At 42.2% G+C, this 212,407-nt stretch overlaps 1 protein-coding gene across 3 annotated transcripts; it reads left to right on the top strand.

The window, feature by feature from the left end:
* The first annotated feature begins 32,343 nt into the window (after positions 1-32,343).
* Positions 32,344-209,006, top strand: LRP2 (LDL receptor related protein 2). 3 transcript variants are annotated; one of them, XM_038751850.1, is made up of 79 exons: positions 32,345-32,540; positions 60,762-60,869; positions 61,262-61,384; positions 65,302-65,418; positions 78,223-78,333; positions 78,478-78,591; positions 79,566-79,682; positions 80,696-80,839; positions 82,193-82,312; positions 87,239-87,367; positions 87,774-87,943; positions 89,238-89,461; positions 91,203-91,409; positions 95,201-95,403; positions 95,860-96,000; positions 97,420-97,623; positions 99,642-99,834; positions 102,111-102,236; positions 102,539-102,669; positions 104,478-104,615; positions 105,394-105,675; positions 107,086-107,325; positions 108,506-108,625; positions 108,733-108,849; positions 109,606-109,983; positions 111,148-111,396; positions 112,902-113,113; positions 114,312-114,496; positions 115,458-115,686; positions 116,371-116,548; positions 117,349-117,477; positions 123,075-123,241; positions 127,974-128,117; positions 130,651-130,760; positions 135,316-135,493; positions 136,975-137,188; positions 138,192-138,431; positions 140,877-141,065; positions 142,918-143,838; positions 144,161-144,326; positions 144,802-144,960; positions 147,691-147,980; positions 149,484-149,687; positions 150,831-151,073; positions 153,053-153,178; positions 153,856-153,975; positions 155,593-155,724; positions 157,314-157,515; positions 159,137-159,432; positions 160,288-160,804; positions 161,873-162,025; positions 163,095-163,265; positions 165,258-165,481; positions 171,633-171,810; positions 172,659-172,855; positions 173,552-173,797; positions 175,242-175,370; positions 176,379-176,498; positions 177,702-177,818; positions 179,542-179,658; positions 181,132-181,269; positions 182,455-182,577; positions 184,499-184,627; positions 187,635-187,766; positions 188,502-188,633; positions 191,723-191,866; positions 192,166-192,331; positions 194,868-194,996; positions 196,166-196,386; positions 197,175-197,351; positions 198,729-198,848; positions 201,761-201,851; positions 202,631-202,698; positions 203,454-203,574; positions 204,073-204,202; positions 205,752-205,853; positions 206,712-206,819; positions 207,269-207,340; positions 207,459-209,006. In XM_038751850.1, the coding sequence occupies exons 1-79, from the start codon at positions 32,447-32,449 to the stop codon at positions 207,618-207,620; spliced, it is 13,968 nt and encodes a 4,655-aa protein (XP_038607778.1). In that variant the 5' UTR covers positions 32,345-32,446; the 3' UTR covers positions 207,621-209,006. The 3 variants fall into 3 exon arrangements, with proteins under 3 accessions (XP_038607777.1, XP_038607776.1, XP_038607778.1); XM_038751849.1 differs by lacking the exons at positions 198,729-198,848; positions 201,761-201,851; positions 202,631-202,698; ... (4 more) ...; positions 207,269-207,340; positions 207,459-209,006 and having other exon boundaries at positions 32,344-32,540; positions 114,312-114,359; positions 115,438-115,686; positions 197,172-197,481; XM_038751848.1 differs by lacking the exons at positions 198,729-198,848; positions 201,761-201,851; positions 202,631-202,698; ... (4 more) ...; positions 207,269-207,340; positions 207,459-209,006 and having other exon boundaries at positions 32,344-32,540; positions 197,172-197,481.
* The last annotated feature ends 3,401 nt before the right edge of the window (positions 209,007-212,407 follow it).

Below are 212,407 nucleotides of genomic sequence, written 5' to 3'. Positions count from 1 at the left end.
TAAAATTCAGAATTGTTCTGTGCCTATTGTAAACACCCCCACACTCTATTTTTGCTTCACTGCCCCTTTTGTCAACCAAATTGATCTCAACAGTATTCAAATTCCTTTATACTTTGTTAATCAACTGACATATTTACTGCTCCCCTTTTCAGCTTTCATGTTGATTCTTGGTCGCCCAAGAGGTCCTTTAAACCCAATCATACCATGGTCACCATGGATAAAAAGGTAGCCAACAGCTATTGAAGAAAGGCATGAATTAAAAAAAGTAGTCCACAGCTACTACAGAAAGGGTGGGATAGAAATGATGACTGTCAAAGAAAAAGGTGATGACTGTTCCCTGCATATATCCCTTTTGATGCCACATTTTCCATGTTTTAGCGAGGCTCCTCTTCTCTGACACTTTTAGCTCATTCTCATTATCATTGACATCTCAACGCAGATAAACCCTGGTTAACTATCTTAAATATAGTGGAAACAGGGTGTAAAGTGACAGAGCACAAACTAAAGTGTAGTTTCTGGGAGGAAATAAGTGCATTAATGTAGTCTCAAGGTCTAAAGCATTGACCAAACTAGTAAAAATACATTTAGAAAAGTGTCCATAAACTATATCGTAAGCTCCTCGAGGGCACAGATCATATCTACTACTTTTATTGTACTCTCCCAAGTGTTTAGTACAGTGCTTTGAACAGAGTGAGTGCCCAATAAAAATTTTTGATAAAACAACAAAATAAACTATAGTTACATTATAAAACAAAAATGCAGGTATGGACTTACATCTCCTTTTGCCAAGTTCCAAACAAGGTTAAGCGGAAGTTGGGTAGGGGAGTAAAACATAATGGGTGATGGTCATTTTTAACACCGAAACTCTGCTCGCGTTGTTTTACTGAAATACAACCAACTGAAAGAGAAGAAGGAGAAATTAAATGTTTTTACTCTCGTTGCTCTTTTGAATAGCACATCTGTGGAATTCACAGCCTCAAGGATTCAACAAAGAAGATAGGCTAGGAGGAGCTTAAAAAGGATTAGCCCTATCAAATTTTAGGGCTATTTTATGTAACAGGTGCATTTACAGGGGTTGATTTGCTTCCACCCAGTGACTGAACTAAGTGCTCATCTGGCTTGCATGTTTGACCAGGCTAGGAATGGAATGGGTATGCCTCTGTTTGAATCTCCCTCTCTTAGTCGAGACTGGTAGAGTATTGGAAACTTTCCAGGGGCGACCCTGAGAGGGGTTCTGGAGACTTACAGTCAGTCAAATGGGGGAGACAGGAACATATAAATTATTTGGGTGGAGGCAGGGGGAAGAGCAAGAATACAATAGACATAGTATAAAATCATATCTCATCAGGTGGTTATATTATTATGTGCCCTCGAGTCATTTCTGATTCATAGCGACTCTGTGGATTTACTTTCTCCGGAACGTCCTGTCCTCTGCCGTAATTCATATAATAATGCCATAATCGAGAAGCAGCGTGGCTCAGTGGAAAGAGCACGGGCTTTGGAGTCAGAGGTCATGGGTTCAAATCCGGGCTCCGCCACTTGTCAGCTGTGTGACTTTGGGCAAGTCACTTAACTTCTCTGTGCCTCAGTTACCTCATCTGTAAAATGGGGAGTAAGATTGTGAGCCCCCGCATTGGACAACCTGATCACCTTATAACCTCCCAGCACTTAGAACTGTGCTTTGCACGTAGCAAGCACTTAATAAATGCCATAAAAAATTGCAACCTTTCTAAGGCATTCATTCATTCAATCGTTCTAATGGTTCTTCTGTTATCGTTGTTATGATCTCTATCCATCTAGCTGCTGGTCTGCCTCTTCCACGTTTTCCCTGGACTTTTCCTAGCATTAGTGTCTTCTCCAGAGAATTAGTCCTCTTGATTTGTGTCCAAAATGTGCTAATCTAAGTCGAGTCATTTGGCCTTCCAAAGACGACTTATGGCTTTGATGTTGGAGCAGTTAGGTAATCAGTATTACTTGTAATACCTATTCCTTTTTGAAACAGAATTTTGACACCCGTGCCATAGTGATTACTGATTTATCATCATCAGTAATTCACAGTTCCCGTGCACTGTAAACTTGTGTCTCCGCCCTTGACTTTTCCTAGCATCTTACCTCCTTCCTTTCCCCACAGCACCTGTGTATATGTATATATGTTTGTACATATTTATTACTCTATTTATTTATTTTACTTGTACATATCTATTCTATTTATTTTATTTTGTTAGTACATTTGGTTTTGTTCTCTGTCTCCCCCTTTTAGACTGTGAGCCCACTGTTGGGTAAGGACTGTCTCTATATGTTGCCAACTTGTACTGCCCAAGCGCTTAGTACATTGCTCTGCACACAGTAAGCACTCAATAAATACGATTAATTGATTGATTAGTGTCTTCTCCAGAGAATTAGTCCTCTTGATTATGTGTCCAAAATGTGCTAATCTAAGTCGAGTCGGCCTTCCAAAGACGACTTATGGCTTTGATGTTGGAGCAGTTAGGTAATCAGTATTACTTGTAATACCTATTCCTTTTTGAAACGGAATTTTGACACCCATGCCGTAGTGATTACTGATTTACCGTCATCAGTAATTCACAGTTCCCGTGCACTGTACTTGAGGCTGTGTGACAAGGAGTTAGAGTGTAGAAAAGCTACAGCCCCTGCTCTTTCGGAATTCATGATCTAATAGAGAAAACACAGACAAATATGCTCAGTTCTATCATGCCATGTATTTTTATTATGAGTTTTGGTTAGGACCCTTCTGGGGAATAGGGATATTTGTTCCAACAGTGTAGGCTTGTTTATAGTCAGTGTGACACAGTGTTGGAAGAAATGGTTCTGCAGGTGTACACGTGCACCTGTATGCGTTGGACAAGGGCTGAGCATTACACATGTTTTTCTCAATATAGTATCTAAAAGGATACAACCCTCCCCATTATAGAAAAACTGGTTGTACCCATCCAAGATCGTTAAATATATGCAAAATACAGCTCTCCTAAGAATGGGAAGGCACATAATAAATGCAGCTGATTGATTGATTGGTGAACCTTTGTCTTGCAGTACCCACCTCAGTAGCAATTGATTCAAGGGCAGTTAACACTACTGAAACACCGTGACTGACACTTTTCATTCATTTAGTCGTATTTATTGAGCGCTTACTGTGAGAAAAGCACTGCACTAAGCGCTTGGGAAGTACAAGTCGGCAACATATAGAGAGGGTCCCTGCCCAACAACAGGCTCACAGTCTAGAAGGGGGAGACAGACAACAAAACAAAACATGTAGTCTGGTGTCAAAACCTATAATTTTCAAATTATACTCTTACAAAAATGTCTAATCTAGAAGTTCTGAGTCTAAGTTCAGAGTCTACTGGTTTGCCTGTACTGAGTTGTGGTACTGTGATACTGAGAATGGAAGAGCTGGAGGCAGCACATTGTGAGAGAGGCATCCGGTGTCAAAACCTGTAATTTTCAAATTATACTTTTATAAAAATGTCTAATCTAGAAGTTCTGAGTCTAAATTCAGAGTCTACTGGTTTGCCTGTACAGAGTTGTGGTACTGTGATACTGAGAATGGAAGAGCTGGAGGCGGCACATTGTGAGATAGGCATAATTGATGATCTGGTACTAGGTTGGAGCCCTCTGCTAACAAAGTTTAATCAATGCCACCTCTTGCACAGACAGGCAACACTTCTCAGAGAAACAGAGACCAATCTCCTAATGCGGGGGTGCGGTGGAGGTCGGGGGAATCTTTTGATGTCTATGTTTTTGCCAACCACTTCATTGTTTTGAAACAAAAGCAAGCCTCTGGTGCCCCTTGTAAATCCTACTGAGAAGAATGGAGTATGCTTCTTCACTCCATGATAGTGCTGATTCTTTGTTGCTAGCCTCAGATCCTCTTTTGTACCGGAATTATATTACAGATTGAGGAGTTATTCTTGGTGGAAACCAAAGTGGAATATTTTTAGAGATAGTGTCAACTCAGTAAATGATGCTGTGTTCTTGAATTCAGAAATGAAAAGGATGCTGTCCTGGATGGCTGAAAATGGAGAATAAAGCCATAAATCATGTCATAAATAATGCTTTTGCCTAACTTCGGTTATTTAATCTATAAAAGAGTTGACAAGAGAATGTAAGGTTTTCTGATTTCTGTATTCTGTAAAGAATTATAGCACCATAATAAATTAAAAAGTAACAAATTATAATGCAATAGTTTAATGCAAGCCCCCTTTTAGACTTTGAGCCCCCTTTTAGACTGTGAGCCCACTGTTGGGTAGGGACTGTCTCTATATGTTGCCAACTTGTACTTCCCAAGTGCTTAGTGCAGTGCTCTGCACACAGTAAGTGCTCAATAAATATGATTGATGATGATGATGCAAGTAGGGTATCTTTCAGTTTGCTATTTAAACTAAGTAAATTATTAAAATATCTATTTAGGTTTAGCATTACACAATTTCCTAGTTGATGGGTATTAACAGGAAGACCAATTCTAAGACAATTGCAGCCCATTTCATTATAATTCTGAGTAAAATACTTAAAGACCCAGGCGCTGTGATTCACAGCCCATGAAATAGGTTGTTTTTCACTTGATTCTGCCATAGTAGTGTTCAATTTCAAATAGCAGGCATCAAATTATTTCAACTAAATTTTGAAAAAGTAGGAAATGGTCCTCCAGAAAGAAATTTTGTGTATTTCTAATATATTTGGCCACTGGGTGTCGATCTTTACCCGAGTTTAGATTTAGTTAGCCGTTAGATACGTTACCCTCCTTTAACAAATCACGGGCATTTAGTTGTGATAATTATCTTTCCAGATAGCTTTGGGAGCAATCTGATTTAATAACTAACACAGTGGCACATCTCCTTCTTTGAAGATTGTGCTTACTCTTTCACCACTGTGAAGAACTTCAATATTCTATTCTGGAACCCAGAGGATACAGCAAATGAAGCTGATGTTCAAAAAAGTTTGCCACCATTGATCCCTTGTGAGGACTCCCTTAGTAAGATTTTGTGTAAGAGATAATTGGTTTGGATTTATTCCTCCATAATGCTCTAGTTCTCTATGAAGCCCTTTGGGCCCTAGCAAATACCATTAAGTAATTTAAGCATAGCATTCTTGGGGAGGATGAGCTTCCTGATGTTCTCATCTCTTAGGATTTCTGGAAAGAAATGGCACCGAAAAGCCAAGAATTTGGTTGGACCCGCCAATCCAGATTAGATGAAATGGAACGCAGAACTACTTCTAGCAAAATTGAAAGGGCTCACCGCAAGTGTAAGCCTGATAGTAACAACAAAAATGTCCAGTGCCAAATACCTCCTGTTTATTTTACAAATCAAAGCTCCCTAGAAACACAGTAGTCAACATCAATTGCCACAGAAATAGCTCTGTAGTGGACCTGTAGTAAACTTTTTTTATGTTTGGTTCATTTTTTTCAGACCATTACGTTAAGTGCTGGAAAAATAGAGTATGTAAATTGATATGTACTGACTGTTCATGGCTTAAGGTATCACATCTATGTGGATGGCTCCCATATCTATTGCTCTAATCCTGACCTGCAGTCCTACATTTCCTTTTGCTTCCAGGACATTTTCACTTGGATGTCCTGCTGCCACCTCAAACTCAACGTGTCTAAACCAGACTTCTTCATCTTTCCCGTTAAACCTGTGCCCTAACTTTCCCATCTCAGTCGACACCCCACCATTCCCCCCCATCCCAGAAGCCCTCAACTTTGGGTGTCATCTTCTACTCTTTGCTGACATTTAGGTCTCACTTTCAGAATACTGCCAAATCCTCTTGGTTTTTCTTGTATAACATCTCCCAGAACCTCCCCTTCCTCTCCATCCAAACAGCTACGCACTGGGGCTAGACTGTTTGCATCAGCCTCCTCAGTAGTCTCCCAGCCTCCAACTTCCCCCAGCATCAGTGCTATTGCACAAATCATCGTGGAGCATTGCTCGCCACATACCTCTCCTCTCCTCAGAACTTTCACTGACTCCGTGTCTTGTCACCTGAAATAAAAACTCCTCTCATTCGGCATCAAGGCCTTCCATTATCTGCCACCTCTTTACGAATATTTTCTCTTCATTCGCTTATTCCCCAACTCGTTGTCTTCATTTCTCCCAAGCCAAGCTTCTAGCTTCACCCTCCAACCTTGCATTCATGCTGTTCCCCTGGCTTGGAACTCTCTACTTCACCACATTAGACAGACCCTGGCTCTCTCAATATCAAGCCCCTCCTAAATTACCACCTTTTCCAACAAGCTTTCCCCAGTTGATTTCCCAGTACCCTGAACCATATCATCTCTTTAGTTGATTCTAACACTTATTTACATCCTCTATAGCATGTGTGTATATATAGATATACATATATCTATACATATATATATACATATATCTATATATATATGCACACACACACATATATATATATATATATGTAGATATATAGATATATATATATCTTGTTTTGACCCTTCCAGTTGTAAATATTTTTGTGCTTTTATTCCTTTCATTCATTCGTTTGCATTTACTGAGCACTTGCTATATGCAAAGCACTGGACTAAGCTCTTGGGAGAGTACAATATAACAATAAACAGCCACATTCCCTGTTAGTTTATAAGCTCCTTGAGGGCAGGGAATGGGTTGGCTCATTATTCTGTACTTCCTAAGTGCCTTGTAGAGTGCATCACACCAAGTGGGTGCTCAATAAATGCTACAAGTACTCCTACTATTGGAAATGTTACGGGTGGTTTTAAGTGCATAAGTGTGTTCTTGGCACAGAATTGCTAAAGTGGTGTTTGGGAGTGGGGCTATTGCCAAGGGAAAGGAAAAATCAATTAGTGGTGGCCTCCTGGGGAAGATATTTCAGAAGGGCTTTGAAGATGGGGATAGCCGTGGTCTGGCAGATTTGAAGACGGAGGGAGGCACAGGCAGGAGGTAAGGCGTGATTAAGGGATTGGAGGAGGGAGTGATGAGACAAGAGAAACAAGACACAGCGAGTAGTGGCCGTTTGGATGTAGAGATAGGGGCAGATTGGGAAATTTTGTGAAGGTAAAACCAACAGGATTGCTTAACAGACTGAAAAAAACTATGGTATGTGTTAAGAACTTACTAATGTGCCAAGTACCGCTGTAAGCGCTGAGGTAGATACAGTTAATCAGGTTGGATGCAGTCCCTCTCTCACATAGGGCTCACCTTCTAAGTAGGAGGGCGACAGGTATTTAATTCCCATTTTACAGATGAGGAAGCTAAGGCATGGAGAAGTGAAGTGACTTGTGCACGGTCACACAGCAGGCAAGTGTCAGAGTTCGGATTAGATCCCAGGTCCTCTGACTCCCAAGCTGGTGCTCTTTCCACTAAACCATGCCGCTTCTCAGACTAAATATGAACGTTAAAAAAGAGGAATGTGTCAAGAGAAACGCAAAGTTTGTTGGTTTCAGAGACAGGGAGGATAGTTGTGTTGTCCCTGTGATCAGTCGTATTTATTGAGCACTTTCTGTGTGCAGAGCACTTTACTAAGTGCTTGGGACAGTACACTATAACAGACTTGGTAGACACATTTTCTGCCCATAATGAATACAGAGTCTAGAGGATGGGAATGGGATGTAATGGGAAAATTAGGTGGTCTGGGAGGGAAGATGAGTAGTTCAGAAATAGATGTATTGATCTTAAGGTGCCAGTGATACGTCTGATGGGGAATGGTGAGATAGCACAGGTGGTGGGAGCAAGAGAGATAAGTATAGGAGTCTTCGGCATAAAGGTCGTAATCCTTACCTCATTAATAAAGCAAAAATTGCCCCTTGGTTAGTCGCTTTTGTTTTTGTCTCAGTCCCTGTTGGTGCTCCACTCCATTCTTTGCGTAAATAACATGCAACAGAGCCTGAGGTTGGATTTTATTAAGAAGGCAGTATTACATCACCTTACAATTTGCTCTCCTTCCCAATTCCCTCCTTTAAAATAAGCAAATAAAAGAAAGATTGATGAAAATCCACGCCTTGGAAATTATTATCACACATATCTGCCAAACGTGCACAGTCTGGAACATGAACAGATTCGGACATCTCTTATCCGTATAGTAGCTGAGTGATAGCATTCTGTTCCCCATTGTGTCACTGCCTTGTTTTCTGACTTTGTCACTTGATTTTCTGTGGTCACTTTCCCTAGTCCTCAATTGGCGATAGTGATAATTGTCAGGTACCTAGCGTGGAAGCTTATGAATCGAAAGGACCTGGTTTCAGACACTTTGAGGCATTTAGGTGACAGGTGGTACAAGACAAGCATAACTATTTCATTTGGTGATCTAAGCTGCAGCAAGCAATAGGCCTTATTTTTCTTTTGTACCATCTGCAGTTTGACAGGCACACACATCAGGCACATCCAAACAAAATGTTAAAGAAGAAGGGAGTTGGAAATAATGGGTTTTATCAAGGAATAGGAGGGGGAGGTTGAATGCTGTTGATGTGGAATTGACTAAGATCTTCCACCTATTTCTCACTCATTTTATCTTCTGCCATGATTTTCTGCGCTGAAAATTTTAATTGAGGACTTGAAGTCAAGAGAGTCTGAAAATCCACCAGTACAAATGCAACTGGAGACATTACTGTAATAGCACAACTAATTATACCTCTGAATTCAGTTCCTCACTCAAGAAGTTTTTCAGATTTTTAAATCTAACATTCATGTCAAAAGCCACACACTCTATATCTGAAAGAGCAGATTACTAACCTATTTGTGTCATGTGTTACCATTCCCTTCACTAATCATTTCTGGTTAGGCATCGAGTACTACGAGGTTGCTTTTGTCATTCTTTCTTTCTTTTTAAAGTTTTTCCAAGTTTGGAGATCCTGGTGATTTCTTTCTGTTGTTTTTTTCTCCTGGAGTAAGAAAATTTCTGTTTCCAACAGATGTTTGGAATAAATAAGTCAGCTCTAGAAGGTGTCCTGTCTTAGACCTGTATCTATCTTGCTGAAATAGCTTCCTGAATGTCCCTTGTCAGCATTTCCAAATGGTTCATGTAATATTCCTGGCCCCTTCGTTCCCCATCTAGGATGTGTTGAGGCGCCTAGGTTCTGGTTGCATGGATCATAGAGCCAGGAACCAGATCAAAGGCACCTGTGAGTGAATGAAACCAGACAGAACTTCAGAGGGGTTTCAGGATGAGTGGCAGGAGGAAAAAAAAATCTGAGGAAGAAGGGATAAATAGGATGTGGACTTGCTGAAAACAGTGCATGCTAAATAATGGAATGTACAGGCTGGTTTATTTTTTGAAAGATTGGTTATTCAGTATTTTTAAACAAGTTTTAAAAACCCACTAGATTGTAAGATTGTGTCTTCCAACTGCACGATACAAGTTACCATCTTGAGTGTCACCATCTTACCCTGGCTTCCCCTTTCTGGACTTTAGTGTTCTTTTCTATTATTTCAAAATCATGTCTTTACAAGTGCACAAAAAAAAGAAGAAAAAAAATTGAGAACTCATAGATACAAATATGTTTGTATTGGCTGAATCAAATTCAACAGAGGTCTTCTGAGCCTTGATCCGGTACTTATGAGGCTCTGAGATTGAATATATAGTCTTTTCATTGAGCCATACTGGGAAATTTGCTTTAAAAAGTTGCTGCTCCTGCAGTGCCTACTGACCAGATTCTTTGCTAACACTCCACCGGCCGCTATCCACATTCCTTCCCTATCTCCAGCACAGAGATCTGAGAACCCAGAGTTAGAAGGAGATTTTAGAAGACAGGAATTTTTTCCCTTGCTGTAATTTAACTTGAGCTTTTCATTTCACTTGCTATTCCACAGAATAAATACATAAATAAATAAATTGCTGCAGCCTAGAAACTTTAGATGAAAAGGTCCAAGCATAGGAGAATGCATTAATCAGGACCAGCTTTCCTTTGGCAGAACTTAGTTTGCCTCTATTGGATTTGTTTGTTGATTGGGATTTGTATTGACGGTGTTGTGTTCTACATAGAAATCTTGAAGATCCTTATGAAAATCTGGAAAAGTTTGTGACTTCAATCCTAGAGAGTTATAATATCTGAAATCTTTATGTGAAGTGTTTGGGCCATGGGTAGTTTGGAACTCAGCCCACATGACCAGTGCTGGGTTGATGCTAGATGAGAGGGACAAAACAATTTGTCATTTATGGAAAGGCTGCCCAGTGCTTTCAATATAAAGTATTTTGTGACTAGGGCTTTTTTTTTTCTAAAAACATTAGCGGGAGCCTGGTTGACAAGCTGGGATGTGAGGATGGCAGGGGGTTTGAAGGGAGGGGACAGTCCCTTAGGGGAACCAGCAGGAGATGGAGGATGGATGGGAGAGCTATAATTCCCAAGAGATGACTTCAGACCTTCAGCCGTCAGGAGATGGGGACAGAAAGGCCACCTGGCATACTCTGTTCTTTATAGTGCCATCGTGTTATGCAGCTCCCATAGAGTATAATAGAATGGTATGTCAATGTTCAACATTCATGCAGAAGAGCATTTCTTCTCCCCTCCTTTGTGGCTGTGCTGCCCTCATCGTTGACCCTCGACTTTGGGACATTTGGCTCCAAGACCCCAATTTATGCCCCGATAATTTTTCACTTTAGGTATTTGGTATTTGCCCCACCCTCAGCCCCATGGTACTTAAGTATATACCTATAAATTATACATTATAAATTATTTATATTAATGTCTGTCTCCCCCTGTAGTCTGCAAGTTCATTGTGGGCAAGAAACATGTCTACCAACTTTGTTGAACTCTCCCACTTAGTAGAGTGCTCTGCAGAGTGCTCAGTAAATACCATTGATGATGATATTCTCCCAAACACTTTGTACAGTGCTGTGCGCACAGTAAGCGCTCAATAAATACCATTGATTGATTGACTGATTGAGTCCATCCTGGCCCCATCTTTGAAAGAAGCCATGAAGCCATCATCTTTAAAAAGGGGCATCTTTGGCAGTTCTTGTGTGGCAGCTTCCTGCTGAAAAGTTCCCTCAGGCAGTGATTTACCTCACTTACCACATTGAGGCCAGTCCTGACAATTCCTCTGGAATGATGACTCAAAAATGAGAAGCAATATTGCCTAGGGGAAGGAGCATGGACTTGGAAGTCAGATGATCCGGATTCCCATCCCAGCTCCACCACTTGTCTGCTTTGTGATTTTGGGCAACTCCCTTATCTCCTCTGGGCCTCAGTTACCTCACCTGTAAAATAGGGATTAAATCCTCCTCCCTCCAATTTAGACTGTGAGCCTCAGGGACCGTCTGCAACCTGTTGTATCTTGTTTCTACCCCAGAGCTTAGTACAGTGCCTGGTACATAGTAAGTGGTGAACAAGTACCATTAAAAAAAAAAAAGTGGTTCCAGGAACTAAAAATGGGGACTCAGAGCCACCATTAGTAGTAGCAGGGGGCAGGTAGTTCTTTGAAAAACCCTCCTCTGTCCTTTTTATCTCTTGGGGTTTGGTCTCCTGCTGTTAACTTCTGACATTTATTGAACACTTTCTGCAGGGTTTCCACCTCCCACATTAGTAGAAATGCCTGGATGCCTTTCTGGGGAATGAGATTATGAGCCTCATGTGAGACAGGGACAAGTATCCAACCCGATTTGCTCGTATCCACCCCAGCGCTAAGTACAGTGCCTGGAACATAGTAAGCACTTAACAAACACCACAATTATTATTATTATCATTGTTATTGTGTCTACCCCAGTGTTTAGTACAGTGCTTGGCACATAGTAAGCTCCTAACAAATACCACAATTCATATTATTATGCCTGGGACACTGGTCTCCTCCAGTACTCCTGCAGAACACCTGTTCTGGGACTTTTTCTGGTACTGGAGCTGAGTTTCAGTTTGTTCCTGCTTGCTTCTAGCACCGTCCAAGATATGTCACCAGGAGCAAGTTCACCTCTGTGTGTGAATGTGTGAATTCTACAGTGGATGCCTCAAGGTAGATAGACTAGGCTATAGCTGTCAGCAGTGGGATGTATATACTTCAGTGCTTAGAACAGTGCTTTGCACATAGTAAGTGCTTAACAAATGCCATTATTATTATTATTATTATACTTGTCTCTGAATCAGGATCCAACACCGTCACTTGTCCCACACTTAGTACCATGAAAATCAGGCAAGGAGCCTCTCCTCTGCTTAATAAGGTGTAACAGTTAATAGCAGTGTATGTGTAGATGCAGCATGCTTTTGGGACATTTTTCGGGAGGAGATAGGAGAATTCACTCCTGCGTAGGGTTAAGATTTTCTTAGAAGGGAACTGAGGGTTTCTTCTCGTTTTTCCTCATTTCTATCCATTTAGACACACTCAAAGAAAAGATTTGAAAGCTGGGAAACGTTCTATCATTGAAAAAGAAATATGGAACATTTTAATCAGAGTTCATTGTAGAACATACCATACTTTTGTCTCTGAAAATTTCATTTGTATGTTTCTGTTATTTGTGCTTTTGGTGTCTTTTTGGGCATCTTTGACCTTTTTTTTTTTTCCTTTTCAAATTTCAACCTGCTTCCCCGTTAGACTAAGCTCCTCAAAGGCAGAGTCTGATCATGTGTTGTGCAGATCCCCAGAGGAACCTCGTTAAGGTAAGTTCTGTTAACTAACTGACTTCTTATTGTATGTGCTTTGTGAGGAGCTGCACTCCTGCCTGCTGACTTGCTTGTTGTGCCCATGTGCCCCCAGTAACAGAATACAAGCGGCAGCACACAAACCACTAGCACTCTAATCAGTTCCTTTGTGCAGGTTTTTGGTCCAAATGCATTAGTGAAGGGACTGAGGCTCATCCCCCTTTTAAAAAGGGAGACTCCATCATCCACCACCTATCCTTATTTATATCCAGTCATTTATCATCAAGAAAATAGGCAAATGAAATATCTTTCTTTAGGATTAGCTTTCCCTCTTCTACCTCTACCCATAAGGTCTGTGAACTAGGAAGCAGCATGACCTAGTGGATAGAGCATGGGGCTGGGAATCAGATAGGACTGGGTTCTAGTCCCGGCTCTGCCACTTGTCTGCCGTGTGACCTTGGGCAAGTCACTTAACTTCTCTGTGCTTCAGTTACCTCATCTGGAAAATGGGGATTAGGACTACTTTGCCCCATGTCGGTCAGGGTCCAACCCGATTCAGTGTATGTGGTAGAAGCAATGAACATCACTAATCTGTGCACAAAGAGAGCAAGCCCTTAAAGGGTTAAAACATTTTTCTTTTTAGTCAATCAGTGGAATTTATTGAGGGCTACTCCCTCTCCCATCTGTGTTGCCTATACACTTGGATCTGTACCCCTTTAAGCACTTGATATTCACCCAACCCTCAGCCCCACAACACTTCTGTATGTATTTGTAATTAATTTATATTAATATCTGTCTCACCAACTAGGCTATGCTACCTGTGGACAGGGAACATATCTACCAACTGCATCATATTGTGCTCTCCCAAGTGTTTAGTACAGCACACACCGTTCCATACATTCCATTGATTGATTGATTGACTTTTTTCTCTATTGGAAGGAAAATGGGCTCCATGGCTCAGTAGCACTTTACTCAGGCCATGTATATGGTTTACATAGGAAGCAGCGTGGCTTAATGGATAGAGCATGGGCCTGGGAGTTAGAATGACCTGGGTTCTAATCCTCGCTCTGCCACATGTCTGCTGTGTGACCTTGGGCAAATCACTTAACTTCTCTGAGCCTAAATTACCCTATCTGTAAAATGGGGATACAAGTGTGAGCCCCATGTGGGACAGGGACTATGTCCCACCAAATTCACTGATATCATCCCCAGTGCTTAGCACATGGTAAGTGCTAAACCAGTACTATTAATCAATCAATCAATCAATCAATCGTATTTATTGAGCGCTTACTGTGTGCAGAGCACTGTACTAAGCGCTTGGGAAGTACAAGTTGGCACCATATAGAGACAGTCCCTACCCAACAGTGGGCTCACAGTCTAAAAGGGGGAGACAGAGAACAAAACCAAACATACTAACAAAATAAAATAAATAGACTAGATATGTACAAGTAAAATAAATAAATAAATAAATAGAGTAATAAATATGTACAAACATATATACATATCTACAGGTGCTGTGGGGAAGGGAAGGAGGTAAGATCGGGGGGTGGAGAGGGGGACGAGGGGGAGAGGAAGGAAGGGGCTCAGTCTGGGAAGGCCTTCCTATTATTATTATTATAATGTATCATATATAATATACCAATATACTATTAATATTATATATAACAATCATATAACAATTATATAATAAATAATATAATTATACATAATATATAATAATTATAACGATATATTAATATAATGTATCATATATAACATAATATATTATATTATTATAATATATCAATATAATAATAATAATTATTATTTTATGGCACTCATGGAGTCTTACAGTTGTTGACAGGATCCACATGACCGCAACACTACCTTCTCAAAGCCTGACCCACCCTGTTACAGAATGACAGTAAGAGCTGAGCATGTGACAATGAGAGTGTCATAAATGTACTGCAACTGCCAGGCATGGAGTTCACCTTCCCCCACAAGGGACAGTCCCTATAGACGGCATCCAGCACAGGGCATTAGAAAATTGGTCATAGAAAATGTAGACAGCTGAAACTTATTTTGCCAGCAAGAGAAAAGGGGAGGTCAGGAGAGTGAAAACGTGCCTGTCTCTGCTCTGCCCAACTACGTGCTTTTCTTCACTCTCCTCTTTCCTCTCCCTTCAACCCTCCCACACACAAACACACGAAACACTAGTCATATCAAGGAGAGTGAGCATTGGAGGAGGACGAGGAGGATGGCTAGCGAAAGGGCAAGAAAATGCATCTGTATAAAAGAGAACTACAACCCACTAACGGATTTGAACTCCATTCCGTAACATAAATCATCTGAACCTTAATCAAAATCAACAGATGCAAGCAAATGACTGAAACAGAGGGTAGGAAATACCTAGCCAAGGAAGGAGGTGCCATTTTATCCATCCTTAATAAAATGTTACTTTTTTTTATCATAAATGTAGTGTGGATGGGAAGTACACGACCAGGATAATTCAATTTGGCCTTTTATTTTTCCGAAGTCCAAAGGCCATTGCATTCAAGGGCTTAATCTGGAAGCCAAATAAAAGTCTGAGACAGCCACAGCTGTCCTAATCCAAAAACAGTCTCGACCGTCAGCTGACCTTGGGTTGGAAATAGGCTGTAGCAGTCATGGGTTTCTAACTTTCTTAGACATGATTTGGCCAGCTCCTTGCCTTACTAGACAGCTGGAGCCCCTCCACCCAACACCTTTTGGGACGAGTTTGTGCTCTGTAGAGATCAGCACTTGAAGCTTAGTTGGGGAATACCTTCAAACTATTTAGAGCTTCTTGGTTGTGCTACAAGTAAATTGAGTGGGTGGTGGGGAGGCTTATGTTTGACTATCTTCTAAAACTCAAATGCTCTCCTGCTTAGTGTGTGCCCGGATTTGAATGACTAGAGGTTGCTATCTGCTTTTGATGTGAACCTATAATTCCATCTGGCATAGACTAGCTAACACTCTATGGATGCAGCGTGACCTCATGAGGAGAGCACACAGGCCTGGGAATCAGAGCACCTGGGTCCTAATCTCAGCGCTGCCACTTACCTGCTGTGTAACCATGGGCAAGTCATTTCACTTATCTGGGCCTCAGTTTCCTCATCTGTAAAATGGGGGTTCAGTACATGTGCCCCCTCCTACTTAAACCATGAGCTCCACGTGGGGCAAGGGCTGTGTCCGACCTGATTTTCTTGAATCAGTCCCAGCACTTAGGACAGGCTGTAGCTTAGCAAATACCACGATTAGGGTATTCATCCATTCATTCATTCAGTCATATTTATTGAGTGCTTACTGTATGCTGAGCACTGTACTAAGCGCTTGGGAGAGTACAGTACAACAATAAACAGAAACACTGCCTGCCCACAGTGAGTTTACAATCTAGAGGGTAGGTTGTGGGTTGGACAGCACCTACAGAATTGTTATATGTTTCGAAGAACCCAGAGATTAAATCCATCAATCGTATTTATTGAGCGCTTACTGTGTGCAGAGCACTGTACTAAGCGCTTGGGAAGTACAAGTTGGCAACATATAGAGACAGTCCCTACCCAATGAATAGAAATGATGTATTTCACAGCAAGAGGTTTAAAACTATTACAAGGAAATAAGAAGTACAGGATCAGGAATTGGATCCTGGATGGCCAAGAGCATATATTGCACTATTGAAGAGTAACTGTTGAGTACAGCTACAGCACTGCCCTGCAGCACAAGCTGTACTTCACAATAAAATCATTCACACACTGGCCACTTTTAGGGATGTAGAAAAGCAGTGGCAGCAACAACAAATAAACTTTTCTAGTCTCTGGAGAGGTTTGCTGAGTAGAAAAGTTACCCTAATAATCCCAGGTCCAAGGTCTGAAGATTAGTTATTTCCTGACATGGGTTTTTTTTTTTTGGATAAAGATTTTAACTACACAAATACCTTTGCAAAAGAGTAAAAAATTTACTACTTAATGAACATCAAGCCTCAGGCTCATGACCTTTGGATTACTAACACAGCTCATCTACCTAGTCATTCACAAAGGATTATGGGGAAGTAGGGTATTTTCATTAAGTGTTTTTCAAACAGCCTGACACACAGAGACACAGCTATAATTCCAATGTAAAAATGAAATACCAAAGGAAAAGAGGACCTCCTAGGTGTGGAGGTAGAGTAATATGCATCAGGAAAATTAAATTACATGTATTTTATTTTTTGACTGTCTAAATTACCTAAATCTGTGATGTTGTTTTATTGAACAGAATTTTAAAATGACTTTTCCTTTAGTGACTTTTCAATATTGGTTAATCCAAAAGTCCAATTCTTTCTCACAAAACTGGCAAGAGTTCAAGAAAACTACTCCAGAAGCCCCAAGAAGTGTAGTTGACAGTACTGATCGATGAGGCCATTACCTCTTAAAATTTAATAAGTTGTAGGGGAAATCATCCTTGAACTTTAAAACACTGTGAAACTCTGGGATTTAATTTAAAAACTCCAAGGAAGACTGGAGAACTGAAAAAGAGAAGGGGGTGCTTGGTTGCAAGGTTTATAAGACTCAAGGCAATTTACTAAGCAGCACTGCTACCCAGCAAGGGATTACCTCTTAGGGAAAGTAATGAGTAATGTGCCAATCACTTCTTGGGCAGGATAGCGATTTTAATGGAATGCCAAAAAAGATCAAAAGTCCTGACCTGTGACAGAAGGACAAGTTGAAGGTAAAAATCTCTTGAGTTAGTTTGAAACAAAATTGTTTCCAAATTGTAAATGCACTTTAAAAATATAGGAGCATTCTGGGCAACAGTATGTAAATGTGGAATGGATGATGAAACAGTTTTCCTGCTGAAAACCACTGGTTTAGCTTCATGAAATTCTGACAACAAATTAGGTTGTGGAAAAATTGTACACTAATGAAACAAATAGGAAAATAAAACTCTTGGCAGAGTTGTGTTTTTTTTTATTGGATTTGTTCAATGCTCATTTGTGTGCCAGGAGCTGTACCAAGTGCTGGAGTAGATACAAGATAATCAGGTTGGACACAGTCCATGTCCCTCAAGGGGTTCCTAGTCTTAATCCAGATTTGACAGATTAGGTACCTGAAGCATAGAGAATAAAAATGATGGCATCCATTAAGCGCTTACATGTGCAAAGCACTGTTCAAAGCGCTGGACGTTAAGTGGCTTGCTCCTGGTCACACAGCAAACAAGTGATGGAGCAGGATTAGAACCCAGGTCCTCTGACTCCAAGGACCATGCTCTTTCCACTAGGCAACACCACTTCTCATTTATTGTGTTATTTGTATTCGTTATTTGTTTATTTTTTATTTATTTAGTTTATTGTATCTCATTGCTTCTTGTTCTGAGCAATTTTCTGAGAAAATAAATGCTTTGAAACTGTGGAGTTCTGGGCTGGAGGCTGACCCTGAAATAGGGAGGGAAGAGTAAGAATCATCAGTAGTGTTGGCTTGGAGCTGGGCAGCTCTGTCTGGTGATGATAGTGGCAGGGCCTCGCATCTTTTTTGAGGCTGATCATTCATATTTCCATTTTTAATAGTTACTGAGCATCTTTCCCCTCTCCCCCCCTGCTCTTCTATTAATAGAATACTAACACATCAGGAGTTTTGACAGACATAATTGCCTGCAGCCATAAAAAGAAGCTGTTAGGTGTACAGTTTTAAGAAAGTTATTCAACCCTGTTGCATCTGATAAAATATGTAATTGTTTTCATCCATTCTGTGAGTTACTAACAATGGTTTATTTCCTTTTGACTAGTGATCCTAAGGTGCACAGGGTAAGACCAGGGCTTCCCAGACTGAGCCCCTTCCTTCCTCTCCCCCTCGTCCCCCTCTCCATCCCCCCCGTCTTACCTCCTTCCCTTCCCCACAGCACCTGTATATATGTATATATGGTTGTATATATTTATTACTCTATTTATTTATTTATTTTACTTGTACATATCTATCCTATTTATTTCATTTTGTTAGTATGTTTGGTTTTGTTCTCTGTCTCCCCCTTTCAGACTGTGAGCCCACTGTTGGGTAGGGACTGTCTCTATATGTTGCCAATTTGTACTTCCCAAGCGCTTAGTACAGTGCTCTGCACATAGTAAGCGCTCAATAAATACGATTGATGATGATGTTGTTAACTCCCCCTGGCCTGGGGCTGATGGGTTTTGCAGGGCCCCCAGAGATGTGTGGGGGTCCCCAGAAGGCCTTCCCAGACTGAGCCCCTTCCTTCCTCTCCCCCTCGTCCCCCTCTCCATCCCCTCATCTTACCTCCTTCCCTTCCCCACAGCACCTGTATATATGTATATATGTTTGTACATATTTATTACTCTATTTATTTTACTTGTACATATCTATTCTATTTATTTTATTTTGTTAGTATGTTTGGTTTTGTTCTCTGTCTCCCCCTTTTAGACTGTGAGCCCACTGTTGGGTAGGGACTGTCTCTATATGTTGCCAATTTGTACTTCCCAAGCGCTTAGTACAGTGCTCTGCACATAGTAAGCGCTCAATAAATACGATTGATAATGATGTGTGATGTCATCGCCTCACGTTGAGTGTGCTGATATTGGAGCTGTCTTGGCTTCACTGATTTGTACCTGGTGAGGAGCCACTCCAGCCCCCGGCTCCCCTGTGCACCTGTTCTGGCTCAGCCGGGACTGAGCCGGGTTGGAGATCTGCACTAGCCTCTAGTTCTCATCATTAACATTCAGTGATTCCCTGGATATTAACTAATTAATGCTAATGTCTGGGGCGATTAGCTAATGCTAATTGATGGGGTTATTAGCTAGGGAACGGATGAGACTATTATGTTTCGGTCTGAAGCTTCTGTGGGGGCCGTAGATTGGGCTTCTGCCCAGGTCAGCTCTCTTGCGGCAAGGGTTTTTCGGGAAGAGGAGAAGAGGATGACTTCCCAAGCGCTTAGTACAGTGCTCTGCACACAGTAAGCACTCAATAAATACGATTGATTGGTTGTATACACCTGTATATATATTATATACACCTGTATATATGTATATATACCTGTATATATGTATATATGTGTGTACATATTTATTACTCTATTTATTTTACTTGTACATATCATCATCATCATCATCAATCGTATTTATTGAGCGCTTACTATGTGCAGAGCACTGTACTAAGCGCTTGGGAAGTACAAATTGGCAACATATAGAGACAGTCCCTACCCAACAGTGGGCTCACAGTCTAAAAGGGGGAGACAGAACAACATATCTATTCTATTTTATTTTGTTAGTCTGGTTTTGTTCTCTGTCTCCCCCTTATAGACTGTGAGCCCACTGTTGGGTAGGGACTGTCTCTATATGTCGCCAACTTGGACTTCCCAAGCGCTTAGTACAGTGCTCTGCACACAGTAAGTGCTCAATAAATACGGTTGATTGATTGATTGTACTGCCGCGGACTCTTCCTCTGTGCCTGCCGGGGGCTGCATTTACCTTGTGCTTCCTGCAGCACTGACCCCAGCAGCAGCAGCAGCTGGCCAGAGATGCAGGCAGGGAAAGGAATTCCCTCCACCGGAGGACAAGTGACAGGTGGAGGGAAAGCTTCTGTCACCTGGCTACTCTCGAGGGTGGTTTCTGGTTGCGGGCAGGAGCGGCAGCAGTGGCTGGGAGTCATGTGGAGAGGCGTCCGTCTCCCTCACACACGCACATGCTCACCCATAGTCTAGGGTCTCTAGGCTTCAGCTCTGGGAGCCCCTGCCTTTATCTGGCCCTGAATAGGACTATGCCATAGCTCCAGGTGCTTGATTCATTTTTGTTAATTTTGCTGTTTTTGTTAATAAGGAGACCAGGGCAAATGAAAGTGAAAGAGCTCATCTAGGAGATATAAATATTAAGGCCAGATGTAGGGTTAACTACAACCTTAATTTATTACAGGTATTTTTTTTTTAAGAATGTATTTAAATTCACAGTTTTAATAGTATTGTGGATTTTCTCCTCTGACTCACTGCTTAGGCCTTTTTCTCCTCCTGGACTGCCTTCTCCACTCAGCTTTGGCCAATCATACCCCTCCCCTCCCATAAATCCCTCTTCAAAAAGTCACTTCCTACAGGCAGTATTTTCTGATTTATCCTTCATCGTCAGTCTCAGAATGTGCTTACTGATTATTTATCTATTGCTTACATTCATTTTCTCATTCTTAACTATGGCCTGTTAATTTATGTCTGCCTCTCCCATTAATTTTTAAGTTGTTCTAGATCAGGGGTTTTACACTGTTGTATGTTCTCAAAGACGGCATGCGATTGAAACTGATGATTCTACCCACCTTCCCTGGCACACGTGCACACACCATGTATCCAGCCCTACACTTTCTTTAGACATCTAGTCTGGCTGTGTACATGTATTTCCTAGAGTCTGTTTCTCTATGTTTGTGTTTCTGTCTGGGTATGCATCTGTGTGTATCTGATTCTGCATGTGTCTATTTATTTCTGCCTGTTTCTATGCATTTATGTATGTGTGTCACCAAATGTATCTCCTTAGAACAGTGCTTTGCATATAGTAAGCGCTTAATAAATGCTATCATTATTATTATTATTATCTCCGTGACAATATTCATTGCCCTATTGGTATGCCACCTAGAGTGATACACATATACACATATAAAACTAATAGAGATTCATAAAAAAATGACAGAGAAAAGAAACCCTAAACTCTCTTTCCCACCCCATCAAGATTCCCATAGTTTAGGGTCAAACTGCCAGTTTCAAAGATTGACCTAACACCTTGCAATAATCCACAAACTTGGGCTTTTGTAGGAGCTAGAGCCTCCCTGCCATGGACCCTCAGCCCTGTGGAATTCAAACTAGGAATACTTGAAAGGAGTTCTTACCTCTATCCAAGGTGCAGCAGGAGAGATCAGATCAAGGGAATTAAGCCTTGGTCTCTGGCAGATTACATTTCCCTTTAATGTGTTTGAGGATTGTGGGATGGTTTCTTTCAGTTTTGTTCAGACTAAACCAGAATGGTACAGCTCATTTGTTCACAGATGAGAGGAGACATTCCCCATCACCATTTTGGAAAGTTCCTTGGTCATGCCCAAGGTTGAAATCTGCTTCTTTCTTCTGTTCCTACTAATGTACTCACTGAATGTTAGTATCTGCCCCAGGTAGACTTTGGGTTCCAGGAAAGAGGAATCACCAAAAATATTTCCAAATGATGCCACTGCTCAGAAGGAAACTTGTGAAGCAAGTCTTGGAAGAGAGGCTCCTTATGCACCTATAAACCACTTGATTACCATGGGTGATAGTGGCAGTTTGAGAGTCTGGATTGAGAGAAAAGATTAAGGCCAAACTGTTTTTCCCGGTTTCCTCTGTGTTTACTTTGATTCCCTTGAGACCTGGTGTTTATCCCAAGGACTGTGTCCATGCAATAAATCAACACCTTCTCGAGGCGATATTTTCCCGTTGCTGGGGCATTGATAGGGATACTGATACAGGTCCCAGTCCCCCTTTCAAAAGGGCTGGTAGATCCTGGCTCTCAAGTTTTTGGGTTTTTATTCCTCCAAATGCAAAATGCCTTTAAGTTCAGGGAGAATTCAGAAAACTTTGGCACCAATGGCGCACAAACCTAAGTATAAACTTGTAACCCTTTAAATTCACATTTGAGCAGAAATAAAGTTTAAAACAAAGCCTCTGCCATTGCACTGCCACTGTGGGAAAGGGGAGGCAGAGTAGTCTGGTGGAAAGGGCATGGGGCTGTAAATCAGAAGATGTGGTTTTGAGTACTTGCTCCACCAATAGCCTACTGTGTGACTTTGGGCAAGTCACTTAACCTCTCTGGTTATCAGTTTTTTAATCAGTAAAATGACTCCCACTTGGGATTGGGACTGGCTGTTCTCATCATTTTTGCATCTATTCCTGCTGAGCACATAAAGTACTGAATAAATGCCATAGTAATTTGAATTCAGTGACAATCAGGAGAACTGGGAAAAATGGTTCCTAAACTTAATCGTAAGCCCCTCCACCAGACTATAAACTCCTGGAGGGCAAGGTTTGTGTCTGCCAACTCTATTGTATTATACTCTCCAAAGCGCTTAGTACAGTGTTGTTACACAGAATAGGCACTCAAGAAATACCACTGATTAAATCAGATGAGCCTCATGGACGGTAGGAAGGAGGCGGTATTATGATGTACTGGCCTAATGGAATGAGCGGGCGCTTGGGAGTCAGAGGACATGCGTTCTAATCCTGCTTTTTTGGGGAGCAGCCCCGCTCCTCCTTCCCCTCCTCTGTTCTCCATTCATTCATTCAGTTGTATTTTTGAGACCTTACTGTGTGCAGAGCACTGTACTAAACGCTTGGGAGAGTACGACTGAGCATAGAGGCGGGGGAAAGGGTTGGCACCAAGATTGGGGGCGGGGGGCTTTTTGCCCTAATACTACTACTAATAACAATGATGGTATTTTTAATAATAGTTTGGTATTTGTTAAGCGCTTACTATATGCAAAGCACTGTTCTAAGCACTGGGGAGGATACAAGGTGATCAGGTTGTCCCCCGTGGGGCTCACAGTCTTCATCCCCATTTTACAGATGAGGGAACTGAGGCACAGAGAAGTTAAGTGCGGCATGGATAAGCAGCGTGGCTCAGTGGAAAGAGCCCGGGCTTTGGAGTCAGAGGCTATGGGTTCAAATCCCGGCTCCTCCAATTGTCAGATGTGTGACTTTGGGCAAATCAGTTCACTTCTCTGTGCCTCAGTTACTTCATTTGCAAAATGGGGATGAAGACCGTGAGCCCCCTGTGGGACAACCTGATCACCTTGTAACCTCCCCAGCGCTTAGAACAGTGCTTTGCACATAGTAAGCGCTTAATAAATGCCGTCATTATTATTATTGACTTGCCCAAAGTCACACTGCTGACAAGTGGTCATCTTTTCCGAGCTCTGGCTGGACCACGCACTCCCCACGGGGACAAGGAAGAGTCAGGCTGGCCCACAGGCCCCAAGTTCGGGTTTGGCAGATCTGTTTGGGTTCCCATTAGGGTGGGGGAGAAGAAAGACATTTCAGAAATCCGGGTGCTTCCCGGAGGAGGCAGCATCTTCTCGTCCTTCTCCACGGCTCTTTCCGCACCCGTCCAAACCTTGGGCTTTGGTGCCGCAATGGCTTGTCCCGGGCCAGATGGCAGGCTGGCAAAAAATCACTCCTGGGGACACCTCATCAATCGGGAAAGCCTAACAGGGAAGCCACCTCCCGGCCACTGGCTACAGTCCCCTGCCATCCCTGACGCTCAACTGTACAACTGTACTGTTATTTTACTTGTACGTATCTATTTATTTTATTTTGTTAGTATGCTTGGTTTTGTTCTCTGTCTCCCCCTTTTAGACTGTGAGCCCACTGTTGGGTAGGGACTGTCTCTATGTGTTGCCAACTTGTACTTCCCAAGCGCTTAGTACAGTGCTTTGCACACAGTAAGCGCTCAATAAATACGATTGATGATGATGATGATGATGTACAAACTCTGGGGTGCACAAGGTGCCATCCAAGTCTAGGCGTGCGTCAGAGTGTGGTTGCTTTCTGGTATTGGCTTGGGGCTGCACTGGGAGAGTGAAGCATATGTAAAACATGCTTAGTTTAAGGATGGAAACACGAAACATTTAAATCGGCAAACTGTAGCGGCCTGTGGGGACAGGGGAAATTGGTTGGAAAATGCTATTTGGTAATATAATTTGCATATATAAGCAAAGGATACGTGTACATAAAAGGCTTAATGTCTGGAAAGGGAGCAGTACTAGTTTTCTTACGAAATTAAGCTCAAGTTGGATTTTTTTTTTTTTAAGTGTGCGGGGATTTTAAAAAATTGCTCCCCTCTAGGAACCCCCACCACTCTCCGTGGGTCCCTTCCTTCCTTCCTTCCTTTTTCCTTTCCCTGGCGTTGTTTTGGGATTAAAAGCAGCATCGGCCCCCATACACAAACGCAGCTGGTTCCGTTTGGTCAGCCCCAAGGCCTGCTGCGAAACCACGACAAGAATTCCAGCAAGTTGGCAACACGGCAACACAAAGGAAACAACAATAGGGAAAGCCCTTCCGTGCAGAAAGGAATGTTTCGAGCACCGTGCTCCAGTGAAAGGAGACGGACACACGGAGAGGCGTGCACACACACACACACACACACACACACACATTCATTCATTCATTCAATCGTATTTATTGAGCGCTCACTGTGTGCAGAGCACTGGACTAAGCGCTTGGGAAGTACAAGTTGGCAACATATAGAGCTGGTCCCTACCCAACAGCGGGCTCACAGTCTAGAAGGGGAGGACAGACAACAAAACATATTAACAAAATAAAATAGAATAGTAAATATGAAATATACGATTCAATGAGTGAACCACGCACACACACACATTCATTCAATCGTATTTATTGTGCGCTCACTGTGTGCAGAGCACTGGACTAAGAGCTTGGGAAGTACAAGTTGGCAACATATAGAGCCGGTCCCTACCCAACAGCGGGCTCACGGTCTAGAAGGGGAGGACAGACAACAAAGCAAAACATATTAACACAATAAAATAAATAGAATAGTTAATACGTAACATACGAGCTTTCTGTCTCTCATCGCTTCTTGAGCTGACCTGAACGGGAGGAAAGTATGGAACCCTGTAGCACCATTGGAGTTGTCTTCCTCCAGTTGCATGAAAGGGGACAGTGGAAAGAAGCGCTCGCCTGGTAATAAAGTAATGCTCCCAGGCCCATTGTATGACTTGAGATGCTCTTCTTCTTAGGCCCTCTCCCCGCTCACCGTCTTTAAGATCACTGTAGACAACAACACTTTCCCCCGCCTCACTTCACCCCACTTCATACATCACTATAGTGCATCCGTCATTTATCAATAAAAACATTCAGTTCATGTCTCCCCACTCCTCACGCACCTCCAGTGGCTGCCCACTCACCTCTGCGTCAAGGAGAAACTCCTTACAATTGGCTTGAAATCTCTCAGCCAGCTCGGCCCTTCCCACCCCACTTCATTTAATCTCTGGCCACAACCCGACCCTAACACTCCGCTCCTCTAGCACACCGTGCCCTAAACTCATCCGTCTTTCCCACGCCCTCCCCTAAACCTGGAACTCTCTCCCCCTCCCCAATATGTTGGGTAGGGACCGTCTCTATACGTTGCCAACTTGCACTTCCCAAGCGCTTAGTACAGTGCTCTGCACACAGGAAGCGCTCAAGAAATACGATTGAATGAATGAATACGATTGAATGAGCGAACCACACACACACACTTGCAGGGAGCAGGTTTTCTTGTGCCCTCCCCCCTCCCGGCAGCTTTGGATCTTGTGATGGAATAGAGATCTTATCCCGTCTTTGTAATTCCGAGGTGCTGGGGGATGCTCATTGATTATTCTGCAAGGCCCCTCGTGTTTCTTGCGGCCTGACCCCGGTGCTGTGTCGTACCACCACACCAGAGGCCCAGAACCTGCATAAATCACAACTCCGAGGCCTGCCCAAGCATCTCTTTTCCCTCCCTTTCCTCCTCCCCCCGTTTCGCCTTCAGACTCACTGAGTCTTTTTTATCTCCCTTAATCGGATTCTCCTTACGTGTCTCGCTCACGCTCCCTGTCCCCGCATCCTTTCCCCTCTTCCCTCCCTTTTCTCATTCTTTCTTCCTCCTCCTGGAACTCTTAAGAGCGAAACTTTGAAACTTCCAGACATCCCGAGATTCCTTCTACTTCTGAGTTTGTTACCGTGACGTTTAGAGGGAAACAGAGCAACAAATAGGGCCTGCGGGGCAGCGAAAACCCCCAGACCCTCGATGGCATTTAGCGGGCACCGGCGCTTAGTACAGTGTCTAAAGGCTGGGCGAGATTCCCGCAAGGCAAATGAGCCTTGGTTGGAAAAAGCAGTATGGCTTATCATCATCATCATCAATCGTATTTATTGAGCGCTTACTACGTGCAGAGCACTGTACTAAGCGCTTGGGAAGTACAAATTGGCAACATCTAGAGACAGTCCCTACCCAACAGTGGGCTCACAGTCTAAAAGGGGGAGACAGAGAACAAAACCAAACATACTAATAAAATAAATAGAATAGATATGTACAAGTAAAATAAATAAATAAGAGCCCGGGCTTGGGAGTCAGAGGTTGTGGGTTCTAATCCCACCTTCGCCACTTAATAATAATAATAATGATGGCATTTGTTAAGCACTTACTATGTGCAAAGCACTGTTCTAAGCGCTGGGGGGGGATACAAGGTGATCAAGTTGTCCCGCGTGGGGCTCACAGTCTTAATCCTCATTTTCCAGATGAAGGAACCGAGGCTCAGAGAAGTTAAGTGACTTGCCCAAGGTCACACTTGTCTGCTGTGTGTCTTTGGGCAAGTCAGTTACCTTCTCTGGGCCTCAGTTACCTCATCTGTAAAATGGGGATTGAGACTGTGAGCCCCACGTGGGACAACATGATTCGTTCATTCATTCAATCGTATTGAGCGCTTACTGTGCAGAGCACTGTACTAAGCTCTTGGGATGTGCAAGTTCATTCATTCAATCGTATTTATTGAGTGCTTACTGTTTGCAGGGCACTGTACTAAGCGCTTGGGAAGTACAAGTTGGCAACATATAGGGACGGTCCCTACCCAACAGTGGGCTCACAGTCTAGAAGGGGGAGACAGACAACAAAACAAAACATATTAACAAAATAAAATAAATAGAATAAACATGTACAAATAAAATAAATAAATAATTAGAGTAATAAATACGTACCAACATATATACATATATACAGGTGCTGTGGGGAGGGGAAGGAGCTAAGGCTGGGGGATGGGGAGGAGGGGGAGAGGAAGGAGGGGGCTCATTCATTCATTCATTCATTCAATCGTATTTATTGAGTGCTTACTGTGTGCAGAGCACTGTAGTAAGCGCTTGGGAAGTACAAGTTGGCAACATATAGAGACAGTCCCTGCCCAACAGTGGGCTCACAGTCTAGAAGAATGACCTTGTATCTACCCCAGTGCTTAGAACAGTGCTTGGCATTTAGTAAGTGCTTAACAAATACCATCATTACTATTATTTCTACAGACTTTACGGTCTCCAGCCCCTGCATCGGGGGAGGGCACTGTCAGAGCACTGTCACAGCGCTGTCCAGGAGGAAGGAGCAGCCGGCGCCAAGTTCCTGCGACCCGGCTCTTTTTATTTTGCTTTTAATTTATTTCTCTATTGAATCTGAATGAAATGCTTCGACAGCACTCCTCCGAGGCCCCTGGGCTGGTTGGGCGGGAAAGCTGAGAACCCGTGGCTCAGTGGAAAAGGCATGGGCTTGGGAGTAAGAGGTCATGGGTTCTAATCCCGGTTCCGCCACTTGTCTGCTGTGTGACCTTGGGCAAGTCAATTAACTTCTCTGAGCCTCAGTTACCTCATCTGTAAAATGGGAATTAAAACTGTGAGCCCCACGTGGGACAACCTGCTCACCTTCTACCCCCCCAGCGCTTAGAACAGTGCTTCGCACGTAGTAAACGCTTAACAAATGTCATCATTATTATTATTAACCCTTGGGTTGACCCCCTTTAATAATAATAATAATGATGGTATTTGTTAAGCGCTTACTATGTGCAAAGCACTGTTCTAAGCGCTGGGGAGGTTACAGGGTGATCAGGTTGTCCCACGGGGGGCTCACAGTCTTAATCCCCATTTTACAGATGAGGGAACTGAGACCCAGAGAAGTGAAGTGACTTACCCAAGGTCACAAGGTGGATAGGGCTTGGGGATAACCGGGGATGCCGGAGCCCCAATACCCAATTGGGTGTTTGTGTGTAGCATGTGTTGTTGTTGGAGCTCCGCCAATTGTCAGCTGTGTGATTTAGGGCAAGTCACTTAATAATAATAAAAAAATAATAATAGCATTTATTAAGCACTTACTATGTGCAAAGCACTGTCTAAGCACTGGGGAGGTTACAAGGTGATCAGGTTGTCCCACGGGGGGCTCACAGTCTTAATCCCCATTTTACAGATGAGGTAACTGAGGCCCAGAGAAGTGAAGTGATTTGCCCAAAGTCACCCAGCTGACAAGCGGCGGAGCCGGGATTTGAACCCATGACCTCTGACTCCAAAGCCCGGGCTCTTTCCACTGAGCCATGCTGCTTCTCTAATTTAACTTCTCTGTGCCTCAGTTACCTCACCTGTAAAATGGGGATTAAGACTGTGAGCCCCCCGTGGGACAACCTGATCACCTTGTATCCTCCCCAGCGCATAGAACAGTGCTTTGCACATAGTAAGCGCTTAACAAATACCATCATTATCATTATTATTATTATTGTGTGTGTGTGTGCACACGCGCCTGAGCTCATGGTAGTGGGCCGGAGGAGGGTGGGAGAGGGAATTTGGGATTGAGGATCCCTGTTCTAGGTTGAATTTGTGAAAATAATTTTAGCACCCCCGAAGCAGAAGGATGACGGTGTCACGATGCATTGTGCTGGGGCGCCACAAATAATCCGGACACTGTCAATCAATCAATCAATCAATCAATCGTATTTACTGAGCACTTACTGCGTGCAGAGCACTATACTAAGCGCTTGGAAGTACAAGTTGGCAACATATAGACACAGTCCCTACTCAACAGTGGGCTCACAGTCTAAAAGGGGGAGACAGAGAACAAAACCAAACATACTAACAAAATAAAATAAATAGAATAGATATGTACAAGTAAAATAAATAAATAAATAGAGTAATAAATATGTACAAACATATATACATATATACAGGTGCTGTGGGGAAGGGAAGGAGGTAAGTGTGTTGCTGAGGTTCCCCACGTAGTGGGCTCGGGGACCAGTTTTTATAGCTCACAAATACACTACACCAAGATGGAAAGATTACGGCAGGTGAGACGTCTGGGGGTTATATAATTATAATAATAATAATGATTGTATTTGTTAAGAGCTTACTATGTGCCAAGCACTGTTCTAAGCGCTGGGGTAGATACAAGGTAATTAGGTTGCCCCATGTAGGGCTCAGTCTTAATCCCCATTTAACAGATGGGGTAACTGAGACACAGAGAAGTTAAGTGGTTTGTCCAAGGTCACACAGCAGACAAGTGGCGGAGCCGGGATTAGAACCCATGACCTCTGACTCCCAATATACATACACATGTACATTGTATATATACAATCTATAATCTTTCTACATATATGTATACATATGCAAGAGGTCATGGGTTCTAATTCCGCCTCTGCTACTTGTCTGCCATGTGACCTTAGGCAAGTCACTTAATAAAAATAATAATAATGGCATTTATTAAGCGCTTACTATGTGCAAAGCACTGTTCTAAGCACTGGGGAGATTACAAGGTGATCAGGTTGTCCCTGGTGGGGCTCACAGTCTTAATCCCCATTTTACAGATGAGGTAACTGAGGCCCAGAGAAGTTAAGTGACTTGCCCAAAGTCACACAGCTGACAATTGGCAGAGCGGGAATTTGAACCCACGACCTCCGACTCCAAAGCCCGGGCTCTTTCCTACTGAGCCACACTGCTTCTCTAACTTCTCTGTGCCTCAATTACCTCATCTGTAAAATGGGGATTGAGGCTGTGAGCCCCATATGGTAGAGAGACCTCTTTGCTTGTATCCATCCCAGTGATTAGTACAGTGTCTGGCACAAAGTAAGCGCTTAACAAATACCATTATTATTATTTATATATACCTATACATAACCACCAGGATCCGCGTGAAAGCTCTTTTCTGCACACGCCTGTCGCTCGGTTTCTTTTAGACTGTGAGCCCACTGTTGGGTAGGGACCGTCTCTATATGTTGCCAACTTGTACTTCCCAAATGCTTAGTACAGTGCTCTGCACACAGTAAGCGCTCAATAAATACGATTGATTGATTGATTGATTTTCGCCGCCCCTCGCCTGTTTGGATCCTTGGCTAGGGCCAGGGGAGTTCAGAAAAGAGGACAATAATAATAATGATAATGGCATTTATTAAGCGCTTAATCAATCAATCAATCAATCGTATTTATTGAGCGCTTACTGTGTGCTGGGCACTGTACTAAGCGCTTGGGAAGTACAAGTTGGCAACATATAGAGACAGTCCCTACCCAACAGTGGGCTCACAGTCTATAAAGTCTCTGTGCCGAGCAGGCCTTTGGGCGCCTCCTTTTCATTCATTCATTCATTCATTCATTCAATCGTATTTATTGAGCGCTTACTGTGTGCAGAGCACTGTACTAAGTGCTTGGGAAGTACAAGTTGGCAACATCTAGAGACGGTCCCTACCCAACAGCGGGCTCACGGTCTAGAAGGGGGAGACAGACCAAAACAGAACATATAAACCAAATGAAATAAATAGAATAAATATATACAAGTGAAATAAATAAATAAGAGTAATAAATATGTACAAACACATCAATCAATCGTATTTATTGAGCGCTTACTGTGTGCAGAGCACTGTACTAACCTCTTGGGAAGTACAAGTTGGCAACATATAGAGACAGTCCCTACCCAACAGCAGGCTCACGGTCTAGAAGGGGGAGACAGACAACAAAAAAAACATATAAACCAAATGAAATAAATAGAATAAATATATACAAGTGAAATAAATAGAGTAATAAATATGTACAAACACATCAATCAATCGTATTTATTGAGCGCTTACTGTGTGCAGAGCACTGTACTAAGCGCTTGGAAAGTACAAGTTGGCAACATCTAGAGACGGTCCCTACCCAACAGCGGGCTCACAGTCTGGAAGGGGGAGACAGACAACAAAACAAAACATATACACCGAATGAAATAAATAGAATAAATATATATAAGTGAAACAGAGTAATAAATATGTACAAACACATCAATCAATTGTATTTATTGAGCGCTTACTGTGTGCAGAGCACTGTACTAAGCGATTGGGAAGTACAAGTTGGCAACATATAGAGACAGTCCCTACCCAACAGTGGGCTCACAGTCTAGAAGGGGGAGACAGACAACAAAACAAAACATATACACCGAATGAAATAAATAGAATAAATATATACAAGTGAAATAAATAAATAAATAGAGTAATAAATATGTACAAACACATATACATATATACAGGTGCTGTGGGGAGGGGAAGGAGGTAAGGCGGGGGGGATGGGGAGGGGGAGTCCTAAGCCCTTAGTAACAATAATAATAATAATAATAATAATAATAATAATGACATTTATTCCCTTTCCAACACTTCGTTGGCCGCTTCCCTTCATCTGGTCACCCGCCCGGGGTGAAAAGTTAGGGGTTTTGGGGTCCGAGAGCATCAGCGTGGCCCGTTGGAAAGAGCCCCGGGCTTTGGAGTCAGAGGCCTTGGGTTCAAATCCCGGCTCCGCCACTTGTCAGCTGGGTGACTCTGGGCAAGTCGCTTCACTTCCCTGGGCCTCCGTTCCCTCATCTGTAAAATGGGGATGAAGACTGGGAGCCCCTCGTGGGCCAACCTGATGACCTTGTATCTACCCCAGCGCTTAGAACAGTGCTTTGCACATAGTAAGCGCTTAACAAATACCAACATTATTGTTAGTAGTATTATCTCTCCTCCTCCTCTTCTTCTTTCTTCTCCTCCTTCGTCCTCTTCCTCCTCCTTCCCCCCACTCCTCCTCCTCCCGCAGAGGGAGGGGCGGGCGGGCCCAGTTCCCGCGTGCTTGTTCCGGGGCGGCCGGTTATAAAGAGCTTTATGCAATGTCTGGAGTGAGGGAGTTTGGAGAAAACGGGATGCCTCAATTGCAGAGCACTCCTTTCTGCCCTATTTAGCGGGCTAGGAGAAAAAGGGGCCCACAGCCCCCTTTTCCCTGCGCTGCTGCTGCTGCAGTAGCCCGTGCTCCCTCTCTCCATCCATCCCTCCCTCCCTCCCTCCATCCCTCCATCTATCCCTCTCTCCTTCCCACCCCCATCCCGGTGCAGCCTCTGCCTCCGGGAAGGGGGGCCGAGCTGGAGCACCTCTGATCCCGATGGGACCTCGACAGGGGATGGACAAGGGGGCCACTCCTGCCCTCCAAATTTTACTCCTGCTCACTGTATGCTTAGCCCAGGCTGGAGGCCAAGGTAAGCCGTCGGGGACCCAGGCGTTCAGGAGAGGGGGGACAGTCAGGAGGGAGTCAAGGAAATTGGGTGGGGGGTGTCTTTCCAGCTCAGCTGCTTCCCTGGGGCTCTGCACACTGCTTGGCCCACCCTGGGGAATAATAATAATGGTATTTAAGCGCTTACTATGTGCCAAGCGCTGGGGTAGATACAGGGTAATCACGTTATCCCACGACCTTAATCCCCCTTTTACAGATGAGGTAACTGAGGCACAGCCTGGCTCAGTGGAAAGAGCACGGGCTTTGGAGTCGGAGGCCATGGGTTCGAATCCCGGCTCCTCCACAAGTCTGCTTGGGCAAGTCACTTAACTTCTCTGAGCCTCAGTTACCTCATCTGTAAAAATGGGGATTAAGACTGTGAGCCCCACGTGCGGCAACTTGATCACATTGTATCCCCCCCAACGTTTAGAACAGTGCTTTGCACATAGTAAGCGCTTAACAAATGCCATCTGTAAAAATGGGGATTAAGACTGTGAGCCCCAGGTGGGACAACTTGATCACATTGTATCCCCCCCCAGCACTTAGAACAGTGCTTTGCACATAGTAAGCGCTTAACAAATGCCATCATTATTATTATAAGTGACTTGCCCAAGGTCTCACACAGCAGACAAGTGGCGGAGCTGGGATTAGAACCCACAACCTCTGACTCCCAAGCCCGGGCTCTTTCCATTGAGCCACGCTGCTGCTTCTGTAACTCCCCTTTCCTGAACTCTTCCTGAATCAACTGCTGAGAAGTAAACTTCTCTTAGCCTTCAGTCATAGATTTGAAGTGCTGAACCCTTCCCCACGACAAGGGAAGCCGGAGAGTTTCTAGGGGTGGCTCCCCAAATTTCTGTGACAGGTCCCCTCTTGAGCGTTCAGGTCTTTGTTGTCCCAGGGGTGTGTTTGCTGCTTTTCAAAATGCAGCCTCCATCCCACGCCCGGGCTGCTCTGGTTTGTACATATTTATTACTCTATTTATTTATTTATTTTACTTGTACATATTTATTCTATTTATTTTATTTTGTTAGTGTGTTTGGTTTTGTTCTCTGTCTCCCCCTTTTAGACTGTGAGCCCACTGTTGGGTAGGGACTGTCTCTATATGTTGCCAACTTGTACTTCCCAAGCGCTTAGTACAGTGCTCTGCACAAAGTAAGTGCTCAATAAATACGTTTGATTGATTGATTGATTGGTTGGTTGAAGGATGGCCGTCGGGCAAACCATACTGAGGCCTCCACTGCATTTTGATGGCTACTGATTCATCTTTGGTTTCCAGGCTGTTCATTTATTGTTATGTCTCTGAACGTTTTGTCACTTGTGGTTCAGAGCTTCTTGTGTTCCCTCTCCAGCTCAAAGCCAAAGAAGGGTGCAACGAACACCCCTTTCTTTACTGACAACCACCTGCAAACCCTGCTTGCCTCTTTCCATCCAGGGAAGTTTTGGGCACAGTTAAGCACTTCTCCCCGGAGAACCGGAATAAACCTCATATCCTAATCATCAAGGAAGAAGCGACAAATTGTTTAGGAGGCAGTCCTACCCAGAGTTGAGGGTTCCAGAAGCAGATTTCCCCGCAGAGGGAGATGATCGGCCCTTGGAGTTTGTTTTCTTGTACGAGTGCAGAATAAATGTGTGAGCAGCCTTTTTTGGGAGAATCAACTGCTGATAAGTAAACTTCTCTTAGCCTTCAGTCATAGATTTGAAGTGCTGAGAGAGAGAGAGGACAAACTTTTTTTTTCTGCAGGCTTTGCTGTTGCTAGGTAGCGTCTGGGAGCAGCATGTGACTAAAAGACAGGGCTGTGCTTAGTGCAGACCGCTGCCTCTGGTACTAATCTAGCTATGGAGATGGAGGAGTCCCTTTTTCTCTCCCTCTCCTAGCTCCTCATTGGACGACTTAATTGCCTTACAATGAAAATGAAACCCTCATTGTTGCAGGATTAGCAGAAGTAAAAAATTGATTTCCCAGGGCCGCAAGTTTGGGATTGGGATTGATGAGGGGAATAGTCCCCACTGTTTCAAGGAGGAGGTGGCAGGGTGTGCTGGGAGTGTAATCAGATGGTTAATCTACTTTCTTTGGTCAACTCAGTGTAAGCTCTTTAGGGAGAATCAACTAAGTAATTATACTGCAACTGCTGCTGGCAGCATCCGTTTCTGAGCTGGGAAGATATCTAGAGACAGTTAATAGTTCGCACTAATCCTGTGAAAAATGTTTTAGGGGAACCAAATTGGACAGACGATTTCTATGTGGAGGAAATATAAAATAAATCCCCCGCAACTTTTGTTTTGATGGATCACTAGATTATGAGGTTAAAAATTCTTAAAATTATACATCTTTTCCAATGGTAGTGCAGGTTGCATCTCTCCATTGGAAACCCTAACCCAACATCCAGTGCTTTAAATCGGCTGAAGTAAATGCTATCACCCTTTCCAGATCCGACCCCCAGTTACCCCCTTCCTTGATCTGTGGATGTTCTTCATAAACCAAAGATGCCCTTTTCTTCTCTCTCAGAGAAAGTTGGCATTATCTGATACAGGAACCTTTACAAAAGATAAACCAGAGTTTTTAGACTTTTTATTTTACAGAACTGACATCTTTCAACAGAGAACAAAAGAGAGCTGTAGGACAACTACCCACTGAAAATAGCTTTGATCAAACAAAGGATGCCCTTTAAAGAAGGATATGGTATCCTAACTGGTCCTGGGATAGGAGCTTATTCAAATTCAGACTGGAGGTTAAAGAGGCCCAGATTGCAGAAAGTTTCTGTGCCTGCAGTGAGAGCACCTTACCAGAGGGGCCTTCTCATCAAGTAAAGCCAACCTGATCCTGGCTCTCAAAAAGAAAGTGATTTTAAATATTAAGAGTTTGGGGAATGATTTCTCAGGTGACTGTAAATTAGTTGTAGAACTTTTTCCATCAGATCAACTGTTTCCTTAGTGATCTTCTGAGCAAAGGATGCAGTCAGTTCATTTTGGTTCCTAGTCCCAACATCACCACTGCAAACAAACTTCTTCACAGCCCCACTTAAAATGTTCTAGCTTAGGGACCTTTTTTTTTTTGCTATTTTTCCAGTTCTTGATTACCCACCCTTCTTCCACCATTCCCCTACCTGGGACAACTGTTCGCTCTGTTTGCTGTGCTCTTTTCCTCCTTGTTCAAAGCTTGCTTCAAATCCCACCTATTCAGATGTCTCCCTTTTGTGGCAACTGCGTCTCCCCATTAGGAACTGTGTGTCCAGATTCGTGCAATCGTATTTATTGAGCGCTTCCTGTGTGCAGAGCACTGTACTACGTGCTTGAATAATAATAATGGTATTTGTTAAGTGCTTACTATGTGCTGAGCACTGTTCTAAGCACTGGGATGGATACAAGATTATCAGGTTGTCCCACGTGAGGCTCACAGGCTTAATCCCCATTTTACAGATGAGGTAACTGAGGCCCAGAGAAGTTACTTGCCCAAAGTCACACAGCTGACAAGTGGCAGAGGTGGGATTAGAACCCATGACCTCTGATTTCCATGCCCGGGCTGTTTCCACTATGCCACACTGACATTAAAGCCTGACATTGTGGACATTCAGAAAATTTAAGGGTGATAGTATCAACTGATCTTCCTATAAGTCTCAGAAGAGGATGTCCAGACACATAGTAAAGTTCCATTCCTCTGTCCTCTCCACAGCAAGTTTATTCCTAGTTTACCACATCCCTCCCCTTCTTCAAGACTCCTCCAGGAGGCATTGCATGATTAATCCTGGTCAGACCAAACACATCTGCTTCCTCAGCACCCAAACATCTGTCTGCTTGCTTATATAAATAATAATTATTATATTACTATTATTAATTATGTTAACTCGCATCCACTATTATCTGTAGTCTTTCATTCTTAATCCGTATTAATTTGTCTACTGAGAAGCAACATGGCATAGTAGATAGAGCACAGGCTTGGGAGTCAGAAGGACATGAGTTCTAACCCCTGCTCTGCCACATGTCTGCTGTGTGACCTTGGGCAAGTGACTTCACTTCTCTGTGCCTCAGTGACCTCATCTGTAAAATGGGGATAGAGACTGTGAGCCCCACATGGGATAGGGACTGTGTCCAATGTGATTTGCTTGTATCCTCCCCAGTGTTTGGGTACAGTGCCTGGCACATTGTAAGCACTTAACAAATACCACAATTCTTCTTCATCTTCTTCTTCTTCTTATTATTACTTCCATTAGTAAACTCCATGATCAGGCCTTTAATTTTCATGTTTCCAAGTGCCTTGTACAGTGCTTCTCACATAATAGGTGCTGATAAAAATGGCTGATTCCAATACTGAAGTCTAAGTAGGGTGGTTGGAAAGAAGGATGAAGAAGTGTAAATTCCTCCGTCATTCTGTTGGGACAAAAGGAAGTGCCAGAAAACATATTATTGTTTTCATTGTCTTTCTTAGCTAAGAATGACTAAGTCCTTATTAACTTAGCTAATCCTTTTCTGATTTGGTTAAACTGTTGCCAGTGCTGTGTTTCAAATCCATTTTCTCCACTTTATCCCCCAGAATTCCCAAGATCTGGGACAATTCATTGCCTGGGAAGTGGCAGCCAGGAATCTGTCATCTACGGCTGCCAGCAAGCTCTGGAATTCAGAGGGAACCCTACCTTTCTCTAGATTTAAAATACTTCTTTATGATCTCAGGAGAAAATTCCTGAGAAGTAGTGTCAGTCTAGAGGGGGAAAAAATGATGGAAAACTATGGTTGCTCCTCCACAATGTGCCTTCCCTCTCTTTTGAGGATGACAGATCGAGGCCATTGTTTCCTGTTTGACGATTTGTCACAGCTCCATTTGGGTAGGGCTAATCCACTGTCTTTCTCCACAATAGGGTTGAAATGGAAAATATGCAAATGAATTAAACATAGTACACATCTTTTTCCATTTAATTGTCTAGTGCTTAAGTCCCCTGTGCAAAAAAAAAAAACCCCAAAAACTTGTTTTAATTTTTAGGACTGCCTTGATATTTCTCTAATTATTTACTTCTTCCCCATCATTCAGGGCAGTGAAGTGTAGCAAGAATTTGCCAAGTAATCACTTGAGGTGGAGAAACAAGAGAAAAACAAAATGTACAGTTAAAAATTGAAAGTGGAAGCTGGGGACAGGTGGTTCAAGTTAGATCTTTACCGAGGGCTAGAGTTAACAGTAAATGATTAAACTACAGAAGTCAAGGCAACCGAAATAAGACATCAGAGAAGGGATTTGAGCTATGTGCTGCATGCCCTGTACTGGGAAAAGCAAATGAAAGTGGTTTTTCACACTTGGACCTAGGTAGAAATTTGATCATTGAAATCCCTTTAAAAATCCAGATTTACTTTTCATATGCTTTGCCGGTATTGAGTGAAAGAATCATTTAAGGGAAAGTGGAATGAAGTTTCATTAAAACATTTCGTTCTTTTTGGTTTGGGTCTCTCTTCTTGACCTGTTAGGTTGACCTGAGCCCTTTACCCTGTGTTCATATTGGAGGAGGATCAAAGACCACTGGGTTTATTTTTCTTTCAGAGAGGCAGTATGATCTTCTAGATAGAACATTGGCTTGGGAGCTAGAGATTTAGGTAGCATTCTTCCAAGCTCAGCTACAGATTCCCTCAGTGACTTGTATCACTGGAAAAAAGATGAACAATTTAAACCTGCTTTCAAATCCATGTATAAAGAAATCATGAGTTAGTTGCAGAATATTTTAAAATGTCTTAATGTAAGGCAAACATAGAAAAAAACAGTGCAATTACTAATTGGTTATTTAGCCAAAAAAGTTCCCTTGGTATATTTTGAAGTATTAGCAAATAATCATGACCTGATGATTCCAAAGCTATTGTTTGACAAAATGAAGCCATTTGAAATATGGCTTCTTCTGCTATTAAACTTTTCTTGGATGGCATCTGCAGAGAAAACACTTCCTTGAAGAGGACGGAGACTTTCTTTTTTATTTAATTATTTACACATTGACACCTGAAAATGATTAGTTGATGTTTTAAGAGAAGATTAAATCAGAGTGGTTAATTAACTGGTGTCATCAGATAAATGAATTAACCTCTGGTTAAAAGTTTCCATTAAATCTGGTAAATTAATGATTGAATTACTGAAATGCACTTTTAAGACTAGAGGGAGTTTTTTTGATGTATGTTATTGAAGACAAATTAGGGATTTTCTCCCTCCCTGCCCTGCATTCCTGTTTATAAAACATCTCAATCCAGTTGCTGTTTGACAGACATCCTGAGGTAACGTTTAATAAGGGAGTGAGTTTGAAGTCCACTAGCTTTTGGAAATGGTGAGTTTTGGGACACTTTTGCTCTTTCAGGTCAGCACATTCTTTCAAATGGTTTGAAAAATCAGACTTAATAAGTGAACATAAGTATTTAAGTATAAATAGGGCAGGTACATGGAGCTTCCAAAATAAACTTTTGTCACTGGTGTCAGGTCACTTAATGTTTTCTAGGTTTGCAATTCTTTAATTTGATTAATTCATTCATTCATTCACTTGTATTTATTGAGGGCTTACTGTGTGCAGAGTACTGTACTAAGCACTTGGGAAGTACAGCTTGGCAACGTATAGAGATGGTCCCTACCCAACAGTGGGCACAAAGTCTAGAAGGACTATGAAGGTGTCAATTGGTTGGTCATCTTCTAGGTTGGGAAATGGCACTTCAGCACTGTATCATTGTACACCTCTAAGTACAGATATCTATTTGTAAGCTTAGTCTGGTTGTGAGCTTAGTCTGGTAAACTTGATTCAGTAACAGGAAGGTGAAAATGTAATATTGTTGTTTCAGAAAATTATCCTTGAACTGTCAGTGGTTCTATTATCACTTACATTCTCATGGGAAATTTCATGGGTCAGACGCTAGAAAGAGGACATATGACTGAATTCCTGAGGAGAATTAATGTGCAAGGCTGCAGCGGGTGACATTTCCGCACAATCTGGCTCAGGCTTATTCATTCATTCAATCGTATTTATTGAGCGCTTACTGTGTGCAGAGCACTGTACTAAGCACTTGGGAAGTACAAGTTAGATGGGCCCTGTGGTTCCTGATTGCATCTACACCCACTCCCTTGGAGAACTCATTCACTCACATGGCTTCAACTACCACCTCTGTGTGGATGATACCCAAATCTACATCTCCAGCCCTTATCTCTCTCCCTCTCTGCAGTCTCGCATTTCCTCCTGCCTTCATGGAATGTCTCCTTGGATGTCTTGCTGTCACCTCAAACTTAACATATTTACAACAGAACTTTATATCTTCCCACCCAAACCCTATCCTCCCCCTGACTTTCCCATAACATCCTAGTTTATTGACCTTGACATCATTGAGTGAGACACATCTCTGTAGTTCAGCGCCTTTCCTGGTTGGTAGGGTGAGCCCTTCTGTGCAGAGAGGAATGACAAGTCTGACTCTGTTTTGTTTAATTTCATTTGTTCATTAGCTCAATGGCTACCCTGATGGGCACACTTTAAAAATCGAATCAACCAATAATCAGAGGAAAGTGGGGGAGCAGAGGGAGGACAGTTGGCAAAGTTCAGATTTTTTTTTAACTCATTTTGAAAATTGTCCATTCCCTTTGCCAGAACATGGACAGATGATGATTAACACCTTCTTGAGTAGATTTTAAAGATAAACCATCTATTTTAAAGAATTTATGAATGTACATGTTTGGCTGTTCCTTGAAAATTGAAGGTACTTGATGGATCAAGAAAACACTTCATTTGACCGCACACTTTATTTGCATCTGTTACAGAACAAGACAGGACATTTTGTTTACAGTATATGCCATTGATTTTGTAATACATTTATTTAATTTGTTAAATTAGAGGATTGTGGGTGAAAGTGTATCTACGGGGGATTTTTTTTAATTTTGCTGATTATCCATGTAGATTGTACTAGAACTGGTCCATCAGCTTGTCTAGTTAGAATTGCTTTTGCTATTGGAGTGTCATCTTCATGGGTCCCTCCCAGCCCAATTGTTATTTCACAGATGTGACAGAGCCATTAGCCAACTGCATTCTTATGAAAATGTTCCAGTTGCTTTCCTTTGTGAGAATCAGCGATGTCTCTGCTTTCTCCATGATGCTTTGGTCTTCTTTCAAATGTCATTTGTTTAGTTAGTGATGTGGAAGAGAAGAGACTCCTGGGATTTAGAACACTACTGTCAGAGCTCAGCAATTCCATATTGTGGGATTCACGTATTCATCTAAAGCAATCATAGGTGATTCATGTGAATTAAGGTATCAGTCATTAAGCAGCTAATGTTACTTAGTTACGGGTGATCTCCTTTTACGCACAAACTTCGAATGACCCTGAAATGGGTATTTTTTAAAAAGTGGGGTATAGATTGAATCTAGAAAATAACTTTAAAAATTACAGACATTATTATTACAAATGCTAAAAATTGGAAGTGATGTAGCAGAACAATCAGAAATTTGAGGGCTTATTAATAATAATAATAATAATTGATAATGATGGTATTTGTTAAGTGCTTACTATGTGCCAAGCACTGTTCTGAGGCAATTCATTTGAGCTTAAGCCTCAGTTTTTCCATGTGTAAAATAGCAATAACAATATTTGATATTTTGAATAGTTACAAAATCAGCTAATTTATATTTATACAAGAAAATTCCTAACCATTGCTTCAAAGCTCTCTACCAACTCTCCTAAATTACCAGTCCTCTTCAGTTATTTCTCCTCATCGGCCCTTGCTTTTGCTTCCCCTGCCTCCAGCCCCTTGCTCTCACCTTCCCTGCCACCTGGAACTCCTTCCCCAACCCTGTCCACCTTCTAAGCCTTCTGAAATTCCAGCTCCTCCAGGAGGAGTCATTCTAAGATTCACTGGCTTCTCCACAGGTTATATGATCCCAACTGCCACTTTAGCACTTAAATGCTCTCAGGACCCAAAGCATACATTTGGACTGATGCACTCTGCATGTATCTATCCATCTTTCCAATCTCTTGTTTCCGTAATCTCTCTTTTTCCTCCTAAAAGTAACTATTTTGTGTTTACCTACTCCCCCTACTAGGTTATAAAATCTCTAAGAATGGAAGTCATGTCTTTTACCTTTATTTTACAGTGTTTTGCTTGCAATAGGCACAGAGTACTACTGCTTAAGGGAAAAGCCCTATTTAAAGCAAACAATTCAAATAGACAAAGCATTGGGAAAACTATTCTGTGGAGGAACTATCTCTCTTAAAAACTGGTCCCTGAGGATGAACATCATGTAATTTATGGAATTACATTTTGCCTGTCAAAACCCTGATTGGAACTTTCACATCGTGCCACTTCAGTGGTTGTTAGGAAGTGACACTAAGATGATGATGCTCTGTCAAAATATGACCACGTTGTTTCAACTGTAAAACAAGGACACTACATGATGACATTTCTAGGGCCTGGAATTGATCTAGGGAACCTATAAATGTCATTGAAGATTGGATGTAACAAATCAGGTATGAAAAAGCCTCTGGTGTACGGTGATAGATCGAAAGTCATTTGCTTCGTGATCTGTGTTTCCTATACCTTATCTCTGAGAGTAGCAAACCAATTACAAGGTAAGATCCAGGCTATTCTGAATAATTCTACTCTCATCGGCTTTGCATCTACTTTCCATAAAATTGTTAAGTTCCCTCCAAATTCTATTCAGCCAGCAAAATTTGCCTGGACTCCCTCTTTCGTTTTCCAGTACTACATTTTTCCTCAGCGTCATCATGAAGCAGCATGGCTTAGTGGCAAAATCACGGGCTTGGGAGTCAGAGGTCATGGGTTTGAATCCCACCTCTGCCGCTTATCAGCTGTGTGACTTTGGGCAAGTCACTTAACTTCTCTGTGCCTCAGTTACCTCATCTGTAAAATGGGGATTAAGACTGTGAACCTCATGTGGGACAACCAGATGACCTTGTATCTACCCCAGTGCTTAGAAGAGTACTTGGCACATAGTAAGCACTTAACAAATACCATTATTATTATTATTATCATGTAATTCACCAGACAACTACCTAGAGCACATGAAGTCAACATTCTTCCCTCTCCGCACCTTGTAGATTTCAGTAAAAACAATAAAAAGGAAACAGAAGCAGAATATCGTATTGTTCTGAAAGCAATACAAGAGTTTTTGCTAGGTGTTTTAACACTAAAAATCAAACGTTTGTCTTAAAAATAGAGATTAAGCAATTCCGTTCAAGGAATGGTACTCTTTTTGCCTTTCTTCAGTCTGCTTATATTTCTGAATTGTCCGGCCCTCTCAGTTCCTCTTCCTTTGCTTTCCTATTTCTGTGTCTGTGTTGTGTGACTGTTTCATCTCTTGGTGCTTCCTCAAGAACAGCATCCATCTGCCTCCCGCTCATGTCTGAAAAGTTAGTGTCTCAGGTCTGAAAAGCTAGCGTGAGCAATAATAATAAAAATTGTGGTATTTGCTCAGCACTTTCAAGAGTTGGGGTAGATTCAAGATAACTAGGTCAGACACAGTCCACATGGGGCTCACACTAAGTAAGTAGGGAGACTAAGTAAGACTAAGTAGGAGGGAGAACAGGTATTTAATGCTTATAGGCTGTGTTTATAAGGATCCCATTTCAGGGTATAATTGGAAGACGTTGATTTGAGGAATTAAGAGAAGAATTTGGGATTTTGACTGTAATCCACTTTATTGTGCATTCTTTGGGGGCAGGAATCATGTTTACCAAATCTATTGTACTCTCCCAAACACTTAGTAGAGCACTGTGCACACAGTAAACTATCAATAAATTCAATTGATTGGTGGCCATGGTGGTGATACTGTAAAATGGCTACTCTTCCTAGACCTCAAGAATCAGTACTACTGTTTATGACCCCTGCATCCTTCTAGACTTTCATTCTCTTCATCTCTCCCAGGCTGAGTGATTCATTCCCATTCCCTTCTGCTCACAATAGGAGGTTTCCTAGCCCCCACTGCCCTCCAGCACATTTTTTTTCTGGGTAGAAGAGGATTTTAGTTAAGTGGACATTTCAGAGTTGTGCTTTCTCCATTGCCACCCAAGTCCTCTCCTTGTAGAGTGGGAATTCTTGCTGTTCTCCTTCCCACTGCAAAGACATAACTGGTGCCACTTAAGAAGACTCCTGTGGGACTAGTCCATAGATTCTACCCCACAAGATTGCCCCCACTCACCAGACCCCCAAGCTTGGCTCCCTCAGTGTGTTTCTGCCCATCTGAGTTCCCAGGAGGATGTGAGTTGTCAGTTAAAGGGGAGAGGGAGGGAGAGGTGACCAATAGATTGAATTTCAGAGACCACAGAGACTGATTGGATTGTGAGCTCCTTGAGAGCAGGGAATGTGTTTTTTCTGTTGTACTCATCCATGGGCTTAATACAGTGTTTGGCACTCAGTAAGTATTCAATACCACTAACTGACTAATTGTTGAAGGCTTGGGGCAGATGATGAGACTTAGAAACAGACTTCAAACAGGAAAAAAGCGTGAACAGTGTGAATTGGATAGATGGTTGCAATTTGGCTTTTCATGGATAAAGATCACAGTCAATAGGATCGTCTCTGAATAAAAAAGGCAGTTTATGTCTGTTTTTGCAGTAATGGAAAATCTCCAGTGGCTACCAATCAATCTGCGCATCAGGCAGAAACTCCTCACCCTTGGCTTCAAGGCTGTCCATCACCTCGCCCCCTCCTACCTCACCTCCCTTCTCTCCTTCTACAGCCCACCCTGCACCCTCCGCTCCTCTGCAGCTAATCTCCTCACCGTGCCTCGTTCTCGCCTGTCCCGCCATCAACCCCCGGCCCATGTCATCCCCCGGGCCTGGAATGCCCTCCCTCCGCCCATCTGCCAAGCTAGCTCTCTTCCTCCCTTCAAGGCCTTACTGAGAACTCACCTCCTCCAGGAGGCCTTCCCAGACTGAGCCCCTTCCTTCCTCTCCCCCTGTCCCTCTCTCCACCCCCCTCATTTTACCTCCTTCCCTTCCCCACAGCACCTGTATATATGTATATATGTTTGTACATATTTATTACTCTATTTATTTTACTTGTACATATCTATTCTATTTATTTTATTTTGTTAGTATGTTTGGTTTTGTTCTCTGTCTCCCCCTTTTAGACTGTGAGCCCACTGTTGGGTAGGGACTGTCTCTATATGTTGCCAACTTGTACTTCCCAAGCGCTTAGTACAGTACTCTGCACACAGTAAGCACTCAATAAATACGATTGATTGATTGATTGATTTTTTTTTGTTACAGTCCCCCCCCACTCCCGCCATAATCAGCACTTTTTCCCTCCCATAAAAACCTTAGAGTTATCAACTTTTGGTTGTGAACCTGAATGTAAGACCAGAGTTGAAACTTGGGAGAAGACGCCCTCAATAATGTTGGTTCTGGAAACCAGAGCTATTGGCAGTTGCAAGGTAAAGGGGGCTTTATAAGAAACCTCCTCCTTCCAACTAACGCTTCCCTAAACCAGATGTTTACGGTAGACGTTTATTGAGTTTTTCAGCTCCCCCATGAGCAGGGATGCAGCAGGAACCCTATTTCCCCAAGTTCCTATGTTAAAAAAGGTATCAACTCTAAAGACGCATTGCCGAACAAGAACGCTTTCCTGGTGCTCCAGTTCCAATTGGATAACTATTGCCTAACTTTCTGAGTTAGTTTCCATTCCACTGGCCTAGTGGAAAGAGCTTGGGCCTGGAAGCTAGGGGACTTGGTTCTCATCCCGGCTCTGTCATTTGCCTCCCGTGTGCTTGGGCAAATCATTTAAGTTCTCTATGCCTCAGTTTCCTTATGTGACAAGCGCTTTGTTCAGCATTGGCAAAGATATAATTTCATCAGATCAGACATGGTCCCTGCCCCACAAAGGGCTCACAGTCAAGGGGCCTTGGGGCAAGTTATTGCGATCAGCCATTCAATTGGGAGGAATGGTGGGCAACATTGAATCACAGCAATTTGAGGTTGCTTACCTAAAGAAGGAAACATTTGAACTGTTCCGTATTCACTTTCTAAATTAGAGGTTCTCATGTTTGCGTAATGAGGCTCATAGACCTTTTCAGAAATGGCATTCTACTCTAAAAGGGAATGGCAATGTTGTAATTATTCTGAAAAATATGACTAGGTGAAATGGTGTTAAGTGAATCTAAATTCACTATGAGAATTAATGAAATTAGGGGGATTAATTACAGGTAAAATTATTTTGTCAAACAAAATACATTATGTTCACATCTGTATTAAATGCTTTATTAAAGTTTAATGCACTAGTGATAATTATGTAGTTTGGTCGAAATGGTGAAGTCAGAGAAGACAAAGTACCTTTAACGCCAAACTAGGGTTTTGCTGACTTTCTTACTACTTCAACTAAACATTCTATTATCACTAGCAGAGAGTTTGGGCTCCTGAGCTGGGCCAAATACTCATGAGTTAGTAATGTTTAGGGAATACTTGCAGTGTACTAACATCAGAATAACAGCTGCCTTACTGAAAATAGGAGCACCACTTGATATGCCACAGGCGGCTAGTCAACTTTAAAAGGGAATATTGGGTGATTTTAAGTGCAGATCAGTAATCTAATAATGAAACAATGACTTATTGGGGAGTAGTTGTACAAATAAGGATGCAGATCAGTAATCTAACAACGAAACAATGACTTATTGGGGAGTAGTTGTACAAATAGGGAGAATCTATAGGAATATTTATTAACTATCCATGAGCCAAACCGGAGAAGATTTGGGGATAGGCTGGACCTATAGGAACCACTCTGGATTGCAGAGTGAAAAATATTTTTCTCCTGTGTTCACCGTGCAGTTTTATCCCATGGTCAAATCACAGTGTATATGACCCCCATTTCTCATTGCAGTTGTAAACGGCAATCTGGACATGACACAATGTCATTTGGGACCTACATACTTATTTGTGTTTCTAGTTTTGTATTTTCATTATTCCTTGAAAAAAACTGTTTGCTTCACCCAGAGATAACTTTTGCTTATTGTATTTAAGGTGCTTGTGGCAAGAAACTTCTGGCCCCCTTGGGGTTCTCAAAATCTGGACTGGTTTGTGGTCATGGTTAAACTATGAGGAGCAGAAATGTATTCACCTCAAAGAATGCAGAGTGAGGCAGGAATAATGTGGGGCAAGGTCCAGGGGATCACCGGTGTTCCGGGTTGTTAAAATATCACAGACTCCGGGAAAGCACATTCAGATTGGTGATTTTAAATAGGTTCTCTGTTGTCAGTTCCCAGTGTGCAATTGGTGACTCATAAACCCTATTCGGTAGTCATAGATTACCTAGGCCTAGAATTATGTTAAATCTGAATAAGGGTGAGTGTCTTGAATGTTCTAACAGGGAGTAAGGGATTATCCAGGTAAATAATGTTTGATTGTTCCAAAGTTAATGCGAACATTCTTTGTGGTCACTCAGTTCCAATCTCTTGCATCCTCAACACTTCTTCATACCTCTTGCCTCTCTTCTCCTTTCCTCTTTATTTAATTCCCATTACTATAGTTCTTGGTACCATCCCAGAGCAAAAGGAGGATCGTCATCCTTCTACTGAAATTCCAGAAAATGTGGGACCAGGTGTTAAGGGGCCTGTTTGATTCACTCAGTCACTACAAACACTTTGTAGGAAGTTGAGAGGGGGCTTATTACTCACATCTGAGGTGTGATGAGTAAAGTTTCATTGAGCAGCAGTGGGACCTAGTGGATAGAGCATGGGCCTAGGAGCCAGAAGCATCTAGATTCTAATCTTGGTTTTGCCATCTGTTTGCTGTCTGATCTTGGGCTAGTCACTTAACTTCTCTGTGTCTCAGTTATTTCATCTGTAAAATGGGGATTAAGACTGTGAGCCCCCCGTGGAGCATGGACTGTGTCCAATCTTATTAGCTTGTATCTACCCCAGCACTTAGTATAGTGCCTGGCACATTGTAAGCACCTGACAAATACCTTAAAAAATGGAAAAAAAGGGTTTTATAGTGTTGGGAAACATTTGGGAAAAATCAGCCTGAAACCCACTTCAGCAAATGTTGAATGAAAAGACCAGAAGAACAACAGGTTAACCAATACCTTATTCTTTTCTTAGACCAGGGGTTTGAAACCTGTGACTCGGGAGCTACATCTGACCCTTTTTGAATCAAATGTAGCTTTTGAGCATGGTTGCCCTCCTAGGGATCTGGGACAATGAGGCCAAGACCATTAGCCTGGTTTCCGGAGCAGAAAGCTACGCAGTAAACGGGTCATGAAGTAGCCAGTAAACAGGGCGTGAAGTAGCTGGGCTTGCCAGCTCCTTTCATCTAGAAAGGAGCAGAGAGGGAGCCAAGATGGCAGCTCAGACTTCACTGGACTGACCACAGGGTGAGCTCAAGCTGCTCTTGGGTCACCTCGGAAGCTAAGGGAGCATCCAGGGATGGGGCGAGGACCATCTTCCTTCCCTGACTGGCAGGCAGAAACACTCTCCCTGGTCAGGATGATGTCAGGTTGGGTCCCAGAATCCCCTCTGACTCCACGATGGTGGACTGGGACTGTGGCCTTCTGGAGGTTGGCACCCACCTGCCCCTCTTGACAGAGACCCTGGGTGCCTTGCTTGTTGCTGACAAATGCTCGTCCCCCTCTCCATCACCCCCATCTTACCTCCTTCCCTTCCCCACAGCACCTGTATATATGTTTGTACATATTTATTACTAGATTTATTTATTTATTTATTTTACTTGTACATTTCTATTCTATTTATTTTATTTTGTTAGTATGTTTGATTTTGTTCTCTGTCTCCCCCTTTTAGACTGTGAGCCCACTGTTGGGTAGGGACTGTCTCTATATGTTGCCAGTTTGTACTTCCCAAGCGCTTAGTACAGTGCTCTGCACATAGTAGGTGCTCAATAAATACGATTGATGATGATGATGATGAAGTGCTCCTGGAGGACAACCTATTTTATTTGTATATGTTTATTCTATTCATTTTAATTTGTTAATATGTTTTGTTCTCTGTCTCCCCCTTCTAGAATGTGAGCCCACTGTTGGGTAGGGACCGTCCCTATATGTTGCCAACTTGTACTTCCCAAGTGCTTAGTACAGTGCTGTGCACACAGTAAGCGCTCAATAAATACGATTGAATGAATGAATGCTGACTCCTCTTTCCCTCTACTCTTCTCCTACACCCTTCTCACCTCTCTCCTGCCCCTTCCTCTTCTCCCCGCTTCCTTCTCTGCCTTTCCCTAATTATGTCATGTGGAGGGAGGGGGGCATAAATCATATGGCTCTTTTGCACCATAGCTGCTCGTACATTTCATTTTGCTTGTCTGTCCTATAAGAAAAGGTTGCCGAAACCCCACCTTAGGCAGTTAATCGTGTTTTTTCAATTATTTGCGTCATGCTATCTTGAATTCTCTGGGATTTGGTTAGTTTTATTTCCCACAGATGATTAGGTCCTGAGTTGTTGCCTACTCTCAAGAATGAGCATCCAGTTTGTCTCTAAAAGAGAGGTAATACAAGGGGAGAGAGAGCCTGTGTGCTTGTGTGTATAGAGGTAGGGGTGTGGTCTGTGTGTGTATTTAAGAGAAGCAGCGTGGTTCAGTGGAAAGAGCATGGGCTTTGGAGTCAGATGTCATGGGTTCAAATTCCGGCTCTGCCAATTGTCAGCTGTGTGACTTTGGGCAAGTAACTTAACTTCTCCGTGCCTCAGTTCCCTCATCTGTCAAATGGGGTTGAAGACTGTGAGCCCCACATGGGGCGACCTGGTCACCTTGTATCCCCCCCAGCACTTAGAACAGTGCTGTGCACATAGTAAGCGCTTAACAAATACCATCATTATTATTTATAGCTGTATGGCCCTGAGGACTAGGGCTCTACAAAGATTAAACTCCTCTCCTGAGACAATCCCGAATAGAAAGCAGGGAGAAACCCAGCCAAGACCCGTCAGTTTAAAAGCCTTTTCCATTGCAACCTCAGTCTTTCCCACCCACCTGTCAAGCACATTTTCCTGAACTCTTCAGAGTTTGAAACCACCAGGATGAGGTTTTTTGAAGACATAAGGAGTCAAACTGATATTCTAAGTCTTTGTATTAATTAGCTCAAAAAGTCCCTGGAGGACAGAGTTTGGGGCCTTTAGTCTGATAATTCCCTGACTCAGATTCATTCAGTCATTCATTCATTCGTATTTATTGAGCGCTTACTGTATGGCGAGCACTGTACTAAGCCTTGGAAAGTGCAATTCAGCAGTAAAGAGAGACAATCCCTGCCCACAGATGATTAGCTAGCAGGATGGTGATTGCTGTAAAGAGCTATAAAGCTCTGTTTCCACCATGAGGACCCTGTATATAAATGGGGACTATCCAGGGTGTGATTTATTTGCTTGGATTGTTGTAGAGTAGGTAAGCAGATTTAGAGTCAGGGACCAAACTGGTGGTGTCAGGGTCAAGCAAGCTTCCCCACAGACTTAGATTCTTTATCTGCCTCTCAGTTAATGCACTTCAGGTTACTGGTACCAGGAGTTGCAACACAACATTATCCAATCCCAGGCACTCTGTGGGTGTTTATTATTGATGGGAAGGAGAAGGCCAGAGGCCTTTTAAGGAAATTGATTAACTCCAGCAGATGCATAGTTTATCACAGAGGCCGTTGCTCAGATTATGTCTTTCATGTGGGAGAAGAGATTTTGGACCTTGAATAACCAGCCCCAGGGGAACGTGAGCTTTGTTTATAATGCCCTGCCGAAGGGTAAAGGGAGCACGAGCCAGACTGTGGGGTCTGGGTGTTCATCCTAAAGAGAACAGATGAGAATTAAGAGCATAGATATAGATTATTCAAATGTCTAAAGACTGGAAAGAGAAGTGGGGCTGATTTAGAAATGGGAGGGTAAGAGGTTTTCCCCAATTCAGACTTGGCATCACAATCCAGTGATTTTTATCTATCACTGGTATAAAATTGACATCCACCTTATCCTCTGGCTTTTGATCATCTCAGAGGGTGTTGGTTGCAATTCCCAAATAAGCATTTTAGCCCCCTTCCTTTAAATACAACAAGGTACTTGACATAGCAGATACAGCCCGGGCCTGGGACTCAAAAGGTCATGGGTTCTAATCCCCGCTCCGCCACTTATCTGCTGTGTGACCTTGGGCAAGTCACTTTACTTCTCTATGCCTCAGTTCCCATATCTGTAAAATGGGGATTGAGACTGTGAGCCCCGCAGGAGACTGTCTAACCCAATTTGCTTGTATTTACCCCGGTGCTTAGTACAGCACCTTGCACATAGTGAGCACTTAACAAATACAGCTATTATTATTCAATGCTCAGAACAGTGCTTGGCACATAGTAAGCACTTAACAAATGCTATAATTGTTTTTTGCTCCAACATGTAAGTATTCATAGGACCCAAGTTGCGATAAGGTTCTTAAGGCTAATTTTGCTTTTGCGTCGCTAATCTAGTTCCTCATCTAGCAGAGCACTCTGTGCCCATTAAGTTTTAATATCTGCATGGTTGGCTAATTGACTAACTTGAAGATAAGTATAATTTTACTATATCAACTGTATTTATTGAGCACTGTATGCAGTATACTAAGCACTTAGATGTGTACACTATAACAGAGTTAGTAGACATGTTCCCTTACGGTAATGGGTTTACAGTCTAGCAGGAGTTACGTAACTTCTGTGTACCTCAGTTTTCTCATCTTTAAATGGGGATGAAATACCTGTTCTTTTTCCGTACTAGATTCTGGATGTTGATGGCCTTTGTCCCTTGCATTCCTGAACCACTTTTGACCACCCTCTCCTACCTCTCCAGAGCTTCCTTGTTACTTTACCTCTTCCCTTCCATACTTTTAGCAGTGTCCAAACTTCATTGCCCTTCAAAGAAGGGCAAGGCTGGGCATCTATCACCTGAGCAAGTTGGAATGGTGTATGGGTTGAGAGTTGGATTACCTCTTCCCAGCAGGTTACTGGGAACAGGTAACATCAGAAAGGGAGGTCTGTGGGGATTGGTGAGATGGTGGGACTGGGATATAAGGACAGGCAGAGCTCGGCAGCTGGTAGACAGGGTTATCTTTCCCCTCCCCTGAAAAAGGTCAGTTTATCACGAATCTACTAAATAAGTGACCTCTACAGTAGTCTGGCCCTGGAGGCATCTCTCTGATGGACCTACTCTTCCCTGGTTATTTGTCAGCTGGTTATGCTGTGACTGGTTTATCTATCACCCTGGAGAGGTTGGGACAGAGCTGATTTGGTCCTTAAGATAAGCTCTTTACCAATGGCAGAACTGCGTAGCAGCTTTTGGGCAAAGCAGTTTTTTATTTCACCACAAATATAAAGTTGGACTCTTTCAACAGTATATTTGCACAGTTAAAGAACTATAACAATATTACACTTTTAAAAATTACATTTTTTTGGCACTAAGTTTGGATAGTGGTGGTAGACTCCGACAAAGCCATAGAACGGCTAATCTTTGATGCCTGCAACCACATCAACAACTTGGAAGTGTATTTCTCTATTTACGTGGATTGCAAACCTCTGCCATTCATTTAGCCTTCGGTTACTGGACACGCCAAGACCCAGGCTGTTAGAAAGCACCGCAAGAGTCAGAGACAGAAGGTCTAGTAGCAAGACAACCTGCTGGGTAGTAATCTATTTTGGGATGTAGAAAGTAACTTCTTAAAAGCACCATACACTTACAAGTAATTGCACTTGCAAAGTAATGGCCTTCTAGAAAGAACTTGGGCCTTTCCCTCTCCATAACTTGTCTGCTGAGTGAAGTTGGGCTAGTCACTTAACTTCTCAGTGACTCAGTTACTTTATCTGTAAAAGGGGGGTAAGGCTGTGAGCCACCTGAACTACATGGACTTTGTTCAACATGATTAGCTTGTATCTACCCCAGTGTTTTAGTACAGTACTTGGCACATAGTAAATGTGTAACAAATACCATGAAAAAAAGTTAAAATTGCTGTAACTTACAGTGATCATTGTTTAATGTTTCCCACCTTTTGCTGGAAACCACTGTCTTTGATGGATTTGAACATGTGCAGGAACACTTTCTGAGTGTCAAAATGTTTGATCCCAGGGTGATGGTCCTCAGTTCTGGAAGCTGCCATCTTGAGTTAACTGTATTTATGATGGAATTGAAGATGATGGTAATGCAAAATCTTGAGGTGCACCTGGATGCGGCCAAAGTCACTGACTGGGAATGCCTAGATTCAAAAATCAGAAATGACACAACTCCTTTAGAAAGTTCTATAGGCTTTTTTTTTTCTATTTTCGGAGGTGCGGGGGGGTGTTGCAGCAAACACAAACTATCACCTGCTTCCTTAAAATGAGCAGAGGTACAACAGCCAAAAAAAGTGAAAATCTAGTATAATTAAGTGAACTTAAAAAACAACCAAAGGACTCTTTTTCTTGAACATTCCAAAGTCCTTTAGAGACCTTCAAATGAGCTTTAATTGTTTATTTTTTAAAGCACAGATTAGCAGATAGCCTGCTAGTAGGATTCCCTCTACATGAAAGGAGTGTCAGGTTTTATCAGCATCTGGCTGGGAAATCAGTATCTCCACAGAAATAAGCTTATTGGTATTAATTTTTGGCAACCTCTCCCTGATTCCAGAGGTGACTGCCTCTTGAATGAGCAGGGAATTCAGAAAGGAAAAGAAACTCTCCTTCATAAAGCAATGAACCTGTAATTAACAGATCTTTAACTGTAGAAAGGAACTAGGTTCCCTTCCGCGTTTTTCTCCTTTCTTTTTGCTCATGCTGCCTCAATGATCATGCATCTAAAAATAAACTGGGTTGGAAGTTCTACTTGATCCTAATTTATATCAGTTCTAGTGGTTAATTTGTTTAGCAAACCCAGCTATGGGCCCCAGTGCTTTTAGATCCACTGAAACAGGACTTGAATTTAACTGTGATGGGGGGAAGGGGAGGAGAGATCTCTTTTTTTACAGTTATCCAGGATTTTACTTGATCATGGTATTCAAGTCCTTGACAAAAAGCTTTGGTGTTGGTGGATAAAGTGTTACCCACATTGGTGTGCTAGGCTGTGGCAGGGAAACTGTTCTATTTCCCCTCAAGTCACATAAGTCATCAGAATTCACTGCAGAAGTCATCAGAATTTCTACTTCCCAGGGCTGACTCTGTCTACTGATCTGTGGTTCCTACTAGTAATCCTCAACTGGGTCCCACCTGTGGCTCTCAGATGAAGTGATTTTGAGACTTCAGTGTGAGGGTTGCGATGTTGAACTAGTTAGGGATGAAGGAAGAGAGACACTTAATAGGTGGGAAGGTTGATTTCCCGATGTGTTGTTTCTGGGTGTAGTGAGAGAGAGAGTATTGTGATCTCTTTTGTGATTCTTAGAGTTCTACTGTAGGCACCCTACCTTAAGGTAATATCCTTTAATGCTGGAGTGCCTGGATTCAACAAGAGCTTTTACTTTTAAGTGCAAGATAAAATGTATAACTCACAGAAATTTTATAAAAGGGCTGCTTAAATTGAATTGGAAACGTCTGACAGCAGCATTACATCAGTCTTTCCCTACCAGACTGTGAGCCCACTGTTGGGTAGGGACCGTCTCTATATGTTGCCAACTTGTACTTCCCAAGCGCTTAGTACAGTGCTCTGCACACAGTAAGCGCTCAATAAATGCGATTGAATGAATGAATGAATGAATCAGTAAAAGTAAGAAGCTTCAGTATAAATTTTTACAGTTTTTTTCCTTTTTTGCTTTTAAAAGTCTAGAACGTTCCTTGGCCCAATAGAGGGACAGAATGATATAAAACCTCAATCACAGGACTTGACTTAAGGCCTTAGATGCAGTATTTCCACAGATCCTTGTGAAACTGAAGGAAAATCCCCCACATTCTCTGTGCTTCATCTTGCCTATCAAGAAAGAGCAGATAATATTAACGCACATTCAGGAGTTTGGTGAGGAATGACCAACTTTTGTTAAAACACCTAGAAAATAAAATGGGATAAGAGGAAAAATAGCATAGAGAGTGCCTGTAATTATTTTCAGGCCTGTGTAGCCATCTTTTATGTTGATTGAACAATGTATTTGATGAGGTGCATTATCCTTTCCTCTGTTATTGTGCTTGGTATTTGTCATACCTCTCACCGATTTTGATTTTTACCTCTCAGTATGCTGATTTTTCCTGTTTCTACTTAACAACCCAACCCTTTCCTGATTACTGTAAGCTAAACTGATCTGCTTGGATGCAGCTACTACTGCTAAAATGAGTTTGAAGTAGAAGATCTTGACCCAACCTCAAATTACTGGACTTGGAGTTAGTTTTTGCTCACAGCTTTCTAGGCTCTCTAGGTATTTCTTGTTTGGTTTTTTTTTTCCCCCTCAGCTAGATGCTATTCATAGCTAGTAGGTCAAACCAGTCTCTTTCAGGCAGTGGAACAACTTGGAAAGGTCAAGCTTAATTGTGGGAGTCTGCCTTGTTACGTACTGATTTCTAGCTCCCTGCCAAACTCCTGGGGAAGACTATTGTACCTGCTGAATTAGATTAGTTCAGTAGCCATCCCTATGATTGAGACAAAATGTGATGTTTATAATAGAACTGGAAATATCCTTGCAATTTAGGTTGCTTGAATATTTCTCAAAATCTCTGCAGAGTTTTTTTTTAATCTTTCATCTTACAAAGTTAAAAATGGGCACAGGTCTGTAATATATTCAAGAAGACTATTAGGTCATTCTACTTGGGTTTTGATGGTCACATTGAAGGGAACACATCCCATGCTGGCTTCACAAATAACCAAGAGGATGTATAATTGGGCAGCGGATGAGGCAGGCTGTGTGTTTTGGTGAGCTTGCGTTTTCCGATTTAAGTAAATTATTAGTATCTTGTTTTTCCATTATGGGAATGGGCTAGAAGGAGAACACAGCAGGAGGACTTGTGGGGAGGAGTTTGGGATATAAGGAACAGTGTGGTGGGGAGAAGAATGGAAAGAGTGGGAAGAGAGAGCTATTTGACCAAGTGGTTAAGAGCTCCAAGCTGTAATGGTGCCTGCTGTTGTGGGCAGGGAATGTGTCTATCATATTGTTTTTTGACTAAACCAAGTGCTTAGTACAGTGCTCTACATACAGTAAGAGCTCAATAAATACAATTGACTGACTGTTCTACCCACCCACATTTAAGGCTTTTACCCCAAGTTTAGCATTATGAAAATTGCCCAGCCCGATTCAAGGAAGAATTCTGATCTCTTCTAGGAAATTAGGGAAGAAGGATGACAAAAACACTCTTCCCCCCCACCCCCCTGGTCCTCCTTAGTGTTTTTGATTAACTCCATCTCCTTCTGTCCCTCCCCCCTGCTCCTCTTCCCCTCACCCCCCCTACTCTTTCTACCTCTTTTTGTTCTCTTTCCTTTCTCTGGTGAGATTCCACAATTTCATTGTTCACTAGTGTGCTTTGGGAATCAGAACTGGATTCTAATCCTGGTTCTGCTTGTGGCTCGGTGACATGGGTGAATGCTGCACGTGCATTTCCCACTATGACTGACAGAAATGAGAAAGTTGCACGTAGTGCTGTGCAAGTCCCTAGCACTATAGTCCAAGTCGTTCTGCTGGTTCTCGGTCCTGAAGTCTCTGCCCCGAGACTCCATGATAGTTCCTGCCAGGATTTGCCATCCTTCATACATTGTTTCAAATTGGTTGACATGCCAACTAAAGTAGTTCAACAAGGAACAAGCTACACATGACAAAAATGAAAACTGTTAGGTCTCTTCACCTGGCCTTTAACACCGAAGGACTTGCACATGCTTCTGCATATGATATTTGTTTTTGAACCCTTGATGTTTTACTAGAATGCTTGCCCCATGGGGATTGTCAAACTCTGTGATTAGCTACACAGAGATTGGGAACATCCCTGACCCCGGAAAGTGATTAGAATAGAACTTGGGATCCCCTTTGAGGTGACTAGTTAAGTGCAGTCTTGCCTAAGAGGAAGGGCTGAACTAGATAGCTCTTTAAACACTTTCAACCCTCAGATTTATTAGTTGATAATAATAACAGTACTTGTGGTATTTGTTTAGTAATTTCTGTGCCAAGCACTGTCATAGATTCAAGAAAATCAGGCTGGACACAGTACCTGTCCCGCATGGGCCACACAGTCTAAGTAGGAGGGAGAACAGGTATTTAATCCCAGTTTTAAAGGTGGGAAAACTGAGACCCAGAGAAGTTGAGGGATTTACTCAATATCACACAGCAGGCAAGTGGTGGAGCTGGGATAAAAACCCAGGTCATCTGACTCCTAGGTGTGTGTTCATTCCATTAGGCCAAGCTGCTTCTCACTATCCAAGACCACCTAGGTTCACCCTTTGCATCTTGTTTGTTTCTTGCACTAGGAGTTATTGACGCCTGTCGACTTGTTCTGTTCTGTTGTCTGTCTCCCCCTTCTAGACTGTTAGCCCATTGTTGGGTAGGGACCATCTCTATATGGTGACAATTTGTACTTCCCAAGCACTTAGTACAGTGCTCTGCACACAGTAAGCGATCAATAAATGAGGCCTTCCCAGACTGAGCCCCTTCCTTCCTCTCCCCCTCATCCCCCTCTCCATCCCCCCATCTTACCTCCTTCCCTTCCCCACAGCACCTGTATATATGTATATATGTTTGTACATATTTATTACTCTATTTATTTATTTTACTTGTACATATCTATTCTATTTATTTTATTTTGTTAGTATGTTTGGTTTTGTTCTCTGTCTCCCCCTTTTAGACTGTGAGCCCACTGTTGGGTAGGGACTGTCTCTATATGTTGCCAACTTGTACTTCCCAAGCGCTTAGTACAGTGCTCTGCACACAGTAAGCGCTCAATAAATGCGATTGATTGATTGATTGATTGATTAAATACGATTGAATGAATGAATGAGTGAATGAATTTGCTTTGCCCTGAGCTTTCCAGTTGATTGATATAACTTCATAGCATTTTATTGTCTGCATCTCTGCTTTGGAATGGGGGCGGGAGGGCGGGGAGACTGAAGAGTGCTTCTTCACTTGGTTGCATGTACAGCATACACCCCATATATTCCCTAATTAGGCACTTTACCATGCCCTAGGATGGATCAAGGGCATATCTGAGCCAGTGGCTCTAGCTGTTTTGAGAATAAATTCAATTGAGTTCAAGTGAGCTTCCCAGTGCTTATTCTTCTAGTCAGAGAGGTGGTGTCACAGCTGACACTTTAAAGTGACTTTGCTGTTATTTCAAAATGTAATTGTATTTGTTGAATCTGAAAATTAGTAGCATTCTTTACTTGAAGTCCTGTGGAGCCCATGAATTTACTTTTGCTTTAGATATGAAATTTGCCTTTGAAATGGAAGAGAAAAATGACTTTGTTACTTTTTCACCCATAATGTGTGTTTCAGTAAAAATTGGGCCCTTTTTACCTTTGATGGGTTTTGAAGCTTAATATACTTGTCTACAAAGAAGACATGGAGAAATGATCAGTTTATTTGTTTTCAGCCAAGACGTTTCCGAACTCAGCCTCTCAGGAGACATAAAGCATGCACAGAAAGTTACTGTTGAAAAGTTCAATTTGATAATTATAGGAATTAAGGCAGATCAGTTGACAAAGTGTATAAACTAGCCTTACTGAATGTAGAAGTGGATGAAACTCGAATACAAAATGTTATAGAATTCTTGCAAATTTTCCATTAACAACCAGATGCAATTTCTTGGGCAGGCATTTAAAAATGATCGCATTTTAAATATGAACTTTCCCTAAATTTTCAATGTCTTTCATCCTTTACTTTTCTAGGGATGAGTTTAAGCCTTGCTGTTTTAGAGAAGGAGGAAGCCTGACAAGTATTGCTCAAGTACTCTTAATGGCTATCTTTCTCTAAAACGTAGGCAACATGCTGCTTGAGGATTTTCTTTTAAATGTTTTCTTCTTAAGCTTGTGAGTTTTTCATTTAGAAATATGAACCCCCATGGAAGTTGACTGAACTTTATATTGTTACAATTTTTCAATCAAAAAGTATTAGGAGCCTTCTGAGACAAATACATTGAATTTACAAACGGATTAAGTCAGATTACCAACAATGGACCTAATTGATAAAAGTGATTTAATATATGTTGAGGTAACAGTTACACCCCCCAAAGCCCCTAATCTCCTATGGAAATATAGCTTTGAGGAGCAAAATCCAATGAGAGGTTCTGGGATTCCAGAGTGAATTTGTACATTCCTTTAGGGCATTTTTGCAAGGGAGGTTGTTGTGTTTTAAAGGTAGTTGATAAGAGACCTGCACCACCAACCCCAGACCTGCACCACCAACCACCATCATGCATTAGTCTATAGAAGGTATTTGGGTGTACGTACTCCTGTACCACTCTGTACCACCATTTAGGCAAGTGAATTTTTTGACCATTTGCAGCATACATTATAAATCAGGATGTCACTACCAGACAATCAGATTTGAGCATTCCATGCACGAAGTAGCCCATATCCCCAAGGAATAGATCACTTAACTGTGTTTACGTGACACGATTGATATGCCTGGGTTTACTTGAAGCCGGGATAGCACACTGTTTATTTATCCCAGGACTAGGTGGCCGGACTTTATATTTGCCTCTTTTTTTTCGCTGAGTCTCTGCATAATTGAATTAGGCAATTAGTCATGATTGCTAATTAATTGGGGTGGGGCAGGGCGGGGTGGGGGGAGAGAAACACCTACACCCTAATGCAGAGTTTCTCTCCCACCCCTGGGATTATGCAAAGAGAATGTTTTTGAGTCCGCTCCAAACAGTCCCCCTGTTTTAGCTGCTCTTTTAAAATTCTTTGCCTGGGATGCATTGCTTAGGGAAATCCCTAGCAGCATTCTTGACTGGGAGGCCTAAGGTGGAGATTTCCTGCAGTGCCCCTTGATTTGGGAGATGCACCTAGCTGGGAGTGCCACCTTTTTCCCCCATCCCCTGGCCTCTTTCCCCCATCCCCTTGCCATCAGGGCATATTCTTCTAACAGTGCTAGAGGCAAACTTGAGAAATCTTTTGCATATAATATGAAGCTTTCATCGTCTGGGTAGAAAATTTGTTCTTAGGCTAGAAGGAGGGCTAATAATGTCCATTCTGTGAAGAAAAGGCTCAGTCATCAATTTAGGACTGGTGGCGTGCATTCAAGAATGGAAGAACTTAGACTACTTAGTAATAGTTTGGGACAATGATGAAGAAAGTTATGTTTTCAAGCAGATGGGCACAGAGGATGAACTTTTTACTTGTGGAGCCTCTGTACATGGGCATTTGTTGAGGGCAGGCCTTCCCACTAGGCAAGTCACCCCTTGCCTAGTAGTGCTTTGGGATGCTGCCTTGACTTTTACAGGCACTAGAGGACCATTTACTGCTCAGAAGGAGACATTTGCAAAATTTGGCTTTCTGTGGTCTTCCATTCCTGAACTCAGAGCCTGGGGTCCATGTTCCCCAGTGGCTTAAGGCAGTTAAAGAAACTTCCCAAAGATATTAGCAACCAGAGAGTACCTTGTAGAAAGGGAGAATCTGATCTTAACAATTACTCTCTTAGGCCCTCATTTTCTGCTCCTTGGCAATAGCCTACATGAAGAGCTTGTAATTGCTACGCAAATGAGGTTAGCCCGGCCTGGTTCCTTCCAGTGCTGTGGAGATGAAAGGGAACATGTCAACCAATTCTATTGTATGGTACACTTTCAAGCACTTAGTACAGTGCTGTGCACATAGTAAGCACTCAGTAAATGCCACTGATTGATATGGGGGGGGGGGGGGAAATCAGTACAGAGGGACTGAATTCAGCTCCCTTCTCTTCTTTGATCCCATGAGAATATTTTTTAATGTGGTCCTGGCTGTGAAGTGGAGATGAATTGCCCCAGGTATAGCCTGTCCAGGAGGGTTAATGATGAGATGTGGCAGGAGCCAGCAGGGAAGAGAAAACCCCCGAAGTTTCCCTTGTGTGGACTGGCTCAGTGACATTTCCTGTAACTGTGGACCACATCCCCAGGCCTGGGTGTTATAGATCAGCCCCGCCCAAAGCTCAGGGTCACTATAGACTCATGAAGTACTCGGGTGTTGTGTGTGAGTGGACAATTTTTCACTGGCCCCTCTTCCTCTACATCAAATTTGGCTGTCTCCGTCTCACCCTCTCCTTCTTCCTCCAAGGGAAATTAGGGCTGACTAAGGAAGGCTTCGGCAGAGGCTTTATTTTGACAGTGGTTGGCCGGGAATGAAGCTGGGAGGTGGAGAAAGAGGAGAAACTCTTTGTTCCCGGGCTTTTGCACAGATTTTGACTGTCAATTCTGCGGGTTGGGTTTCAGCATGCGAGAGTGGACAGTTTCGCTGTGGGAATGGACGTTGCATCCCTGCAAGCTGGAGGTGTGATGGAGCTAGAGACTGTTCGGATGACACTGATGAAGCCGGCTGCCGTAAGTCAGAAAGAGTCGGGAGGAGTCTAGATTGGGTTTGATACAATGCAAGAACTCTTTCCCACACATATAGGTGCTTTTTCTGGGATAATCTGTGGGTATTGGTGTGAGGACTCTGGTTTTGGGCCCACCTTTCCATTCTACAGTTTTGTTTCTTATGCTTGATATATATGACTTTTGTTGCGACTCCTTAGATGTCCTGGTTGAAAGTCTTTGAAAGTAAAAACTGCTCTGCCGTAGCACAAGGTCCGTCAGATTGTTGGGCGATGGCTTGCATGGAAGGCCCAGATGGAAACAAATGAATGCATTAATATTGTTTGCAGATAGATTTATCTTTAAAGTCATTTTGAACTTGGGTTGCAAATAATAGGTGATTTGCTGCTTTATCCTAGCTCATCCTTCCTGTGAGGGCGGTCAGTTTCAATGTCGAAGTGATGGAGAATGTATCCCTCGATCCTGGGTGTGTGATGATGAGGAAGACTGTGATGATGGGTCAGATGAGCATCAACAATGTCGTGAGTAGTCACAATTTTGCATTGTTCTGACAGCGTGAACACCAAATAACATTCCAAACCCATCACTAGGCAACTGAACAGCTCTTCTTTCTTGCTTGTAAAAAAAAGATATTCAGTACATGAAAAGGATCTAGTTATTGATTACCAAGATGGTATCTAATATGGGAATAAGTAAAAGAACTATAGGGAAAGTTTTTTATATATAGAAAAAAAATAAAGGCCATTTTGGGAGGGCGCATGTCTCGAATTTTAAAAGTACTTCCTTGCTGGTTTGTAATGGCACCTCCAAGGTTAGGTCCAGTAGATGAAGTTCTACCTTAGGGATATCTCTTCCTGTAAGGTCTTAGAGGGTGGAGTGGACTAGGGAAAGGTTCAAGCTATCATTTTAACCTTTATCTAAAGCAGTCTTGAATGTAGACTAAAAATCTTTCAGTCCACCAAGGCTTGTCAAAAGGCTTGTTTATTCTGATGGCATTGACACCTGTCTACTTATTTTGTGGTGTTTGTCTACCCCTTCTAGACTGTGAGCCCGTTGTTGGGTAGGAACCGTCTCTATATGTTGTCGATTTGTACTTCCCAAGCGCTTAGTATTCACTCTGTAAAGACTAGGAATTCATAATGATTGTAGGGCAAGCTTCTTTCCCTAGCTTAAATGTCAGCCAAGTATGTGGCTAGTAATTTTAATGCACTAATTACCAACTTGATGTCCCAGATCAAAGACAAAAGTGGGTGGTTTGTGATGGCTACTTCATGAAGGGCCAAAATCTGTCCTTGGATGCCTGCTAATGTAATGTCCACTGACTTAAGTAGACACAAGGCATATGCATGAAAGGTTGGAATTTGGCCCAATATGTGGGAATCCGGAATTGAATTAGAACCCCTTTCATCCATGTTATTAGATGCCAAAGAGGCTTTTGATGGAGCAGAATAGCGTTTCTTTTTCTCTTTTTCTCTTTTCACTTTTGACAGGTTTGGTTTACACTTCAATCTAAGAATGCCGTCCACTAATTCAAACTCTTCTATGCCAACAGTTTTGGCTAAACCTGTGGTCGTAGAGTTCTCGTCTTTTCTTACTGGATAGGAGAAAAAGACTGAGCTGCCTGTTGTGGTATACAGAATGCACGTTATTGCCGCTGCTGGCAATAACTAACGGCTTAAAGAGGAATGGTAGATGAGTTTGCTGATATGGAAGTAGATTTTGATATTGAAGAACTTAGAAAATATTATTGGATGTACCTCTGGGCACATAGACGAATAATGCCAAAGGCTGGAACTGCTAGTAGGTTACATCAAAATGAAATCCATGCAAACACAAAAGTGGTGTTCTTATTAGAAGCAAAAAAATGGTAGCTGTGGGTTTATGGTTAGGGAAAAGTTACAGTCTTGATCAGGTCTGAAATTAATTGATTCATTAGGATTTATCGAGTGCTTGTATTGTTCCAAGGTGCTACTGGATGCTTTAAAATGCAAAACCAAATATTTACAAAGCTACCTATCCTCTCAGACAAACCCACATAATGAAGCAAATAAAATTTGCCTACTCCCTTACTCACATTAAGCTCAGAGAGAGCTGAAAGTGGAATCTGTTTAACTGGATTTTTGAATTCCAAAAATTAATTTTTTTCAAACTGGTGATCAGATTTGTTGTCCAGATTAGTTGGAGATTTACCCTTGTCTCTCATGCATTCATGTGGTTTAGTGAGCTTTTAGGATAGATTCGTATTCATAGAAAATCAAGGTTTCAGATAGAGGAACAGAAACATTTGAATGGTAGAAGCGATTGGCTTTGAGACTTTGGGTAGAGTCATTGTAATTAAAGAGATGCCAGCTGGCACTCTGGATTAGTTTCCTCTTACATTTTGGCTGCTCCTGGTACTGGTTTTTCCAGGGATAAAAATAGTTCTCTTCAGTGTCCTGGGGTAATTGGAAACCCAGACTTAAATTAAGTTATATGTAAGTTAATGGTGGTGGATTAGCCTTCTTAACCTTCCTCAGATAAAGGCAATTGTGTTCATAAAGTAAAAACTCATTCCATGCCAGTCTTCATTCTGTCTACAGGCTGGGGAGCAAGGTAGTTACTTTTTTTAGGGACAGAAAATTGAATCTCAACTCAGTTATTGGCTATAAATACAGTATACAACCTGATGCACAATTCATAGGTTGCCAGGGATAAACAGATTAGGACAGTTTTTCCATTCACGAGTTTTTGGAAAATGAAGTTGAAAGGGATATCAGAAAGGAGGAAGACTTTTAGCAGGTAAGGCAAAAAAAGAGAATCATTTGACTTTGAAAACTTGAATTTTGCTTGTGCATGTAAGATTCATTTTTTTTTCAAATGGTAACTACATTAACTAGGTCCTTTTTGTAAGGAACTCCCATCTGACATACTCAAATTTTTAGGTCTCAATTATAAATCCATAACTTTTCATGTACGTTTCAAGACATTTTTCTATTAAAATGTTCGAGTAAGTGCCCCTTTAAAAGATGACTTAAAAGAGCTTTTACAATATTTTCTATTCAGAATAAAGTAACTGAACTGTACCTGAAAGTTATAACATAGATTATTTTGGAAGATGTTCAAATACGGTAGTGGTAATAATAATAGCGGTGGTACTTATTAAACACTTTTAAAGTTCTGGAATAAATACAAGAGAACCAGATAAGACACAACGCTTGTTTCACAGGGGGCCTCCCAGTCTAAGACCCCTATCTTACAGATTAGAATACTGAGGCACAAAAAAATTAAGTGACTTGGTCCAAGTCACACACCAGGCAAGTGACAGAGCCAGAACTCGAACCCATATCTGCCTAACTCCCAATTCTTTGTTCTTTCTGTGCACTAAGGCCTTATCACTTCCTCTGGACTGTGTGAGGAAAAATGTTTACCTGGAAAATGCCCTGAAGTGCTGCTCATACCAATCATTCAATCCATGGTTTTGAGCACTCACTGTGGGCAGAGGCCTGTACTATGAATTAGTATACTACAACAGAGTTGGTAGACACAAGCTTATACAGGCTAGAGGGTTGCCAAAAGACACCTTTTCCCTAAACATTGTTCCCTCCCCTCTCATTTGGCTCTTAAATATGCAGAAAATGTCATGACTGGTTTGCCAACTCCAACTCCAAAGAAAATGTGCCCAACATATTTACAGTTTAGGGACTCAAAAATTAGCAAAAGCTAAAATCAAGGCTTGATGATTCCTTGCTAACACTAAAATGATCAGATTATATAAAAGTTCAATAGGTGTTCAACGGTCAAAGCCATGGAATGGTTAAACTGAAGCTCAAAACTCACCTATTTGGTGACGTTTCTCCTTGTTTACTCTCTAGCCTACCACCAAAATCCTTGACCACCCCCTTTCCCTCTTCAACGTATCCTTGTAGTTCTTTATTTTTGGGGAAGTAGCATTGCCTAATAGAGCACGGGGCTGGGAATTGGAAGGACCTGGGTTCTAATCCTGGCCTTGCCACTTATCTGCTCTGTGACCTTGGACAAGTCACTTAACTTCTCTGTGCCTCAGTTGCCTCATCTGTAAAATGGAGATTAAGACTGTGAGCCCCATGTGGGACATAGATTGTGTTGTGTACCCCTTAATTAGCTTGTACCCACCCCAGCACATATATGCCTGGCACATAGTAAGCACTTAACAAATACCATAAAAAAATAATCTCTGCATGCTTAGGTCATATACTTAGATCTCATCTCCCTTATTAGACAAAACAAAATCTCTGAAGGCAGGGGCCATGTCTAGTCTTGGTAGTTAGCCTCCCCACTGCTTAATACATGCTCACTGACTCTCAAAACCCATGAGAAGCAGAAATGAAATTTGATTAATGCAATAGGCCGGGGGAGGAATTGGAAAACATCGGTCTGCAATTGGAGGGAATGTAATAGACTTATTCTTTTTCCTCCTCAGCCGGGAGGACGTGCTCAAGCCAGCAGATGACATGCCCTAACGGGCAGTGTATCCCAAGTGATTACAGGTGTGATCGAGTCCAAGACTGCCCGGATGGAGCTGATGAGAGGGGCTGCAGTAAGTCTTTTCAGTCTTAGCACCATATTTGGTTTCACCTCATCCCTTTGGCATTTCAATCAATTTGTAAGATTAAGGGGTTTGTTGATAGACAGAAAAGGCCACACTATCCTTGTTGTTATCAGACTCTCATTGCAGATTCCTTTGTGGATTAGAGCTGCTGTTCTGATACAATTGCATTATTGTGGGTTGTACTAAGTCCATCTGGCTGCATGTACTGATTTTCATTGCTTTTGAAACGCAGATGCTTTATCATGAAAAAAGTTTCCAGGTAACACTATCTGGAGCAAAAGAATCTCTGACTACATAGAATTATTAAAATGGAGCCTACTTGACTATTAGCTGCAGTGTCAGCTTGCTGGGTCAGATTTTCTTATTTATGCCCTCACATTCTACAGAGCAACTTTGGAAAACGTGTCCCCAGTATCTTGAAGGTTGCCGAGTGTTGGGATCATAGATTGCTTATTACTGGACACAGAACACTCACCGATAGGTGGAAAGACTTCTATTCTGGATGCAAAGAGGGAGTGAACTCTTCTTAAGTTTTGTTTTATGAAATTAGCATCTGCATATTGATTCTCAATCTCTGTGCTGAAATAAGGTCTTTTTTTAAAGAGTTGATTTAGGTTTAAGTGGCAATACTACTTACCAGTGAGTGGCCTATTTAGCCTTTGATGGTGGAATATGTGGTCGGGGGTTGGAGAGGGAAGAAGGGAAGGTGGCTAGGGCAGTTGCTCCTGGTGCAGCTTAGGCAGGAGAAGGGATGGTGTAGGGTAAGGTGGTCATAAGGCCGTAAAAACATTGTTCCATGCCCTAGGCATTAAACTGGACTGTTCTGTTTCTGGCTTTAAGGAAACCACACACATAAACCCACAGACACACACACCCATGTGAATATCAGCACTCACCCTAATTAATTATGGGGCTAAGCACTTCCCATGTGCTAAATACTGTGATAAGAGCTGCAGTAGATATAAGGTGGTCAGATCAGATGTGATCTCTAGTCCACGTAGGGCTTACAGTCTAAGAGGGAGGGAGAACAGCTATCTTGTCCCCATTTTACAGATGAGAAAATTGAGGTCCAAGGGGTTAAGCGCCTTGCCCAGTAATGCACAGCAGGCCCTAGTGGCAGAGCCTGGACTAGAACCCAGTTCTTCAGAGTTCTAGTTTTTGTTTTGTTTTGTTCTTAAACAGGGCCATGTTGCCCTCTCGCAGCACAAGTGTATGGTGAGAACTTTTAATGAAAGATAGAATTATAATAATAATGGCATTTGTTAAGCGCTTACTATGTGCGAAGCACTGTTCTAAGCGCTGGGGGGGGAGACAAGGTGATCAGGTTGTCCCACGCGGGGCTCACAGTCTTAATCCCCATTTTACAAATGAGGGAACTGAGGCTCAGAGAAGTTAAGTGACTTGCCCAAGGTCACACAGCTGACAAGTGGCGGAGCCGGGATTCAAACCCATGACCTCTGGCTCCCAAGCCCGGGCTCTTCCCACTGCGCCACGCTGCTTGCGCTTAACAAGAGCAGTAAAGTATAAGGGAGCTACTGTGCCTCTTATGTTTTGTTGTATTTTCACAGTTGACTGTAAGCTTGTTTATAACTGTTAAATCTCATTCTTTCAAGCACTTAGTACAGTGCTCTGCACATAGTAAGCGCTCAGCAAATACTATTGATTGATTGCATTGAGATAAACAGAACCCTAATAGCTTTATTTAGGTTAACTGTCATGTTTCTGCACGTATATGTATGATAAACCTGTTGAAGGCAGAAATCTTTTATGAGGCATATTCTGTACTTTCCGTGCCCGAAAAGCTTGGTCAGGGTTGTGAACACAGTAACTGTTCAGTAGATCAGTGTTGATATTGATAAATCTATAGTAATAATTAATACCTTGCTTTTTCAGGGAGTATCTTTGTTTTCCAGTTCTTTTTCACGTTATCTTAATCTCACTTAATCCCACAACATCCCACAAGTGTATATTGTAAACTTTTTATGGACAGAGATTGTGTCTACCAACTCTGTTGTATTGTACTTTCTCAAGCACTTAGTATAGAGCTCTGCTTATTAAGGTCACAACTTCTCCAAGAGGCCTTCCCTAGTTAAGCTCTCTTTTCCCTGACTCTCTGTCCTTTCTTCATTATCTGTGAACTTGGATGTGTACCCTTTGGTCACTTCAAATTCACCCCACCCACAGCACTTATGAACGTATCTGTAATTTATTTATATTAATCTGTCTCCCCCCTAGACTGTACGCTCATCATGGGCCGGGATTGTGTTGTACTGTCCCGAGCACTTTGTATAGTGCTCTGGACACAATAAAAGCTCAATAAATGCCATTGATTGTGCACAGTAAGCGGTCAATAAATATAATTGATTGAACATCTCACTGTGAGGTGGGGAGAGATGGGTGGTGTTTGTATGAATGAGGAAACTGAGGCACAAATCAGTCAGAGTTGGAACTAGAACCCAGGTCTCCTGATTTTCAAAGCTGCATTCCTTCTGCTAGACCATCCAACCTCCCCCCTTACCACATGATAGGAGGAGCACTGGCTATGGAGATCTTTATTTTGAGGGGAAGGGTCTGGGTCCTTGTTAAATTTCTCGAACATAGCCCATGGTGTACTGCTTGGAAATGTCAGGGGAAGAGCTGATTTCTGAACAGAAGTTTTACTTTTACATGGACTCCTTCGTCCTATATGTCAGTCAATCAATGCAAGTGTTTATCGAGTGCCTACTTTATGCTGAGCACTGTACTAAGTTCTTAGGAGATTTGAGAGCATTAGTAGTCGTGAACTGTGCACTCAAGGAGCTAGTTTTCTTTGTTTGCATTTGCCTCTTTGGAAAGGAAATTTGGTTGCTTCCAGGTTATATCCTGGGAAAGAGGTTGTGATTTTCCAAGAAGATATACCCCGAGAACAGATACCCAAAGTTGCAGCTTTAGGCAGTGAACTGAGTGCTACCAGAGGGCCAAAGAGAGCTGCAAACTACACACTTCGCAGGTCTGCACAAAGCAGAGCACAAAATACTGGGCCTTCCATTGGCAGGAAATGAAATATCACTGAGGGATTTATTTACAGAAGGAATACAAAAGCCTATCATGTGCATGTTTAAGGGGGAAATAACACACTATACAACTGGCCAACAGTCTGTCCTTTTATTCCATATGTATAAGTGAATAAAAATGAGCACTTTATCTGTGAAGCAGAGGGACTGAAAGGGAGATAGTGTCCTGAAAGAAATGGCAGCTGAGAGGGCCCGTTTGGAATTTTTCCATGTGAACACCTTTTAGCCAACTCTAAAATCACCCGCACAACTGCCCGGTCACTCTGCCAAGGGACCGAGAAACCCGATGTCAAAGGAGGAAAACATTTTGGCATGGCTTTGCGGCTAGGACTTGTAGCAGCTGTAACAAGAGGGAGGGGAAAGATCAGGGCAGTAGTTAAGCAAGGGCAGGGGGTTTCTAATAGTTATTTTCCTTTGGGGTCCCCAACCTAGTCTCAGAAACAAGGGGTAGGAAAACTGGAAAGCTTTCTATTCATTCATTCAATCGTATTTATTGAGGGCTTACTGTGTGCAGAGCACTGTACTAAGCGCTTGGGAAGTACAAGTTGGCAACATACAGAGACGGTCCCTACTCAACAACGGGTGTTTATGTCTGTTTACTCATAAAGTTAGACTGGAATTAAGCCCGTTCCAGGGTATGGGATGTTCCCAACGTCACAGAGTTGGGGCTGGGGAGTCAGTACTGGCTCTTCTGTTCCTTTTTCTTATGACACACAACTGTTGTATTGAAATGAAGAGAGCATCTATTCAGTGGCCTAGTGGAAAGAGGACGGGCCTGGAAGCCAGAAGACCTGGGTTCTAATTCTGGCTCTGCCACTTGTCTGCTGTGTGACCTTGGGCAAGTCACTTAACTCGCTGTGCCTGTTTCCTCATCTGCAAAATAGGGATTAAGATTGTGAGCCCCATGTAGGACCGGAACTGTGTCAAACTTGATTATCTTGTATCTGCCTCATCACTTAGTACAGTGCCTGGCACATAGTAAGAGCTTAAATGCCATTTAGAAAAAAAAAGTGGCCCACTGCCTGGGTTCAAAATTTCTTTTTGTTGAAGAGCTGGTGGAAAGAAGTTCAGAACACCTTTTCACTCAGCCTTATATTTTACACCCTCCTAGCCCATGCTTTGTTCTGAACATCACAGTTTGATAAATGGAAGAAGTAAACATCTGGAGTCAAGCCAGAGGGAGGGGTAGGCATACATCAAGGCAGGTGGTAACACTCCCTTCCTTCAGGTCTCTAGTCTGCAAGCTCATTGTTGGCCGGGAACCTGCCTCCCAACTCTCTCCTCGACCCCCTCCAATCTGTCTTCCGTCCCCTACATTCCACGGAAATTGCCCTCTCAAAGGTCACCAATGACCTCCTGCTTGCCAAATCCAGCGGCTCCTACTCTATCCTAATCCTCCTCGACCTCTCAGCTGCCCTCAACACTGTGGACCACCCCCTTCTCCTCAACACGCTATCCAACCTTGGCTTCACAGACTCTGTCCTCTCCTGGTTCTCCTCTTATCTCTCCGGCCGTTCATTCTCAGTCTCTTTTGCAGGCTCCTCCTCCCCCTCCCATCCCCTTACTGTAGGGGTTCCTCAAGGGTCAGTTCTTGGTCCTCTTCTGTTCTCTATCTATACTCACTCCCTTGGTGAACTCATTCCCTCCCACGGCTTCAACTATCATCTCTACACTGATGACACCCAACTCTACATCTCTGCCCCTGCTCTGTCTTCCTCCCTCCAGGCTCACATCTCCTCCTGCCTTCAGGACTTCTCCATCTGGATGTCTGCCTGCCAACTAAAACTCAACATGTCCAAGACTGAGCTCCATATCTTCCCTCTCAAACCCTGCCCTCTCCCTGACTTTCTCATCACTGTTGACAGCACTACCATCCTTCCCATCTCACAAGGCCGCAACCTTGGTGTCATCCTCGACTCGGCTCCCTCGTTCACCCTCACATCCAATCCGTCACCAAAACCTGCCGGTCTCACCTCCCAACATTGCCAAGATCTGCCCTTTCCTCTCCATCCAAACCACTACCCTGCTCGTTCAAGCTCTCATCCTATCCCGACTGGATTACTGCATCAGCCTCCTCTTCGATCTCCCATCCTTCTGTCTCTCCCCACTTCAATCCATACTTCATGCCACTGCCAGGATCGTCTTTCTGCAGAAACGCTCTGGCCATGTTACTCCCCTCCTCAAAAATCTGCAGTGGCTCCCAATAAACCTACGCATCAGGCAAAAGCTTCTCACCCTTGGCTTCAAGGCTGTCCATCACCTCGCCCCCTCCTACCTCACCCTCCTTCTCTCCTTCTATAGCCCAGCCCGCACCCTCCGCTCCTCTTCCGCTAATCTCCTCACCGTGTCTCGTTCTCGCCTGTCCCGCCGTCGACCCCCAGCCCACGTCCTCCCCCTAGCCTGGAATGCCCTCCCTCCGCACATCCACCAAGCCAGCTCTCTTCCTCCTTTCAAAGCCCTACTAAGAGCTCACCTCTTCCAGGAGGCCTTCCCAGACTGAGCCCCCTCCTTCCTCTCCCACTCCTCCCCCTCCCCATCCCCCCCACCTTACCTCCTTCCCCTCCCCACAGCACCTGTATATATGTATATATCTTTGTACGTATATATTACTCTGTTTTATTTGTAAATATTTATTCTATTTATTTTATTTTGTTAATATGTTTTGTTTTGTTCTTTGTCTCCCCCTTCTAGACTGTGAGCCTGCTGTTGGGTAGGGACCGTCTCTATATGTTGCCAACTTGTACTTCCCAAGCGCTTAGTACAGTGCTCTGCACACAGTAAGCGCTCAATAAATACAGATTGAATGAATGAATGAATGAACTGTGTTGTATTTTACTATCCCAAGCATTTAGTACAATGCTCTGCACACAGTAAGTGCTCAGTAGTAATAATAATAATAATGATGGTATTTGTTAAGCGCTTACTACGTGCAAAGCACTGTTCTAAGGGCTGAGTAAATGCCATTGATCGTTAAGGTCAGATTCTCTATACCTTAGTTGTGCTACGTCCTCACCAACAGGAAGTCCTGGTGATTATCTGATTCCCAAGCCCTTAGAAGCCCCTTTACCCTCACTGCAGAGTTCAAACCCCAATTATAACCTAAAAGAACCCACTAAGAAAGCGGAGTGTGGTAGGTCTCCTTGGCCTGAAAATGTACGGCGAGCTCTACACCTCTGGAAAGTGATACAAGCAAGCACACTCAAGTTCTAGAAAGAGACTGTCATCCTGGGAAAGGAATAGCACAGCTTAACTGCAGGGACATCTCTGGACTTCTTAGGATTTTTTTTTTATGGTATTTAGTAAGTGCTTACTACATGCCAGGTAGAAACAAGGTAATCAGGTGGCCCATATGGGGCTTACATCTGAATCCCCATTTTACAGATGAGTTAATTGAAGCCCAGGGAGTAAAGTGACTTGCCCAAGATCACACAGCAGACAAGTGGCTGAGACAGGATTAGAACTCAGGTCCTCTGATTCCCAGGCCCTTGTTTCTTCCACAAGACCACACTGATTTTCTAAACACATCACAAGGGACTCTCTGTTAGCCAGTGTTCCTGGAAAACAGTGCCTGATGTAATTGTAAGTAAGAATTCTGTTTGTTTTTGTCCAAGTAACATTGTTTAAGAGGCCAGCCATCTGTAAAATGGCACTGATATGAAGCAGCTTGTCAATTAAGCATGTAAGGGGAAAAAAAGGAACAAGTGCTTTCAAAGCTATAGACCATTTTACTGCTAACGGAATTAACAGCCGGGAAAAACTACCCTTGCAGAGGCAAAGTGAAACATCAGAACAACAGTACAGCTATGGGTCATTTAATTAGCGGAATTTAATTAAAATAGCACAGTTTCTAAGTGATTGCTGTACTTTCCTAGTCAACATGTGGGAGACAGTTACATTTGGAACTGCTAATTATCATTGTGGTTTTAAAGCATTTCTTTTTGAATGTTTTGAAAAACAATGAAATTACATGCTTTATATCTGCATTGAGCGTTTTGGAACTTTTCTCATTCTTTAATTAGAACTATAGTGTCTAGTACAGTGCCTTGCATATAATAGTTGATTTTTTTTAATAAAGCATATTAAAATTCCTGTGGAAGCAAATCACAGATTTTTCATTCAAGGGTATTTATCAAGTGCCTACTGAGTCCAAAGCCCTGTACTAAGAGCTTGGGAGAATACCATGGAATCACTTCACATGTTCCCTGCCCTCAAGGAGTTTGCTATATGTTTAGGAACAATTATAGCAAACTTTCTGTTGATCAGTTTGCTTGTGTCCACCCTGGTGCTTAGTACAGTGCCTGACACATAAGTGCATATCATAGTTATTATTATGAACTGTCTCAATGACTGCACTTACTCTAGCAACTTCTTTTACTCTTGAAGATTTATTTTTCTAGTGAAATCTGTACTCAGACCTATGTTTCTAAACTTTTGGTTCACATGCCTCTTTCTGAAGTTTGCCTGCCTCTCCCTTTTGAGTATAAATCCTTTGGCATCACGTATTCATTTTGCTCTCTCTTCGGTAGCATCCAAATTGGGCCTTGTACAATACTCTGAACACAGTAAGTGTTCAGCTAATCAAGTTAACCACCCACTGATTGTGGCAACAGAAAAAAGACAAAAGCACATACTTTCTCTCTTAAAACAGTAGGGAAGTTCCACTTGGAATTTCAGGATTGGCTGAAGTGCTTTTTGAGGTCTGATCCAGCCCCGATTCCTTTTAACCTGAGTTCCAACAGCAGTATATTTAGAGCCACAGCAGTTTGCCTAGATTCAATAGGGAACTACTCCTACGGTATGTTAGGAGTTTCTGTGGATCAGCCCTTTTAGGAGAGTCTTTTGTGAAGAGTTCTATCTAGCTTAGCCTTGATGTAAAATTGATCATATCTCTTAACGAAAGAATGAGAGAGATCAACCCAGGGGTCCTGAGGCAAATTAGAAAAAAAAATCCACACTGCTTGACAACCAGGGAAATAGAATCTTGAACAGGATGTAAAAGTGCATTTCAAATGTGTATTGTTTGCAAGCCTATTTTTTACTCATTTGGCTTATGTGCCTGTGGTACTACTCTCTTCTCTTTGCCCTTCTATTTGTTAACTGAGTTAATAAAATTTTTCCATTCAGTGGTTCTTAATCTCCATGCTCTTTTCTCCAGTCTCCTCCAACTCATGCAGTATACTTTTTCCAAGCAAAACTCCTAACTCTCCTGCACCCAGACCATCCTTGCTTCTTACTGGAGTACCCTCCCCTTTCAGCGTTGCCAAAGTATGCCCTTCCCCTTCTTCAAATTCCTTCATAAGCCATCTCCTCCAAGAGGTATTCTGTAATTATCCTTCAGTTTTTTTTTAGTCATGTCATCCCAGCTATCGGCCACTTTAACATTTTTGTATTTACGTGTTAATTTGTCTTGAGCACAAACAGTAAGCGCTCAATAAATACGATTGAATGAATGAATATATCTATTTTCTCAACTGCGTTCTATTGAAGTTTCCAGGGCTGAGTCCTGTTTTCTCCCCTTTTGGGGAATGAGCTGAGTGACAACTTTTGACATAAAACCTTTTATTAACCTCAACACCTGCTTCAATCTAGTCACTGCACCAGGCTGGGAAGCTCAGACAGGCACTGCACATTTCATATCATACACTGATTTACCTTCTGGAGTACAACTCCAACATTTAGGAAAGGGACCTATGTGTTAGTCCTTGAGACTCAGGGAGAAAGGAAAGAGGCAGTGGAGGTGAAGATATTTGAGGAAAGTGGAATCGGTTTCTTCCTTGGTTGGTAATGTTTGATATTATATATTGTATGTATGTGTTGTATGTATGATATTGTATAAAAATCTTTGTGACGAGAAGATTCAGAAGGGGATTTTCCTCTCAGGTTCATGTGTATGTTCTAAGTAAAGCTATGGGCATTTCTGCTTTCTGTTTAAAATTCTGGACGGCACCTCAGTGGCATGGCAGATTTGCTCTATAGAAGAAAAGTTACAATGCTTAGTCTCAGCCCTGCCAAACAAGCAAACATGCTTTCAGAAATAACCCTGTAAGGAGATAACAGGATGGTGGCCCTCTCTTTTCTTGGGCTAAATAAAAGCTCATTAATAATGTGATGGCTGTAGCAGTAGAGATCTTTATGGGAAGTGGAATCTGTTCATTTCAGACTCCGCTCAGGGCAGGCAGTTTGGACTCCATGCTTTTGTGTGGACTCCACAAGGGGACCTCCCTGCTTTTGAAATTGCCTTCTGGATCCCATACCAAAGATTTGGCAGAATTTCATCTTGTTTAGATAAACAGCATCCGTGGAGTCACCTCGGCCCTTCTCTGCCTGCCCTTCAGTGTATGTGTGTTTGGGGGTGGGGGGAGAGGGGAGGAGGGAAGAGAAGGGGAGCGAGGGGAGCAGGAGCTGGGGGGGAGGCACACTGTGTATGGAAGAGATCCATGTGGTGTGGAAAGGAGGGAGATTCCTGGCTGATTATGGTTTGTTATCAGCAAGTGAAAGACAAAAACACATTTCATTCATTTGGATTGCCAAACGGCTGACCTCTGACTATCACAAGGCTCTGCTTCAAGACGCCAAGCAGGCCTTTGTTTTTCACCCAGGGACGGAGTTGCACCAGCCCACTTCAAGTTTAGTCACTTTGTGCCTATTTAGTCTAAGGTTTTGGGTTTGTTTGTTTTTTTTCTGTTTTCCTCAGTGGCATGGCCTCATGAAGAGAAGGGTTTGGGATCACAAGTGGCTCACTAGGCCAACATATCCCAGCATACCCACTATAAAGGAAACCTCCAGAACACAAGGCCCAATAAATTCCACTCTTGAGGCAGATAATCTACTGCGAAGATGGAGCTGGATTTTTTTTTTTTCCATCCTCTCCTGTTGAGCAGCCGATCTTAGCCTGGAAACATTTAGGGAGTGATCCAGGCCACACGGGGGAGGGAAATCTCCCAACTCCATCAACTGGCATGTCTGATGCCCAGACGATGAAAAGGGCAGTTAGGCAAGGCAAATAAACAGAGCTGAGTGACTAACTGGATTGAGTGTTTGTCACATGATCTCGATCTGAGGTGACACCAATCTTCCTCCCAGTGGTGTGTTCATAGTACAAAGCCAAATGAAAACTCAAAATCACTTGACATTCAGAAAAGCAAAGATTGACACTATGTATGATAGTCATGCCCTGGAAATGTTTATGGCACCATATCTTTATTATCATTGGGCTGACAGCAATTTACAAAATAATTCTATGGCTTTCCCATCGTGCACAGAAGGGATTGGGAATAGGGGAAATGGGAGTTTAGGCAGGAAAGGCCTCATACAGGAGATGTGATTTTAATAAGGCTAATTGGAGGAGGGTGTAAATGGAAGCCATCAGCAATCTGTTATAGGTGCAGTCGTACAAAAGTAGCATCATGCAAAGGCTGTTGAGTCGATTGTTGGTAGGTTTGAGATAATTAGAAACCTCTGGATGTGGAAGTTCAGCTGTTGCCATCTTTTTAGCAGTCCCCCTGCCACTCCTCCCACATTCACCTTTTCTCTTGACTTGCTTTTTTCATTAGGCAATGTATGGCCTAATGAAAAGAGTAAGGGACTAAGAATTAGAAGTCGTAGGTTCTAATCCTAGTCCTGCCACTAGCCTGCTGGGTGAACCACAGGCAAGTCACTCAATCTCTCTGTTCCTGAGGTTCCTCATCTTTAAATGGGAATAGGACATCTGCTTTCCCTGCTTCTTAGATTGTGAAACCTGTGTGGATCAGGAGCTGTTTTCTGATGATCTTATGTCTTCCTCAGCATGTAGCTCAGTGCTTGGCACAGAGTAAGGACATAATGCATACCATAACCTAGTATCCTAGTATCTAGTGACTTCTATCTCCCATGAGTTTTCAGAAATTGACTAGTTCTATAATACCATCTTCCCATTCCCTAGGATCGCATGTCATCCGGCTATGTTGATTTGAATACTACCAGCTTTTGAAGTACTCTTCAGCTATTTTATTCCCCATTCTTATTGGACTTTTCATCCTCCTATTAAAAGTGCAGTTCTCTCTGGTTAACTGATATCTGGTATCTAATAAAAACTCAACTTTCACCTGGAAATGATGCTTCTGACAGCCTCACCAAATTGGTAGGTGGCCTTGGGTTGAAATAATGGCCCGCCCGCCTATTTGGATGAAAACTTTGAACAGGAGGCAGGTTTTATTCTCTTTGTAAGTAAACATTCTTGTCTGGTTTAGGATTTGGTCTATTGCCATCAGATATTAGGGGAGTTTGGGACTGCCGATTTCTATTTTGAGATCATTTCTAAAGTCATCTGCCACACGTATACTTCCTTTTCAGGACTATGAAACCCTTTACCTGGTTGCTAATCATTTCTTTGTACTGGTAAAAGACCATCCTGTCTAGAGGGGGGAACAGTAAACTTTTATGATATTGTTCACTGTAGCTAAGTAGATCATCTTAAAGCACTACATTTCTAACAGGTGGACTAAGGGACTACTTTTCCTGGGAAACAAACTTGGAGAACAATATACGCTGAACTGAACACCACTAGGAAAACATTCTTCATTATATAAAGCGAAAGAGTGGGGACAAAGGAAAATGTCACTTCCTGACAGATAGGGAGGGAAAAGCAGATAACAGATGACTATGAAAAGGCAGAGGCTTTAAATCGTTTTTTTCCTGCCTCTGGCTTTTCAAAAAAGTTCAGTAGTGATCAGTTAGCCAGAGAGAACAGCACTTGTAATAGGAGGATGAAAAGCCCGATTAGAATGGGGAATAAAATAGCTGAAGAGTACTTCAAAAGCTGGTAGTATTCAAATCAACATAGCCAGATGACGTGTGATCCTAGGGAATGAGAAGATGGTATTATAGAACCACTAGTCAATTTCTGAAAACTCATGGGAGATAGAAGTCACTAGATACTAGGAAAGGACACATGTAGTTCCTTTCTTTAAAAATAAAAATCATTTTGATAGTCAGATATCTGATTACCCAGGGGTTTTGTGGTTGACAAATCTCATATTACTTAGACTTTGGTCAATGTCGTGCTGTTATTTCTTCTGACATTGCATTGGGTTCAGTCCAGAGAGGCATGCGTTATCAGAAGAATGCTTCCTAATTTCCCAACATCATTCCATCCAAACGATGTAGTGGAAAACATGTTATCGGTCAATCTGTTGTATTTATTGAGTGTTTACTGTGTGCAGAGCACTGTACTAAGTGCTTGGGAGAGTATTCTGAGAATACTGTACCTTGGAAGATAGTCGAACAAATAATCAGGCAAATTATAGTCACTGGGTAAAGTACAAAATGACTTTGTGAAAACTAGATCAGGCCAGTACAATTTCCTTCCATTGGCTTTGGAGGAGAAACAGAAGCAGTAGCTTTAATCCTACTAGGCTTCATTAAACTTTATGATTCTTTCCTTCTTCCCTCTATCTGTAAATTGTGTTTCTGTCTATCCTGCTAGATTATAAGCAAGTTGTCTTCAGGGATTATGTCTCTAACATTGATTGCACTCTCCCTAGAACATAGTGCTATGTTCCGCCCAAAGTAGGCACTCCATAAATGCTGTTGGTTTGTTTGATTTCCCCCCCGCCCCCATAAATTAGGAAGATGTGGTCTCAGGGACCTTAAATTAATGGTGTTCTAGAGTGCGCATTAATGGTGTCACTGGTCAGTTTCCTTATTAGGTAGATTCTGCCTTTTATCAATCTTATTGTCTGTTCTGCTTTTCATTTTGTAGGCTATCCAATATGTGACCAGTTGTCTTGTGCAAATGGGGCGTGTTATAACACCAGTCAAAGGTGTGATGGGACAGTAGATTGCAGGGACTCTTCTGATGAAGGCAACTGCAGTAAGTACCGTGCAGGAGGCACCATTTGGAGCAATTCAGTTATGAAGATTGTGCTCATTAAGAATAAATGACTGCAATCCTACTTGGTGTTGGTTTGAACAGCTGATGGTAACTCTTTCTTTTCTCTTCTCTCTCCACCCCCAGCTCAGAGATGCTTGAACACGCAGTTTCAGTGTGGCAATGGAGAATGCATCCCTCAAGCTTTTGTCTGTGACCACGATGACGACTGTGGGGATCGGACCGATGAAAATTCTTGCAGTACGGTGACTTTTATTGGTTTGAGTGTCAGTAACCAACCAAATATAGTATAAGTGTTGGAGTTCTTAATTTCAGGTTTTATCTAGAATGCTTACGTTCCCTCATTCCGACTTCTTAGAAGTCCAGTCTCATTTTTTTTTTCAGGGTCCAGGCCTGTGGGTCTGTGTTCTTTTGAAAAACTGGATTAGAGAGTTTTAAAGTAGTGATAATAATAATTGTGGTATTTGTTAAGTGCTTACTATGTGCCAGGTACTGTACTAAGCAATGGGGTGGACGCAAGGTAATTGGGTTGGACACAGTCCCTGTTCCACATAGGGTTCACAGTCTTAATCCCCATTTTACGGATGAGGTAACTGAGGCACAAAGATTGTTCATGTAGAAAGCCTAGAGAGGAACGCTGGGCCCTTCTGTTAAGCGGATATTACTGCAGTTTTTAAGAGGAAAATCCTTTGGAATCCCACTCCCTTTTGAGTGTCTGTCTCTCCTTTTAGTGTGTATGTTCTTTGTGGGGAGAGTCTGTGTAACTTGCTTGTTTTATACTTTCCAAGTGCTTAGTAAAATACATTGCAAACAGGGCGCAAATGCTCTTTTTACTGCTGCCATTATTACTACTACCTGTTATCAGTAGGATTTTTACCCTGGATTATTAGAGTATATTCTTGAACTCCCAGGGCCATTTTTTTTAAATGGCATTTATTAAGTGCTTACTATGTGCAAAGCACTGTTCTAAGCACATTTCTAGAGTGCTGCACCTTTTCCCCAAGTCAGAGGAAAAGAAATCAGAACGAGAAATCTCTGCCTGACAGTATAGTCAGGGTGAAGAGTTTATGGGGTCATTGATGACCACACTTAAAAAAAAATGAACGAATTTTTCCCCTTTCATTTTATTCAATGGGAAGTGATCTAGAAAATCCAGTGGAAACCACATGATTTGAGGTTGTTGATTAAAAAAACTGTTTTTCCTTCCTCCTCAGCCTATCAAACATGCAGAGGTAATTTCTTCACCTGCCCAAGTGGCCGCTGCATTCATCAAAGCTGGGTCTGTGATGGAGATGACGACTGTGAGGATAATGAAGACGAGAATGGTTGTGGTAAGGAGTGGGTCTTTTGGCGTCTCCCTGAGGACAAATCCCATTTTGATAAAACTCCTTAGGTGTCTTTTCCCCATCTCCTGAATTGCTTCATGTGTCTTCTTAGTTTTCTCTTAAACTTCTTTCAGAGGGAAATTGTGACATGGAACATTAGAAAGAGAGGGCAGGAAAAAGGTGTGGCCGGGGGTGGTGACTGGGGAGACTGTGGGTAGGGGGAGTTACCACCCCATCCTCTGGGCCCCAGTGCAGTATTATTGCTGATGAGTTGTCCAGTATCCCAAAATGCCACCCCACTTATATCAGTCAGTTTTGTGGTTTTTAGAAGCTTGGGAACACACTGTGGTAGTTTAAAAATTGTGGGCAAATTAGGGTTCTAGGCTATGTGGGAACCTAAATCACTCTGGCTTTCCATTACCCCCCATCAATCAGTCAGTCAATCAGTGTCATTTTCTGTGTGCAGAACACTGTGCTGAGCCTTTGGGAAATACAGTACAATTGAGTTGATAGATATGACCCCTGCTCACAAGAAGTTTACAGTCTAGAGGGGGAGAGAGACATTGATTCATTCATTCAATTGTATTTATTGAGTGCTTACTGTGTGCAGAGCACTGTATTAAGCACTTGGAAAGTACAGTTCAGCAGAAAATAGAGACAGTCCCTGCCCACAGCGGGCTCACAGTCTAGAAGGGAGGAGGCACATATCCAAACAAGTAAACAGGCATCAATAGCATAAATTACAGAAAGGGGAAATGGCAGAGTGTAAGGATCTGTACCTAAGTGCAGTAGACTGAGGATGGGATGAATATCGAGCGCTTAAGCGGTACAGATCCGGGCGCGTAGGTGACGTAGAAGGGAGGGTGGCTAGTGATAATGAGGGTTTAGACAGGGAAGGCCTCAAAAAATCTTGTGGACTGTACCCTCAACCATAGGGTTTATAATACATAATAATGGGTAAATAATGTATGTAATCAATTTATGTAATGTGATGACATTTTTTCTTCTGTTCTCCTTAGAAAGTGGGCACCATGAATGTTACCCAGGAGAATGGGCTTGCCCTGGATCAGGACACTGCATCCCAGTTGAGAAAGTTTGTGATGGAACCTCAGACTGCCCCATGGGAGAAGATGAAACCAATGTGACTGCGGGCAGATACTGCAGTGAGTATGAGAGGCAGGAGGAAGGACAGAGTATCCTTCTCCCAGCAAGCAGCAGCCACAAATCTGGTGTACAAGGAGTGTTTCAGAAATTTAGGAAATATTTTCTCTACCCGATTAGGTATGGTATTTATTGAGTCCCTCCTATGTAGTGAACACAGTGCTAAGTACTTGGGTGAATACAAATTGAACAATTCAGACAGTCCATGGGGCTGGCAGTCTAGCTGGAAGACAGACACATAGGAAAGAGGAATTATAGGCAAGAACAACAATAGCAGAAGTTCTAATATTAATTAAGCACTTACTGAGAAGCAGCATGGCATAGTGGATAGGGCATGGGCCTTCTGAGGAAGGTCACAGGTTCTAATCCTGGCTCCGCCACTTGTCTGTTGTGTGACCTTGGGCAAATCACTTCACTTTTCTGTGCCTCAGTTCCCTCATCTGAAAAAGGAGGATTAAGACTGTGAGCCCCATGTGGGACAGGGACTGTGTCCAACTTTATTACCTTGTGTCTACCCCAGTGCTTAGAACAGTGCTTGGCATATAGTAAGTGCTTAACAAATACCATCATAATAATAAAAATACTGCATGCCAAACAGTCTGCCAAATGCCGGGGTCGATACAATACAGTCAGGTCAGATACCGTCCCTGTCCTGTGTCTCACAATCTAAGGGGAATGGAGAACAGGTATTTTCTTCCCATTGTATAGATAAAGAAACTGAGGTAAAGAGACATTAAGTGAGCTGCCCAAAGTCACACAGTAGGCAAGTGGTGGAGCTGGGATTAGAGCCCAGGTTTCCTTCATTGGAGTCACTGGAAAATGCAAAGGATCAATTTGTACGGGCGTAGAGAGGTGGTTAAACAGATGAGCAGTTCTCCAAGGGGCCTCTCTAATGCTCCTCCCCTCTCCAGGTGCGAGCCCTTGGTTCCAAACTGCTGCATCCTCCCAACAACCTGACATTTCCAAAGGTCCACTGTTGATTTCTGATGCAATCTGTAAAATACTTATCTGCTTAGTCACCTTGAGGCCTTTTCATGGCTATTGCACTTCTTTACGAGCCCAGGGTGGGCAAGAGTGGGATTGTATGTGCCACACTCCTTTTTGTCTAACATTCCAATGCCTGGAGCTTCTAGCAACTTTGAAGAAAATACACCTGAGAATCTGAAAAAGAATTGTCTTATGGCTAAATATATTGTGTATTTTTAAGTCTCACTGCACGATGGTGGAAAATACATTTTTTTGCTTGACCTACTCCAAGCTGGAGGGGGGGAAAATATCTAAACTCTTATCTTTTGGGAAAAGTGGCATCATTCACTCATCACTCTGCAGGCTTTAAAATGCTTCTCTTTTTTTAGATGTATCCCAGTGTGCCACCTTGAGCTGTCAATATCACTGCCATTCTTCACCATCGGGAGGGCTTTGTTATTGCCCCTCGGGCTATGTGATCAGCAGCAACGACAGCCGGACGTGCATTGGTAAGCGATTCATAGAAAGTGACCAGTGCAAGAAAAACAGTTCTCTTATCACAGGACCTTTGGAGTATTTTCATGAGGATTCAACAGATGGGCAGGAATGGGCATGAGGGCGTAAGATGTGAACGAGAGGAGCTGTTTTCAGCTGAGGACTTTGGGAACTGAAAGGTTAAAGTGAGGAGGCTAGCCAGGAATGCAATATCATGTGTTTGGTTTTCTTTCCTTCTTGAAAATGTCATTACTGTCAACAGAAGTTATATATGGGTATATGAATGACTGGAAAATCTCACTTTAACAAACCCATGGTTAATAATAATAATAATAATTATGGTACTTGTTAAGGAATTAATATGTGCCAAGCACTGTTCTATGTGCTGGGGTAGATACAAGTCAATCAGGTTGGACACAGACCCTGTCTCCCATGGAACTCACGCTCTTAATCCCCATTCTACAGATGAGGTAACTGAGGCCCAGTGAAGTTAAGTGACTTGCCCAAGATCACACAGAAGAGACATGCTGGAGCTGGGATGAGAACCCAGGTTCTTCTGATTCTCAGATCCATGTTCTATCCACCAAGTCACGCCATTATGTCTATGTGTAATTGAAAAATCCTATTTTCAAACCAGTGGTTCAAACCTATTTGGGGTTAAAAACCACCCTGGTTCTTTAGGTTGGACATGTTAGAAAATGCCAGTTTGTGAAAAACTAACTTTGAGATGAAGTTGCACCCATGAGAATGAATGAGATGGGGATGGAAGTATTGGTAGTTAGGAAAATCCTCTGGGCTTAAGGAAGACAGTTCTAACCAGGAAAGCTATCACTCCTGAACACATAGTTCGATAACTGCAATGAACCAGACTTGAATGTATCAGCACTCCTCAAACCACTTCCTTCTGGATGATCAGTTAGATCCGTGACACTGGAACGAGTTACAGAATGTAGCTATGTTACTACCAGTTCAGGGGGCTGGTCAGAGGAGAGGAGAGGAACATGGAGGAGGAGAGGAAGGAAAATTGGTCAAAGTTCAGGCCTCTGCCTCAGACCTCTGTTCCTCTGACACTCCTTTCCAAGATTCCTCTTCTCTGGCTCTCACTCTGGCTATTCTGCTCCTTCCCACTCCTGCTGAGCACTTTTGAGTTATTTGTACCTCATTTTATACTAACCAAAGCATGGGTAGGGGAAGAAAGAAGAGATGAAATTCAAACCAGTAAAATCTGGTAAAAGGGTTGGCTGTGGGAGGCCGAATGCTTGATAAAATAAGGTGATTTTGCTTTCTATTTCAGTCCTTGGATGTTCTTCAATGTTCTTTTATTCAATGTGGGTGACTGCGGGTGATTTACTAAATCTGGTGAAAGTCAGTATAGTGAGCACCAAATAAATGTTTAAGCAATTGCATTCCCAAAGGAAGACTTCAGTTTCCAAACAATACTGAAATTCCTGGAAAGGATTTTACTTCCACAGTGTTTTGATTAAATTGTAGAAACACTTCTGATCTCACTGTCCTGTCCTTCCCTTGCCAGAAAAAGAGTGATTTTTTTTTCCAGCAAAGTAATCAAATTGTAGTTGTCCTTGCAGTGTTCAGAGTTTAAGTTTTTAATATCAGGCCTGTGTCCAAAATAGTGCCAATAATTTATTCTCTCTCATCAATGACAGCACACATTAATGTGGTTTATGTGAGGGCAGAATGTGTCTAATTTCAAAAAAGGAACTTATTTCACCAGTATTATCAGAATAAATCAAAGCTTCCCTTAGCTATCTTTCTGATCCTCATGTGCTTTTTTGGGAGGGTTGATATTTTTAGTCAAATAAAACTTTTATTTTTAGTCCTTCCTCTCCTCCTCCATGTTCTTCCGGGCTGCCTTTGCTCTTCCCGATAGAGTGGAAAGGACACCAATAGAAATATTACAAGCCAGTGATACTCACCTTCAGCACTAGATAAACATTTGGGTTCCAGCAAGGATGGTGGTAATATTGACATTTTGCTGTGGGAGTTTGAGAATTTGTGAAAGCTCATCAAGAAGAGAGAACTGATTTGATCCCAGTCTTCAGAATCTCCTTCAGCTAAATCCCTCTTTAGAGCCTTTTCTGAGCCTTGAGTTATACCAGGTTCTTTATATTTCAAATATTCACGACATTCAACATCACCAGCAATAGGGCACCAACCATGCACATGCATGCGTATAGAAGTAGAGAAATACTTGCACAGGCCTCCTTAGTGAGATGGAAGCATTTACCACCAGGGATGACTCTGATTAGCCTCCATTCATTTGTTGAAAGAAGCGTTGTTCAAAAGAAGGGTTGTTCATTTGAGATTGCACGGTTTCTGTTTTTCAAGGTCTGAATAGTTTGGAAGGAACCCATAAAACTACTTTTACAATGTCTTTATGGCATGATAATCTTGAAGAAGAAACCTTACTTTTTCAAGTGCTGGTTTCTTGACTTAGATATGGTTGACCTACAAGTGCCTTTGTTACCACTCACTCATTATAAGGAGGCTCATGTTAGAGCCCACCCTTGTTTTGTTGAGGTTTCCTTCTGGTGTCTGTCCATTGGACTTCGAAAACTCTGATTTGTGCTTTCGAAGATGGCCTAATCTTCCTTCCATATTGCCTAGAGGAAGAGGAGTGTAAATTTGCTGCTTTGTCTTCTCAAGTGCCAGTTTGGGCCCTATGGCTGGAAGCAGCATGGTGTAGTGGATTGAGCACAGGCCTGGAAATCAGGTCATGGGTTCTAACCCCGGCTCTGCCACTTGCCTGCTGTGGGGCTTGGGCAAGTCACTTCGCTTCTTTGGGTCGCAGTTACTGTATCTGTAAAATGGGGATTGGGACTGAGCTCCATGTGGGACAGGGACTGTGTGCAACCCAATATCCACCCCGGCGCATAGTAAGCACTTACCAAATACCAAAATTATTACTGTTATTAAATGCAAGACGCTATTTGTAGAGAACAGTTTACTGTTTCAACCTCCTCTGTGACATACTGCACTTGCCCTACCTGTGCTTTATAATAATAATAATAATAATAATAATGGCATTTATTAAGCGCTTACTATGTGCAAAGCACTGTTCTAAGTGCTGGGGAGGTTACAAGGTGATCAGGTTGTCCCTCGTGGGGCTTACAGATTTAATCCCCATTTTCCAGATGAGGGAACTGAGGCCCGGAGAAGTCAAGTGACTTGCCCAAAGTCACACAGCTGACAATTGGTGGAGCCGGGATTTGAACCCATGACCTCTGACTCCAAAGCCCGTGCTCTTTCCTACTGAGCCACGCTGCTTCTCATGTAATATCTCTTTATAGAGAATGATATTACAATGGACTGGGCATCCAGATACCTTACATGTAAACAATCCAAATTCTGATCTGAACACTACCCTACTCTGCTTGGAAAGTCATTTTTACAGAGTGGGGAATCTAAATGACTCAGCCTAGATTCCCCACAGTGTCAGTGGCAGACCCTTAAAAACCAGTACTGATGTGAAATCTGTATTTCTCAACCAATTGATTGTTTCCCAGTGGTTTTGACCCATCAGTAGAACTACAGTTCCCTGCTGAAGCTGCTCATTACCTCCCATTGTTTCTGATTGCCGGGAGGTGATTTCTGTTGACAAAGAGACAGCTCTACATAGACCCAGGGCAGGTGGGTCACTGCCATCACTGCCAGCTCATTTGGACGCCAGCTAAGACCTACAGTGGGGCTCAGCGAGACAGACAGATCTATAGTTAACAGAGGAGTGTATCGTTTTAAACTAAAATGGTTTCAAAACTCTTTCCCGAAGGCTGTAGCTAGTAGCAGGAGCAGGGTGAAGTGCTGGAAAAGTACAGAAAATAATAGGTAAGAGTGGAGGAAATCTTTTTTGCAGTAGGAAAAGTGTTTTTTTTCTTTGATTTTTTTTTCTTTAAAGAAGCTGAGATAGCTTTACTTTTACAGCACACAAACACTCCCATTGTTGCACTTAGTTGTGTGGAAAAAAACCAACAACATAGAATTTGATACTGGGTGTCATCCTGAAAAAATTTTGCTGCTGTTAATTAGGTAGTATACCTGGCATTTTGGACCAAGAAACGAACTTTAGTCCATGCATCCATTGTTCATCAGATATCGCTGTCCTTCATACATAAAGAAGAAAGTCAGGGTTGATGGTGAAATTTACCTTTGGGTGCCTGTGTGACTGAATATGCCAATGAGAGCCACACAGTACTTTAAGCCCACCCAAAGACTAGCCTTTTACTTCATGTTGTCCAAACTGAAGTCAAATAAAGTTTGAATTTCCATACCTTAAAGAAAGCATGCTGTGGTGTTTCTTTAGGGGTATAGTAAGAAGTGTAGTCTGGAATTGAAGCCTATACCTCTTCTTACTTCAGTTTCTCAATCCTTTATCAGCAGGTTAAGGTTGAGATCCGTGGATGAAAGTTATTGCATAATGAGAAAGTATTCAAAGACCTGGAACTCCCCAGCCTCTTTCTACCCCACCAGAATTTTCACCTGTGGGAAATTTATCAGACCGTGGGTCTAGCAGTCTGAACAGTGTCTCCATATTTTGAAAATTTATTTTTTTGGTGCCCCATGTTTTTAATTCCTTTACAAATGCTAATGATCTTCTGGATTGACTGAAAATTGTATCCTATTGCCACCAAGGGAGACAGGCTATTAAACTGGGCGGGCACTTGTCAGACCCAGTAATGGCAATGCATTCATTCATTCAATCAATCTTATTTATTGAGCACTTACTGTGTGCAGAGCATTGTACTGTGGTCTTAGTGTCTTGTGTGTCCAGTTCGCTTGTTGCATTTATATCACTTATGGTTCTAGTCTGGGTCTCTACATCTGGAGAGCTCCTTGGTGAGTCACTGTTAATGAGACCTTACCAGAAGCCATTACAGTGGGTCACTCAATGAATGATGATAAAATGATCCTTTTCCACTTGGCAGATTTTGATGACTGCAAGATGTGGGGTGTGTGTGATCAGATGTGTGAGGACCGCATTGGACATCATCAGTGCCACTGCGTAGAGGGTTACGTCCTGGAGCAGCACCGGCACTGTAGAGCCAACGTTTCATGTAAGTAGATGGTCCTTAGCTGTGGATTTGCTTTTAACCAGCTCAGTCATTTAGGGGCCGATTATCCAATAGGAAGTTTTCCACTCTCTTTGCTTTCCTCTTTTTCCTTTATGCTATTTGCTGGTCTAACTTTTCCAAATAAACCCAGCAATGACTATAGTTGTCACAGGTGGATGGGAGAATGTTTGTGGATAAAGCCAGTTGATTTGAAAATAATATGGTTGTTTTTGGCCCATTTGGACATTGACAACATGAACTCTTGGGAACCTTCACACTGTAGTGTTTTGTAACTGTTAAATGCCAATTCTTAGCTGCTGGTTTGATGAGCAACGCACCAGGTATTCTTGTAAGAACCTTAGCTGTTGGAGCCAGTGGGTGGAATGACACTCTTGTCTTTTCCATTCAGCTGGGGTTGCATCCATTATTTTTTCCAATGGGCGGGATTTACTGATTGGAGATATCCATGGAAGGAGTTTCCGTACGTTGGTTGAATCTCGGAATCGTGGAGTGGCTGTGGGTGTGGATTTTCACTTTTACATGCGCAGGATCTTTTGGACGGACACAGTCCAAGATAAGGTAGGTAGAAATTTGAAGAAGGTCATGGCTAAGGAAGTGAATAAAACCAATAGCAGAATGTGTTGATAGCTTTTAATTTAGGCGAGGAGACTTAGGCTGTACCCTTGTTTTTCAACAGAAAAGGCCCTTGAGATAGTTTATGTTAATCACCACCTTTTCTATGCTATAGTATTACATGTGGTATATTAAACAAAGCAGCCTATTATATGAGTTATCCTTGAGTAACTTTTAATTTTATTAAAAATGGAGTCCAAAAGCCTAATTAGGAGAAATAGTAGGCATGCTTTCAAAACTGGTCAAATATTTGGTAGTAATTTTTGGAAACTTGATCACGGAAAATGTTAAAAGTGCTGTGCTATTGTGGATGATAAAAATCAGATTTCTTCAGCATCTATGAATGGGATGGTAATTGAGGCTTGCTGAACAAATATTGACAGTATTTTGTTTCACAAGCTAATATTTTGCTACACAACCTTTGGAAAGAGGTGGGTGTAGTTCATTCATTCAGTCAGTCAGTCAGTCAATTTAAGAATAAAGCAAAGAAAATTTTTGAAAATTAATTTGAGACACACTAACCACCAGGAAGTCCAAGAACATTTCCTCCACCTTATACTTTGTTCCTGTATTTCCAGTTCAGAATTCACAACTAAGACTTATGCAGTTGTAGAGAGTGAGAACTCTCTACAACTGTTTCAGAAAATTGAGAACCTGGAAAATACTTGTAGGGCAAGAGAACACTAGAGAGGACTTTATCCCTCTGCTCTGCTACTGTTGCTCATTCTTGGTCATAACCCCTTCCTATTTCTGATGTTAGATTTATTCCTGTCTCAGAGAGGCTAGGATCTGGTTATGTTAGCTTCTTTATCACTTTAACGGGAGCCATCTAGAAGGAGGTAATTTGTCCCTTATTTAAATCAAATCAGTTGTTCTGATCTGCTTTTTCATAGCCTGAGGAAATGCAATGGTGAAAACTCAAAGTTTCTTCAGTTGTTGCCTATCCAAAGTTCCTTAAGTTTGTTTGCCCCCATTTTATCAATGCATTTAATGCTAGAAACATTAAGGAAAAAGGATGGGTTTCTCCTCAGGTGCTTCATACACCTAAGAGTTGTGCTGTATTTTAAAGATTTATTTAAATTAAAGATGTATTTCTCCCATAGACCATTTCCCATTGTCCAGATAAGTGCTTTGGATGAAGCAGATATTTTGTTCCTTGGAGGCATCCATGACCAATTCAGGTCTACAAGTTCCGTGTTCAACTATGGCTCAGAAATAGCAATCCTTATTTAACTCACAGGTCTTTTCTGTTGGCATCGATGGTCTAAATATGCAAGAAGTTCTGAATGTTTCAGTCGACACTCCTGAGAACTTGGCTGTGGACTGGGTTAATAATAAACTCTATGTAGTGGAGACAAGTGTGAACAGAATCGACATGGTTAATTTAGATGGAACCAACCGGGTCACTCTTATTACTGAAAATTTGGGAAACCCTAGAGGAATTGCTCTTGATCCAACTGTTGGGTAAGTAGCAAATGAAAAAAATTCCTGATGTTTCTCTTTAAATTTTGTATTTAGAATACCCCCTCCCCTTTATTTCTGTCTCCTCTCTGTGGAATTTTCATTGACTTCTTTGGAAGAAGGTAGATGAGGAGTGTGAGTGTGGAGAATATGAATAGTCGATAAACTTTCAGGTAAAAGCAGAGACTCTGATAATAATAATAACTATGATGGCATTTATGAAGCACTTACTATGTGCAAAGCACTGTACTAAGCGCTGGCACTGTACTGATCTCTTGAGGTCATAGAAGGCTCATGCTGTTTCCAATTTTTGTGGAAATCAGGGGTGGGATTTGGGTTGTTAAAATCATTTTGCTTCGTTTAAGGTCTCTACAATCTAGTTAAATAAGCCTCCTCCCTAGGAAAGATAAAGTGTATGGCAAGGGCCCTTCCAGTCTTGGTTGTACTTCCTTATCTGAGGAATTAGTCTAAGCACCTGTAGAATCTGTCAACACTGAAAAATAACTGTGAGGGCATCAGGGAGATCAAGGGCTCATAGTTTTGTGCAAGCATATTCCACCAAACAACAGAGTTATGCTTTTTGGCCCATGGCTGTATTTTTCATTCTGAACATTGAGAAATTTTCTTTTGTTCCACCCTGATTTTGTTTTGTCTCTGGGTAGGTGGGCTATGGTTTATATTCTCATGGGGGTATTAATAAAAAAGTGGACCTCACATTCTAAGAGTCAAAGAAAGTCAGTGAAGCTCTGGGAGGGATATTATCACCCATATGAAGATGTTAACTCTTTCAGGACACAGCTGCTAGCATTCTGGAAGAAGTAACTTTTCTCTTATGGGTGACCAGTTTCTTCCTAGAGAGTGTTTGGGTCACGTGGTTCACTCCAGACAGTGCTCTTAATCAACCAAACAATAGTATCACTTCTAAGCATAATTGTCCTCCAGGTCACCGTTAAAACGGACGTTTACGGGCATATGTAATAAATTTTTCAAGGGTGAGTTGCTTCAGAATTACTATAGCTTTCAATACTTGCATGTTACAGACCAGAGTTGAGATGGTAATCACTAGTGACTTCTATTGCAAATGCAAGATGAATGAACACACAGAAGATATGGGACTAAAATTTCAAAGCCCAAATAGTGTCCAGTCCCTGTGTACAAAAAAGTATGTAAGAAACCTAAACCCCTGTGGTGTGGTAGCCTGAGTCCAAGATGCTTTCACTGACCCACCCCCACCCCCTCAAAGGAGTTTCTGGCTACTGATGAACAGTGAGGCCAGATTCATTCCTAGTAAATGGGGTCAGTCTCTGGTCTTAAAGAAGCCAATAGGACATTCTTCTTGTTCAAGGAAGGGCATTGTGAGGTTTATGGGGGTTTTTTTAATGTAAATCATTTTCTGGATCAGCATTGAACCTTGAAGGGTTGTGCAGGGGTGAAAACCAAAGGCATGTGCCTTCAGCATGCCCCACGGCGTTGCCTAACCTGCCCCAGGATGGGCAAATGGGTCTACTCTACTGACCAATCTTGGCTGCTTCTTGTTCTGCATGTGTAACATTTTTCTATCTGTCGCTTTACACCCCGAGGATCTCATAGATTCCCACTGATTTCAAACCCCATCTGCAATAAAACCTGGTGCTCTCAGCATGCTTTGCGACCATGAAGCAGCCTGTGCCTTCCCTGGGAAGCGTATGACTTCTCCATAACACTTGTAAACGTGTGAAACCTTTCATCTTTTCTCCTTTTGTAGGTATTTATTTTTCTCCGATTGGGATAGTCTTTCTGGGGACCCGAAGGTGGAAAGGGCCTTCATGGATGGTACAAACCGTCAAGATTTGATAAAGACAAAGTTAGGGTGGCCTGCTGGGATAACTCTGGATATCGTATCAAAGCGACTCTATTGGGTCGACAGCCGGTTTGATTACATCGAGACTGTAACTTATGATGGACTTCAAAGGTAGGGAGTGTTTTTCTGATTTTGTACATTGTAGACCCTGAGACCCCATGGATGGGGCCCAGGGAAATAAGAGGGAGAAAATGCCCAAACTAGAGTACTGCTGTGCTGGTTGACATCATGACTGGATTTGCACTAAGTATCCCTTTCTGAAAGGGTATAACTTTTGTAGCCTTCTCTCATAACTCATGTTGGTGCTTCTAATGCCCGATGCATTTATAATGTTCATTTATATAGCAAGACTTGACACACAGGCTTTGTTTTATTACCTGTTTCCACTTTATATATCTACTCTACTTCATCATCATCAATGGCATTCATTGAGCACTTACTATGTGCAGAGCACTGTACTACGCACTTGGGAGAGCACAGTACAACAGTGTTGGTAGACATGTTCCCTGCCCACAATTTTGTCCCTTTTGATTTCTTCCCTGAGAATTTGTTTCTTATCCTCATTTGTTCTAGCCTCGAAATTCTTAAATCTGCTCAATATGTCCTGTGTGGAAATTCACTAGCCAACCTCACCTTCGTGTTCCAAACATTTCAGGGACAAATTCGGATTTTGTACATTCATGCACACACAACACAAAGATAACTTGAGCAGAAATATCTGAAGATAGGATTTGATGTCTTTATGGTTTTTCACTTTATCCCTATCCTAAAGCTAACTACAAATGTATTAGATTATTAACACCTTTTCAGACTTCCCCATTGTATTCTTAAAAGAATAGCCAAGACTTGTTTACTTTCAGCCCATCAATTTAAAGTGGCCTGTACCAAGGTCCAGTGAAGCAGCGTGGCTCAGTGGAAAAGAGTACCGGCTTTGGAGTCAGAGGTCATGGGTTCAAATCCAGGCTCTGCCAACTGTCAGCTGTGTGACTTTGGGCAAGTCACTTAACTTCTCTGTGCCTCAGTTACCTCATCTGTAAAATGGGGATTAAAACTGTGAGCCCCCCCGGGACAACCTGATCACCTTGTAACCTCCCCAGTGCTTAGAACAGTGCTTTGCACATAGTAAGTGCTTAACAAATGCCATCATTACTATCATTATTATTATTACATTGATTGGCTAATTTATTCCATCCAAATGAGCTTATTTCACTTTTTAACAACTTTTCTTGTAATTTATACTGTTCCGAGCCATTTTTAGAGTTGGTTTCAGCTGGAGAAAATATTAGGATAACTTGTGCTTTCAGATGGAGTAAACATCTGCAATATTAAATGTTTTATGCTATACTGTAAAGCAGGGATATGAATAATGATGGGACGCTACAGCTATAGAAGTGCTTATGGTGATAAGTGATTCTGAAATTGTAAAAGTATGACCTCCAGATTAGCCAGTAGTTTGCTCTCCCAGAGCTAACATTGGACTGATAGAGAAAATGAAAACCTCTTTCTCAGTCAAGTAGAAAACTGACCATAGCACCCAATTGATGGTGTAGTGGATAGAGCCTGAAAGTCAGAAGGTCATGCGTTGTAATCCTGGTTCTGCCACTTGTGTGCTGTGTGACCTTATTTCATTTCATTTCATTTCATTTCTCTGGGCCTCAGTTCTCTCATCTGTGTAATGGGGATTGAGACAGGGTCCAATTTGATTTGCTTGTATCCATCCCAGCACTTAGTACAGTGTCTGGCACATAGTAAACGCTTAACAAATATCATTATTATTATTATTATTATTACTAACTGCTCCTACTGCCAGATAACATTCAGCAGGATCCTGAAATGATGAACTATCAGGCCACTCAGCCCTTTTTGCAGAACTTGAATCAAATAATTGCATTGCTTCAGATTTAGGGTTTTTGGGCTTCCCTGTTGAATGATTTCTGATCTTGGCTGCCCGTGCTTTACCAGGGCCAGACTGAGTGTCAACTGTGCAGAGCTTGACTGGCTTGGGAGTATCGGGGCTGGTCCATAGCTCATGCAGGGTGGCAGAAGAGGAGGCTTGTTGAGGAGCAGAGGTTCTGTTCTGCGACTGGGTAGTCTCCTGGCTCTGAGACAAAGCGGCGTTGCACTAATTGACTGGGAGCTAGGCAAGAGCAAGGCCCCATGGTGGAAGTAGAGGAACTTCTGCTTAGTCCCACACAACTCGCACTGGCTCAGCTGAGCCATTGCCCACTGGGGGCCCCTGGGAATGTGAGGCCAGAGCACCTGCCCCCTTGCCCCAGCCTCTTCCTCACCACCTCTCCTCCCTTGAGGGCTTCCCTAGTCCCTCTGCAGATTCCCAATCCTTTCTGTTTTGTGGGTATGTGCGCACACGTTTCTCTGGCACTCGCCTTCCTCAGTCTCTCTGGGCTTTTCTAATCGTAAAACCTAGGGTTGCTTGGGGTTGACTGATTTCTCACCTGCAGAGGATCTTTTTTCTCCTATTCAGTGTTGATCTCTCTCCTGCTCCCCTCTCCACTTCCCCCAGCTGCCCTGGGCGTTTCTTCTGTCTCCTGCTCCTGTGCCGTACTGTTGTTCCCTTGATGTCTCTTGTCTATGCCCTTTAATACTTCTCTCTGGTTACCCCTTCCCCATGTGTCCCACACATCTCTTGGGCAAGTCTGCGATGGTTCAGATTTAATTTATGAACCCACCCAATCAGTAGCTATTTCCTCACTTGAGGCCCCTTTATCTTTCCATGTCTCCCACCTGTTCTTCGTGGGAGAACAGAAAAATAAGTCATCAGGGGAGGGTGGGAGGTGCCTTTGCAATGAGAATGAATCTAGGCTTGGGAGTGGATTTGGGGAATGCAGAACACTTCTCCTTCTCCCGACAGTGCCAGGCACTGTACTAAGCATTGGGGTGGATACAAGCAAATTGGATTGCGCACAGCCCCTGTCCCATGTGGGGCCCACAGTCTCGATTCCCATTTTACAGATGAGGTAACTGAGGCACAGAGAAGTGAAGTGACTTTCTCAACAGTCACACAGTAGACAGGTGGTGGAGCTGGGATTAGAACCCATGACTTCTGACTCCCAGCTCTGGATTATATCCAGTGTGCCATGCTGCTTCTCTGTTTTCTATCTGGGAAGAGGGAGGAGTGAGCTTGAGTGGAAATACCTCCGCTTCAGAGATCAGGGGCTGCAATCCCAGACCTAGCATTGTTCCCTCCTGGATAGAAAAAAAATGGACTTGTCGGCTGTGTGACCTTGGGCAAGTCAAATAACTCCTCTGTGCCTCAGTTACCTCATTTGTAAATGGGGATTAAGACTGAGAGCCCCATGTTATCTAACCTGATTAGCTTGTATCTACCCCAGTACTTAGTACAGATGCCTGGCACACAGTAAGCGCTAAATAAGTACCATAAAAAAATTGTGAAAAATCAAATCATCTATAGTGATTAGGGGAAAGGGTAGGGGTGGGGCTTGATCTGTTTTATTTCGTGGCATTTTATGCCGTCATAGGTATAACCCCATAGGTTGAGTCCCACCTTGCCATGAATGAAGGATGAAACTCAATCAATTTTATGTCTGCCTCTGCCAATAGAGTGCTCGCTCCTTGTAGACCAGGAACATGTATTTTGCATCTGTTGTACTCTCCCAAGGGCTTAATACAGTGCATTGTGCACAGTGGGCACTTAGTAAATGCCATTCCTCCTCCTCTTCCTCCTTCTCCTTCTCCTCCATCATCATCCATCATATTGAGCACCAAGTGAACGCTAAACATTCTGGAAGTGCTTGGAACTGTTTTTCATTCACATTTCAAATCCTCCATTGCATGGGGGAAATGAGAAACTCACGACTCGAGTGTTTTGGATCCAGGTGAACTGCACCCACCGTCAGTAAAATATTCTTCTTGTCTTGCAACAGGAAGACAATAGCTCATGGGGGATCGCTCATCCCACATCCCTATGGAATCAGCCTCTTTGAACACAATGTGTTCTTTACTGATTGGACACGGTTAGCAGTGATGAAGGCCAATAAATTCACAGAATCTAACCCGCAGGTGGTCTACCAGTCCTCCCTGAGGCCGTATGGAGTAACCGTCTACCATTCTCTCAGGCAGCCCTTTGGTAAGCCCAATGACAACGACCAGGATTGCTTCTATGAAAAGGGGACAAATCTGCAAACCTTTTACGACACACACAGCCTATCCTGTGGTTCTCATCTGGGACCTGTTTGCAGAGACCGTGTCCCTGGGCCTCTCCTCCTCAGTGTCCAAAAGAGATGTTGCCATCCTGCCATTCCCCAGTATCAGTGGCTGGGCCATATTTTTTCCCTTTGGTTTTGGGAATATTCTTCGTAAAAAGAAACTATTTACAGATACATCAAATTGTATAAGGTCAGGAAGGGAACTATTGTACATTTAAGCATGTAATTTATAAGGCAGTAATTATGGAGGTAGAAGGCACCTTTTGTTGAGTGGGGGTGGGGATGGGGTTTAAAAGAAAAAGCAAAAAACTCCCAAAGTTGACGATGCCGGCGGACTTGTGAACCAAGTTTCAAACCTGTCCATTTTGTCCTCCCAGTAAGGAATCCCTGTGGAAGTAACAATGGGGGTTGTGAACAGGTCTGCGTTCTCAGTCACAGAACCGATAATGATGGCCTGGGTTATCGCTGCAAGTGCATCCTGGGGTTTGATTTGCACGTCGATGGGCGGCGTTGTATTGGTAAGAAAGAAAGCTTTGGATGGTCTTTTCAGCAACCAATAAAATGATATATGTGTGTAGGCTCTTCCAGATAAAATGTTCTCTCTGACGCCTGCCAGTCTCCTTCTTTGTCTTGATTAACTTGGTCACTTGTGTCCTAGTTTGGTGCAATGAAAGCAGTGGGTGCTCCCTAAACAATTATTGATGCTGTGACTACTGCTGATTGAAGTACCTCTTTTGAGTGGATTTTTATCTTCTTGAATCTCATTTGATTAATTGTATGAGCATTGAGCACCCTTCTGTGATGGTTCTGCTCTTATTATGGTAGCTAATTCTCCTTTTCCTTATGCCGATGGTAGTTTCTGCCTTCCTGTACTCAAGTGACTTGGGTTTTGGCCCACTCCTGTCTTTTGGTTATTACACTCTATCACCTTTATTTTCAACTCAAATGTATTTTGGAACACCTTTCATGTTGATTCATTATGCTTTTTGAACTGGGTAAGTTTTTGATTTCACACTTTTCTTTATCTCCATGTCAAAGACAGTAATTCTCCGGAGCCAAGCAGGGTACTGCATCCTTAAACTCAATTCCACATCTTCTGTATCACTTTTCAGTCTAGACAAGTCCTCTATATGTTTCTTTGATCTTGGTTTCTCCCCCTTCTCTTGACTTTTCTGAAAATCTGTCCAATATAGTCATCGAACCAATACTGAGCTACTTATCACCTCTGGGTGATAAAGATATAACCACTCACTAGACCTGAAGGGGTTAAATTCAGTCAGGAAGCCCTCGGATAATTTCAAACTTCATGTGAGGAACTTTGGATCTTCTAGGGACCCCATAGATCACTGATGAGGGGCAGATATCTCCCTCTCCCTGAGGAAGTTCTGAGGTAAAACCAGTCTCAAAAATAGAGCTAGTCCATCAGGCACACAAATAAAATTTGCCACATTAGAATCTGTGTTGCCTGGTAATGAGTTTTTGGTTTTTTTGGCTTTTTGATAGGATTACTTTAGAAATTATTAGGTCTTCAGGAAACTTGTTTTCATTTCCCTTGGGATTTTCGTATTCTTTCAAGAAATTTTTCTTAAAGGATGCCATTGGAAGAAATGGTAGCCCTTTTTCCAGTTTCTGTTTGTACTTCTGTTTGTTCTCTTGAAGTTGGGCCTAGATATCTTTCTTTCCTTTAATCTTAAAGGAAGAATTTCTAAAGAATCCTTCCTAAATATGAAAGCTCAGTCTTAGACTCTCAGTATTTGCTGCTTTTCTCTTTTTATTTTCTTTCCTTTATTTTATAGTTCTTTTGTCCATTTCTTTTAAAAAATAAATGCTGTAAGGTGATTTTAAAAAGCCCTCCATCTTAAATTTAACTATGCTTGAATTTTTAAAGACCAAAAACTTTGTTCTAACTTCAAATGTCTCTCTCTTCCCTCCCATAGCAGTGCAGCAGTTTTTGCTCTTTTCATCTCAGCTGGCAGTGCGGGGTATCCCATTCAACCTCTCAACCCAGGAAGATGTCATTATCCCAGTGACTGGAAGCCCTTCCTACTTCGTGGGAATTGACTTTTTTGCCCAAGAGGACACAATCTTCTTTTCAGACACAACCAAAGACATAATTTATAAACAAAAAACTGATGGAACAGGTGAGAGGGTGTCACAAGGTTTGATTTATTTTTCTGTCAGCAAGGTGGAGAAAGGGAATATAAAAGTTGACAACTGCTTCTGGGTAGGGTGGCCAGATGAGTTTGAGAAAAATCCGAAGGCCTAAAAAAGAAAAACCTAGAATCATAACCCATTGAAAAAGGTGCAGCAGGTACTTTTCCTTTGTCTTTAAACCACCAGCTTCTTTAAAAACTGCAAATGATAATATTCCACAGCCATATCAATCAGTTGACAAAACACAAAGGATGCCTTTGATGTCTGTGAAGTTCATGAAAGTGTTAATTGTCTAGGACCAGTGAACCACACCTGAAATGGTTGGTGTACTGAAATAAGATATCTGTGCCAGAGTCTCTCCAACTTGAAGTTTTAAAAACTTATTAATTGAGCATCATTCCTCCCTCCTGATTCAGATACTAGTGAGATAACCTCTGAGGCCTAAGCACACTAGGGTTGGTTCTCTAATTGAATACAACTCCTAACAAAAGGAGCATTGATATTTCTAAGATTCTCACAGACTCTGTGGGATTAGTATTCAGAGTTAACATATCCAAGATATAGTAGGGATCTGATTTTTGGAGAATGATGCATTCCTATTTAACTTGTATTCATGGAAATTGTCACTCCATTTTGAGTTCCATATCAGAGTCCTCTGCAATTCTGTTGTTCTAGAATACTCAGAATCACTTCCTGTACAGTGATGTCTATTTGGCCATTTGGGAGGTAGTCATTGGTTACCTCCCCATTCTCTTGAGGGATAATAATGATGGTTATTTATTATGTACTTGCTAGATTTCAAGTGCTGTCTTAAGCACTGAAATAGGTAGATACAAGATAATCAGATCAGACACAGTCCTTATCTCACACAGGGCTCGGAGTTTAGAAGGGAGGGAGAACAAGCATTATATTCCCATTTTGCAGTTGAGAAAACTGAGGCACAGAGGCATTAAATGACTTGTCCAAGGACATACAGCAGACAAGTGGCAGAGCCGGGACTAGGACCCAGCTCTTCTGACTCCTAGTCCCATGCTCTTTCTGTTAGGTCATGGAGCATCCCTAAATGATAAATGAGTACTATGTTCTCCATATTCCCAGACAGGCAGTAGAATTTCAGAAAAACAAGGATATATATGCAAGACAGTAAGTGGAGGACCCAGAAAAAAGTTGCTATTTCCTGGATTCAGATGGCTGGTTTGGGAGCCCTGGTTGTGAAAGTACTAGTGCAAAGTTAAATGATTTATTTCTGAGGCAATAGGTCTCTATATAAAACAGATATTTGCAGTTGGACTTTATTCCCTTTTCCACCTCCATTTTCTCTGGGAGGGAGAGAGAATCTCTTTGAGATACACACATTACGGTCTTAAAGTAGTCTAGATTTCAGAATGTCAATTCAGTAAGAGATGACTTTTGCATTTCTTTATTTTTTTATTCCTTTAAGGGAGCATGGTGTTTGCTCCCCTTGGATTCCCCTGCCCCCCACCCCACCCCTCGGAGGTGGGGGAGTAGGGCAGGGAGAAATTATGAGCCAGGAAGGGAGCAGCCTTTTCTCTTTTCAGTCCTGTGGACTTCTGAAAATTTGGCAACACTGTTCCTGAGAATGACTCTTCTTGAAGGAGTTTGGGAGGTGAATGCTTGAGGGCTTCCCCCACACCTAGTACTTGGTAGTGCCAGTTCAGCAGAGCTCAGTTGGGTGAAGTCAGACAATTCTTGTTCGGAGCTCCTGAAGTGAGAAATTTGTCTGGAAGGTTGATTGAGAAAGTTGCAAAAATCCAAGTAAGCTTATTCATCAGAATCATATCTGTTCTTGGAGTCCTGAACTTTTGGAAGCAGGTTGATAGGGTTTTCACTTCACATTATTTCCCTGTGTTTTGTAATTTAAAAGAAAAAAAAAAACCCAACTTGACAGCAATATTTTCATTTATTTTATATGAGTCAAATGTTAAATGAAGTGCTCCTATTGAACTATCTTTAAATATTTTAAATTATGTATTTTAACTTGCAGGAAGAGAAATTCTTACAGCCAACAGAGTGGAAAGTGTTGAAGATTTGGCTTTTGACTGGATTTCAAAGAATCTTTATTGGACCGACCCTCGGTATAGAAGTATTAGTGTCATGAGACTGGTGGATAAATCGAGGAGAGCTATAGTCCAGAATTTAAATAATCCACGATCCATAGTAGTTCATCCAGTTATTGGGTAAGCACAATGATCTGTTTTTACATTTTTTGATAGTGTTTGATATTGTGTACCATTCACAGTCACTATAATATTATATCATTGGGACTTGGTCTGGATAGTGAATGCGAGATTTGTGCTCTATGAACCCAAATAATGTTTTATCTAAAATAGTTTTTACTTTAAGAACAACTTAGAATTTGGTGTGCACATTAAGTGTTCAATCAGTACAATTGATTGATTGACCATTTCATTTCAAGAATAGTCTTTCAAATTTCTTTATTCATTTTTGTTTGTTTTTTTCTGACAGTGTTTGCAGAGTGCAGTGTGTAAAATGATACAGATTGAGGAAAGGGATATGTAATCATTATTTGGAATTTCTCAGTTATTTTCTACTTTTGTGTGTTAATATCCATGAATAAACTTCCTGTTCTGTAGACAGAGAAGCAGTGTGGCCAAATAGAAAGAGCACAGTAGTTGAGTCAGGAGACCTGGATTCTAATCCTGGCACTGCAACTTGCCTGTTGTGTGACCATGGCAAGTCACTTAACTTCTCTGTGCCTTAATTTCCCCATCTGTAAAGTGGGGTTTACAAACCTTTTCTCCCTCCGCCTTAGACTGTGAGTCCTGTGTGAGACAGGGACTGGTTCTCATCCGATTGTGTTGTACCCGTCCCAGTGCTTAGTACAGTGCTTGGCACATGGTAAGTGCTCAACAAATATCATGATTATTATCAGATTTGAAAACAATTTTCATCGGGCTTGAGAGAAGGTTTCATATGCTACTACTAGGTATAAAATAGTCTCAGACAAATTGAGATGGAATATTTTTGCCATAAGGCTTTGCAAGACTTAGTTTTACTTGGCGAGTTAAATAGTGTCTCACAGACAACCAACCTTACGTAGTATAGTATCTTTATGTAGTATAGTATCTTTATGTAGTATAGTATCCTTATATAGTATAATATCCTTACGTAGTAGAGTAACCTTGTGTAGTATTTTGCATGGTATAGGGAAAAGAATGGGCTGTATTTCCTGTGCTACCCTCCTTAGTCAATCACCATACTAAAGTTTGATCTTGACTCTTTTGATTTAATCTTCATAAAGAGTAGCTAGGTATCTAAAAAATAGTGATTAATCAATAAGAAACATTTTTTAACTTTAACCCCTAAATGGTTAAGCACTCAGTTTTATAGGAAAAATATGAATTTGCCTTAATCAACAAACATGATTCTTGGTTTTTGAAAAATTACCAGATCATTCCCTTCTTTGAAATTGGAGACATTAATCAGATGACAAGTGAATGTGTCTTAAATGTCTCCTCAAGTATACATTGTCATACTTTTAGACACTCCTGTTTGAAGTCTTGCAGTGTCAAGAAGGGGCAAAGCAAGATGTTAAATTTAACCTTTTGACTGAAGAAACAAGACAAAAAAGAAAGGATCTCTCATTCAGGTTTTTCAAGGATCAGTCTTTGGCCACTCACCCTTAGAATCAGAGGATGACTATCTGTATGCTTGTGGAGCAGAGCAGAATGACTCGTTTTCTGTAGTCTTTGGACTATTTTGATGGGCTTCAAAATAAAAAGTCACAAGGCATATTTGGTCAAAGGTATGCCATTTTTGGTTGCCATCGTATCATAGCAGATACACCCAGTTCTACTAGAACTCTGGATTGAATCCCTGCAGATCCCCTCGTGAAGAAAAAGCCATGTTATGATATTCACCACTTGCCAGTCATTACACAGGCAGACAGCCATTTCTTCAGACACTAGGGCATGCCGCATTGAGACAGTCATGCGTTGTTGGAGTATTCCTTCATTCTGTCAGTGTGCTACAGCCAAAATATGTAGTGAAAACAGACCTTCTTGCAGAGCTGACCATGTTCAGAGGAGCCATCGTAAGTTCTCCATGTGTGTTCAATAAGTTTGTCAGCCCCTTGATATGAATGAATATAGGGTTGGCCTGTCGATAGGGGAAACATGGCTCTAAAGAGTCTTTTAATGATCCCAAATTTGGTTTTAGACTATCTGGCTAGTTTTATTTTCATATCCCTAATATGCTATCCTATGGCATTATTTTGAGCTGAATAATATAGGGGTTTATTTTTTATGACATCAGTTATATTTTGATTAAATTATATAGGCTGGTACACATCTTTGTGACTCATGCTGCGCGTATGACTTCCAGGAATCCTCAGCAGAGTGGTTTTGGACAATTCTTGGGCAAGTTTGCTGGCTCTTTTTTTTTTTTTTTTAAAGAATCATTGGATTTCTTCATCTGCTTTTCCTTTTTGCAGGTATATATTCTGGACAGATTGGTTCCGCCCAGCTAAAATCATGAGAGCCTGGAGCGATGGAACCCATGCATTGCCAGTAGTGAACACTACCCTGGGATGGCCCAATGGCTTAGCCATAGATTGGGGGTAAGTGTTGTTAGGCACTGAGGAAGACTTTTGAAGAAGTCTTAATTTTTTTTAACCGTCCATATCCTTTAGTCAGTGAGAAATAGGAAGAGGGGAAGATCCAGTTGGGCATAGCAGGAAGTAAGGGCCTACAGAGAGGATGGGATTATATGGGGGAGAATATTGTGGGCAATTCAGATATCTGTATATTATCCAGAGAGCATTCCAAAGTAGCTTGATATTATTTTTATGTAAATATTACATTACACAGGATGAAAAAATGTGTTCTTACTCTATTTTTACATTTTGTTGCGTAATTTCAGTGCTCTGCGTCTCTACTGGGTAGATGCCTTTTTTGATAAAATCGAGCATAGCACGTTTGATGGCTTAGATAGACGAACTCTCGAGAGGATTAACCAGATGACTCATCCATTTGGCCTTACTGTCTTTGGAGGTAAGTCATGAAAGGGTAAAAATGTCAATTACCCAATGCCATCTGACTTATTCAGTTGTATTTATTGAGCGCTTACTGTGTGCAGAGCAATGTACTAAGCGCTTGACATGGAGTGCCAGCATCATAGCTTGTAATTACCATCATGATTTGAACAGATTCACAGTGTTTTCATGTTGGGGGAATTTAATACAAGAGTCAGGTAGCATATTTTCATATAGATTAGCATACCAAAGCGACACCAACTTCCATTCCTTGAGCAGCAAGCTTGTTCAACCTTATGCTGATGAGTAAAGGAGACAGTAAATCGAATTAAGAAAGCCAACATGTCTTTGGGAGATAGAATTCAGCATTATAGTGGTTAGTCTTGGATTTGCCACTGACATCTCCTAATTATCATTCGTAATAAATAGCCAATTAGGACCTCTGACAATAAGGTCGCAGTTATTTGGGCCACCATAGAGGTGAGGTTTCTTGAAACACATCTTTGATGGACATAACAGCCTGGTTGCCAGATGGATGACACCCAGGCAGTTCTGTGGTAAATGCAAGTGAGCCTACTATAAGTGGAATGGATGAAGACAGAGTATAAAGAAAACTGAAGCATAACTTTTCGTATTGAAATTCTGAGAAACAACAGTTGCAGGTAGACAATCTGATATGCAAGAAGAAAAGATGGCTGGCTGATTTTTGAGCAAAGATACTTTGCTGTGGTTTAGTGCTAAACCACAAAGGGTGTTTGATTTACACAAGTACACAGCTTGGGAATGACTGCTGCACACATGTTAATCTATAGGGGACACTTTACACATGGATCACGACAGCTGGAGCAGCAACTTCAAACATACATGACAAATTTTACATATATTTTTCTGATTGATATCTGTTCTTGTTTGATAGAATTTGCAATGCCTTGAATAATGTCTCTGAAAAAGATACAATTGTTTTGTAAAATTCTATTTATTTATATTAATGCCTAGTTACTTGTTTTGATGTGTATATATCTATAATTCTACTTATTTATATTGATGGCTGTTTGTTTTGATGTCTGTCTCCCCCCTTCTAGACTCTAAGCCCAGTGTGGGTAGGGATTGTCTCTCTCTGTTCCTGAATTCTTCTTTCCAAGCGCTTAGTACAGTGCTCTGCACACAATAAGTGCTCAATAAATATGAATGAATGAATTTTTGGTTGAAATAAATAAGTTATGTGTATTGGTTTGCTTGTATTTTTCCTTTTGTTCAGCATAATAGAAATGAGTCAGTCTAAAGAATGTTATTAGTCACAATCATTGGGGGAGATGGTAGGGGAAATATATGAACACACCGTGAGTTCCTTAACATTATTTCCCCAAGGAAATAATTTCTCTTCCAATTACTGTGATTCTGAACCGGTTGCAGTATTTCACTTCAGAGCGCAAATTCTTGTGGTAGCTGGTGCTGCAATAAATGTAATATTGAATATTTATTGGATATGCATATTTTGTCTATGCACACCTGTGCCCAATTTATCATTCTTCTATCCTAACCCACTGAAAAGTATCACAGACCCTTAAAGAATTTTGTTGTTATAATGCTTAATTAAGTTTAATTTGATGGATTAGCAAATCACTAAATAAGGATCACAAGTGGTATTTTTAGTTATGGTATGCTAGTTTGAGATGCTTTCTGATTTTCTGAAAGAACAAGAGTGTAGATTTCCAAGGTTTGCAAGAGAAATAGAGTTCTTTGATCTTTTCTTTCAAAATGACCCACAACTGCAGTTTCAAAGGAAACATTTGTCTATAAATGCTAACCCTCTGCCTTTCCGTTTAGGCTATGTTTATTTCACTGACTGGCGGCTGGGTGGTATCGTTCGAGTGAGGAAAACAGACGGTGGCGAGATCACCATTATCCGCAGAGGCATTACTAATATCATGCATGTGAAATCTTATGATGCTAATTCCCAAATTGGTGAGCAGTGTTCTTGAATTTTACTTCAGTAGCATTTTAAAGTTGATGATTGTTCTTTCGTACTCATTTAGCTTAAAATATTTTTTTCCATTACTGTCACTCACTTCAACAAAAAATTGTTCTAAATCTCCAACCCTTGTTGTGTCCAACCTGATTAATGTTTATCTACCCCGGCGCTTAAAACAGTGCTTGACACATAGTAAGCGCTTAACAAATACCATAAAAAATATCCTTTGTCAAGGTGTCATTCAGAAAGTGATGTATTTACCTGTGGGTTTAATAGTATAATCCTACATTGCTGTAGTACTTTCCTGAACTTTAAGCAGCATATTTTCGACATATGTGTGTAGGATTTTAGATTAAAAAGATGTCAGCAGCTGGAAGGCAGCATGTGGTTGACTATCAAGAGGAAATGTTATGAGATACTCTATAGGCTTGATTGCAGTATTGAATGGTGAAAATTTTTTTAGTACTGTCAGGGAATCTTTATAGTTTGCACATACAGGCAGTTGTTCCAGAACATGTTTTTTCATTACTTGTTTTGGACAGAATGCTGTTGGGGAATTAGAGAATGTTTGTCCGATGAGATGTCTGGGAAAAGATGTTATTTTATCCCAGAATTCAGTTATGCTGTGTGGCATCATTTAAGGTACACATACTTGTAACACGAGCTTTCCTTTAGGCAGGTACATCAAGAATGTAAACTGAGTGAACTGCAAATCTGTGAATTTCCTATTGTAAAGATACATCAACTAATATGTGGAATTGTTCTTTCCAGGAACAAATTACTGCAACCGTATGACCAATCCTAATGGAGACTGCAGCCATTTTTGCTTCCCAGTACCTAATTTTCAGCGAGTGTGTGGCTGCCCATATGGTATGAAGTTGGGCTCTAATCAACTCACGTGTGTGGAGGATCCATCCAATGAACCACCCACACTGCAGTGTGGTTCCTACTCCTTCTCCTGTAATAATGGTCGGTGTGTGCCCAGGTATTTCCGCTGTGACGGCGTTGATGACTGTCATGATAATAGCGATGAACAGCACTGCGGCTCATTAAGTAAGTAACTGGGCAATAAAATGAATAATTTTCAAGGTGCCTGGGGTCTTGAGGGAGTTAATATCTGTAAAGAAGAGCAGTGACGATTTCCTACTAAGATATACAGTAATCAGGTATCTTTGCGTGGCCTTGAATTCAAGAAATTGGCTACAAGTACCTCAGGAAATACCTTACAGTGTCTCCATGTTCCAGGCATGGCCCCAGTGATAGCCCCCAACATTACTGTAAAATATCAGGAAGTTCAAAAGTATAAAATAACCAAGAAAAAGAACCCCATAGCCCAAAATGAAAAAAGCTGGTCACGAAATTCCGTATTTGGATGATCATAGGACCATGAGCAACTTGGAAACAGGGTCTTCCAAAATGTTTCATCAAAAGAAATTAGACATAGCCATACATCCAAAAATAATTTTGTTGCTGAATTGGTGCTGGTATTGAAATCCTTTGTGAATTCCATTTGTTGTGTTTCTATTTTTCTTGGGCTGGAATGAATTAGAGTGAAGTGTCAGCTTTGCTCTTTGCTTTCTCCCATTCCATATTTAATTCAGTCTTGGAAAAGTTGGGCACTGGCTGTTAATCTTTACTCTCTTATTAAGTGTGGAGTAATCCACTTGTAAAAGTAAAATTAAGTAAAGGGAAGCAGTGAGGCCAAGTGGGAAGCAGCATAGCCTAGTGGATAAAGCATGGGCCTGGGTTCTAGGTTCTAAACCTGGCTCTGCCACTTGCCTGCTCTGTGACCTTAGGCAAGTCACTTAACTGCTCTGTGTCTCAGTTTCTTCAAGTGCAAAATGGGAAATCAATATCTATTCTCCCTCCTGCTTGACTATGAGCCTCAAGTGGGACAGGGACTGTATCTGGCCTGATTAACTTGTCTTCCCCAGCACTTAGATCAGTGGTAGACACATAGTAAGCACTTAACAAATACCACTTTAAAAAAATTGAGAGACAGTAAAAGATATTTCAGAATTGGGCAATCGGACAAGATTTCTGATAAAAATAGCTCAAGAAAATAATGGCATAGGAGACCCAAATAAGAAGTAGAACATTTTTCTCAGCAAGAAATGGTTTGTTTCAAATATTAAAAAATCAAACAAACATCCAACTAAAATACCTTTTTACATTTTGGTTTCAGCCCTTTGTGTATTTTGTTAATGATATATTTCCAGGGATTTTCATGACCAAAATTAGAAATTGCTCTGCATAACTGCTGTAGTCATTCCACAGCTCCATGCGTAGAAACTTGCAAAAGGGCTTCCAGTTTCCTTCCCTTTTCCCTGTCTCTCTTCCTCCCACCTGCACCCAGCTATGATGTTTTAGTTGTTTTCAGAGGAAAGATGAGAGGCATGTCTTGGTTGTATATTTTACTAGGCAGAATGGAACATTGACCACTTTGATATTTTATCTCTTTAGATAATTCCTGTGCGGCCTCAGCTTTCACCTGTAGCCACGGTCAGTGTATTCCAGGACACTGGCGCTGTGATAGACATAACGACTGCTTAGATGGCAGTGATGAAGAGCACTGCCCTACTCAAGGCCCCATTTCGTGCCCTGCCAGCTCATATACTTGTGACAATAACCGTTGTATTCCTAGGATATGGCTCTGTGATACAGATAATGATTGTGGTGATGGATCAGATGAAAAGAGCTGCAGTAAGTTTAGAATTGGTGTGTGTGTGTGTGTGTGTGTGTGTCTGTCTGTCTCCTTGTAGAAAGTCATTGAAATATTGAGCCCTCAAAGCCCACATTGACCCACCGTCATTTACTAATTCGTCTCCGTCCCTTTCTGGCCATTTATGACTCCTTTTTTTGCATACTGTAAGGCCCAAGAGATCACAGATGCCTACCTGGAAAAAAGGCACACCAAAAGCCTCTCAGACAGACAGAGTCTGCTGAAAATCAAATCACAAGGAAATAAACGAGAGATGTCCTGAAATCAAGTTCCTGTTATGTCTACTCATATAGTTCTCACCAGATGTCTGATATTTTCATCAGCTTCACCGTACTTCTTTTATCTACCTTGCCTATCATCTGCAGCTGGAAGAACATAAGAAATTCCATTAATGGGCAGACCAGTTACCATCACCGCCCAGTATTCTGTCTCCAACAGTGGCATCAGATGTTTTCAGGAACACTTAGTTCAGTGGTCACCCTTCATTATGGATATACTGTCTGATATCTCTAACTTTACCTTCTATATTTCTAACATTCCCTGTACCCCCATAACTTTCCTCCTGGTAACCCCATTATTAATCACTTTCCAATCCATTTATCCAGTCTCCTTTTAAACCTATTAATATTTTCAGGCTGTGCAGCTTGCTTTAACAGCCAAATACAATTGGTGATTGGATTGTGTCTTCACAGTCACTAGATATTCTGGTTTTGCAAGATTGCATGTCCAACAGAAAAAAGCCCACGGAATTTATTTTGTTGTCTGAAATATTGCTCCTGAACATGATATAGGTAGAATGATTGTAATTTGAATAGAACCTCAAAAATATCCAGTGGCTACCAATCAACCTACGCATCAGGCAGAAACTCCTCACCCTCGGCTTCAAGGCTGTCCATATGTATATATGTTCGTACATATTTATTACTCCATTTATTTTACTTGTACATATTTATTGTATTTATTTTATTTGATTTACATGTTTTGTTTTGTTGTCTGTCTCCCCCTTCTAGACTGTGAGCCTGCTGTTGGGTAGGGACCGTCTCTATATGTTGCCAACTTGTACTTCCCAAGCACTTAGTACAGTGCTCTGCACACAGTAAGTGTTCAATAAATAAGATTGAATGAATGAATATGTGTTTTTTTGTTTGTTTTTTATATTAGATTTTACAGGTACATGTGAACCTGGTCAGTTTCAGTGCCCAGACCATCGCTGCATTGACCCATTTTATGTTTGTGATGGGGATAAGGATTGTATAGATGGAGCAGATGAAGTTGATTGCAGTAAGTGATTGCTATATTTTGTATTCTTGATGATTAACAAATTGTAGCTGCTTAGTGATTTGTTCTTGAGTTGCTGTCTGACGATCCGCTCACTCATCCATCCATAGTTTACAACTGCTCAGCTTCAGAGTTTAAGTGTGCGAGCGGAGACCAGTGTATCAGTAATGTTTACCATTGTGATGGTGTCTTTGACTGCAATGATCATTCCGATGAGACTGGCTGTCGTAAGTACCTTTTACTGAATGTCTGTCAAAATAATGCGTCCTCTAAATCCAGTGTCTGAAAAGGTAGATGTCTTAAAGGTACGTTTGTGGGTCCCTTGCAATCCTAGCTCAAGGGTGTATCTAATACATGTCTACATCCTTCACAGAGAGGATCTTACCCAGTGTGTGTTTCAAGGTATTCATTCAAGTCAGACACCAAGACCTGCAGTCTCCCCAGCCCAAATCCCAACATACAGCGCTCAGTAAATAGTAATTGATTGATAAAGGTGTTGCCCTGTGATCTGGTACTGGAAGTGTCTGTTGCTTATGGATTTGGGTTTCTCTCTAATTAGAGATGCTTTCCTAAAAACCTGAGCACCAGGCTAGAAGCCGAGAATTTTAGGAACTGGGTGTGCATCAGCAAAGCCATATCAAGTTTCCAGTCTTTGTTATGGACCACCCTTAGCCCTGGGGCTGTATTAGGGACTTTGGGGGCCCTATATTGGGATGGTAGGTTGGGGGAATGTTGGTTGCAGTGACCAGAATCGTGCTTATATTAGGTGAGAGGGGACGGGGTCTGAAAAAGCGGAGGGCTGGAAGGGAGGAAAGGAGGAAAAGGGCAGAACCCTTCACGCCTGCCTGGCATTCTTCCCTCGGTTAGGTTCAGGTGGTGCATTTTCTCAACAGGACAGAAGAGTGACAAAACATTTCAGACCCCTCTAATGCTTGTTTCACAGAGACCCATTCAACATCCCCTTTCTTAAACCTTTCTTCTAGCCACCAGACCTCCTGGGATGTGCCACCAGAATGAGTTCCAATGTCAGTCTGACGGCAGCTGCATTCCTAGTAACTGGGAGTGCGATGGGCATCCAGACTGTGTGGATGGTTCTGATGAGCACCATGGCTGTCTGCCCAGGACCTGCCCTGCCTCTTTCTTCCGCTGTGATAATGGAAACTGCATCTACCGGGCTTGGATCTGTGACGGGGACAACGACTGCAGGGATATGAGCGATGAGAGAGACTGCCCTACTCAGCCCTTCCGGTGCCCCAGTTGGCAGTGGCAATGCCCGGGCCATAGCCTTTGCGTGAATCTGAGTGCCGTATGCGATGACATTCCAGACTGTCCTAATGGGGCAGATGAGTCCCCGGTCTGCAGTAAGTTTCCTGCCAATGGATGCTGACGTTTTATGAATTCATGAAGTGTAGAGCAGAATATTGTGCCTGTCACCTGAAATAGGTCAGGCATGCAGTGAGCTTGGAAATGGATGTGGGAAAATGGAGTTCAGTATTCACCTGTGTCTGAGCTGAATGATATTCCTCTTGAAATCGTCCCATGTGGCTGTAGGTTAAACCTTCCTTTCTGCTGGTGTTTAAGGAAAGTTTAACTGAGGCTGCTAAGCGTTTTAAATGAAGTTGGATTCTATCTTTAGTATTCTCTTAGATTCTTCCAGCTATATTTTCAAATTTGAATCAGCACGTACCACAGGAATAATGAGGCTGGGGATTTGGGAGCGCTGTGATTGCAAATGCTATGATTGGCATGTGACCTAACGACTGTCCTTTCTTTCTTTCTTTCTTTCTTTCCTTTCTCTTCTTAATCTGTGCTCCCTCTCAGATGAACCCCAGCCAGGTATGATTGAATGAGTCTTATGATTTGGGTTGTTCTGCAGTGGTGAAGAAAATGCTCTGAACCTCTTAAGTAAACTTAGTTTTTCTCACCGTCCCCCACCCCTGCCGACTCAGAGAAAGTGCAGAGGACTACCCCTTTAGGCTTTGGTTTAAGACAAGCATGCAAACAGAAAGTACCTTCTTGCCTAGAGCAATTTTGGAACAAAAGGAGAGAAGTCCCATGAAGCAGCTGGACTTACCTTCTGCCCTCCTCTTGTTCCTCTACTCCACTCTCCATGCCCCTTTCTGACCTTCTGACTCACATGGGTGAGTGACAGTGGTGGAACCTTGTAGATCTCTTTTGCAGGCTTGAGTTAATGGGGTCAATGAAATCAGCTGTTGTGTTTCCTTTTGGTGAGCCACATTCCCCCGAATTAATTCCCCTCTTCTATATTGGCAGACTGGATCTCGGAGCAGACCTTAACCTTAGCTAATATAGATGAGTTTACTGAAGAAAAGTATTCCAGCTTCCAGATGATTGCTATTTACCACCTGGAAGCTGCACATCTGAAGTTAGCTCTAATGGGCTTTATGGGGGTAGAATGGAAGGAAACATTTCGCCTGAATGTCCAATATTTTACTGAAGTAAATGAAAGAATAAGCAATTTCTGACACTTGATTTGTTGCTTTTCATAATCTTTCTTTGTCTAGATCAGGAGAGTTGCTCTGATAACAATGCTGGCTGCACTCACGAATGTATCCAAGGTCCCTTTGGGGCTGAATGCATGTGTCCATATGGCTATCAGCTTGCCAATGACACTAAGACATGCGAAGACATCAATGAATGTGACACTCCAGGGTTCTGTAGTCAGCACTGTTACAATGAAAGAGGGTCTTCTCGATGTTGGTGCGATGAAGGATATATTTTAGAAAGCAATGGGAAAACCTGCAAAGCTTCTGGTGAGAATTGTTCTTGAAAATGCACCCAGTTTTTTAGAATCATGAAGTGGAAATTACAGGCAAATGTCAGGAGCCATTGGTTGAGGGCCAGCTTCAGACATTTTGCCACCCTTGAGGCAGGAAGAAGTGTGCTGTCTCCTCCCCAAGGCCACCCCTGCACACGAGGAGTTGGGTGTGAAACTGCAGGTGCACGACGCAACACAATGATGGCATATGAGGCATTTTGCGGCAGCCTGCCTGAGTATATGTGAAAAACATCCTTAGAGTAAAAACAAATGATACATGTCTCTTAACAGTTTTTTAATCTGACAATAATAATGACTGTAGTATTTGTTAAGTGTTTTTTTGCAGGTAGTATGCTAAGCACAGATGTAGATTCAAGGTAATTCAGTTGGACAAAGGCATTGTCCCACATAGGAATGAAGTAGGAAGGAAAACAGGCATTTTAACCTCCACTTTACAGATGAGGCACAGAGACATTAAGCAGCACTCAGAACAGTGCTCCAGCTTTTAGAACAGTGCTTGGTACATAGTAAGTGCTAAACAAATATTATTATTGTTATCATCATTATTATTATTAAGCAACTTGCCCAGGGTCACACAATGGGCAAGTGGCAACCATGGGTTTAGAATCCAGGTCCTCTGACTCCGAGGCTTGTGCTTTGTCCACTAGGCCACATTGCTCCCCAGTAATAGGTTTGCATACCTTGAACTCCTTAACATTTGTATCACTGGAATGGCTTTGCTCTGACCAAACCAAATGTACCTGGAAACATTTCAGGCCAGAAACATCCCAATTTTACTCAACCCAACACACACTACACAATACCTGTAGGTTTGGAAAAATGATGCCATCAGTAAACCATTTGGAGCACATCATAAAAAGTGTTTGGTTTTTTTGTCCAATGGCGCCAACAGGTGTAGGTATCAGATTGCTCTGCTGATGGCAAGAACAGTTTTTGAAAGTTTCCCCGCTGGTAGAAAATCAAGTCAGATGCTGAGGTGTATTTCAAGGTGTATTTCAAGAGAGAGCAGTAAATTAGCTTTGGCAGAGAACATAACATTGGTAAACGTTCACAGAATAGCTGCTTATGTAATTTAATAATAATAATAATGGCATTTATTAAGCGCTTACTATGTGCAAAGCACTGTTCTAAGCACTGGGGAGGTTACAAGGTGATCAGGTTGTTCCATGTGGGGCTCACAGTCTTTATCCCCATTTTACGGATGAGGGAACTGAGGCCCAGAAAAGTGAAGTTACTTGCCCAAAGTTACGTAGCTGACAAGTCGGGATTTGAACCCATGACCTCTGACTCCAAAGCCCGTGCTCTTTCCACTGAGCCACACTGCTTCTCAGCGTAAAGCAATTTAGTAAAGCAATTTTCTTTTCCAACACCATACGGTTCTCAGTGTATTTGAAAGTGTATGTGCCACAGATTTGAGAGAAAATTGTGTTGTTTTTTCTCACAGCGTCACTCAAACTTTTTTATTTACTTCTCTGACAGCATCTGGAAATCTCCTGTTACTTGTGGCAAGCCGAAATCAAATTGTTGTTGACAATATGACTGCTCAAGGACATAACATTTATTCTCTGGTCCGGGACGGCATACACATAGTAGCGGTTGATTTTGATTCAGTCGATGGTCGTATCTATTGGTCTGACACGAGCCAGGATAAAATCTGGAGTGCTTTTCAGAACGGAACAGACAGAAAAGTAGTACGTTTGCTTTGAATCTGTTTTATTCTTTTGCAATTTTTTTTTCATTGAGTTTTATGTTTCTTTTTATTGTCCAAAATAGGAATCAGGGCTTAAGTTCAGGGCTTAAAATGTCCCCTGTTGGGAATTTCATTTATTGACCAAAGATGTTCTACAGTTTCTGTACACAAGTGTAAAATAAGGGAAGGAGATCAGAAAGACAAGGCTGCTCCACCCCTTTCCTACCACTTGCCAGCTCCCACTCCCTTTACATCTCAGCTGAAACTGCAAACTCCAGGAGGTTTTCCCTGAGTGATCAATTTAATTCTCCATGCCACCAGCACAACTTGAACCCACTTCACCCTTCAAATTGATCTTGAAATGACATCATGCATTCATTATGTGTACAAAATTGTGTCGATTGTGTCTTTGTCTAGGCTCTTCTATTAGCTGATGAGCTCGTTGAGGGTGGGGTTGTCTAAATTCTTGAAACTGTCCCTATTCTTAGTTTAGGACTATGAACCCTGTGAATGCAATCCACAAATGATATTTATCAAGTGCTTACCGTATGCAGAGCACTTTCCTAAGCACTTGAAAATGTACAGTACAGCAGAGTTGCTAAGCAGATCCCCTACCCACGAGGAGCTTGCAGTGTAGAGGTGGAGGCATACATTGAAATCAATTATTGGATATGTACAAATATACTTCTTGGCAAATATTCATGACCTATCTGAGAGCTGTTCAGTTTTCAAGGATACCCCCATGAGCTCTCAAAGTCCTAAATCCCCCAGTAGCCTAGCCCTCCTCCTTCCTAACACACTTCTGTCTCCTTCCTGTACCTCCCCATGAGGGAGCTGACATCACTTCTGTTGCTGGGCTATCATGAAAGGGAAATGGAGGAGATGGTGAAGCAGCCAAAATTTTATTTGCAGGTATTTTAAAAAGAAAAAAATATTGGGCTGTAGAGCAGACCTTGCCATAACAATGTGTTTCAGTTGGGAAGAGCAGCTACTGTTACAGAAAAGATTTTGCGGCGCATTTGCTGACTGGCGACTTATTTAGTGGCATATCCAACAGTTTGTAATTGAGCTTAATATTTTGCACAATCGTTGGTTAACTGCTGCCTGATGGTCTCTTAACTATCGAACTTTACCCTTACACTTTCCTTGTATTCGTTTAACCTGCTATTAAATCCACTAACTCTTCTATTCCTTAACAGGTGTTTGACAGTGGTGTCACCGTGACTGAAAGTATTGCGGTGGATTGGGTAGGTCGCAATCTTTACTGGACAGACTATGTTCTGGAAACAATTGAAGTCTCTAAAATGGATGGGAACCACAGGACTGTGCTGATTAGTGAAAATGTAACAAACCCAAGGGGACTAGTATTAGATCCCAGAATTGAGTAAGATTTTTTTTTTTGGTTTTGTTTTGAAATGTTACCTTTAACGCTTACAATGGAAAATATGCGGGATTGTAGATGGTGTCCCAACTATAGCTCTAATGTTTGTCATAGTTGTGGCCATTTAAGGGCCATCCATAGGTATTTTCATCAAAGGCTTTAAAGTAATGGCTGTGAGAGGAAAATTGGTTTGTTTTCCCATTTCCTCCAAGCGAAATGGCTGTCTTTACAAAGGTGCATATCAGAATACTTTACTATATTTCACTTGTCTCTAGAAAAGAAATTATCAATGGTTGTCTTTTAAAAAATAATGAAACATTAATTTATAATCCTATTCCTAGTTTTCCAATAAATGGATGTTTGTCATTTGTAGAGGGGCCATTTTCTATAATTTTGATATCTTATGGGGCTATTTCATAATACCTGGTAATACTGCCTATAACAAGTCCATTTCAAACATTCCAGTGCTTAGTACAGTGCCTGGAACATAGTAAGCACTTTACAAATACTATTTTTAAAAAATTGCATACCTGTGTAACTGGGGAAGGACATGGATAATGAATGAATTGGATTTCCTCTCCTAAATGTGATAGAATATTAAAACTTGAGCAGATGGATATCCCTCTATTATTTGTATATTGGATATAAATATGAATAATTCATTGACATTGAGGAATTCCAAATATCAAAAGAGTGCACTCCGTGAAATATGAGCATTCTAAAAAATATTCAGAAGGCTTAAGATTGCTTTGTGATTTAATGTGCTTTAAATGCAGAGGGGGCCAGAGGGCTGGGGGATTACTGTCATAAGCACTGTGTGTAAATTTTAAAGATTGCTAATATTAATCCATATATCATTTCTTTTTTATAAAGCACATGATTCTAGGGGCAAAGTTTGTCTTTTTGACTTATGTGCAATTCCCAAATATTTTTCCTATGATCAGGACCTGGTTTCTTTTCACAGTGCTCACCTGATGTTCTGGTCTGACTGGGGCCGAAATCCTCGGATTGAAAGAGCCAGCATGGATGGGACGATGCGGACAGTGATCATCAGAGATAAGATCTACTGGCCCAATGGGATTACCATTGATTATCCCAACAAACTGCTCTACTTTTCGGATGCCTATCTCGATTATATCGAGTTTTGTGATTACGACGGAAACCATCGGAAGCAGGTTGTAGCCAGTAATTTGGTAAGAAAAACAGAAAAGGAACAGAAAGTGGACGAGGGTAAGAAGGCTAGATGTAGTGCAAATGAAAATCCCAAATTAATCTTGGGTAGAGCTAGTAGAGCTACAGGCATGGCCCCACTGAAGAGGCTTATTTTAGGCTGCGACAAAGGAAGCATGTACACAGTCCTTCATTACTTGCAGGCATTGGAGCATTCCTTTCTGAGCCTCGTTAGAAGTCGGCTCAGACTTGGAAACTGCAGGATTAACCGCTCACATGATCTAGTTGAGCTGCAGGTGCTGTTCTGAATTCTTTCCATCCTCTTTAGCCTTGTGTGTTGGTGATGATATGTTATTTGGTAAAGATGATTCAGTACTAGGTATACTTTTATCAGGCGGTTCTTCTGCATCATGTAGCTCCAGAGGTGACTCCCGGGAATTCAGCGTCCAAGTCGAAGACCTACTGAGCCAACTGTAGAGAAATAGAATCACAGACCTGGAAGGGATCTTGAGAGGGTTAAGTGGGTGTCGTCCTCAATCACCCCAGGTTGATGAGCATCTAGCCACACTATGGGCCTGACACCATTCCCTCCCTATTGTCTTTGACAGTTGGAAGTGTAACTGGGGTGGGTTTTTTTGACCATGTATTTTTCTAATTTGATTTGTACCTGAGATTTCTAATGACGCTTTAAATTTCCTGTTTTGCAGATCCTGCAACATCCTCACGCCCTCACTATTTTTGAAGATTTCATATACTGGAGTGACCGTCACACTCACCGAGTCATTCGAGCAAACAAGTGGCATGGAGGAAACCAAAGTGTTGTGATATATAATGTGATGCAGCCTCTTGGGATTGTAGCGATGCATCCCATCCGACAACCCAGTAGTAAGTGAAGTTGGGCAAACCGCAAACCTGACTCGGGGTAACAGTGGGTGCTATGTATTTAGAATGTACAGACACAAGAAATGTCAAATTAGATAAGATCAATTATCCCTCTGAAGCAGGTGTTCAGTCCCTGACAGGGAGCAAACATATAGGCTCATAAATACAGCGTTTTTCCCACTCATCTGAGGGAAAAGCATAGCTAAACATCACCAGAGGCGTGTGTTTCTGGTTTCCAGTCATACATTGGCATAAAGAATGGAAAAGTTGTTTATTTCTTGGTGCTGTTTTGTTTAATGGGTCAAGAATTTGAGCTCTAAAATTTAGGGGAAGACAAACTGAAAATTATTCACCCTGATCCTTTGCCTCCTGTCCAGATAATTCTTTGTTGGTCAGTTCTCATATGGCTCTCAACTATCTTTCTCTGTGATCTTGGGCAAATCACTTATCAAACGCCCTTCCTGGGCATTCCGTGTCTCAGTGTGGCCAGTTGAACTCTCCCAAGTGCTTGATACAGTGCTTTGGACACAACAGGCACTCAGTATACTACTGGTTTGTTGATTATTGGAGTGGCCAAAGGCTGGAGAAGAGGCAGATTATTCAGGAAACTGTGTGCCCACACCTTAACATGGAAGCAGTAATATTAACCCTGCCTGCTTAGGGCAGATAGTTGTAAATACTGCACTAAATGCCTAGAGTCAATCTAAGGGACACTAAAAACTTTATGTTGTCCAGTAGATGCGTGTCACTTTCCAGTGAGAAACTGATTTACTAATCATGACATTTTCTTTTTTCTCTGTCAGGTATAAATTCTTGTGTATCTGCCCCCTGTAGCCACTTGTGCTTGCTTTCTTCACTGGGGCCAAGATTTTATTCCTGTGCCTGTCCTTCTGGATGGACTCTCTCCCCGGATTCTATAAATTGTGTGAGAGGTACAGTGTACTTTTTATACCAGATTTATTTGAATCCACAAGTATTGAGCATGATAAAGTCTGCATGAAATTGTGGCATTCAGAATGGAAAAATTGAAGTTTCTTTATGAAATGATTGCAGGCATCCAGCAATGGTTGAGCTTTTTCATAACTGAAAAACGTGGCGAGTAATGGTAGCAGAATCCTTTGCACATGAAGATAGTTCTATGATAGTTCTTCTCAGCAGGGTTGGGACTATGACCTATAGTCACTAACAGTCCACACACTCTGCCATAAAGCTAGAGGTAAATAGTACCATGTGTGCATGTGAAGATGAAGTGATCTACTGACAAAGCCTGCAGGGTATGAAATATTGTACATCATTTAATCAGGATGTGTGACAAACTACCTTAATTTTTTTTCCCCTTGATTAGAATTTATTGGGGAGTAGTTCAGTGGAAAGTTAAAAAACTAATAGAAGATTCAGTACCTTCCTTAAAGCCCGTACTCCCAGAAACAATAAAACAATGCTCTAGTGGGCACTTTAATACATAGAACATGTTTGTTTTGATTCTTTTTTAAGAAATCCTAAACGATGTCAATCAATCAATCAATCAACTGTATTTATTGAGGGCTTACTGTGTGCAGAGCATTGTACTAAGCGCTTGGAAAGTACAAGTCAGCAACACATAGAGACAGTCCCTACCCAACAGCGGGCTCACAGTCTAGAAGGGGGAGACAGAGAACAAAACCAAACATACTAACAAAATAAAATAGATAGAATAGATATGTACAAGTAAGATAAATAAATAAATAAATAAATAGAGTAATATGTCCTATCCCAAGGTTGGGAAGTGTGGCAGTTCAGGAGTAATGAAAATGGGTAAGAGATAAACTTAGTTCATTCGGGGAGAAAGTTTAATTAAAAAGGCTACACCACCCCTAGAGCAATTGGTCTCATGTTTTTTTATTTTAATATCTTTCCAATTAAATGTGTTTTTAAATGGAACTACATGCTGAAACGGGATATTTTTTAGGGTTTGTGGGGTTTTTTAATGGCATGGAACTTACTGCCTGTCAGATCTTATCAGAAAATAGAATTATGTAATGCTGCTTATTCTTTTCATAGTGAAAGATTTTAATTATCGCTAATGGTTCTAAAAGGATAGAGTTTTTCAATTTTGTTTCAGAGTCTTATTATGATCCTAATCCTCGCTGACACTTTGGTTTAGTCTGCCAGCAAAGACTTTCAACAGAAGGATTAAACTGAGCCATACCCATTTTGGACTCTCTGTTTTCTTTTCATCACAGAAAAATGGTGACTCATTATTTTGGCAACTAGCAAATCTAAAGTTTCTACCAGGACAGGATTGAAATATGTTCTTTCTTGGATTAAACTTCTTTTGGTTTTCAAATGGCACTGGTGGTTTACCCATGACTTGGTCTTCTTGAAATGAGAACAATTTAGCATTTGCAATTTGGTTTTCAGTTCATTCATTCATTCATTCAATTGTATTTATTGAGCGCTTACTGTGTGCAGAGCACTGTTCTAAGCACTTGGGAAGTACAAGTTGGCAACATATAGAGACGATCCCTACCCAACAGTGGGCTCACAGTCTAGAAGGGGGAGACAGAGAACAAAACAAAACGTTTTAACAAAATAAAATAAATAGAATAAACATGTACAAATAAAATAAATAAATAAATAGAGTAATAAATAGGTACAAAGATATATACATATATACAGGTGCTGTGGGGAGGGGAAGCAGGTAAGGCGGGGGGATGGGGAGGAGGGAGAGAAGAAGGAGGGGGCTCAGTCTGGGAAGGCCTCCTGGAGGAGGTGAGCTCTCAGTAGGGCCTTGAAGGGAGGAAGAGAGCGAGCTTGGCAGATGTGGGGAGGGAGGGCATTCCAGGCCAGGGGGATGACATGGGCCGGGGGTCGATGGCGGGACAGGCGAGAACGAGGCACGGGGAGGAGATTAGTGGCAGAGGAGCGGTGGGTGCGGGCTGGGCTGTGGAAGGAGAGAAGGGAGGTGAGGTAGGAGGGGGCGAGGGGATGGACAGCCTTGAAGCCGAGGGTGAGGAGTTTTTGCCTGATGCATAGGTTGATTGGTAGCCACTGGAGATTTTTGAGGAGGGGAGTAACATGCCCAGAGCATTTCTGGACAAAAGCAATCTGGGCAGCGGTGTGAATTATGGATTGAAGTGGGGAGAAACAGGAGGATGGGAGATCGGAGAGGAGGCTGATACAGTAATCCAGATGGGATAGGATGAGAGCTTGAACGAGCAGGGTAGTGGTTTGGATGGAGAGGAAAGGGCGGATCTTAGCAATGTTGCAGAGGTGAGACCGGCAAGTTTTGGTGACGGCTTGGACGTGAGGGGTGAACGAGAGAGCGGAGTCTAGGATGACACCAAGGTTGTGGGCTTGTGAGACAAGAAGGATGGTAGTGTCAACAGTGATGGGAAAGTCAGGGAGAGGGCAGGGTTTGGGAGGGAAGACAAGGAGTTCAGTCTTGGACATGTTGAGTTTTAGGTGGCGGGCAGACATCCAGATGGAGATGTCCTGAAGGCAGGAGGAGATGCGAGCCTGGAGGGTGGGAAAGAGAGCAGGGGCAGAGATGTAGATTTGGGTGTCATCAGCATAGAGATGATAGTTGAAGCCGTGGGAGCGAATGAGGTCACCAAGGGAGTGAGTGTAGATCGAGAACAGAAGGGGACCAAGAACTGAACCTTGAGAAAACCCTACAGTAAGGGGATGGGATGTGGAGGAGGACCCTACAAAAGAGACTGAGAATGAACGGCCGGAGAGATAAGAGGAGAACCAGGAGAGGACAGAGTCTGTGAAGCCAAGGTTGGATAGCGTATTGAGGAGAAGGGGGTGGTCCACAGTGTCGAAGGCAGCTGAGAGGTCGAGGAGGATTAGGATAGAGTATGAGCCGTTGGATTTGGCAAGCAGGAGGTCATTGGTGACCTTTGAGAGGGCAGTTTCTGTGGAATGTAGGGGACAGAAGCCAGATTGGAGGGGGTCGAGGAGAGAGTTGGCATTGAGGAATTGGAGGCAGCGCGTGTAGACGACTCGTTCAAGGAGCTTGGAAAGGAATGGTAGGAGGGTGATAGGGCGATAACTAGAAGGTGAGGTGGGGTCAAGAGAGGGTTTTTTTTAGGATGGGAGAGACATGGGCATGGTTGAAGGCAGAGGGGAAGGAACCAGTGGAGAGTGAGCAGTTGAAGATGGAAGTTAAGGAGGGGAGAAGGGACGGAGCGAGAGATTTCATAAGATGAGAGGGAATGGGGCCAGAAGCACAGGTAGCCAGAGTAGCACTTGAGAGGAGGGAGGAGATCTCTTGACAAAGGTGGATATGACAGTCATCCGCAACAGTGAATTTACCACTTTTTCCAAGAGTTTTAGGATGGCTGGAGTGCTGTAAATATAAGAGCAAATATAAAACATATGTTTCTCCAGTAATCTGGATTTGTCCCAGTGAAAGAGCCATCATAAATGCTGTGCATATTCTTTGGAGATTTTTCTATCTCCTGATGAGAATGTTCTACTAAGTGTGTTGGCTCCAACTCTGAAAAAGTTTGCTATTGAAGAGCTTATGGTGATGTTTCAGCAGAGAGTTTCATGGTTCAGAAAGTAGGATAAAGTGACTTTTTGGTAGCTTGTTGTCAGTGTCAGTGAGTGAGTCAGCAGTAGATCAGTAATTAAGAATGAATTGTATGTCACCTGGTGCATCATGTGGCCTTGTGGTTGCACCTTGTCCCAGGATTTGGAGTGGGGAGAGTCATAGGGTTCACTTTTGTCTGCCCTTTGATATTTTAGTCTTCGGTCTAGCTTCCTGTCTTCCTTCTCCAGCTTCCACCACCTCTACAGGGTGGTTATGACTGAAAAGATAAAAATAATAATAAAAAAGACTAATCCCAACTTCATCTCAATAGGTGATTTCCTGTTTCTAAAGACAGAATCAAATCTGCATCTTCTTTGGTTTTGTCACCAAGCCTAGGCCTGCAGACCCATTTTCAGAAGGAGGATAATTACAGTATTCATTCATTCAGTCATATTTATTAAGCACTTCCTGTGTGCAGATCACTGTATTAAATGCTTGGAAAAGTAGAATACAACAATGAAGAGTGAAGAATTCATTTCCTACTTTTACAAAATGTAATTCCTATCTCGCCCACCTGTGGTTTCTCCATCTCCCACCTTTCCCTGTGCTCAAGGTAGCATCCCTCATTGTTTTGGAATATTCCAACAGTGGCAGCCTGTGAGTTGCTGTGCAGTCATGGAGCACACCATAAATGTTATTGGAGGTGTTTGGTCTTGAGGAGTGCAAAGGAATATCCTTCAGATGAGAGACTAAGGACACTGAAGAAAGGAGCAGGAAGACTAGGATGAGGGAAGCCACTTTAGGCAGGGAGACTCAATGGGGTAAGTGAGGATAACGTGCTGAAAGGGAAATTAGAAGTTCTTTGGGGAATTTAAATATTTACGGGCTTATCTGTATCCTGTTAACTTTTGGTTAGGCATCATTCCATCTGAAGTCAGAGGAGAATGCCATGGTGCCTGCTTTCAGAAGATCCTGTCACTGGAAAATGTTTCCTGGTTTAGTAGTTAATGGGTATTGAAGTTACACTATTCATCCAGGAAGAGGAGAAACGGGGTTTTTTTGGAGGGCCCTCCTACTCTTGTCAAAAAACAAACAAATGTTCAGAATGTTGCATCATTCATTAGTGTTTATTAGCACCTGTTGTGTGGGTGAGCCAAGAAATGTAGTGAGGCCTGGGGGGAAGTGCAAGGATGATCATTCAGATACAGTCCCAGGCTCATATCCTAAGAATGAAGAGTGACAGGGTTGTTGCCAGTGGACACACAATGGAAGATCGGACTCACAGCAGTAGCAAAGTAATATAAGAAAAATGAATAGCAGTTTATTATTATTAATAATAATAATGGCATTTGTTAAGAGCTTACTCTGTGCCAAGCACTGTTCTATGTGCTGGGGGTAGATACAAGGTAATCAGGGTGTCCCAGGTGGAGCTCACAGGCTTCATCCCCATTTTACAGGTGAGGGAACTGAGGCACAGAGAAGTTAAGTGACTTTCCCAAGGTCACACAACAGACAAGTGGTGGAGCTGGGATTAGAACCCCCAACATCTGATTCCCAAACCTGGGCTCTTTCCACCAAGCCACGTGGCTTCTACTTTACAGTAGCACCCAGCAAAAGGAACAATTTGGGACTTTTCACAATTCCTGCAGGCTGGTCCAGAGTCCAACACTGGAAACCTTTGGACATTCTAAATGGTTTCCAAGTTTGGTTGCTGATCTGCTTCCTGCCTCCCGGGCTCCAGTAGAATAGGAGCAGCCCTCCAGATGATGGAGAAAGGGACATAGTGTTTCTCTCCTGGGCCTCAGTGATCAGATGGAGGAGCAACAGCCAGAGCCGCATTCTGTTGTTTCTTCCGCCAGTCTGTATTTTTTGGGTAGGAAAAAATAATTAATGTTGATCATTGATGGTATATTGCATTTATGTTTCAGTGTCCGTTTATCCCACTCTATTTCTCCAAATGGCTGGGAATACTAGAACAGAATTTTGATTGATGGTATCCTGTTTTCACAGATGAACAACCTTTTCTCATAGCTGTAAGAGATAATGTAATTTACGGAATTTCCCTTAACCCTGAAGAGAAGACCAATGATGCCATGGTTCCTATAGCAGGAATACGAAATGGTTATGACGTTGACTTCGATGACTCAGAGCAATTCATCTATTGGGTTGAAAATCCAGTAAGTGTCAAATAATATTCTCAATATATAAAACTGGTGCTTTTTCTGGAAAAATGTTTGCAAAGGGCTTACTCCCAAGGATTTATTGCCTTCTGGAAGGATAAAAGCTGATGAAATAAATCAGAAGTCCCTACAGTCAACTTCTCACCAAGTTTTCCCTAATAATTGTGTTGACAATTATTTATGTGTTTGTTTAGGCCCATTTTCAACACTGAATACATTGCATACTCAGTTAAAAAAGGAATTTTATTCTGATTCCACTGCTTGTGACTGGTTCTCTGTCTCCACTATTAGAATCTAAGCTCTATAAGGACAAAAAACACTTCATTTACTTCTGTTGTACTGCCCAAGTGTTTAGTACACTGCACTGTATTCAGTGAGTGCTCAACAAATAGCATAACTATGACTATCCCATCTATTATGGAGGTTGGTGTTTCTACGAGATCTACCGAATGCAGCCAGAGAAAGGTCCTGAATGCAACAGTCTGTGGGTTACTGATGCTGTCCCACACAAGCTGGTGATTAATTTAGAAGGAAATTCCTCAAACATTTGCCTCTTCCTTCCTAGGTTATAATACAGTTTTCCTTTATCCCTCCTCCTAATCATTAGGGGGACAAGTGGTGGAATTTTATTTGAAATTACAAATGTAGGACATCTCAGCCAGTGAACATTTATTGATTCCCTATCGAGTGCACTCTACTGTCCTGGGTCCTGCATCTGAAGAGTTGCTGTATTGAATGATTTCATCTTCTGGTGCTAATGAGAGGGTGATTCCATGTGGAACATACACCATCTGCTTTAGAGTTTTGAAAGTTGTTAATTGAAAGAGTTGTCACTGTGGCCTCTTCTCAAAGCTTTTTCTACCTAGTTCTTTGCTCCATTGATATGACCGTTTTTGTTTTACACCTCCAGGTGAAACCACCAATATAAAATGTTCCATGTAGGATCAAGTGACAAACCCAGAAGACTCTCTTTAAGAATATCTAGTACTGATGTGTTTATATTTTATTGTTTGAAGAGACAAAGTGTACAGTGTAGGAAACTATTTGCTCATCTGAGTGGTGCTGGAAAGGATGTCCCTGACGTCCTTAGTTTGATCAATCAATCAATCAATCAATCGTATTTATTGAGCGCTTACTGTGTGCAGAGCACTGTACTAAGCGCTTGGGAAGTACAAGTTGGCAACATATAGAGATAGTCCCTACCCAACAGTGGGCTCACAGTCTAGAAGGGGTAGACAGAGAACAAAACTAAACATATTAACAAAATAAAATAAATAGATATGTACAAGTAAAATAGTGTGATAAATATGTACAAACATATACACGTATATACAGGTGCTGTGGGGAAGGGACGGAGGCAAGACGGGGGGATGGAGAGGGGGACGAGGGGGAGAGGAAGGACGGGGCTCAGTCTGGGAAGGCCTCCTGGAGGACGTGACCTCTCAGTAGGGCCCTGAAGGGATGCAGAGAGCTAGCTTGGTGGATGGGCAGAGGGAGGGCATTCCAGGCCAGGGGGATGAGACAAATGGCAGCAAACCTTGTGACTCCCTGGCCCGTGCCCTAACCCTATGCGGCAGACAAATGGCAGCAAACCTTGTGACTCCCAGGCCCGTGCCCTAACCCTATGCAATCAATCAATCAATCGTATTTATTGAGCGCTTACTGTATGCAGAGCACTGTGCTAAGCGCTTGGGAAGTACAAGTTGGCAACATATAGAGACCGTCCCTACCCAACAGTGGGCTCACAGTCTAGAAGGGGTAGACAGAGAACAAAACCAAACATATTAACAAAATAAAATAAATAGAATAGATATGTACAAGTAAAATAAATAGAGTAATTAATATGTACAAACATATACACATATATACAGGTGCTGTGGGGAAGGGACGGAGGCAAGACGGGGGGATGGAGAGGGGGACGAGGGGGAGAGGAAGAAGGGGGTTCAGTCTGGGAAGGCCTCCTGGAGGAGGTGAGCTCTCAGTAGGGCCCTGAAGGGAGGCAGAGAGCTAGCTTGGTGGATGGGCAGAGGGAGGGCATTCCAGGCCAGGGGGATGAGACAAATGGCAGCAAACCTTGTGACTCCCTGGCCCGTGCCCTAACCCTATGCAGCAGACAAATGGCAGCAAACCTTGTGACTCCCAGGCCCGTGCCCTAACCCTATGCAGCCAATCAATCAATCAATCGTATTTATTGAGCGCTTACTGTGTGCCGAGCACTGTACTAAGCACTTGGGAAGTACAAGTTGGCAACATATAGAGACCGTCCCTACCCAACAGTGGGCTCACAGTCTAGAAGGGGTAGACAGAGAACAAAACCAAACATATTAACAAAATAAATAGAATAGATATGTACAAGTAAAATAAATAGAGTAATAAATATGTACAAACATATATACATATATACAGATGCTGTGGGGAAGGGAAGGAGGAAAGACGGGGGAATGGAGAGGGGGGCAAGGGGGAGAGGAAGGAGGGGGCTCAGTCTGGGAAGGCCTCCTGGAGGCCTTAGATACATTCTAAGATAGGCCTTAGTTTGATGCCATAGATACATTCTTCAAGAAGCCCTTTCAGCAGGCAGAAGATTCTTCTCCCAAATAGAAACAGCTAGCATTTGGGGGAAAGCTAACACTGAGTTGCCATGGCTCAGTGGCAAGAGCCCGGGCTTTGGAGTCAGAGGTCATGGGTTCAAATCCTGGCTCTGCCAATTGTCAGCTGTGTGATTTTGGGCAAGTCGCTTCACTTCTCTGGGCCTCAGTTCCCTCATCTGTAAAATGGGATGAAGACTGTGCGCCCCCCGTGGGACAATCTGATCACCTTGTAACCTCCTCAGCACTTAGAACAGTGCTTTGCCCATAGTAAGCGCTTAATAAATGCCATTAAAAAAAATTTCAGTTGGAGGTGCAGAGCTGGACATGCAGTCAGAAGGACCTGGGTTCCAATTCTGAATCTGTAATTTACCTGCCGTGTGACCTTGGGCAAGTCACTTAACTTTTCTGTGCCTCAGTTACATCATCTGTAAAATGTCCCTGTGGGACAGGGACTGTGTCCAACCTGATTTTCTTATATCTGTACCACTGCTTAGTACAGTGCCCGGCTGCTTAACAAATACCATAAAATAAGGTAAGTTGGGGTTGTATCATGGGGCAGATCTGAGCAAAAAGTCAACACTCAAGACCTTTAAGATTTGGGGGAAACAAAGAAAATATCTGTTAGTATGGCTCCTGGGCTGGACTATCCACCCATCGGGCTGAACATACACTCAGAATTCTCAGCCACAGTGTACTTCAGGGGGAGGTTTCTGAGATTTGGTGGCATCACTAGGGAGTGGAGCTAAGGGGAAATCCAAAATGCCACTTCTGGGCAACTGCAGAAAGTGCAATTTATCCCCCAACCCACTGAGCAAGTGCCTGCATGTCATCAATCTAGACTGTAAACTCGTGGTGTCTGTTGTTATACTCTCCCAAGTACTTAGTGCAGTGCTCTGCATACAGTAAGCACTTGATAAATACAATTGAAGGAATGAATCAATCAGTTGTATTGAGTGCTTACTGTGTGCAGACCACTGTGCTAAGCACTTGGGAGAGTAAAGTATAACAATATAAACAATATAACAGACACATTCCCTGCTCACAACAATCTTAAGGATATCATCCAATCAATTGGCGTGTCCTGGCCAGAGCTAGTTATTCTGGAGTGCTCTACAACCCAACACGGGCCTCTTAACCCCAAACTAATTTTATGAAGTTTTTGAGATCTATTTAATGTAATATTGAGTGACTCCTCTCTCTTGCTTGGAGATATGTCTGACCAAGTGCATATACATGCTCCTTTCACTGCCAGATACTGTGGTATCAGCACAGTATTTTGTTGTTGTTGTTGGGATTTTTTGTGTCGGCGGTTAGAATCAATAGATTGTGTTAGTTGGGTGAGTGTCCTCTTATTTGAAATAGTAAAAGGGGTAGTCACAGATGATAATGGAATTCCTGCATAGGCATTCAGTTCTGAGGAAACTTCCCAGCTTTTCCATTAAGCTAATTATTTAGCAGAGAAGCAGGCGATGTTTCTGGCAGAGTCAATTCAATTGCCTCTAGATTTTATTCTCATACTTCACCAGGAGAATGTTTTTGTGCCTCTTCCTCTTCTGTTGAAACCATGCTCGAAGAGGCTGGGAATTGTTTGAGGAATGTTATGTGCAGAAATAGAAATAGTGTCTAGCAAATATTAATGAATGATGATTGAAGATGGGTTTGCAGAGATTTAAGGGCTGAATTTCTGAAACTGTTTTAGGAGACCTAAACCAATGTTTCTGCAGAAGCCAGGGCATAGGAACAAGAAGACTGAAATACACTTAAAAACCCCACGGAATCAGGGCTAATAAGTTAGAGACCTTTCAGGCCTTATCTCTTTACCAGCAGTTGTCTGATTTGAAAGTGCGTGTCACTGGGCCTATATTCTTCAAAAGCTTAAATTCAGAGGTGCACCAGAAAGGAATGTGTCTGCCAACTCTGATGTATCGTACTCTCCCAAGCACTTAGTACAGTACTCTGCACACAGTAAGCACTCAATAAATATGATTGGTTGAAACTAAGGAGCAGTTCTAAGCATTTGTAGTCTCTTTTCTCTCTGTAAAAATGTCAGGTTTACTGCACTTGCCAGGTGGAAGCAATGGATAAAGTGTTTTCTTTTGGAGTATATCCTTGACACCTTACTTTCCTTTCTTCATCTGAAGGGTGAAATTCACAGAGTGAAGTCAGATGGCACTAACAGAACCGTGTTCGCCCCAGCATCTGTTTTGGGCTCTCCGATGAGCCTTGCTTTAGACTGGATTTCCAAAAACCTTTATTACACAAATCCTGGTGCTCAGTCTATTGAGGTAATTGATTTTTTTTAAACAATGTTTAGCCAAATACTTATTTTTAGAGTATCCACCTGCAAGATATTCCTCAGAAAAACAGTTAAGAAAGCAAGTTGCTTATCTTTTAGAAGAAATTCACAAAATAAAAAAAAAGGATATTTGCTTGTACATTTACTAACTACTGTTGAACTTTATTTCACTGTTTTGGCTAACCCAGTCTCGGTGCTACAGATACGTAAAAGAGGAAAAATTCTTCAGAAGTGTCCTTTTTAGGACTATGGTTTCCCTTTGTCCTATCTTATGTGATTTCTGTTCTAAACCTCAGGTCTAAATTCTGAAATTGACCATAGCATCTAAGTCAAAGCAGTCCAATACTTCTAGCATAGTTTCTTTACCAGCACAAGTGCAAAGCAGAATTTGTGCATATTCTTAGAGGGGCCGTATCTTTTACTTCTGTTGTTTGTTCTCATTTGCCCAGTACAGTGTGCCCTCCACACTGTAGTTGATCAGTAAGTATTGCTGTTGGGATGAAATATTTGATCCAGGCATAGAATTCAGTCACTACAGAAGGATCTCAGAAGGACCTCTGGATGGATATTAAACACTTTGTTCATACTGAGCAAGTGAGAATCAGATCAAATATTACTTGACCATGTAAAGCAAGGGCAAGAAAGGGCAACGGAAGGGTCACTCCTTGATTGGTTTGGTTGGGAAGAAGTCCTAGGCATTGACACTAGTCATCAGGATAGCAGAATGCTGGAAGCCCCTGCTATTCTGTAGTGAATTGAGCCTGTAACTGTTTTGTGTTTCACTTTGTAATACAGCAATTTGAAACGCTGTAGGGGAAAATACGAGGGGACCTATCCAATTTTCAAGGAAGGAATATGATGGGTAATTTGGAGCAAATTCAGCATTTCTTCATTCACAATAACCAAATGCCATTAGGCTGAATAAGAAGGCAGCCAGTTTAATATGGAAGAATCAAGGGTTTTTTTTTAGCATTTCTTAATTCCCGAGAGGAATTCACTTCTGTATGCTATAAAAGTACTAGGTTTATCACCTTGAGTCCTGAGGACCCTTCATAGGTATTTGCTGATAGTATTGTTCAGGAGAATAAAAAGACCATTTATTAATGTAGAAGAAAGGCTCGATTATCATATGTTCGTGAAATATCTTGGTACCCTGAAAGAATTAATTTACCTTACAAAGACAAACCTCCACTTTTAGCCATCCAAAATGGCTCAGCTATACTATTGTCTAGAAAAGACCCATGAGAATCATGACCTTAGGATAATTGGTCCCTATGTCCTTTCTTTGGGTAATTCTCTAAACAGCTCGAGGGTGTTTCCCGAATAATTTTTTACCCTAGTGATGTGATCTTCCGAGGAAAAGGAATAGTTTTATTTTCCTCTCATTTCATTTTAATAAATTAAAAGAAAGTCTAGCAGAAATTGATATTTTTATATCCACTAGAGGTAGCTACAGGCACACTCACTCAAGCAGAATTTCTGTAGCCAAAAAATGGAGAGGAAATCAGGAGCCAGTGAGAGAGCGTAAAGTACACAGAAAATGAGGAAAGGAAAACAAAAACTTTTGAAGTGAAAAGAATTATGGGATTTGGAAGATTAAAAAAAAAGAAAAAGAGAGCTGGGACATGTAAAAATCAGTCAGAGATGCTGATCCAGGATCAGATACCTGAAATGAGAGTAAGGTGGAATCCTCAGAAGCAAAAGTGGAAGATAGAGGGAGAGGTGATTTTCCAGTGTCAAACATCCACCCTTCCTCTTTTAAATGTTTTCTCACCACCTTCATCCTTTCCTAATTAGAACAAAGGCCTTCCTGCAGAGGAAAACTCCAAAGGGCTAATTTCTTCTGATGTGGCATTTATTATTGGGAGGTTGATCCCATTCTTTTAGAGGCCCCTAATGCTTAGTGCTGCTGGAATCATAGACTCTGTCAGATTGGCTTGTGACCAGGAAAATTCACTGTGTCTTGATTATAGGTGGCTGTTAATTAAGTTAGTATATTTGTTAAAGCACGTGCTTAAGTATTGGGGTAAGGAATAAGATTATTGGAGAGACCTTATGGTTCTCTGGCCCTCAATCTTAAAGGTAGCCTGTATTGTAAGTGAATGCAAATAAGTGGGAAGAAGTTTTCATATCACATTAGCTAGCCAATAATTTGAGGGCCCCTTGAAAGGAAAGTTAAAGGAAAAAAAGGAAATTGTAGGTTCCTATTCTGCTCTTTTGTTGAGTTTGATATGATTTTCCTCAATCAGTAAGTGCCAGTCTAAGTACTCTTATAAGTGCAGATCTAACTGGTGAGGGCCGTTGTTCCTCTTGAAAAGAAAGACCTGTTTCTATCTCAATTCAAGCACTTGATGGCTCTCTTTAAATTTAGGACAATTACTGATGCTATTTATACCAGTATCCTTCATCGGTTAGTTCACTCTATCTCTGGTCATCTCTGAGGAGTTCATTACAGTATGTAAACAGAGTTCTCCTTTTTAATACTTTGTGTCTTAATTTTATGGGCTGTTCTCTTTCTGAAGGTGCTGACACTTCAAGGTGAAACAAGGTACAGAAAAACTCTAATTACCAACGATGGTACCTCCAGTGGAGTTGGCTTTCCAATAGGCATAACTGTTGACCCAGCCCATGGGTGAGTGCACATAATTCCCTGTGTTCTATATATTACATGTATTTGCAATGTTTGAATGCAACATGCTCCATAATTATGGAGTCTTTCTATTTTGTAAGCTGCATTTACAGGTTTTAGATGTTGGCTGAGGAAAAAAAGTAGGTATGATGATATATGTGTAATATGAGATGTGAGGTTTATGGCATTATGTTTATCAATAAAATCAGGCTTTAAATCAATGCCAAGAAAGGAAATAGCTTTATAGTATTGATCTCGAGGTCAAACAAGTCTTTTTCAAAATAAGTTGAAGTTCTCAATGTTGGTAAAGCAAACACTGTGCCCAGTTAGTCTTGCATAAGCTGCAAAGTAAGACCTCTTTGATAAGAGAAACCTTCTAAATGCAATTTGTAGAAGTCACCAGCTGCCAAGCGCACAAATTGAGGATGAAAATTGGCTTTGATCTGTCATATTTGCCCATTTTCTCCTTGACTACCTCCATCTTTTTCTACCCTTCCTCAGTCGTTGCACCTAGAGAACACAAACATTTGTCTACAGCAAACACTTTCCACATAGACATAGATTCTCATGGAAACCAAACAAAAAAAGGAAAGAAAGAAAGAACAAGAGTGTATTAATTTCTTGTAACACCACTGCCTGAACTTCGTTAGGTCTGCCTTGATTTCTTTTTAGCGCAAGGGCAGCAGTTCTTTTCATTGCTAGATTAAAGAGCTCAAAATGTTGCCAGTTGCCAATTCTGTGTGAAACAGGAAGCAGAAAAACCTACAGCCTATTTTAGGGGTTTCTTTCTTGGTGCTGTCTCTTGAAAACTTCAAAATAAATGGCAAGCTACTTTGAAGTTAAAGATAAGGAGTCTAGAAAGCCTTATCTTGGGAAGGACAATCACCAAATTGAGCAGCCAGGTACCATCCACTAATGAGAAGAAGTGTGGCTCGGTGGAAAGAGCACAGGCTTGGGAGTCAGAGGTCATGGGTTCTAATCCCGGCTCCGCCACTTGTCAGCTGTGTGACTTCGGGCAAGTCACTTAACGTCTCTGCGCCTCAGCTACCTCATCTGTAAAATGGGGATTAATAATAATAATAATAATAATGATAATAATAATAATAATGATGGCATTTGTTAAACACTTACTATGTTTAAAGCACTGTTCTAAGCGCTGGGGAGAATACAAGGTGATCAGGTTGTCCCACATGGGGCTCACAGTCTTAATCCCCGTTTTACAGATGAAGGAACTGAGGCACAGAGAAGTGAAGTGACTTGCCCAAAGTCACACAGCTGACAATTGGCGGAGCCGGGATTTGAACTCATGATTAAGACTGTGAGCCCCACGTGGGACAACCTGATCACCTTGTATCCCCCCGCCAGTGCTTAGAACAGTGCTATGCACATAGTAAGCACTTAACAAATGCTATTAATATTATTATTATTATTATTATTAATCTGGCTTTTGGCTGGGGTAGGGTTGGCAGCTACAGCTGCTGTGGCAGGAAACACTGTTCTGGCAGCAGCCAGTGGAGTGGAGCAGTGGTGGCGGTGGGTGAAACAACGCCACAGTACTGGTGCAGGCAGGGAAGCCACGGGGACAGGATGCACTGTGGCCAAAGCTCACTGTAAACAGGTAGCCCTAATAGCCTGAACAGTGGTGACAGAGGTAGCAGAAGTAAAAATTCACTCGGGAGGCTTCTCCCACTCAAAGGTCATTTCCTTCAAGGGCTTGGAGGTCAGGGCAAAAAGGACCATGGTTATCAAGGTCCTTAGAGAGCTTAGTGGTGACAGGAGAGGAACAGAGGGAAAACTGCCTGATAGCTGCAGCTTCCCTGCTCCTGCTGCCATTTCTGCCAGATCAGAGGCCTGAAGATCAGGGAAGTGCTGAGGCTGGGTAGGGACTTTTTGTTTGAGCCTGGTTGCCTTTCCTGCCCCTCCTCTTCCCACTTTTTTTAGTGGTATTTGTTAAGCACTTTACTACGTGCCAGGCACTGTACTAAATACTAAACACTGGAGTAAATGCAAGCTAAACAGTATGGCTCACAAAGGCTCATAGTCTTAATCCCCATTTTACAGATGAGATAGCTGAGGCCCAGAGAAGTTAAGTGATTTTCCCAAAGTGACACAATAGACAAGTGGCAGAGTCCTTCTGACTCCCAAGCCCGTGCTCTCTCCACTGGACCACACTCCTCACCCATCTCACTTTTTCCTCTCCGACTTTTGTCTTTCCTGTCTTTTATTTTCTCTCATGCCCCTTCTTTTTCTTCTGCCTCCCCTCTTTCTGACTCTTCCTCACATGCCCTGTCACACTTGGAGCACTCCCAAATAGGGTCACTTTAGTTATAATGTGCAGAATCTTTATGTCTGCAAGTAAACCAGCCACCTTCCCTCATGAAAAGAGGTGAGTGGAGAGATGGAGCTGGGGAACTAGGCAAGAGAAAGACATAGTGTCTGTGATCTCTCTGGATTGCTTGTTATTCATCTAAAAGACATTGTTCCTGATTTAGAGGCTGCAGATTTGCTTAGTAGGTTTACCAGCACGGAGTGCATGATGCTATTTACTGGTATGGAAGTGCGTTACACTTCCCTGTGTGATGGCATGATAGGCTATGAAACTAATACTGATGATGCTAGAGTATCCCTTAGGGAATGATGGGTGTCTCTCAGTTCTGAGAACCTTCTTGAATAATGATAATAATAATTGTGGTATTGTTAAGCCAACACTATGCCAAGCACTGACGTCGATAATAATTATGGTATTTGTTAAGTGCTTATTATGTGTCAAGCACTGTTCCAAGCACTGGGGTAGATAAAAGATAATCAGGTCAGGCACAGCCCCTGTCCCCCATGGGAGTCACAGTCTAAGAGGCAGAACAGGTATTTAATTCCCATTTTATGGTTAAGGAAACTGAGGCACTGAGATTTTAGTGACTTTCCCAAGGTCACCTAGCAGACAAAGTGTTGGAGCCAGGATTAGATACTCAGGTTCTCGGACTCCCTAGCCCTTGCTTTTGCCACTAGGCCACACTACTTAATTGCTAGTGGTAGTGGTAGTGATTTGTGCAGTGCCACTTGCCCTCTCTCATTCCTGCCAGTTGTATTTTGGCTGATTAAAAGGTGTTAATACAGGCAAATTTCAGTTGTGGTTAAAGGCAGGACTGGCCATAAACCAACACTTAAAATGCGTAGAGTCCTAGAGGAAAGAATAAAGAAAATATCTGTTGGTAGGACTCCTGGGTTGGATGATCCATCACCATGCTGAACTCACATTCAGGATTCCCAGCCACAGAGTACATTAAAGTAAGACTTCTGGGGGTTGGTGACATCATTTCGGTGTGGCGCTAAGGACAGATCCAGAGTATCTTCTCTGGAAAGGTGCAGAAAGTGCACCTTACCCCTCATTCCACTGAATAATTGCCTCATGACATCTAATCAGTTCAGTGGAAAGAGCCCATGCTTGGGAATCATAGGTTGTGGGTTCTAATCCTTACTCCACCACTTGTCAGCTGTGTGACTTTGGGCAAGTCACTTCACTTCTCAGTGCCTCAGTTCCTTCATCTGTAAAATGGGGATGAAGACTGTGAGCCCCACGTGGGACAACCTGATAATAATGATGGCATTTATAAAGCGCTTACTATGTGCAAAGCATTGTTCTAAACACTGGGATCACTTGTATCCCCCCAGCGCTTAGAACAGTGCTTAGTCTTCTAGACTGTGAGCCCCTTGTTGGGTAGGAACTGTCTCTGTGTGTTACTGATTTGTATTTCCCAAGCACTTAGTACAGTGCTCTGCACATAGTAAGCGCTCAATAAATACGATTGAATGAGTGAATCAGTTTACATGTCCCACGCAGAGCTAGTTAATTCAGGAAAGCTCTGCAACCCTACCGAGTGTCTCCTTCCTCAGTGCTAATTTTGTAAAGTTTTTGAGATAAATATATCACACATTTGAAGTAGTAAAATAGCTTCCTACCTTGTGTTCCCTCTTGGGTTTTTTCAAAAAGGAATGGAGAAGGGAGAAGCAAGTCTTGTGAAACAATAATGAATGAGAGCCCAGCCTGGGGGTTAGTTAGTAGACTTTTTTTTGCCCCCCCTCTCAACTTAGGCTATCTATCTGGAATCCTCACCTGAGGAATAATTCTTTGAAGTAGGAATGGAATGTTCATTTATGCAGGTATCTCATCTCTGAATGGTTTCAAATAACCTTCTTCATATCATGTCTTCCTCCCACTCACCTGTTTCAGGAAGTACAAGTTGGTACATTTTCTACTCTTCCACCACTGGCAAAAATCTTGGTCTTAGTACTCAGGGGTCTTATTCAAGAACTTGTAGCTCTGGTAATCAAGAAAGGGATCAATGTTAATGAATTATTTTTGAAGTTTGTTTTGAAGCATTTGCTAAACGCAATTAAAGACCATCTTTAAAAGTAAAGGACAACACTCTCTCTCTCTTCCCTTTCCCTCTCTCCCCCCACCTTCTCTCTTTCTATCTATAAACAAGACTGAACAATAACAAAATGAAAACCTAATTTTCTTTCCCCTTTTCAGTGTGTATCATGTTATCTTATGTTGTAGGAAGCTCTATTGGACAGATCATGGAACTGATAGTGGGGTACCAGCCAAGATTGCTAGCGCTAATATGGATGGCTCTAATACAGTGACTCTCTTCACTGGTAACCTTGATCACCTAGAATTCATTACCATTGACATCAGGGAGCAAAAGCTGTACTGGGCAGTCACCAGCACTGGAGTGGTATGGATGTATTTTGGTCTTTATTAGTCATGTAACTGCTGTAGTTGATATTCTTGCTTTGCACTGAATTTTTTAAAATGCTCATTATTCTTGGGATTGAGAATATAAGGTATCTTTTGAGCCAAGTAAAGACTGGTGAGAAACTCTTGGAAAAAAGTCAGAAATATTGGAATTGATTGAGGTCTAACAGTCTTCTACTATATACAAAGGAGGGTAACCATCTCCACTGAAGATAGGGCAGAAATGAATAACCTTAAGTGGCAGGAGGAATTACAGATAAGGAAGGTTAGAGATAAGAAAGAATTTTCTGAATAGAAAGGTGGTAAAAAGGTTGGAATGGGTTATCACTGGAACTTTCAGAACCTCCTTCCCTGGAGAGCTTTAAGAAAAAAAACTAAACAGATGACCGTCTACTTGAGAAGGTTCAATTTTGGTCTCATGTAAGATCAGGGATGGGTAGAAAAATAAGTAAATTAATTCTTACAATAAATCTCTGAGATTTCGTCAGTGCTTTTTAAGCAGTCGTAATTTGAAGCCCAGTGCTTACCCCAGTCAGATGGGCAGTTGGGGAAAACAAAGTGAGAGTAAAATTTGACTGTCAATTCTGTGTCCTAAAATTGACCAGTGATGTAAAAAGGAAATGTGAATAATACGGTAATAGGGACAGAGACTTCAAGGTATCATTTAGTCTGCTCTCCTACCTTTAGGCTTAAATTTCCTCTAAACCACCCCAGATGAGAATCTGTCTGTGTTTTTTCAAGACATCGGGAAGAGAGATTAGCAAATCTGTCTTTTTTCAAGGTACTTGGGAAAGAAGTTTCCATAATCTTTGTTGGTGACTCATTCCAGACTTTATCAGCCTTCACCTTCAGGAAATTCTTATTTTATCTCAACTAAATTCCTCTTGCCCATTGCAAGCCCTATTCCTCTACTTCTGACCGTAGTGGAGCCTGAGACCAGCTGGTTAACATCCTCAGTGTATCCATCCTTCATGCATTTGAACTCTGTTGAGGCATCCCTCAACAACCTTCTATCTGCCAACGGAAAAAAACTCATTCTTTTGACTTTTCTTTAATTACCTTTGTCTTTTTTCTCTGAATTCTTTCCAAGATTTCCCATCTTCGTATATTATAGAGCTTCAAAATGACCCTGTGCTTGAGTAAGAAAGAGTTTAATCAAGATGGAGGACAATGTGGGGTTTACTTTACAATTCCTACGTGTCCTGTTCCTTGTTTAATGACTAGTTTTTAGACTTGCTTTTTGGACAGTGATGTTGATTTGCTGATTCATATTCAGCTTGCAGTCAACCATTGATTCTAAGACTTTTTGTTACTGTCAGTGTGCAAAGCCAGCCACTCTCCTATCTTGTACTGTTTTTTCTCCCTTTAACTATGATACCATTTATTTCCCTCAAATGAATTTCGTTCTTATGACTTTTGACCTGAACATGCAAGCACTAATGAAGTTTCATCTTCTCTTAGATTGAAAGAGGAAATGTGGATGGTACAAATCGCGTGATCCTAGTTTTCCATCTTTCTCACCCTTGGGGAATTGCCGTTCACGAGTCCTTCCTCTATTACACGGATAGAGATTACGAGGTTATTGAACGAGTTGATAAATCCAGTGGGGCAAACAAAGTTGCCCTGAGAGACAATGTTCCAAATCTGAAGTGCTTGCGTGTTTACTCCCGAGACAGTAAGTATTTACCACAATAAAAATGGATAGATTGACAGGATCGAAACAGATCTTGCCTAAAAACATTAGGGGAAAAGAGCCCTCTGTGTATTTCCCACTTTTGAACTTGGTTGAAGAGTCACCTCCTAGATGGGTAGATCTGGGGCAAATGAGGTTCTCGAGGATCCCGGCTATTTTGCTCCATGTCTGCACTTTGTCTACTCCCTTGGTGAGGAGTTCTGAAACATTCCAGCATCTGCTTTATCAGTGTGCTCCTAGAACTGGTTTACTAGCTGTGGCTGGGCCTAGAGCCTGGGGGAAGTGGAGCTGGAAGATGAAATTCAGTTTTATATTTTGGATTTTGGCATCTCTTTAATCTGGCCTTCTAATGTTTGTCTGAATTTGCATCATTTCTACTTGACATCTCTGAAATACGGGCTTGTTTGATAGATGCCAAGTAGAAATGATGCAAATAAGGATGTTTTTGATCACTAATTATCTGAAAATTCCTGGTATGATTAACCAAGATACTGGAATTGTTTTCCAGGCTTTCACTGTGTATTAGCATTGGATTCATTTTCTTGAACAATTCCAATCTATTTATTTTGTTTAGGTTTTTAAAAACATATGTATATATTTATTTTCATTGCTTGGAGGAATGACTGCATTTAAAGGAAGAAATACCAATCGGGTTCCCTTCCAGTGAGAAAGGGGAAAATCATCTTTGTACTTATCTGAAACTGCCTCTAAGTTTTCCAGTGTGCTTTCCCTATTGTTGTCTCCAATTTGCATGTCAAAATGTTTAGTAATAGCAGTTCCATCGCAGCAGAATTCCATGCAGTTCAAAGCTAGTGAGCTAAACCTTTGTTGAATTCTCTTGGGTAATCTAATTTGATGGTAACCACCTGTAGCATTTCCTTTCTTTAGTTCTCTGATTAATTAGTACTGCTGAACTATTGAGCTTCATCTTTGAAAAACATGAGGTGAAAAGCAGAGTTAAAGACTGATATTGCTTCCTTCGCAGGTTCCGCTGGCTCCTCAAATGGCTGCAGTAACAACCTGGGTGCCTGTCAGCAGATCTGTCTGCCTGTTCCTGCAGGGCTGTTTTCCTGCGCCTGTGCTACTGGCTTTCAACTCAATCCTGATAACCGAACCTGCTCCCCGTACAATTCTTTCATAGTTGTGTCAATGTTGTCTGCAATCAAAGGCTTTAGCCTCGAGACATCCGATCACTCTGAGGCCATGGTCCCCATGGCAGGCAGAGGTATGTGAATGCTCCATGGTTTGACAGACTTTGCTCACATTGTAAATTTTCTGTTGGGATTGAGAGATGGCGATTAGAATTTGTGCCTGGGTCTTCTGCTTCTATTGTGTATTCCTTATAGTAGATGCTCAATAAATGCTGTTGATGAGGGTGATTCTGATTCTCTCTGGCTGGAATGTACTGGATAATTTTCAACTCCTTTCTTCCCTTTGCGTGGTAAATCTGATTGCAAAATATTCTAGAAGCAAAGTATTCCCTCAACTGGGAGTTAGGAAGGCTGATTTCTCTCCTCAGTTTTGTCATCGAAAGAACAGATATAAAAGTCAACGTCCTCATGGATCATTGTAAAGAGAAAGAGGAGCAGCTGACATTTCCTCTCATTTTATAACAGTGTTCTGGAAATTATTTTGAGTAACATCTGAAAGGTAGTTGAAGACTCTTGACAAGAGACATAAATACAAGGATAGGTTACATTTAAGGCAGAATGGTTATTCCTGTAAGCTCTTCTTCCAGAGTGGGTTCAGAGTGTTGACCAGTCTTTAAACTCCAAAGAGGTGAGATGAATACCCTGTGACTGCCAATTACTCCGAGATTCTATTGTGTGACCCACCCCAGGAAATCCAAGCTGGAGATAGCTTCCCCACTTGTAGCCACCTTGAGGAGCTGAAATGGTTTGGGACCATCTAAGATTATGATAGCATCCTGGGGTGCTTTAGGAATCGGCACTAAACTAGGGTCCTGTGGTAGCCTATAGAATTCCTGCTCTGCAGGAGTCCCAAATCAGAAATGATCCTGACCCTCTGAGGGGTGCCTTTACCCCCACCAGTGTTTCCAGAGGATCTCTCATTACGTTTGACCATTAGATGCAAGGACTCTTCAGCGCTGGTAACTCAGCACTGCGTTTTCTGACACGAGAGAGTTGGATGTCCCATGGAAAAACTAATAAAAAGCAATTTTGCTCTTAATTTCCAGGCCAACTACGCAGGGTTGAATTTTGCTCTAAGATGTTTGTATGCTGTACTCTGAAGTGAGATGAGGTTGCTTAGGGACACCTGAATGAAAGATTGGGTCCTCATCATAGTGCTTGGAACTATGTGGCATGAGATTACAAATAATGTGTGAATGAATTCAGCCCTTTTAGGGGGTTGATTAGGGAGAATTCATTAATAGTCAGGGTATTTATGGAAGTGGAAGGATAAACTTCATTGATTAATTGGCCCTGTTTGAGTTCAAGTTGATAGGCAATAATTTGATGTACTGCATATGCTAATTCGATATAACAGATGCATACTTCCCAAGCAGCCAGAAAAAGCAGATACATTCATGATAAAGAAATTATCTTGAAGGGTTTTCTAGGATGTTTGCCCAGAAATGTGTTTTGTTAGCAATACCCCTTTGTCTTATTAATATCCCCAACTCCTGGTTTTTATAGCCACATTTTGACTACTGGAGGAAGCAGCATGGCATAGTGGCTAGAACATGGATCTGGGAATCAGGAGGTCGTGGGTTCTAATTCAGGCTCTGCCACTTGTCTGCTGTGTGACCTTGGGCAAGTTACTTCACTTCTCTGTGCCTCAGTTACCTCATTTGTAAAATGGGGATTGAAACTGTGAGCTCCATGTGGGACAGGGACTGTGTCCAACCCAATTTGCTTGCATCCACCCCAGCGCTTCGTACAGTGCCTGGCACTCAGTAAGCACTTAACAAATACCATAATTACTGTTATTATTTTCCAGCTCTGAATGCTAATCATTACAGGAATTTTAATCCATAGGCATTAAGAGTTGAAAGGGAGAAAAGAGAAATCAAGACCTTGGGCAAGTCACTTAACCTCTCTGTGCCTAGGAGAACTAGGTATAGTCAGAGAAATATCCATTCAAATGTAATTTTAGTAGTTATCATTTTTGATTAGTTCTTGGTATATGGTACCAATGAAAATGAGAGGCTGCATGGCCTAAAGGAAAGATCATTTGTATGGAAGTCAGAAGACCTAGGTTCTAATCCAAACTCTGACACTAGCCTGCTGTGTGACCATGGGCAGCTCACTTAACCTCTCTGTGCCTCTGTTTCCTCATCTATATAAAGGGGCTAAAATATTTGCCGTCACTCCCTTTTCAATTGTGAGCTTTGTGTGGAACAGAGATTGTGCCCAATCTGTTTATCTTGCATCTTCCCAGGACACGTAGCACATATTAAGTGCTTAATAAATGCCAAAATTGTTGTTGTTATTAGTATGTTTTTATGGTATTCATTTCTTATATTTTTTTCCACTCAAAAAGTGTATAGTAATGGAATCTGATGGTGGGATTTTAACTAAGATGCCCACATTCCTTTAGGTTTTTTTACATTTTATATACAATTTATATTTTATATATTTTATAAAAGTAAGTTATGATTTTAAACAAAAAAGGGTTAAATTGATATAAAAATCTTAAAATGTTTCAGGACGAAACGCCCTCCATGTGGATGTTCACATGTCTTCTGGCTTCATTTACTGGTGTGATTTCAGCAGCACAGTGTCTTCTCTGAACGCAATTCGCCGAATCAAACCCAACGGCTCGTATTTCAGAAATGTCATTACAAATGGGATAGGACAAAATGGAGTTCGGGGCATTGCAGTCGATTGGGTGGCAGGTAGGTCAAACCACAGCATTGAGGTGGCATTTAAGACCAGTTTTTCTGTAGGTTTTGGCACCCTGGGGTTTTAATTGGGTGGCCTATGGTTTGTTCAGGCTCAGTATGCTAACATTGATTTTATCTTAGACCGTTATTAATGGACCATTTCTAATGAATGTGAGGCAGACTTTCGGATTAAGCTACACGTGTATGATTATCTTAGTGGAAGAAAATTGATGAGGTTGAGCTTTTATGATTAATAGTAATTAATGAATATGGAACTGCAGGTAGAAACATGGGAAGAAATGTTCATGTTTTGAAACCTTTCATTGCTGTGGTTGAGTTAAAATCTTATTTTAAAATAAACAATATTCACTATTAGAGACACCCGGAAAAGCTACAGTTAAATCCAGCAACAGCCATTTAAAAGGTGCTCATTTAGTCTAAAGCTCACAAGTGGATTTTCCTGAACAATTACTCCCTGTTATTAATAGATGAAAATTCTTTAATTTTCTTGTTAGTAATTTGTGGTTGTCCTAAAACTGTTGCTATTTTAAACTTACATTCTACTAATCACACTGATTTAGGAAATTAATAGAGTAGCTGTGACATTATAATTCAATTACAATTTTAATGCAGCATGTGCTATTAACACCTGGCACTTTGGCAGGCACAGAACATACCAAAATGAATTTGTGTTATGTTTCTTAAGTAATGTTTTGAGATGTGGGCTATCAAGCGTGTCCAACTTACAGTTAATTGGGACTTTACTATCCAAGGTCTGGCTCCCACATCCAAAACCCAGGATTGGATGGGTTTAAGCAAGAGTGACTGGGAAAGGCATCTTTGTGTAGTTTGGGGGAAGCACTACAGAGAAGCAGCATGGCCCAGGGGATAGAGCACAAGCCTGGGAACCAGAAGGACCTAGGTGCTAACCCTGGCTCTGACACTTGTCTGCTGTGGGACCTTAGTACAGTACCTGACACATAATAAGCACTTAAATACCATTTTTAAAAAGAGCATTCTTTGCTACTCCTAATAAAAAACTAATTTGTACAATCAATTTGTACTTCCCAAGCGCTTAGTACAGTGCTCTGCACATAGTAAGCGCTCAATAAATACGATTGATGATGAAGTACCCTCTGCTCCCATCAATAACTAGTGATCCCACTTCTATGAAGTACAAAAAGTAGTGTGAAATAATATGCATAGTGGTCTAAGGTGCCCCTGTTTCCTCATCCTCTGAAGCTACTACAGGTGACTCCTCCTAGGTGATGTCGTGAGTTTTTGGGATGTCTGTCCAAGTATAAATGGATTGTGCTCTCAGATTCCATTCCCACAGGTGACACCCGGAGGGGATGCCAGCCTAGTTGGTCGAATAGATTGTGATTTCCTTGGGATAATTTTTCCACTGGGCTTGAACTTTCCCAACAGTGCCTTCCTAGACTCTGTGGAGGTTGCTACTAAACTATGGTTACTCCAGGAGCATACAAGGACACGTTGCGGGGACTGTGCACCCCAGAGAAAAGAGGGAAGGGCCAACCTTTTTCTTGAGTCCAGAGCCCTTGGCTTCCCATTTTCAGCCCTATGGTTTGTGGCACTTCTGAATCTCCCCCAGGGACTACGGAGGTCAATCCCTACACATGCCCTATTACTGAAAGGAAAGATCTCTATCAACACTGATAGTAAACATCTCTCCAGTTGTTTCTGGTCAGACAAAAGTATTCATCAGACATTTGCATATCATGCTGGTAAGATGACAAGGATTTCCCCAAGTGAGAGAACACATCAACTGTTTTCCTTCTTGTTCTGGCTCTTCTAGGCCTTTAACCCACCTGTGCATTAACTCTGTCCTGTTTGACTTCCACAGGGAACCTTTATTTCACCAACGCTTTCTTGACTGAGACGCTGATAGAAGTTTTGCGTATCAATTCAACTTTCCGCCGTGTTCTCCTTAAAACAACTGTGGACATGCCCAGGCATATCGTGGTAGACCCCAAAAATAGATACCTTTTCTGGGCAGACTACGGTCAGAACCCAAAGATTGAGCGCTCGTTTCTGGACTGCACCAACCGAACAGTGCTTGTGTCCGAGGGCATCGTCACACCTCGTGGTCTGGCTGTGGATCACAGCAATGGCTATATTTATTGGGTTGACGATTCTTTAGACATAATTGCAAGAATCCGCCACACGGGAGGTGATACTGAAATGGTGCGCTATGGGAGCCGCTACCCAACTCCATATGGCATCACCATTTTTGAAAATACGATGATCTGGGTGGACAGGAATCTGAAGAAAATCTTCCAAGCCAGTAAGGAACCGGGAAACACAGAACCACCAGCCGTGATAAGGGATAACATCAACTGGCTGAGGGACGTCACCATCTTCGACAAGCGGTTTCAGCCTCGCTCTCCTTCAGAGGTCAACAACAACCCATGCCTGGAGAATTATGGTGGGTGCTCCCATCTGTGCTTTGCTTTGCCTGGACTGCAGTCCCCGAAATGTGGGTGTGCCTTTGGGACCCTGGAGAGTGATGGGAAGAGATGTGCCATTTCCACAGAAAACTTCCTCATCTTTGCTATGGAGAATTCAATTCGAAGCCTGTATTTGGATCCTCAAAACCACAGCCCGCCATTTCCCACCGTGAACGTGGCCAGGACAGCAGTCGCCCTGGACTTTGACAGCATAAACAACAGACTTTACTTCACGCAGAGCTCGGCGATGGAGAGTGGCAGAATCTCCTACGTCAGTCTGTATTTAGGAGTTAGTTCTCCAACTGTAATTGCATCAGGTACTTGCCCGCAAAATGGAATTCATTTTGAAACCGAACGTGACAGGATTGTAACCTGATGTTTATATTAGCATTTCAAAGTAGTAGCAGTAAAAGTATTTATTGAGTATCCCCCGGATGCAGTGCTCTGTACTAAGTGCATAGGAAATCACAACAGAAGCATAAAACTTACTCCCTGTCCACAGGAGGTAACACTCTTATGGGGTAGACAGGCATGGAAACCTATGAAGAAAGATCATCAGGATAGGATAGGAGTCTGGAGGGTTTAAAGAGGGCAAGAAACACTAACTGTGTGTGTGTGTGTGTGTGTGATTGTTTGCAGATGTGGGGACTCCCGATGGCATTGCATTTGACTGGATCAACAACAGAGTTTACTACAGTGACTACCAAAACCAGACTATCAGCTCTATGGCGGTGGATGGATCCAACCGCACTGTGGTAGCCCGTGTCCCCCGCCCAAGAGCGATCGTGCTGGATCCTTGCCGTGGGTATGGCTTGCTCTCTCCACATTATGTCTCTCCCCCACCTAGGCTTTTTTTCCTCCGGTGAAGACCGAGCCACTCTCCCTTTTATAAGTAATTCACCTTTTGTACCTGAAGAGGGGTAGATATGTGTGAATGTCACTGGAAGTGAAAGCAACATTAGGTAAATATTGACGGCAATTCTCTTTATTAAGAAAATGGTTGAGAAGGAGAACAGTGGTGGTGCACCATCTCATGCCTCCTTCTGCCCTCCCCACATACCTGGTGGTGCCCACATTTGGATGGAGAAATCAATGTGCTGTGTAATGATTCAGTAAATCCTTTCCTGATTTCTTGTGGTAATGGGAAGGAATTTGTGCTTCTCTTCTGGACAAAGCCAATAAATGTTACTTTCTATGTAAAAGTGAGGGAGTGTAGTAGTCCCTGGATATAAATGATTATTGCTGGGGTGACTGAATCATTTCTCTTTTCCGGGGAATAGGTACATGTACTGGACTGACTGGAGTTCCAATGCCAAGATTGAGCGAGCCACCCTAGGGGGGAACTTCAGAATTCATATTGTAAACAGCAGCTTGGTGTGGCCAAATGGACTTACCCTGGACTATGAGGAAGATCAGCTGTACTGGGCCGATGCCAATCTGTAAGTGGCTGGGGTTTTCTTGTCGGGGGAGGGTAAGGAGTGACGGATAAAAAATATGAAATACGAGATGGTCATGAAAGTGAACACTGTTGACAGATCAACACAGAACAGTTGGTGAATGTTTAGGGTGAAGTATTTCACTTTGTCATGAGACTGAAGAATGGTGAACCAGAGGGAATTTAGATGCCGAATTGATTCTCAAATATAACTGATTGCAAATATAATTAACAATTGTACGATGCAGGCACAAGCAGTGACCATAAAACAGCAATATTGTGCTTTATTCCCACCCAGACAAATTTGTTTGGCTTCTTGACATTCATTTTGTCAACAAAGTCTTTTTCTATACTTTCATTTAGCATGTGCCTTCTAGGCACCTTATTCAAATAGCACCCTTTTCATAAACACATCTGTCTTCTTGTTTAAATTATATCTATTTCCCCTTCATAATCTTTCTGGGAGCTTCTCTTTGTGGTGTGATGCCTCTTTGAACCAAGATCTTTGTCTCAAGATCTCTTACTGTAATCATTCCAATGGAGTCAAGGAGGTTGGCATGACAAGGCTGAAAGTCATAGAGCTTTGTGCAGGCCTGGGGAGACAATAATAATAATGATGGTATTTGTTAAGTGCTTACTATGTGCGAAGCACTGTTCTAAGCGCTGACAGTGTTGTTGCCACATCACTTTGCTATGCACACTCAGGAACAGAGTGAAACCGGCCCCCAGCTCTCACTGCGGCCCCCACAAGTCCCTTGTGCCCGAGGTGGGGTTTTCCTGTGAGGTGGCACTGCCCATGGTCTGAGGAATTTCCAAGTCAGACTCCTTCCTATGGACTCTGGTCACCCTGTAACCAAAGAGTAACAATTAGGAGTCTTTTCCTTGCCAGAGAGTGCTGAGCGAAGACCTCTCCTGATCAATCAATCCATTATTCGTATACATCGAGCACTTCCTTTGTGCAGAGCACTGCACTAAGTGCTTGGGAGAGTACAGTATAACAGAGTTAGTAGGCATATTCTCTGCCCACAAAGAGGGATGATATCTGTCCTACTTTGACTATCGCATCAGCCTCCTCGCTGACCTCCCTGCCTCCTATGTCTTCCCCATTTCAGTTCACACCGCACTCTGCTGCCTGGATGACTTTTCTAAAAAAAAAATTCAGTCTATATTTCCCCACTCCTAAAGAAGCTCCAGTGGTTGCTCATCCATCTCTGTATCAAACAGAAACTCCTTAACATTGGCTTCAAAACCCTCAATCATCCTGACCCTTTGTGTCCTACCTTGCTGTTTTCTTTCTACAATCCAAAAAGCTCACTTCATTCCTCTATTGCCAACCTACCCACTACACCCCCATCTTGTCTTTCTCGCCACCAGCCACTCACCCATGCACAGGCCACTGGCCTGGATCTTCCTCCCCCTTCACACCTGACAGATCATCACTCTTTCCACCTTAAAAGCCTTATTAAAATCACAGCGTGGCTCAATGGAAAGAGCCCGGGCTTTGGAGTCAGAGGTCATGGGTTCAAATCCCGGCTCTGCCAATTATCAGTTGTGTGACTTTGGGCAAGTCACTTCACTTCTCTGTGCCTCAGTTCCCTCATCTGTAAAATGGGGATGAAGACTGTGAGCCCCCTGGTGGACAACCTGATCACCTTGTAACCTCCCCAGCGCTTAGAACAGTGCTTTGCATATAGTAAGTGCTTAATAAATGCCATTATTATTATTATTATTATTATTATCTCCTTCCCCAACAAAGCCCTCTCTTCCCCTTCTGTATTGCCCTTGCATTTGGATTTGTACCCTCTATTCACTTCACCCTCAGCCTCACAACAAGTATATATATATATATCTGTAATGTATTTTAATGTATGTCGTCCCCGTAGGACATAAGCTCCCTGTGGGCAGGGAATGTATCTGTTATATTGTACTCTCCCAAGTGCTTAGTACAGTGCTCTGCCCACAGTAAATGCAGTGAATACAATTGATTGAACAGCATGGCCTAGTGGAAAGAGCATGGGCCTGGGAATCAGAGGACCTGAAATTTAATCCTAGCTCTGCCGATTGCTTGCCGTGGGACCCTGGGCAAACCCCTTAACTTCTCTGCATCTGTTTCCTCAATTGTAAAATGGGGATTCAAAACCCGTTCTCCATTCTACTTAGACTCTGAACCCCATGTGGGACAGGGAGGGTGTCTGACCTGATTAACTTGTATCTACTTCAGTACTTAGAACAGTACTTGGCACAATAGTAAGCACTTAACAAATGCCATAAATAAATAATAATAATTTTCTTCTAGTCTGTATGCTTATATAAACACTTTACCATCCTTCATGTGTGAAGATGAGGCTACTGGCATGGTTGGGATTCCATTCAGCGAGTCAGCGGTATTTACTGAATGCTTACTGTGTGCAGAGCACTGCCCTGAGCATTTTGGAGAGTACAGTAGAGTGAATAGGTATGGTTTCTGCTCTCAGGGACCTTCCAATATTTTGAGGAAGACAGCCGTTAAAATCAGTTACCGTTAAGGGAAGCAACAGAGTATAAATAAGTGTGCATAAGTGCTGTGTGGCAAGGGCGGGGTGACCATCAAAGTGCTCATGAGGTATGAGCTTGCATGTATAGGTAGCCCAGAAGAGAAAGAGAGGAGGGAATGCATTTGAGATTTTCACAAAAGCAGTAGCTGTGCCCAGGAGTGTGACTCTTTCCAGGCATGAGATTTTTTTCTTCATTTTAGGCAGAAGATCGAACGCTGCTCCCTGACTGGCACAAACCGTGAGGTCATCGTCAGCACCGCTATTCATCCTTTTGCCCTAACCATTTATGACCAGCACATTTACTGGACCGACTGGAACACCCGGTCTGTTTACCGGGCCAACAAGTATGACGGCTCAGACCAAATGGTGATGGTCATGAATCTGCCACAGCGACCGATGGACATCCATGTGCTTGTCAAGAGCAGGCAGCGGCAATGCAGCAACCCTTGCAACCAGTTCAATGGGGGATGCAGCCATATCTGTGCCCCGGGTAAGGATAGCAATGATATTTATTAAGCACTTCCCATATGCCAAGCACTAGGGCAGGTTTGAGATGATCAGATACAGTGTCTGTCCCACAAGGTGCTCACAGTCAAAGGAGGGTTACTAATGATAGTATTTGTTGAGCTCTTACTATATGTCAAGCACGGTACTGAGCGCTGGAATAAATATGCAATCATCAGGTCCCACGTGGGGCTCATATTCTAAGTAGGAGGGGAGCAGGTATTAAGTGCCCTCTGAGGCCCAAAGAAGTGAAGTGGCTTGCCCAAGGTCATACAGCAGGCAAGTGGCAGAGCTGGGATTCAGATCTGCTGACTCTCAGTCCCCTGCTCTTTCTGCTAGGCTGTGCTTTTTCTCTCATAGTTTTATTCCCTTTTTACAGATAAGGAAATTGAGGCCTAGGGAAGGTGTCTTGTCCAAGATCACCCAGCCGGCAAGTGGTAGAGCTGGGACTAGAACGCAGGTCTTCTGACTCCTAGTCCAGAGCTCTAGGATGCATTGCACCTGAATGGGTCATAAGATCTAAACGGAACGATGTCTATGGAAACAGCTCAGCTATTGGGAAACTGGAAAAGGGATTTATCTCTAAAAAGGAAAAAGGTTGCTGCAGGACTCAGAGTATTCCCTAAGAGGATTTATAAAATCAGCCATGATATATCTTTATCTCTTTGGTTGGCATTTAGCTTCTTTTGACCTGTCTGGGGCCCCGTAGAGAACTGATATCCCTTTTCAATGAGCGTATGCCAAGAGAGGCTGCTGGTTAGGACTCGGTACAGTAGTAATAAGAGGAATCGCATTTATGTATTGACTGCCCACTTAGTGTGGTGCACTATACTGCTTACAGGCCAGGTAGTTTTAAGTTAACTTTAAAGAGGCTTCAAATGGAATATGTCAGAGCCCACAAACCCTGAAGTCACTCCTGCATGAGCTCCATATTGGGGAGTGAGTAGTAGTAGTAGTGATAGCATTTATTAAGTGTTTACTGTGTGCAGAGCACAGTTCTATGTCCTGGTATTTAGGGGCAGGAGACTGGAGACACATTGGAAGCAATGAAACACTAACCTGGTGAATTTCAAGCTGGTGCCAGAGATGAGGCTGTCTTATTTAGTGTTCCTTGATTCATGAAAGTATTCTTTAATGGATATGATTTAGTTTTTACTCCTCAACAGTGTGAATTCAAATGCTTGGTACTAGGAATTTGAGATCACTAAGAGCCTTAGCTATTTAAATCTTTTTGACAAGTGCCTGCTATTTCTCTACCATCTCTGGGTTTGGAGGGCTGGTTTTGAGTTCATAATTTAGGCTCTGTTATCCAAGTTTTCCTGAAAAATGTCATGTCTCTTGAACTAAACAGTGCCGTATTCAAATGGAGCAGGTTAGAGGGAGTCTCAGCGTAGATGCTGGCAGACGACAGATAGAAGCAGGGCTCTGGAAAAGGAGGGAGAAACTATTGCCAGTGTGAACTTGTGTTTTCTGGCCTTCCTTTCTCCAGGTCCAAATGGTGCCGAGTGTCAGTGCCCTTCGGAGGGCCGCTGGTATCTGGCTAACAATAACAAGCACTGCATTGTGGACAATGGGACTAGGTGCGAGAGCGGACAGTTCACCTGCCTCAATGGGCGCTGCATCACCGAGCGGTGGAAATGTGACAATGACAATGACTGCAATGATGGCAGTGACGAGCTGGAGAGCGTTTGTGGTAAGGAGAGAACCTCATCATTGGATCCCGCCCGTCTGGGTTTGACAACCAAACCTTTGAGAAGCAGCACGGCAGAGTGGATAGAGCAAGAGCCTGGGAGTCAGAAGGTCATGGGTTCTGATCCTGATTCTGCCACTTATCTGCTGTGTGACCTTGGGCAAGTCACTTTACTTTTCTCTGCCTGTTACCTCATCTGTAAAATGGAGATTGAGACCCTGAGCCCCATGTGGGACAGGGACTGTGTCCAACCTGATTTGCTTGTATACACCCCAGTGCTTAGAACAGTGGTTTGCACATAGTAAGTGCAAAACAAATACTATTATTATTATTATTATTATTATTCACGTCCCTGAATAGGAGGAGGAAATGACTTCCTTTGGGGACCCTGACTGCAGTTATTTGCCTGGTGGCTGCCATGGCCTAATTGATGATGATGGCATTTATTAAGCGCTTACTATGTGCAAAGCACTGTTCTAAGCGCTGGGTAGGTTACAAGGTGATCAGGTTGTCCCGCAGGGGGCTCACGGTATTAATCCCCATTTTACAGTTGAGGTAACTGAGGCACAGAGAAGTTAAATGACTTGCCCAAAGTCACACAGCTGACAATTGGCAGAGCTGGGATTTGAACCCATGACCTCTGACTCCAAAGTCCAGGCTCTTTCCACTGAGCCACGCTGCTTCTCATCACTAATGAGGCGAAGTTAAATATCCTCTCTTCCTGGGGCCGGGTACCTGCTTCTCAATCTGAGATTAAATCTCTCTTCTTATTGGATCACCTGGACTTTTGCTCCCAGGTATTGCTTTCCCAGAAGAAGGGACCTCTTCCATCTCTACAGTACATTGTGATGAAACGAATCTTTCCAGTAGAGTAGAATGAGTGGCTTTTACTGCCCAATACTGGGGCAGTGGAGAGCGACTTCTTGAAGTCCCACTTTCTTTGGTTAAGAAATAAAAAAGTGGTACAACTCATAAATCTGACTAACTTGAAATATGTGTCTTACTTTTCATGCAGTCCGTTGTGCGGCGGTCTTTGCCCTGACAGGTAAACCAAAGGGTTGAGATTTCTTTTACTCCATGTTTCCAGAAATTGGGAGAAAGTTTGAATCGAGAAGTCTCCTTTACTGTCTGTTCCCTCCCTTGTAGCTTTCCACACGTGTCAGCCAACAGCATTCACCTGTGGCAATGGGCGGTGCGTTCCTTACCACTATCGCTGCGATCACTACAACGACTGTGGAGACAACAGCGATGAGGTGGGATGCTTGTTCCGAACTTGTGACTCCAACAGAGAATTTACTTGCAATAATGGAAGGTGTATATCTCTTGAGTACGTCTGCAATGGTGTAAACAACTGTTATGATAATGGCACTTCAGATGAGAGAAATTGCCGTAAGTTCATCATAACTCCCTATTGTGCTTTAGGATTTGAATCCTTAGGTCAGACATAAGACACATCTTAGGTAGACCATGCCACTGTCAAGAAAAGGAGCAAAGTATTTGCCATGAACCTTCGTTATCTCTTTGTGCAGTTTCTTCCCTGCACTGTTGTTTTTCAAGCAGAACTAAAGCCTCAATCCGAGAATTGATGGTCAACTAAAATGAACACGTGTTATGCTCAAGACCTTTGAATTTCTGGTGTTTTGTGGTTTTATGTGCCATATTACTGTACCTTCTTGGCAATAAGTCCTAGTAAATGTGCTTCTACATTTGATTTGCTTTGAAATTAAGAATGGCAAATTAATCAGTACTTTTCATCTAGGGTGGGAATACCACTGAAGGGCTCTTCACAGCACACCAGCACACAGCACACTTACTAGGAGGCCCAAGATAAATCACTGGAGCTTTTGTTTTTCTAAGCCAGGATGAGGGTCAAGTGTTTGCTAGTTGATTTTAGATAACTCCTTTAGATAACATTGCCTTTTACTGTCAAAATTTGCGCTGCCCCAATAAGTGTTGTTTTAGTTCTCTTATTCTTCTGCTGTCAATTTTTCTGTCAGCCCCATCTGGGTCTCACATCCAGGAGGCCTCCCAGCCGAGAGAGGCCAGGACGGGGAACTTCAGGGCTTTTCATTCATTAGTACTGACAAGAGGCTCCCTTCGGGAGCAATGGATGACCCTCAGTCCGGCAACTTCAGGACAGAGGACCTACTCAAGAGGAATTGATTCTAGTGCTAGAATCACATTTACTTGTCTCTGAAATTTGCCGTGTTCCCTGCCGGGGCCCAGAATGCAACATGCAAGTAGGCAGAGGGGTGCAGCATGTTGTCAAGTGCATGTGCCGTCTTTACCCACCTTAACCAGTTACAGGTAGAACTCAGATCTTCCGATTGTCAGAGCATCATCAGTGGTATTTATTGAGCATTTCCTGTACTGTGAGCAGTGCTCTTTCTGTTACAGAGCTTGATATGTGAAGGGGCTCCAATACCTCCTGAATGGAGTCTCAAAAATTTTTTTCAAAAATTCTAGAAGATCAGTTCATCTAGTATTCGTGGTTCTGAGGAAGCAGCATGGCATAGTGGATAGAGCATGGGCCTGGGACTCAAAGGTCATGGGTTCTAATCCCCGCTCCGCCACTTGCCTGCTGTGTGGCCTTGGTCAAGTCACTTAGCTTCTCTGTGCCTCAGTTACCTCATCTGTAAAAGGAGGATGAAGGCTATGAGCCCTTTTCTGGACAGGGACTGTGTTCAACTCAATTTGCTTGTATCTACCCCAGCGCTCAGTACAGTGCCTGGCACATAGTAAGCGCCAACAAATACCAACAATGTAGCAAATGGGACTTTCATACTTTTCCCCAGAGCTCCTTGGGGCACGTACATGTAAATGTTCCATTTCGTTGTATTTCTATCCATGTAATATTTTTATTTTGAAATTGAATGGATGTCAGCTATTTCTGAAGGAAGTTTTTTGATGCTAAAAAAACAACTACTAGACTGTGACTAGACTACTAGACTTCTAGACTGTGAGCCCACTGTTGGGTAGGGACCGTCTCTATATGTTGCCAACTTGTACTTCCCAAGTGCTTAGTACAGTGCTCTGCACACAGTAAGCGCTCGATAAATACAACTGATTGATTGAGCACTTAGTACAGTGCTCTGCACACAGTAAGCGCTCAATAAATACGATTGATTGATTGATTGAACTACAGTTCATGATTTCAGTGAGACTCGACTAAAAGAGCATCCCCTAGTCGTGCTTAAACATATTTCCATCCAGTCACACAGTCTTAACAGCTCTCATCACTCACACCTTTGAAAACAGCCTTTCATGGGTCCACTTCCCCAGATTGGTCTGTTTGTGTTTGCATTTTTATTATGTGGTCGTTTAGTAGTCTGAAAATGCTCTAGCCATTTTTATTTTCGTTTTTATAGCTGATCGCACTTGCCAGTCTGGGTATACAAAATGTCAAAGCACAAATATTTGCATTCCTCGCACTTACTTGTGCGACGGAGATAATGACTGTGGAGATATGAGTGATGAAAGCCCTACTCACTGTGGTAAGTTGCAAGAATTTACCCTTTTGGAGTTTTTGCTTCCTCTTCTGTTCTCTTCAGAGTGTAAAGTACTTGGTGTTCTTTAATGAATAAAGAACTTAATAAAGATGATACCTTTAAAGGGGTACTCATAATGGTCTAAAATACAGAGTATTTTGAAGAAGGGAGGGAGGTTAAGTTCGGAAGTAAGGGTGAGCAAGAATCGTTCGGTCCTTGCCTCTTTTGGATACCTCCCCATTCACAACAGAACCAGACTTTCCTCTCCCCTTTCTGGGTGAATAATGCCTGAGAACAAAGAAGTGGTGATTGTTAGGGCCAGAATGTCTTGCTTTCACTACTGCATCCAAACTCGGCCATTGTACCCCAAATCAGTTCTGCTGCTACTAAAAGAGTTGAGGCCAGTGCCTGGGTTGGCAAAGATAAAATCTCACCTCATTGACAGCTCAATGTGGTTCTCACCACTTTTTCAAAGTTTTTTTTTTTATGCTCACTGTAGGGGGGGAATGTGTCTGTTATATTGTTGGGTTGTATTCTCCCAAGTACTTAGTACAGTGCCCTCCACGCAGTAAGCACTCAGTGAATATGGTTGATTGATGTTCGCGTAATGGAAAATTGGAGATCGTTGGAAAGTTTGAAACAGTGAGGATCGGTCCTCATTTCCTGTCTTTTCATCCCTCTAGTTTCTCTGACTTGTACTAATAGTGAGTTTCGCTGTACCTCTGGGCGCTGCATTCCTTCTTACTGGTATTGTGATCAAGGTGTGGACTGTGCTGATGGCTCCGATGAACCTTCCACTTGTGGTAAGGGAGAAACAATCTAATCTCTTGATAGGCTTAAAGGATGGGGGAAGAATTATAAGGGCTCCACCCCTCTCTCCAGAATGGATACTGACTTTGCTGATGGTTGTGGAATATTACTACCTCTTGGGGCAGTTTATTGGGTCTTTGAGAGGTGAGTTAGAGATTGTTGTTTCAGACTTTACAAATACCACTCTTATCATTGTCAGATTAATCCATTATTGAGCACCTACTTGTTGAAGAGCACTGAACTGAGCACATGGGGGATTATCATTGAGGGAAAAAAAATGTACCTGCCCTCAAGGAGTATACAATCTAACGGGATAACATCAGTTACCTCTGAATCTCTCCTGACTTATTCCAGGGCACCTGGATCTGGGGCTGCCATTAAACATTTTGCTGTCATGGAAAGAGTAGGTCTGGAAATCAGGAGGCTTGGGTTCCAAATTTAGCTCTGCCACTGGCCAGCTGAGGGAAGTTACTTAAAGCTCCCTGGGTCTTAGCTCAGTTCCTTCATCTTTAAAGTGGGGATAAGAAATCTGTTCTCCTTAGGAGCAACATGGAATAGGCCTGGGAGTCAGAGGGTCTGGGTTCCAATCTTGGATCTGCACTTGCCTGCTATGTGACCTTGGGCAAGCCACTTAGCGTCTCTGGGTCTCAGCTCACATTCCTCATTTTCAAATGAGGGTAAGAAACTTGTTCTCTCTACCTCTTAGATTGCGCCTCATATGGAACAGGGACTGCACCCATTCTGCTTATCTTATAAATACCCTAGCGTTTAGCCCAGGTCTTGGTACCTAGTAAGTGCTGAATAAATGCCACAATTAATTAAAATCATTTTCCCAAAGGCAAATGAACTCTAAAAGACAAAAATGATATGCCATCTCTGCCATCGTAGATCAGTAGAGGAAGAGATAGGCATGTTGAAGACACATTATAACTGTTGGGGTGGATGTCATGGAAGATAACTGTCATGTGGAGAATCCTGGGTTAGAGTGTAACAGTCTCCTTGCAAAACTAGCCAATATGAAGAGTTGTCTCTGACTTCTCCATACTTATGAACATCAGAGCAATGAAAAATCCTCTGACAAGAGCCTTAAAAAGCAATGAGAGTGGTATTTTTTATTTCTGTCTTCCTGCTGTGGGGTTGCATAAACACTTCAAACCCCTTAGAGTATGAGAAAAGAATATCTATCAGGTCTTGGTAAAGTGGACGATAATTAAAAGTTCACTCACGTGCACTGTCCTATCACCCAGAATATAGACTTCAGGTGATTTGCAAAGGCAGTGTTGCAGTATGAATGAAAATTTAACTTGAGGAATCAGAGAGCTTGTTTCTTGGACCATCAGAAGTTAGATATTTCCACCTTTGTGGCCACATGTAAATTTGACTTTATTCATCATTTGATTATAGAAGGGATCTAATGTTCTTTAAGTCTTTATTTATCACCTCGCTTTAGTGAAATTAAGTGTGCATCAGACCTACATTAGTTGGGTCCTGTTGTTTTATATTCTCCTTGGACCAACTCATACTGACGAAGGCCTCTCTCAGAAAGATATCTTGAAACTTCAGGGGTATAACCTAGTTCAAGAAACAGAGCGATCTCATTTATTTTCAAGTGACCCAGGTGCGGACTTGTTCAGCTAACCAGTTCAGATGTGACGATGGCAGGTGTATCCCAGGCACCTGGATCTGTGATGGTGATAATGACTGTGGAGATATGAGTGATGAAGATCAAAGGCATGGTTGTGGTAGGTGTAGTAAATCAAGTCCCGTACTTGATCTGAGCTCCAGGGATTGGCATTAAAGCGTGTTTGGCTTGTTATGGGTGAAGGAATCTGGGGGTTGAAAAAATTCCTCTTCAGTTGAGGAGACACTGTACAGACATCTTTTCCAAGATTGGTCTTTGGTTTTTTTTTTATCTGAATTATTTGCTGTTTTTCATTTTGACATAAAAATGTTTATCCATTTCTGTTCATTATTATTATTGTATTTGTTAAGCACTTACTATGTGCCAAACACTGTAGTAAGTCCTGGGGTAGGTCATTTGTATGGGCACAGTGCCTGACACTCATGGGGATCAGTCTAAATAGGACGGAGTAGGAGTTAATCTTCATTTTACAGATGAGGAAACTGAGGCACTTAGAAAAGCTAAAGGATTTGCTCAGAGTCACATAGCAGACAAATGGCAGAGCCTGGATTAGAACCCAGGGCTTCTGACGATAATCATGAGAAAGATGGTTGTTTTCCTAAAAAGAAATACGTATTACAAGACTAAACATTTCCAAGGCCACATATCATGGCAGTGTGCATCATTTGGGGGTAAAGTTAGGTTTTTAGAAAGCCCACCTCTGACCATGAGGATGGATGTCAAGGTGAGCAGTTATCACACAGTTTCTCCAAGAATCTCGGTTCCATTGTCAGTGACAAAATCGTGTCCTGGGCGGACCACTGACCTGCCCCAGTGTGACATTGTTCATGGTCTCATGATTTGTCATATTGACTACTGTCTTTGACTCTGATAATCCCAAGAAGCATCATTCATTCAAATCGTTGTAAACTGTTTTGAATCATTCATCATTTGACATGTGACTGAACATTTTAACGTCCAACAATGCTATAACAGTATCTTCTATTACCAAGAGCACATTATGAACATAGGTTGAGGCTCTCAGGAGACTCCCACCCCCACAACCTCTGTATAAAGTCGAAAAGCAGAAATCATACTGATATTGGCAGGCTGATGACTTCCCTCAGTCTTCATACTCTCAAAATGAGGGTGTTCCATTTTGCCCAATTTGAGGCTGAGCAAGAAGGTTGGCCGTAACACTTGACAGCTGTGGGGAATGGATATTGGCACTTTTGTTGTTACTTTTTGTTCTCCCTTTTGTTGGCCTGCTTCCAGGCTCCCAAGAGTAGACAGGATAAAATGACTTTTTCCCTCCTCCTTTTTGTGATTGTAACTGCACCTAGCCATTCCTTTCCTTTCCCAGTCAGGTCATCTAGTTTAAAAGTCCGTGTTTTCTCCTGATGGATTGAAAACCCTCACCCATTTCTGGGTTTTTTGTTTTTTTTTTCCCTAGCATCCCGTATCTATGGATGGGGAACATATATCTAAAACCTTTGGAAATGATAGGCATGTGATATTGCTTAGCTCTGGAAAAACTTGATCTAGGCAGTGATTGTGAATATATCACATTTTCAGATGATTTTAGGAATCTGTCTCAGGGAGGAAGACCTTTAAGTCAGATGGAAGTCAGGACTCTCAGCTTTATTACAATGATTGTGTTAGGGGATCAGTCCTGAGGCATAGGATTCCATGAATGTGTATTTGTTTCAGCGAACCGCAACTGCACACGCTCTGAGTTCACATGCGTGAACAACAGGCCCCCACTTAGGAGATGCATCCCCAGAGCATGGGTCTGTGATGGAGATGCTGACTGCAGCGATGCTCTTGATGAGCATCAGAATTGCACCAGGAGACCTTGCACCGAAAATGAGTTTACCTGTGAAAATGGACTGTGCATTCGAAACACTTACAGGTATGTAAAAAGTCTCAAACTCCTCTGGAAGACTAAAAGGGCAGCATCTTGTAAGACTCTACACCCAAAGAGCAATTTCATTTCAGTGGAAGTTCAGGCAGTGTATGTTGTTAGATCTATCACTTGCAGTTTGTGTTCTGGAAATTCTTGACGGCAGTTTGGAGTCTGTTTGATTTTGTTAGTCAAGGAGTGTCCTCAGAATAGAACTAATCAAAATTTTGTAGGATCAGATTCCACAGAGAGGAGAAAATTAAAACCTAATTAAATATTCTGCTCTCCCACTGTTTTATAGCACATTTGTCTTAATGTAAGCTATAAACTGCTTCATTTTTTTACCTTATTATTAGCATTAAGTACATATTTTGTACTGTTAACTTTGGTTGTCTAAAATATCTATGATACTTAGGCTTGTTAGTGATCCAGGGGAAGGATTGCAGAAGACATAGTTTCGACAGGTTTTACTTGACTGTAAAATTACTTCAATTCTCATTCCAACCTTCTCTACTGTTCCTTCCTTCCGTCACACTTGTCGTCGTGCAGCTGATTTGCCTTTGTTCAAATAAGTTTGGGTTTCTGCTCCTCTCTCCTGAGCTGCCCTCTGGAAGTTTGGAATTACTTTTCACCTCAGGCAGTGACAGCAGAAAAAGTACTTACCTTCGTCACGAATCCTGAGTTACGGGTTTTCAATAGCTCCAAGTTTTGCTTCATTCAGTGGTCTGAAGGCTTCAGAAAGTATGACTGTTGTGTGACGTGCTGTCACTTGGTTGGCTTGAGTAATAGGGAGGGTCAGCCAGAGAGTTTCGGATTCATACTGTTCGCTGAGGATGGGTAGGGTAAATAGTTTTATTACCAATCTTTTGTTCATTACCGCCTCTGACGTAGAACTTTAATGAGTCAGCCGTGTGTGGCTTACTGGAGCAGTGACCCAGTGCTGTGTGTTAAGTCTGAAAGTCTTTTGCTGAAACTCTCCGCCCACTGGGTCAGGCCTGATGTAGAGGAAGTAAACTAGTATTAATCCTTGCCACTTGGGTAAGAGTTATTCACCACCTCCTCCTCCAGCTTAATAATCCACAGGATGCATTGTTTCTTGGTTTTCAGGTGTGTGGGTGTGCATGTTTGTATACCCTTCCATTCAGAGTTGATGTTCTTAATGATGACGTATCTCTATGTGCTAGTGAGTCTGAAATGTAAAGATTGCCCTTCATTGTCCCGTCGCTTTTGCAACCTACAGTTCCTGGAGCCATTTTTTGTGTGTCTCAGTCTCTCTCTCTCTCTCTTCTCTGTTATTCTCATTCTTAAATTCTCTGCTCTAAGTTGGTGAATAGGTCCCCAGAGTGGACAGGCCTGCCTCAGCTTGTGCAGCCTCTGTATGGATGGTGACAGGAAGTCAGATTTGAGTGTGGAGGGCAATGCTACTGCCTGAGGAAAGAGCTTACTCTGGCTAGCTCTGCAATTAAGTGGCTCTGAGAGTTTTGAACTGAGTTTTAGGTCCCCTCAAACACTGACCCTACCCTGTTCGGTGACTCATGAATCCTGTACTTTCCCCCAACTATTAGTGTGTTATACCCAGTAGGTGCTCAGTACATATCACTTGCTACTACCACCTGCCCTGCCCTTCCAGGTGTGATAGGCGCAGCGACTGTGGAGATGGCAGTGATGAGAGGGGGTGCATTTATCAGCCCTGTCAACCTCACCAGTTCACCTGCCAGAATGGGCGGTGCATTTCCAAGGCCTACACCTGTGATGGGGACAATGACTGCGGCGATGAATCGGATGAGCTGGAGCACCTCTGCAGCACCCCGGAGGCCACCTGTCCACCTCACGACTTTAAGTGTGACAACGGCCACTGCATTGAAATGGTCAAAATCTGCAACCACCTGGATGACTGTGGGGACAACAGTGATGAGAAGGGATGTGGTAGGTTTATTGAGCAGAGGGAGGGTCCAATAGCAGTTTCTCAAAGATTTGTTGAAGATTAGTAGTAGTCAAGAGAAGGTCGACTGTGCTTTGTGCTTTGAGTGTCTCTGGCTCTTTGACTATTCATTACCCCTCCTTGGCCATTATTTGAATCCCTTCCCCCTCCACCTGTGACCAAGGAAACACTGGACTCTAAAGTGTTAACTGCAGACCTCTGTTGCCATGGTCTATGGGAATGATCAAGTAAAGTTTAGCAAGCAGCAGTCAACTATGGTAATTTTCCTTTTTTTGTGCATATTTGAGGCAGAGAATAGTTCAGAAAATCAGAAGGAATTTTAGGGAGCCTAGAGTAATTCAGGCAGATACAAGTTCAATGAATTTTTGTCTGTATGCAAGGAGTAGGAATATGATCCGACATTATATCCCCACTTAACATCCAAATTGTGGTTTTTGAGTACCGTTTTCCATCTCCGACTGTTTGCCTCAGATTTGTAGAGGTGGTGACTTCTACATGCTGCATACTTCTAAGAAATGAGCTGCTTCAGCCTAGTAAGTGATTTTAGCTCTCCGCGTCCAATCAAATGGAGAGCTGGCTCCAGGGAAGCCATCCTCAGTTTTACACAGTCAACAACTCTGGTTAAAAAAAAAAAAGTTTGAAAAAGATGTTGAAACTATATTGGCTAAAGTGATGTCTTGAGTTGTTTCTGACAATCCACTCTGTCCCTGTTTCCTTTTAGCATGGGTGACTTAAAGTTGGCTGACTGGAGATGGGGATGCTCATTTCATTTATTCATGTTGGGATTATCCGGTCACTGCCTCGAACTACCGAGTACCCACTCTGTCTTTGTTCTGCAGGCATTAATGAATGCAGCGACCCGTCCATCAGCGGCTGCGATCACAACTGCACAGACACCCAGACTAGTTTTTACTGCTCTTGTCTCCGTGGTTACAAACTCATGTCTGACAAACGGACTTGTGATGACATTGATGAATGCAATGAAACACCATCAGTCTGCAGTCAGATGTGTGAGAACACGGCCGGTTCCTACATCTGTAAGTGTGCCCCAGGTTACATCCGTGAGCCAGACGGAAAGAGCTGCCGGCAAAATAGCAATATCTCGCCCTACCTCATTTTTAGCAACCGTTACTACCTCAGGAATCTTACTACAAATGGCCAGTCCTACTCCCTCATTTTACAAGGGCTGGGCAATGTGGTGGCCCTGGATTTTGACAGGGTGGAAAGGAGATTGTACTGGCTTGACTTGGAGAAGAAAGTCATTGAAAGAATGTTCCTGAATGGGACCAGCAAAGAGACTGTCATAAACAACAATCTGCCCTACGGCGAAGGTCTGGCTGTTGATTGGGTTGCTAGGTAAGACAGTGTTAAATTATGAGTGATTAAGAATCTGGTTTGTAGCTTAATAGGGGATCGATTCTGTTTTCCCCTTTGCTGTATCAAATGACCCCAACTAATGCCATTTGTCATCCTGGCTCATTCCACAGTGGGTGAAAAAGTAAGGCTCAACTAGATTGGGAATGCTTGGTTTCAGAAATCTGGGCTTTTGTGTTTATGAACAATTTAACATGACGAGGGTGGGGAGGACACCGTGGGAGGCACAGAGCCAAGACTCCAGTAGGAACCAATATTGTTAATGATGATGGATTACAATTATGAATGGAAGGGGAAGAGTTGGTAGCTTATTCAGGGAGGAGAGTAGTGGGTTTATTAAAGTCCAGCCAAAGCCTTCAACTTTATAAGAATTTATTCATGAGCACTACAGACTGCCTGATTCCCTCACCACTCACCATAAGCAGCAAGGAAGGCTGGATTCAGGGTGGATTCAGACCCCTAGGTGCCCTCTCTCTTAGAGCAGGACAATCACTGTCTCCTTTCCTGTCAGGCCTATGGCATATGGCTGCACGTAATGGTACCACTGAGGGCCACAGTGTGGGTCACCTGTACTTACTCAGGGTATCCTGGAGTGGGGTACTCCCTCCCCATCAGCTGGCCTTTTCTGGCAATTCTTAGCTCATTTTTTGACAGGGGCTCTTGATGTGGGCCTAAGGGGAAATCCTTTATTTCTTGAGCATCCGAGTTTCCTAGAATTCCTTGTTTCTAGGCCACCAAATAAAGGGAGGCTGACTTTACATATTCCTCTCCACAGAATATGCTCAAGTGGCCTTGAAGGTAGATTTCTGGCTCTGTGAAGGCACATTTCCCGGGAAACCCACATCCTCACATGTCATTACTCTGAGAGGATGGTGGAGTCTTGGCCACCCAGAGTTTGTTTAACTCTGGGACTGCTCACGCTTTTACTTCATATCTGCCCAGAGTTGCCTTCATGGCTCTTGAGAGCCAGCCCTACTCTAGTTGTTGACTGCGTAGGAAAGCTGCGACCGTAAAGCAGGTGAATTAATGTTTTGCTGTCTGCCATTTCAGAAAGCTGTACTGGCTGGATGCCTACCTGGATGGCCTCTTTGTTGCCGAACTTGATGGTCGATTCCGGCGAAAACTAGCCGAGCATTGTGTAGACTCCAATAACACCTTCTGTTTTCAGAATCCCAGAGGGATTGTCCTTCATCCCAGATACGGGTATGGAATTCAGGGAATGCCACCTCCCTGCCACCATTTCCTTGATCCCTCTTCTGAATTGCTGAGTCTCAAGGTCTCTTCCTGGGCTTTCTGTTTTGTGGTTTGATACTCAATCACCTATGATGCTGGAGGTGTTAGCCACTGATTATCCTTCTTAATTTCTCCGGGTTGCTACCCTTACCTCCCTGTGTGGGATTCATGGAGGGAGGTGGAATTGTGGTCAGCTACTTCTTCGCTGCTCTACTGTCTTCTCTGCTGGGCTCCTCCATACTGAGTTGAGGGGCCCTCGGCCCATGTCAGCAGAGGTTGTTCGCTCCCCAACTCTGCTCTGTGACTTAACTCTGTCCAGTTGTAGTGAGCTTCAAGGAATCAATTAATAATTGGGATTTGTTAGGCACTTGCTGTATGTGGACTGCTGTGCTGCGTGCCTGGGAGAGTCTGATGGAGTTGGTGGATATGATCCCTGTCCACAAGATAATTCAATCTTGAAAAATGCAAGAGTACAGTCCATTTCCTTTACTTATAGTCTCTTTTGTCAGTGCTCTGCACAGAGACACAAAATAAACTTGGAGAATGGCTTGGATGGCGGTGTTGCCTAGTGGAGGGGTACGGGGTTCTAATCCTGGTTCTGCCCCTTGTCTACTGGGTGATCTTGGACAATTCACTTAATTTTTCTGTGCCTCAGTTATGTCATCTGTAAAATGGGTATTAACTTTTTCTCCTTCTGACTTAGACTGTGAGCCCCATGTGGAACAGAGATTGTGTCCAACCAGAGTATCTAATGTCTACCCCAGGGCCTAGTAATGTGCGTGGCATGTAGTAAGCACCTACCAAGTATCATAAAAAAACTATCAAGGCTATTCAGGCTGTCTAAAGACCCACAAAGGAACCTCTCTCATCCTTCTGGCCTGCTCCTCTTTTCCTTTGTTCCATCACTGTCTTCTCCCCAAAGGGGCTCCAAAGCAGCCCTTTCTGTTTGAGTTCCTATAGCTTTAAGATAGGAGGCAGGGAGTCTTGGGCTGCTGCTAGCTTTTGCTTCAGAAACTGACCACAATGTTTGCTCAAATAGGCAGGTGTTTTGGACAGACTGGGCCAACCGACCATACATCGGCAGAGTGGGCATGGATGGAACGAATAAGACAGTGATTATTTCTACCAAGCTCGAGTGGCCCAATGGAATCACCATAGATTACACCAACGACAAGCTCTACTGGGCAGACGCCCACCTAAACTACATTGAGTACGTACATAGAGAAGAATAAAGCAACTGGGTAAACTGTTCATACCCAATTTCTGAGGTAGAACTTTTGCACAGCTAATTAATCCTCCCCTTCTTCAGCTGCCCGTGTGACTCAGCAGTTGGTTTAAGGGTGCCTCCACACTAACACTTGGAAATAAATTGCTTAACACAGAGTAGCTTGGGATCCATTTTACTGTCTGTGCGTATGGACAGCAACATGCAGCATACATGAAAAAAGGTCTACGTATAAGATGCTGATAAATCCAAAAGGAGTGTTACTTGGAAATAGATCCCATTGATTTTTACTGAAAATTGAAAGTCACCCCTAAAACTCATAATTGGGCATAATGTTCATCAAAATGATGATGCTTCTTGATTAACTTGCGTCTAGTCCAGATCTAGAACAGTAGTTGACTCATAGTAAGTGCTTAACAACACTTGCATAATAACAATAATAACATAGATGCAGTATGTACAATTTCTCAATAATACATATTTTTGGATAATATAGAAGACAGCTTATACCTCAAGTAGACTATGGAAAGATCTTTTGCTGCATGATTGGAAAAGTGTTTCCCAGTAGCATTTGACAACGTGGAAAATTTAAATTATTCCTCTCGTTATAAACCAGGAAAGAGTGGAGGAAATCATTCAGTGTGTTCCTCTGTGGACAAGATTATATTTAAGTTATCCCAGGAAGCTCCTTAAGGAGGAGAAGATTTGAAAATACATGGTTTTAGAAAGTTGTTACATCGGAAGCCCTTTTTATTTGGTTCAACCATTTTGCCAAAGGTTTCTTTCAGATTTTGTTTGGACGATTTACTCTAACAGCTACCCACTCTTTTCTATAGTGAGCCAGTGTTCCTTACAAACTGGTCTTTTAATGGGGTATCTGGGGCACCTAGAGACTAGGCAAGATCGAGACATGCATAAACATTACAGTTCCTATTTCTCCTAATGGGGTTCTGCATTCTGTCCCCTAGAATTGAGCTGCTAACTGTTTTCCACCGGCTCTGTATGGGCTTGATTCTTTATCGTAGGTTTTGTCTTTATAAGTAGTGACTTTCTCCACTGTTCTCCTGATTATTAACCAACTCCTGTCTCAAATTCAAAATGTGGGACATCTTAGTGATAATTTTAGTCTCTGGCATCAGACTTCTGGATCAGAGTCATCCTTAGCTCAGAGGCTGAAAGTTCTAATCCTAGGAAGGCTATGGATTTGATGTGTGGCCTTGGGCAAGTTACTGTAGTCTCCGTGGGTTTTTGTCTCCCTCTGGAAAGCGGGTTTAACCATTTTCACTGGTTGCTTTGTAGGGTAACAAAAAACACAAATCTTAAAGCCCTTGGCAAACAGTAGTAGAAATAGTATTTCTTAAACACAATGCTGGGATACAGACATGGTCCCAGTCTCTCAGAAGGCACATAATCTAAGAGTAAGTGGTGGGGAAGAGGGGGTTGGGCAACAGACACTTAAGGAATGAAGAAACAAAAATATAAAGACAGGATGACAACTACGACAGGAGCGTCAGGATTTCACGCTCTACATGGCTAAGACTGACTATCACAGAAATCATAGCTGGGGCCATAGCAGTGATCTCGACATTCTAATAGTTGAAAAAAGCAAACAAGAGTGTTTATAGACCACAAGATGAATGCTTCGTTTGGATTTTGCAGGACAGGAATATGGTTCAGGGGGTAAAAATGCTTCTAAGGTGATGACACCTCAGAGAAATGAAGAAAATGACTTTCTAGTTCAATCCCAGAATTCCTTCTGAATTCCTGCCTGAACATCAAAATAGGGGATAATGACTGAAAGATATTTATTGTTTTTCCCAAATTGGTATTTCAGAAAATGCACTCTGAACCTCCAAAGTATCTACCCATCCATCCAGTTTGTAAGAAACAATAGTCCATCTTGAGTGTGGTCTAATTATGCATAGAGTTGTGGGGTAACATTTATCCAGGTGTGACTCATTTCTCCTGTCTCTGTAGGTTTTCTGATTTAGAAGGACGACATCGGCACACAGTGTATGATGGGACTCTGCCTCACCCCTTTGCTATTACAGTGTTTGAGGACACTATTTACTGGACTGACTGGAACACAAGAACCGTTGAAAAGGGACACAAGTACGATGGCTCGGACAGAGCAGTGTTAGTGAACACAACGCACAGACCATTTGATATTCTCGTGTATCACCCCTACAGACAGCCAATTGGTGAGTAGGTAGATTTAGAATTGCGTTCTTTTACCCCATTCACTTGTTTGGGGCATCTTGTGGAATGGGTCAGCTCCTGGTCTGCATGTTCTATCCTAGTAGTGAGAAGCAGTGTGGCTCAGTGGAAAGAGCATTGGCTTGGGAGTCAGAGGTCAGGGGTTCTAGTCCCGGCTCTGCCACCTGTCAGCTGTGTGACTTTGGGCAGGTCACTTGAATTCTCTGGGCCTCAGTTACCTCATCTGTAAAATAGGCATTAAGACTGTGAGCCCCACGTGGGACAACCTGATTACCTTGTATCTCCCCCAGTGCTTAGAACAGTGCTTGGCACATAGTAAGTGCTTAACAAATACTATTATTATCAAGAGCTTAGTACAGTGCTCTGCACACAGTAAACAGTCAATAAATACAATTGAACGAATATATAGTAAGTACTCACTGTATGCCTTACACTGTGTCTGTCCTATTCTCTGGATATCATTTATTAGGTTTCCTAAAGGACAGCATGTGTGCAAGGGGATTGGTGTGAATCCTAGTACAATGGGGCTGAAGTGAGCCTGTTGAGGTCATTTAATCTGTTCTAGGCCAAGCTGCACCATTCACCCTTTTTTAAAGATATACCCCCATTTTATAAATCGTCAAAGCTGTTCCATAGTGAGCCTGTCAAACCTATTCCTTCAGATTGTCGCATATGTGGTTATGCGTTCGTCTGTGGGCTGCACTTAAAAAGAGCTGCAAATTTAAACATTAATAGCAATCAAACCTGGTACTAAAAGTTGATGATGGAGTTTCCAGTCGAGAATGATGGATGAGCCTCGGTACTAAAGGGCCAGGGCCAAGAACCTGAGCAATCAATTATAGCCCAGGGCCACTTGCACTCTCTTATTCCTGTCAGCCTTATCCAGTGGAAAGAACACTTCTCTGAGAATCAAGGTGACCTGCCTGGGTTCTAGTCCTGGCTCTGCCCCTAGCTGACTACTGTTGACAAAAACCACACATGCAATTTACAATGTGTGGCTCATTACTAAATAGAACGAGAAGCAGCCCAGCATAGAGGAAAAACACAGGCCTGATAGTCAGAGGACCTGAGTTCTAATTCTGGTTCTACTTCTTGTTTGCCGTGTGATGCTGGGCAAATCACTTAATTTCTCTGTGTCTCAGTTTCGTCAACTGTTCAATACCTATTCCTCCTCCTACTTAAACTGTAAGCCCCCTGTGGGACAGGGACTTCAACTTACTCGGTAAATTTGTATCTACCCCAGTGCTTAGAACAGTGTTTATCAAATAGTAAGCACTTAAATATCATATTCTCAGTCTCTTTTGTGGGCTCCTCCTCCCCCTCCCATCCCCTTACTGTAGGGGTTCCTCAAGGGTCAGTTCTTGGTCCCCTTCTGTTCCTTGAATGAGCCATCTACACATGCTACCTCGAATTCCTCAACGCCAACTCTCTCCTCGACCCCCTCCAATCTGGCTTCCGTCCCCTACATTCCACGGAAACTGCCCTCTCAAAGGTCACCAGTGACCTCCTGCTTTCCAAATCCAACGGCTTCTACTCTATCCTAATCCTCCTCGCCTCTCAGCTGCTTTTGACACTGTGGACCACCCCCTTCTCCTCATCACGCTATCCAACCTTGGCTTCACAGACTCTGTCCTCTCCTGGTTTTCCTCTTATCTCTCCGGCCATTCATTCTCAGTCTCTTTTGCGGGCTCCTCCTCCCCCTCCCATCCCCTTATTGTAGGGGTTCCTTAAGGGTCAGTTCTAGGTCCCCTTCTGTTCTCTATCTACACTCACTCCCTTGGTGAACTCATTCGCTCCCATGGCTTCAACTATCCTCTCTACGCTGATGACACCCAAATCTACATCTCTACCCCTGCTCTCTCTCCCTCCCTCCAGGCTCGTATCTCCTCCTTCCTTTAGGACATTTCCATATGGATGTCTGCCCGCCATCTAAAACTCAACATGTCCAAGACTGAACTCCTTATCTTCCCTCCCAAACCCTACCCTCTCCCTGACTTTCCCATCACTGTTGACGGCACTACCATCCTTCCCGTCTCACAATCCCACAACCTTGGTGTCATCCTCGACTCCGCTGTCTCATTCACCCCTCACATCCAATCCGTCACCAAATCCTGCCAGTCTCACCTCTGCAACATTGCCAAGATCTGCCCTTTCCTCTCCATCCAAACCGCTACCATACTCATTCAGTCTCTTATCCTATCCCGACTGGATTACTGCATCAGCCTCCTCTCAGATCTCCCATCCTCCTGTCTCTCCCCACTTCAATCCATTCTTCACGCCGCTGCCCGGATTGTCTTTGTGCAGAAACACTCTGGGCATGTTACTCCTCTCCTCAAAAATCTCCAGTGGCTCCCAATCAACCTACGCATCAGGCAAAAACTCCTTACCCTCGGCTTCACGCTGTCCATCACCTCACCCTCTCCTACCTCACCTCCCTTCTCTCCTTCTACAGCCCAGCCCGCACCCTCCACTCCTCTGCCACTAATCTCCTCACTGTGTCTCATTCTCGCCTGTCCCGCCATTGACCCTGGCCCACGTCCTCCCCCTGGCCTGAAATGCCCTCCCTCTGCACATCCTCCAAGCTAGCTCTCTTCTTCCCTTCAAGGCCCTACTGAGAGCTCACCTCCTCCAGGAGGCCTTCCCAGACAGCCCCCTCCTTCCTCTTCTCCTCCTCCCCCTCCCCAACCCCCCCACCTTACCTCCTTCCCCTCCCCACAGGACCTGTATATAGGTATATATGTTTGTACATATTTATTACTCTGTTTATTTTACTTGTACATATTTATTCTATTTATTTTATTTTGTTAATATGTTTTGTTTTGTTGTCTGTCTCCCCCTTCTAGACTGTGAGCCCACTGTTGGGTAGGGACCATATCTATATGTTGCCAACTTGTACTTCCCAAGTGCTTAATACAGTGCTCTGCACACAGTAAGCGCTCAATAAATACAGATTGAATGAATGAATGAATGAATGAATATTCATCATGAACGAGAGGATAGCAAGTTGGGGATAGTACTCAGTATATCTGTTACTTTGTGTTTGAGAGGCAGCATGGCTTAGTGGAAAGAGCCTGGGCTTGGGAGTCAGAGGTCATGGGTTCTAATTCTGGCTCTGCCACTTGTCAGCTGTGTGACTTTGGGCAAGTCACTTCACTTCACTGTGCTTGTTACCTCCTCTGTAAAGTGGGGATTAAGACTGTGAGCCCCACGTGGGACAACCTGATTATCTTGTATCTACCCCAGTGCTTAGAACAGTGCTTGGCACATAGTAAGTGCTTACCAAATACCATTATTATTATTATTATTGAGGATATAATATTAGTGGGTGGGGATTTCATGAGATCCTTGGCATTGGTCCAAAAATAGAAGGCAGGGAGGGGGAGGAAAGGCAGGCATGGGAGAGAGGAAAAAAAACACAGACCAAGAGAGACAGAGGTACAAAAACCCAGGCATGCACACAAGAGAGAAAAGAATAACAACCCCTGTCCTCACCCAGAGGATAACAAAAGGAACCAAGCTTCGAGGTGCAGAAAGACTGTCCCCTTCTCACACCCCCAAAGGCACAGTATGGCGTAATGGAAAAAGCATGGGACTGGCATTCCCAGGTTCCCATCCCAGGTCCACCATTTTCCTGCTGGGTAACCTTAACTTTAGACATTTAACTTATCTGTGCCTTGGTTTCCTCATATCTGAAGAATGGGGATGCAATATATGTTCTCTCTCCCTCTGAGACTGGAGATGGGAAAAGGGTCGTTATGATTCATTACTATGTGCCAGTACAGTGCCTGACACACAGTAAGTGCTTAACAAGTACCATTAAAAAAAAAAGATTTTCTTAACACAGTGCTTGGGATACAGTCAGTGCTTAATAAATGCCATCACTATTCACGACTTTTTGCTCTGGGCTGGAGGAATCGTGGCTGCAGCCGCCATTGCTCTCTCAGATCGGCATGGAAGTCCTCAATGCTGAGTGACCTCTGGACCATGGAAGCCCAGGAGAGCATCATCATCATCATCAATCGTATTTATTGAGCGCTTACTGTGTGCAGAGCACTGTACTAAGCGCTTGGGAAGTACAAATTGGCAACATATAGAGACAGTCCCTACCCAACAGTGGGCTCACAGTCTAAAAGGGGGAGACAAAACCAAACATACTACAAAATAAAATAGAATAGATATATACAAGTAAAATAAATAGAGTAATAAATATGTACAAACATATATACATATATACAGGTGCTGTGGGGAAGGGAAGGAGGTAAGATGGGGGCGATGGAGAGGAGGACGAGGGGGAGAGGAAGGAAGGGGCTCAGTCTGGGAAGGCCTCCTGGAGGAGGTGAGCTCTCAGTAGGGCCTTGAAGGGAGGAAGAGAGCTAGCTTGGCGGATGGGCAGAGGGAGGGCGTTCCAGGCCCGGGGGATGACGTGGGCCGGGGGTCGATGGCGGGACAGCAGTAGCCCATCCAGCCCAGAGCAGGATCAAGGAGTCATGTGGCCCGCAGAGGTGGCAAGTGGGAGCCTCCACTTCCTGCTGTAGCCAGGTGGCCTTCGGGTCACAATCAGCAATGAGTTGCTCTTGCTACAGGCCTCATCCACAGTGTCTTCAGGTTCCACTCTCCTTTCTTCCAGGCCTTTCAGTTTGGAAACATTCCTTTCCATTTAATGTAGTTCCCCAGTATGAATGAAAGAAGGGATCGAATTGATAGGCAATTTCACGTCTGGAAAAAGTAATTATTTGAACAACTAACTCAAAACTAAGGCAGTGGTGAAATTCTGAGCATTGTATAGCTATTGAGGGAAAATTGGTTCACTCTGTTTTTTTCTTTTAAATCAAAAGACTAGAAAATGACATGATTTAATGATGCTTGCAATGAACATACATTTAAAAAGCTAGGAACAGGCAAATTGAAACTATAAATGGCAGCATTTATGGTCAGGATAAGGCATTCAATGAAATGAGGCCTTTTCAGATGACCTCTAAACATCCTCGAATGAATAAGCAAATCAGGGTAAGAGCATGAGGAAAAAAAATCTTTAAATTGAATCTGTTTGGGGGGCTAGAAAGGGAGCGCTTTCTTGGAGGTGCACCCCAAAGTCTCCCAGCCCAGGCTTCCTGTTGTCACTGTGTCTCCTGATTTCTGTGTTTTCCAAACTCCAGTCCTGAATTCCCACCATGCTGCCAGCCTCAGAGCCTCAGAGAGCAGACAGGCTGGAAGCAGATGAGGGAAGCAGGGCAGAACTCCCAGCATTTCCAGGAAGCACCTGGTATATCAGACAGGCTTTCAGACCAACTAGGAGTGGCACACCAACATAATTATAATAATAATAATAATAATAATAATAATAATAATGGCATTTGTTAAGCGCTTACTATAGCCAGCGATCCATGTCTGGGTGATCTGTAGTTCAAAATACAGTTTCTAGCAGACCTGGAAAAATGTGTCAGAAAGCATGAGGGGCCACTTCTTCTTGACTAGGATTAAAAGCGAAGCAACTTCTTTCTGTTGGGACATAGGGAAACTTAAGGGCTTGTTCTTTCTCTATTTCATTTTTTTTTTCCCAATGAGCTTAAGTTTTGGCCCGTGCAGTCGTAGCTTAGGCCCAGTTTACCAGAATGCCCCTTCCTCCTTTTAGCCATTCCTACTCTCCACCACTGTTCTCCTGAGCCTTGGCCTCACAGAACCCAATTCCTGTCCAAAATGCACAACTCACTTTGAAAAGTAACATAACCCAAGACTCTAAGTTTATTGGATTTTTCTAAAGCCTGCAGACTGATTTACTAAAAGTTCAGTGTGGTTTCCTGTAGATTCTGAATCTATGAAAGAATAGCAATTTACAAAATTGATCTTCTAGGTTATTGAGGAATCTATCTTTCTGTCTCTTCACTCTAAAATATTGGAATGACTCCCCTTGCTATCAGATGAGGGTTTCTCCTTACCATTTTGTTCCTATTCCTCTCACCTTTAGAGGTCCTTATAAGGGAAACAAACTGTAGGCATTTTAGAGAAGTGGATCAATAGGGAAATAGAGTTTTTTTTGGTTCTGTAAGAGAAAATATCAAAAATTGCATCTTAATTTTAGAACTGGATCTTGGAGAGCCGTGTGTTGAACCTATTTATTTTCCCGTCTTTCTTCAGTGAATAATCCTTGTGGAACTAACAATGGAGGTTGTTCACATCTCTGCCTCATCAAAGCTGGTGGCCAGGGTTTTACCTGTGAGTGTCCAGACAATTTCCAGACAATCCAGCTTGGGAGTGCCACTCACTGCCTTCCCATGTGCTCCAGTACCCAATTCCTCTGTGCTGACAGTGAACGGTGAGATGCTTCTCCCCCTCATTTACCCTTGAGGAGTTAACAACTTTGGGATCTGGCCTCAGTAGAGAACCAGGTTGTCTCAAGAACAGTCCTGAATGTCCCTGATCTTCCTGTCAGTCATTTCAGAAAGTCCATTTCAAATGTTTGAAAACTAAAAACCACGCACATATAATTGGTGAATGTAGGCAAGGAAAAAGTTCTGCTTACTCCCTCTATAAAATTCAAGGGCAAGGCATATACCCAAGGTACTGTGAGAAATCACAATAAATCCATAGCTTGATGTTAACCTTTTTCGTGGATTCTCTGACTTGGACTTCTTATAGCAAGTATGGTTATAGGTACAGTTGTGTTGGGAATATTTAATCTGGCAGTGTTTGATCCTTGGATATCCTCTAAACTATATAAGCTCATTGTGAGAAGGGAATGTGTCTTCCAGCTCTGTTGGGTTGTACTCTCCCAAGTGCAGTGCTCTGCATTTGACTGTAAGTACCACTGATTGATACCAATAAATACCATTGATTGGTAGCACCCCTAATAATGCCCATGTGCTACCCAAAGTTTGTGCATTCAACTCCACTATTCAGTAGACTTGATTGAAAAATCTTTGGATGGAATTACCAGTGTTCAATGTTCTGGTGTGATCATATGGGATGCTCTTTGATCTGAGAAGTGTTTCTTCTTTCTGTAAATTATTTTAGTGCCTATCTCCCCACTAGAGCTCCTCAAGAGCAGAGTTAATGTCTACACATGCTAATGCACTCTCCACAGCATGTAATGCAGTGCTCTGTGCTCCTGTTAGGCTCTCAGTAAGTACTCTGGATTTGATGGGTTCTGTTTACTCCCTGCAGGTGTATTCCTATATGGTGGAAATGTGATGGGCAGCGAGATTGTCGGGATGGCTCTGATGAACCCTCGACCTGCCCGCAGCGCTTCTGTCGCATTGGACAGTTCCAGTGTAGTGATGGGAACTGCACTAGCCCGCATTTCCTGTGCAATGCCCTGGCCGACTGCCCTGATGGGTCAGATGAAGACCACGTTCTTTGTGGTGTGTTGGATTTTCTTATACTCTGACAGATAGCTGACCTCTAAACAGGATTACCTTAGAGGTATAAAGAGGCCAGTAACAAAAGATTGACTCCAATCTGCTCTGGAAGAGAATATTACATGTTTAGGGGTTTTTTAGACTGCTTAGACAAATCCATGATAAAATCAACCCCATGCCGCCTCCCACCCCTGACATTTTTTTTGTGTGTGAGGCCCAACGTGCTCATAGTATATTTTTGCCTTAAAAGGTGATTGACAAACCGTCATTATTACAAAATGAGCACCCCCAAGGAGGCATTGTGAGCCCCCTTGTGAAGAAAGGCAGAAAAAATAAAAATTGAGGGAATGGCCCAGCTCCCTAACTAATATGTTTTCTTTCATGGGAATAGAAAAGCCTGCAGGTCGTTAGATAGGAAGCTCACTTAATTGAGCTGTATAATCCAATTGGTGGACAGCGAACATCAAATTGGGGCAATAATGAAGGCCTGTAGATTTTCTTTTGGCATCATAGATCCTTCTTAGTAAGTGCTTCCCCTTTCCCCCTCCACCCACGACTCTCCCCCAACCCTTTTTGGGATACGCTGCTGGACTGAGCAGTGCACAGTACCTGTCAAGGCCTCCAGTCCTCCCCGAGTATGCCACCTAACTGAGAAACCTCCACTCTCCCAAGGCTATAACTGGCATTTGGTTCTTGCAGTGAATCACCAGTGTGAGACCCACCAGTGGCAGTGCGCAAACAAGCGTTGCATCCCTGAGGCCTGGCAGTGTGATCGAGACAATGACTGCGGGGACAACTCCGATGAAGACAGTTCCCACTGCGCCAGCAGGACCTGCCTGCCGGGCCAGTTCAAGTGCGACAATGGCCGCTGCATCCCCCAGTCCTGGAAGTGCGATGTGGACAATGACTGCGGAGATCACTCGGATGAGCCTATCCATGAATGCAGTGAGCATTAGCCCAGTCAGAGTTGTGTGTAATCCTCAGGGTTAAATAGCGGCAGTCATGTTTGTTTAAGTTTTAGTGAAATAGGGTGGATTCCAGGATTTGGGGATGGTTGACACAGAACACCAACCAATTGGAAAATAACCTTTCCGCTGTTTTATATCTAGGATCCCCAGCTAGGACCTGGGAAATGGTCAGTAGCCTTGTCCTTATTTCTTCTGTCCCCAGTCAAAGAGGGAGCCCTTGCTTACTTTTGAGGAGTTATACCTTTGGTATCTGGCATCATTAGACCCATTAGACAGAGAAGCAGCGAGGCTTAGTGGAAAGAGCTTGGGCTTGAGAGTCAAAGGTCATGGGTTCTAATTCCGGCTCCGCTACTCATCAGGCAAGTCACTTAACTTCCCTGTGCTTCAGTTACCTCATCTGTAAAATGGGGATTAAGACTGTGAGCCCTACGTGGGACAACCTGATTACCTTATGTCTACCCCAGTGCTTAGTTCAGTGCTTGGCACGTAGTAAGCGCTTAACAAATACCATCATCATCATCACTGAACATTGTGTGATCTTGGACAAGTTATTTAACTTCTCTGCCTCAGTTTCCTCATCTATAAAATGGGGATTGAATACCTGTTCTTCCTTCTACCTGCACTCTGAGCCCTTGTGGAACAGGGATTGTGTCTGACCAGATTGTCATGTATCTACCCCAGTACTTACTACAGTACTTGGCACATAGTAAGCACGTAACAAAAAGTCAACAGTCATAATAATAATAATAAGAAGAAGAAGACTGGCCAGTAAGGAAGATTAAATTTTGGTTACTTGGAATCTGGGTTCCAAATAGAAGTTAGACTATCCCTCTTCCCTAGCATGTAGGTCAAGCCATTTACTTATGCAGCGAGGCTTTCGAATCTTCTGCGTCTGAATCCCAGGGGACATAATTTAGTACTTGATGTTAGTAAACTAATGAGTGTGGGCATCCTACTTGGAATGGAAAAGACAGTAGAGGGAAAAACAAATAGCCATAGAGTGGGACTTAACAGAGTAGGGACTAAAAATGCTTTAAAGAGCCAATGAAGGCAAATGTCAAATGATATGGCAAAGTACTGGACAGCTGGAAAATAGCAGTAGAAGACAGAGCAGGAAAGATTGCGACTCCAAGAGGGAGAAACATAAGTAGGAACAGGCACTGTGGGGAGTAAGGGCAGCAAGGGGCAGTGTTACAGATGTAGGTGGGAATCCTGTCATACTGATTTTTATATACTACACCAGCATCCAATTCTAAAATGTTGCCGTAAGTAGCTTCCTCTTTCCAAGGACTGTATGTTGGTGCTTTCTGTTAATATCGATTGAATTCTACCAGCCAGCTTCTAGGTCTGGGTAGCAGTTGTTGAACCTGAGAACAATTTGGATGATGGTTCTGACTAAGCCTTGCCTCCTTGTGTTTCAGTGGGGCCTGCCTATCGCTGCGATAACCACACAGAATTCAGCTGTAAAACAAACTATCGCTGCATCCCCCAGTGGGCCGTTTGCAACGGCCATGATGACTGCAGAGACAACAGTGACGAACTAGGCTGTGGTGAGGTTGGGGATGGGTCTTTATTAGTGAGGGGGGAAAAATGGGTGATTTCTCCTGGGCTGCCATATAAAGGGGGAGGTAGGTTCTCTTAATTAGACTCTGGGTGTGGTTTTTTCCAAAATATGAACTTCTGATCTCTGGTGGATGATTCTTTAGTCTTTATTTCCCAGACCATTTAAATTTAGAGGAAAAAGAGATGGAGATCCAGACCCCACTCCCCACCCCTGTTACAGGACAATTCACTCTCATATGCTGTGTCTCTAGTGTATTCACTTTGATTTTCTGTGTTCCAAACATCTCTCACACTTACTATGTGATTTGCTAGACTTGCACCTGGGACTCACAGCTCTAAGAGCATAAAAACTTTTGAAGTGTCCAGAGGAGAGTCCCAGAGATATTAAAAATTTGGAAAATAGTATCTAGGTTAGGTGGATAATTATGTCTGGATCCAGCCTGAACAGGTACAGTAGGGGAGGAGTAGAATGGTGTAGATAATGTTGAGGTTATCGGGTCGATGACAAGGTGATGTCATCAAAATCACTGTAGCAATTTTGATGTATACTTCAGCCCCATCCTTGTTGTTAGCTGGGCTCCAGGAACACTTCATTTGCCCAAGGACATTGTAGCAGAAATTTAGATTAGCTACAGATACATTGTCTTCAGAGTAAAGATCGCAGAACACTGAAAGAGGCTACTGAGTGAGTTGGTGGGATCCCCTTACCTGATGTCTATGAGAATAGGTTGGGAAGGTATCAATCTAGGGTGGCTAGGGAGCAGCCCTGCCTGGAGAAATTCCTGTAAGCTTTATGTGTCCAACCTGATTAGCCAGCGCTTAGTACAGTGTCTGGCACATAGTATGTGCTTAACAAATGTAATAATAATAATAATGAGCAGTGGTAGTTCCTTGTAGCAGTGCAATTCTCTGACTCCAAAGTGGCGTAGATCTAGCTGCTTGAAAGTTGTGCATGGAGGCATATTAAATCTCAGTCACAACTGTGTGGTTTGCAGAGGAGATAACTTGCGCTCCATCAGGAGATTTCCGCTGCAGCAATCACCGGTGTATCCCACTTCGCTGGAAATGTGACGCTAACGATGATTGCGGAGACGAATCCGATGAGCAGGACTGTGGTGAGTTTTCAGATATGTATTTATTGGGTGCCTAGTATGTGTTCACTGTACTAACCTCATCCTCACCCAGGAAGAGTTACATGGAAGTCTTCCCCATAAAGATTTTTTCCATTCTAACCAAGACATATGACAGCAGTTGGTCTGTTCATTCATTCATTCCTTCAGTCATATTTATTGAGCGCTTACTGTGTGCAGAGCACTGTACTGAGCACTTGGGAAGTACAAGTTGGCAACATATAGAGACTTTCCCTACCCAACAGTTGGCTCACAGTCTAGAAGGGGGAGACAGACAACAAAACAAAACATGTGGACTGGTGTCAAGTCATCAGAACAAATAGAATTAAAGCTAAATGCACACCATTAACAAAATAAATAGAATAGAATAGTCTGTTCTGCTGCATTAACAACGTTAATGCCATGACATCTGGAATAAAGGGTGGAGAGAAATTTTAGTTCTAAATGCAAACTTAATAAATCATCCAAAAGGAAAAAGAAATGAAAAAGCTGTACAGTCTGGATAAACAAAATAGAGGGGTTTGAATTTCCCCACTTCTTGACTGTGCTCACCTGCTGGTGGAGATACTAATTAGCAGTGAAATGGTCAAAAGGCCAGCAAGGGCAGAGAGGTAAAGGAAGCTGAATGATGTAGATTGTCACAACTGGACAGTCAGTGTCAGAATCGAAAATTACAGGTATTTTGAAAAGGGCTGCTGGCAGCCTTCCCCTTGCTTTCTGCCACTCAATTAATTTGAAGTACAGCCATACAATTATGTCTTCAGAAATATAGGGAAATTTGCATTTACTCAAAGAGTAGAGAACAGAAGGTTCATTTCACTTGCAAATGTCTGTGGGACCCCAACGTCCTGCACAAAGACTAAAAAGCAGCCCGGGACCTTATTGTTGACAAGAAAATATTGTTGACTTCTGAAAGAGGTTTTTTTTACCAAATCCTAAACTGCAGCCTTAGGGCCATTTCTTGTAATGAAGTGCAGTCTTTAATGAGGGATTGCTCTTCCTGGGACTGGATATTTTGTGGTCTCATTCGAGAAGATAAGTAGCCTAATGGGCATCATTTCCCTAAGCAGCAATTTATGCTTTGCACTGCCCAATTCTACGTTTCTAGAGTGGTGGGATGTTTGCCTTTATTAATGGCTCTTTACCTGTGACTTCCTCTTCTGATTATTCTGCATCTCTCTTTCCAAGCCCCCCGGGAGTGCACAGAGAGTGAATTCCGTTGTGACAATCAACACTGCATTCCTTCTCGCTGGTTATGTGATCATGACAATGACTGTGAAGACAATTCAGATGAACGGGACTGTGGTATGTATCTGCTTAGGGTCAGGGGGTTGAAGGGAAATTTCATTCTAGGCAGAATCATCTTCCCAGAATACATGTTATAAGAGAAGATCCCTTAACATAAACAACTTTCCAGAGAAGACTGTTGATGGTATTCCCACAAAATGTGACATTTAGCTTGAATCAGAGCCAACATGGACTTGATCAAGGTTCCCCAAAGCACAGACCCCTGATGAGCTGGGGGAGATTTCTGGAGAACGCACAATGCTCTCATACCCTTCTCTTCCCACCCTGGATCTCCCCATTCCAATGCAAACTTTTGGAGTAGAGAATCTGGATCGAAGGTAGTGTGTGAACAGGAGCAGAATGTAGAAAAACAACAAAATGTTAACTTTAGTGGCAACACACTAAAAGGGTTGGGAAAATGGCATGAGATTAGATTGCCCCCCAAAAATGCAAATTTAAGACCAGTTATGTGAAAATAAATTTGTGATCCTCCAATTTCATATAGTTGGAAGTGGCCTTCTGGAGGATCTTGATGGAGATAGTTGCTCTAAAGGTTAGGGAAGTGGATTATTTTTAGAGCTCTTGTCAGTACATGTGGAGCCAACCTGAGTTAGTGCAAGAACATGATTAGAAGGGTTGGAAATTCTAGCCCATGGAGTAAATTATTACAGAGATGAGATCCTTTAGTATGGAGAAGAGAAAATTAATGGGAAACTTAATACCTATCTTCAAATATCTGGGGTGGTCTTCTAAGAAGGCTAGTCAGTTGTGTCTCTCCCTAGAGAATGGCAAGTAAAGGAAATGGGTTAAAGTATGGCAAGCCATTAATTGGACATGGCAGTAATTGCTTGACAGTTCATTGTAAAAGAAATGAAATCCTCCTCCTAGAGAATTTATGGTTTCTAAAAAAACCCCATTTGGGCCCCAAATTACGTTTGGTCCACCATATCATCCACTTGCTAGTCCTCTCCCTTTCATCTCCTCGTATGTCAATAAGCCAAGAAAACACAAGTATCTGCTTTATCAGGGACACTCAGAGTTCCCTCTCAGAAATATTCTCATGAAACCACATCAAATGGGAATGGAAAAGAGAGGGAAAGTAAGTATTTTAAATGTTTCACTAGAGCTACTTCTAGGCTTCTTTTAGCTCAGCAATCAGTAGTACTTATTGAGCACCTCCATATGGTGAACTCCTTCCTGAAGCTCCTGGTCTCCACACCACCTCCTTCCCTAACTACTTCTAACTTTACCAGCTACTTTATTTGGTAAAAGCAAACCACCAGGCATGAACTCCCCGAAGTCCCTCCATCTCTTCCTCCTAAAACTTCTATCCCTCCTCTACCTTCTGCTGCTTCTCCACTGGTTCCATGCAGAGACAGATGGACAGCCATTGGAAACTTTTGAGGAGTAACTACATGTGTAGGAAAGTGTATTAGGAAGATGATTCAGGCAGCAGAGTGAAGTATGGACTGGAGAGAGAATAGGCTGGAGTCAGGGAGGTCAGTGAGGAGGATGATACAGTTTTGAGATGGCCTGTGAGAAATGCTTAGACCAGCTTGCTAGCAGTTTGGATGGAGAGGAAAGCACAGATTCTGGAGAAGAAATAAATTGTGAGAATTTGTAGTGTTAGGTAATGAGCTACTAGTTTGGTGAGCAAAACCCCACATCCTAAGTAGACTGTATATCATAGCTGTTTTGGTATGAATAAGCATATTTTGCTGTGGCTGTTCAATCTTTTTAGAGCTGCGGACCTGCCACCCTGAGTATTTCCAGTGCAACAGTGGGCACTGTGTGGCTGAACGGCTTAAATGTGATGGACATTCTGATTGCTTGGATTTTTCCGATGAAGCCAGCTGCCGTGAGTCTGGATATTTATGGAGGCACCTGTGGCGTGTCCCAGGGTCCCTAACTATACCTCGTTTTCAGGAGAAATGGCTCATAGTTATGTCCGTTATACTTGTTGGGGGTGGGGGTGAAAAGAATAGTTCATAAAAAAAACCATGCTTTTGATTTGTTTATGAGAACACATCAGTGAGTCCATTCTGGTACTACTTTCATATTTATGCATACATGATCAACTACTGTGGGATAAAATTCAGCATCTGAACTATGGACCTAGAAAAGCAATATCTGTACAGAATTTTTAGAGCTGGAGGAGAAAATGTGAGGTGCTCAAATTCAGTCCCATGCTTGAATACATAATAAAGAATAAAGGGAAAGTGATTAAAGGGTGAAGGAAAGAATACGTCAAAATGAGAAAGGATCTGAACTCCCAAGATGTGTCCTAAGCCCCATCCCATTGTGTTTTCACCTCGTTGGACAGTGAGCAACAATTAATTGTTGATGATCACATGTATGGGATAATTTTTGAACTAAATGTTTAGTTAAATGATTGCATCAGATTAAAATATAAGAGGAGGTAACACCAAAGGGAAGCCAGCAGATGAGTCCAGCCATGTTCAGCAGATCTAACAGGTACTTGTAGGTAGCAAGATCATCAGGTAGAAATATCAACATTTTCAATCACAGCCCAAGCATAATAATAATAATTGTGGCATGTAAGTGCTTACTTGTGCCAAGCTCTTAATATATTGCAATCAGATCAAACACAGTTCCTGCCCTACATGAGGTTCACAGTCTAAGGCGGAGGGAGAACTGAGGCACAGAGAAGTTAAGTGACTTCTATAGTGTCATACAACAGGCAGGTTGTGGAGCACTGGGATTAGAACCTGGATCTCCTGACTCCCAGTCCCTTGCTCTTTCCACTAGGCTACACTGCTTCATAATGTATTGTATTCATAATGTAATGCTTCATAATACTGTTATTTAAGAGCCTTGAAAAATGGTAGTGTGTGTAAAATGCAGTTACACTTGATCAGTTCTCTTTTCAAACGAATACTGACATATTTGATAACCTGTGGAACACTGACAATGGGAAATTTCAATCCTGTTATAGTTCCAAGAAACTGGAATGGTAGCAGCAGTCATGTTGTATACTGTGGAAGTACTAGAAGTAAGAATTGTTATTTATTAAGCACCTGCTGTCTGCAAAGTACTGTCTTCAGGACTGAGAGAAGAGTACAGATGTCATCTAGACAAGGTCACCTATGCCCCCTGGACTCCAAATCTAAGAGTAAGGTGGGGAGGAAGTTGGTAACAGACACATAAGAAAAGAAGAAAACAAAAATATCAAGACAAAGTTTTATCTTCGAATGACAGATCAGATGAGGAAGAAGGGGAAACAGAGTAGCTAACTTAGAGAAGTTGATTCTTTTTAACTGTTTTATCCTTTTCTAACTCCTGTTAACCAGACTGTTTTTCCCCCCACCAGCCACTCGCTATCCTAATGGCACTTACTGTCCATCCACCATGTTTGAGTGTAAAAACCACATCTGCATCCAGCCGTTTTGGAAATGTGATGGAGATGATGACTGTGGAGATGAATCTGATGAGGAACTTCACCTCTGCTGTAAGGAAGGACAATTGAATGAGAATGCGCAGGGTGGTAGGATGGGACCAAGAATTCCTAGTATGGGTCTCTGCAGGAGACAAGCACAGGAGCTTTAACCTTCAGGGAATGTAGTTTCTTGGTGCAAGAAGAGGGTCTTCTCCAGTCATATTTTCAGTTTGACCTCTTTCTGTTCCTCCAATCTGAACTCAGCCCCAGTTAGGCCTTCCTTTCCTCTGCCTGTTTCCTCTTGCTTCCCCCTTCCCCCGCTGTCATCTCTGATCACTCAACAAAATGGAAATAAATCATTTGAATCAAGCAGCAGGAAATATCAGCACTTAAACTCACTGCTTTTTTGTGGTAGCTGATACTGTAATACCCAACACCTTCATGTTTTAATTAATTTAAAGGCATGCTGAGGGTCTGAAACTATCTTGCTGTCTTTTAGAGGTTAATTAGTGCCCATGGATATACCATCCCATAGTCTCATTTTTCTAACTGAAATTATACTTGAAATGATATTCAAACCATCCTACTTATTTCTCCAAGTGAAAGCAGTGTGCAACTGACATACTTTCTTGTTTTTCTCACTTCAAGGACTGCTTCTAGATAAATACCTGAAGGTTTTTCAACTATGAAAAAGTGAAGTGGGGCAGGTGTTTTTCCCCATAATATAAACAGCTACTGAAAAGGGAGAAAGGGCCTATGTCTGCATGTAGGCATGAGATCTAGAATCCAATGGATAACACATTGAGAGGAGACTCATGTCCTGGCATTCTGGTGGCACATTAAATACGTGGCAACTTTTGCCACCATTAGGGTTTTAGATTGTATTCCTTTTTCAGGAGGCATTCTTAGAGCACTGTTTTACCTCATGTACCATTCATGATGATGGCACATACATACTGACTTTACATTTGAAGGGAGAATGCCCTTGAATGTTTTGTGGATATACAGCTTGCATTGACCATGGGCCGAGTTGGACTGGAAACCTCCAACATGAGGGGAATGGAATACCCAGAGCAAGGAATTTGAGGTTGAATAGAGCATTCTTCCTGGAGCTGGTATCTGAGCTCAGTGGGATAATCAATAATCGATGATTCATATTTTTTGAGCACTTACTGTGTGCAGAGAACTGTACTAAGGACTTGGGAGAGTACACTACAACATAGTTTGTAAACACATTTTCTTGCCTTGTTCTTTCAGTGGATATCCCTTGCGACCCGCCATTCCGTTTCCGCTGTGAGAACAACCGTTGTATCTACAGCCACGAACTGTGCAACCAGCAGGACGACTGTGGGGATGGAAGTGATGAAAAAGAAGAGCATTGTAAGTTGATGCTAAGATAAAACCAAGTTTAGTTTCATGTCTTTAGAAAGCCAGCTCCTTGATCCCCCCTGCATGTTTTTCAGGGGAAACAGGAGACACCCACACAAAAAAAATCAAAGATTAAGCAGATTTTCAACCTGACTGGAAACACAACTATTAAGGCATGTTTAGAGATGTATGTAAAGCCAACTCAATTATTCAGGGTAATGGGGGAAACAAACCACAGATCATTGCTAAAATATGTAGATTAGGCACTGCTTCATTGCATTAGTTGAAATTTCCATTTAAACAGCTATTTGAACTCCATTCATTTGTATAAATTATTTCAAAACTGCACCTCACAGTTGAACACACTGCAATTACTACAGAGGAGAAACATAAAAGACACAAGGGACTTCTAACATTGTGCCTTAGAGTACAGGAAAGCATCTAAATGCTTCAACAATGAACTGAGACTATTCAGACTCCAGGAATCAATGTCTCACATGAATGGATGTGAATTTTATCTCATATCTTTCCATGGCTCCCCAATAGCGAGGTGCCTATGGTCTGTGCAATGATCCAGATGGTGGAAAGCGCGAGACAAGCTGAAAGTGGAATAATCTAGCCTTGAAAGTTTGGGATTGGTGGTACAGATAAAGTCACAAATTCTTCCTTGTACCTGAAATTGCAAACACTCAAGGATTCCTCTAAACATTTCAATATAAATAAATTCAGTTGCCCATATGCCTTTGTTGTCCCAATTACTTCTCAACAGTATCATTCAATGACAGATTTAGGCATTATTCATTTTATTTACTCTGATTTTAAAATAAAGTAAAGTTTATTTTTTTCCTCGCTTTTTCCCTTAGAAAGCAGAAATAAACACCAGGTTTAGAATGGTACTTCACACTTTACATATATCAAGGTTTATTTGTCTTATGAGTAGAAATAAATCATTATTCAGTGCAGTTATTCTTTGAATACATGAGAATGCTGTAGAATGCCAACTGCATAGTTTTCTCATAGTATTCTCAGAGAAAAGGTTACCGTGGAGAAGTATTCAAGGGGATAATTTTCATGGAATTCTTTCCTTTGTGGGAAATGGTAGTGAAAGGGAAGGGGTTGTCTGATGGGGGGAGGAGATAAGGGGAGGCAGTAGCAAAACAGCACCAACCATTGCTTGGACTGGCTGATTTGTTAAAATGTCAAAGGCAGATCAGTGAAAACTGAGAATGTGGAAACAACTGAGCAAGAATCTGTTTTAGGAGCAGAAAGTTTGTTTCTTTCACTGACAGCTTACAAAACTGAATATTTGGGTCACATAGGGTAAAACCGGCATTTGGTAATATTTTGGGTAGATCTGAAACAAGTTCTATTCTTTCCTTCACTTTTGCCCGTGTTTGCAAAATGATTCATTGAATCCATATGAATAATTCAGCCCTCCCAAACACTTCCTCTAAGTTAAATAGAACACAGAGAGAATGATATGGAAAATTCTAGACACTACAGGCACCCAGACAACTCCACAACCTAAGGCACTAAGGTTGAATGAGCTGGTGGTATTTGAAATAAAAGTCCAAGGAGATTGATTGGATCAGGTTAGAAAACAATGACTAATAGATTTCTGGTATTTATTGATTTCCGTTGAATGCAGTGCAGTGGACTAAGTGGTTGGGAAGTACATCAGATATTTAAGAAACATTCCCGGCACATAAGGAGAGACACTCTGATGGCGAGTTAAAATATGTATCTCAGATTCAGGATAGGAGAATGGCAAGATGCATTTGTGGAGAGGAGTAAAAATAGTGTTTATTGAGCATTTGTGGTACCAAGTACTAGAAGTGCTAGTACAAATGGGAATAAGAGTGAAGGGTAAGACAGGCAGGAGAATATACCTGTGAGAAAATAAATGGATTGTGAGCATCTTTTGAAAATCTAGGTAGAAAACCTACTCCTAGACCTTGCACAGAAGAAGAGTTCAAGTGTGGCAATGGGCACTGCATCGCTCTACACTACGTGTGTGACAACTATGATGACTGTGGAGATCATTTTGATGAAACAGGTTGCAGTAAGTAAACCTCAATGCACTGCTATGTCCAAATAATCTGTACACTAAAAATATGAGCTCACTGCTGAGGTTAAAAGTACTTCTGCCTAGACTTGATTTGTGATCCTAAAACATCATCATCTAGTGCAGCAGATTGAGTATCTCTTTGGAGCTATTTCCCTTGACCTTGTGCTTCTTGAGCCAGTCTCCTGTGTCTTTGTTGTATTGTACTCTCCCAAGCTCTTAGTACAGTACTCTGCACATAGTAAGCACTCAATAAATACCATTGATTGATTTTTTGTGGTATTTGTTAAGTACTATAATAAGTGCTGGGGTAGATAAAAGTTGTTCAGGTTGGACTCAGTCCCTGTCTCACATAGGTCTCACAATCTTAATCCCCATTTTATAAGTGAGGTAACAGGCACAGAGAAGTGAAGTGACTTGCCCAGGGTCACAGAACAGACAAGTAGTGGAGCTGGGATTAGATCCCAGGTTCTCTGACTCCGAGGCCCATGCTCTATCCACTAGACCACACTGCTTCTCTGATCTCTGGGCCCACTGGCTTTTCTGCAAATGCAGCATCCTTGGCTGCATGGAAAAGAAAGGTCCTGGGGATTGGTGTCACAGAAACTTCTTCCCTTCAGCAAAGGCAGGGAATGAGAGGGCTGCTCCCAAAGATGGAGACTTTGGGACATGGTACCTCAGAAGGTGTGGGAGCAGAACCCGCCAAGCCCTTTCTTTAAAGCTTCTCTTCCAACACTAGCCATGGAGAGTCGATGAGAGGTGGAGGCCCCTGGGCAGATTAGCACAAGCCAATTTTTAGGTCCATTTAGTTTCACCTTGGGAAGTCTGTGTAGATTTATCAGTGATTAATCTCTGGCACGTGCCCAAGTCACGAAGAGTTTCTCCACTCAGGTACCCTCTCCGTTGGTGTAATGGGACCTAATCAACTGACCTGATGACACTAAAATAACAAGAATATGGTCCGAGTTGGTATCAAAGTCACTTTGCTTGCAGATTGTCTTCCCTATTCATAGGCAAATGTGGACTCAAACTAGTGCTTGGAGGTTTGCCAAAGATAAACATCTGTGCCTGGCAATAAATAATGTCGTGGTTTCTACTACTGCAGTTAACCAGGATGAAAAATTGGCTCCACTTGCAGTTGCCTCTGTTAGTTTAATTTCTGGAAATTATTTTTAATGCTATTTAATTAAATCCTGGGTGCTTTTGAAAGAAATACATTGAAGATCAATATTGAGGCCTCATTTCTCCTCACAGTTAAATATGCGGTTAAAGGCAGTAGGATCAGTCATGCTATCATATTATGTACTCCTTGCGGCAATACCTTAGCCCCAGCATTCAAATCACACTTTCAAAATGCCCTTTCCTTAGGTGATTCTGGTGCACTGCAATTATTACAGTGATCACTGGGGCACTTGAAAATGATAAACTTGATTTTTGTCAATACTTTGAAGTTAAAAAAGATTGCTGCGTCTTTTCAGTGCCACTGGAAAGAGAGTGAATTGCTGGAGAATATGTAGTTACAAAATAATAATTGTGATCACTTTTGATTGACTCTTAATGCTCTAAAAGGCCTGGAAGCAATCATTCTTTCTTTGCAAAATAGAGAATTTCCTCAAGGGGTCATATTTGATTTGGAAAATTTTATGAAATATGGATTGAAATGTTGCACTGTTTCCAGGACACAGCAAGTTGTCCAAGTCAATTTTTATATTAGGATTCCACTCTTTTTCAGTGCTCTCTTAGCTATACATTTTCAAAATGTTTTCTAAGTGTATAAGCTCATTTATACACGTGTGTGTATACAGCCCCCGCACTCCCCCCATAAATATGGAGAGAGAGGAAGAAGGAAGTAAGGAAGATAAGAATGAATAGACTTAAATATGGATAGTATCTATTGAGCACCTACTGTGTGCAAAGCACAATACTAAGCATTTGGGAGAGTAAAATTGCAATTAATAGATATGGATTTCTGACTTGAGGGAGTTTATAATATAGCAGTATTAAGGATCCACCTAGTTTACCCCTTACCATCAGCAACTCTATACATAAAACATCTCAGTTGAGAATCTCTCCTATCTTCAAATTCCTCTAAAGGAGGAGATTCCATCATCTCCCTCATTTACCCTGATGTTTACCAATCCTCACTCTCAGCTGATAATTCTTTTCCTCCCTTTTGATTAATCTTCAGCAGAGACAGACAAAAGCTGATCACTCTTCTTGGTGTATGAAGCGTTCACATTCTTTTAGAGTCACTAGCTTTCTCGTTTCCAGGCTGCATAGTGCCAGTTCCTTTATCTTTTCCTCAGAGATCGTTTTAATTCCCAACCTTCTAATCATTTTCAAGGCTCCCACCTGAAACTGCTCAAATTCTCTAATACCTCCTTAGTCATGGATCCCAGGCCTGGCCCAGTGTGCCAGTAACTATCTTTTCAGCAGGGAAGAGAATGACAAGATTTTTTCCTGAATCCTAAGTTCAGATGCTTCTGGTTATGGATCTCACCAATACAAACATGTGCATCAGTGACTTGAACTTCCTGCATTTGAGATGTTTAGAATTAGTTTACCAGAAATTCCCACAGGCAACATTTTCCTGAGGAAAATTTAGTGAAGTAGACCTGATTTGCTATTGCCGACCATTAGCAGACCCATGAAAGCAGAGAAGCAGCGTGGCTCAGTGGAAAGAGCACAAGCTTTGGAGTCAGAGGTCATGGCTTCAAATCCTGGCTCTGCCACTTGTCCGCTGTATGACTTTGGGCCAGTCACTTAACTTCTCTGTGCCTCAGTTACCTCATCTGTAGAATGAGGATTAAGACTGTGAGCCTCACATAGGACAACCTGATCACCTTGTAACCTCCCCAGCGCTTAGAACAGTGCTTTGCACAGAGTAAGCACTTAATAAATGTCATTATTATTATTATTATGAAACTATCATCAACCTGAATTTTGCATTTACCAATACCTCTGTTTCTACCAGTCTAGTGATCATGATTTCCATGTTTTTCAGACCCAGGAGCAGAGAGAACTTGTGCAGAGGATATCTGTGAACACAACTGTACCCACCTAAGTGAAGGAGGCTTTATCTGCTCCTGTAGGGTGGGTTATAAGGCTACTGAGGCTGACAGAAACTCCTGTGAAGGTAGAGCATATCTTCCACTTTTCAGACTGAAGCTCTAAGTTTTGTTCTCCCTTCAGCTCTTCCCTTACAAATATCTTTATTTGGAGTCCCATTCCATTTCCCTCTGGGGAACTACGCTCTAATGAAATTGCAAGGCTTTGGACTGAAGTTTGGTCCTGGTATGGTCTCTTTCACCAGACTCTTTGTAACTGAGTGTGTGACTCGGTCCCAGAGTCAGATGATTTGTTTATGAACTCCCAAATTCTGCAGTGTACATCATCTTTTGCCTTTCCTTCATGAATTAATTCTAAACTACCCAACTGAAAGCATACCTCACTGGAGTGATGAGTTCAGTATGGTGTCAGCAGGTCCAGCCACTAGTATTTAATGCTTTTGAACTGTGGTGTGGTATGTTTTTCAACCACAGATGAAAAAAAAAAATTCTTAGGAGAGTTGAAACTTACAAGAATCTTGTGCTAGATTCTTGCCCCAGAAAAGGGGGTCTGGGAAAAGAGAAGTGATACTCTTGTTGATTGGAAGAAAAGAATGCATCTCCTTTTCAGAAGTGAAAGGTAGACATATTTGTTACTTTTTCACGGCAGACTGACCTGTGTTCCCTTAGTTCTATTTTTCCTTGTTTGCTGATTTATTTCCTTTGTTTTGGTTTTTGCTGCTCTTCCTCACTATAGCCAAGGGCCAACCAACATCTATTTGTAATGAATAGACATTTTATAGTATGTTTTCTTTTGTGAACAGATATCAATGAATGTGAGCAATTTGGGGTCTGCCCCCAGGACTGCAGGAACTCTAAAGGAAGTTATGAGTGCCTCTGTGCTGACGGCTTTAGGTCCGTGGGTGATCATGAAGGAAAACAGTGTGCGGCCAATGGTAGGTTTAAGTGGTCTGTTGCCATTTGTGAAAATCAACCCTTGGAAGTTAAGAATTGAGTGTCATACTTCTCTAGAGGCACCGTTTACTTTTATAAGCTGATCTTCTTAGGAATTATGTATGGTGTCTTCCTGTTCATTTACCAGCCTCAAATCCTGTAGAACTTGGAATGGTCAGATCCCATGTTTTATGCTCTGCCTGACCACCTTGGTCCACCTTGATTAGGTATCTTCTTTGTTAGGTGCCTAACAACAAAAGCCCGTTTGTGTCACAGTTGTCAGCAGAAAGAAATTAACGAAGCCTGCCAGCTCCCAGTTTCACTGAAATCAAGATTTTAGGATCTGTAATCCAAGACAGGTATCAAAAACAGTCACATGAAATTGGGGCAACTCAAGGGCACTTTGTTGACAGATCACCTTTTCATTGTTCATGGACTAACGATCACAGATAGAAGGAGTTTGGCTCATGTATAGCTTCAATCATTAGTTCTACATCTGAGGTTAATGCCAGCCACTGAGAAGAAATCCCTGCCTATGTAGGAATTTGGCTTGCAAAATTAAAAGCTATGAGCTGGAAAAAGTAGAAAGAAGAGAAGTGTATTAGATAGAAATCACAAGCATATCACCACTCTCCCTTCCATTTCAAGATTTCTAGCAGACCACATTTTTAGTAGTTTGATCTAAATCAACAGTCCCAACTTCTGGAGTATAAGGGGAAAAGACAGATTTATGCCCTGGGTGGGGCAGGGACAGTATCTAATCTGTATCCTTGTATCTACCCCAAAGCTTAGCACATAGTAAGTGCTTAATAAATACTGTATTTAAGCTATGAATGGATTTGGATTTGCTGGGTGGGGAGGAGATAATGGTGGAAAGAACAGTTTGGTGCTTAGAAAAGTGCTTTGCACATAGTAAGCACTTAATAAATGCCATTATTATTATTATTATTATTATTTGGCCTCAATGGAAATTTTAATAATCACTGCCTACAAATGACACTTAATAATGTATAAAGACTGGCATTCTTAGATACACTAAATACAATTAAATGAATGAATGAATGTAGGCAGGACTTGAAGATTGGATAAAGATATTTTGAACGTTGTGCCCCATGATTTATGTGGTATTCTAAAAGTGCTTTATATCTCTTTTTGACACTGAAAAGTGAGAGGATCAAAGTGACTCAGCATGAGAGCTCACCTCCTCCAGGAGGCCTTCCCAGACTGAGCCTCCTCCTTCCTCTCCCCCCACCCCACCCTACCTCCTTCCCCTCCCCACAGCACCTGTATATATGTTTATACAGATTTATTACTCTATTTATTTTACTTGTACATATTTACATATTCTATTTATTTTATTTTGTTAATATGTTTTGTTTTGTTGTCTGTCTCCCTCTTCTAGACTGTGAGCCCGCTGTTGGTTAGGGACCATCTCTATATGTTGCCAACTTGTACTTCCCAAGCGCTTAGTACAGTGCTCTGCACACAGTAAGCACTCAGTAAATACAATTGAGTGAATGAATGAATGAAAAGGGTGTATCAGAAAAAAGGGAATATACAGAATGGATGCTTTAAAACCTAGATGGATCCAGGGGTAATAACAGTTGGAGTAAAATAAATAATGGAAATTCTGTTCAGATCGTGTATCAATCTCTCACTGCTGAAATAGCAGCTTTGGGAAGAAAAAGAAAATGAGGTGCACAATCTGACTTCTAACTAGAAGCTAAATTGGGTCATGTGGGGAGATGCCCCCCAAGTCAGCTGGGGTCACCGACCAGAGTGCGGCTCCAGGTTCTGTAGATTGGGTGACGATGAGCCAAAGACCAGACATTGAGCCAAAGTGATCAGTTCTGCCTCTTTATTGGGTGTACTCACATAGATGTAGCGCAGCAAGCAAGCCAAGGAGGGGGTCCGAGTCCTAATCAGCAGGGCAAGCTCTGCAGGGCTCCATCTAAAAATAGCAGCAATGCCTCTTATAATACGAAGCCCCCTAGCACCGGTTAGCCCTTCCCGTATTCCCAGGATGTCTATCTGATTGGGACAGTTCCAGTTCCACAACCTTGTAGTGTAGCAGTTCCATGTCCTTGCTGTGGTTTGCTCGGGAGTAGGGAGAGGGTGAATTCAAAGATAGGGCACTCTTCCCACACTCCACCCCTCCACCCCCTCCGTATGCCTAGAGCGCTTAGAACAGTGCTTGGCACATAGTAAGCGCTTAACGAATACTGTCATTATTATTATTATTATTATTAAGCTGGAGCTGGGGACCCCAATAGTCTTGGCAGGGGGGTCCGTGCTGTTGGTTGCTCATGCAGAGGAAGGGGGTGAATTCACAGATAGGGCACTCTTCCCAGAGGTCATAAAACTGATTACTTGCTAAAAGAATAAATATGTCAATGGTATATATATGACAATGGTATATATTAAATGCTTACTGGGTGCCAAGTCTCTGCTAAGGACTGGGATGGGTTCAAGCTGATCAGATCAAACACTGTCCCAATGGGATCTTAAAGTCTTAGAGGGAGGGAGAGCAGGAATAGGAAGTTGCTAGTAAAATTCCAGAAACCTTGGATATTTCATTCTTAATCTGTGCCCTTCTACCCGGTTATGCCTGCAGCAGTCTTAAAGAATAAAGGAATAAATGACAAAAGAGTAGGCCTTTGAATTGCTAGCAAATGTAGACAAGTTCCAAGCATGTGGTTCACATCCCAAATGGGTGAAAAATAACCGTGTTTACTAAGAGTCAAAAAGTTACAAAACCACCAATAGATAATACCTTGAATTTTTGCACTATTGTTTTTTGAAGCCTGTTCACATTATGTAGCTTATTTTGTCTTCAGAACAAGACAGGGAGAGGCAGACGTTCGTAGCCATCACATAGAAAAGGAAATAGATATGAAGAAGTAAATTGTTTGCCCAAGCTCTCACAGCAGGCCACAGGTAGAGCTGGGAGTAGGGCCCAAGTCCTCTGACTCCTAGGACTATTCCCTTTTCACTAGATCATGCTACTTCATCATCTCATCTGTGCTCTTCTTCCAGAAAAAGGAAGAAACTGATTTCTTGGTGATTAAGCACACTTCTCATTTGCTTATAGGCAATCCTCCTTTATTGCTTCTGCCTGACAATGTCCGCATTCGACGATACAACCTCTCATCGGAGCAATATTCTGACTATCTGGATAATCAGGAGAATATCCAAGCCATTGATTATGATTGGGATCCTGAGGGGACTGGTCTCAGTGAGTATTTACTCTAACATGTATCTTGGAAGTTTATCTAGTGGTCTTCAGGAGGTTCAACTTGCTTGGTATTTCTATGATTGGAAAGGATTGGTTTCATGCTTGCCCAGCCTAATGTTAGCAACTGATGGAGGCTTTCATTGCTGATGGCAGGTCTGAAAAGTCAAGGTTGGGTTTGGACTGTGGATAGTGTGATCAAGTCTCCAACCTTACTGAGTGGATCAAGAATACAACTCTTGCCAAATCCCAATCCAGGCTTCTTCATCCATAATTTTCTCCATTGTGATCTGCCTCTACAGGTGTGGTATATTACACCGTCCTGGGACAAGGTGCAACTTTTGGAGCCATCAAACGTGCCTATATCCCCACTTTTGACAACAGTGGGAATAATCCAGTCAAGGATGTTGACCTGAATCTAAGATACATTGTGCGCCCTGATGGATTAGCTGTAGACTGGGTTGGAAGGTAAAATGAGTCGATAACTACTCCATTTGCCTGGTATTTTACTATCCTTAAAATAAATATAAATAATTCAGAGTATATACGTGTATTTTTTTGAGTATATTTAAAGTTACAATATGCATTCTTGACAAAAAAACAGAGAGAGAAGCATGGCCTAATGGAAGGATTGTGGGCCAGGGAATCTGAGGAACTGAGTGTGCTTTGTGACCCTAGGCAAGTCACTTAATTTCTCTGTGCCTCAGTTACTTCATCTGTAAAACGGGGTTTAAGGCTGTGAGCCTAGGTGGGACAGGGACTTTGTCCAACCTTATTAGTTTGTATCTACCTCAGCGTTTAGTACAGTGCCTGGCACATAAGTACTTAATGAATACCATTAAGAAATAATAATAAATAAATATTAATGGGCCAGAATTCCGTTCCACTGAAGACATTTGGGTAAATCAAATTTAATAGCAATTATGTATTAATAGCAATAGCAAATGAATAGCAGTAATGGCTTTAAGGAACTAAATCTGCTCTCTTCTTCCTACCTATCCTTGCTTGCCTCCCATTACAACCCAGCCCACACACTTTCCTCCTCTAACACCTACTTGATTTCTAATAATAACAACAGCAACAGCAGCAATAATAATAATAGTAATTGTGGTATTAAGTGCTTACTACATGCAAAGCACTCTACTAAGCCCTGGGATTGAAATAGTGTTAGCAGGTCAGCCTCGGCCCCAGTCCCACATGGGGCTAAGAGGTTCTTAAATCTAAGAGGGTGGGAAAACCGGTATTTTGTCTCCATTGTACAGAGGCACAGAGAAGGTAAGTGATTTGCCAACAAGTGGTGGAGCTGGAATTAGAACCCAGGTCCTCTGACTCCCAGCCTCAGGCTCTTTCCATGAGGCTACATTGTTTTCCGTGCCACAGGCTCGCCTCTCTCACCATCAGTCTCTTGCTCCCACTCTCCCTTTTGCCTGGAACTCCTTCTCCCTTCATGTCGGACAGATCTGCACTCTCCCTGCCTTCAAAGTCCTACTAAAATTCAGAAGCTGTCCCTGATTAATCTCTCATCAGTTTATTCTCCCTCTTTTGTGCATCACATATGCTCATAAATCCATATCCATAAGCACCCACCCCACCCCACAGCATTTATTGTATGCATAGCTGCATATTCAGTTGCTTCCCATTTGTAATGTATTTTAATGCATGTGATACCCCCTTATAATGTAAACTCCTTGAGAGCAGAGATCATATATACCTATTTTATTACACCCTCCCCAAAACTTAGTACAGTGCTGTGCACACAGTAAGTATTCAATAAATACCATTAATTTTTTGATAATGTCGTACCCTCAGGTTGTACCACAAAATTGGACTCCTAAGTTTTTACATTTCCCCAACAATAAAATGAGTTTGAACCATTCTTTGTTGATGTGGCAGGTTTTCCCATGTGCTGTGATTATTTCCAGGCATTGAAGTCTCTGCATCTTCAGATATTGTCCCTGCCATTGATTTTTGGTGTTCCAAGTGAAATGTAATGTCTCTTTTTACTCATTCTGATGAGTTAAAACTAACTCATTCTAACTCATGAGCCTCATAGATCAGTATTTAGGAGACAGTTCATAATACAATGAACTGACATATAATACCAACTTGAGTCAGCTGGATTTAAGGAGGTTTGTGATGTAAACATTTAGGGGAGCATTAACAGAATCCCTGTGTTCTCAGAAATGCACCTAAGATGTTTCTTGTGGGGCTTGGGTGCCAGCCACATGTGAGGGAAGGGGGAAGACAACTTCTCAAGAGTCATATGTGTTGTATTTTAAATTCATTTTCACTTTTTAGCCAACAAGCTTTTGTTCCCAGAAGACTTGTTTATCTAAGAAGATATTAATTAACTTCCTCCCATGCCTGCTAGCTAAAAGAATACCTCACTGAGGAGGATTTATTTCGGGGCCATTTGTCAGAGAATAAGGCCTCAGAGATTTCTGTTCTTAGAATTGAGTGGAAACTTCTGAATTTTTTGATGCTTAAACATTCTCTTTGGAAAACCAGTCAGAGAACACAGATTTCTCCTCATGTTGAAGTTGTATCTACTCCAAGTTACTTGGCCCCAGTGGCAAATATAAAACCTGCTAGAACTCCCTCTGACAAGAAATAAGTGAGACAGAGACTATTATTGGCTGGGGATCAGAATGGACCTAGACTGAGATAGTTGCTGGAATTGTCTTTGTAATCATAAAGGGTCTAGAGCTACCTTCCCTGATTCTCATACCCTCTTCAGTGCTGAAAATCTCTGTGGTGCCACAGGATGATGCGCTTATGGATTTCCAACAATGTTCTGAATGTACCGAGTGGGAGATCAGATCTGTGGAAGGCATGATACCAGTTGCCTGGGCCTGGACAGTAGAATAGGGCCCAGTTCCAGTTATTAGTATTACTTTTCCTGAGTGGAATCATGCTTCCCTGCTAAATGCCTCTGAAATAACTTCTTCCTCTGACATGTCATTTCTTGCCTTTTTTTGTCTGATTTTTGTCTTGATGAACACAGGCACATTTACTGGTCTGATGCTGGCACCAACCGGATAGAGGTTGCTAAGCTGGATGGACGGTACAGGAAGTGGCTTGTTTCTACTCAGTTGGACCAACCAGCTGCAATTGTTGTCAATCCCAAACTGGGGTAAGCAGGCCATGCCGGTTAGGAACATCCTTCTACAGGCTGGAGATCTTTAGGCATTTAATATAAATAGATTACTTTCTCACGGCTGTATTCATTCTTAAATAACCTAAAATCGGTCCAGTGCTTTCAGGCTGTAATGTCTGAGAAGATTTTCAGGTACTAAAGAACAGACAGTGGAATGACACTAAATGAAAGACTCAGTCCAGGAGGGGCCCAAGGTCATGTGCAAAGGGACTGATTATAGAGCTAGCGGTTTGAGCAGTGCCACTCACAGTCTAGAGTCTCTGATAGTCATGTTTTCCACTAGAGAAAATGAAGATTTTGCCCAATGCCGCCTTTTCCAGTTCAGTGCCCTGGACTCGGAAGGATTTTTTTTTATTTTTTTTAAAAAGGAATCATTAAATATAGGTTTTCATTGAGCACTTTTTAATTCATTTATTCTTGCACTTTAGCACAAGTACTTATAAACTGTCTACCTTAACTTCCCATTCATTGAATGTGAGTGGGAGACCTAGGAAGATTTCACTGGAGAGTGTTAGTTTACACTGCCAGCTCTGAGGATAGGGACCTGGAAAGCCAGAATAAAGAAAGGCCAGTCACTGGGAAGGAGCCAAGGACTATTCTTTTTCCTAGCCTGGACACTGAGCCAGAGAATCTGTGTTCTTCCAGGAAACATCTCCACTGGATGTGGTCTGCCTGGCTGCATTGTGGGGGTTGATCCTTTTGCAGCTTTGTGCCAGTTCACTTGTTGCCCATCATGGTGACAACTGGACTCCATGCATACCTATGGTTTGAAGATAGGTAGCCATTTTTGCAATCTAATTTCTGAACCTGCCAGAAAGCACTCAGGAACCCTTCCCAAACATCTCCCTGTCAAAATTTGGCTAGCCAGTATTCTTTCAAACCCTCAACCCCATCCTTTCTTGCAGGTAGAACTTCATTTTGCTCCTTATGATCCAACAGTGCTATTCCTGATCTTTGGGGGGGGAGCAACCTCTCTACTAGCACATATTCTTTTTCTTTTAATTGGTTGGCACACCAGGTTTGCAGCCAATCTTCTGGCATTTAAATAGCAAAGGAATTTGGCTTCTCTTTTTCTTTTTTCTTTATACTTAGGAAGTTAGCCCTATTGTGGGAAAAGTGATAAAAACATGAATTTCCCATTGTAGGTTTATGTATTGGACTGACTGGGGAAGGCAACCTAAAATCGAGAGGGCCTGGATGGATGGGCTGCAGCGACAAACCCTGGTTTCCAGTGACCTTGGCTGGCCAACAGGCCTATCCATCGATTACCTGAACAACGACCGGATCTACTGGAGCGATTCTAAGGAGAATGTGGTCGAGTCCATGAGACATGATGGAACCGATAGGAGGGTCGTTTTACTCGGAGGTTAGGGATGGCTTGGATGGAATTTTCAGTCTTAGCAATAGCTGATGTGGGATTCTTCCTGAGCAGGTGGTTTAAATGAAAGGCATCCATTAATCCTAGTCAGAATATACTATCTGTCACATTCACCTGGAATGAAAAGGACCATCTCGGCTGGAGGGGTGTGTGTGTGTGTGTGTGTGCTCACACGAACACACACCCACACGCTGCCTGATCTCCTGCCTTTAATTTGGTAAAATCTTTTATGGTAGTAAGCAAAATTAGAAACATCTTTGAGAACATCCTTTGGTTTTCTCCTTGCTTTAGATGAGCTATAACAGGCCAACATACAAACCCGACAGCTCCTACGTAATTATTTTCAGAAAAGAGAGGGAGGTTAGCCCAGTAGTCTTCTGTGTACAGAGATATCTGATTTTAATTTAAAAAAACTACAGCAAAAGGTATCACAATATAATTTTTTTCCCCATGGGTGAAATAAAATCGAAAGCTTGTAACGGAAAGAGATGTTTTCCCTGTGAACAGTCAGACACCATAGATTAAACCAGCACAATTCATTTTATGCTAATCCTTCAGTTTGGAGGACATTTAGATGACAGTATCTTCTGATACAGAACTAAGTTATGGCTCCCTGGTGGCATTCCAGTGTAGTTTTCCTGGAATTTCAAGGCATTGATTAAGGTTTAGACATTAAGGTTTTAATTCAAGAAGAAATATTTCGGACACCAAGCAGGGCTGGATGTTTGCTTTTTAATTAACTGCGGGTCTTTTTTGTCATTCCAATGGCCAAGAAGTAGGGAGCCCATATAGCCTGGATGTCTTTGAAGGCCATTTATATTGGACATCGAAGGAAAAAGGTGAAGTATGGAAGGAGGATAAATTTGGGAGCGGAGAGAAAGTGAAAGTGCTGACCGTAAACCCTTGGCTGACTCAAGTTCGCATCTATCATCAACACAGATACAATCATTCAGGTAATCATCAGCCCTTCAGTAAGAGGGTCACTGGAAACTTCTACTCAAGATTCGTAGCTGAGTTATTAAAAACTTAGTAGCACACAATGGATTGATCGCCCAGTGTAGGAAAGGTGTATGACATTATTAGTAGTAGTAGCAGTAGGGATAGTACTTGCTAAGTGCCTACTCTGTGCAAAGCACTGTAATAAGTATTGGGAAAAATACACTGCTGAGAATTAGATATAGTTTCTGGCCCCTAGGGAGCTCATAAGGGTGGATTTGATGTTGTCAAGTGAGATATAATTAGGAATAAAGGTATAATAAGCCAATGTTTAGTGTACTTCCCTTTTTAATGGGTATGGGACATATTACCAGGAAGGTATGTAAAGGCAATCGCTAAGATAGCATACTCAGACACAGATTATCAATTGTAACCTCATGCTCTGCTTGGTTAGTTTTGGGGTCTTGTTTTGTACTTGGATTACAAGCCTCAGTAGCCCCCTGTATCCCTTCCATAGGAGGAATCCATAATGCAGACCAGGTTGACCAGAATTAGTGTCATGTAGGTTGCCTTGGAGCCTAGCCACAGAGGATGTTGAGAGCCTAGGTGCTCACTTGTACCCATTCCAACTCCACTTTTGCTTTACTGTTTGACTCTCTGGACTACCCCAGCTCCAAGAACTATTGCACTCCCTGTTCCTCCTGGCAGAACCTCAGCGTTAGTGTGGAGAGTTGAGTCCTTGTGTTGAGAGGACCGGATCCCTTTCTAGAAGATTGGTATTGCTACAATTTGTAGATTGGACTCTTCATTGAGGAGTAGTCGGGAAGTCATGCGCCCTACCATCTCTCTCTCCCCACCTACTTCATGTTGTGAGATGATTCCATTGTGGAATCATGGCATCACAGGTTTAAAGTGCTATTGTGGTTTTTGTCAAGACACCCAGCACCCCAACACCCTTCATCCTCAGTCCTCTCCCGGGATGTTATCATTTGGCAACTACATCAACTTGGCATCAGCCAAGCCCTCTTTCTTCCAACCACATCAGTATCCTTACCAAGTTATCACTTTGGGATCTCTACCATTAAGTTTGGCCCCTTGATGAAGGAAAGATGGTCATTGGGCTCTTCATCATCAATCGTATTTATTGAGCGCTTACTATGTGCAGAGCACTGTACTAAGCGCTTGGGAAGTACAAATTGGCAACATATAGAGACAGTCCCTACCCAACAGTGGGCTCACAGTCTAAAAGAAGCAGAGCTGGAGGGTCTGGGATATTGTTCCTAGCAAGTCACAAACTTAGTAGTGGAGTGTCTTCACCAGCCACAAGACAGTCTTGTTGCTCCAACACTGTCCCAGACCACCTCCTCACTGATGTTTCCAAATCTGCGTTTCAGTGCCCAACCCTTGTAAAGACGTCTGCAGCCACCTCTGTCTGCTGAGACCAGGAGGATACACCTGCGGTTGCCCTCAAGGCTCCCAATTTGTGGAGGGGAGTAGCACCGAGTGTGATGCAGGTAGAGTGAATTGCCAAAGATGAAACTGAGACCCAGCAACTCCTTCCGGCTTCTCCGCATGTCGTCCTGCTATGTGGGCCATGAGGAGCTTTTTTTGGTAGCACTGTTAATGGATGAGAATTAGAAAATCCCACTTGAGTTAGGGTGATGTTGAGGTGCTGGGAAAGAATGCCTGGGGATAATAATAATAATAATAACGGCATTTGTTAAGCGCTTACTATGTGCAGAGCACTGTTCTAAGCAATGGGGAGGTTACAAGGTGATCAAGTTGTCCCATATGGGGCTCACGGTCTTAATCCCCATTTTACAGATGAAGTTAAGTGACTTGCCCAAGGTCACACAGCAGACATGTGGCAGAGTCAGAATTCTAACCCATGACCTCTGACTCCAAAGCCCATGCTCTTTCTACTGGGCCATGCTGCTTCTATGTGAGGGTGACCTTGAATCTGCCATTCAGATGCAAATGTTAAACCAAATTATGTCAGCCTAATTGTTCTGAGTCAAGTGTTAAGGTTGGACACTTTGGTCAGGAACATAAGGTGTTTGGGAAGAGAGAAGTTCAGGTACACCCCTGGCAGAAGGCCTGGATTCTAACCTCCTTCCTCTTGAACAAGTGGTCTGCCAGTATGCTGGCTCGTTAGTTTATAAGAGATTGAGGTTAACCTTGTCATTCATTCCATTTGATTGACAGTTTGTAAGCCTGTATTTCACACAGGTGTAGTCAAGAATAGCAGGAATAGGGTAGTTTTAAAGTTTTTTTTTTCCTGAGAAATTTTTCAGCATTTAACTTTAGAATGATTGAGCCCAAAGTATTGAATTTAGCTAGGAATGCCTGAACAGAAAATCTTTATTTTTAGTACATTCATCAGGGGAAGTAGGAAGGCATGAAGGGAGTCTTGGAAGTAAGTACAGGTGCAAGGTCCAGAAGTTAATGGAATTTGGACAGAATTTGTGTTGGAAAAGTTTGGGCCAAAGGTGGTCCTTCCTGTTTGTACTGTTAGACTATTGGCATGGGGGGCAGGAGAAGATGGGGTAGAATACCTAGTGTCTCTAAAGAGCTGCTTGCTGCTAAGCCTTCTTTACCATATTGTGACACAAAGCTCTGTTGTGTTTTAAAGAGGCTTGGCACTTCACTGAACAATGGTCCACATTAATGCGTATGTAATTCCCGCCCCCCGCCCCAAATTGTGGACAGGTAGTTGTCCATGTACTATGATTTCACGTTGTTGTAGGGATTTTCTCTTTGTGACTTGCATCACCTAGTTTTATTACCACAATTAAAATTGCTTTAAATTATCTGTGCAATAGACACAAGTTTTGATTTCAGAAGAACATTAGTATGTGAGCAGGCATGCCTGGTAATGATTTTGATCTTAGAGTCTCAGATTTTTTCTTGCCTGTCATTTGACTTTAATTTTGTTCAATCTATTCAGGCTTAGACTACACAAGCCATTTTCCCCTTGTAAATTTATCTCCTGAGCATGGCCTGGGAGCCAGAAGGTTGGGTTCCACTCCCGGTTCCACCACTTGTCTGCTGTGTGACCCTGGGCCAGTCACTTCAGTTCTCTGGGCGTGAAGTGACCCTCATCTGTAAAATGAGCCCCACATGGGACAGGGACTGTGTCCAACCTGATTTGCTTGTATCCCCCCCAGCACTTAGTACAGTGCCTGGCACACAGTAAGCACTTAAAAACCCAAATTATTATTATTAGCACACATCAATTGTTCTAAGTTAAGGAAGCAAATAAATTGCTACAGCAACTATAAAGCAGTGCTATAGCAAGGTTAAATCCAGTGCTTTTCAACTGGGTGAGAACATAGCGCTTAGTACAGTGCCCTGCATACAGTAAGTGGTACCTCTTTTCCCCCATTCTTCTCCCCCTCCCTGGTCTACTGTTTTTCACCCCTGAGGGCCCTCCTGAAGGGGGTACAGCAGGCTCCACTCAGGTAGAGTGGGACTTGAGGACCACGGGTCAGCAGGAGAAGAATGTTGGACTCTGTCATCCTGTTTCTCCTTTACCTTTACTTGCTGAATCCTCGTTCCATGTCATCTTCAATCCTCTCCCCAAAGCAGTGAGCTCTTTGGAAGGGAAGGGAAATGGAGAGGAGAAGGAAAGGCCCACCTAGTGAAGGCACTTCGAAAAACCACCTCAACTCCCCCTCTGACATGCAGGTCAGCTTGACCCAAAGGACAGATCAGGTGTGCACTCATAATTTCCAAAACTCACCTCTTCGTGCTCTGCCTGAGATCAGGCATTTTCCGGGGCTCCTGAATGAGGCTCTCCACATCTCCAGTTAGAGCATTAAGTGACTTGACTAATTGTCACTAAGGTGGCTATTCAAGGTGTACCAAGACAATACATTGTAGCTTTTTTTTTTCTTTTTTAATATGGTTGGAGTCTAGCTGACTACACGTCTTATAGAATGAGGATATGTTGAAATCTGCTCCTTTCTCACCCCAGTGTACCGCTTGGTCCTTCACAAACTGTTACACTGTTACAACATCCATTTGACCTCCTTAAAAGAGACTATTTGATCTGGAAACTAGCATCACGTGGCTCAGTGGAACGAGCACGGGCTTGGGAGTCAGAGGTCAGGGGTTCAAATCCCGGCTCCGCCAATCGTCAGCTGTGGGACTTTGGGCAAGTCACTTCACTCTGGGCCTCAGTTACCTCATCTGTAAAATGGGGATGAAGACTGTGAGCCCCAAGTGGGACAACCTGGTCACCTTGTATCCTCCCCAGTGCTTAGAACAGTGCTTTGCATATAGTAAGCGCTTAACAAATGCCATCATCATTATTATTATTGTTATCACAGTTCCCTGCCACTAAGAAAGTACCATATGTTGCATGATATTGTATGCTTTACCAAGTCTGGCTTATTAACACTTGCATGGCTTTCACTCTCTGCAGCCATTGAATCTCCTCCAACCATGCCCCCAGCATGCAGGTGTATGGATGGAGGAACATGCTATATTGATGAAAGTGGTCTCCCAAAATGCAAGTAAGTTACCATGGGAGGATGAAAAAACTAGGGTCAATGAATGTGAATTGGGAATATTCCTAAGTGCTAAACTGTTTAAATGTAAGTACTAAGAATGGATGGGCACAACCTAGGTCAATATTTTCGGTTTAACATTAGAAGGGGAAATTCTGAAAAAAAAAAAATACAGCCTTGCTGGTAAGAACAAAAAAATGACCAGTCCACTTGGTTTTAAAGTAGCCTGTTTTCTTCCCCAAGAAATAAACAGGAAATTAGGAAATAGATGTTCTTTTCTACTCCTCTGGCATAACTCATTCCTTGCCTTAGGTATGCGCCTGTCTGCAAGGCTGCTTTGCCATGTAAAAGGCATGATGAGTGAGCAGCATGTTTAATCAAAGAACATTTCTTGGGAAAATTGCCCAGATAAGACAAAGCACAACAAATGGAACCTTTTAATATTCAATTTTACAAAAGAAGGAAAGAATGTGGTCAGGATCCGCTTCCCACTTTATGATTCAAATGAAGAATTTACTGGGGAAAAGAGGGAATCGTTGAATTTACACTTAAACTGAAACTGTAGGTGCCAACTAATGCTCTACTGAAAGTGAATTCCCAAAGGTAAATTATCACCATCTTCTCCAGGACATCTCTGTATCCTTTCTTGCAAATAAGTAAAACTCAGGCTGTGTTCATTGTTTGGAATTACTAAATTGAAACATATGGTCAGTAGCGCAGGAGAGGCTTCTAAAATTGAACCTTAAAAATAGGTAGTCCATGAATGATCTTAATTGTCTTTTCAGGTGTCTTGATGGCTACACTGGAAACTATTGTGAAATAGGATTTTCTAGAGGCATTCCTCCAGGCACAAGTAAGCTTTGGACTATTCTGACCCATGCAGCCCCACTGGTCCCTCTAAAGTATATGTCTGAAGATAAAGATTTTAATGTTTGCCTATGGGATTAAGTTTGTCTTTTCATTTCCTATCTATGGCCCTTACGAGTATAGGGTTCTCCTGCTACAGCCCTCTTAATTTAGTGCTCTTTAATTACAATGGTCATATTTCTTAGACTGTTCTCACTCTGCAGTAACATTCTGGTTTTGCAAATTGTGCAAAGTTTATCGTGGTACATATGTCTCCCTTTTTTCACACTCCCTCTCCTTTTTCATCTCCTCAGCCTTTGAAGTATTTTAACTCTCCTGAATAGGGAGACTATATGCTTAATTCAGCAGCTGTTCATTCTCCTTTTGTCATAGATTAATGGTTTATCTTTAATATGGTGTCAGGGGGTGATTTTCTACTGATTAGGATTTGGAAGATATTTTTTGACAATTAAGTATTTTACCTATAGCTATAAAAAAATCCAATCCCAAATCTTCTATTATTGACACATTCTTGCATTGCTGTTAGAGTAAGTAATTATACTGACTGTTGTTTTTCAGCATTAAAAAATGTGTATTTACATTGTTTTGGTTAATTTTGGGGATCTTGGGAATGCCCTTCACACTGTTTCCTATGGGAAACTGCTTAGCACTTTTTCTCTCAATGCTCTACTTTCAAGGAAGTGATTGAGAGGGTAACCCCAGGAATTCCTCCATGTTCACTTTCTCTTTCCTCCTGAATAGCAGCAGTTGCAGTGTTGATGACCATCATCCTGGTCATTATCATTGGAGCTCTGGCCATCGGAGGATTCTTTAACTACAGGAGAACTGGCTCCCTCTTGCCATCTCTCCCTAAGTTCCCAAGGTGGGTGCTGTTGTGATTGAAAATTAATTTAATATTCTAAGAGACCTGGATCAGCTCATTCTTTTTTTATTATTATTATTACTGGTGGGGGAGTCGGGGAGGGGAGCAGGGAGGGTTTGTTAAACTCATTCATTCAGTTCATTCAATCGTATATATTAAGTACTTGCTGTGTGCAGAGCACTGTACTAAGCACTGGGGAAAATACAATACAGCAAACTAGAGGAATAGAGAAATTCTACATGTTCTTCAAAATAAAAGGAACAATTTATATGCTTTGGTGGCACCAGGTTCTAAGGTGGCACTCCTCTCCTGCACTGACCCCAAAACTCCTGGGAGAAAAGTCCAGCTCAGTAGATGCCACTTTTAATTAGGCACCTGCCCAGCTTGAATTAAGAGTTTTATTTTCCAAGAAAAATGGAGTAATAGGAAGTTAAACTCACTGAATGAAAAGATTCCTTTAAAAATAAGTGACTCTGTGATTTTTTGTTTTCCTTTCAGCTTAAGTGGTCTGGTAAAATCCACAGAAAATGGCAATGGGGTAACATTCAGATCTGGGACTGATGTTAGCATGGATATTGGAGTGTCTGGCTTTGGACCTGACTCCGCTATTGACAGAGCAATGCAAATGGTGAGGGTCACTTTCCAAATAACTTCTGAAGTAGTTACAGTTCTGAAGTAGTTGGAGAAGCAGCACGGGCTCGGTGTAAAGAGCACGGGCTTTGGAGTCAGAGGTCATGGGTTCAAATTCCAGCTCTGCCAACTATCAGCTGTGTGACTTTGGGCAAGTCTCTTAACTTCTCCATGCCTTCGTTACCTCATCTGTAAAATGGAGATTAAAACTGTGAGCCCCCCAACCCGGGACAACCTGATCACCTTGCAACCTCACCAGCGCTTAGAACAGTGCTCTGCACATAGTAAGCGCTTAACAAATACCATTATTATTATTATTATTATTATTACTTTAACTGGTGTTTGATGGATTGAGAAATAGTGATTTCCTTAAACATTTCCTTTAAATCACGTGGAGAAAAACATACTTAAAAATTATGATATGACCCAAAATAGGTAAGATAAGTTCCTTGTCCAGATTTTTCACTTTGGGAAAGAAATACAGTTAATTCAATTCTTCCCACCTCTCAGCTTCTTCCCCATTTACTCAACAAAGGAGGGGACAGTCCTGAGCAGGGCTTTAAATCAATGGAATCTCATGCATAATAATAATAATGGCATTTGTTAAGCGCTTACTATGTGCAAAGCACTGTTCTAAGCACTGGGGGGATACAAGGTGTTCAGGTTGTCCCACGTGGGGCTCACAGTCTTAATCCCCATTTTACAGATGAGGTAACTGAGGCTCAAAGGAGTTGCGACTTGCCCAAAGTCACACAGCTGACAAGTGGCGGAGCCAGGATTAGAACCCATGACCTTTGACTCCCAAGCCCATTCTCTTTCCACAGAGTCATGCTGCATGTTAGAGGCATTGTTTATGGGGTTTACTTTTTTTTTTTTAGATCCAGCACCTTTTATGTAGGAACTGAGAAATTCACTCTTAGCTCAAACTGGGAAGATGACTGCTCGCGTCACTTTGCTCCCCGTATTTTCCAGACACCACAACCTCTCTGTGTGTTTTCTCCACCCTCCAACAAGCAATCCTTTTTTCATCATTACTGTTCTTCCCTTTCCCTTCCATTCTTGTTCCTGTTCAAACCATTTACTGCTTCTCCATTGTTTGAACTCTAAAAGTAAGGTTCATTGCAGAGAAGCAGGGATCATCTATGCCTGCTCTTTTATATTGCATTCTCCTAAATGCTTAGCTCAGTTCTCTGCACACAGTAAGCACTCAGTAAATGCCATTGACCAAGTGATTTAGTCGGGTGGGAAAATGAGAACAAAGGGATGGGAGTTTCAGAAAGATGGAAATGTAGGTAGTTTGTGAATTTATATGTTCATGTGGTTTTATTCTCTGTTGTGAGAATTTAATACAGTGCTCTGCACACATTAGCCACGCAATAAATATGATTGGGTGTCATTTTGTCTATCTTACTGATGTGAGTTCTTTTAAGGGAAGAGATCACATTGGTTATTCTGGGTAATTTTATGAATAGCACCTAGCGGAGCCGATGTGCATATGGAGATTTTGTTACTTACCTAATGTTCACAGTGGCTGTTTTCTTTCTCAGAATGAGAACTTTGCAGTGGAAACAGGGAAGCAACCAATCATATTTGAAAATCCAATGTATGCAGCCAGAGACAGTGTAGTCAACGTGGTTCAACCCACCGCGGTGAGACATGGACACCATCCTTCTGCGATTCTCTTAGCCCCAGTGGTTCGGTGCTTTATTTCCTTATTTCTGTTCTTTCAGTTTGGCCTAAAAATAGTGCAATTACTGTTCCTCTCTTTTCACATTCATATTTCATATACAGTTAAAAGTGATGGGATTCCCCCTTAGCAAAATATAGCCATTTCAGTCCTTAGGCAAAAGAGGGAAGCCATGTCTTAGCGAGAGCCAAAATTTTTTGATTATACAAACTCCAAGTGAAGAGTAATCTGCCAATAAACAAGTAGGGAAAGAGGTGAGAAGGGAAAGGAGACTTTGCTACTTCCAGATTCTCTAATAACACTGAGAGACAGGAATCATTTCTGCCAATTCTAGCTAGCTATGAGACCACACTTTGTAAATGAACAGACAGATAAAGATTATTTACAGATAGCCAGAGAAAAAGTAAGTATAAAGGAAGAATCGTTATAAACACATCTGTATGAAACAGCTGAAGACATAACTGAATATACAGATAAGCATATAAACACATAAAAATAAAACTATGTACATGAGTACTTGATCCCCATGTTTTTATCATGAAATAATGTACATACAATGAGAATGAACTTACTACATGAGTATGAATGTAGAAGGTACAATAATGAATATTCCACAGACAACTTTCAACAAAGCTTTGATAAGTGGTCTTTCTGTTATGTTTGCTGTTCATTATTCTTCCTGAGGAAAATAATTTCTTAGCTCTATACTGTGCTCTGATGAATCCCTGGAGTTTTCATTGTGAATATCTTTGGGAGGTTTAACTTCATTGTTACCTAGTCCTTCTGGACCTAGCTAACTTGAGTTTTAATGTGCTTACAGGTAACTGCTTCTGGAAATGTGGAAAATGTGAATTATGAAAATGCTGCCAGTTCTGAAGAAATAGCTGCTGGTACACAACAGCCTCCTGCAGGGACAGAAACTGCAAGGGTAATGGAGCCTGTCTGCCTAGACTGTGTTAATTACTGAGGGCTTTTCATTTGTTACATAGGTTTTAACTTGGACAGATGCAGAGCCATTTGGGTTTCTAGGCAACTGTAGGACACCCTGACTGTCCAAACTGTGGAAATGCAGGGAGCTATTTCCAATCCTTTTTAACTTTGGAAGTGAAAAGAAAGGAACATAGAAATTTGTTTCAGTTCATATCGGTGACAATAGATGGTGTGAAGGAGTTTCAGGACCATGGGATAAAAGTCCCGGGACAATAAAACAAGCTCATTATGGGAAACAGTATCTTTCTTGACTCTGTGCTCATTATGGGCAGGGAGCACATCCTAATTCCATTGTAGTCTTCGAAGCACTTAGTACAGTACTGTACACATACTAAGGGCTCAATAAATACCACTGATTGACTGATTTCTTCTTTGAAATCATTCTAGGAGACAAAGTGGAGTTTCTTCAAAAGAAAACTGAAGCAAAGTACCAACTTTGAAAACCCAGTCTATGCAGAGGTAAAATATCATTGACCTGGAAATTTTCCTTCTGGTCACCTTTGCTTGCTAGGCTCTCCCTAGGGACCAGAGCCACGTTTGGGAGCTAAACATGTATTCTGTTTGATTTTTATTTTAGATGGAGAAGGAGCAACAGGAAGAGGCTGCTGGAGTTTCAGTTCCATCTCCTTCACTGCCGACCAGGATTTCTCCCAAAAGAGACCAAACTCCCGCTTATTCAGCAACAGAGGATACATTTAAAGACACCGCTAACCTGGTCAGAGAGGACTCTGTTGTATAACTAGTTCATCAATTTAGGGAATCATCAGAAATATCCTTTTGCACATATATTTTTTATAAACAGATGGAAAAAGGTTAACATTCAGTTCTTTATGAAAAATATATACCCTTTCACGCCTGTTGAAACCATGCCTTGTTGGTTTTTGTCTTAATGCCAACTCATTTCTATGAACAAATATCACGATGTACTATATGTATATCTTTGCACTGAAGCTGTCTGAAAGTAATGTTATAAATATATTGTACATTTGTAAATTTTGGGAAGATTATCACATCATTGATGTTGCTAATTAAAGTGTCTCCTGAAGTGGTTTGTTGCATCTCTAGAGGTAAATACCTTATGTGAACGATTTGAAGGAAAAATAACAAGACCACGTTGGGAACTTGGTGTAAATCAGAAAATTGGTCCCAGACTCTGTCCCACCAAGTCATCTAGGAAGTGGGTCTGGTCCCTTTTAAAATAGCAGTTTTGTTTTATTCTTGTTTTTACCCATCAGCATCTAATTACTATGCACTCTTGCAAATCAACTAACTTTTTCCAGTACTCTATGTGGAGATAAGTTGAGCCTTCAAACTGTGCAGGAGATCAAAATTCAATTCAGCATATTTTGGTTCAAGGACTACCAGAACATACAGGTTTTCTGTCACTTTTGTTGATTTTAAATACTCTTCTCCATATCTGTTTTACCACTCCTTTCCAGTTAAACATACCGTTAGAAGATTTGCTATCTTTAAAGGTTAATGGCATGAAATAATGCAATACCTGATTTAATAAGATTTTTCTTCTGTTCATCAGTAGGAAAATGAACTCACTTGGCTAACGTCTCTGGCATGCAACTATACTGGTAATGGAAGGATTACAGGTAGAATACTACAAAATCTCTATTTTAATAAAAACAAGCTGCAAAGAAGCTGGTTATTCAAAACATAAGCCAGGTTTTTTTCACGTTACAAATGTCATTTTTATTGAGTATTTATGTCTTGAGATGGACATAATAGAAAGGGAAACAGTTTCTACTGACCGTCTTTTTTAGACTCTGGGTTTATTCATTTACTTGTATCAGAATGTACTGTATATCTTAGTTGTTCTGTTGATTAGCTGGTATAGTTCCCATAACATAAACCATCAAAGGAAAGGTCTGAGAACCATTGCAGGAATGTATAATTTAACACTTAAAATAGCATGCCCTGCTAGCTACTCTTCTAACTGAAGATTTGTTAAATTTATAATGAATGAGATTTCTACTACTGATTTTTTTTATACCCAAGTTCTCAAAATATTTGTTTTCCATATTTAGAATGCTTATTGTAACTACCCTAAAATGTACCTTGATTAGAAAAGCAACTGGAAAATGATGCTGCTGAATAAATCTAATAAATGGGTTATTTTACCAGACTCATGCTGCATAATGTGTCTGCCTCTGGCCCACCTCTTTAGCGGTCTAGGCACACTGATGATGAAGGGTGCTCGATCCTAGGATTAAAAAGGTGTAAATCAATCTTTCTTACAGATTGCTTAAGGAAAAGTTAGCCCTTCTATTATGGTACCAACTTTGGGAAAGAAAAATATGGTTCATAATAGAAGAGGGGCCTATGGCTCCTTTGTAATGGGAATACAAAAACAGCTTGGCCTAGTGGAAAGAACTTGGCCCTATGAGTCAGAGGACCTGGGTTCTAATTGTGCTCCACCACTTGTTTGCTGTGTGACCTTGGACAGGTCATTTCTCCGTGCTTCACCTGTAAAATGGGGATTAAGACTGCGAGCCCTATGTGGGACAGGGACTATCTTGTATCTACCCCAATGCTTAGTATAGTGCTTTGCACATAGTAAGCACTTAAATGCTATAAAAATACATATTTTATCCTCCCAAATGAAATGTCATCATTTTAGTTTTCTCCTGGGTTTACTAAGTGCAGAATGTATTAATTTGGAACCAGGAATAAAGAGGTAAGTCCTGCTTCATAATGGATGGAAGTGTTTGCTTTCTGATGAAGCTTTTTAACCAACACAAACTACATTATTTTAGACAATCACAATAGCAAGTGGTATTTGTACACACAAGATGATGCATTTTGACATTAGTACTTAGCTAATAATAAACTGTGGTATTTAAAGCACTTATGTGCCAAGCACAGGAATAGGCACAGAATAATTAGATTGGAAAGAGATGATTCCAAAGTCATTGTCAATTTTTCAGTTAATTGTTAGCTAGTTCCTTTGACTTTTAAGAAGTTTAAAATATTGTGTAACTTTCCTATTTAAGCAATATGGCCTAGTGGATAGAGCACAGGTCTGGAAGTTAGAAGGACTTGGGTTCTAATCCTGGTTCTGTCACTTTTCTGTGTGACGTTGGGCAAGTCACTTTGCTTCTCTATGCCTGTTACCTCATCTATAAAATGGGGATTAAGACTGTGAGCCCCATGTGGAACACAGACTGTTGTCCAACCTGATTAGCTCATATCTACCCCAGCACTTAGTACAATGCCTGACATGTAGTTAGAGCTTAACTAATACCATAAAAAAAATGTAGTTGCCTTTTTTGAAAGTGGAAAGAGGTTGGGTGCAGGAGGAGGTGTTGGTCTTTCAAACTCTCCCCTCAAGCTTTCTAGCTATATAAACATGAGTTCAGATGACTGATAGATCAAACTACCATGTGTATGGGTTAACACTTGTGCTGTATTTCAAATACAGTACCACATATGAGTTGGGGATTTAAGTAAAGGGAATTAATTTTCAACCATTAAACCAGGCTCCTAAGATTTTCATAACAAGTGAATGAATTTTCTGAGCTTGGGCTTGAAATTCTAGTTTCTTATCAATTTTCTCATTGCCCTTAGTACTTATGTATCTTAAATTTTCAGCATTTATGTACAAGTTTTTTTATTTTTAGATTCGATTATTTGAGCTGATAGATTTGAACTATTTCCTGTTATGTTCTCATTCTCCCTCTGTTTCCACTAATTGTAAATAACTTTTAGAATGTAAACTCCTGGAGGGCAGGAAGCACAGTAATAATAATAACTGTGGTATTTGTCAAGCACTTAAAATGTGCCAAGCACTGTAGTACTAAGTGGTAAATACATTATAAGCTTGTTGGGCACAGTCCCTTTGCCACGTGGCCTCAATTGTAGGGGAAAGGAGAACAGGTGTCAACCTCACTTTCAAAGATGAGGAAGTTGAGGCACAGAGAAGTTAAGTGATTTGCCCGAAGTCACACAGCAGTCAAGTGGAGGAGTTGGGATTGGAACCCAGGTTCTCTGGACTCAGGCCCCTGCTATTTACACTAGGCCATGCTGCTTCTCAACATATCCTCCTTCTGCTGAATAATCAAAATTCATTTAATAGTGACTCACTAGGCACTTGATAAATACCACTGACTGATCTGTAGCTGTTCAATCACATTCTGGTCTAAACTCAAGATGGTAGGCATACATTGCATATCACAGTGATTATTGTATTTGTTAAATGCTTACTATGTGCCAGACACTGTACTAAGCACTGGGGTGGATACTTGCAAATTGGGTGGGACACAGTCCCTGTCTAACATGGGACTCAGTCTCAATCCCCATTTTACAGATGAGGGAACTGAGGCACAGAGAAGTGAATTGACTTGACCAAGGTCACATAGCAGAAAAGTGGCAAGAATTAGAATCCATAACCTAGCAGAGCATTATGCAACTGTATCAAACATTTTAAAGAGCATTTATTCAGATGCAAATGGGGAAGGAAGAGAATTTTCTATCCTCCTTTACACAGTACTCTTCAATAAAGTCTTGTCCAAATAATGTCAAATATTTCATGTGTAAACCCATATCTGAAGTTCAGTTATTAATGATTGTGTCAACGTGCCTGAGAATTTAAACTCTTAGAGGGCAAAGGTGCCATTTAAATTTGTAGGATTACACAGGTAAGTGTTTAATAATCATTACCTGTGATTATTTGTAATATATGTATCCCAAAAGAAGTCTGGGATTTATTTTGTGAGACTGGCAGGTAGAGATGGCATCCATGCCATGCTTTTGGCTAAACTGGAGGTATGTGGAGTGTTATAGGGATGGTAACCCTTGCCCCCCCCCCCCCAAAAAAAAATAGTGGGCAGATCTGGCTTTTGGAGCAATCTGTCAGTGTCACCTGTATACCACACAATGGCAGATGTCACTATTGGATACAACCAGATTCCGGAACAAAACCCGTGTGCCAGCATCAAATCCAAGCTCATCCAGCACACAGATTTCTGGAGGGCCTGTGTCTTAGAAGTTTGGGTAGTTGGGCACTCACACAGCAGTTGTCTAGTGTGCTAAACAGAGGCAAGGGAAAGCTTGGGAGTTGGATGGCAGAGGAAAGATTTTAAAGATGCAGAGCAGAGACTTGGACATTGTGGCATCGCAGCTGAACACCAGAGACAACTGTGGCAGATGCAGCAGTATATGCCCACTCTGCAATCATAAAGGAGGGGCTCCTTTGGAGAAAAAGTTTCACGAGGGCTGTGAAACTGAGGCAAAGCCCCCTAAATGAAGCCAGATTCAGCAAATAGCAAACTGGCCCAGGGGAGGATCATTATGGCTACAAACCGAGAGAGAGACAGCTCCTCCTGAACTGGTGTATTTAATCACAGGCCAGATTTGTTTGCAGTGGCTTTATCTTGGATTAAGGAAGGAAAATAAACAAATAAAACATCAAGAAAGGCCAATCAGGACCTCCCTTGGGGAAGGGAGAGGGGTGATACAACCCAAGACTGTTACTGATAAATCTCTGAAGCTTGGAGGTAGATGATAAGGAGGGAGTGG

Source organism: Tachyglossus aculeatus, chromosome 9 (genome assembly GCF_015852505.1).
Source record: "Tachyglossus aculeatus isolate mTacAcu1 chromosome 9, mTacAcu1.pri, whole genome shotgun sequence".
Lineage (NCBI taxonomy): Eukaryota > Metazoa > Chordata > Mammalia > Monotremata > Tachyglossidae > Tachyglossus > Tachyglossus aculeatus.
The sequence above is the reverse complement of the archived record's forward strand: the minus strand, read 5'-3'. Positions and strand labels throughout refer to the sequence as shown.

Excerpts from the sequence above, each read along its gene's own strand:
- LRP2 (XM_038751850.1), top strand. The coding sequence starts at position 32,447 with ATGGGACCTCGACAGGGGATGGACAAGGGGGCCACTCCTGCCCTCCAA. Across the intron at positions 107,326-108,505 it reads ATCAGATGAAAAGAGCTGCA|ATTTTACAGGTACATGTGAA; the intron begins GTAAGTTTAGAA and ends TTTTTATATTAG. Across the intron at positions 151,074-153,052 it reads TTCAGATGAGAGAAATTGCC|CTGATCGCACTTGCCAGTCT; the intron begins GTAAGTTCATCA and ends TCGTTTTTATAG.